Source organism: Pongo pygmaeus, chromosome 8 (genome assembly GCF_028885625.2).
Source record: "Pongo pygmaeus isolate AG05252 chromosome 8, NHGRI_mPonPyg2-v2.0_pri, whole genome shotgun sequence".
Classification (NCBI taxonomy): domain Eukaryota; kingdom Metazoa; phylum Chordata; class Mammalia; order Primates; family Hominidae; genus Pongo; species Pongo pygmaeus.
In genome coordinates this window covers 96210411-96498768 of record NC_072381.2, presented here as the reverse complement: position 1 = coordinate 96498768, position 288358 = coordinate 96210411, and the positions used below count along the sequence as shown (strand labels likewise).

The 288358-nt window shown below is 40.0% G+C and overlaps 2 protein-coding genes and 1 pseudogene across 8 annotated transcripts; 1 reads left to right on the top strand and 2 right to left on the bottom strand.

Annotated features, from left to right (window-relative positions):
* Positions 1-31463: 31463 nt before the first annotated feature.
* On the bottom strand, positions 31464-33826 carry LOC129006182 (unconventional prefoldin RPB5 interactor 1). 2 transcript variants are annotated; one of them, XM_063669980.1, is made up of 2 exons: positions 32269-33826; positions 31464-31619 (listed from the first exon to the last, which is right to left on the bottom strand). In XM_063669980.1, exons 1-2 carry the CDS (start codon positions 33712-33714, stop codon positions 31563-31565), a joined length of 1503 nt encoding a protein of 500 aa, XP_063526050.1. In that variant the 5' UTR covers positions 33715-33826; the 3' UTR covers positions 31464-31562. The 2 variants fall into 2 exon arrangements, with proteins under 2 accessions (XP_063526050.1, XP_054291569.1); XM_054435594.2 differs by having other exon boundaries at positions 31470-33826.
* Positions 33827-69012: 35186 nt separating this feature from the next.
* Positions 69013-191465, bottom strand: PCGF5 (polycomb group ring finger 5). Of its 6 annotated transcripts, none has more exons than XM_054503689.2 (10): positions 191446-191465; positions 130184-130478; positions 112718-112814; positions 104775-104830; positions 104611-104670; positions 101922-102070; positions 91938-92036; positions 88849-88938; positions 81658-81717; positions 69013-75005 (listed from the first exon to the last, which is right to left on the bottom strand). In XM_054503689.2, exons 2-10 carry the CDS (start codon positions 130293-130295, stop codon positions 74958-74960), a joined length of 771 nt encoding a protein of 256 aa, XP_054359664.1. In that variant the 5' UTR covers positions 130296-130478; positions 191446-191465; the 3' UTR covers positions 69013-74957. The 6 variants fall into 6 exon arrangements, with proteins under 6 accessions (XP_054359664.1, XP_054359662.1, XP_054359663.1 ...); XM_054503687.2 differs by lacking the exon at positions 191446-191465 and adding an exon at positions 190946-191094; XM_054503688.2 differs by lacking the exon at positions 191446-191465 and adding an exon at positions 132327-132575.
* An 8079-nt stretch (positions 191466-199544) lies between these two features.
* On the top strand, positions 199545-201813 carry LOC129006220 (ADP-ribose pyrophosphatase, mitochondrial-like; annotated as a pseudogene).
* The last annotated feature ends 86545 nt before the right edge of the window (positions 201814-288358 follow it).

The window sequence follows — 288358 nt, the reverse complement described above, 5'->3', positions numbered from 1 at the left end:
GATTTTGAATTGGCTCAAATGGCATAGCAAACAAAAAGTTTAATGATTAAAAGCAAGAACTCTGGATCCAGACTCAAATCCTACCTTCTTCACTTTCTAATTGTATGACCTTAGGCAAATTATTTAATCTTTATAAGCTTTAGTTTCCACATATGTGAAATGGAGATAATTATAGTACCCCTCCCATGGAATTATGGCGTAGAAAAAAATAGTCGATATATGCAAAACACTTAAAACAGTCCCTGCCACATAAAAGTTCCGATAATGAACATTTGGTATTATTATTATTAAATGTAAAACACTCTTGGAAAATTGTGAATTGCTGTACAAATGGAAGGTAATTAGATTTCCATTTTAACAGGTCATTGATGGCTCAACCTAAAATGAATGACTAATGCTGAAATTTTAGGCCCTGTGATTAGCAAGGAATGAGTGATTTGGCATCTCTCAAATTGTACCTCATACTTGGCTATGTATTCTGCCTATTCACAGAGCTGGCCTGTGGTGTCCATGTACAGGGAATTAACTGTTACATTTATTCACAGTGACTTTGCCTTTCTGAGTTCTATCATCATCTACCTGTGTTGATGTTGGATGACTCAATTAACTGAATTGATTCTGAGTTTCGTCACTTGCAAAATGGGAGCAATAACAGCTTATTGCCTTTTTCAGAGGGTTAGTGAGAGGCCCAAATAAGATATTCACTATTCAAATATGAGATAGAGTCATTCTTTTGCTGATTCTCCCTGACATTTTGATAGAACTTTAACTGTCCTGCTCTACAAAAATAGTGGGCTGTTCAAACACTTTTTCTATCTAGACTCCCCTTTCATTAAAGTTGAAAACAGACCCAATAAGTGGTCCAAGAAGCTACAGCTCAGTTCAAATAGACTGTATGGGCAGGGGTAGTAGAGAAAAGCTTACTGACTAAACATTCAGGCTGAATGACCAATCTCAGAACAGTAGAGTGTTTGCAAATAGCCAAGTGGTCTAATTGGCTTAGTTTGAAAGTTTAGTATATTAAACTCCTTACTGAATTAATGCATTTACATTATTATTATGGTCCATAAGTATGAATTTTATAGGGTTTGGAAACTGGAGGTAGAATATGGAAGAGATTCAGGAAATGTCATTATTATTATTATTGAGATAGAGTCTGACTCTGTCACCCAGGCTGGAATGCAGTGGTGTGATCTTGGCTCACTGCAATCTACGCCTTCTGGGTTCAAGCTATTCTTGTGCTTCAGCCTCCCGAGTAGCTGGGACTATAGGAATGCACCACTATGCCCAGCTAATTTTTTGTATTTTTTTTTTTTTTTAGTAGAGATGGTGTTTCGCCATGTTGGCCAGGCTGGTCTTGAACTTCTGGCCTCAAGCAATCTGCCTGCCTCGGCCTCCCAAAGTGCTGGGATTACAGGGATGAGCCACTATGCCTGGCCTGTTTTTATTTTTGTTTCAAATCCTGGTGAACTTCTGCTTTTGGCTATGATGGAATAACTGGTATTGGATTGTTCCTCCTGTGGTAAGCAATCATAAGACTGGACAAAATGTGTAAAGGAACTATTGTCAAACACTGGAAAATAGGTGGTACAAATCATGATCCCTGAGAGAAACTCATGAGGTAAGTCCCACGCTGGTGCAGCTTTCTGCCTAGGGACATTTTCCCAGCCACGGTGCAGGGAGCTGTGATCTAAGCAAAGTGTAGTAGTCCTGCTGAGCTGAGGAAACCTAGGTCAGAGTTTGGGGTATCTGAAGTGCCTGGAGTCTGCAAAGTAGGGCACCAGAGTCGAGAAGCAGCACAGAATAGTGGGGAGGACTTGAAGGGACTTCTTCCTAAGTTTTTGGCTGAGGATTGCAATCATGTATTCAGGGAAAGACTGAACAAGGCTTACCACACAACTGTGAATAAGAACAGAGAAAGTAAAGGTTGAGAAGAACTAAGTAATGCTGGAGATCCTCTGCAGCTACAGTGGAGGGACATCATTAACATCTTGTTACCACCTCAAGAATCCAGCTTTGACACCACAAGCGCCACACCCTAAGAGTAATGCACCATGCCTTAGGGTAAAGCCTGCTTTCTCAATCTTCTCTACAAAAGCCTAATATCAATCTTTCACAAGATGCACAGTTGAGGAGCTTTCCACACATCCATCCCAACAAAGTATAAAGCCAAACCTACACAAGTTCAAGGTGGTCAGCCAGAAATTGATCTGCCTGTGAGAACAAAAACAAGATTCTTTCTCAGAAGATAACAGAATGCAGAGTTTCTACCATGTATTATGAACATTACCCAATATACAAAAAGATTACTAGATATGTAAAGAAACAGGAAAATGTGATCCATACAAAAGAAATCAATGAAACTATATCTTAATGAGTGAGTAGATAGGGAATTTCAGCAGAGAAATGGAAATATATATATAATATGAAGCAGTTATTATCAAACATTGGGAAAAAGGCAACACAAATCATGATCCCTAAGAGAAACTCATGAAGTATACCTCACATTGTTGTCTTTCTGCCTAGGAAAATCTCCACATTGAACTCCACATTCAGTTCACTCTAGAACTGAAAGTCTTCTCTAATGTGAAACACAGAGATAAACTAATTTGAATAAAAATAAGTAGAGCTTAAGAATGGCATGTTTAAAGTGAGGAACAAAAGCAAAGAAGAAACAAAGAAAAACCTTGTTAGCCCACAATTCTATATCCAGTGAAAATATATTTCAATAACTAGGGTGAAATAAAGACATTTTCAGATAAGTAAAAGCTTAAAGAATTTATCACTAACACACCTGCAACATGAGACAGGCTAAATTCTTTAGGCTAATAGGAAAGGATACAGAAGGAAAGTCATATTTAAGGGAGGAAAGACAAACTCCAGAAATGGTAAATAAGAGGGTATATTTACAAGAAAATATTATTTGTTCTCATAATTTTCTTAAAAGTGAGCTGACTACTAAAGCAAAATTAATAATGTTGTAGTTGGATTTTACAATGTTTATGGAAATAAAAGATATGGCAATGATAGCAGGAGGAAACAGAATTATACCGTTGGAAGTTGATTACAGACTGGAGACAAAAATTTATAATACATAATCTGACACAGGATTATATCCAGAATATATAAATAATTCTTATAGCTCAATAGTAAGAAGTCAAACAACCCAATAAAAAAGAGCAGATTTGGACACTACAGAAGACATACAGATAAGCCAACAAGCACATGAACACATGCTCAACATCTTTCATCATTAGGGAAATGCAATTTAAAACAAGAGGGACATTCTCTGATGAACCCACTAGAATGACTATAATTAAAAAGATTGACAACAGCAAATGTTGGTGAAGATCTAGAGCAATAAGAATTGATGTAAAATGATACAATCTTTTTGGGGAACACTTTGGTAGTTTCCTATAAAGTTATGCATACACTTACCATCAATTCCTCTTCTAGGTATTTGCCCAGAGAACTGAAAGCGTATGTCCTCACAGGCTTGTATACATTTGTTTTGGCAGCTTTGCTTAAAATAGTCAAAAACTGAAAATAATCCAAATGTTCATCAAAAGGGGGAATGGATAAACAAATTATGGTGCAGCCACTGAATGATTTTCAGCAATAAAAAGGAACAAGTATCAACATACACAACAAGATGGATAAATGTCAAAGGCTTATGCTGAGCTAAAGAAGCCAGGCACAAAAGAGTATATACCATATGATTCCATTTATATCAAACTTCAGAACAGGCACAATTAATCTCTATTGATAGAAAACAGATCAATGGTTGCCTGGAGCCAGGCGTGGGTGGTTGCCTGGAGCCAGGCGTGGGTGGATGCCTGCAGAGAGACATAAGGGAACTTTTTGGGTGATGAAATGTTCTATATTTGTCTTTACTAGGGTGGAGGTTTCACAAATTATACATTTGTCAAAAATCATTGAACTGTACCCTTAAAATGGGTACGGTTTACATTATGTGAGTTATACCTCAACAAAGATGGTTTAAAAATTGACATGGTCACAACATTGTGGGTTGCCGTCACATGGCATTTATACTTTTGGACATAGCTCTAGATACTCATGTCACCCAGAAATCCAGGTGAAGATAAAGGAATAATAACATGACAAAGGAAAAAGAGAAAATAAGAACTACAGTTTATAGTTTCTAAATACTTGTTAGCTTAGAAATACAATGACAGGCCAGGCGCAGTGTCTCACGCCTCTAATCCCAGAACTTTGGGAGGCTGAGGTAGGTGGATCACTTGAGGTCAGAAGTTCAAGACCAGTCTGACTAACATGGTGAAACCCTGTCTCTACTAAAAATACAAAAATTAGCCAGGTGTGGTGGCATGTGCCTGTAATCCTGGCTATTCGGGAGGCTGAGGCAAGAGAATTGCTTGAACCTGGGAGGCGGAGGTTGTAGTGAGCCGAGATTATGCCACTGAACTCTAGCCTGGGCAACAGAGTGAGACTCTGTCTCAAAAAAAAATATATATATATATGGATATATATGTATATATATATGGATATATATGTATATATATATGGATATCCATATGTATATGTATATCCATATATATACATACACATTGTGTGTATATATATATATCCAATGACATGCTATATAATCTTTGAAGGGCAGGAAATGGCTGTTGAATGGTGATGGGAAAGTGTATTAATTCATTCTCACTCTCATGCTGCTATGAAGAAATACTTGAGAATGGGTAATCTCTAAAGGAAAGAGGTTTAACTGACTCACAGTTCAGCATGGTTAGGGAGGCCTCAGGAAACTTACAATCACGGCAGAAGGAGAACGGCAAACACGTCCTTCTTCACATGGCAGCAGGAAAGAGAAGTGCTGAACAAAAGGGGGAAAATCCCCTTATAAAATCAGTAGATCTCATGAGAACTCACTCACTATCATGAGAACAGCATGAGGGTAACTGCCCCCATGATTCAATTACCTCCCACCCGGTCCCTCCCAAGACATGTGGGGAACAATTTCAGATGAGATTGGGTGGGGACACAGCCAAACCATATCAGAATTAGTTTATTCAAGTGAATGTGGGAAACACCTTCTGGAAATAGAAAAACTGGCATCCTATCCTGGTGTGTACCATCACATAGAAAGCAATAAATCCATGATTATCAACTTTATATGAATTAGAAGAGCGCTAAATGCACTCAACATTAAAACTCTGCTGAATAGAACTGGCTTTTGAATGACTCACCACGCTTGTCATCCCTTGGCCCATCATTTATAGACATTGTGCTGGCAAAGAACTGAAGAGATTCATACAGAGATTAACAGATATCCTCCTAGTAGAAGGTGGGCAGCAACGGAGTTTAATGCAGTTGTGTTTAAAAAGGGGCTATTCTGAAGTATAAAAAAGTGAATCCAGTGGAGGAGATTTCAGGAACAATGGAGCCCAGTGAGGTGGGCCTAGTTTTCATCACCCTGGATCTCATATCACCACAAGCAAGCTTTTCTCCCTATTTGCAGAGGCCAGGAGGTATTTTTCTCATCTGGTAAACACATTTATTTTGGTAAACAAAATAAACAATTTGCATTTCCTTGGAAAAAATCCCATCATTTAAAAAAGTTTTGGATTTTACCTTTTAACCACTCAAAAAAAAAAGGAAGAAAGTTACAAATGAAAAAAGACAAATGAGACAATCAACTAATTAAAATGTATTAAAATGCATTAAATGTATTAAAATATATGGCCCTAATAATTTAAAGCCTTATTAGAGTAAATAAAATGTAAAAGCAAACAAAAAATGTATAGGGACATGTGAATACTACTAAGTGAACATTGAATAGTATTCAGAAATCATTGTTAAAAATGTTTAGGTGTGATGATGGATTTGGGGTTTTGTTTTTAAAAAATCGTTTTTGTGTGCATACTGACATATTTATAGATGAAGTAATGTAATGTGTGGCATTTGCTACTATATAATATGGGTGAGGAGGACTATAAAACTTTGACTTAATATCAGATTCTTAAGGGAAAATAGCTCATGGAATTAATTATTATGGGTAAGTGTGAAAGTTTATTCTAGTGTGATGCTCTGGGAAACAGCTTTGGTGTTTCCTCTTCAAGCATTTGAAGCATGCTTCTAACCAGAGCCATAGAACAGTATCAACGGCCCTCATAGCTTTTTATTCTTTGGTTCAGAACTGCCTTATGCTCCACTGCCTTTTCCTTTTGCCCATGACATTCACAGTCTCCATCTTTCTTGGCTTACAGCTGGCTACCCTGTCTTTCCTGGTGCTGATTCCAGGTTGATGGCTCTGATTAAAGCCTTGGCACTTCCTTGGTATGCTGTTTCCAGCATGGACTCCTTTATCGCTGCATACACCCTAACCACAGCTAAGTGGCACGATGTTCTCCGATGTTCCCAACCTCCTGGGTATAACACTGGAAGAAGCTCCAAAGAACCTGTCTGTTTGATGACGTATAAAGGAGACTGATGTAAATACATAGTTTTCACATCTAACCATCAGAATTGAAAGAGAAAAGAGTGACACTATAGGTGCATTACAATTTCACTGAGGAGTTGGATAAGCAGAATTACAGATACCACAGGAACAATCCTGGAAACTGATTAAATTCACTTTCTAGCTATACTTTGAATTTCATCAGAATGCTATAAATTGTCATTTTAAAACCACAGTTCAAGTAATATAATATTTTTCAAACTGCAGTACATGTTCCTTTCATGGGTTGCGAAATTAATTTAATAGGCAGCCAAAAACATTTTTAACAGACTAGACTAGACTGGTCTGGAAGGAAATAAATGGAAAATATTAAAGTGAATCATACATAGTAAGAGTGAATATACTTTCTGTAGAACCTTTGTTTTAGTTTAGCAAGTGTGTGTGTGTGTGTGTGTGTGTGTGTGTGTGTGTGTGTGTTGTCACAGTATAAAATCAATTTCTTACTGTGGCCATTTCCAAAAATATTTGAAAATCCTTATGTAATGAATTTCTATATATGATAGCAAAAAACCAAAAGGATTCAGGGGGCAAAAAAGGTAACTCTGAAGGAAAATTTCTGTCAAAACAAAATCCTGGTAATTCAATAACTGACTTGTTACCCGAATCAGAGAACTAATCCATGCCAACCAGTCAGAAACCATAAATAACCTGGCAGAAGGAACAGGCTACTAGATGTCATCTGATTTGTTCTTTTTGTGTGGTTTTGCTGACTATGTTTTCCTGTTGAATTTAAAAGGCCCCACTCATTTTTGTTACTTGGTAACTGCCATTTTCAGACTAGCTTTTGTCTGTTTCTAGATGCAGCCTGCAGGACACCAGCTGACAGTGGAAGGACTGAGGAAGGTTGTATAATTTTGTGCAAGGTCCACCACAAATCCAGATGAAGAACTGCTCCAAAGTTTAGGTCATGGTAAGAACAAGGTAAGATGACATTAGTCAGTCAAACACAGACTCAAGCTGCAACAACTAATGCTCCTATGAGACTGGCTATATGCCAAAGTCATATTTGGCCAAAGAATATATGCCCTTTGAAATCCCAGCAGGCATAGACATACAAATTCTCAGCTAATGAAACGTTCATTCATTTTTACAGCTCCAGGGTGGAGAAAACAATTTCCCTCTTGCCAAATTTTCCTTTTATGTAAAACTTTAAATAAGAACTAAGAACTTTCATAGTGTCTGCAAACCTGGAAGTTTTTAATACAAATCCTCTAAAAGTTTGTGTCACTTACAGCTTCTTGCTGGTTTTTTTTTTTTCTTAGAGCCTCCTCAAAATGGACTTGCATATTCCCCTTCTAGAAGGAGTAGGTTATTCAAACCCTTTAAATCAAAGCTGGGCATGGTAGCTCATGCCTGTAATCCCAGCACTTTGGGAGGCTGAGGTGGGCGGATCACTTGAGATTAGGAGTTTGAGACCAGCCTGGCCAACATGGTGAAACCTCATTTCTACTAAAAAAACAAAAATTAGCCAGGCATGGTGGCGGGCAGCTGTAATCCCACCTACTTGGGAGGCTGAGGCAGGAGAATTGCTTGAACCCAGAAGGCGGAGGCTACAGTGAGCCGAGATTGCACCCCTGTACTCCAGCCTGGGTGACAGAGCAAGAATCCATCTCATAACAAAAACCAAAACCAAAACCAAAAACAACAAACCCTTTAATTCAAGAGGTGAATCCTGAATCCCCATCTGGATGGTACTGTGGGAGGGCATAATTGTGATAGAGAATCTATCTCAAAATGACATTTGGGAAATGAAATGTTCAAATTCTGACCAAGGGGGTCAGAAGGGAATAAGTCTGAAAGTCTTAAAAGGGGAAGGTAGGGTGGGGAACACAATTGGAGTGAAATCACAAGAAATGTGAAATGTACTTATCAGATGGCTTCACAATGTGCTCTTATTGGTTGTGCGTCCCTGGGCACCAAGGAGGCCAGGTCCACCATATTGAAAGCAGAATGGAGGGGAGCTCAGCATGGCTCCTCTGAGCAGTCACAAGTGATTCATACAGGCCCAGCTGGGGCCCCAAGAGGAAGGGAGAGGGTGCAGTAGTGTGGACACTGTGGGTTTCCAGGAACCATAGCAAACCACAGCTCCAGCTCAACAATGATGCAAACCAGGACCTTGCCAAGCTGTCTTCTCCCAGAGAACAGAGTCTGCTCAGGCTTATGTTCTTGCCTCATTGCAAGTTTCAAATGAGGTGACAAGAATGACATCTGGAACATTTCCTGGCAGACAGGGCATTTTTCCCCTCCCCTCTCCCAGAGCTTGTTCCTTTTCTTACCTCTCTCTGTTCCTGTTTCACACTGAAAGAGCCTGGCAATGAAATGAGACCAAACCTTCATTCAAATCCAGCCTCCCTACTTGCTTGCTTAGAGCAAATCACTGGACTCCTGTAAGCCTCAGTTTCCTCAGTAACAAGGAAGAGATAATAACACTTACCTTATAGAGTCGTATGAGGATTGGGAGAATGTACATAATGTGCTCTGCAAACATTCAACACTCAAGGTCAGGGCTACTCAACTTTGTAGTTTAACAATTTGGCCAGGTCATTCTTTGTTGTAGGGAGCTGTCTTGTTCATTGTAGGATGTGTAACAGCATCCCTGATCTCTACAAACAGGATACTAGTAGTACCTTCCCTCTCCTCGCCACAGTTGTGACAACCAAGAATGCCTCTAGATATTGCCAAAGATCCCCTGAGGGCAAAATCAGGCCTGGTTGACTATGACTTCCATCTTGCTTTCCTTTCTCTCTCTCTCTCTCTGTCTGTCTCTCTCTCTGTCTCTGAGTTTTGGGAAAGCGAACTGTCGTGTTATGAACAGCCCAGATCAGAAGTAACTAATGCCCTAAGCAAATAGCTAGCAAGCACCTGAGGCTTGCCTGCAGCCAAGTTAGTGACTTTGGAAAAGGACCCTTCCTCGGTTGAGCCCTGAGATGACTGCAGCCCTAGATGATGCACTGATTACAGCCTTTGACAGATCCCGAGTCAGAGGCACTCAGCTAAGCCATGCCCCCGCTCCTGACCCACAGAAACTCTGAGATAATAAATGCTTATTCTTTTAAGCTGCTAAGTTTTGGGGTCATTTGTAATGCAGCCATAGGTAACTAAGACAAGGACCAACAATGATCAAGTAATATATCAGTGTTACATGGGAAGCAGATGAGTCAGATGGAGTCTATGCACGTAAGAGATCTCAGAGGTGACCCTACAGGCAGATCCTGAGGTTCCGTGGTATTGGGTGGGGAGGATATTTACATTCTTGCATCAGTATTGTTTGGTGGTCCCATATATATTTAGTGCTCTTTCTGTATATGACTTATTGAAACATCCCCTTTATCTTTGTAGGGCTGTGGTTTACCATTTAAAAATGTTAAACGAAATGTCTCTTATTCTAAATTAATTTTATCCTCTTATTCACTATATATGAATACATTTTTCTTGGCTATCATCAGTGCTATACTAGTTTGTGTTCTCATTTTCCTAAACATGTTTTATTATAAATGTAACAAATAATTAATATAAAGAAATTGAAACAGTGGGGGAAAGCAGAATTTTTATGAGAATTAACCATTGTTAACAATTTAATATGTATCTTTCCAGATATTTTCCATGAAACACAATTATGCCACATAAATACCTATTTTTTTTTCAAGAGTCTTTGGTTTCAAGGGATAGAAACCAAAGCAAACTGGCTTAAGCAGAAAGATTTATTTGGCTTGGATAACCAAAATTCTGGAAGCATATGAGTAGAGTTACCTACCTTAGAGATGATTGAAGCCAGGAGTAGAACATCCCCAGGAATCATTCTTTTTGTCTCTCATCTCTACGTCTCAAGATGTGTTGGCTTCATTCTCCCACATTGGGTTTTCCATGAGTCAAGGATGTGGCCAGCACCTCCTGGCTCTGAGTCTCTTACAACTTTATGACTGAAGTAAAAAGGGGTGTTGGTCTCCCAGCTTGAAAAATCCCAGGGAATGTTTCTGATTGGTTTAGCCTGTTGATTAACCACTCCAGTCAAGGGTGTGAGGTATTATGACAAGCTCAGCTGGAGTCACATGTCTAATCTATTGCTGGAGAAGGTTACTAGACAAAGTAGGGGAAGGAGTGCTTGGCAGCCAATAACAATAGGCACCTATCACAATCTTTTATCCAAGTATTATGATGTGCATCATTAGTCTCAATTTGTTTTAATAAGTAAATTACATATCACAGGCTTCTTTACATATGAACATATATTATGCTCGATCTATTCAACAGTCTACACTCAATAGCACAGAAATATGAACTGTTTTAGTTTTTTTCTCTAATCATTTATTTCAACCATATTCCATGAAATCTCTCTTTCCTGACCTTAAGAATATCTTGGGCAGATCTCGTAGCTTTCTGGTTACTTTTTATTATTAAAATGCGCTTTCCTATCTAGAGTAGTTTAAAAACTAAATCTTATATCCAGTATGATGTTCATTCTCTTTCTCAAACCACCAGGCCAGGCTAAGCTTCAGGAAGGGGCTTGAGGTAAAGAAGGGCATGGCTCACCTTTTCACTTCTCCTGCCTTCCCTCTTCTGTGGTTGGAGTGAGAAGGAGGAAGAATAAGAAAGACATGTGTCTTTATATTTATGTGACTGTTGTGGGATGAACTGCATTCCCCTAAAATTTGTATATTGAAGTCCTAACTTCGTGTACCTCGGGTTGTGACTATATTTGGAAATAGGGCCTTAAATGAGGTTATTAAGTTAAAATGAGACCATCAAGGTGGACCCTAATTCAACCTGACTGGTTTCTTTGTAAGAACGGGAAATATGGACATAAAAAGAGATACCTTGCATGCATGCCCACAAGGATGACCATCTAAAGCAAACCAGAGAGGCCGCAGAGGAAACCAGCCCTTGATTAGTTCCAGTCTCCAGAAATGTGAGAAAATAAATTTCTGTTGTTTAAGTCATTGGTCCTCAACCTTTTTGGCACCAGGGACTGGTTTCCTGAAAGACAATTTTTTCCATGGATGGGAGGCAGGGATGGTTTTGGGATGAAACTTTTCCACCTCAGATCATTAGGTATTACTTAGATTCTCATAAGGAGCGCACAACCTAGATACCTTGCATGCACAGTTCCCAACAGGGTTCGTTCTCCTATTAGAATCTCACACTGCTGCTGATCTAACAGGAGGTGGAGCTCAGGCAGCAATGCTGGCTGGCCCGCCACTCACTTCATGCTGTTTAGCCTGGTTCCTAACAGGCCATGGACTTGTACCGGTCTGTGGCCCAGGGGTTGGGGACCCCTGGTTTAAGCCAACCAGTCTGTGACTTACACACAAGTGTTCACAAAAGTCCTTATAAGCAGGAGGCAAGAGTCAGGATCAGGGAAGGAGATGTGATGTGGAGGTAGAGGTAGAGTGATGTAAGGAAGGGGGCATGAGCCAAGAAGTGCAGATAGCCTCTAGAAGCTGAAAAAGTCATATAAGATAATAAATTTGTGTTGTTTTAAGCTAATGCGTTTGTGACCGCAGCAATAAGAAAGTATACACTCTTTATTTATGTTCTTAAAAGAGATGTATTGAATGCTGTGAGATAGGACATATGAACATTTTTATTTTAATACAATTTCAGACCTTCAAAAAAGTCACAAGAATAATATAAGAAACACTTGTGTTCCCTTTATTCTGATTCACCAATTGTTAGTGTTTCATTCCATATGCTTTATCATTTGCTCTCACTCACTCTGTTTTCCTAAACCATTTGAATGTAATTTTCACATATTATAATCTGCTAGCTACAAATTCTTTATAGTGTGTATATCTTGAAAGCAGGGACTTTTCTTATGGAACCACACTACAATGATCAACATCATAAACCATAACTTTGATATAATACTATAACCTAAAATTCAGATTTGAATTGCTCTAATTGTCCCAGTAATGTTTTTTTGTGGTTGTTATTTTTCCTAGCCCAGGACCCAATCCAGGAGCATCTTGTGAATTTAGTTGTCATGTCTCTTTAGTCTCTTATAGTCAGTCTGTAAGAGCTTCTTTATCTCTCCTTGTCTTTCATGTTTTTGAAAATTGTGGAGTAAAGGCTGGTTATTTTATAAGATATTTTTAAATTTTACTTTGAAGTTTCTGCATAATTAGATTCAGGTTATACATGTTTGGCAGATATTGTGTCCTAGTCTGTGCATCATATCAGGAGGCACACAACATCAGCTTGTTCCATTATTGATGATGTTAATGCATTACTGATGATGTAAAATTGCTATTAATATTCCCCCTTTGTAATTAGTGAGTAATTTGTAGGCAGAATACTTTGAAATTACCTTCTCAACTCCACCATCCACAGTGTTGATTCTCTCCTTTCCCGATTTCTATTTGTTAACTCCTTTTGACATTGAGACACATGGCTTCCATTATATAATATGATATTTTAACCTGTCTGAAGTGATTTTTCATGCCACTGTTTTCCCATTATTTACTACTTATAGTCCCTATGAATAGAGAAAATGTATGTGCATTTAATTATAACATCTTGTTCAAATTATTTTTAAAGGTTCTTTTTGGAACTTTCATGTTGCCAAAACATTGTTACTTTTCTACAATGTTCATTTCAGTTTTATTTTGTGATTTTTTTGGGGATGGGGAGGGGAGAGAAAATTTATTGGAAGATATATAAAAGGTTTACAACTTAGATAATAAAATAAATTACTCTTTAGTTTAAGAATTTCAACTGACCTAAGGCATTATTACCCAGAATGCCCCAGGGTTGGTGGCGCAGCTATGGTTATTCAAGTTCCTGTTACTCGCATCCGTATAAGAGACCACCCGAGCAGGCTTAGTGTGAGCAACAAGACTGTTTATTCACTTGGGCGCAAGTGGGCTGAGTCTGAGAAAGGAGTCAGCGAAGGGTGGTGGGATTATCATTGGTTCTTATAGGTTTGGGATAGGCGGTGGAGACAGGAGCAATTTTTTGTGGGCAGGGGATGGATGTTACAAAGCACATTCTCAAGGGCAGGGAGGATGTTACAAAGTACATTCACAAGGGCAGGGAGGGTGTATTGTCACAAAGGCTGGGAGGATGTTACAAAGTACATTCACAAGGATGGGGAATATAAAGCACATTATCACAAGGGTGGGGGAATGTCACGATGGCTTGACTGTGGTGTGGCCAGCTCGGAGGACCTTACAGTTCCAATGAACATCACAGAAGGGCTTCTTCCATGGTAAGCGTTTTTCTTTATTCCACATGAGGACGCTTTTGACTTCAGTGAGAAACTTCTGGTGGGTTCTAATGATGTCTTAGTGACTCTAAATGGTATGTTGCCTCAGGGCTGCACTTTCATCCACTTCAGGTTTCAAGCTGGGTCAGGCTTGGGCAGAACTGATTTTTCTATAAGATCATCTAAATCAGGGGTTCCCAACCCCCAGGCTGTGTACTGGTACTGGTCTGTGGCCTGTTAGGAACTAGGCTGTACAGCAGGAGGTGAGGGGTGGTGGGGGGACGAGCATTACCGCCTGAGCTCCACCTCCTATCAGATCAGCAGTAGAATTAGTTTCTCATAGGAGCGCGAACCCTATTGTAAACTGTGTGTTTGAGAGATCTAGGTTGTGTGCTCCTTATGAGAATCTAACTAATCCCTGATAATCTGAGGTGGAACAATTTTATCCCAAAACCATTCCCACATCCCCACCCCTCTGTGGAAAAATTTTCTTCCACGAAACCAGTCCCTGGTGCCAAAAAGTTTAGAGACCACTGATCTAAACAGATTGGTGGCTTTCCATTTCCTGAGGGTGGTAAATTTAAAATCAGAATCCACTATTTGATATGGTTATCTAGCTAGACTTGATGAAGGACAGAAGGGCCAGGGAACAGAGTAGTCATGATACAATTATTCTGATGAAGAGTCTCTTGATTATGGGAAGAATTGTTTTGCTCAGAGCACACTGTGGAAGAGAGGAAAACCAGGGTGCAGTACCAACACACTATGAACCTAAACATCAGAAAAGATTCCTGAGGATATCCGACCTGCATTTCCAGGAAAGAGCAGAATGGCTATACATGTGGGCTTGACCCCAGAAAGATTTGGTTTGAGTCCTGGTACCACTATTTGTTTACTGAATGACTCTGGCCCAGTTACTTAACCTTTTTAAAGGTTTGGTTTCCTGCTCTATAAAATAGGGATAATAAAGGTGCTTATATTGCCTGGTTGTTGTGAGTATTTCTTAATATGTATTCCAAGCTCAGCAAATGTCAGTTCACTGTAATTTTACAGATTTTACCCAGTAAAGACTTCAATTTGTCAATTCTTAGTTTTGTTGACTCTTGAGGGAAAGGGTCAAAAGTGATCATTTTTTCATTGGCAGGTTGCTCTTTAAAACAACAGGATCATGTCCTGCAACCAACCACGTGGGTGGGGAGAATGTGTGAACTTCCTATTGATGATCATGATGCAGCTGAATAAAATTTGTCACCTCGGTGTGCTACAATGTACTTACCATGATGCTAAATATCTTGTGGACACATTCCAGGACACAGAGAGTAATACTGTGGCACAATTGTGTGCATATAAATCATGGATTTCTTCTTTTTTTTTGTAATCGTTGGTAGAACTACCATGTTTCCAATATGAAATGACATGGGGAACTATACATGAAATAATATTAAGAGAATAAAAAGCAGGATCCTACCAGCTGCCTTTCTCAATCACTATTGGTAATTCAAAGACACATTGAAATAGTTTGGCTCTGTGTCCCCACGCAAATCTCATCTCAAATTGTAATCCCCATGTGTGGAGGGAGGGGGGTGATTGGATCATGGAGGTGGTTTCCCCTATGCTGTTGTCGTGATGTGAGTGAGTTCTCACAAGATCTGATGGTTTTATAAGTATTTGACAGTTCCTCCTTCACACGCTCACACTTCTCCCTGCTGCCACCCTGTGAAAGAAGGTGCCTGCTTCCTCATTCCCCGTGATTGTAAGTTTCCTGTGGCCTCCCCAGCCATGTGGAACTATGAGTGAATTAAACCTTTTTCCTTTATAAATCACCTAGTCTCAGGGAAGTTCTTTATAACAGTGTGAAAATGAACTAATACACACATAAATTCAGGTCAAAGTCCTCGCCTGTCCACAAATACCACAGGTCCTGGGCACTGGAAGTGCCCAGTTCTGTAGATCTGGGGACTGTTCCTGCTTCTGGCCATGGTGGTCAGGTTTGTTCCCAGCTTAGTCTTTGAGTTTAGTTTTTGCTATATGTTCTCAAACTCTCTTTCCCAGGGTCTACAAGTGGCATCCACCAATGGTCTCTAAAGCATCATACTCTGTGTCCAGGTCTACGACATCATAGGTGTTTAAAGGATACCTAGAATTTTTACCTCCTCCAGGAGACATCCAGGGAGGGTTGGCCTTGGTGGGAGGGGTCTTCTGAATCCACAGAACCTCCATAGGCCTTGTCTAGAGTGAGACCAGACCACCTGGTTGAGGAATAATCACACTCCAAGACTTGATGTGGAGTCTAGGACCCAGAACTTGACTCATTATGGCTCCCTTGGCTTTGTGATACTGTTATAGAACCAAACTGGGGTCCACTGGCCCGGCACAGTAAGGCCAGACATCCACACTGAGGTTTGAAGTGGCAAGAAAGGAAGGTATTTATTTGCAGGGCACCAAGAAAGGAGAATTGACAGCTAATGCTTATATCCTGACTTCCCCAATGGCTTGCAAGTAAGGGTTTTGAAAAAGCAGGGGTAAATTTCAGGAAAGCAGAATTTACAGGCAAGATCATAAATCAATACGTGGAGGCTACACATGGGTTTTGGCCTGAAAGGGTGGGATATCTTGAAGCAGGAGCTTACAGGTCATAGGCAGTTTCAAAGATTTTCTCATTTGCAATTGGTTAAGGAAGAGAAGCTTTGTTTAAAAATTTAAGGTCAGCAGAAAGAATGTTAGCTCTGGCTCATGGGTGTGACTTCCTCCAGGACACTCAGGAAGAAATTTAGAACAAAGAATGGTTGTCAGAATTCAGTCCTCAGTTCTACCTTATCTGAGGTCTACGTGCCAGTGTATCCATTTGTTGGAGGTCCAGGTTTCTGAAAAATAACTCGGGTACATATGTTAAGATGTTATCTTTAGTTTCTATAGGGAACCAAACATCTTGGGACTCTCAGTTCCTTGGCTATTGTTTCAGGCTACCATTACCTTCTTGTTTATCAAGCTGCTTATTCACTTTCAGGGCTAGCTAGGCATCTGGAATTTCCCTTGAAGGAGCTCAAGTTTTCCTTTATTTCCATGCTTGGGGTCCCACAGACCCCTAAAAGGGGTCCCTGCTCCATCCCAGTACCTGGATTTTCACTTCCTTGCTAAATCAGTCAGTTATAAAAAGCAGGTTCAGCTCTAGCCCACATCTGAGTAACTGAGACATTATCATCTCCACTTGGCAAAAACGGAAGCGTGAAATGTGAGTCAGTTGTTTTATTCCACTTCCTAGTGGAGAGAGACAGTTTCTCATCCCATGTGAATCGAGTCATTCAGGAAGAAACTCAATCCCAGAGAATTATTCAGATGGCGATTGCAGCCTGCTCCTAATTAGACACAGGCTGACTCAGGGGCCAGGGCCTGATGCGGCTGGCGAGCAGCTGTCTCACAGGCTCACTTCTTACTCAGTCTCCTGGCACCTGCGCCTCCCTCTATCAAATGAACACAATTATAATTGCTCCCTCTTTAAGTGCAGCACAACCTGATTTCCATGTTATTTATACTCTGCACCCCCAAAACACACACACCATCTAATGAGGAGGTGGGTTCCAGCTGCTGGAGGGCCCCCGAAGTGTGCAAGGCTGGAGGTGAACTCCCAGGCAGAGCTGAACTGCTCACCAGGAACGGGACAGGGTGGCGCTACAGGAAAACAAAGTTTCCAGGGTGAAAAAACAGGGGCGGGAGACACAAGACCACAAGGTCGGGAAACAGGTCCAGGGCAAAGAAGAAACCAGCTTGGAGACCAGATACTTCCAAAGGGAACTGAGGATGTCAGGCTGAGATTTTGCATAGGAGTCTCCTACAGGATTTGTATAGGAGATTTTGTGTAGGAGCTTCTTATAGGATTTGTATGGGAGATTTTGTAAGATTTTGTGTAGGAGTTTTCCATAGAATTTGTATAGGAGATTTTGTAAGATTTTGTGTGGGAGTTTCCCATAGGATTTGTATGGGAGATTTTATAAGATTTTGTGTAGGAAACTCCTACACAAAATCTTGGTCAACACCTATGCAGTTCATTAACGCTTTTGGTGCAGAACAGATTGTCTATTTATTTACTGGAAAGGAGAGAGATGCTGTGTCCTGCATCAAGGTTAGCAAGAGATGAAAAGAGAGGCTGAGTTACTTGTGTAGTTACAGTATTTTTCAAATGTCAGTTTGCCAGCCTAATCTGTGAGCTACATTAGGATAGGGATTGTGTCTCTTGTTAGCAGATCCCCAGTGCCTAGCACAATGTGAGCACATAATAGGTGTTCAAACATTTATTGTGTGAATACGTTGAATGCCTCCACTTAATGGCTCCATACAACTTCTGATCCCCAACTGAACTGAAGTCTAAAATAATGTTTTTTGTCCCTTTGCCCAGGGTTCACAGGGCACATTAGAAAGCTGGCTGACAACACAGCTGGAACCCCATATAGAGGAAATAACACTGGCCATCAAGATGCCCACTCTATCAAGGGAGACAAATCTGATTTCCATAAGTATTAAAGTCAAATGTTGCTAGGGGATATTGCATGCTGATTTATAGAGAAAAATAAAGCTTTGCTTAAAGAGTGCATACATTCTTTCTCTGTTTACCCTCTGGGAACATCCATTATAAAGAGAAATTGAACTCTAATTGTACTCAATTGTGACACTTAGGAAGAAATATAAAATATATGTAGTTGCAACAACCTTCAGTCTTTTCCTTAGGCTAAATGGAACATACTAAATTGAGAAGGAGGTGCTATAGGCTTCATGGTGTCACTAGAATAAAATGGTATAAATAGTATTTTGAATCAGAAGATGTGGCTTGAAGTCCCAACTCAACCATTTACCAGCGATGTGAGTTCCAAGGCTTATTTTAATAACTGATTCTGATTTTGCTTAAGTTCTTAATTTCAATAAAAAGTATAACCTTAACTGTATAAAACCAGTAATCAAATTGTGGGAAGATTTTTTAAAAAGAGCAAGAAAAATATTCCTAATTAATGACATTTTAATATTTCTTTATATTTGTAGTTTTTCTATCGTGTCTAGGTATGGGTCTTGTTTTGCTTAACTTTATTTGAGACCCAATGTACTTCATCATTCTGAGGACTTATGTTCTCTTTAATTCTAAAAATTGTTCTGATTTTATCTTTTTCAGGTACCCTCTATTCTTCCTACTTTGTCATTCTGGAACTCCTATTTGGTAATGTTGAACTTTATCTGAAATCTGTGCTTTTGGAAAGCAGGGATGGTTCAGAAATCTCCCCGTGCTTTTGTATTCTGGAAACAGCTAACTTCAAAGAGCACCCTGCCCTTGTATAGTCTGATATAAGACACATTTCTATCCTTCCTCATGACTCCGTTAGACTCTCGACAACTCTCTTGTTTACCTGCCTCTGAAAACCCAGGTTCCCTTCCTTTTCGCTGAGACATTCCTCGTTAATGAACATTCATCTATTGCTATAGACTGAATAAAATCATCTCCTTAATTTCTTGGTGCACTTTGTCTTTGATATGTTAGACACGCTAGATACATATAGCATTAACCTTCTCACCCATTTCTCCTTGTTGCTGCTTCTATTTCATGTTGAATCTCCACCTCTTTATCTCTGTGTTATATTGTGAGTACTTTGTTCTAATTTATCCACCAGCTTGATAATTCTCTATTCAGTGTTGAATCTGATATTTAAACAGGTTTTCATTTCTAAAAGTTATATTTGTTCTTTCTCCCTCTCTGCCTATTCTTTTCACGTCCCATTGTTCTTTCATGATGATATGATTGCAGGACTTTTCCTTAGTTCAGCTAAAGACAGGGTCCTTGTCCCATGGCCATGAAAGTTCAGACTTGCAGATAGTTTGAAGGGTGAGTGAGATAGGGTTTTATTTGGTGAAAAGGAAATAAAGGGGGAAACAGAGACCCTTCACAAGGCCAGACTTCCTCTCGTGTGCTTCTCGCCTCACAGCTTGAATCCTAGTTTCCACACACAGGAAGAGGAGGGGCTAGGCTCCTCCCACCTGAAAACGGGGTGAACTTCTGTGGCTCTGCCCCAGGGTGCAGGCCAGTTGGAGTTTTGCCAGGGACCCTCTCCCACCTGGCTGTCTCAATATCTTTAATTATTTTAAACATACTTCTATTTTAATCTGATAGATTGCTATTTTTTCTCCAGACCATGAAAATATTGCTTCTCCTGTTGGTTGCATCGCCAGTTCTCCCTCAAGATAAATTGTTTCCTCGTGTAGTCCATAATTTCTTATTGTAAAGTTACCTTAGTGTTTCATTTTTTTTGGAAGGTGAAGGTGGTGACTCCTCTGTGCTCTGAATTGTCAAAGTATCACTACAAAACTATTTTGAGTTTGCTTCTACTTCAGTCCTAGAGTCTCACAAATCCACATTTTTTTTTTTTTTTTTTTTTTTTGAGACACTCTGACACCTAGGCTGGAGTGCAGTAGCGCAATCTCGCTCACTGCAGCCTCCATCTCCCGGGCCTAAGTGATCTTCCCACCTCAGCCCCCTAAGTAGCTGGGACTACAGGGGTGCACTACCATACCTGGCTAATTTTTTGTATTTTTTTTTTGTGGAGACAGGGTTTCACCATTTTGCCCAGGCTGGTCTTGAACTCCTGGGCTCAAGTGATCATCTGCCTAGGCCTCCCAAAGTGCTGAGATTACAGACGTGAGCTACCGTGCCCGGCCCAATTTTTTTTTTTTAGTTAATTTATGTTTTATTTTATTTATTTATTTATTTATTTATTTTTGAGACAGAGTCTCACTGTGTTGTCCAGGCTAGAGTGCAGTGGTGCAATCTAGGCTCACTGCAATTTCCACCTCCTGGGTTCAAGCAATTCTTGTGCCTCAGCCTCCTGAGTAGCTGAGATTACAGGCATGTGCTGCCATGCCCAGCTAATTTTTGTATTTTTATTAGAGACAGGGTCTCACCATGTTGGCCAGGTGGTCTTGAACTCCTGACCTCAAATGATCCATGTGCCTTGGCCTTCCAAAGGGCTGGGATTACAGGCATGAGCCATTGCACCTGGCCTATTTTTATTTATTTTTTTTGAGACAGAGTCTCGCTCTGTCACCCAGGCTGGAGTGCAGTGGCGCAATCTCAGCTCACTGCAACCTCCTCCTCCTGGGTTCAAGTGATTCTCCTGCCTCAGCCTCCTGAGTAGCTGGGATTACAGGCATGCACCACCATACCCAGCTAATTTTTGTATTTTTAGTAGAGATGGGGTCTCACCATGTTGCACAGGTGATCTCAAACTCCTGGCCTTAAGTGATCCACCCCACTTGGCCTCCCAAAATGCTGGGATTACAGATGTGAGCCACCGCGCCATGCCTTAATTTCTTTTTTAGAGACAGGTTCCTCCTCTGTCGCTGAGGCTGGAGTGCAATGGTGCCATCATAGCTCACTGGAGCCTTGATCTCTTGTGCTCAAGTGATCCTCCTGCCTTAGCCTCTCTAGTAGCTGGGACTATAGGCATGAACTACTGTGCCTGGCTAATCCTAGACAAACTTTAATGTTAATTTATCACTTTGGTTTCCTGCAAGAGAAAGGTAATGAAAATTTGGACCCTATAACCTTATATGGCATGGGCTTTGATTTCCTATGAGTTATATATTTTCCACCCAGGTTCCTGGTTAACTTCAAGATCTATTGACACTTTCCCAGGCTGGTAGATGGGGGTTTTCCTAGTCCCATTTTCATAGATAGGATAGCTTTCCAAAATTCCCAGGTTTTTTTTTTTTTTTTTTGCCAGAGACATAGTTCCAGTTCCCTCTTCATGTGAGCTGCTTACACACATAGGCTTTTAAAATTATCCCTCAATAAAAACAAACAAACAAAACTGATCTGTTATAGATACGTAAGTCTTAATTCAACAAGAATCTCCCGTGGATCTCTATACAATTTCCACACCTTTCCTGTTACCATAATATTGAATTGGATCATACAGATAGAGTGTCTGTTTTCTTCCCAACATTGACCTCCATTATAAAACTCTCTTCCATTAAGAAAGTTTTGGGAGATGCTGACTCAGTTGTAGTCAGCAATGGCAAGAGCAGTCAAATTCAGATTTTCAAATGCTAAGCAGTGGAGGAAGAACACCCATATGGGAAGGAAATTTGGGACCTTATAATTAGAGTCCCAAGAGAGTCTCCTTCCCTTTGCAAGTTACTGTTGCTATCACCATGCTGACTTAGAGGGTGGCTACTATTCCCTATGTGTCTCTGTGAGCCCCATGTGGATCCAGTTTCTTCACTTAAAATAGGGAAGAACGAAGAAGTCAGGGACATAAAACAGAGCTAGAAATGAGGCTATTACAAGGAAATGTACTAAGAAGTTTTTACATACTTGCTATTGATAGGGCATAAGTTTGTCTATAAGCTTTCCAAGTGCCAGTTTTAAGTAGAAAACACAATTGGTTAACACATTTCATCTGCATTAGTCCCTTCTTGCACTTCCATAAAGAAGTACCTGGCCAGGAGTGGTGGCTCACACCTGTAATCCCAGCACTTTGGGAGGTCGAGGCAGGTGGTTTGCTTGAGTTCAGGAGTTTGAGACCAGTGGGGACAAGATGGTGAAACCCTGTCTCTACAAAAAATACAATAATTAACGTGTCATGGTGGTGGCACATACTTGGGAGGCTGAAGTGGGAGGATCATCTGAGCCCAGGAAGCGGAGGTTGCGGTGAGCTGAGATTATGCTGCTGTACGCCAGTCTGGGTTAGAGAGTGAGATCCTGTCTTGGAAAAAAAAAAAAAAAAAAAGACAGAAAGAAAGAAAGAAAGAAAGAAAGACCTGAGACTGGGTAATTTATAAAGAAAGGAAGTTTAATTTGCTTGTGGTTCTGCAGGCTCTGTAGAAAGCATGGAAGCTTCTGCTTCTGGGGAGGTCTCAGAAGCTTATAATCATGGCAGAAGGTGAAGGGAAAGCAGCTATGTCTTACATGGTGGAGAAGGAGGAAAAGAGAGAGTGGGGAGGTGCTACACATTTTTAAACAGCTAGATCTCATGACAACTCACTCACTGTCACAAGAACAGCACCCAGGGGGTGATGTTAAACCATTCAGGAAGGACCCACCTCCATAATTCAGTCACCTCCCACCAGGTGACTAACATTGAGGATTACAATTGGACATGAGATTTGGGTGGGGACACAGAAACAAGCCATGTCAGTGAATAAGAGATAAAAACAAATTAGTTCCTCAACTGAAGTTTTGGGTGCTAGTAAGTAAGGTGAACTAATATGAGGGGAAGAAATGAAAATAATGAAATGAACAGATATGAAAGAAATACTTTGCTATATCACTTGGAGTGAAGAGTATTAGAACTCAGAGTTCTTGCTTGAGGAAGAATAAATACACACTAACCTGTCTTGTAAGTGGGGCAGGCCTTCACAGATACCTTGTTTGCTGGGTAGAATATGCAGGTTTGGGGCCAGAGCTTAAGGGAGACTATGAACTACCCTGGTGGTCTTTCCCCATATTTCACTCTGCCTTCCTTCTAAATGAAAGTAGAGTCTGACGTGGCATCATGTTTTCCCAGCCTGGGTAGAGAATCCACATATTTCCATCCAGGCCTGTTTGACGGTAAATTTCTCCTGGCACAGGCCCTTCCTTGCGTCTCCCAGATAATCTGTTTATTATGTCCATATTTAGTTTTCTAGTTTTTATTCTCCACTAATATTTGTTTCTGGATCTCAGCCCTTTCAGGTTCCTATTACCCCTTTTTGTCACCCTACACATGTGGCCGACTGACCAACAACTAACAACTCTTTTCCTGAGTGGTACAACTTCATAATAGTTCTGTAAATCAAGACGGTAGAATTGCCAAGGAGTGGATAATGTGCCCCTAGGAATTCTAGCCGGAGTCAGGTTTTCTCTAGCCACTGTCTGTGTACTGGGCACTCGTTTCACTTAGCTTTCAATTTTTTGTTTTATTTTTTAGGTTGGGGGTTCTTTGGGAGAGCACTGCCCTGATTGGTTTTAATTTTGGGTGGTGGAAAGAACTCTCAGACCTGAGAATCATGAGATTTGGGTTAGAGGGAGTTATATAACACTGAGCAAGTAATTCACTTTCCCACCTCATTCTTTATGTTCATATCTGGAAACAAAAGAGTTGAAACAGAATAGTAGATTTAGATGTTCTAAGATGCTATCTTCCAAAGAAATTTTAAAAGGCAACCCAAAACATAAAAAGACAGTTGCTGTATTGAAAGTGGAGGTTTGGGTTGTGGTAGTGGTGAGTGCTAGCCCCTTTCCTTTACTCCCCATGGAAGTCGCAGAGCACCCTTGTTGAACTGCTCCACTTTAAAGAACAAAGTTGTGAAAAGAGAGATCTAGATCAAGGGCAAGAAATTTTTTTTTCTGTAAAAGGCCATATAGTAAATATCTTTGATTTTGGGTAACATTTTGGGGCATAATGGGTATTTTTTTTAATTGTAGTGATGGTTTCACAACACACATATTTTAAAAATTATCAAATTTTACATTGTTTAAAAAATGATGGGTTCCTGCTATGTTGTCCAGGCTGGAGTGCAGTGGCTATTCACTGGCATGATCGCAGCCCACTACAGCCTCAAACTCCTGGGCTCAAGCAGTCCTCCTGCCTCAGCCTCCTGAATAGCTGGGACTACAGGCATGTGCCACCTTTGCTTGGCCAAATTTTACATTTTAAACGTGTTGTTTGTTGTGTGTCAGTTATACCCATTAAAAATGTCATAGTATTTGCAGAAATACTAGACTTCTGTAGATGTAAAAAAGGGAATCATTGGGATTGATTCCTTCTATCAAGTCTCTATACTCTCAGTTATAGAATTTAATTTAGGCTGTAGTGACTTTCAGCAGGACACAGACCCTTGGAATGGAGTATGTAGTGAATCTCAATTGTTTTTGTTTGTTCAGCTTTCCTTCTTTCTTCTATTAACAGCATCCCTACTCCTTTCAAGAATCTTTCTCTTTATGGTTACCCATCTATGTGATTACAGTGAGACTGCCAGTCACATTGCCTTAGCAAAAGAGGTAATGGTGCCCTGTCCCCTTTCAATGGTTAGTGGTCCAGTGGGTTGGCACAAGACTCAGGCAACGAAAACCCATTCCTGTCGAGAGGCTGAGATGGGCGGATCACTTGAGGTCAGGAGTTCAAGACCAGCCTGACCAACATGGCAAAACCCCATCTCTACTAAAAATACAAAAATTAGCTGGGCATGGTGATGCACACCTGTAATCCCAGCTACTCAGGCGGCTGAGGCAGTGAGCCGGGAGGCAGAGGTTGCAATGAGCCGAGATCATGCCACTGACTCCAGCCTGCACAACAGAGGGAGACTCTGTCTCAAACAAAACAAAACAAAACAAAACAAAACATGAACAAAACAAAATCTCATCCTGGAAGACATATAAAAATATATATATGAATATAATTCTGGACATGGATAAAGATATACAGAGATCTAGAGGTTTACTGAAGACAAATGAAAGAAGACTTTTCTTGCCTTTGGGGTGAATATCTGGGTTTTAAAACCCAAGATATTGATTGTGGGTACCTATATGGAAGAAACCTGAGGGCATTAAGAAAGAACTTACACATTCACTCATCTTATTGCGTATGCATTTTATTGCATCCTTACTATGTGTCAGTTACTGGTCAAGATGTTGGGAGCAGTGGCAAACAGGCAGAAAGAGAGGCATACTTGATGATGATTGAAAAGGAAGTCCAGGTGACATTGACTGGAATCTTATATCTAGTCTCACCTGAGAACACATCCATTCTGCCTTTCACAGTTAAGTAAGGCTATGTGATTTTTCTCTTTGCTAAAGTTAGCTTGAATGTTGTTTCTGTCCCTTGCATGTGAAAGAATATTACCAACATAGAGTTTGAACAAGTGTCTTGGCAAGAATATAAAATAGGCCTGTGTAATTTGAAATGATATATTCAATAAATGTGCATTATTTATAATGCAAAACACAAAAAGCTAAAAATTTTTGGCTAGTGGCGATACACATAATACAGAGTGAGAGGGTAATGTAAACTATTGTGTTTTTTTCCTGAAATAATAGTAATAGGCATCATTTTTAAGGCACCTAGTATGCCAACTACTTCTCAAACATATCTTTTTCAATCTTCAAAACTGTACTTCAAGGAAGATAATAATAGTTGGTCAAGATCTTGAGAAGATCAAATAAATAGCACCCTGTTTCTTTACCTAACTTCTAAGTAACCTGAGAAATAAGACAGTGGAGAAGAGAGAAGCAAAATATCACCTTTATTACTGAAAAAGACTAAGTTAGATGACTTAGATTAGCACAAGAGCCAAATGCTCCTGCACTGAACTTACCTAGTCACTTGAATGCTGTACCAATATGGACTTCTCATTGTGGAAGCTGTCAAGGGAAGACTGAAAACACAGAAAAATAGTTCACTCCCAAATGGATAATCTGAGCCAAGAACATTTATTTTTACCAAATGTACCAATCAGATAAATCATTTCACCTCCCCTGTGATAGACAAATTATAGGATGGAGAAAGGCTATAAGCACATCCCTATTTGAACCTCTCCTACTAGAAAGGAAACTTCAAAAGTGGGGAACTCTTTCCTCAACATAGTTTGATTTTACACATAATGAAAATGAAGCTCAGAAATGTTAAATGATTTGGCCAAGATCAGACATTTAATAAATGGCAGAACCAGGAATCAAGGTCTAGTTGACAACCAAGTTCTTCTCTTTCCATCACACTCTGCCTCTTGTCAACTTCTAAATGCTTGTGTGTAGCCCAGCACTGCCACTGTTAGGAATTTAGCCATCTATCCTCATTAGTGCACAAAGATACATCTAGAAAGATAACTGCTATAGCATATTTTTAGTGGAAAAAATCAAAGAAACCCAAATTTCCTTCAACAGGGCATCATGAAATAAATTTATGACACATATGAAGAATAGAATGCTTTGTGGCATTTTTTTAAAATGAGGACCAATTATCTGCATATCAAATGGGAACAAAATAAGATAAAGTAAAAAAGCATGTGACAGGACACGGTGTAGACTGTGTTCCTGTTTGGGCATATTTCAAAAGTATCTATTCATATATACTTAGAACATTTCTATAAAAATATTTTTTAAAACTTATGGTTACCACTAGGTGTTCGAAGGAGTAGTGATCAGGGCATATTGAGTTTCTACACTTCAAACATTTCTCTAGTGTTTTTCCCCTCTTTTTCTTTTTTTGAGATATAATTAACATAGCATAAAACTCATGCCCTTACAGTACACAGTGCTATTGGTCTTAGCATGTTTAGAATGGTTGTGAAACTGTTACCACTCCACTAATTCCAGAACATCTTCATCATCAAAAAGAAACCCTCATACCTATTATCTATCACTCCCTGTTCCTTCATTTCCCCAATCCTGGCAACTACTGATCTACTTTTTAATATCTAAGGATTGCCTATTCTGGACATTTCATATAAATTGAATCATAATATCTGGCTTCTTTCACTTAGTATAATGTTTTCAAGATTCACTCATGTAGTATTATTAGTACTTTATTCTTTTTATGGTTCAATGTATGTGTATAGCACATTTTATTTATTCATTTATCGTAGATGGATATTTAGGTTGTCTGTACTCCTTGTCTATTATAAAAATGCTGCTGTGAACATGCATTTACAAGTTTTTGTGTGGACAGGCATTTTTAATTCTCTTGGGTATATACAGAAATGGAATTACTGGGTCATATAATAACTCTAGGTTGAACTTTTATTTTATTTATTTTTTCTTCTGATAAAAGGGATACATGTGCAGAATGTGCAAGTTTGTAATATAGGTGTACGTGTGCCATAGCGGTTTGGCGCACTTGTTGACCGTTCCTCTAAGTTCCCTCCCGTCATCCCACCAGCAGGCTGTGTTGTATGTTTGTATGTTGTTATCCTGTCTGTCTCCATGTGTCCTCATTGTTCAACTTCCACTTATGAGTGAGAACATGTGGTGTTTGGTTTTCTGTTCCTGTGTTGTTTTGCTGTGGATGATGGCTTCCAGCTTCATCCATGTCCCTATAAAAAACATGATCTCATTCCTTTTTATGGCTGCATAGTATTCCATGGTGTATATGTACCACATTTTCTTTAACCAGTCTATCATTGATGGGCATTTGGGTTGGCTCCATGTCTTTGCTATTGTAAATAGTGCTGCAGTAAACATATGTGTACATGTGTCTTTATAGCAGAATGATTTATATTCCTTTGGGTATATACCCAGTAATGGGATTTCTGGTTCTGGATCCTTGAGGAATCGCCATACTGTCTTCCACAATGGTTGAACTAATTTACATTCCCACCAAGAGTGTAAAAGCATTCCTATTTCCCCACAGCCTTGCCAGCATCACTGCAACCTCTGCTTCCCAGGTTCAAGCGATTCTCCCGCCTCAGCCTCCTGAGTAGTTGGGACTACAGGTGCACGCCACCATGCCTGGGTAATTTTTGTATTTTCAGTAGAGATGGGGTTTCACCATGTTCGCCAGGCTGGTCTTGAACTCCTGACCTCAGGTGATCCACCCTCCTCGGCCTCCCAAAATGCTGGGATTACATGCATTAGCTACCGCACCTGGCCTGTCCCTGTCTTTTAATAGTTTGATTATGATGTATCCACGTATTTACATCTCTTTGACTTTATCCAATTTCATTGTGTTTAGCTTCTTGGATACATAGGTTAATATTTTAAATTAAATTTGGGAGGTTTTGGCCATTTTTCCTTCAAATATTTTTTCTGCCTCTTTCTTCTCACCTCTCCTTCTGAGACTTTCATTATACATATGTTGATATGGTTGAGGATGTCCCATAGGTTTCTGAGGCTGTCTGTCTCTCTGTCTTTTTACGTCTTTTCTTTCTGTTCCTCAGACTGGGTCATCTCAATAGTCTTCTTTTCAAGTTTGCTGGCTTATTCTTCTACAAGCTCAAATCTGTAATTAAGCCTCACTTCTGACCTTTTCATTTTAATTATTGAACTTTTAAACTCCAAAATTTCTACATATTTCTTTTTAATAGTCTCTATCCCTTCATTGATAGTCTCTATTTAGTGAGACATCATTCTCATACTTTCATTCTTTGAAAGTATTTTAAACAGCTGATTTATATTCTTTGCTTACTGATTCCAATATCTGGGCTGGTTCAGCAATAGCTTACATTGAATGCTTTTTGCTTCTGTGTATGAGCCAAACTTAATTGTTTCTTTGTATGTCTGGTGACTTTTTGTTAAGAACTGGACATTTAAAAAGTATAATGCTGTAACATTTGAAATAATATTGTCCCTTCTGTAAGGTTTGAAATTGTTGTTTCTGCATGCTTGTTTAGTAACTTTCTTGAACTAATTTTGTCTTGTTTAGTAACTTTCTTGAACTAATTTTGTAAAGTTTGTATTCTTTTAAGTTTTGGCCAATAAAGTCTTTCTTTGGCTAGCTTAGTGGTTAGCTAATGATTGAACAAAAATTATCTTGAATGCCTGGAACCAGTAAGTCTCCCAACCTTTGCTCACTGGGTCTGTGTGTGATTTGGAGAACACTGTTAAAAAGTAAGGCAGGCAGTTTTTAAACTCTGTCTTAGCCTTCACTTCCTGTTCTTCCTGTTTATAGAGAGCCTCAAGATTAGTTAGTGGTGAGAGCTTAGAGTGAGGCCTTTTCAGTTCTTTCTTGGGCATACACACAGCCCTGGGCATATGTACAACTTTACATATGAACATAGTTTTCTGAATGCCCAGGAATATCTCAGAGCCTTTTAATCACTGCCTGTCCCCCATGGAAATCTCATTCCCTATTTTTCCCTTTTAAGTTTTTCATTAGTTTCTAATTAGCCACAACTGTTTTTGCTACCCTAGACAACTGTGATGTTAAGCAATTGTCACTGATTGTTTTCAGCAAATACTCCTAGGGAAAAGGCTGTTTGAAATGAAAGAGTTCTGAGTCATGTCAAATAAAGATAAGCCCCACAATTCACCATTTTTAGGTAGCTGCCATATGAGTCAAATGACGACAATTCTCCAAGAAAGGTGTTTTGGGGGAACTTAAAATCCATTCTGCCATCTCCAATGGTTGTTAGGCTGCTGGTTTTTAACTGAGTTTAGAGGGCCCTTTTTAAGACTGCTGTGGTGCTAAGCAGAAGGGGGAGGGAATAGGGCAAATCAAAACACCACAAATCTTGCTGTTCTTACTAAGATTCAGCCATTTATTTTAATGAACACTTCTTGGATTATTGTAAGTATTTGGTTAATTTCTAGAGTTTTGGAATTAGTAATTTTGACAACTTTTGCCAGTGTTCTTGTTGTTTTTATAGAAGAGCAAATTTTGGAGGTCTTTACTCCATCATTCCTGCCAATGTTGTCCTCTGTAGTGTTTAATTGTTTTAAATCCATGATCGTGTATAGATTTTAAAATAAAACAAATAATACATAAAATAAATGAGAAAAAAACATAAAGCAAGTTCCAAAATTTGGTTAAGTTTTGGTACTTTGAGAACACAATTGCTCTTTCTGTATAACTTGGGGGTAGGAAGCAAACTCTAATCCCTGGAGAGGTATGTGTAGACCCAAGTATACCACATGTAGGAGTTTCAGGCAAAATACCCAGTTAAAATGGAATTTCAGATAAAAGCAAATAATATTCTAGTGTATGTATGTCCCCAATATTTGATGGAATATGCTTATACTAAAATTTTGTTATTTATCTGTAATTCAAATTAATTGGGGCATTCTAGGTTTATGTTGTTGTTGTTGTTTGTTTGTCTTTGCTAAATCTTGCCACCCTACCCACAAACAATACAAGTTCTGGCACTGCAAGAAACAGGAAGGCCTTCCCCTCCCATGTGTGGGCCTCTGGGAAGGCTTGCAGAGCACTTCTCAGCCGTCAGTGGAAGCCATGATGGAGGTAAAGAAGCTACTGATTGTACATTGGCCTGAGGGCAGATGAGTTTCCCCACTGTGGGTGAGGAGAGGAACAATGCAAGCCAGCTGTGTTGTGAAGCTCTGATTCTTCAGCCTTCATGCTCCCAGCATCCATTCACACCCCAAACAGAACTCCAGCCTGGGCATCTTTCCTGGGAAAGCCCCTTGCTAGGAAAACCACATTCTCCAAGATTCCAGAGGTCCGCCTCCTCTTTGCCTTTGTTTCTCAAACTTCTGCTGTTTTCAGGTGTGCCCTTGGATTCTACATATTTTTTTTGCCCTTTTTTTAACTTTTATTTTTAATTGGCACTTAATTGTAAATATTTATGGGGTACAGTGATATTTTGATACATATCTACATGTGTAATGATCAAAACAAGGTAATTAGGATATCTATCACTTCAAACATTTATTATTTCTTTGTGTTGAGAATATTGAAAATCCTCTTCCAGCTATATAAAAATATACAATAAATTAATGTTAACTGTATTCATTCCACACTGCTGTAGAACACTAGAACTTATTCCTGCTATCTAGCTGTAATTTTTTTTTTTTTTTTGAGATGGAGTCTTGCTCTGTCACCCAGGCTGGAGTGCAGTGGCACGATCTTGGCTTACTGCAACCTCTGCCTCCTGGGTTCAAGCGATTCTCCTGTGTCAGCCTCCTAAGTAGCTGAGATTACAGGTGCCTGCCACCACACCTGGCTAATTTTTGTATTTTTAGTAGAGATGGGGTTTTACCATGTTGGCCAGACTGGTCTTGAACTCCTGACCTCAGGTGATCCATCCACCACAGTCTTCCAATCTAGCTGTAATTTTTTTTTTTTTTTGAGACCAAGTTTCATAAAGTTTTTACTTGGAAAAAAAAGTTTTACAAAATATCTTTCCAAAGAAATTTTCCCATAGAGTACAATTAATTCATGTAGCTTTCTTCCTTAAAGATTACAGTATGACATTCAGAGGGGCGAGGTTTCTTGAATAGCCAACTAGCCGCAAAACCTACAAGAGAAGTAGATTTTTTTAAAGTGCCTTTAAAATGTGAAAGCAAGTAATATAATTGTTGAATCTATTTGAAATTTTAAAATTTTCTTTAAAATGGTCCATATGGTATGCACAATATCACAGCTGGCACAAAACTGCCTGTATTTAGTTTGAAACACAAAAACAATGCATATGAACAGTATTCTTTGAAAAGTAATTCAAAATGCTGCCACTGCATCATAAAGGCAAATTTAGACAAGAGTGTTGACAGTATTCAGAGAATTAACAAAACAAGCTGAATATTAAAGTATTCAGACAGTTACTTTGATTTTTTCAAATACCACTGATAAGGGTAAAAGAACTTGTTGCCAAAGTAACTCAGGATACCTTATTTCAAACTATATGTAACCTATTTTGCTATAGATATTCTAAACAAATGAACAACTAGGTGTTAGGATGTAAATTCCCGTTTCCTAGACGGGGCCTAGTTTTTCTGTTGCAATCTGGCAGCTTTAAACTTTGAAACCCTCTTTCCAGTTTCTTCTGATGCTTCCGACAGAACTTCCTTTCGTTCTGGAATAGTGGGTAGTGCAGGATGAGCAATGGCTGGGTGTGGTGTTAAGGAAGGTGATACAAATTCTTTTTCTATAACAGTTCCAGAAAAAGCCTCAGGTGTTACTGATAAGGGCAAAAGTTTCTTTTGTTGATTTTCTTGTGGTTCCTCTTCCAAAATGCTCTCACTGGTGTCACTGCAAGTGGCTTCTTCGCAGCTGATACTCCTCAAAACTCCCCGCCTATCATCAAATTCAGCAGCACTGCTTTCACTGGTGTCACTACACACACTATTCTCTCTACTTCGAGACTTCAGGATGGATTTGCGAGGGACATATTCTCCATTCACAACATCAACAAAGGCTCTGTAAATGTCTGCAGGCGTCCTGATGGTCGGCAGCTCCTGGGCAGAGTGGCCACTGCCAGTGCTGTTCTTTCGTTTACGTTTGGCTTCTTCTTTCTTTTCACTGAATTTTAAAGTGGTATTCTTTCCAGTATTTATTCGGACCCTCTTAGGCTCAACAGTATGTGAAAAATATATTGTTGGTATAGAATTATCTCCAACCCCTAAAGCCTCATGGTCGTTATCACCATCATCGTTGTCAATGTTGTTGTCGTCATCATCATCATCATCATCATCATCATCATCATCATCATCACTGTGGTAAGAACTGGAACCATTCACTGAACAGTTCAACTGACTATTCACTTGACCACTGAATGGTTCTGAACTTGCAACATCCTTATAACAAGGAGTATGAGAGTCTGTTACTTGATGCATCGCATTCACATTTGTGTTATGATCTTCCTTTTCCTCTTCAGAAGATGTCGTATCTTCTCCATTTGCAATCACAGTATCAGGCTTACTATCAAGTTCACCCAGCAATTCTTCTTGTCTTTCTAGTTCTTCAAGTCGAGCCCACAGTTCTTTATCAGCTAGCAAATCCTTGGATTTCACATCATTTGCAATATCTGCTTCAAAAATATCTGAAGTTTTTGGTTTGGAATGCGGTTTATGAGCAATTCGGTGTTTTGCTTTAAATTCGAAGTCACATTTAATTTCTTCTCTTATGTCAACAATATCACCTGCAGCATCACTCATTTTCTGCAAATCTTCTGTGAATTCAACTCTGGATTCAAAAGTTTTCATCACTTTTTTTAAGTCATCTATTGTTTTTCTTACATGTTCTTTTCGGTGCTCAACTAAACCTACAGCCTGCTTTGCTGAGCACTTTGCAAACCAGTTGTCCCCCAGTAAAACAGTGACTTCATTAGTATGGACAAGTTTTCCTGGCATGAAGGCAAAAGGGCCAAATGGTACCATTATATTATCAGACAATTTATCAGGCAAGGTGCTGAGTCTTTCTCGAAGGGCATTATAGTCATTATCTACCTTCTTCCAATGCTGGATTCTCTCTTGGCAGTTAGTGACCACCTTTTCCTGCTCCTCGCGCAGCCGCGCCACATCCGGGGCGCGCAGCGGAACCGTGGCCAGGGCCAGGGCCAGGGCCGGGGCCGGGGCCGAGGGGTCGGGGGGCGTCTCCACGGTAGGCGGCTCCATGACAGGCCCGGGGGCCTCAGCGGGGCGAGTGAGTCCTGAACCAGCGCCTGCGCAAGCAGCGCGGCCGGCGGCTGCCCAGCGCCCGCGCGCCCGCCCTCAGGCACCGCGCGCCCCGCGCCCGCCCTCAGGCACCGCGCGCCCCGCGCCCAGGAGGCCGCGCCCGCCGCCGCCGCCGCCTCCGCCGCTGCTCGCGTCCGCGCCGCCCGCTGCCGCATCTCACGCGCATGCCGCCGCCGCCGCCCCGCAGCGGGCTCCGAGTAGCAGGCCGCCTGCCAGGTACCGAGACGGCTCTCCGGTGCAGGCCCAGCCAGGCGTCCCGTGGCGGCCGCGCCTCCCCACCTAGCTGTAATTTTTTAACCAACTTATTACTATCCTTCCCTCCCTTCCTCTTCCCAGCCTCTAACCATAACTCCATTCTCTACTTCTATGATTTCAACTGTTTTAGCTCCCACATATGACATGGACTCTATATTGTATTTTTGAAGAAGATCCCATGAATGTGGGTTGGTTATGAGCCCCAGCCAAAGCCCCACGTTCATTCAGTGTTAGGAAAAGTATAATGTCAACTAAAAATAACTAGTTTTGATCTCATTTATGTAATATATACACATATCATATATTATATACACATATATTACGTGTAATACATAAGATCTCTATGTTGATCTGTATCTATCTGTTTAAACTATTTTACAAATGTATATTTCTTAAAATTTTTTTAATTGAAGTTTTATTGAAGTATAACATATATGCAGAAATCATTAGTATAAAGCCCAATAAATTCTCATGAATGAATCTTGAATCATGAATGCACTTTTAACCAAATTCAAGATGGAGCATCTAGACTGTGAAAGATTTTTTTCTCTCCTCTTTCCCAGAATCCTTACATGCGCTTAGAGACCTAGTTGCTTCTCTAGCCCCAGGATTTCTCTCATCTAAAGCACTAAAGTATTTTTTTGTGTACCATTATGTATCAGCTGTCAAATGATAGTTTGAATCATGATCTATCTTGATATGGATGTGCCCTGTGTCCTCAATTGTACTGTGAGCTCCTTGATGTGGGAACCAAGTATGTTCCTCTTTATACCCCCACTCCTTAGCATTGTGCTGCACAGTTCAATGAGTTTTGAGTGATAATGGTATGACTGGCATTGATGCATAATATATAGAATTAGCTCCATAGGTAGCCCTTGGGTTGCCCAGTCTTGATTTTAGTTGAGTCAAAGAGAGAATTCTTTCTAAGTTCCTTTTAGCCCTAGGATTGTTTTTTGTCTTAATGAACAGAATTTCATTCTGTTCCAGCACATGGGGCAATACCATAGGTTTGAGTTGACCACAAAATACTTCTTATGTTGTTTACAATGCCAATTTCCCATCATCCCCTAACCTCATATGGAAGATTGTTTCTGATGAAGTAATGGGCAATTTCCAAACCCTTGAGGCTTTGTATCCAGGGTACCAAAGCCTGTATCCAGGGTACCAAAAGCTGCCAATCAGTTGAACCTCTGGATAATGATGATCCCAAATCTTGTTTGATTTTTAAAAAGGTATTATTGCCTTTCAAACTGAGCCAGAAAATCAATGCAGTGCAATTTACAATGATTCCAATAGGCTTTCTCATCACAGCATCCCAGTTTCTTTGGAAGATAAACAGCCCTAATTAAAATGTGTTAAGAAATTTTTGTCTTGAGCTTCTCAAGAGCATTCCTCATTTTTGGTTTACTTTTCATAAAAATTTACTCAAAGCCCTATTTTATTTATCTGTTATTAAATTCTTCATTTATAACAGTATGAAGACTATTAAGAATTGGATTATCACCATGACCCATGGGCATTTTAATTTTTAATGGAGACCAGGGGTTTACTCCAGTCTTGATTGTGTAAAATGTCTTCCCAACTTTGAATTGTGAAAGATGCCCAGGAATGAGCCATTTTCATTACAGCAATGCAGAGGCTCTTTTGCTGTTGTTCATAATCCATTACATGCCCCCTAGGCAGAAGCAATTTTCTTTCACAGAGCTCCTTACCTGGATACACATTTCCAATTTTTTGTTTGTTTGTTTGTTTTTGAGACTGTGTCTCGCTCTGTTGCCCAAGCTGGAGTGCAGTGGTGCAATCTCAGCTCAGCTCACTCCAACCTCTGCCTTCCAGATTCAAGTGATGAATGTGCCTCAGCCTCCCGAGGATATACATTCCTAATATGCTTTATTTTATAAATTGGGGAGGCCTTTGCTTATAGTAATAAGAAGATAGTTTTCTGAAGAGTTCTGTTTTTGGTTAAACCCCTCAATATCAGTTGAACCCAGAAGGGCTTTTCTATAGAGAACATAAACACAAGTTGTATTTGTTTGAATCCTTTCAAGAGCAACAATACTTTCTTCATATTCTCACAACCTCAGGAGTCAAGATTCCTGAATCCAAGCATATCACTGGTACTCACCAGCTGTGTGTCCTTGTGGCAGATTGCTTAATCTCTTTTGTTTCCTCCTCTACAAAATGAGGATTATAATAGTACTGATTTCACAGCGGTGTAATAAGGATTAAGTGAAAGAACAAAATTAGAGTGCTTAGCACACTCCACTCAGTAAAAGCTCAACAAATGTTAGCTATTGTTATTTCCACTGTATTGGGCTTTTTATTCAAATCCATGGAGTTTTTAGAGACAGAAATTCAGAGAAATTCCATAGTTACAGAGAACCACCATCAAATCTTTCAAACCTTTGCTCCCAGAAATAACTCATATTTCTATTGAGGCCTTGATATTTTGCCAGCTAACTTACAGTTGTTTCCTATCACTGGTATCCCACGAATAATACCATTCCCTTCTCCATTTCTTATAACCAAATATGGCAAAACCTCTCCAACAGAAAGCTAGGAAAAGGGGGTGAAACAGAACCAGAACAAAATTAACTAAACACTCGTTGTCCCTTTTCCAAGTATTTCTGGCAACTTGCAGTTAGTGTCAATATTAGTTAAACTGAGTGTTTTCAGAGATACGGGTAAATGCCTATCTTCACACAGAGTTGACATTTTCATCTCAGTAGGAGATATATATATATATATATATACACACACGTATATGTATATATACGTATATATATACATGTATATATGTATATACGTGTATACGTATATATATACGTATACACGTATATACGTATATATACGTATATACGTATATACGTATATATACATATATGTGTGTATATATACGTATATATGTATATATGTGTATATATATACATATATACATATATATGTATATCTATATGAAGCACTGTGACATTAGGTTGAGTTGTTGGTATTCTCCCAAGATAGTTTATGTTGAAAGAAGCTGTGGAGTTATCGAAAATGCCTCTTTTATCTGCATAGATTCCAAGCAAGTTACACCCGGGGGGTGGATAGAAATACTCTGAGTCGGGGGCAGAGAGCAAGTCTTTGTATGACTACAGAAGTTAAATGCACCAACTGATATCACTAACAATAACGAATAAGCACCCTGGGAAAATTATACCAAAGATTACACAGATACGTGACAGGGCTTATGTCACATGACACAGCATGTTGTCAAGCCCTGGAGCAGCCATCCCAGTTGAAGAAACAAATGATAACCTGTAGCTTTTATATATTCGTGTTTCTCAGGCAATGAATCATGTTGTCCATTTTCAGTATAATGAGATTAATTAACCCATTTGTCATTTCACATGTATTTATCTTCTTGAAAATTCTTTGTAAAGGGATGGCCAAGACTAAATGTGGTGAATATTCCTCCTGGAATCCTTTTCCAATAGATGCTTTGCTTTTCCCTTGCTAGATAACAAAACTTTGAGAAAGCAATGGAGTTGCTGGCTGTGACCTGTGGAAACTTCTAGATTTATTGTTAGAAGGCAAGTCAAAGCACATAATAAATGGCACTATCTATAATTATACAGTGAACATGTGCAATTGTAAATGATGGCTCATAAGTTGCATGAGTGACTTATCTGTTAGTGAGTTTGAGTAACTGAGTAGGTGTAACTCATTCTCTTCATCCTTATTTATTTGGTATCTGCCTTTCTGCAGGGACATTTTCCATGTTGTAAATTTTACAAGGGAGTCCCCATCTCTTCTGGAGGCCTACAGATTTCCAGTTCTGCTTGTGATTGAGCAAGTGAGTTTAATTCTGGGGTGCAATATTAGAAAGCCCTCTGTTGCCATATAGCTAAACCCCATTCTCCAACTAGATTGCTCCTTTAGGGCTTTATCTGTGTTATTTCTGAGTCTCTTTCTTAACCAATTCTGAACTTGGGCAGAGGAAAAGAGAGCCACATTACTGAACCTTTAAATCCCCAACCTTTATCATTTATTGAGCAACTACTATGTGCCAGGCTCTCTGATCACATCATCTCATTTAATCTTCACTATGCCTGTGAGTTTTACATTGTTATCCCCATTTTGCAGAAGATTTGGGGCCAGGGACATTCAGTGCATATCAATAAGGGGCGGAGCTGGAATTTAAGCGCACAGCCTTCTGATTTCAAAATTCATCCTCTGTTTACTTTGCAGCAGTTTCCAAACAATTTCTACAAATAAAAGATTTCAAATCCATCATGAGAAACAGGAAACAGATAAGATGCTTTGGGTTGTTGTGTGGGTGGGGTCTCAGAGTTCCACTCATCTCATTCCCCTGTCCTTCCTTCTCTGTGGCAACCCTGAGTTGTGTTCCTATGGCTTTTCTAAGCATAGTTTGCAAGACACTGCCTTTCTGGATTTCTAAGGGATCTTTGCAACAAGATCGCTCAAGCAGAGGGCTTCCAAGAATTGGTGTACAGTTCTCAGTTCTCAGTCCCAAGTAGAGCCAGAGGTATACTGAGAAGAAGTCACTCCTAATAACTAGATCCTTGCCTGTGTGTGCTTAGACATGAGCTGCCCTGGTCCTGGCCTGCCAGGCTGTGAGGAAAGATAAGACATGATGCAACTCAGCTCTTTGAACTACCCCCAAGGCCAGGCCACTCCTTCCCACATGTGGGGAGTGCTGAGGGCTGAACAGAAAAGAGCAGGGTCTGCAAGGAAGGAGACAGCCTCTAGAAGGCTCTTCATTAGCTGAAGGACAGCCACAGGTGGATGGGGCACATTTCCAATAGAAAGGAGTACAAAGAAAGGAAGAACAAATGGTCACACGTACAATTATTTCCTTTTGTGCAAGTGAAAGGTCTAATTTACAAATCTTGCAAACCATACTGACTATGGAAAGATTTGGCCATATGGAAAGGTTTCCTACTGTTGCCTTGGCTGGAGAATATTTGTAGTTTAGACTGATTGTCAGATATTAGTCACGGGGATGTACAACATGAAGTCAGCCTTGCTCCCCTACATGGGGGCAGAGCTAGCTTCAATCACAAGATGTTTCGGTGAATGTTTACTCCCCTCATTTCCTCTCAGAGGAGAATAATTTCTGAGCCTTTCTAGTAACCAAGTCTTTGTTCAGTAACCAAGAAACATCACTTTGTAGAAGCCTTTAATAATTATCCTCATGACGCTCGTCTTAACAGGTGTTACACTGCTTGCTTTAATTAAGCAGAGGCTGCTTTCATTCCAGAAAGCTTTTACGATTTTAATTTACATTCTGATGGATTCTACATGTGCAGGCTCTGAAGATTTTTTGTTCTTTTTTTTTTTCTTTTTCTGAGATGGAATCTCGCCCTTGTTGTCCAGGCTGGAGTTCAATGGCGTGATCTCAGTTCACTGCAACTTCTACCTCCCAGGTGCAAGTGATTCTCCTGCCTCAGCCCCCCAAGTAGCTGGGATTACTGGCATGTGCCACCATGCCCAGCTAATTTTGTATTTTTAGTAGAGACAGTGTTCCCCATGTTGGCCAGGCTGGTCTTGAACTCCTGACCTCAGGTGATCCATCCACCTCGGCCTCCCAAAGTGCTGGGATTATAGGTGTGAGCCACCGCGCCCAGCCTGTTTTCATTTATGGAGTAAGACACTCACCGATGAATGGTCGTATGCTTGTATGTCTTTGTATATGTTTGGTCTGAAAATTGACAAAGGGCTCAGCAGCCCCATTCAAGAGTAGAGAAGAAAAATTCAGGGTTTTTCTACAGTGGTAATACCCAGAGGCAATTGGTCCAGTTATTATTAATGTGTAGTGAATGTCTCCATTATTTAGCAGCTTAAGACAATTATTGTATTTTGAGAGTCAGGTTTAGAAACAGTTTGACAGTTCTCACTGTCTCTCTTGTAGTTGCAGTCAGATATTGGCTGGGGTTGCAGTCACCTGAAGGTTTGACTCAGCCGGATGCCCAAGGTGGCTCATGCACATGGCTGATAGTTGACACTGGCTGGGTTTTTTTTTTTTTTTTTTTTTTTTGCTTTTTAACTTTAATTTTTTATAGAGATGGGGTTCTGCCATGTTGACCAGGTCAGTCTTAAACTCCTGATCTCAAGTGATATCCACCATGGCAGCCTCCCAGAGTGTTGGTATCACAGTGTGAGCCACTGTGCCCGACACTGGCTGTTGACTGGCTCAGCTGGGACTGTTGACCAGAGGCCCACAGATACGTGGCACCTCCAGCACAGCAATCTCATGGTCCCAGGATAGTCCGAGTTCTTACATGGTGGCAGGGGCAGGCTCTCCTAGATTGAGCACCCTAAGAGAATCAGGTAGAAGCAGCATGGCCTTTGCTGACAGCCTCAGAAGTTATGCCACATCACTTCCATTGCTTTCTGTTGGCTACAGCTGAGTCACAAGATAGCCCAGAAGTCAAGGGGAAAACATATAGTTGACCTGTCTCGATGAGAAGTGTATCAAATAATTTCACTTACTATGTGCATTCTCCCAGATGACTGAGCCCAGGGATAAGACTTTTCCCCTTTGCTGATTTTCTAGCTAAATAGATTTTCCCTGTCTGTTCCTTTCTTTGTCCAGTACTGAAGAAAGGAACTTTATCCAGTATTCATTTTTTACCTTTAAATTCCAGTTAAAGAGAAGAAAAAATGCATCTCTGCTGTTTATTCATTGATTTGACAAATGTGTTATTTATAAATGGGTGTCTGCCTCCAACAAACTCATGATGCAGCACAGCAAGACAGAGAGCCGTGTGTTTTTAGTAATTCTACGTCTGTGTGTGCAACTTGCAATAATAGTGACTATATGAGTGCTAAGAACAGTGTTATAGGAATTGGAAGGCAGTGGTTATTTCTGAGATTGGAGGAAGGAGAAAGGAAAGGCAGATTTTAAGGAGCCTCATCGGAGTCAATCATTGCAGTGTTTTGGGGCTGGATCTCACAGACACCTGGCTTAGAATCAGGTATTTGTAGTGGAGGAAGAAAAATGTAGAAAGAGATTTATTCTGGAATTTTTAACTTTCTGCCTTGTGCCTAGAGCTCTGCCTGGGAGAAAGTGGATATTAATAAATACTATTTGACAAGCAAGACTCAAAGTCTAATGGAACTATAAACTATTTCAAAATTACAAACATCTGGCTTCCCCATGTCTTTGTTGTTAGTAAACTGCAAATAACTTAATGTGACCAGCAAAATATTCAAAGCCAAGGCTGTCTGAGCTGCTCAGTGGCTATGTCTTTTTCATGTGTTCATCTATGCAGTAAGTAGTTATTGAGCACTGGCCATGTGTCAGGAATGTACTAATAGGGATAAATTGGTGAGCATGATATATTGCATCAACGTTGGTTTTGGAACATGGTTCTGTTTTGTTCAACTATGCTGAACTTGTAATAAAGGGAATTGATTAACATTCAACTCAAAACTAAACAGGAGTACTCCTTTCTGGGAGGGAAGTTGATGTGGCTTAGATATCAAACCTACACATGGTGAGAATTATACCATCAGAACCACATAGTGAAGCCCTAGATGCTGGTGTTAGTGCTGGTGTTTGTGCGGCATGTTGCCAGATTAGAATTTTGACTTTGAATAAGAGTGCAGAGGTCAGAAGGATCAATGGTGAACCCTTCCTCATATTCTCTCCCAGTGTCATAGAGGAAAATCACTTGGCTATTAATGGAAAACTGAAGACGAGCTTCTGCCTTAAAGCAAACCAAACTTTAACTGGCACTGTCCTTAATGAACAGAACTTCATATTATGTTTTCTAAAAGTTAAAAATCTCAATGAACAAAGACATTCTCTCTCTCTTTTTTTTTTTGGAGATGGAGTCTCACTCTGTCACTCAGGCTGGAATGCAGTGGAATGGTTTCAGCTCACTGCAACCTCTGCCTCCCAGGTTCAAGCGATTCTCCTGCCTCAGCCTCCTGAGTAGCTGGGATTACAAGCATGTGCCACCATGCCCAGCTAATTTTTGTATTTTTAGTAGATACGGGGTTTTGCCATGTTGGCCAGGCTGGTCTCGAAACCCTGACCTCAGGTGATCCACCTTGGTCTCCCAAAGTGCTAGGATTACAGGCATGAGCCACCATGCCCAGCCAGACAAAGACATTTTCAATGCTATATTCCCTTTAGTTCTTCTCATCAAAATGATATGATCCTCCCCCTGTGTAAGCAGTATATCCTGATCTGTTTTCAGATTTATATTTTATATTGTTTGCTGTGATTCATCTTGTTTTCAAAATACATATTCAAATCTCTTTTTAAAAGTGTGTTTACTTATGAGGAAAAGAGCCTCCCTTTCCTGTAGATCCTAAAACAATTTCTGGAAAGGTGGTATAGGCAGAGGGAAACTGGAGTTTACACACGTATATAACAGAGAAAATGTGAAACTGGGTGTGATAGTTCCTGACTTCAGCTGGTGGTCAACTCCTTCATTTCTCTCTAAATGTAGCTCTTATGTATTTTATAACAGTAAAAGCCATATTTCAAAATTTCTGAGTCTGTAGCTTTTGGTCATTTTGTCACAAGTTAGACTTTGGGACTCTGATCGTATACCTATAGACATTGTAGGGTTAGAGGTATTGGTAGGAAAATTGGGGGTATTGGCACATGCTCGTTATTCCTTGAAGCATTTGAGAAAGGGATAGTCTAAGAGGCAAGTTTAGGTGAAAAGTGACATGCCTGAATGCAGACAGGGAAGACAGTTGAGTTTTGCTAATACAGACTCTTCCTGCCCGTAACCTAGAATCTAAATTGATTTAAAGGCCATAACTTGGAGATTTTCAAGCTTGCAAATCCCAATTTTGTACAAAATTGATGTCCTTCTCCTATCACCTCCTAAAAGGTAGAGAAAAAAGAAATTTCTCAGAAGGTATGACTGATAAAATTGGGACAAAAGCAAATCTGATTCCCCATGCCTCTCCTTAATATCCCTCACCACACATCCTTTGTAAGACAGGAGGCACCATCTAGCTTAGGTGCACCCAGGAGGGCTGGGATCACAGGTGACATCACCCCTCCCCTGCTTCACACCATCTTCCACCACATGGTTTTGTTACCAGTTGCCTCAAGATGGAAGCCATTAAACTTTGTGCCTGAAGGTGGGAAAATCATAGAGACACGTGGGGAGGAGGAGGGATTGTGGCTCTCACAGGCCTCATTCAGACAAGATGACTGGCCATTATCAGTGCCTGGACCTGACCAGAAGTGAATTTCAAACTGATAAAAGTCTGGAATCATTCAAGCCCTATGTCCTGAGGCCATAGAATCTGTAGCTACTGGAAGTGAGCTGTTAAATCTGGCAGCATCCAGGAGGGCATCTTCAACGCTTACCCCAGAAACGGCCATGGAAGACAATGGGCAAGGGAGGCTCCAGTGGAGTGGAACTAGGGACGTCCATGGGGCTGACAGAGAAACTCACTCGATTCCTGGGTCATGGAACTAGTATTTGCTATTGATGTCCTTCAGGAAATAACATGTGCTATGGATCAGTGATGACAGTCACTTTTCTCAATGAAAGGTTTTATTGGGTTTATCTTGTTTTTTTCTTGATGAGACTTTAGGTTCTTTTCACTCTTGGAAGGACTATGTGCATTTTGTGGAAGTATGAGCATTTTTTGAACAATGTATGGGAGCTAAGAAGTCAAAGAAGTAGACTGTGGAAAATAATGGTTGGGTAGTTGTTAGCCCAATAATCTTTCTCCCTGTCTCCCTTGCCAGAAGAGCCATGGTTTTGTTTGAAAGTCACTCAGGCAAGGGGACTGTATTCCTCATTTTAGGGATAAACACTGTTGTTATATGCCAAGTATGGTAATCTCATTCCCTTTGCCAGCGGTTGATTTTTCCAACAGACCTGGATATAATTCTGGCTGATAAGAAGTGGTAGGTTTCTAAGAATTGGGGTTCGTGATTTGCATTCTAATTCTTACAGAGGGTAAAGAAGAAAAACTACAGGTGTTGATGGAATTTATATTCAGAATCTGTATCTCAAGGCAAGTGAAGAAAGGTCTACTAGAACAGCCCTGGGAATAAATTACTGTTTGCTTGCTTGGTAAAAATTAGAATAGTATTGTTTTCCAAAAATTATGTACAAATTGCAGTAAGGCATTATTTGTCTTTAGAGTCATTGAACGCTATTGGCTGAAATAAACAATATGCAGTCTGATTAGGTTTTTTGAAAGGGTCACTTTTAAGGACAGCTGCAGCATGCTTTTCTTTCAGAAGCTCTGTTCTGCGCAAGGGCAGGAGGTGGGTCATTTGTTGTTTTTCCTACTTCATAAGGAGGAAGCAGCCCGTGCCCTCACTTGAGCTGAGCAGCATAAGAAGAATCTCAATGAAGCCTCCAACTTAATAAGAGCAGTTTCTCTCTTCTGCAAAGTTCCAGGCAGCTTGTCTGATTTAGATATTTTACCATCAGGATCAATAGATCATCAGGAGAACAAATAGCTACTTCTACTATGTTTCTATTACTGATTTCTAGCCTACTTTAAGAAAAATAACATTTAAATACAAAGCTGGGGATACTACTCAGCAATAAGGATGGACTACAGCCCCATGCAACAACATGGATGCATCATACCAATGAGAAAGAAGCCAGACACGAAAGAGAACATCCTGTATGATTCCTTAAAGTTCAGAAACAGGCAAAATGTTCTATGATGTCAGAACTCAGGAGCATGGCTACCTTGAGGTGAGGGGATACTGACTGGGAGGGTTGCTAGATATCTTCTGATTCTTTTATGTTTTTTTGTTTTGTTTTGAGACAGGGTCTTGCTCTGTTACCCAGGCTGGAGTGGAGTGGCATGACCACGGCTCACTGCAGCCTCAACCTCCTGGGCTCAAGTGATCCTCCTGCCTAAGCCTCCTGAGTAGCTGGGACTACTGGCATGCACCACCATGCCCAGCTAGTTTTCATTTTTATTTTTAGTAGAGACGAGGTCCTGCTATGTTGTCCAGGCTGATCTTGAACTCCTGGGTGGGCTTAAGTGATCCTCCCACCTTGGCTTCCCAAAATGCTGTGCTTACAGGTATAAGCCATCATGCCCAGCCTGTTCTGATTCTTAATCTGGGTGTTGGTTTTACAGGTATGTGTATTTTGTGAAAAGTTATGATTGTGCATTTTTTTTAGTATGTATGTTATCACTCAATTAAAAGTTTGCCAAAAAACTACAAAACTGACCCTTAAAGGGTATCTGGTAAAATTCATGTGTTTAAGAAAGACATGAGGTGACAGAAACCAAAATGTCAGAGCTATTGGTGGACTTCTCCCTTTGTATTCATTTTAGTCACCCTAAAGCTGTTCAAACACCTGTTTTGGTTAGGGCCATGGTTACAAGTGACAGAATCAAATCCCAATTAGCTTCATCTCAAAGGGGAATTGACTTGAGCCACAAAAATCTAAAAGAAAATGTTGAAAAACCAAGTGTGGGAAAGAGTGGGGATGCAGATGGGCTTCAGGAATAACTAGAGCCAAGTTACTGAGGTGCATGAGGAGCCTCCCTTCATTCCTCCTGTGCTGTGTGTGTGTTGCCAGCTTCCTTCTCCTTCCTTGCAGACTGGGTCACTTCATGTCAGTGGAAACATATCCACCAACTTCATCATTGTCTGTTGTCATGATTCACTTTAGATGTAAACTTGACTGGATTAAGGATTCCCTAAAGTGTCAGGCCTCTGAGCCCAAGCTAAGTCATCATATCCCCTGTGACCAGCACGTACACATCCAGATGGCCGGTTCCTGCCTTAACTGATGACATTCCACCACAAAGAAGTGCAAATGGCCTGTTCCTGCCTTAACTGATGACATTCCACCACAAAGAAGTGAAAATGGCCTGTTCCTGCCTTAACTGATGACACTATCTTGTGAAATTCCTTCTCCTGGCTCATCCTGGCTCAAAAGCTCCCCTACTGAGCACCTTGTGACCCCCACACCTGCCCGCCAGAGAACAACCCCCTTTGACCATAATTTTCCTTTACCTACCCAAATCTTATAAAATGACCCCACCCCTATCTCCCTTTGCTGACTCTGTTTTCAGACTCAGCCCGCCTGCACCCAGGTGATTAAAAGCTTTATTGCTCACACAAAGCCTGTTTGGTGGTCTCTTCACACCGATGCGAGTGACATTTGGTGCCGTGACTCGGATCGGGGGACCTCCCTTGGGAGATCAGTCCCCTGTCCTCCTGCTCTTTGCTCCATGAAAAAGATCCACCTACGACCTCGGGTCCTCAGACCCACCAGCCCAAGGAACATCTTACCAATTTTAAATTGGGTAAGCGGCCTCTTCTTACTCTCTTCTCCAACCTCTCTCACTATCCCTCAACCACTTTCTCCTTTCAATCTTGGCGCCACCCTTCAATCTCTCCCTTCTCTTAATTTCAGTTCCTTTCCTTTTCTGGTAGAGACAGGAGACGCACTTTATCCATGGACCCAAAACTCCGGCGCCGGTCATGGACTTGGGAAGACAGTCTTCCCTTGGTGTTTAATCACGCGGGGACACCTGCCTGATTATTCACCCATGTTTCAGAGGTGTCTGGCCACGGGGGGACGCCTGCCTTGGTCCTTGACCCTTAGCAGAAAGTACCACTTTTCTGGAGGGCAAGAACCCCCCAACCCCTTCTCTCTGTGTCTCTACCCATTCTCTGCTTTTCTGGGGGGCAAGAACCCCCCAATCCCTTCTCCTTCACCCTTAGCGGCAAGTAGTGCTTTTCTAGGGGGCAAGAACCCCCCAACCCCTTCTCTCCATGTCTCTACCCTTTCTCTGCTTTTCTGGGGACAAGAATCCCCCGATCCCTTATTTCCACACCCCGACCTCTTATCTCTGCACCCCGATCCCTGATTTCCGTGCCCCTACCACTTATCTCTGCACCCCGATCCCTTATTTCCATGCCCTGACCTCTTATCTCTGCGCCCTGATCCCTTATTGCCATGCTCCGACCTCTTATCTTGGTGCCCCAATCCCTTATTTCTGTGCCCCGACCTCTTATCTCTGCACCCCAACCCCTTATTTCCATGCCCTGACCCCTTTCCTGCTTTTCTGGAGGGTAAGAACCCCTGAACCCCTTCCCTCCATGTCTCTACTCTCTCTTTTCTCTGGGCTTGCTTCCTTCACTATAGGCAACCTTCCACCCTCCATTCTTCCTTCTTCTCCCTTAGCCTGTGTTCTCAAGAACTTAAAACCTCTTCAACTCACACCTGACCTAAAACCTAAATGCCTTATTTTCTTCTGCAATGCTGCTTGACCCCAATACAAACTCGACAGTGGTTCCAAATAGCCAGAAAATAGCACTTTCAATTTTTCCATCCTACAAGTTCTAAATAATTCTTGTTGTAAAATAGGTGAATGGTCTGAGGTGCCTGATGTCCAGGCATTCTTTTACACATTGTTCCCTCCCTAGTCTCTGTTCCCAATGCTACTCGTCCCAAGTCCTCCTTCTTTCCCTCCCGCCTGTCCCCTCAGGCCCAACCCCAAGCATCGCTGAGTCTTTCTAATCTTCCTTTCTACAGACCCATCTGACTTCTCCCCTCCTCGCCAGGCCCAGCCAGATCCCAGTTCTTCCTCAGCCTCTGCTCCCCCACTCTATAATCCTTTTATCACCTCCCCTCCTCACACTCTGTCCAGCTTACAGTTTTGTTCCTCGACTATCCCTCCCCGACCTGCCCAGCAATTTCCTCTTAAAAAGGTGGCTGGAGCTAAAGGCATAGTCAAGGTTAATGCTCCTTTTTCTTTATCTGACCTCTCCCAAAATCAGTTAGTGTTTAGGCTCTTTTTCATCAAATATGAAAAACCCAGCCCAGTTCATGGCTCATTTGGCAGCAACCCTGAGATGCTTTACAGTCCTAGACCCTGAAAGGTCAGAGGGCCATCTTATTCTCAATATGCATTTTATTTTATTACCCAATCTGCTCCTGACATGATATAAATCTCCAAAAATTAAATTCCGTCCCTCAAACCCCACAACAGGACTTAATTAACCTTGCCTTCAAGGTGTACAATAATAGAGTAGAGGCAGCCAAGTAGCAATGTATTTCTGAGTTGCAATTCCTTGCCTCCACTGTGAGACAAACCCCAGCCACATCTCCAGCACATGAGAACTCCAAATGCCTGAACTGCAGCTGCCAGGAGTTCCTCCAGAACCTCCTCCCCCAGGAGCTTGCTACAAGTGCCGGAAATCTGGCCACTGGGCCAAGGAATGCCCACAGCCTGGGATTCCTCCTAAGCCATGTCCCATCTGTGCAGGACCCCACTGAAAATCGGACTGTTCAACTCACCTGGCAGCCACTTCCAGAGCCCCTGGAACTCTGGCCCAAGGCTCTCTGACTGGTCTTTCCCAGATCTTCTCGGCTTAGCAGCTGAAGACTGACACTGCCCGATCGCCTCAGAAGCCTACAGGACCATCACAGATGCTTTAGGTAACTCTCACAGTGGAGGGTAAGTCCGCCCCCTTCTTAATCAATACGGAGGCTACCCACTCCACATTACCTTCTTTTCAAGGGCCTGTTTCCCTTGCCTCCATAACTGTTGTGGGTATTGATGGCCAGGCTTCTAAACCTCTTAAAACTCCCCAACTCTGGTGCTAACTTAGACAATATTATTTTAAGCACTCCTTTTTAGTTATCCCCACCTGCCCAGTTCCCTTATTAGGCCGAGATACTTTAACTAAATTATCTGCTTCCCTGACTATTCCTAGACTACAGCCACATCTCATTGCTGCCCTTCTCCCAACCCAAAGCCTCCTTTGCGTACAAGCCTTACAAGTTAGTTCAGGATCTGTGCCTTATCAATCAAATTGTTTTGCCTATCCACCCCGTGGTACCAACCCCATATACTCTCCTATCCTCAATACCTCCATCTACAACCCATTATTCTGTTCTGGATCTCAAACATGCTTTCTTTACTATTTCTTTTACACCCTTCATACTCAGCCTGTCTTCGCTTTCACTTGGACTGACCCTGACACCCATCAGGCTCAGCAAATTACCTGGACTGTACTGCTGCAAGGCTTCACAGACATCCCCCATTACTTCAGTCAAGCCCAAATTTCTTCCTCATCTGTTACCTATCTCAGCATAATTCTCATAAAAACACACGTGCTCTCCCTGCTGATCGTGTTCGACTAATCTCCCAAACCTCAATCCCTTCTACAAAACAACAACTCCTTTCCTTCCTAGGCATGGTTAGTGTGGTCAGAATTCTTACACAAGAGCCGAGACCGCACCCTGTAGCCTTTCTGTCCAAAGAACTTGACCTTACTGTTTTAGCCTAGGCCTCATGTCTGTGTGCAGTGGCTGCCACTGCTTTAATACTTGTAGAGGCCCTAAAAATCACAAACTATGCTCAACTCACTCTCTACAGTTCTCATAACTTCCAAAATCTATTTTCTTCCTCATACCTGACGCATATAGTTTCTGCTTCCTGGTTCCTTCAGCTATACTTACTCTTTGTTGAGGCTCCCACAATTACCATTGTTCCTGGCACGGACTTCAATCCGGCCTCCCACATTATTCTGGATACCACACCTGACCCTCATGACTGTATCTCTCTGATCCACCTCACATTCACCCCATTTCCCCGTATTTCCTTATTTCCTGTCCCTCACCCTGATCACATTTAGTTTATTGATGGCAGTTCCACCAGGCCTAATCACCACTCACCAGCAAAGGCAGTCTATGCTACAGTATCTTCCACATCTATCAATCATTGAGGCTACTGCTCTGCCCCCCTCCACTACCTCTCAGCAAGCCGAACTCATTGCCTTAAGTCAAGCCCTCACTCTTGCAAAAGGACTAAATGTCAATATTTATACTGACTTTAAATATGCCTTGCATATCCTGCACCACCATGCAAGAGATTTCCTCACTACACAAAGGTCCTCTATCATTAATGCCTCTTTCATAAAAATGCTTCTTAAAGCTGCTTTACTTCCAGAGGAAGCTGGAGTCATTCACTGCAAAGGCCATCAAAGGGCATCAGATCCCATCCCTCAGGACAATGCTTATGCTGATGAGATAGCTAAAAAAGCAGATAGCATTCCAACTTATATCCCTCACTTTCAGTTTTTCTCCTTCTCATCTGGCCACTCCCACCTACTCCCCCACTGAAACTTCCACCTATCAATCTCTTCCCACACAAGGCAAATGGTTCTTAGACCAAGGAAAATATCTCCTTCCAGCCTCACAGGCCCATTCTATTCTGTCGTCATTTCATAACCTCTTCCATGTAGGTTACAAGCCACTAGCCCGTCTCTTAGAACCTCTCATTTCCTTTCCATCATGGAAATCTATCCTCAAGGAAATCACTTCTCAGTGTTCCATCTGCTATTCTACTGCCCCTTAGGGATTGTTCAGGCCTCCTCCCTTTCCCACACATCAAGCTCAGGGATTTGCCCCGCCCAGGACTGGCAAATTGACTTTACTCAACATGCCCTGAGTCAGGAAACTAAAATCTCTTGGTCTGGGTAGACACTTTCACTGGATGGCCTTTCCTACAGGGTCTGAGAAGGCCACCGCATTCATTTCTTCCCTTCTGTCAGACATAATTACTCGGTTTGGCCTTCCCACCTCTACACAGTCCAATAGTGGACCGGCCTTTATTAGTCAAATCAGCCAAGCAGTTTTTCAGGCTCTTGGTATTCAGTGAAACCTTTATATCCCTTACAGTCCTCAGTCTTCAGGCAGCCACCAACTTAAAAAGGACTGGACAATACTTTTACCTCTTTCTTTTCTCAGAATTCAGGCCTGTCCTCGGAATGCTACAGGTACAGCCCATTTGAGCTCCTGTATGGATACTCCTTTTTATTAGGCCCCAGTCTCATTCCAGACACTAGACCAACTTGGACTGTGCCCCAAAAAACTTGTCATCCCTACTATCTTCTGTCTAGTCATACTCCTATTCACCATTCTCAACTACTCATACATGACCTGCTCTTGTTTATACTGCCGGTTTACACTGTTTCTCCAAGTCATCACAGCTGATATCTCCTGGTGCTATCCCCAAACTGCCACTCTTAACTCTTAAAGTAAATAAATAATCTTTGCTGGCAGGACTATGCTGAACCTCCTTAGGCACTCTCTAATAAGATGTCCTAGGTCCTCCCAATTCTTAGACCTTTAATACCTGTTTTCTCCTTCTCTTATTCCGTTTAGTTTTTCAGTTCATACAAAACCATATCCAGGCCATCACCAATAATTCTAAATGACAAATATTTCTTCTAACAGTCCCACAATATCACCCCTTACCACAAAATCTTCCTTCAGCTTAATCTCTCCCACTCTAGGTTCCCACGCTACCCCTAATCCCGCTAGAAGCAGCCCTGAGAAATATCTCTCCATACCATCCCCCCAAATTTTTGCCATTCCAACACTTTACCACTATTTCATTTTATTTTTCTTATTAATGTAAGAAGACAGGAATGGCAGGCCTCTGAGCCCAAGCTAAGCCATCATATCCCCTGTGATCCGCACGTACACATCCAGATGGCCTGTTCCTGCCTTAACTGATGACATTACCTTGTGAAATTCCTTCTCCTGGCTCATCCTGGCTCAAAAGCTCCCCTACTGAGCACCTTGTGACCCCCACACCTGCCCGCCAGAGAACAACCCCCTTTGTAATTTTCCTTTACCTACCCAAATCTTATAAAACGGCCCCACCCCTATCTCCCTTTGCTGACTCTGTTTTCAGACTCAGCCCGCCTGCACCCAGGTGATTAAAAGCTTTATTGCTCACACAAAGCCTGTTTGGTGGTCTCTTCACATGGACACGAGTGAAATAAAGAACAGGTAAATAAATGATTATGGAGGCTGTTTCCAGAGGAGATTGCCGTGTGAGTCAACGAACTGAGTGGGGAAGATCTGCCCTCAATGTGGGCAGGCACCATCCAATCAGCTGGGCATCCGAATAGAAGAAAAAGGTGAGTTCCTCTCTCTCTCTCTCCTGGATTTGGGGCATACTTTTCTTCTGTCCCTTGGACATCAGAACTCCAAGCTCCAACTTTTAGGCTCTAAAACTTACCACAGTCCTCCGCCCCACCCCAAGTTCTCAGGCCTTCAGCCTCAGACTGAGAATTACACCACCTGCTTCCCTAGTTCGAAGGCCTTTGAACTTAGACTGAGCCATGCTACCAGCATTCCAGGGTCTCCAGCTCGCAGACAACCTGTCTTAGCCAATTCCCGTAATACATTCCTTTTCATCTATATCTATCTATCTATCTATCTATCTTCTATCTATCTTCTCTCTCTCTCTGTCTCTCTCTCTCTGTAGACACACACACACACACACACACACACACACACACACAATTGGTCCCATATCTATGAAGAACCCTAATACTGAACCTTCCAGCTTCAGTCACCATAGGGGGATTGCTCAGTGTCAAGTCCAAAAAATTCTAACCAAAGGAGTCAAGAGTCAGTAGCCCACCTTGGATTGAGTGCCAGTTAGGTTGGTGGGTCATGTACTATATACAGAGAGAGAGAAAAAGAGAGAGAGAGAGAGAGAGAGAGAGAGAGCTCCTATGAGAAATATGGATGGGATAGGTGGCAGTTTCTAGAAAAACAAGTATGTGAGTGTGGAGGAGACAATCCTATAGATCTCCATCCACTCTAACAATTAGCCTATTGTTTCCATAGTAAAATGGAATTTCTATAAGGATTAATATTATAGAACCCATGATTCAACATTCAACCATTTGCAAATATTTTCCATTCTTTGCAAAAGCAATATTGTTGGCAAGGCTAGCACAGGCTAGGTGTGGTTGTGATTTTCTTTTTGGTTGCTGTGCCAGAGGGACCCTTGCTTTTCAGGATTCCCAAGGATTAGAGCTTCCACGTGTCAAAGGTAAGGACAGAGTAAGCAGGATGCATAATTCTTAGGCAGCATGAATGGCTGCAAAAATGCCTTGAGGTTTCACTCAGCCAGCATTTCTGAAGCATCTCCTATGCAGCAAGCATTCTGTAAGGTGATGCCCTCAGCAGTAGGCTGGTACCTCAATAAATACTTATGCAATAAATATTTGCTGAATGGAATTTGTGTGTGGCATTTAGTGACCTTTGGTTCATTCTCACTGAAGAGCTCAGCAGTTCCTCACATGCAAATGATGCCACAGTCACCCAAGCCTCTGTCACCACTGCAAACACGGACAGCTGCACCTTGGAAGATGGGAACCTGAAACATTTTCATGGGCTTACTTAGTTGATGGAGGTGATGGTGAAGGTGGGAGTGGAAGCTGTGGAGGTGTGGCAATTGAGAACACTGGGTCTCAAACTGTAGCATGTATTCAAATCACCTGGAAGGCTTGTTAAAACAGATTCCTGGGCTCCGCCCTAGTAGGTCCATGGCAGGCCTGAGAATTTGCATTTCTAACAAGTTCCCAGGTAATACTGATGCTGCCGGCTGACTTTGAGAACCACAGAGCTATCAGAGTGGCCCTTCTCAAGCCTGGCTACACATTAAAAATCAGCTGGTAGCCCCCTCCCCCCTACCCTAGCAGAGACCAACTAGATGACAATCTCTGGGAATTGGTCTGAGGTTACAGCTCAGCTCTACAGGTGATTCCAATGTGCATCCAGAGGCCATAATCAGTGCCTTACATCAACCAAGACAAATGTAAACATGACAGGGCAGAGAGAAGGCCCTTGGAGAGAGCCTTAGACACATGAAGTATAAGCTAAAATTCTTCTATGTCAGTTTGATTAGTACTGACTGCCAAATAGCAAAAGAAGCCCCCACAGATCCATGGTGTGGGGGGAGGCTCAGTACTTTTAAGATTTGTGAACGGGTCCCAAGTGCAAAAAATTTGAGAACTAGCATTATTAGCTCTTTGGTGAACAATAGGACACTCAGGAAGTGCCAGACCTGGGAGGGAACTTGGGTATCCTACAGCCGGGCTCCTCATTTTACAGATGAGAAAACTGAGGCCCGGCTCTCTAGCGGTTTGCCAGGAGGTCACCCAAGGGGCAGTGACAGAGCCAGCCCTGGGCTCTGATGGCAGCTTCTGTACTTCCTGATTCCCACCCCTGGGATTGAGACCGGGGCAACGCTTTTCCATAGGTGTTCCTAGATTAGCAGAGGATGCTGGGAACAGCTTTCTGTGGCTCATTCTTGCATAGAAAGAAAACCCTCCTAAAGGTTTTGGAATCTCGCCCTTCATGTTCGCTGTGCTAACACAAAGCTCTTCTTTTCAGAAGGAGTTCTTTTCTCAGAACACTTCAAATGTAACAAATATACATCCATCAGCGTGGAGCGGCAATCAGCTCACTATTCATTTGAGCCGGTGACCAGGGCCTGCGCGCCCTGGAAACGCTCCACTGGGACACCGCGCCGTGCCAGAGAAGCTGGCCTCCACACAACCCGCTGTAAACAGCTTTGCAGAGATCTTCCTCTGGAGGGCACAGATCCCTGGGATTGCTAGGATGAGGTTTCTCATTCTTTCGGAAGTAAAGGAAACTGGCAAAGTTAAAGCAGGAATGAAAGAGCTTTGATCTTATGAGGCGGAGGTGCTTATCCCAGCTGGGGTTAACAAGGAGGACATTCAAGCACTGCGAGTGGTCCACTCCTCCTTCTTGCATGCCCCAGCCCTGAAGGCAGTGGGTTGCAGCTCTCCTTACCCACCCTCCAGGTGGATCCGCTTCCTTTTGCCCGCCCTCAAAAGGCAAAGAACCACTGCGGGCTGATGGCGCCCTCTGGAGGCCGTGATGGGAAACTGTGTGCCTCAATTTTGCAGCCACGGCTGCCTTCCCCTCCCCCACTTTCCAGGGGCTTCTGCCCAGGTCGGGCTTCCCACGGCCTCTTCCCCAGTACATTACACACACTCTTCCTATGTGTGAGCGCATAGATAGCAAAGCACTCAGAGGCACGCATAACTTTCTTTAACCCCCCGGTTCATTTCAAGTCTTGTCAGTTATCTCACGTTAAAAAAAAAAAAAAAACAATTCCACCTCCCTCTTTTCATTACATTTGTGTTGCCCAGAGTTTAATCACATCTGATAAGACTCACAGGGGTGTTAGTGAAAGAACTCTACCAAGGAAAAGAAACACCGCCTGCACTGAAGTAAAACTGAGTACAGTCAACAGATGTAATCCTGTAGGGCCTGGCGGGGGTGCCAGGCTCCCAGGTAGAGGAAACCACCATCCCAGTTTGCAGAAGACTAGTGGAGCTCCCAGGTCATGAGATTATTAAGTGCTAAAATTGGGACACTCCCATTAAACCTGTGGCAGTGGGTCGCCCTACTTCGAGGACTTGGTGGTCCAGAGGTTTCACCTTCCTGGGAGATTTCTCCGTGATTCAGGCTGGAGAAATGAAAGAACTGAGTGGGGAAGGAAAATTGAAAGTAAGTATTAAATAGCTCTTATAAATTACAGGCATTTGGGGAGCACCCATGCTCACGCAGACATGTAGGCAGATGTATACAGTACACCGATTTGGATTTAATGTAGGATGACTATTGATATCGTTTTTGAAGCATTCATACTAACAATGTCCCTTAAATAAAAGCAATCCCACATTTTTGTCGAAGAAACATTAATAATTTCCATTTACGCATGTTTGCGTAATTTCTTATTACTCTAGTTAAAAAGCTTATGCATCTCATAAAAGCTAAAAAGTAATAGCTACTTTTAAATTTTATTTTTTATTTTTCTGGGTACATAGTCAGAGTATATATTTATGGGGTATGTGAGATGTTTTGATACAGGCATACAGTGCATTATAATCACATCAGGGTAAATGGAGTATCTATCACCTCAAGCATTTATCATTTCTTTGTGTCACAAACATTCCGATTATACTCTTTTAGTTATTTTTAAATGTACAATAAATGACTGTTGACTGCAGTTACCCTGCTGTGCTATCAAACATTCTTATTTATTCTATCTAACTATATTTTTGTACCCATTAACCATCCCCAATGTCCTCTGCTCCCTACTGCCCCTCCCAGCCCATGGTAATCATCATTGTGTTCTCTATCTCCATGAACTCAACTGTTCTAATTTTTAGTTCCCACAAATGAGTGAGAATATGTAAAGTTTGTCTTTCTGTGAATGGCTACTTTTTATTGAGCACTTGACTACTCAGAACCGCACTGTCTTTTTATCATACACAAATGATGGATGAGGAAACTGAGCCTTAGAGTGGCAGGTGACTTGCCCAAAGTAAATGGCAGAGAAATATTTGCATTCAGGTCTCTGACCACAAAGCCTGTGCTCTAAACCACACATATTAGATTTGTTTTGTATATGGTATCTTACCTTATAAAAATAACACATTGCTTAACATTTTATAAGCATCTCCCTCCACTGTCATCCCAATAGTCTTTCCAGCCTGCAATTAATCCCCCTCCAGTTTCTTTCCTGGGGCTTAGAATTTTGTTCCCTGGTAAAGGGCGAGTATCCCCTGTAAATTTCCCAGTTGACCAGGAGAGATCAGACTTGAGCTGCAGTCACACCTTGAGCTGATTTTTATGGGAGAACATTGGCAAGAAGCCACAAGCCCTAGCTGGCAGTCATGGGACAGGGAATTGTCTTCCTGAGAAAGAAACCCAAGGGACTTATACAGCATTTGGAGTAAACCATTGATTTTGCCCTTTCTGAGATCACTTTTTATCTCTTTATGTTTGTTACTTCCTGATATGGGGAACAAATTTGATGATATGGAACAGAATGAAGCTAAAAGTGAAAGGGTCTTGTTACTTTCTCCTCACCTCAAACCAACTTTCTCCTCACCTCAAACCACATGCTTCATTTTATTTTTCTGTAAATGTTACCTTGAAAATAAAATTCAATCACAACATTTTCTACTTATTAAACTTACTCTTATACATTTATTTTAAAAAATCATTTAACTTTCACCCACATTGCATGAGATCACATTATGCTGGCATCACAACTTAAGGGAAAAACAATAGGTTTCTCTTTTACAAATAAAGATTACAGATAAAAAAGAATCATTGATTAAGCTGGAAATTCTTTAGGCTGTTTGCATTTTATTTCCATTAGCCTCTAGCAGTTAAATTCACAAATGACATTTTTCTGTGGCTCTATGCAGGGATCAAGTGTACCTGCTTTCTTTCATTGAGCATTCCTTGAGTATCTTTCTGGTTGGCCATGTCCAGGCTATGACCCCTGCAGTAGCTTGTTGATACAGTAAAGAGAAAACCAAAAGCACAGAAGTAATAGATTAAGTAACTGTAAGATGCAAGAAATGAGGATTCCCAAACCCAGAACCATCTGGTCCAGGCGATATGACTGACATACCCCCTCTTTTCTCTTCCTTGTTTGTCCACAACATGAAACCCCTAAGTTCTGAGATCTTTGGACCTGACCAGTTTCTCTCTCTGCATCATAGTCCCCAAACTCTAGAATTCCACTCGCGAAGAAAAGGCAAGACAGCCCACGGGTCTTTGAGAGTATGTGCATTCCTGAGCGGCTGTGTGTTGGTTCTGCAGTAAAGCAAAGGGAAAGTTAAAGAGAAGCAGTAACCACAGAATATAATTTAGTGCATATTTTTGCAGATCTTTTCCTAACCTATAATCTATTATATTCTTGTGGTTTTGTTGGACTCTTTTAAATAGGTCGAATTATCTGGTGGTTAAACAGTTGTGACCTTTCAATGATTGGATAGACAGCACATGCTTTTGTTCCTTGTCTCTAACTTACTATGTTCTTTTTCAGCTCTTTTGAAGGGATTAACTTTAAACCATTATCAAGGTTTCTCTTTTAAAACAACCCATTCTTTGTTACTTGAAACTCTATCACTTAAGAACTTTGAGTCTTTTTCACATTTGTATGTAGGAGGCCTTATGGGTTTTCAACCCGTTTATAATGGGAACCAATGATACAGGGAAGAGGTCAACCTTAATTCAAGGCCCCATGTGGAGACAGAGAATTTCAGATTCCTCAGCACCCAGTCACTTCACCAATAAAAACTTGGAGGGGTTGGGGAGGGGGATATGAAAGATAGATTTTGTCAAAATGGAATTTTCTTTTTAAAAAATTGATCTGTCACTCAAGAAATGTGCATGAGCACTTCCTGTATTCCAGGCACTGTTGTAAGCACAGTGGAGATGATGGTGAGAAAAGGTGGACAAAGTCTCTGCTTATATGGAGTTTATATCCTAGAGAGGAGAGACAGATCATAAACAAGCAAATTAATCACTTACATTACTGGAGTTTTTAAGCTAGAAATATAACATATTTTTGTCATAAATTTGGATAATACAGAGAAGTATAAAGCAAGAAGTAACAGTGACCTTCCCAAGCTCTCTCCAAGTCCTTCCTGAAAGGTAACCATTGTTGTGATTTAATGTGTAATTTCTACCACGTGTATGCAAACATATATGTTGATTGTGGGGGAGGGATCATAATGTACATATTACATGGCAACTTGCCATTTTCCTCCTTGGCCAGGTATTAGATGCAGCTTTCCTCATCAGAACATAGATCCACCACATTCTTCGCAAGGTCATAGTGTGAATGTATGAATCCATTCCTCTATTGGCAGGCATCTTGTTTCCATTTCCTTGTCATTACAAACACTGCTGCTGTGAACACTCTTTTTATTATGTCATTTGCAATGATAGCAGTATTTCTAGGAGCTACAATCCTTCAGCTGAAAGATCTGGGTCAAAGGGCATGCATATTAGATTGATTTTGCTGATGATGAACGCATTTGAAAAACACTTAGGAGGGAAAAAGAGAAGAAGAGATGAGGACTCATAAAAACAAAGTATCAGGAAAAGCAGTGCTTAGTAACGAGTGCAAGCAGAGCAGGATTGGAGCAGAACTGACCACAGAATGTAATTATACCATCTCTTCATCAGCCTCTCATGAGTTCCCCATAAATTCCATAGCTGGACAGTTATTTCATTTGAGCTCCACAAAAATACATGTCAATGGTTCTCATTTGGTACTATTTGCCTTAACTCATACTATGTTTTATGGGAACCCAATAAGTGTTGGTCAAATTCAAGCCATGAAATATGTATTGAATTTATTCATACATTACATTGTATTTATTTAATTCAATCAGTAAATATTCCTGGAGTGCCTGCTATGTGTCAGACACTGTGCTGAGCCCTAGAGATTCAGCAGTGAATCCAGTAGAGCGCATCAAACTCAACAGCCTAGTGTGGGAGAGAGTTATCAATCCAATCCCGGAGCATAAAGTTGCCAGTGTGACATGCTAAGAAGATATCTGATATTTACAAGAGCATCTGAGGAGAGGCTTGATCCAATTGTGAAGGCCAGGAAAGTTTTCTCTGAAGAAAGTTCTACTGAGTTGAGCTGGGAAAGGTTTGCTTATTAGGTAATGATGTGTAGGCTAAGACAGGAAGGGCTGCTTGGATTTACTTAGTTATGTAGATTAAGAGGGACGTAGGAGGGGACCTGATCCAAGCCTCAGTATTGGGATAAAATTGGCAAGGATGGGGTGAAAGAAAGCCAGGTGGGTCTGGATGGAACTTGATGTTCATGACTAAGCATGAGACTTTGTGGAACAATGTCAGCTTCACTGGAGAAGCTGATGAGGACAATGAGATCCTTAAAGAACCTGACACTAGCACAATATCCAGCACATAGTAGGAACTTTAAAAAGATTGATTAAAAGCACAAAGGAATGATAGCTCATGACTAATTAAGCCTGAGCATTGAGCAACCAGGCAGATACACCCCTGAATTTGCAGGGCTTGAAGCAAATGTACAAATGAAGCCCACACAGCATGTGCCTAAATATTTTAAAGTTGTATATAATGCCACATCCACAGCCATCCTCTGTTCTTACCCAGTGCCCTGCAGTGTGATCCCCAGAGAATGACACTGGTGTTCTTCCACTGGGCAGTCCTGCTGCCTGTGAACTTGAGTGATTTCATGGCCCTGTCAAGGCAGGTGGGCAGAAGGTGGCCCAGGCTCCCAGGTTACCTGGACCCACCTGGACCCACTGGACCTGGGATAGAGACTGACTTATCAAGCTGCCCAGGAAGCCAGGGTTTCCTGAAATTGTCATCCAAGCAGAGGTGAATTAGAAGGCACAGTGATCTGTCTGCCTGGACGTCCACTTGGGGTGATTTGGGGTATGTGACTTGAACCAAACGGCAGCCCTTGTACATTTCCCAGGGCAAAAACCATAATCCTTCACTTCCCCTCCCTACAACCTCCTGTGGCCTGAGAGGCCCAATTGGATGGCATGTTTTCTTGCCCCAGTCTAGGGGTGGTGTTGATACTGAAACTGTTTCTGGATTAATAATAGCATCATTGAGTTTATAGTGTAGGAGAGTTACTGCTCATATTATTCACTCAGGTGTTTCTTTTTTCTGGAGACCTCCCATGGGCCAGGCCCGTCCGGGACAATAGGGTTGAACACCAAGTCCTGGTCTGTGTGCTCAGGGAGCTTGCACTGTGGCTGGGATGACAGATTCTACACAAGCAGTTGCAATTGAGATGAGTGTCATGAGAAGGGAAGTCCAGGGTGAAGAAGAAGGGAAGTGACCTAACCATGGCCGCACGGCTAGTCTAGTGAGCAGCCGAACTATGAATGAAGCCCACCTTGGTTGGACTCCTGGATCCTTTCTCACCTCCCCATCACTGCACTGTTCAACCTGGAGCTATGGGGCCACCTTGGAGGGGAACTCCAGTGGCAGCTCCCGGATGCCCCTCAGTGAGCACATCTTGAAGAATCACAGACACCATCCTCGGGCTCTTTCCATCTCACTTCTGGGTCAGCCCAAGGGGGAAAACTTCCCTAAACACATCCTGCCCCTTCAGCAAGTGCTCTCCAGCTGCTTCCATGTGGGGAGCTTGAGAAAGGAAGGGCGTTTGATGCCGGTAGGGAGTACTGACCAGCCCAGAACAGCTGGCACCGACTCCGTGGTCAGGGGCAGAGCCCTCTGAATTTAGATCAGCAGCAGATTTGGCCCATGGTGCGTCGGACAGGGCTTCCCTCTCCCTCTCTACGGGCCAGCCCTCGGCTCTCAGGGGTGGCTGTTCTGAAAGACCCTGGACTGGACACCGCAAAGCAGAGCATGAGTGGCTCTCTCTTCATCTGCTTTTGCCATCAGGAGCTGGATTATGCTTGAAGGGCTGTATGTCCTCTTGCATCTGGACGAGGTAACCATAGAGAGAGCCATGTTTTCCTGGGAGCCTGGACAACCTCTGTTCCCCTGGCCATGAAGGTGGAAGAAATGCAGAGGGAGAGTCTACTCAGATCTAGTGATGATAAAGTGTCCAGGGGCTCTGGTTGCCTGGATGGCTGGGACTCTCTTTCCAGTTTTCAAAGACATAGTCCAGGAACTAAGGAGAGAAAACTTAGGCAGAGGCTTTGTGCGGTGTGAGCTGTGCTGTGAACACCGTTCCTCCAGGCAGAGGGGTGGAGGGTGCTGTTCCCTTCTCCCAAACCAGTGGGAGTGGGGCTTCAGCAGCACCTTAGGAAGGCTTGACATGTGTGACTGCAGTTAAGGGACGCCTTGCCTGGAATCAACGGACCCAGAGGGATCTGAAGACTAGAGGCTGTGCCCTCAGCCAGAGGCATGGGGCCGAAGAAGGGAGAGAGAGCATGGCTGCTGCGTGGATAAACACAGACTGTTCTTTGAGAGTGGGTCAGTGTTGCTTGACTCTTGGGAATGGTGTGAGGACTTGCAGTAGGAATATCAGTCAGGAGCCACTTAAGAGGAATCCTGCCCAAGATAGTGGCCTATGGGAAGAGCACATCCCTGTAGAAAGAGGCTGTGGGCTCTAACCCTGGAATAGGTGAGGGTAATGGGAAACTGCCCACTGAGATGGAGGCATGGCCCCTGGCAAGGTGAGTGGCAGCTGAGAGTCAGGGAGATGACCCTCCAGAAAACCAAGAAAGATTTCTGAGAGCTTTAAATATCAGGCAGGCCCAGATGTCCTGGAGCTGGTTTACAACCTCCTCTGCTTTCCATTCACCTTCCTCCCCAACCATGTACCACAACTAGGAAGGAGAGGAGAGGGAGGGCAGCAGAAAACGTCCAGGGACTGCTGAAGTTTTATCAGTGGAGAGGGTCTGTGAGAGGCACAGATAAAATAAGCAAAAGTTTTAATTACGTCTTTTGGGTTCCGTTAGTTCAGTGTTGCATTTACATTTGTGGCACATTGGCTACTTGGGAGAGATTATGGGATTTACCCATCCTGCAGCAGGTCAGTGGTGGAACCCAAACTGGAATTCATGGCTATGCCACTCCAGTGCCGGTGACAGGGCAGGATGTGCAAAGGGCTCTGGAGGGGAGCAGGTGAGAACCACCAGGAAGGGTGGAGAGTGGGTGGCACTGAAGAAGGCATGGCAGGGCAGGTGCTGGGGCTGGGCCTCGCTGGAGGGGTGAGGGGCTGAGCTGGGGTGCTTGGCAGGGCAGCTGGTTCTGTGGGGAGCCCCTGGATAGGGCTAGTGGAAAAGGCTTTTCAGAATCCTTTCTCTCCTTCCCTCCACTCTCATCTAGAGCTTCACCCATGACCTAAAAACTCAGGTTACATTGAACTGAGGTCCCGTGCACCGGGCTGAAGCGCAGAGGACCCCACTCTTCTCCATCAGCATTTATGTTCATCTTGAGCAGCACCGGCACCGCCCTGGGCTCCTTGCATTGTTTTCTTTTCACCTGGACTACTGCACTAGGCTTTTTATCTGTTTCCATTTCTAGCCTACCCCTACCCCCTGACAGTCTATTTTCCACCAAGCTCCCAGCGTGATCATTTAAAAATATAAATAAGATGATGTCAGTTCCCTGTTTAAAAATCCTCTTACTGTGCTCGGAATAAAATACCAGCTTTTAAATATGGCCTGAAAGTGTCTCCGCGACCCGGCCCTGCCTCTTTCTGCAGAGTCCTCTCCCAGCCCTCCTCCTGCTTCCCGCTCTGGCCACACTGGCCTTCTGCAGGTCGCTGGGCTGCTGGAGCAGTCATCGGAATGATAACTTTTTCTCAGGAATATTCTTCCCCCTGCCCTTTGTCTGGCTAGCTCCAGCTTATCTTTTGGGTCTCAGCTTCAATGCCATTTTCTTAGAAAGGTCCTCTCATTCTTTCTCATCATGCTTATTCTCTTCTGAACAGTCACCACCAGTCTTTTTATTATGTGTTTATTGTATGTGTTTCCCATACAATACTACAAGCTCTGCTTTTGTAAACGTGGAACCTGCTCAGCTCACCACCGAGTCCCAGAGCCTAGCACAATGCCTGGTATGTTGTGGGTACTCAACACAGTGTGACCACATGAATGATGTACATGTTGTCTTTGACACACGTTGGCCCCCAAGTGTCTGTCCTCCACACTGTCCCTCTTCCAGTGGCCAGGAGGGCCTAAGTACAGTCTTCTCTAGATCTCTCAGCTTTCAAACCCAAAGAGCCAGTGCCCCTGAAGACAGGGCTACCCTTGGAAAAAGACAGACCCATGGTGGAGACACAAATACATCCCTGGTGATTGTTTGCTAGTTACTTAGATTCAGATTCACATCAATGAGATTGAGTTAAGAATGCCTGCCTTGTAAGTCTGTTCTGATGAGTAAATGAGTGTGAGAGAAAGGGAGGACATTTCTAAAGTGCTTACTATGCACTAGACCCTGTGCTATTAATAGGTCCTTTATGTATTGGGACATTCAGTGGGAATGACTTTTATGAACCATCACGTGAATGGAAAAGCTCTAGGCAAGCAGGATTTTGGTTACTTGGCAGAATTTTAGGTCTTAAAGCAAATCAAATACAGAACATTGATATAACTAAGGGTAGCCATCTGCAGATGATCAGACAGAAAGAGACTGAAAACAACAGTGCTGTCTTTTAGTGCGTCCTCTGGCATTGCTCTGGATGCTTTATAACACGTTTCATTCCTCCACAAACCTATGGGATACATTATAATGATTTCTGCTTCATAAATGAGGAAACAGAAGCTCAGTGAGATTAGGTAAAATGCTCAGTTATACAACAGAATGACCCTGCATTTGGAGCCAGGTCTGTAGGGCACTGCATAGCTCTGTTTTGGACTGAATTTGTGTCCTCCGCAAATTTGTATGTTAAAGCTCTAACCCCTAGAGCCTTAGAATGTGACTATATTTGGACACAAGGCCTTTAAAAATGTGGTTTAGGTTGAATGAGGTTATAAGGGTGGGGCCTCAGTGCAATATGACTTGTGGCCTTAAAAGAAGAAGAGATATTGGGGTGCCTGTGAACACAGGCAGGGCCATGTGCGGACACAGGGAGAAAGCAGGCATCTGCAAGCCCAGGGGAGAGGCCTTAGGAAGAACTGAACCTGACAACACCTTGACTTTGGACTTCCAGCCTTTAGAACTCTGAGAAAAATAATTTTCTGTGTTTAAGCTACCTAGCCTGTGGTATTTTGTTATGTCAGTCCTAACAAACTGATCTTACCTTCCGAGAAATGCTGTTATCTTGCTGGCCCTTGGGCCTTATTAGAGAGGTCTGGCTGGAGGTTGGCAGCATTTACTGAAGGATCCAAGCTCAACTGCTCCTCCAAGATGCTCTCTGCTGTTTCCATTCCCACTGTATGTGTGTGTGAAGTGAGTGGAAATCTGGTTTACAAAGGAGAGTGACTCCTGGAGTGGGGCAGAAGACCAAAAGGAAAGAACAATTGGATCTGGAAGAGGAGGGAGAAGAGAAAGAAAAAGGATAAAGAGAATGAAATGAAGCTATAAACAGGAGTACATGAAATGACAGAAACGAACTGGAAAAGGGAGAGGCAAGGAAGAAACACATGGGAAAAGGAAGGGAGATTGTTGGAAGTGGCTGAGGATAGAGAAGAGACCAATAGAGGAGGGAAACAGGTAAAACAAAAGTGCAAGGTAAAGAGGGAAGAAGAGGGAAAACAGAAGAAGAGAGGTAGGAGATGATAGTGAGGATGAAAAAATGCAGAAAGGAGGGAGAGAAAAGAAGACAGAAATAACAGGCTCTGCTTTCCCCGAGAACTGGCTGGCATGTGCTGCTGTGTTTCCTCTGCTCAGCCTCTCCCTCCTCCCACTGAAGTCAGTGCCATGCAGTTGTGGGCCAGTTGCCTGGAGTTAAGAACACAGAGCTGGACGTGTGGAAGGGGAGGAAGCCACAGGCTACTGGGCAACAGCCCTTGCCTGGGCCCCTGCTCTTCAGGCCTCTGTGGTCTAGCATGAATGCCTAACTTTGCTCCCAGTAGGTCCCATGTGCTAAGAATTTCAGTAAGCTAATTTCAGTGCAGAGGAAAAGGAAGGGAGAGAAAAAGACAGGGAAAAGGAGAGGCTGGCTGGGGACTGGCTGACACCATGATGTGAGCAATGACCAGTACGAGATCCCCGGGGACCACAGCTCCATGCCAGAGCCCAAGGGATGGGAATTTGTTTCTTCACCCATTCATTCCAGTATTGTCTAGCGTATGAATCTGGGAATATGGTGAGAAAAGGAGGACATTTCCTGCCTTCCTAGTACTTAATAAGCCAGTGGTGAAGAGGGAAGCATGTTTGCAAGGGGAGGAGGTACACAGTATGTCTAAGAGCTCATGATCTAACAGGTGACTGCTGAGATCCTGTTTTCGTTGGCAGATAACGCTTCACGGAATTGGCTTCCTTTCTAGGGCACTACTTCCTGCTTGCCCAGGGGTTCCACTTGGGCCACTGGTTTCATGCCTGTCTACTGACTAATGATCACTAAGCCAACTTTAGCTTGTCACGTCATTTGAGGCTTACCAAAGCAGGTGGGACAAATGATCTGATGCCACAGATCCTTCCTCTAGAAACTTTTATTGTAAGAGGAGACGTTGTCCACCCAAAGGAACAAATCTTGATACTGGGATTTTTTATTTATTATTATTATTATACTTTAGGTTTTATGGTACATGTGCGCAATGTGCAAGTAAGTTACATATGTATAAATGTGCCATGCTGGTGCGCTGCACCCACTAACTCGTCAGTACGAGATACTGGGATCTTACACAAGAGGATCAGGGTGTCTATTTTTAAAGTGAAGAGATGGCCACCTGGAATCTTGCCATCTTTCACATACTTACTATACCAAAGTTCTGAAGTCGGAGATGGAGCCAGTCGGGGGACAGAAGACGGTCTGGGAAAGTGCTGAAGTCTATATCAGAAATGCTTGTCTTTCTGAAATTCAGTTTCTTTCCCCACTGTACACTGGTGCCAGTAACTATGCAAGTGTGTGTGTCTGTGAGGGTGGGGATATACCACAATAACTAAGTCAGCATTTCTTCCAAAGCTCACAATCTAATGGCAGGGCAAACAAACATCAATGACTGTGGTTGTGGTAAGAGAGCTAAGTGTTATAGAAGGGGGAAGAAGTCTGGATAAGCTTGACATGATGGACTATAAATTGGTCTATGTAGCATGAACAGGGCTTTGTAAAGAGAAACAGGCATTGGTAGGAAGAACAAGCTTTTGGAAGGTGGAGCAGGCTTGGTAGGAGGAGCACAATTTCTAATGAGAAGGGGTGTTATGGTGCTGAGATTTGTAAGAGGAGTTGCACTTTGTAATGAGGCATGCGGGCTTTGTAGGAGGCACAGGGATTTAGGAGGAGCAGGGCTTTTCTAGAAGGAATAGGGCTTTGTAAGGAGGAGTGGGCTTTGTAGGAAGAGCAGGGCTTTTAAATAAGAAACAGGGTTTGTATGATGGGTGGGGCTTTGCAAGGAGAGGCTGGGCTTTGTAGGAGGAGCAGGGCTGTGTAAGTAGGAGCAGGTCTTTGTGAAGAGGAGCACATATTTGTAAGGAGATACAGTGCTTGTAGCAGCATCAGGACTTTGTAAGGAGGAGCAGGGATCTGTAGGAAGGGCAAGGCTCTATAGGGAGAAGCAGGGCTCTGTAAAGGAGCAGGATTTGTAGGGGGATTGGGGCTTTGAAGGAAGAGCAGGACTTTGTAAAGAGGAGTTGGACTTTGAAGAAGCGGGGATTTCTAGGAGCAACAGGACATTGGAAAAAGGAGAGGCTCTCTTTAAAAAGGAGGACTTTTTAAGTAAGAGCAGGGTTTGCAGGAGGAGCGGGGCTTTGTAAGGATAAAGTGTAATTTGTAGGAGTGGTGCTTTGTGAGGAGAAGCAGTGCTTTGTAGGAGAAACAGGACATTGTTAGGAGGAGCAGGGCTTTCTAAAGATAAGCTGGGACTATTGAAGAAGTAGGACTTTGTAAGGATGAGCAAGGCTCTGTCTGAGGAAAAGTGATTTGTAGTAGGAGGAATGCTTTGTATGAAGAACATTGCTTTGCAGGAGAAGCAGGGCTTTGTAGGTAGACTGGGGCTTTGTAGGGGAAGCAAAGCTTTTTAAGGAAGATCAGGGCTTTGTAGGAGGAGCATAACTTCACAGGAAGAGTAGGGTTTGCTCAAGGAGCAGGACTTTGTATGACAGCAAAGTCGTGGAGGAGGAAAAGGCCTTTCTAAGGAGAAAGAGGCCTTTGTGAGGAAGAAGAGGTATCTGTAGAAACAAGGTTTTGTAAGATGGAGCAGGGCTTTGTAGGAGCAGCAGGATCTGCAGAGAGGAGCAGGGCACTGTAAGAAGGAACAGGACTTTGTAGGAGGAGCAAGACTTCCAAGGTTTCCTGGGGAGGACTAGAGATTCTTTGGAGGAGCTGGGATTCCTAAGAAGAGCAGGGTTTGTAGGAGGAGCAGGATAAGGATAAGGAGAGCTTTTGAGGAGGAGCAAGGCACTGTATGCAGAAACAGGACTTGTAGGAGGAGCAGGGCTTCCTACGAGGACCAAAGTTCTTTGCAGGAACAGGTCTTTTTAGGGAGGAGAGGCTTTTGTAGTTGAGGTGCTTCCTGAGGAGCAGCTGGGCTTTGAAGAGGGAGCAGGCTCTGTAGGGATGAGTGGGGCTTTGTAAGGAGGAGCAGGGCTTCCTAGAAGGAGAGCTGTGTAAGGAAGGCTGGGCTTTGTAAGGAGGAACAGGGTTTTGCTGGTTTCTACTGGTAGTCATCGCTGCACATTTGTCCTTTCCAGGCATTATTCTCTATTTGATTGCTAGTGGCAAATCCTGGCACTGCAAAGTCCACGGCAAGGGTTGGGGTGCCAAGTGGGGGTGTACATGGCTTCCAGCAAAATACTACCTGCACGTTCCCCAGCAACATGAGGGGCAGAGTGACTCCCAAGCTTCTCACACCTGGCCTGAGTGCAAGACCCTTCTTTCTCTTTCCAAACTAGTGAAAAGGTAAGTGCTGAGCCTGTGTGGACAACACACTTCTAAGACCTAAGGCAACTGTGACCTCTTTCTGCTAATGTAGGGTGTGGCAGACATTAGCAGGTCACAAAACTTTCCTCTTCCTCCTTGGGATGTGACTTCACTAGGTCCTCCAGCCTTGCTTGCTGTTAGGTGAGGCCATGTTCTGGCCAGTGACGTGATGAAAGCAATGTGTGCTACATGTTTCAGCACTTCCCATGCACAGTCCTCCACATTCTTTCCCATTGTGCAGCAGCCTTGAAGAGAGTGGAGCTCAAATACAGAAGGAAGCCAAATTCTGCTCAGAGGAAAGCTGCTTTCCCTATCTCACCAAAGGACTGGGGTTTCTAGCTACCTCCAACGTTTCACTAACGTTAAGACAAAGCTTCAGGCATCAAAATCACAATGGGGCCAAGCTAGAAACCATCACAGTGTTCCTGACATAAATGTCTTGCTTTGGCCTAATGAATTCCTGAGGCAAGTGTACATGGAAAGTATTAATAGAACAAAGCTTAGCTATCTAACTGGCTGAAGGAAACAGTCTTTCTTTCAATTCACTTGGGCCTGCCTTTGATTCCTAATTACTTTCAAAAGGTTTTTTTGGATTTGATTAATCTAACAAAACAAAAAATTCTTCAAGGGTGTGTGTGTGTATACACCTTAAGTAGTATTTGAGGGACAGCATGCCATTTTAAAATAAATAGCTGAAGAATCCTTAGAAAATATTTATGATCTCAAATACTCAACAAATTTCAATAAAATTTGCTACAGGACTAGTACTTAAAGGAGCTATTTTTAATGAAGGCTGCAATCTACAGCGACTAATATTAAAGATGACAAACAATAATAAATTATGCAATTTAATTTTTAATAACAAAGATACTGTATTTTAACATGGTGAAATATACTTGGCTAAGTCCAGATTAAAAAAAAAAAGTATCTAGCCCAACAGTACAATCATACAGCTTTGTACAGAACATTCCATAGATCAACAGAAAATACATTTGAGCACAAAAATAAAAAATATTTAAAGAGAATCTCTAAGCAGCATTTTATTTCTGCAAAAGACATATCTTGTACTGATTAAATATCTACAAGTGCTTTTCCTTTACAAAAATACATATATTCTTAATAGACTAAGTCATTAACAATGACCTGGTAATTCTTTCACTTCAATTTGAATGATTTATAAGCTAAATCTTACAACCACAAAAAGGTTTTTATTTGTATTAAGATGTTACCACTTTTGACAAAAAGCTTAAAATATTTTAATTTCAAAGGAAAACTAGCAACATAACTTTACAATATATTCTATGATATTTTGATTGTGAGGGCTACTCTATTTAAAACTGATGATCTCTGTTGTGTTGCTCAGATGCAGGAAAGCAGCAGAACCCTGGTACTCCCCCAACAAGCTCCTGTTGTGGACCACAGCTTCATAAGGACACTTAGGCCCCCACCCCCATTCTAAAAAATACAACAAAAGAAAACCGACCCCAAACAATGCTAGGCTGATCCCATTACATTTTTAATGTGTAGAACTCCTGCTCCAGTGGACTGATGTGCAGAGGATGGATAAATAAATTTGTTGACTATCTCTCCATCACCCAGAAATATTTAATCTTCATTTGCACTAGATTAGTTTCTTATTCCATGAAGCTCCATAAGATGGAAGAAAACTAGATTCAGTATTTAACATATCTGTTTCACTTGATTCTAGATTTAAAATTATTACAATTAAAAATCTCTGAAAAATCAGTCTCAGTTTGGAATTATAGAATAAGGGGCATAGCGAGTATACAGACAACATTTGAATGAGCATTTAAAATAATTATTTTTAATTTTATAACTTTCTGAAAGGAAGTGCTCAAGCATTTTAATTTTATTTGAAAATATAAAGAAAGCAAGTAAACATTATTTATGAAAACTGTATTACACTAGGAAGAGAATTACTTAAATTATTGGAAAAACATCACTGCAGTTAAAAACTATTGAACACTGTATTGTACATTTAAGTACATTTGAATGAACTTTCAGTCTGATGTTTTCCGTCAAAATGCTACGCAACTAGGTTTGTCAGGTAAATCCAGAAACAGTTATTGTGTGCCTTGAAAGGGTTTGAGTCTCTGGTGTATTTAATATTTTTCACTTTTTCATAAACCAGATCTAGCAGACATGTTCCTTATTTTTACCCAAACTGTAGGAATATATATTACAAAACATTGATAATTGCATTTCAAGTTTTGTGTTTCTAATCCAGAAAATTAAAGTTATGGCAAACTCATTCATTTTTGAAGTTCCTACTACCAACCAATATCTTATTAGTATAAAGCTTAGCTTTCTGGAAAATTCCTTATGATAAACCAGAGTATGTAATAGAGTGTGCATCCATTTTCACCCTATCCAAGGAGATTTACCTAGTGACCTATCAGAAAGACTCCATAAGATGAGTTTTACCTTTAAGGTAGCCCATAGCATGAATTCCCAAGGAGAAATGGTACAAGGGGGATATGGAACTTCCTCTTGATGTACATGCTTGTTCTGTGACCCATTTTGTCAATGTTGGCTGTATGGCTAAATTCTAATAACAATAAACTAAGTGCTGAGAAACAAGACCAAGAGTTGCATTTTTTTTTGGAGATGGAGACTCGCTCTGTCACCCAGGCTGGAGTGCAGTAGTATAATTGCGGCTCACTGCAACCTCTGCCTCCTGGGTTCAAGAGATTCTCCTGCCTCAGCCTCCCATGTAGCTGGGATTACAGGCGCGTGCCACCACACCTGGCTAACTTTTGTATTTTTAGTAGAGACGGGGTTTCACCATGTTGACCAGCTGGTCTCAAACTCCTGACCTCAAGTGATCCACCTGCCTTGGCCTCCCAAAGTGCTGGGATTACAGGCATGAGCCACTGTGCCCGGCCTAGAGTTGCTTTTTAAGGGGAAAAAAACCACAGGCCCTTATGAAATATTTTGAATATAGAGAAAGCACTTACTTATATAAATCCCATAGAATGAACTCTTTTCTACACAAGTAAGTGTGTTGGCACTTTTACCAAAGTCTGCCTTTAATAAAATTTCTCATATTATGAAGAATACAGGAGCTAAATCTAAGCTTAATTTTAGTTTACACTGCCTCCATGAAATAAAAAGCCTCTCAAATTGAAAATCTGAACTTTCTTTTCAAAGTATGTATTTCTCTCACTTTTCATGCAGAGGAAGGCTATTTGTTGTGTTTACCTCTTTCTCATCTTTGAGGATTTCCTAAGATCTGTTAGATGATGCTGAAAAACAATGAACACATATTTGAAAGGAAGTGTGTTCTGATTATTGCAAGAAAAGCCTGCATTTGACTGATCTCACCAAGAAAATTCAGTTTAAAGCCTTTCTTTGGTGATATTTTAGCAATTAATCAAGGTTATTGCCTAACTATATAAAATTAAATTGCAATCTAAAAATTTCCAACCTCCAAACTGTTAAAACCGTCTCTCCAACATGGTTATTAATTTACTGTAAAATGTCTTTGGTGATATCTATATTCTTATGAAAATCTTCCAAAAAATTAACTTACAAGAGCCTATTTAGATATGAAACCATTCATAAGAGACAGGTACAGATAACTCAAACTTTATGCAGTAAATTTAAAACAGAAATGCACTTTAGTAATGAGGCACTTTCTCTTAAATATTTCAGTAAAGCTAAACAGTTCATAATATTATATAACACACTTTTTTTCCTTAAAGAATCAGTTTAAATTTAGATTACATTTGAGTGTGTAATGTAGTTGAGCAAAGTCATTACGTTTATAAAATGTGGCACATTACTATGGGATAGATGTTTAATGTATAAAGAAATAATATACTCCTCTAAGAGTAGTTAAAAGGCATTACCCAAGTTACCTGTACTCCAGACTGAGTATCACCTCATCAATGAGCATTTTAGTTTATTTTTTCATACTTTGTAAAGGTGTTTTGCTAATCTAGAGAAAAGGCCATACATATTTTGATTTCTGTATTAACTGATGTGATTACTTCAATTAAAGTAATGTTTATAAACCACAGTCATTCTTTATATCTAAGTTCCCTTGACCCTTTTATACTTATAATTTCTAAGGCAGATAAAAGAGATAACAAAATCTTTTACGGAAGTAAAGGTCTTTCAGTTTATTGCTTAAGAAACAACAGATTAAAGAAAACTTTTAGCTTTAGTCTCTGATGTTACAGATTCAGATGATTCCTATAGGTTATTTATATAAAGAATTCATTTTATAAGCACCCTAAATTTATAAAGCTAACCACAAAAGTTGCCTGTACATTTTTTCTATACCTAGTTTCTTGCAAATTCTACAATCTGACTTAAGGGATAATTAATGGGGAATACAGTGTATTACTAGACATGAAAGTAGTCCTATCCTTAGAAAGCTGTAGTTGAATATACCAAAATAAGTCAGTTGAAGAAATCTGTGATTCTAGTAGTAATACCATATCACTTAGGACCATCAAAAAAATGTGTACCTTTCTCCAAACGACAATTGATGCCTTTCTTTATGTAAGCTTTTCACGTGTTTTGGCACATATTCCATTGCATTTCAATAAAAATGTTAATGCATTATCAGTAAATAAAAGAATTCTATATAAAACTATTCTCAGTTTCATAATTGCTTCCTATATATTTCCTTGGAAAATAGTGAAATTACATATGACAAGGCAACCAGCCAAATTTAAAGAGATTTTGTAGATAAAATTCATTTATGGCCATTAAGTTTTGGCTGGGGGGCCAAAACATCAAAGTCTCACTTGTGATTTTTAAAATGCACTCTTAATTCATTTTGAGTTAATTAAAATTCTATTTGCAAAACACTATTTCAATCACTGACCTAGGTGTGACAAATTTATAATAATTTGTAAAAGTTCTTAGGGATGTCTGGGAACTGAGTTTCACAGAATAGAAAAATAATTTCTGTAGCTAGATAGTAAATTCAGTTTTTTCAGCCATTTATAGTTAATGAAAATCTGCCTTTTAAATTCTGCTTGTGAGCCATTCCAAGAACAAAAACAATCTAACAAAACAAAGTTAAAGTATTGCCATAACTTTTTTCACCAAAGTTAGAACAACAACAGAAAAATTTAATAGACTTTTTGACTCAAAAAAAGATAGAAGGAAAAGATAATTATGAAGTTTCAGCCTTTTACATAGTGAAATATATTAAGATTTAGCTGTATTTTGTATGTTTGCTAGAGTTGTACAATATCTTATTTCTAAGAATCATTTTGAAATTCAGAAGGCATTGATTTCTGATACATTTTACTGGAAAATGTGACACATTTACCACATATGCAGTATAAAAACTAAATGTGTGTAACACACAGATTGTGCTCATGTCATATTTCTCAAATATTTTTCCTAACTTTCAAGATTTTTCCTAAGTTTCAAAGGTTAGCTTGTTTGTTTCAAAGCAATTTCCAAGTAAGGTTTTTGAAAACTATAAATATTAAAAGATTTAAAATGACAGTTTTCATATAATTTAAGGTAACAAGACTTTCTTTGACTTGCAGACTAATCCTAAAACGAATGGAAGACTTAACAAAACTGCAAAATACAAGACATTTTGTATTTCTGATCTTAATGAACTCATGTATAAAATAATAATCTTCCCATTTCCCCAATTACTACAGGATTTAAAATAAAATACCCTTAACCTATTAATTTTGGTTAGCATAGTTCTATACTGCATTTATTCTATTTTATGCACATAGTTTGGAAATGTGAAAGGTAACTAACAGTTTTAATCTACAACTGTTTTGAGACTTTTGAAATCCATAAAATAGCTGTTATGTGCTCTAAAAATCCTAATATTTAAATTCATCATAACCCTCTGCATGCCACAATAACATATACCTAAGGCCAACTTAAAAAGAGAAATAATGCACTCATTAAATGACAGCAACAATGTAATGATACATGAAATGGGCTATACAATGACGTTTCATGAAGCAGCACCTGCTTGTCATAAGGCATTATGAAAGAAGATTAACCTTACTTACACATTAATTTTATCAGAAGTAAATGTGATCAGCTGCCGACATTTTGAATGGTTGGGAATCTAACTTCAGTTCAAGAGGTCACATACATTTTCAATCTGGAGGGCTAACATGCCTTCCTTGTGCAATTGGTAGACTACACGGACAGATGCTTAGAATGTCTACAATTATGTTGTGCTCTAATGTTACAGAATAATTGGAATTCTTGGCAAAAGGACTTGCACACTCAAGAATGAACTTTTTTCACACAAAAAGCTTACCAAGAACAAGACAGTGGCTCAAAAACCACTTTTCTAAATATATTTCCATACAAAATAATTTCAAGATATAATTATTAGTTTCTTGTACAGTACGCTATTTAAACAAGAATAAAAGAGTAAGTATGTGAAAACTGCAACACCACAAAAATTGAGCCATTTTACTAGTGTAATTAAACATTAGAACAATCTTGGAACAGGCAAGCAAAATATTCAGAAGGCTGAATCATGGCGGCACAGCTAACTGATTTTTACCATGACTTGCACACTTTGAGACAACACAAATACCTTATGCAGATGGTTCAGTAGCAGAATGGCACTTGGTTTGCTCCTAATAGAAACAACATGAATGCAACTGACAATTTAGAGATAGACAATGGCCTTATTTGCATGCTGAAAATCTGGTTGTGTTCCTCTAGTCCACACACCGTTAACTGTGCAATCTGTTGACGAGTAAACAAATAGTGCAGGATTCATCTCAGTGAGGTCTGGGCCCCTTGGTCTAACCGAAATCAATTCTTGGTCGATACTGCAATACCATAGGGTATGACTACAAAATAAAGACAGATAATGAATACGACTGTATTTGGATAAAAACAATACAGTTTATATATGAAAGACTTTAAGAATTTGGAGTTATAATTTACAATATTTCCTGGTACTAGTGATTACAACAGTTAAAATTTGAGTTACCATTAAAACTCTATTTCTTTTGATTGCCATTATTTTTCTAGAATCAGTCAAGTTTTCAATAATATGCAGCAGAGGTCAAGTTCAAAGGCCTACAGACATCATACAGGTTGTATATATGACTAGTGCTAGCACAACACTTAGGAGAGGCAAGAACTGGGAAGGACTGAAAGTTACATACCCTGCTTATAGGCATTCAATTAGTAACCCTATGAGGCGAACAAGACAAATCAGCAGCCTGGATTCCACTAAAGCTTAGGCTGGGAGAGCCCACTAAATCACAAATCAACGAAGAGACCCCCTCTGCTAGGAATCTGTAAAACTGGAGTAGTGTTCACAAATCATATTTCTTACAAGTTTGAAACATTTTTTAAATTTAAAATTTATTTTAATGATCCTTTAAAAATATTGAAAAAGTAGCTGATTGTTACATGAAACATTTAGGTCACTATCTCCTTTCAACAGTTGATACTAATAAACATTTGGATTTGACTATTACATAAAATAACTGAATGGTTCATATTGTTTTTCATGTTACTATGTAGAAAAGGTATCATATTATCTGGCTATCATACAGAACTAGAGAGGAAACAGCTTCTTTGGGATAAAGGCATATGGCATATGCCACGCTCTGTGTTTGTTTTTACCCTGTACCATATCTTATAGAACCAAAACATCAGTGGTTTTCCTTTTCTTAAAGCTGCAGATAGCCCCTCTTAAAATGAAATTTGAGGAGCTACTTTTATGGAATCAAGAAGGGGCTGAGATGGTCACTGACTAATGTTTCTCCATCTTGGTATACATGAATATAAAAATACGGTATAGAGAACTTTGTATTCTTTCATATAGATAAAATGGCTAGCCTGAGATTTAACAATCCTGAAAATGACCATTTCAGTGCTTACTATAGCTATGCTACACACTGGGAAGACTCAATGTTGGAATCTGTAACCATTCAGCTCAGGATGGAACTAGAGGGCAGGAATACAAATGCCCTAGGTCTTGCTCTCCCAGGCGAAGTACAGCAGATGCTACTATAGCTGTCTAAGGGCTGGAGTAAAAGTTTCAGACAGTCTCTCAGGGTTTCCAGGGTCTAAAACTTCTAAAACTGTTCTGGTTTTACTTGTTTTTATTTTAAACTTTATTTAGTTCCTGAATCAGAATACCTGGGAGGGAGCAAGACAAAGATTATCTCCATTTTACTAAACTCTGGATGTTTCTGAAGCCCAGCGAGATTCTGAGACGACCAATATCCTTTCTATTCTACCTCACCCAACCCACAGCTTGCCCTTCACTACAATAACTGCTCTAGTTTTGCGTTTGATTCCTGATTCTATTGAATCTGCACACTTTCTGCAAATACATAAGCCACTCATTTTAGAATGCATTCATCATATATGGAAGGATCCATTAATTCTACTAGGGATAAAGGTACAGAGGGAAGTAAAATGGCTTGACTGGCAATGCTTGGGATTTTCTCAGTTTTGGGCTGAAAATGATTTTGTTTTCTCCTCCAAGTAGCCATTTGTTGTGTGTTCTATAAGAACATATGAAGTTTAATAACTTTATTGAAATGTGTCACAACACTGAAAATTGTAAAGATATATTTTAAGTTCTATTTGTGTTTTGGTTTGTTTTCTGAAATAAAATGGCACCACACTAACAATAATGAAATATGGCATATAATTACCTCTTAGTGTTAAGTGACTGCACTAAATAGACCTACATTTCAGTTTCTAGTCCTCAAGGCTCATTATGTAATAAAAATAAAGAACAGATACTTTCAGAGAATACATTTCAAATAATTTTAGAAAATGATAAAACTGTCTTTGATGTACTTTTTTCCTTAAAGAATGAATTATTTTTGTCAAAACTTGTTTTTAGTGTAGATTTGGAAAATACAGAATGGTATCAAGAAAAAAGGAAAAATATTTAAATCCTACCATCCAAAGATAACTACCATAATAATTTTAGTGTATATTCCTCTACTCATTTTATCTACATTCGTTTTTTTTTTTTCAAAACTGGAATCATGCTAAACATATTATTTAGTATCATTTAAATTTTTTATCCATTTAGCAATTCCACAAACCTACTTCCACACCATTTGGTACGGTCCTACATAATTTTTAACAGCTGTATATTATGCTGTTATACAAATGAACTGTGAGTTATCAGTAAGTCTCCTTTTGCTATACATTTGAGTTTAGTCCTTTTTTCCTTTGCTATTATAACTTAATCTTAACCCACTGATCTATTTCTTTTGCCCCAGGATAGATTCCTAAAAGTGGAACTGCTAGTTCAAACAGCATACATATTTTAAAGAGCTTTTTGATAAATATTTTTACACTGGTCTTCAAGAAGGTAGTTCTGGCTGGGCGCAGTGGCTCACGCCTGTAATCCCAGCACTTTGGGAGGCCGAGGCGGGCAGATCACGAGGTCAAGAGATCAAGAACATCCTGGCTAACATGGTGAAACCCCACCTCTACTAAAAATACAAAAAAAAAAAAAAAAAATTAGCCGGGCATGGTGGCGCAGCATGCCTGTAATCCCAGCTACTAAGGAGGCTGAGGCAGGCAGGAGAATCACTTGAACCTGGGAGATGGAGGCTGCAGTGAGCCAAGATAGCGCCACTGCATTCCGGCCTGACAACAGAGTGAGACTCCATCTCAAAAAAAAAAAAAAAATGTTTTATTTTTCTACATTTTTAAAAGAAATTTGAATGCCCATTCCTCTATAGCCTCATCAATAATGAGTACTATCTTTTCCCACCTCTTAATTTGGCAATTTAATAAGCATAAGATAGTATTTTTTTTCATTTCTTGACTTCTAAGAAAGTTAATCATTTTTACATGTTTATTAGCCCATTGTGTTTCCTTCTTGTGTATCTTGCCTGATCATGTCCTTTGCTCATTTTTATGAAAAGCTGAGCTTTTTCTTACATATTTGTATGAATTCTTTATGTATTAATAACATTAAACCTTTTTCTATCATACATTGCAAATATATTTTATGATATTTCTGCCATGTGCTTTTAATATTAATAGTCAATTCAATTTTTTTAGGTACAATGTGAAAGGCCATCCCCACTCTGAGATCAGTTCTTCAACTATATTTTCTTCTTGATCTTTTATAGTATCATTTAAAATATTTACCATTTTGAGCCATCATAAACCTATACTGATATAAAATGTGAGGTAGAATTGAATTCTCCACCCAGTCTCAGTATAATTAATTGAAAAAAAGCCCTACTAGATCTGCACCCTACATTACATTCCTGAGTGCACTATTACCAATCGGCCCCTTCTGCACTGTCGTGCTCCAGCCCCACTGGCCTCCTTGCAATTCTCAAATAACCAGACATAATCAATTCTCAGGGCCTTTGCAGTGTGTTGCCTCAGCCTTCAGTGCTCTACCTCAGATATTCACATGGCAACGTCTCTCAATTTCTTTTGATCAACAATCCACCACCTCAAAGAGGGTTTCTCTTGGCTATCTTATAAAAACTATTCTATTTATCTATTTTACTTTTTCTTCCAACACTACAAATTTTAACCTGTTTATTTTTTGTCTGTTACCATCATTAGTGTAAGTTCCATGAAAGAAAAGATTTGTGCTCATTTTTACTTCTGTAACCTCAAAGGCCTAGAAGACTGCCCAATGCCTAATACTCAAAAGATATTTGTTAAATTAATCATTTTACTGCATTAATTTGAAATACCCTCTTTACAGACTCATACATACTAGGGTCTGTTCCTGAGCTATTATTTTTATTCATATGTCTATGTTTAAGGCAAGACCTTATTTTAATTACTTCAGCTTTAAAATATGTTTTAGTATGTGGTAGTACACATTCCCTCTCATTACTCTTTGTAAAAACATGACTGATCAGAAGCACCTGTTGATATTTCCTTATGAGCTTTAGAATGACTGACTTTGTCAAGTTAAACAAAGATCTGGTAAAAGTGTGTTTGGAATTACATTTAACTTTATAATTTAATTGTGGGGTGAACTGGCATCTCTATAAAATGTAATGTACTATTACATATATATATACATACACAGATTGATTAATAAGGAGATGAGAAGAGAAAGAGAGGGGAAGAGGAGGCAAAAAATGTGGCAAAATGTTAATTGATGAATCGAGGTAATCATAAAGAATATTCCTTTGTATAATTATTTCAATTTTCTGTTGTTTTGAAAAATTTTTCAATAGGAAAACATCAGGACTTCACACTGAATTTTATCAAACACCTTTTCAGTATCTACTGATGATTTTTAACCTAGAGTATATATGTATAAAATATATGTATATTATATATATATTTAATCCCCTTCTCCCAATATTAAGTCATTCCTTCATTTCTGACAAAAAAATGATATTGCCTTGGTTTACTATTATATTACGATATTAGTGTATTATTTATCATCTACTTATATTCAAAATAAGATTTGGTACCAGTTTTCTAATTGTGGGTTCTCTGTCAGTTTTTGCTATTAAGAATGGCAAAGTGGAAGGATTCCACCTTTTCTAATGATTAACAATAGATACAGCATAGGAATGATATATTCCTTGAAAATTAGAGAGAATTCGGAACATAAAACCATTTAGGTATCCTTTCAGGAAGTTAAGGGTGCATCCTATTAGCTACAAGTTCAATTTCCTTACAGGACTATTAATGAAGACTATTAATGAGCCATTAATGAGGTGTTGAAGGAAGAAAAGGAAATTTGTATGGATTTAGAAATTTGGTCTCACTCCAGTTTTTCTCTAATACTTTGGATCATGGTTTAAGGACATCTTCATTTCTAAGGAAATACATAGGCATCAATACCAAGAGTAAAAGCAGAAAGCCACATATTGCACAGGTTATATAGCTACAGGCAGTGTTATTGTTACAATTCAGCATTCCCAAATCAGCCATGAGGCTAAAGCAGCTGAAACATCTATACACCTCGGATATACACAAATCTCACCAGCTCAGTTAAATTATTTACCCCAGACCCTTATCTGCATAAAGAGAAGAATGATCTTTCTCCCTCAGGCTTGGCCTTCAGAGATGTTAAATTTACTTACTAGATTGCTGAAAAGCTAGGACTTACAGAGTATGTATCAAAAAGCACACATTTTAATGAAGGCATGAGAATTCCCATATCATAGCACTGACAAAAGGCTGAAGAAAATTCTAGATAACTGCTAATTAAACATTTTCAATTAGCAATTTCAAGTGATTCTTTTAATGCTTAACATACATTCATCTGTCCCAACTCCAAAACTGTAACACTGGAGGTAAGTATGCCAGTTAAGTTTGTTATATAATTACAATTATCCTTTCTCCCTGGCTCCAAGGAAATAAAGATGAAGACTACTTTAATTATTGAAATAAAAGAACGATGGATTTTATTATTTTATTATTTGTTTGTCTGAGACAGGGTCTTGCTCTGTCACCCAGGCTGCAGTGCAGTGGCACAATCACAGTTCACTGCAACCTCCATTTCCTGGGCTCAAGCGACCCTCCCGCCTCAACCTCCTTAGTAGCTGGGACTACAGGGGTGTGCCACCACACCCAGCTAATTTTTGTATTTTTTGTAGAGATAGGGTTTCACCATGTTGTCAAGGCCGGTCTCAAACTCCTGGACTCTAGAGATCTGCCCGCCTCAGCCTCCCAAAATGCTGAGATTACAGAGGTGGGCCACTGTGTCTGGCCTAAAATTTATTAAAAAAAAATTTTTTTTTTTGTCTTGCTATATTGCCCAGACTGGTCTCAAACTCCTGGCCTCAAGCAATCCTACATCCTCAGCCTCCCAAAGCACTGGGATTACAGGCATGAGCCACCATGCCTGGCCCAACAATGGATATTTTGAAGAAATGGTATGATTAATTCACAGGGTTAAGGCTGATCATCAATCACGTCTGTACCCAACAATAATCTTTACTATACCCTTGTCTGTTTCCCCAATTTTTAAAATGTATCTTTATCAGATAAACTTTCCTCAGACACATGTTCAACTTCTCTTAGTGCATTACTAAATTAGCTCACTATCATTTTTAAAGAGGTAACCCAAGTAAAGTACTAGGGAAGGGCTAATAAGCAAGCTCATAATTAGAATCAGCTGTTGCTGTTATTTAGCTTCACCTAATTTGGCATTTTATATTTCACTTGTGGTTGAATGATTCACTGAAAAATAACATTCATACAAAGAAAGTAACATCTCAAAATCCGATATGGAGTAGAGATTTCTCAAGGACTGAAAGTAGTAATTATTAAAAATTCCTGATTCATAAGTAATAGCCTTAACATTTCTAATTTTTTAGTTCAGTAAAATTAAATAGATAATTCAGGATAACTAAAATAATGGGAAATCTTGGGTATATAAGTTGAAAAGATAAGTTTTTGTAGCTCCAGTAACAGTTTTACAAAGTTAAATGTCTTAGGAATTGAGTTTGGGATGAACGTGCTCACCGCCATGGTGTCATGATGGTCATATGTACAGTCGTGAGTGCCTCTTACCTGATACAAAGGGCCATCCTGAGAGCAGACTTGCGAAGCTGAGCAGTTCAGACACCGAAACTGCGGAGGAGATGAACTCATCAGATAAGAGGCATCCACAACTGGACACATATTTAAAACTGATTATTTAAAATAGTTTAACGTCAAACACAAGAGTCAACATGATTAATGGTAAATAAACACTTTCCAAAAAAATGGTGGTTGTTTTTGAAAAAAAGATTTTAATAACTTAGTAACTGGTAAAATTTAGCTTGAAGTAATTTTAGCATCTAGATATGAGTTTTGTTTAATATTCTGCAAATGCAAAAATGGTGGCCTCTCCTTTCCATATCCTTTACAAATACTATTTCCTGGGAAAACCTCACTTCTTGCATACACGAGGGACATCCTCTTTCTTCCATCCCTTCCTCTGATCACTCTCTCCTAGATCTCTTCTTCAACTTCCCCTGAAAATAATACTGTTCAAGGAAATCAGAGCTCTGGGAGGGACACGGAACTTTGCTCAACCTATAAGGCATCTATTTTCTGTTTTATAGTAGGTTCTTTATATTGCTTTATATTGCTGATTATATTAGCATTAGATTATATATATATATATTAGATTATATATATATGGCACTAGATCTATATTTTAGTCACATTTGTGGTCTTAATAGCTAAGGCCCAGAACTGGCATACATCAGCCATCAGATGTTTTATGAGTAAAGCAATGAGTGAACACACTTTAAAACTATTGAGTAGATTCATTTATAAACCTACTACTTTAAAACAGTTTATTCACATTTAAAAAAATCATTCCCAAATCCTAATTCTTAAATACTATGCTAAACTCTTATTAAATATAATTTTAATTGTAATTGGACTATAAAACATAAAATGTATACTTTAAAATTATGCATATATGAATTCAACATTGCATACTTTTCAAAATGGAAAAAATTAAATACATAAAAAATATAAGGTACAAATTAACCAGGATATTTCTAACATAGCAAAGTAGGTTTTTAAAAGATATACTTTGAAAGATTTAAATAAGCATTGATTAAAACAAATATATTTGTAGCCTTTTAAATAAAATTTAAGGAATTTTCTATTTTCCCAAAATACTTCAGTAATTTTTTTCTCTAGCAGTCAGTCCTTGATTTTGGGTACAGTGTGCATCAACATGCTGTAAGGCGGGCTCAGCTCGGCTCTCCTTTAGCAACCTTCTCCTTTCTCTCCGAAGAGTCCCCAAGCTCTGGTCCATCAGACTTTGTGTAACATTGAAAATTCTAAACAGGGTCAACAAGAGTAAGCTGGAAAGTGGCAATTTCACTAAGTGATTCTTTTTTTTTTTTCTATTGATCTTTTTGGTATCAGTCAAGATGTATATACTTGCTTTTCTTACAATTGCCTACTAATGCAAATAAAGCAAAGGAAGACAAGCATGGTGTAGTAACTTTAGGTGCTGGACTGGCAGAGGTTGCTGGAAGAGATAAAACTAAATCAGGATGAGCTGGGAAAAGGGGGCTGTACTGAGAACTACCCAAGAAAAGGTGAGCAGGAAGAACGTGAGTACACGATGAAAGCAAAGGCTGGATAGAGATATTGACAATAAGCTCTCAGAGATGAAACTAAGTGAAGGAGGAGAGAATTATAAACATAATAAACGTTAATGTGCATAAGCTATTAATAAAATAACATTTATCATGTCAGACACTCTGCTAAACACTTCAGTATATAATATTTCATTAATTCTTAGTTTTACCCAAATTTGAAAGAATCAAAAAACTGAGGCAAAACTAGGAAGCAGGACACAACTGGAAGAAAATAGCTGTAACACATAACAGCAAAAGATTCATATTCAGAACACTTAAAGAGATCCTAGAAGTCATTAACAAAAAGACAAACATGATGAAAAAGAACCAAGGGAATGACTATGATAGGTAAGTTAACAGAAGAAATATAAAATAGATGATATGCAGTGTTGGGGAGGATGTCAGAAAATGGGCACTCTCATTCATTATTGGTATGATTATAAATTTCAAATAATATCCACTAAAACCTTTTCAGAGGACAATTTGTATCTATCAAAATTTAAAACATGCATACTCTGTTGAAAATCTGCTTCTAAGAATCTAGCCAATGGATATGCTTGCATATGTGTAGTAGGTACTGGAACACCTTGCTTGTAATGTCAAAAAATTTGAAAAAAATCTAAATGTCCATCAAAGGAGTGTGTTAATCAAATTATGCTACAGCCACAAAAGGAATACTATTAATGTATTAAAAATTGTTTCAAAGTTTACTGATTCTGCACAAGACACATTATCAAATTTTAAATAAGTTGTAAAACAATACATATGATTCCATTTATGTTTCAAAAAATGTGATGACCCCTGGGTATGAATATTGTGAAGAAAGTCCAAGTATTAGATGGATGGCAGATCAGATGATATGACATAAGTCCCTTCCAAACTGAGATCTGATTCTGTAATTCTGCATCCTCAATTTATAGATGTGGAAACTACAGGGAAAGTCAGTAGTCACAGATCACATCTCCTGAAACACTATTACTCAAAGGATGGTCCGAAGATCAGATGCATTAGCATCTCCTGGGAGTTTGCTGGAAATACAGTATCTTGAGTCTTATTCCCAGACCTACTGAGTCAGAATCTGTATTTTACCAAGATCCTCAGATGATTTGAATTTGCATTAAAGATCAAGAAGCATGTTTTTTTTTTCCTTTTTTCTCCCACTAATAAGAAAAAGATTAATGCCAAGCTTGAGTATAGAAACTTGAGGTGGTGATACTGATATGAACTGAAAAAATGTTAAGAGCTAAGTCTGACCAGCTGTTTGTTTTGATTCCTAAAGATAAAAATCTTTGAAAAATGCATCACAATGGAGACAAGGGTCTAGAGAGGGCAGGGACCATAGAAAGCAGGCTTAGCCTGAGGTGGAACTACCCCAAGACAAAGGAGAGCAGTGGCACAGAATATGTATGGTGCAGGTGAAATACTCCACTATACTTGAGAAATTGAGGCAAAATCAATTATCCTGAGATTCTTCCTAAGAGGCTAGAAGCAGAGCAAGGTAAAGGGGTAATCTGAATATGGAGTATCCTTGTCAGAGATGAAAGACTCCAGGGGGCAGAGAGTGGTATCCAATATGAGGAGGAAAGAAAATGACAGATCTACTCACAGTGTGTAGAATAGATGAGGAGACATCCCATAGTACCAAATAGAATAAAAAACCTGCAAAGATGCCAATTCCAGCCAAATCAATCTAGAAATATAACCCAATGCCAGTCGCAATCCTATTCTAAAGCTCATTTGGAAGAATAAATGGGTAAAACTAGTCAACACAATTTTCAAAAGCATAATTGGGGATTTTTCCCTAATAGGTACTAATACACATCATAAAGCAACCTAGAAGGCCCAACTATTTGCCTTATAAAACATGTTTAAACTTCATCCAAATTTATCCCAAAGAAAGTAGACAACTGGAGGGTTTTAGATAGGAGTGTTATGTGGCCAGATCTTTATAAAAGGTAGATGATGTGTAATGCTGGTACAGAATAAGACCTGCTCACAAGAACAAAACAATGTCTAGGAACACACACACACACACATATGCATACACACATATGCACAGACATGGTGACATCTCAAAACAATAAGGTTAAATATGGATTATTCAATATTCAATACATTGTATTTCTGATTTAAAAATAATTTGAAATAAATTAGAATCTTAACCTTGTGTTTTTGTATAAATAAATTAATCCTGGGTAGCTTAAAATGTTTAATACAAAAAAGCGAGAGAAACAAGTAAAAGAACCACATAGAAGTCATTAGTTTAGGAAATAAGCTGACTCCAGCCCGAGGCAGAGCTAGTTAGCCAATAGGTAGACTAGTAAGAGCTCTTCAGACATCCTGGCATCTTGCTGGTAGTGGATGATGAAATAAGGGATGTGATCACAACAATATGCTACAGGAGCTTAATCAAGAAATGACTGTTTTAGTGATACTGCTGCATTTGTCCATGTCACTCAACTGTCAGAATTCATCTATTAATATTATAATAATTCATAATTGGAAGCTGAACAAAAATGGAAAATTTAACAGAAAAAAAGGAAGCTGAGATTCAGATAAATAAAAATTATCTGTAGGATATATTTTGCATAACCATTACCTTATAAAAGGTAACATTTTCATTCAATTTACTCTTTGAACAAGTATTGGTTGAGTATATATGCTGGGCACTGCCCTAGGTGCTGGAGATTTAGCAGTGAACAAACAAAAATCCCTGTCCTCAGATTATATTTTACTTGGAGGACAAACAATAAACATAAATAAGAGGCATAATATGTCAGAGGTGGTATGAAATATTATGGAAAACAATAAGGCATGAAAAGGGAGTAAGAATGCCATCGGGAGAGGGGTTTGTAGTTTTAGAGGAGGTCAGAGGCCTCACTGAGAAGGTGACGTAGAAGCAAAATTCTTTAAGTGTTGGGGGTAAAGGAAATGAGTTAGGTGGATACCAGGGGAGGTGAGGGCAAGTGGGGTGTGGTTGAGAAAACAGGCCAGTGTGGCTGGAGTGCTGTGAGGCCAGGGAGACAGAATAAATGAGGAGACAGAGTATCTGGGGAAGACTGTATGGGGGCCACATATGTAGGTCTCTAGAAAGATTCTGGATTTTACCTAAATTAAACATTATTGGAGGAATCAGAGAACAGAGTGGGCATGTTCTAACCTGTCTTAAGAGGATCACGCTGGCTGCTGTGTGAGGTGAAGATAGAGGTGGGGCAAGGGCGGTGGCACAGAGCCTTGCTAGGAGAATGGCGATGGTGGGTTGGACTAGTAGTGAAGTGGACATAGTGAGACATAGCTGGATTCTGAATGTATATTTTGATGGTGAAGGTTACAGAATTTGCTAAGAAAGGATGGATGAAAGAAAAAGGCAGCAATCAGTGCTGACATCAGGGATTTTGGTCTGAGCAACTGCAAAAATGGAGCTACCAATCTTAGAACTATTGAGATTGTGGCGACTGAGGGTGAAACAGGTTTGGAGAAGGAAAGCAACTAAAAAACAGGTTTGTCACACCAAGAAATGAAAAGGGCTAATATATTACTTTACTGTTGCACTAAATGTAAAAGGTAGTAATTTTTCTGTTTATTGGTTTAGTTTCCACCTGAATGATGAACCATAGCTACTGAACCACTTTTTGAACTTTTATTAAAATATGCCTGAAACAACAAAAAATTTAAACTATTCACAAATATGTAATCAGAAATGTAACAGTAAGGACTGATTTAAATCATAGTCTCTTACTAAAAATGTCTATAAATTAGCTCTTTCATACTTTGACATTAAAATAATGGCAGCTGGGGCAACTTTGGGAGGAGTTCTTGTAAAGAACAAGTGAGCCACTTGTAGAGGTCATGCAGTGGATGACCACTAACATCTCTTTAACCTTAAGGCAAGTCTATTCATCACGATGATTTCAGTCACTAAAACACACTGCAATGCCCGCTAAACTGTCAAAGAAAGCTGAAGTTACATTCAATACAATATTATGTGTAATATCATAATATCCATTCCCCAACAGTGTTGGGTAAGAAAGAATTTACTACCTGTGCAATCTGTACCTGGTACCTGGAACATTTTGGTTGTAAGGATTAACTGAGGGTGGTTGATGTATGTACAATCATTTAAAACATTATAAAATGTTACAGAAAGGCAGGTCATAATTTACCAAATACAAAAGCAAATAGATTTTTAAAAATGTGAGCCACAAACATGTATGATGAGTTCTTCAAGGGCACACACTATTTGGTGGCTGGTATTAGAATGTAATTTTTTCTTCCTGCTGCTAGCGAAAGCGTTCAGTCTCACAAAGAAGGCTTTAACCAGGGCTTTTACTACATCTCAAGCAGGAAAAAAACTTCTGATTTACAAATGTAGGTGCTTCATTTATTATTATATAATATCAAGACATTTCTTCTGCAAAAGAGCCAAATATCTTACCCATAAGACAATGAGTTTTTGAGGCTTGTTTTATAATAATTCCACAAATGTTTACATTCAATATAAATATGTTTTGGAAATATTGTAACATGGCAACCCTCATTATATCGGGATTCTTATTTCTTATTCTTGTGTGAGGTCAAATTTCTTAATTTTGTGTTTTTTTTATGATTTACATTTTCATGAGAAAATATAATAAATCTAGTTTACAGAATAAATTACACAGAGTATGGCATATTGTATCATAAACACAGAATCTTAATGTCCAAAAGATAATCTTAGATGTTATCTACTCCAACTTTATAGTCAATCTTAATTCATGTTTATTTATGCACTCAGATTATGAAGATAATTTCTGATAGCATTACTGCTGTATTCCTTAGTGTCATATATCAGTCCTACAATCCCTAGTACCTCAAATTTGCCTAATATCCCATGCTTGAACCTAAGTTATAGTTACTACTATAGAACTTAGTAGAACCTAAGTTACTACTGTACTCCTTAGTCTCGTATCTCAGTCTCACATAGCAGTCCTACAGAATTAACCAGAATCAAAGATATAGTTCAAAATACAAAATTCGCCTTTTGGGTTTTTTGGGTTTTCTTTGGTTTTCTCCTTTGAATCATTTCTCCCATATGCTTAGGGCCTAAGGCACAATAATCTAATTCGGGCATCAGAAAGCACTGCAAACTCACTTACCCTTAAGTCCGAGTTTATATTTTCAACGAAAAGGAGGTACCTGAAAGAAGATTATTTAGATTCTACCCTATGTGTCCCCTCTACCACAACCAAAAATAAACACCCTTATCAACCATTAATCATATTAGTCAGGGGAGAACTTAAGTTTCCCCCACTCCCATTCCATATACATAAATGTTCCAACAACTTATTGGGTTTAAAAAATATGTCATTTTCTCTGTCTTGGTTAGTAGAGTCCTGAACGTATTTAGATAGGGTTTTAATCTCACTTTAAATCTAATACAATCACATTTACCACAGACCTTGATTTTATACATAAGACCAATTTTCAGAGTGCTAGGAGAAACAGTATCAAGAAAAAGCAGTTTCTTCTCCTTCCCAAGCTAGTTTGTCTTTTTTAGTTTCTAATATTGTTAAATTTGAGTAACGTAATGGTATGTAACTAAATAAACACATAGGTAAATATAAAAGCAATTTACGTTTTCGCCTCTTAGTCGCCATCTTGTCATGTAGATGAATTCCATAGTATGATCCTTCCCCATAATTTCACCATTGCACAGCACATCCAACTTTAAAAAGAATCATTATAGATCTATTAACATAATGTTGAATTCAAAAGTATTTTGCATATTTTTTGAAATTTCAAAAAATATTCAAATAGTTGGAACAAAAGTATTATCCATTATTTTAAATAAGAAGCATTTATTCTCCTAAAGCATTAACAATTTGGATATGTTACTTATATACTGTTACTATGCTGTATACTATATACAAGATACTGTTTATCTTGTCCCATATACCCATATCTCAAGTTCATACACATAATTTACAAATGCAATGTAACCTTTCTTAGTCCAAATCTCTGTCATGTCTCTTAGAGGTTTAAGGCATAGTTCTGTGACTGCCCCTTTCTGAACAAGACCTGCAGAAACCTCACAGTTCCTCTCAGCTCCTTTGGCTTCTCAATTCCTCTCTCAGAATTCTTTCACCTTCCTGAGATTTGAAGGGGTTACTTTCTTCTTATTAGTTTGGGGTTGAAGAGGGAAATTAATGAATGTGGATACAGTGATTTATGGGGCCTTAAAGGTGTATGAGAATTTTCAGTAATTACCAATAGCTAATTTGATACAAAAGTTATGACTGTGCCACAGGTCTGTCTCTTAGGGCTGTCTGGCTTCTCTGGTTTGCCTGGTTGGTAATTTGCACAATACTTACAGGATCCTCTTCCCACTTTGCACAAAGCTTCAAAAAAGCGTACTTATCAGCGTTAACTTTTGCTCCAAGTTGCAAGAACCGAACAACCCCTAAATCTTTAAGAAGGCTACAGGAACTGTGACTATAATTCACTAATTCAAGAAAGCATAATTAAGCAAATGTTTATCATCGATCCCTATTAAGTAATATAACATTTTAGTTCTCTAGCTATTAAAAACAAACTGGAAAGATTTCATTTGAAGTGTGGGAGGGGAAGAAGAATGAGTTTTAAATAATTCTGCATCTGGCTAGACAGAGGCTACAGTTTTGAACTTTAAGATGAGTATAGTTTCAGTTAATTGTATTAGACATGTGAAGCAAAATTATTGATTTTTTGATGATTTATGATGACTTACATGGACCTCAAAATGTTTTTCAGGCATCATTTTATTAACTTTTGAAAGAATAAAGGAGATAATTTCATTTTTCTTTATGTTTTTTGTAAATTAATTCATAAGCAAAGTAAAGGGTCTTACTTAGGATGCATTTTGCTCATCAGGTATACTGCATCTGTTAATGTCGTTTAACAACTAAACTATCTTGCCCCAGTTAGCAATGCTGTTACAAAAGCTTCAGCTGTCAGGTATTTCATTAAATAATCCCCCTGCATGCTAGGCAGCAAAATAAGGGGGGAACTGAAAAAGATTCCCAAAAGTCATAGGAAAAGTCCTTTGCATTGGGATACATAAGGAGGTGTCAGCGTACTGAATCTCTCCCCCTTCCATCTTTGTTTATAGCGAAATATATACATGCCAGAAGTAAGACTATGTAAGAGTAACAGTTCTCTTAGTAATAACAGCTTTCTAAAAATTAGAAAATGTTAACTCAATGAATCAGACTTAAAAGGAAATAAAACCGTACATGCTATTTTGCGTGAAGAAAATAAAGTGCAAACCAAATCATAAAAACAATTTATTGTCTATTTTTCACTGTAGTTGTATCCATAGATTGTTACTATCATTTATTTTTACCAAGTACATTGGGCTTTATAGTTAACTTCCATAATTTCTTCCTAATACAAACGTTGATGTCTCTAGAATTTTAAAAAATATTTGTAGAACCATACCATAACAACAATTTTCAACCCACAGACTAGTCATCTGAGAGAAATTTTCAAATAAGCTCAGGATCAGCGACTTCCTCAAAACATGGACATAATACCTATCAATGTCTATCACGTTTTATTTCTCCTATGATGACTCTTCATGATATTCATATTACTGCAGATAAGCCAGAAAAACTATGCTGCCTTTCCTTTGATGTCTTTGTTTATACAGGAAACTAGTCCTGGTCTTTAATTTTCTTTTCTTTTCTTTTTTTGAGATGGAGTCTCACTCTGTCGCCCAGGCTGGAGTGCAGTGGCGTGATCTCGGGTCACTGCAACCTCTGCCTCCCAGGTTCAAGTAAGTGATTCTTGCCTTGTCCTCCTGAGTAGCTGAGATTACAGGCGCCCGCCACCACACCCAGCTAATTTTTATATTTTTAGAACAGACAGGGTTTTACCATGTTGGCCAGGTTGGTCTCAAACTCCTGACCTTGAGTGACCCCACTAGCCTCAGCCTCCCCAAGTGCTGGGATTACAGGCATGAGCCACCACGCCCGGCCTAGTCTTTAATTTTCTAGGTGCTACTATCAGAACTCGAAAGGGAAGAAGGGGAAATTAATGAATTGTAAGATCATCATTTAGGCAGGTGAGAAATATTTCCTTACTATGTTTTAGTCATAACTCTAGGATTAAAAACGTTCTCTAAACATGGAACACATGAAAAGCTATGCTGTGAACAATATCAGGGCAGTTTACCTCTTCTGTAAATAAACTGGTAAATTACATTTATGCAGCTATAATATGTTGGTTATGTCTAGTGCTAAACAAAACCACTTCTGCATTTCACAGAAATGTGATTACTTATGAAATTCCTTGTGATAAAAAGACAATGTTTTACATTCTGAAGAAGTCTATAAAGAATTGGTAATAACGGATCTCAAAGATCTCAGATAAAAAATGACATACCCTAAGGCATGAATACATTTAGCTGGTATATTTATTTTGGGAGTACTTAATGTTAAGTTCTTTAAATATCTCCTCTAATTATAAAACACTAAATGTATTAGTATCATAGTTCATTCAGGATATGTTCAATTAGAATATACATATTACCTAAGTAGAATAATACATTCTGAAAATTAAATTTTTAACACAAAAATAATCAGTTTCCACAAAAATTAATTTGAATATATTGTTTTCACTTTTGTTAGAATTTTACTTCAAATCAGAATTATCAAAATGATCAAGCTTAGATATTATTTAACTTACCTCATAAGAACTTGGAAGTTTTAGTTTTAAACTTAGAAATTTTTTAATAGTTCCCACAGTCACACGTGTAGAACATCGAATGAATTTCTTCATTAAACCCTAAAGGAAATAAAGATTACCAGTTAAAATGTTCTATCTTGCTTCTGGTGAAACCATAGCTACCAGTTCCACTATCATTTTGAGTATTTTTAAAATGTATTGTGAAAACATTTCAATTTATAGCTTTTTAGTATTTGCGAGTAAAAATATTCCTAATTATTGGATACTTACATGACATTCTTCAAGAATATATTATCATGTGTACTAGGAAAATCCTGGCAAATAGGCAATCTGCTTACCTCTAGACATCTTAGTAAAGAAAACATGAGTTTAAATTAAAAAGAAAAAAAGGTCACAAAAAGCACAAAAATATATATATTTTTTATTATTTAAGTTTTTCTCTTTCTTTTTTTATTATTATTATACTTTAAGTTTTAGGGTACATGTGCACAATGTGCAGGTTTGTTACATATGTATACATGTGCCATGTTGGTGTGCTGCATCCCTTAACTCGTCATTTAGCATTAGGTATATCTCCTAATGCTATCCCTCCCCCATCCCCCCACCCCACAACAGTCCCTGGTGTGTGATGTTCCCTTTCCTGTGTCCATGTGTTCTCATTGTTCAATTCCCACCTATGAGTGAGAACATGTGGTGTTTGGTTTTTTGTCCTTGCGATAGTTTGCTGAGAACGATGGTTTCCAGCTTCATCCATGTCCCTACAAAGGACACGAACTCATCATTTTTTATGGCTGCATAGTATTCCATGGTGTATACGTGCCACATTTTCTTAATCCAGTCTATCGTTGTTGGACATTTGGGTTGGTTCCAAGTCTTTGCTATTGTGAATAGTGCCACAATAAACATACGTGTGCATGTGTCTTTATAGCAGCATGATTTATAATCCTTTGGGTATATACCCAGTAATGGGATGGCTGGGTCAAATGGTATTTCTAGTTCTAGATCCCTGAGGAATCGCCACACTGACTTCCACAATGGTTGAACTAGTTTACAGTCCCACCAACAGTGTAAAAGTGTTCCTATTTCTTCACATCCTCTTCAGCACCTGTTGTTTCCTGACTTTTTAATGATCGGCATTCTAACTGGTGTGAGATGGTATCTCATTGTGGTTTTGATTTGCATTTCTCTGATGGCTAGTGATGATGAGCATTTTTTCACGTGTCTGTTGGCTGCATAAATGTCTTCTTTTGAGAAATGTCTGTTCATATCCTTTGCCCATTTTTTGATGGGGTTGTTTTTTTCTTGTAAATTTGAGTTCATTGTAAATTCTGGATATTAGCCCTTTGTCAGATGAGTAGGTTGCGAAAATTTTCTCCCATTCTGTAGGTTGCCTGTTCACTCTGATGGTGGTTTCTTTTGCTGTGCAGAAGCTCTTTAGTTTAATTAGATCCCATTTGTCAATTTAGGCTTTTGTTGCCATTGCTTTTGGTGTTTTAGACATGAAGTCCTTGCCCATGCCTATATCCTGAATGGTATTGCCTAGGTTTTCTTCTAGGGTTTTTATGGTTTTAGGTCTAACATGTAAGTCTTTAATCCACCTTGAATTAATTTTTGTATAAGGTGTAAGGAAGGGATCCAGTTTCAGCTTTCTACCTATGGCTAGCCAGTTTTCCCGGCACCATTTATTAAATAGGGAATCCTTTCCCCATTGCTTATTTTTGTCAGGTCTGTCAAAGATCAGATAGTTGTAGATATGCGGCATTATTTCTGAGGGCTCTGTTCTGTTCCATTGGTCTATATCTCTGTTTTGGTACCAGTACCATGCTGTTTTGATTACTGTAGCCTTGTAGTATAGTTTGAAGGCAGGTAGCGCGATGCCTCCAGCTTTGTTCTTTTGGCTTAGGATTGACTTGGCAATGTGGGCTCTTTTTTGGTTCCATATGAACTTTAAAGCAGTTTTTTCCAATTCTGTGAAGATTATAATGTATAACTTCTGAAACACGAGGGACATTTTCTAAAACATGGTATCACAGCTTTTAAATAATTTTAGAAAGAGCAGTGATGTCAAATGGGACTCTGAGGAGCCATAGGGTTCAACAGAGAGAGGCTGGTTAGGCCACAGCATGCCCCAGAAATCAGAAGTTGCATAGTGTGGACCTTGTGTTGGGAAGAATAGTGTCTGATAGGCCGTGCCAGTACTTTAATGGAAGAACAAACTTCTCTGTGCCTGATGTGTCTCATTTGTAAAATGTGTAGAGCAGTACTAATTCACTCTTTAAGCTTGACTATCACTAAAATATAAGAACCAATCCAGAAGGGATACCCAAGCTGAAAATGAAGTAAAATGAGGTTGTAGACATAATAAACATGAACCAATATGTGAAACAAAATTACATTCCACAACCTCAAAAGTTATCAGAATACGAAAACACACAAAACAGCAATAGACTCTTTTGAAGATAATTACTCCTATTTTTATGTATAGGAAATGAGGTCAGCATCACTAAGTCACAACTATGCAGTCAATGTTTATTTCCTAGCAAATGTTTTCCTAACAAAACATATTTCCTGGCAAAGACCAACAGAAATAAATTAACAAATAATAACCTGGTCACAATACAGATGATAAAACATCCATTAAAAGAAGACAGAAGTTAAAAGTTACATCTAAATCAACACATATTCTACCCATTTCAAAAGTGAAGACGGATATTCTAGACAGCATGAAAACAAAGGGTTAAATGTACAAGTCTATCTTCTCTGTTATCTGTTCACCTTCTCAACTATCCCAAGGTTTCCTGTCAATTTTCTTCTTGCCCCAAACAGCTTACAAAGAATCATTAGCACATTTTTACAAGCCCCAGTTAAGTCAGAGAAGAATATAAGGGTGTAGATTGATCATCCCCAGTCTGAAATCTGAAATGTCCCAAAATCTGAAACTGAGGGCTGACATGACACTCATTCATTTCAGATTTGGGAGGTTCAACTGTAAGTATATACAATGCCAATATTCCAAAACTCAAAAAACTTCTGGTCCCAACCATTTTGGATAAGGGATACTCAATCTGTACTGGAAGACTCTTAATTTGTGTATTTTTCATCTGTCAAGAAATCAGGAAGAATCTCCAGAAATGATGTTGGTATCACTACTTACAATCTTTCAGAGATTAATAACAGTTTTTTACTATTCACAAAGTTGTACAACCATTACTATGATCTAATTCCAAAACATTTTCATCATCCTCAAAAGTAACCCAAATCTATTCACAGTCACTCCCCAGCCTTCCCTCCTCCCAGCCCCTGACAACCCTAATCTACTTTCTGTCTTTATCCTTGTCTGGACATTTCGTGTAAATGGAATCACATAATATGTGACCTTTTGTGTCTGGCTTCTTTCACTTAGCATAAAGTTTTCAAAGTTCATCTATTTTGTAGCATGTATCAGTACTTCATTGCAGTTTATGACTGAATAGTATCACATTTCCTTTCATTCTGCTTTTCCATTCATCAGTTGATAGACATTTGGGTTGTTTTCACTTTCTGGCTATTATGAATAATGCTATTATGAATATACATATACAAGATTTTATGTGAACATGTTTTCAATTATTTTATACAGTAGTCCCTCCTTATCTGCAGTTTCACTTTCCTTGATTTCAGTTACCCAGTCAATATATCACTGTCCAAAAATACAAAGTGGAAAATTCTAGAAATAAACAATTCATAAGTTTTAAGCTGCATACAATTCTGCATAGCATGTTAAAATCTTGCACCATCCTACTCCATCCTGCCCAGGTTGTGAATCCTCCCTTTGTCCAGCATATTCATGCTGTATAGGCCACCTGTCCATTAGTGACTTAGCTATCTCAGTTATCAAGTTTAAAAAACCAGTATATACAGGATTATTTGGTACTATCTGTGGTTGCAACATCCCCTGGGGGTCTTGGAACATATGCTCCACAGATAAGGGGGGACTACTGGATATGATCACATACTTAGAAGTGGAATTACCATGTCAACTCTTTGAGGAACTGATAAAGTGTTTTCCACAGTAGCTGCACTTTCACCTTCTCACTAGCAATGTATAAGGTTTCAATTTGTCCACATTCTCTAACATTTATTATTTTCCTTAAAAAAAATTTCTGGCCATTCTAGTAGGTACAAAATGATATCTCATTGTGGTTTTGATTTGCAGAGCCCCAATGACTAGTGACGTTTAGCAACTTTTCCTGTGCTTATTGGTCATTTTTATAACTTCTTTAGAGGAATGTTTATTCAAGCCTTTAGCCTATTTTTTCCAAATTGGGCCATCTTTTTATTGTTAATTTATAAGAGTTCTTCATATACCTGTACATTTAAGGCTTATCAGACGTGATTTGCAAATATTTTTTCCCATTCTGTAACTTTTTTCACTTTAAGTGTCCTTTGATATACAAGAGTTTTACATTTTAATGAAGTTTTACATTTACAATTTATTTCTTTTCTTTTGTTGCTTGTGCTTTTGGTGTCATTTCTAAGAATCCACTGCCAAATCCAAGGTCATGCGAATAACTTAATTTCTCCTTCCTTTTGGAAGGCTATAGATTTTTGATGAATATAGACTTACTAGTTGACAGTTTTCTTTCTTTGAGCACTCTGCATATATTATCCTATTGCTTTCTATCCTCCACAGCTTTTGGTGAGAAATCAGCTACTAACCCTACTGGGAGTCCTTTGTGCATGAGTCACTTTTATATTGTTGCTTTCAAGATTCTCTCTTTGTCTTTCAATAGTTTGATTATGATGTGTCTAGGTATGAATTTCTTTGAATTTATCATACCTGAAGATTGTTAAGCTTCTCAAATGTTTAATATTTTTCATCAAATTTAGTTGGGTTTTTGGGGGCCATTATTTCTTCAAATATACTTTCTGTCCTTTTTTCTCCATTTCCTCTCCTTCTGGAACTTCCATTATGTGTATGCTGGTAGGCTTGATGGTGTCTACAGGTCTCTGAGGACCTGTTCATTTTTCTTCATTCTATTTTTCTGTTTCTCAGACTGAATAATCTCAATTCATTTAACTTCAATTTTATAGGTTCTTTTTCTTTGGCTCAAGTCTGCTGTTGAGCCTCACCAGCAAAATTTTCATTTCAGTTGCTATACTTTTCAACTCCAGAATATTAAAAAATATTTAATATTCTGTATTTGGTGAGATCATTCTTATATTTTCATATAGTGCCCGGACCATGGTTTTAGTTCTTTGTACATATTTAAATAGATAATTTCAAATCTATGCCTAATAAGTACAATGTCTGGGCTTCCTCAGTGACAGTTTCTATTGACTGCTTCTTTTCCTGTGTATGGGTCAAACGATCAGCTCTCTGTAACTGCAGTCCTGCATTTGTGAATTCAAGCAATCACAGATAAAAAATATTTTTAAAAACAATAAAAATAACAATACAACAATAACAATAATATAGTATTAACAACTATTTACATAGCATTTACATTGTATTAGGTATTATAAGTAATCTAGAGATGATTTAAAGTATATAGCAGGTTGTGCATATGTTATGTGCAAATACTACACCACTTTATATAAGGGACACGAGATCCACAGATTTTGTTATCCATGAAGGGTCCTGGAATTAATCCCCAACATATACTGAGGGACCACTGTATTTGTTAGTATCTCTCATATTTTGTTGTTGTTGTTGTTGAAACTAGACATTTTAAATGATATAATGTTGCAATACTGGAAATCAGATTCCTGCCTGCTCTTCAGTCCTAAACTAATTCCATAAAGTCTGTATTCTTTACCATATGTAGTCATGAAAGTTTCTGCCTAGAGGTCAGCTAATAATGGAACAGAGATTTCTTTACACATCTGGAGCCATTAAGTTGCTCAGTCTTTGCCAAGAGTCTGGGTATGTGTCTGGGGGCATACCACCAATATTCAACCCAGGTGTTGACAACTCTGCCTTAGTCTCCGCTTACTACTCATGCAGACCACCTCAAGGTGAGGCAGAGGTGAGAGCTTAGGGCCTTCTCAGGTCCTTCCCGAACATGCATACAACTCTATATATGCACTTGGCACTCTAGATTTCAAGGAATATGTCACAGCCTTTTGAAGCTCCTAGGGACATCTCACTCTCCAGCTTTTCCATTTAAGCTTTTTGGTGAGTCTCTTGTTTGCTCCAAATGTTATCTATACCTCAGGCAGTTGTAAAGTTGAAACATTTGCCTGTAATTGTTTTTGACAAATGCCCCTTTCCCCCACCCACAGAGAAGGCTTTTTCCATGGGGGCAAGCTCCAAGTCAAGTCGAATACTGACAATCTTGTAAGTGGGGTCTCTGAGGAAACAACCAGACAGGTCAAATAATGACCATTCTTTGGCAATGAGGCTTTGAAAGAGCTCTACCTCTGTTCTTTCCCTTTGGTCCCTGAGAGTCTGCAATGAGAAAGCAGGCAGTTATTTTCAAGGCTACTGCAGAATTTGAGCAGGGGCTGGAACTAAAGCAAGTTAAAATGCCACAAAGCTCACCCTTTATACTGACAGTCATCTTCTTGATAAAATGCTCTATATGCATCTATAAGCCTTTGTTTAATATCAGATCTCTGGAAAAGCTGACAATGAACATTTTTGCCAGTATTTTTATACTTTTATGGAAAAGTGAATTTTCAGAGATACTTACTCTACTCTTTTTACTGACATCCCACTCTTGACTTTGACTTCTGTATTACAAAAGCAGTAGGTATTCTGTATAAACTATACATGCAACTAACTACTGCCCCACCACATTTGTGAATCACATCCTTCTGCAGAGGAATGAGATGGCTGAGAAGGCTATAAAGCAATACAGACATTGTGTCTCTGCCACTAAGGGAGTTACAGTCTAGTATCAAGGACAACACACACATAAAAAAAGATAGTATCAGTGCCTAGAACTCTTAGGCGCATCCTTAATAGATAACAAACTAATCCCTAATTGAGAGATAAATATAAGTACTACAGAATTTCAGAAAAGGGATTCACTAGGTTGGGAAAAGCGTCACAAAAAATAAAAATCTCTGGGTCTTGACAGAAGCATAGGATGGTGGAAGAGGAAAGAACACGCCAAAAAGGAAGGGTTGTTCAAAGTTTTAGAGGTCTTAAATATTCGTAACACAAGCTTTTATATAATCTAGATACAGATCTTTTGTCAGATATATGGTTTCCAACACACACACACACACGAGGTGGAGGGGAAGAGACAGAGAGAGGGAACGAACACATACATAAAGGAATAATCACTTGTTTTGAAAGGACGATTTACTAATGGGTTTAATGGGAGATAAACTTATTAAAAGAGGTGCTTGTTAGTGAAGGGCCTTGAATACTAATGTAAGGAGTTATGACTTAATTGTACAGGCCAAAAGGTGGCAAACTTTTGGCCTGTACGATGGCCATGTCCTCAGGCCAAATCTGGCTGGCCATCAATTTCTATAAGTAATGTTTTATTGAAACACAACCATGCCCATTCATTTACTATTGTCTGTGCGGCCTTAGTGCTATAATGAATAAGTTGAGTAAATTGCAACAGAGACCATATGGCCTACAGAGCCTAAAATACTTACCATCTGACCCTGAGATTGGTCATGGCCCTCACTCTGGGCCTTACACACACTCAGGCAAGTGGCCCTAGCCCTGGATAACAAAAGAAAAATTAAGGGTACAGAAAACACTTAATAACTACTTTAAAAATGTAGATATAAGGGTGAGCAGCACTAAACTGGGGGGAATTTTGCAGGACTTGGTGACTGGTTGAAAGAAAAGAGTAACAGGTCAAAGATGACGCCAAGCTTTTGAACTTATTTGATTGGCTGAAAGACAGCAGTCATAACTGAAACTGCATGTTTGGACCAAAGTTAGATGAAAGTATAATGAATTAGACAACTTAGACAAGTCAAGTTTCCATTGTTAGTGAAACTCTCAACTGGTGTATTTAAAAACAGAGACATAACACTTCAGCTTGGGAAAAAAACCAGGGCTGGAAATGAGGACTTAAAAGTCCTTTGCATAAAGAAGAGAACAACAGACATGAGGCCCTACTTGAAGGTGGAATGGTAGAGGGAGAGACAGGATTGAAAAACTACCTATTGAGTATTATGCTTATTATCTGGGTGACAAAATAACCTTATGCCAAACCTGTGACACACAATTTACTTATGTAAGAAACCTGCACATGTACTCCTGAACCTAAAATAAAAGTTAAAAAATCCTTTGCGTAGTTGAAGCCACACACAAAATGGAGAAGATCTCCTAATATAGATACAGAGAAAGTATTAGGACATACTTACATATATCAAGTAGAAGGCAAGAAGTAGAGGCAGTGGAGACAAAGCAGGAATGGCCCAGGAAAAAAAGGAAGAATCAGGGTAGCTTAGTAAAAGTCATTTATAAACTAAGAATGAAGGTACAAGGATGAATACAAGTCCATAAAGGAAAGAGTGAATGGATAAAAGGTCAACTAGAATAGCAAAGTGTCAAAGATATCAAAAAGGAGAACAAGAAGCAGGGGTGGTTAATTTTTCAAATAAATTTATAAAATTCAATCTTTTATACTTTCATATGAGAAATCATGCAGAGAAGTGGACTTTACGTTTGTTTATGAGAAGATATTCAGCCTTTCCATTGATTTAACTTTCAGTATGAGCTAACTCATGTATTAGAGAGCTAAAGGATGACCATGAACTCTATGAAAAAGAACTTCCCAAAAAGGGGGATGACTTTTGGGAAAGACCATAAAAAACAACTGAAAATACTGTAAGGATAAATAGGTACAGTGGTCATTTCTCTAAAGATGGATGCACTTTATTACATGCCCCGTCCAATAAATTCCCCTTAACAAAATCAATTACCTTATTTTAACTATTTGTATGTATAAGACCTAACCAAGTTCCTTGAGTGAAAGATGTTTTTTCTTACTACTTACATCTTCACTGTCTACTCTTCACGTAGTGGATAAATATTCACTGAATTACTGTGCTCATATATGTTGTTATAAGATGCTAGGAAAACTTAATCTGAAGTGAAAAATTGTTTTTCACTTCCTAATAGGAAAATGCCATTAAACATATTAGTAAAAAATTCAACCCACTAGCCTATAGATTTACACAGAGGAAGTAAAAGAGAATTAGAGACAATGAATATAGGCATTTGAATAAAACACAGAATACAGAGAGATAAACAATATTCTCAGTGGATGACATTTGCTAGGATAAAGTGACAAAAATCTAACAGCTAACGTAGTGAAGATTTGTAATAAAAATAAAAGCTGCTTGTAATAAAAAGGTAGAAAACATTATTAAAGTAACACCATTTAAAGACCAAAGAAAATCAATAAAAGCAGAGTGTTTTAAACTTTCTATAAAGATCCTCTAAGGAAAGATTCAATTAGCAGAGGCAGAGGAAAACAGTACCAGAAATGGAGATTCTATAGGAAATAACTGAGGGCCTTCAAGGAATTTAAAAGTTCAGAGGCATTTTACAACATCTAATTTTACTTCAAAACTAATTGATTAAATTATTCACAAAATATGTTAGCTCTCACATGGAAATCTTGTTGAGTTGCAAATAAAAATAGAGAAATAAAGGATAAAATTAGAAGAGAATGAATAAAAGGGCTAGAACTACCAGTGACATGAAATTCTCTAAGTCTAAGTTGGTCACCACTCTAAAAAACAGAAACCATGCATATGAATTCCCAACAAAGGTATAAAAGGAGAAACAGAGGTGTGATTCTGGGCATTAGCCACTAGATGGTGGCATTGGCCCAGGACGGTTCAGTTGTGGGACTTGTAACCATTTGTAAGCATAGGATTGTCAAAGAATGGCATTTTATTTAATTATGTTAATTAAAACTTTGAAAGCAAACATTTTGAAGCATTAGAAAATTTGTCAACAAATTATCAAGGGTTTACTATAAATTGATCATAAAAATACCACAGTACTTGTTCACTCACCTTTACTACATTGTCCCCTGATTGCCCATTATTTCGTAAACAATCTAGACAGATAGCAATTTGTGGGTCACTTCTGTGATAATCTTTATCATCTTCATTTTCATCACCTTCTTCATCTACTTTCGGTTTGTCAGCTTTTGAAGTATCATCTGTATAATTTAAACAAAACTAAGCTATAAATCAAAGTTGATTTTAAAGTTAAGCAATCATACATTGATAATCAAAACAAAAATCAACTTTAAAAAATTTCCTAACAGTTTTTGAAGAAGAACTTAGTAACTTTAAAATGTTCCAACCAACTCAAGAATGGAAATATTTTGTAAAAAAAAAAAAAAAATTGGAAACTTATTAACATAGCATAAGATTTCTAGGCTCATTGGGACATCCAAATGAAAGATTCAGGACTAGCTGTATTTAGCCAAAAAAATGATTACAATTAGTAATTAGACTATGTTAGAAAGTGGACAAGATATATAAAAATACTTCCAAATTATTTATAGGTGTATATATAAATTATACTCAAGTTTATATATAAGTATATATTCAAATTAAAACCAAATACTTTTCAAATGATAAAATTAAGTTCTCAAAATTTCAAATTACTATTCGTAAAATCAGCCAGTGAAAAAAACGAGTATAATGAATTAGCTTTTTAACATGTATATAGCTATTAATACATAACATGTTACAACTCCATTAAAGAAATCTGAATGCCATACTTTATATTATATACAAATGTATTTCACCTATTACATACCTGTAGCCTATAAATAATGCAGCTATATTTATCGTTCATCTGTTGAGTAGCTTTAACTATATGTTGGATACACATCATACAAGGCCTGAGGGAACAATACTGAAACTAGAGCTATCATCCTCTCTCTCACAGTGGTCAGGGTATGGAATCAAATAAAGGCAAGTAAAAAAAAAAAAGAAAAAAACCAGACAAATACAGGATGTGAGAGGTAAAATGGACTATGCATGCACATACAAAAGAGACAACCCAAACTTTGGGAGTGAAGCAGAGGTTCAGGGACGATTTCCAGATGAGATACCTCTAAGCTAACACTTGAAAAAATTAGCCAGCCAAACATTACATTGTAGAAAAGTTTCCCTGCAAAGTGACAGGCCAGATCCTTTTCGATGACTGTAGTAAAAGCACTACAGGTATACCATAGAGCGGGGAGGTGGGTTCTCTTTTTTCTACATGTTTTCTTCTCCTTATTTATAGAGAATATACATAGATAGGAGTCGCCTTCTATGAACCAAACTCCTAGCTCCAACAAAAAATCCGAATTCTCCACCCAAGCTAAAGACCAAATACCAGAAATACTTTAAAATGGGAGAAACAATAGGAAAAGGGAGATAAAATTCACAAAGTAGGCTACAGCCCTTCACAAGTTAAACTGTGATAAGTAGAACCATAGAGTAAACCTACCACATAACTTCTGATGACAATCCCTCAGGCTCCTGTCCTCTTGAATAGGTAGTCAAAAACTGGAATATTTAATTAGCCTTATCTTATCTGTATTTTTACTAGAGCACTACTATAATTGGTTGTTATTGTTTAATTGCAGTGTACACGTGGGCAAAACAAACCCTAGTTATTTTTTTGGCCACGATTAGCTTCTTTGCCATTGTTTTGCTGTTGTTGTTACAGATAAAAAGTCTCTTGCTACCTTATTCTAGTCATCAAAACTATTCTCAAACTTCCCCTGCTCTAACAGCCTTGCACAGTTAAGTTGAACTAATAAAATGATAATCTCCATTTTACAGATTAAAAAAGAGAGATCTCATTCACCTTAATCATGTATAATTGACAATCCTATGATCTTATGGGAAAACCAAGATTGGGAGGCTGAACTCACAAGTGACCCTATAAGAACACACACACATTCTTGAATAACTTTAAATGATATTTAGGACATCCTAAATGAAATCTCATACTTAAAAAAATGGGAGCGATACTAGTTTCTTATAATTTTAATATCCCTTTGTGTGGATTTTATACATATATTATATATATATATACACACATACATTAAAAGCCTTTTATCTGCTCAGTAATGTTTGCCCCTTTGCTGAAATTATTATTAAAAATTACTAATTGCTGAGTCTCTTGGGACCCAGAGGAGAAATCTGGGTGATGGAGAAAATTCCCAAAAGCACCCAGAAATACTTTCTAAATTTCCATGATATATAAGTTTGTATCACCTGAGCTCTACTTATAAAAACTTCATTCCAGAATATCAGAGCATAGTAAAATCTCCTGATCTGGCTCAGCCACATCTCAGCTCCCTCTCCTTTAGAGACAAACATACAAAATAAACAAAACAAAAAACTCTTCACTGTTTAGTTGCAAGCTGTGGCTATTTCTTACTTCAGCTTCCTTTAGCTCCCTAGAAATTACTACTATAAACATCTAGCCAATTTTCTCTTTTATCTCCCTTTTCTCTTCCCAAAGTCCAATTTCCTCTATTTCCAATTACCTTCAACTAAAGTGACTTCAGATTTACACTCATTTATATAAAATCTCATATAGAGAAAAAGGTTCATAATGTAAATAAAAGGGTGCATGAATTTTGTGCAGGAAAAATGTGAGCCTGAAGAGACATATTAGTTCACCTAAACTATGAAAAGCTGACCAGTTTAAGAGGTGCTGTCAGAAACAGACATAAGAAAAAGTCACCTTGTCCATTTTCTTGAGGCTTATTTTTCTTCCAAAATTCAGATTCACGCTCAAGTTCTTCTAATTTAAAAGAAAGAGTATAAAGGTAAAAGTCATGAAATCTTTAATAGAAATGTTGATTTCATAAAACACAAAAGTCTGCAAGAACCTAAAGAGCCACTTACGTTCTCGTAGTCCAGGCACCAGCTTAAATATAATTTCCTCTAATGTATTGTCCAACCTTCGAAAGGGGGGAGAAAGAAAATACCAACAATGAAGACACCAAGATCTGACATGTAAATAGTCTGAGATGTATAATCTTATACATGTTACAAAATACATACACAATTTTAGCACATCTACTATACCACACTCTTCTGTCCATGGAACACACTTATTTACAGCCTTCCTCAGTAGTAGACTGATAACAAAAATGGTCCCAGTCCCCAGCTCTCTCTATATCCACACTCTTGAGCATGACTTTGAAATTCCTCCCTTGACTAAGAATGGAGTTTATTCCCCTGCCTTGGAAATATGGTCTGGCTTTAAAACTTGTTGAGGCCAGCAGAATGTGGCACAAGTGACTGCTTGGTTCTAAGCCTAAGCCTTAAGAGGCATCAAATGCTTTTGTCTCTATTTCTCTCTCTCAGAATCCTGCTACCATGAGAACAAGGCTGGAGGATGAGAGACAACGTAGAAGAGAGCCAGGCTGCCCTGCTGAGGCCATTTTAGACTAGTCCACAGACAGCCCACCCCCAAGATCAGCACAGCAGATTACCCAATGCGCAGCTAACTACAGTTGCATGAGGGAGCCCAGCCAAGATCAGATGAACCACCCAGCTAACCCACGGAACCAGGAGGAATAATAAATGCTTGCTTTTTCAAGCATCAATTTAGGGGTTGTCTGTTATGCAGCAACAGCTGATACGCCCATTCTCAAAATCTCTACCACAGCTCTGGCTCTTTCCTCTAAATGAAATAATCTCCATTCCTCTCTTCTGAGAAATTTAGACCACTTTATTGTTCTACCTTCTGAAATGAAAACTTTAAATGTTTATCTTGACATTTTTCTTATTTTCTTTCCTGCCATATAACTCATCTTTTTCATGGCCTTTTGTCTTCAATCCCATTCTCTTGCCCCCACAACACCCCCTTCCTGCCTCATCTCCTTCATCCTGCTCAACAACATTACTCTTCTACAAGACTACAAACACATAGAGGTTTCTCACATCTTTAAAAAAAACCCAAAACCTTTCTCAACTCATTAACTCTTTTCAAACTATTATTCTGTTTCTCAATCTTTCCTTCTAACTGGAAAAAAATGTGAAAATAAAACCTACATTATTTCTGTCACATACTCTGTTTTGCTTCTTTTACTCTACTGAACTCTCCAAATCATCCATAACTTCCATACTGAATAGGTTTAAAATTTTTAGAATTAAAATTTAAACTTAAAAATTATTTTTAAGTTTATATTTCTTCTATATTGCTCTGCAACAGTTTGACAGTGTTGTCTAACACTGCCTGCCTCCCTGAAAATTTCCTTTTTTTTTTTTAAATGTTCAAGTCTGTTCTTTATTACTAAGCATTTTTCTTTCTCCCAGCTACTTTTAAATCTGATATTCTCCCTTGCTTTGTACTCTGAACTCTTTGACCTTTTCTAAGTTCTGTCTTCCTTGGGGATTTCATCTACTTTTGCAGCTTCAAAACTAACATATAGGCAGATTATCTATCTATCTATCTATCTATCTATCTATCTATCTACCTACCTATCTGCCTATATATCACATCTCTCTGCTGATTTCAAGTTCCATATTTCCAACAGATGCTAAACATTTCAAGTACCTCCTTTTATTAATCTATGTCAAGATTGTCTCATCTATCCTCCTCCAATAAAATACTAAGTACCCCAGTCATTGTCTCGCTTTTTTTAAACTAAATTTTTAAGTGATACCATAATTCTCCCAAATCAGCTCAAAATATGAGAATGATCTTAACTTCTCTCTTTCCCTTCATTTACACATTTACTCACCAAGCCACATTTAGAGCTCCCTCTCAATATCTGTCCCACCTATTCTCCCAACAATTCTTCCATTCCTTCAATTAATTACCATTCTACTTTGAGCAGAGCAGAGGCATGCTCATAATGAATCTTCCTAAAGTACTAATCTGATTGTGTTAGTTCCCTGCTCAAGGACTAATTTCTCTCTACTACCTGACTTCATGTGTTTATATAACTTGAGTCCAACCTACAAACCATAACTGGTACTATTTGCTCACTGTCTCTCTTCTCTAGCCAACTGGCTTATTCAATTATCCCAAGAATTCCTTGTCTTTTCCAATTCATTTTTCTCCCTCATGTATTACATCCTGGCTCAAATACTCTCTGTACTCTCCGACCAAACCAATGCTACCTTATTCTTCAAGACAAGGTCATTCGTAAAGTTTTCCCAGACTATTTAATAGTAGGAGTGCATAAAAAATAGCACTTCTTACTACATACAAACAGACCAGGAACCAACTTAGTTTCATTTCTGTTTCCTCTGAAACATTACTTACTACTTTGATGTCCTTTCTGTCCTCCCAGTCCAATTTAGGACTAATCTGTTCTATGGTCAGTCATTAAATCACTTCCTTACATGTACCCTTGATTTGTCTCTCTCTTACTTGCTCAAAATTATTTAGTACAACTCAGGTTAAATCCAACTTTCCATCAACTCTGCACTGGCACCCATGCTGGATAAAAACACAACCATACTCCTTCAAATTCCTAACTACAACCCAAACATGCCTTTAAGTTTGCCAGGAATCATACTACACTCACAAGTGCACTGATTCTCTCACTCCCCCGGACAACACGCTTTTTTCTCGCCCTGACTCTCCAAATCCCTTTCCTCTATCCTTAATTTTGGCTGACAAACACTTTCTTCTCAATGAAAAATGTCAAAGCAATGAAAAACAAACTTCCACAGGCCCCGGGCACCATACCTACCTATAGCATCTGCACCATGTACTCGCTCTGTCTGCCTGCCTGTTGCTACAATTTTTTTTGTCAATGCTCCCACTGAAAACCAGTGTCTCCTCTTAGGCTGTGAGATTGCATTCCCTACTCTCCCACATGATTAACTTTCTGCTTTCTACTGGATCATTCCCTTCAAATATGCCATTATTTCTCCTACATCAAAACAAAATAAAGAACCTTCTTGGCTGCACTTGACAGCAACCCCCACCACCCCATTTCTTTGCTCCCATTTGTAGCAAAACTCCTTGAAAGAGTTGTCAATACTATACTCACTGTTGCTAATTCCTCTCCCTCCTTTCCTCTCTTAAAACAATCCAGTTAGGTTTTTGGCCTCACAGCTCTAAAGAAAGTGCTCTTTTCAAGGTTGATGACCTCCATGTTGCTAAATCCAACCATCAATTCTCACTTTTCACCTTACTTGTACCCATGAACAACAAATGACACAGGTGGATCACTCCGTCTCCTTTGACATACATACTATCTTCACTTGACTTCCAGGGCACCACACACTCCTGGATTTTCCTCTACCTCACTGTTTATGCCTTCTCAGTTTCCTGTGCTGGCTCCTTCTCTTCTCTCTGAACACTTAATGCTCAATCCTTGGTCCTTTACTCATGCCTCTCTGTACTCACTCCCTGAAGTGATCTCATCCTGCCTCACACTTTGAAAGATCTTCTATATGTTGAAGACTACCAAATGTTTTTCTCCAGCCCAGACCTCTCCCTTTGAGTTCCAGACACATATATCCACTTACCAACTTCCTCTCTTCTCTGAAATGGATAACTTAAATGTCCACAATTGAAGTCCTGATCTACCCCTTCCTTGCTCTATTATTAATCTTCCCAACTCAGTTAATGGCAGCTCCATTCTTCCAGTTGCTCAGGTCAGAAATCTTAAAGTCATGTTCAACTCTTTTCTTTATCCCATATCCTATATCCAATTCATCAGCAAACCTTGCTGGATCTACTTTCGAAATATATTCAGAATATGAGTATTTCTTGTCCCCTCCACTGCTACCACCTCTCACCAGGGTCATTGCAATTACTTTCTAACTGTTCTCCCTGCTTCTACCCTTGCCTTGTTACATGCAGGGTGTTCTCAATACAGTCATCAAAATGTTCATATCGGATCAATCCTCCAACCAAAATCCTGCAGAGGCTCCCCATTTCATTCAGAGTAAAAGACAAAATGTTTACAGTGGCCTACATGGCCCTTCATAATCTGGAATCTCATGATCTCTCTGCTCTTGTTGCCCAGTATTCTTTCCCTCACTCACTGTTCCCCAGCTGCCCAGGTCTCCTTGCTGGTCGTCCAACAAGGCGTAGATACACTCCTGACTTAGGCACTCTGCACTGGCTGCTCCCTTTACCTGGAATAGGCATGCTTTCCTAGACCTATCCATGGTTAACCTCTCACAGTCTCCAAGTCTTCGCTTAAGTCTCACTTTCCCACAGAAGCCTATCATCACCATCTTATTTAAAATTGCAATCTGCCCCTCCCTTCACACTTTTGACCTCCTCACCCCACAACACTTTCCTCTTTCTTGTCTTTGCAATTTTCACTTTCTAACATACAAGTTACTTATTATATGGTTTATTGAATGTCTCTCACTACAAAAATATTAAATCTACAAGTGCAAAGATCTTTATTTTGTCTGCAAATGGACCTCAAGCACCTAGAATAGTGCCCAGACATAGCAGGCATCCAGTAAATATTTGCTGAATGAATGATTCCCCTCATGGAGCTCTCCATCTTCCTTCTATTGCCTATATCAGTGATGTCCAATAGAAATATAATGTGAGTCAAATATGTAATTTTAAATTTTTAGTAGGAACATTAACACCAGTACTTTATACTTTTTATATAAAACTAACTTTAATGTTTTGCTATATATTAAAATATATTTAATAATACATTTAGTAATTTTTATTTATTGAACAATAGAGTTATATTTAGTAGAAAAATATTTACACTGCTTCAGGTTTTAATTGAAATTAAATTAGAAATCCCATTCCTCAGTTGCACTAGCAACATCCAAAGTGCTTAAGAGCCACATGTGGCTAATTGCTACCGTACTGGAGAGTACAAATACAGACTGCTTGTTCCCCAGGCCTGCTGCACAACTGTCATATCCCTTCACCTCTCTGCTATGCTAGAGTCATTTATTCTTTCTTGGTTTATGCTCCAGCACATCTCCCAATAGCTTACTGAGAAAAAGTACATAGAAGGTAAATTTTTTGCTACATGTGTCACAGGCAATTTAGACTTCTAATGAAGGAGGCTAAATTCCCCTTATTTCTGGCTAACAAAATCCAATTATGTTCTGGCTGCAATGTGGCCACCTTCAAGGATAATTCATGATTTGTTAAAGCATTTCAAAACCCACCACATCACTTTACCTAGTGGCTGTCATATGACCTAGTTTTGGCTAAAAAGAAGCCTGTTGTAGGAAACTTTGGTAAAGAGCTTCCCCTCCCTATGACCTCCTTAGTCTCCTGGTATACTCAGGCCTCTGAGGTCCACTCAGCTATCACCATCACCAGTTTGCTTTCTAGCTTTCAGTTTCTGCTGACATCTCTTCTGCTACCATTTCTTCTTATCCTTTAAAAAGTGTTTACTGAGAACCTGTCATGTTTCAGGAGCTATCCTAGCTGTCAAAGATACAGGATATCTTGTTTTTATTATCTCTGAGTTTATGTCTTTAAAAAAATTCCTTTGTGGTAATTTAGGTGGAATTTTAGGAGGAAAAGATCTCTATAAAGGACATCATTAAATTAAGAAAACTGGAATATGGAAGTTAGGTTAAAGTATTATACCAATGCAATCATACTGTGGTTATGTAATATAATATCCTTATTCTTAGGAAATATACACTAAAGCATTTAAGAGTAAGGGGCCATGACACATGTAACTTACCCTCAAATAGTTCAGAAAAAATAAAGCATCCAATACACATATGCACATGATAAAGCAAATGAGATAAAATGTTAATAAGAAGCTAATCTGGGTAAACAGAATGCAAGTGGCTCTTGCACTACTTTTATTTGGGGGATTCTAAGTTTGAAATTATTTCCACATAAAAAGTTAAAAAATATATGATGTTATACTTAGGCAAGGGAGCGGGTTTGATTAAACACTGACTGGATTCCTTCAGGTATCTAATGGTCAGAATCAAAAGATTAAGATAAATTGCCTTATGATGTGGCCCTTTAAGAACAGAGAAGGTAATAATTATTAATTGTCTGTTTTTATTAACAGTTTTTTTATTTAATAAAAATAAGTTATTATAGATTTTAACAGTTGGTAATAATCTTTCATTACAACTGGATATTAACAGTTTTTTACTTCAAAATTAAGAAAAGAATTATTTGAGAGAAAATGTTTGCTTTGTTCAGTTTCCTTACTGCAGTAAGGACATTTGAGGTTGGATAAATTTTATTGTGTGGGGCCTATCCTGTGCATTGTAGGATGCTTAGTAGCATCCCTGTCCCCTGCCTACTAGATGCCAGGAGCACCCACCCAGATCTGACAACCAAAAATGTCTCCAGATATTGCTAAATGTATCCTGGGGGCAAAATCACCCCTGGTTGAGAGGCACTGATATAGATCCAACCAGAACAAGGCTTGCTCAGAATTACAGACCAGAGTTGACCAGTGGTTCCCAAATGTTAGCATATATTAGCATCACCTAGAGAGCTTGCTAAATGAAGTGATCTCCAATCCCAAAGTTTCTGAGTTAGCAGGTCTGATGTGTGGTCTGAGACCTGTCACTTCTAACATGATACTAATGGTTTGGGGACCACACTTTGAAAATCACAGGGCTAGACATTTACCTGTAGAAAAATTATCCCAAACAGGCATTAAAATTGAAAAACAAAAGGCTGAAATGTAAGATTTGCAAATCCAGATTTACAGAATGATGGCAAATATCACACAGATGAGAGAGTTATGAAAGGTTCCAGAGACTATCTAGCTCTATCTTTAGATGAGTAGCTTCTTTTTTTTTTTTTTTTAAGTTCAAAAGTACTAAAAAGCTAACTCCGGAATTGACCCCTTTTGTGCTTTTCACTGGATTCTAGACCAGTAGCTTCTTAAAGATCACACAGGTGATCTGCCTTAGAGCTATGGTGGGAACAATGAAATGAAAATGGGTCTAGTGGTGAGGACACACGGCCTGTAGCTGGGGAACTGGCATTTGAAGTATTCCGTGAAACCTTAAGTCACGCCATATCACTTCTCTAGATTTCCTAATTAGGAATAAAGGGATTTGGATTAGAATCTCATAGACCACTTCCAGTTTTAAAAATATATGATTAGGCCAGGTGTGGTGGCTCACACCTTTATCCCAGCACTTTGGGAGGCCGAGGCGGGCAGATCACCTGAGGTCGGGAGTTTGAGACCAGCCTGACCAACATGGAGAAACCCTGTCTCTACTAAAAATACAAAATTAACGTGGTGGCACATGTCTGTAATCCCAGCTACTCAGGAGGCTGAGGCAGGAGAATCACCTGAACCTGGGAGGTGGAGGTTGCGGTGAGCTGAGACTGCACCATTGCACTCCAGCCTGGGCAACAAGAGTAAAACTCCACCTCAAAATAAACAAACAAATAAATAAATAAATAATATATTTTATATATATGTATATATATGATTATACTGCTAAAGTTGAGGGGTAAGTGGTAGTCTTAAAAAATCATTTAGGTTTTACATAAATGTTTATATACGTTTTGAATATATGGTAAATTAAAAAATTAATAGTCCTAATATTAGTCTTTCTATGAGTTCTCCCTTTTTCTACTACCATGTAGCTCAACATAACATAGACTATTAAAATACTGAAAATACCTGTAACCTAAAGTCACTCTTACAGTCTAAGAGAAAGTTATACTTTTAGTTTGGAAATGTATTTCTTAAATATTTAAGATGTAAAACCTTATTTTTAATACTCCTTAATAAAATACTTTAAAATAAAATGCTTTAAAATGAAAATCATAAGTCCTATATTAACTGAGTCAAGACAACATGAAATATTATGACATATAATAAAAATTAAGAGCCTATTCAATTTATGTAAATTAGATGAACTGTAAAATATAACATCCTTACCTCAACATTTCTAATGGATTTGTCTCATGAACTTGGTTGCCACACCTTGGGCAATCATTGCTATCTTCAAAGTGCTGAACAATACAAGTCTTACAGACTAAGAAGAAAGAAGATGTTAGGTTAAAATGCATCATATGAACGCTCATTTAATGTTAAACTAAGTGTAATTAGAAACAGACCTTAAGATTACTTACTACAAGTAGAGTATCATTATTTAATTAAGCTTCAAAAACCTTACAATTGTAACACTGTAATAAAACCCAACTGAAATAAAAGTCTACTGCCACAAACAAAAAGCATACGCTATCTTGCTTATTGTTTTCTTAAATGCATTCACACACCAAATACTACTCTACCCATCATCATATTAAACTAAAAAAGCTGGTGTATTTACATAAAATAGGTTTTTCTCATTTAAAGAAGTAGGACAGAAAAAGGTAAAAACTAAGTCTGCATTTATTTCCTTTGCTAAACATTTATTTAAATGCAACATAAATAACTCAATACAACTTGAGAGTTTTCAACCTGTTTGCATTATTTTTATTGGCAGGGTGCTCCAGGGACAAACTGGGAGTTATAATGGACTTTGCTGGCCTTGGCAGGGTGTAATGAGTTTCCGCTCATAGGTACTATAACTCCATGGAGCACAAAGTATGAATAATGGTATCAAGTTGGGACAAAGGCATGAGAGGTAAATTGGCAGAATGACTGAAAAACTGACAGGGATAAATAAAATTTCAAATAAAGATTCTAAACAAAGACAATGGAAATATGACTTGTGGATTTGGGGCCACAAGCCTATATAGCCCACATTTCCTACAAATACTACTAATCTCTCTGGCTATAAATCTCTCTCATCTTTCACCTAAGCTTCTACTACACATTATGCCAATGTTTTGCCCCAAAACCTTAGACAATATTTACAGTACCTGAACTAAAAAATATTAATTCAATTCCTCATCCCAATACTCCTCCTCCATTCTATTACCCTGTATAACCTGAAATTTTCACATGGTATAGACTGGCTCTCCTACTCCCCTTTCACAGCTGCATTTCAAGCTACTTCTTTCTCCTCAAGATCGACACTATCTAAAAGTTTACCTAAATGATTGGTCAAAACTAAACACTAGGATTCTTACAAATGAGATTAGGTTTGAAAATGTGACATATCACATATACTAACCAAAGCAACAATGGTCATGGAAGAACTCTACCAGGTACCTAATTTTAAAATCATTTAGTACATACAGAGATTAGCAGCATTTCCTTTTGTTTATTTATTCATTGATTCAATAGGAATTTACTGAATGCTAGGCATTATATTAGGAGTTGGGGATGCAGGGGCCAACAAAACAAAGCCCAAATTCTTATGGAGCTTATACTTTATTTAGGAAGGCAAACAAACAATTTTAGTTAGTGGTAAGTGATATTTTTACCTGCCTCCCCCTCCGCCCCCCAAAAATAAGATAGAGACAGGGTGCTGGGAGCCGGCAGCTATTTTAAATAAAGTGATCAGGATAGGACCCCTTAGCGACCCCTAAGTTGGTGACATTTGAGCAGTTTTGTTGGATGAATGTACTTGAATCCCATACTCTCTCTTTTCACCATTACACACAGCTATTAGGATAACACTGCCTTCATGACAATTCTCACAAAATGTGGGTAAAAGACAGTATCAGAAAACCTTAAAAAAAGAAAAAGCTTAGATATAAAAGCTTAGCCTAGAGCTATTATGTACAATTGAATACTTCGCCTTCTTCCCAAATTTCTTGTCCCCAAAAGGGTTTCTAAATGTCTTCTCAAGTCAAAATAATCTTTGGCAAGAGAGGACTGCCTTATTATGCCAAGTTGAAGTAGAAGACAGAGAAGCTGAATTCCTTCAGAAGATTGCTGGTATTTGCTCTTTTCCCAGGGATGATAGATAAGTCTCTGAAATTTGAGAAAGAGGCAAAAAAAAAAAAAAAAAAAAAAAAGAAAGAAATGAGAGTGGAGGGATTTTAAAAGCCTGATCCTGACATGGAGCTCTGATCCTTGTAGTTCAAAAGGTTTACTGTACTCAACGGGTTGGCAATCTTTGGTTGTCTACCAGGCTTGACCAAATAGAGAGGTATGTGACATGCCCAGAACAAGTCCTCACCTGGATCAGCCAAAAGGCTAAGGGTAGGACCCTATGCTCTCAGAAGCTATACTAAGCTAGGCTGCTCATGAAAGAGTTGTAGGGCTCAAGCATCCAAAGGTGCACACATTAAAGAGTAAAGTTATGCTAATTGCTTAAGGTCAAAGCAGCACCAGTACCCAAGAACTGTGATAGGGAATACTAATCTATATTCTAGATCTGGACTGCCCAATACAGAAGTCACTAGCCACATGTGGCTACTAAGCATTTGAAATGTGGCTAGTTTAAGTTCAGATGTAATGTAAGTATAAAATACACACTAGACTTCAGACATAACCTGAACAGGTAATCTCAATAATTTTATATTAATTACATTTTGAAATGACAATATTTTAGAGACATTGGGTTAAATATATTATTAAAATTAATTTTACTGGTTTCTTTTTTAGTGTGGCTACTAGAAAATTTTAAATTATACACATGGCTCACATTTTATATCTACTGAAGGGTGCTATTCTAGATGGAGACAGAATCCCTCCTATCAAGAGGTGAATTTATTTTCACACCAACAACTGAGATACAGTATCTTATTCCACTTTTGCTGGTAAAAAAGAGGTTTCAATAGGCCCAGTCACCTGCCTATTCTGGTGAATGGCAGCAAAAAGACCTAAATTCAGGTTTTCTGATGCTAATTTTTTATTTTTTTATTTTTTTTAGATGGATTCTCACTCTGTCGCCTCAGCTAGAGTGCAGTGGTGCAATCTCGGCTCACTGCAACCTCTGCCTCCCAGGTTCAAGTGATTCTCCTGCCTCAGCCTCCCTAGTAGCTGGGATTACAGGCGCCCATCACCATGCCTGGCTAATTATTTGTATTTTTAGTAGAGACGGGGTTTCGCCATGTTGGCCAGGCTGGTCTCCAACTTCCGGCCTCAAGTAATCCGCCCACCTCGGCCTCCCAAAGTGCTGGAATTACAGGCGTGAGCCACTGCGTCCAGCACTGATGTGAATTTTTGAAAGCATTTTTTCAGAGGCTAATACCAAAAACTGTTTTTCCTGACAATTTTTTTTTTCAGATAGTTTTAGTAAAAGACAACTTTAAGATGCTGAACAATGTAATATTCTGACTTGTTTTCTTTTTCGTTTGGATGATTTGGTAGTGTTGTCATTACTGTTATTATCACAGTTAACACTTAATGGGTTTACGTACCACGCATTATCTTAAATATGCACATGTATCCAACATATTATGTCCATGTATGTCCTAATCAACATATATTTAATTCAATACAATTTAATAATCTAATCTTTACTACATTCCTATTAATTAGATAGCATTTGTCCTCTTATAAAGAAATGAGTAGAGAATTTGAGCAAGTTGTCTAAAATTATGAAGCTAGTAAGTGGTTAAAACCAATATTTGAATCCATTTTCTTAACCAATGTACGTGTGATACATTTTCTTCACACTTTATTTACACAGATCTACAATATATAGAAAAAGAATGTCTTATTCCTTATTTTAGGAGCCTTAAATATGTCTAGTTGTACAATTAGATCTCCTTTTAAACTGTATAGAGCCCTTTTCAGTAGCTTATTTGTTCCTTTAAAAAAATCTCTAGAAGATACATCTCCCACATGGCTTTTAAAAACTGTTAAATAAAGCACAACCTTATATAAATTAGAACCTGAGGAAATCCAGGCTTGAAGCTCGGTGAAACTGGAAAAAGTAAAATGAGGATTTGGTTTCCCTTAGATGCTTAAAAAACTTCTCATTACTACAAAACTCACCTCTAATTCTTAGTTTATAATTTGAAGTCCATACTAGCAGTACAGCACATTTTTAAAATATCTTATAGATTTAATGCCAAACTCTCTAACTGCTCAACTGCTGTAGTGGTTAACCCAGTTGGTCCAAGAATGATGTTAAAAAGGTCCTAGTCTAAGGTTAAGACTATGTATACAGACCAAGTAGAGTCTTCATTCTCCACAGCTACTCCACACAGATTCTATAGCCATAAGAAGCACCTGGGTCAGAAAGGGAATTAGGCTCACCAAAGATGTCCTCAGGTGGGAGAACACTTAAGTAACAACTTAGCTAATATTTAATGAGCACTAACCAAATATCAGGCTTGGTCTCAGGACTTTGTATGGATTATAGTATGGACAGTTACTATCCTCCCTTGGCAGGTGAGGAATGTAGCGCTGGAGAGCCTGAGTAGGCTGCTCACAGCTGCACAGCTGTGCAGCAAAGATGGTATCCATCCCTGGGCTGCGCAGCTCCAGGCCTAAAATCCAAACTACTATGCAATGCATCTTAGAATTAATAACATTTGGTCCCTGGCATCAAAATCAAAATCATATTTTTTTTATTTATTATTATTTATTTGTTTGTTTAAGACAGGGTCTTACTCTGGTCATCCAGGCTGGAGTGCAGTGGCATGATCATGGTTCACTGCAACCTCAAACTACTGGGCTCAAGTGATCCTCCTGCCTCAGCCTCCTGAGTAGTTGGGACTACAGGTATGGGCCACTGTATTAGTCTGTTTTCACGCTGCTGATAAAGACATACCTGAGACTTTGCAATTCACAAAAGAGGTTTATTGGACTTACAGTTCCAAATGGCTGGGGAGGCCTCACAATCAAGGCAGAAGTCAAGGAGGAGCAAGTCACATCTTACGTGAATGGCAGCAGGCAAAAAGAGTTTGTGCAAGGGAACTCCCCTTTTCAAAACCACCAGATCTCATGAGACTTATTCACTATTGAGAAAACAGTGTGAGAAAGACCCACCCCCATGATTCAATTACCTCCCACTGGGTTCCTCCCACAACACATGGAAATTGTGGGAGTTACAATTCAATTTGAGATTTGGGTGGGGACACAGTCAAACCATATCGGCTACCATGCTCGGCTAATTTTTAAAATTTTTGCAGAGACAGGATCTTGTCACATTGCCCAGGCTGGTCTCAAACTCCTACATTAAAGCGATCCCCCTGCCTCAGCCTCTCAAAGTACTGGGATTAACCAGCACACCTGGCCCTTTATATTTACCTCATCACAAACATCATTAAACTTTTGCCTAATGTTTACTAAGTGAATTCCCTACTTTTACCATTTGTTAGACTTGAACGAGGTTGTTGGAAAAATTAATAGAAAAATGGCCACTGCATCATCTAAAGCAGTGGTTCTAAAATTTAAATGGGCATCACGATCACTAATTAGAATTTTTAAAGAATTGACTCAGAGGCTCCATCCCAGACCAATTAATTCAGAATATCTAGGAGATTAGCACCAGGACTGTAACTCTACAAAAACCTCTCACTGATGCAGCCAAAAGATGACTGGGAAACATTGGCCAAGGGAGACTAGGAGGTAGTCACAAAAATCTTACTGACTAGTACAATTGTTAGGGTGCTCATTCCAGGATTTGGCTCTCTGCTAAACCATCATCATAAGTCACTTTATTATCACCATTAAGAAACCACTATGACAGGACAAAAAATAATTAAAGAATTTGTGATCAATGTACTCTCCCTATAATGCAGATATACATGAAAAACCAAGGTAGTATAGCATAGTTGTTCCAGATAATCTTGAGGCAGACTGCCTAGATCTGAATCCCAGTACTACCATTAGGCAAACTACTTTGTGTTTCTGTGTACAAGGGAGATAACAAAGGTACCTATCTCACAGGATTCTTGTGAGGCTTAAAGGAGATAATATATGTAAAGTTTACTGGTTTACAGTGTCTGGTAACTTGTAAGTATTCAATAAATGTGAGCTTTACCATAAATTAGATCACTGGATGAGCATAAAATGATAAGCAGAATCAGCATCACAATACTGAATAATATCAGACTATGATTAGTTTGATGCACTAATCATAAATAACAGATATCGTGCTGATGGAACTTGAAATGTGTATCATTCACTGGTATTAATTCCCTGCTGCCATTTCTGCCCTAGCCATTTCTACCCTAGTGATAGCCTTGCAACTCAAGTATGAAATTTAAGACACATTGCTTCACCTGAATAGGAAGAGCCTATCTTTGAATGTAGTACATTTCTTTTACTGCGGTAGGGTGAGATGTGTGTCCAAGATTGACTAATGCTTTTCTATTATGCATTCTTTCCTTCGCTTTATGTTTAATTTATGTTAAAAATAAACATATGTTTAAATTCCAGTACAGTCCCACTGGTCTAGAAGCTATTTTGTTTTGCCTCTTCCCAATTACTTTGCATATACCCGCTCTGATGCACTATTACATGTTGATTTCATAGTTGAACTATTATAGAGCTATCCTATTTCCTATTTTCAAGTTCTTGAGGGTGTCTACACAAAAGGTACAAGGTCATTTGTTGTTGCTATCTTAGATGTATGTGTGGTCCACCCAGGTCTCTTATGTATCACAGAGAGTGAGCTTCCCAGCTTTGATGTCAAAATATACAAATTTCTGCTCTTGAGTGCTAATTCTGCTATCATTGATGATAAAACAATAATAATCTTTTCTCTCATGGCTTTAAGTGTCTTCATTCATTAGTAATGCTCTGTTTATTAAAACTGACCAAAGGCTGACTTCCTTTGTTAAAATCTTTTAGATGTGTTGGTTTTATCTGTCAACTTAGAGGCATATTTTTTCTTCCTTCCTTAAGCAATTCACAATCTTCATACATATTTCTTGATAATGCTCATTTTATATACATTTTTGTCTTGAAAACTCTTATCTGTTAACAGTTTATAAGTAAACTGTGGTCATGTTCAAAGAGAAGAGGCATCAGTTTCCTGCTTTTTATACCTATTCTTATACGTGAAACTAACACTAATTTAAAAAGTCCAGAATAGTTGTAATTCGCTTCCATGCATCTTCTTGTTTTATTTGTATAATGAATTATTCTCTTATGTATGTATATGTGTATATATATTATATAATGTGCCATATATTGGCATGTTTCTTTCTTTCAAAGGCCTACACGAGTTGCAATTTCACAGAGAACCCTAAAGACAGCATTTTCTTCTACTGAGTACAACACTTTATTTTTTATTTTTATTTTTTGCTAAGACAAAGCAACAGGCAGCGAAGCACACCTTGCTTGAACAGGGTTAGGAAAGACTCTGGGGGTTTAAGCATGGTCTGGGGATCTTAGACTGAGCAAGCCAGCAGAGCCTGAAAGGTCTAGGAAGGCAGAAAAGGTTACCCTACTTCTGTAGGCTGGCTTGTAGAGTCGAGTGGGACCTCAAGGTCATAGAGGCTGGTAGCTCAGTGAGTGCTGCGATGGCCCCATTCCCCGTCTTACCAATATAAATTCCATGATCAATCAAAATAATCAATTCCTCACACATACCCTTGATAGTGTCACTCTTTTGTACTTCGACTCCCCTTCCCTTCTCTTCTTTGGTCATACTTGCTCAACTAAACTCTAATCCTGGCTAACTCTATCTAACTCTCTATGTACTCTGCCTCTACAAGATTACAGTGGAACTTTGTGGAAGAAAAACATGCAACCATGCTGACTGGTCTCTCACCTTAAATTCATGACCATGAACCTCAAGTGAATCCTTCATCTGCCAGGCTGTCAAACTCAATGCCCCAAGTCCACTACGCTCCTTGCCAGTATTTCACACCTTCTCCTCTCTCTTCAAACCCCCAACATATCCTCCTCCATCCTCACTCTCCACTGAGGACCTCACTTTCTATTTTACTGAAAACAAAAGGAAATAATATAACTGAAACAAAGAGAACTTTTACCACCACACCTATTCACCTACTAGCATCTATATTTTGTGTTCTTGCCTGTTTCCAGAACTTCATGTACCTATCTAAAGCCATCCTCTGCCCTATATGCCAGATCCTGTCACCATGACCTAAGAACACTGATCAAGTAATTGTCCCCTTTCACTTACATCTTTTGCCATCTACTGAAGATTCTTAATGACATTTAAACATATTTCCCCAGCTCAAAAAGAACCCCCTAAAACCACTTCTGTTGACCCTACTTCCCTCATTAGCTATTTATTTGTTTTCTTTTGCAGTAAAACTCCTTGAGATAGTGGCACTTATTCTCTTTAGCTCCTCTCTTCCCATTCTTTTTTCACCTTTTCTTTACTTTATTAAGATTAAATACTTATGTATTCATAGTATAATATTCAAAACCAGAAAATAAAATTTTTCCATCTGCTGACATTATCCAGACTTTTGCTCCTACCACTTCATTGAAACTGCTCTTGAAAAGACCACCATGACCTATGCATTGCTAAATCTAGGAATCTATTCTCAACCCCATCTTACTCAACCCACTTAACACAGTTGATCCCACCTCCTCAACACTATGTGTTTACTTTGCCTTCTAGGACCCACTATTCCCATTGTCCTCCTATCTCACTGATTTCTCCTTTTAGTGGTACCTCAGGGCTCAGTCCTTGGTCTTCCCTTCAAACTTTCATTGTTTAAATAATGATGCATATGCTGCTCATTCTAGGAGTCATAAGTCCAACTCCCGAATGGACATCTCCATTTGAATATGTTATAGCTTACACTCCTTTTTCTTTTCATGACCCACATACAATTCATGAGCAAATATGAATTTACCTTCAAAACCTATTAAGATTCTGATCACTTTTTACCACCACCTTGATGCAAGCCATTACCATCTCCTGCCTGGATTACTGCAATGGCCTCCTAACAGGTCTGCTTTCAACATAGTGGTCTGAGTGATTCTTTTAAACATAAATCAGATCATATAATTCTTCTACTCAAAACCCTGCCTGAAATGGATCTTCATTTCTCTCAGAGTAAAAGCAAAATCCTTAAGACAGCTCTACAAGAACTGCGCCATGTGCCTGCGGCCATGCCCACCCCCATCACCTCTAACACTCCTTCACTCACTGCTGTCCAGCCATATGGGCCTCAGGTTCATTTCTCAACAAGTCAGTCACACTCCTGCTTTAGAGTCTTTAATCTTAACATTCCCTCTACCTGCAACACCTCTCCCCTCAGATATCTGGCTAACTCCTTTACCTGGTCTTTGTTCAAAAGTCAGTCTTAATGAGGCCTACCCTCAGCACAAGTTTACTTAAAATTGTAACACCTCACTGGCCAATTTCCTTTACTCAGCTTGACTTTCCCCTTTTCTACAGTATTTCTCACCTAATATAATATACACTATCATTTGTTTATTGCCTACTAGGTTGTTTGATGAGTCTCAAGTGCCCAGAATTGTATCTGGAAGACAAAGTGCTTAGTAATGATTTATAATATAAATGAGAACACAATGGTTAGGAATACTAAAGGGAACCAAAATTGTAGACCCTACACGTGTTACTATTGCAGTCAAGTCAGAAAGAAGATTACATTTTCAACTAAAGCAAGGGAGACGACTGAGTTTACTAGTAATTTTTTTGACAATTAAAGTAAGTTAGGTCAGGCACTGGTGGCTCCTGCCTGTAATTCCAGCACTATGGGAGGCTGATGTGGGAGGACTGCTTGAGTCCAGGAGTTCAAGAGCAGCCTGGGCAACATGGTAAGATCCCGTCTCTAAAATAAATAGGCTGGGCATGGTGGCTGACACCTATAATCCCAGCACTTTGGGAGGTCAAGGCAGATTGATCACTTGAGCCCAGGAGTTCGAGACCAGGCTGGGCAACATGGCCAAACCCCGTCTCTACACAAAATACAAAAAAACTAGCTGGGCATGGTGGTGCACACCTGTAACACAGCTACTCAGAAAGCTGAGGTAGGAAGATCGCTTGAGACTGTGGGAGATGGAAGCGGGGTAGGGAGGTTGCAGTGAGCCGAGATCTCGCCATTGCACTCCAGCCTGGGCGACAGAGTGAGACCCTGTCTCTAAATAAATAAATGTTAGTTCAATATAAACTAAAATATAACATTGATCATTTGCTATTAATTGAATGTCAGTGGTTCTGACATTATATATTCATATATGTATATATGAATACATATATATTCTGAGAAAATATAGCTTTGCTTGCTGGCTTTAAATTTTTGATATAATACTGGTAAAAATCAGTACATATAAAACACCAGAAGTCTTCAGAGTATCCAAATGAAAATTATCTTTTGTCTTTTTTACAAAGTTAGACTAATTGTTTATAATGCTTATATTGAACCCTTGTGCTAGACTCTTAAACATACCTGTATACTGATCATGATTTCTAACCATGAATATTTTTGTAGTTTAGGTTACACACTTTTTCTCAACCCAACCCTGATATCAGTTCCAACTCATTCTGACCAAGATATAGTCTCATAAGTCAATATAGAAGATTTCACTTTTTTACTTCTGTTGTCCTTTGGTTTTGTGCTTTAGTGTCCACTATGACGTTTTGCGCAACTATTTAAACATTCCTTGCTATCTAATACATAGTTTCAAAGGCTAAAAGAACTATACACATAACTTTAACATTATTACTAACAATAGATGACACCGAGATTAAGACCTATAATTATTCCTTATTTTAAAAAAGTCATCAAAATGAACACTATAATCACTTTCACGAATGAATGACTAGTTTCTGCCAAAATACTGTTTGAAATATGTAACATCAGTATACCAATGACATCATTTCTAGTATATCTTAAAACATTATATTTGCACCTACTGAGACAATAAATATAATTTCTATTTTGGCCCTTTTTATTCCAAAACACGTTTTTTATTCTTATTAAGAATACATTATTGTAAAGTTCAATTTATATCTTTTTTTCATTAAAATGGCTATTCATTCAGAATAATAAATTCAGATCAGTATTGGGTACATAACAGCTACATAGTCATGAAAACATAGGTTTATTTTATAAATATTAGCTATAATTTTAATTAACATGTTGCTTAAAAATTTTTAGAAAATAAAGCTAAGCAGAAAGAAGAAAAATAAAATTAGGAAAATGTCATAACATATATTATGTAGATGTACCTGAGTCACATATCCAGGATTCAGAACTCAGCTGTAGCACTTACTGGCTGTTACTTAACCTTTCTCAGTCTTACCTCTGGAATAAGAATCTGAAATACTCTTCCCTTAAACCTTTTCATAGATTGATCCTTCCTATTATTTTAGTCCCTGCTCAGATGGCCACTCCCAAGAAAGACCTTTCTGTTTTTAACTCATAGCATTTGTCATGTATAGCACCTGAAATTCCACTTTACTTACTTATTGTCTGTCCTATTAGAATGTTAAGTTCTAGGAGGGCACAGACTATGCCTGTTCTATTTATTGCTGTGTTGCAGTGGCTAGAATAGTGACTGGCACATGTAAAAGTTAATGAACATTTGTTGATGCTTAAATAATACCACCTAACTAGAAGGGTTCTTGGTTGGGTAAAATAAAACAATGAATGTAAAGCTCATGATGCCCCATATAACAAACATTCAATAAAACAATAGCTAATATTTCATTCCTTTATTAGCATTTAACAATTATATGATTAAAAGTACAAACTGCCTACTTTAAAGGATGCTAGTATTATAAATGTCTGATCCAAAGCAGCGCTTCTTAAACTTTAGTGTACCAGAGAATCACCTGCAGGGCTTGTTACTACAGATTTCTGGCCTTCTCTCCAGAGATTCTGATTCAGTAAGTCTACAGTGAAGCCCCAAAATGTGCACCTCTATCTAATAAGTTCCCAGGTGATGTTGCTGATGGTGGATGCAGCAAATTCAGAGGTTTCACTTTGAGTAGCATGTGTATGTAGTGTAAGATTTTGAAATATTGAATATCAAAGCATCATGAGTTCTCTGTACCTTAAGTACTTGTATATTTATGATATTTGTTCAAAAACAATAAATGGTTGGTAGTACTTAAATTCTGTCATCTTAGGGTTAAGTTATTCCTTCTTACATATTATCACATAAAATCGCCGAGTCTCTTATCACGTCAACTATATTATCAATTAATCCTTCTTTGTAGAAGTTAAAAAATAAGTATAACAATGTGTTTTTGCAAATAATTTATTCTTAGGTTAGGGATTACTGCCATAATCTCTGAAGAGCAGAAAGAGGAAAGAAAGCTTTCCTTTTCTGTACCACAGAATTCTATGTCTATAAACATCCTTTTTTTTCTAAGGAAAGAATCACTAGATTCTTAGAGGGGCCTCTGACCACAAAAGCATTAAGAACCAATACACTGTATTGGTCACATTTGAGCTGCTGGAACATAGCTCCTTTGTCCTTAGTTTAAGTAAAAAGTCTTTTGTTTTAAGTCAACAACCTATACCACACCCAGCAGATACATTCTAAGCAGCTTTAAAGTTTCTCTTTTCACCAGGGTCACCTGGTGAGAGACAGAACATCCTTTAATCTAGGGCCATCAATTTCTAGTCCCCAGTCCAGAGTCTCTCCCTCTCCCTAAGACCCCAAAGATGCCTATGTAGATCCTAGGAGACAGTTTTCCTAAATTTGTACTTCCTAACCAACATTGCCTATATGCGTTTCAAGTTACCTATCACTGCATTTGAATCTTTGAAAGGAAAAATACACAATAAAATAACTTATTAGCCATGTATTTATTCATTTAAGATTTTATTGAGACACTTAACCCAAATCTGCATGTGGTAGGGCACATCTTAGAGGGGATGAGTTCTAAAGGATGGGTAACTGCTAGCTGGGCACAGAGGAGGCATTCATTTCAAGGAGAGCAAACAGCTGAACCAAGTATTTGTATGTGTGAGTGTTAGGTGGTAGGGGAGGAAGTGGTAGGCAGAAACCAGTCACCACTAAGTAGCTTTAATGTATCCTGAGGTCAACAGGATACCTTTAGGAAATTTTAGGGTGGGTTAAGAGTGATAATGATAAAGACAGTAAGCTGTTTTTAATTATTACCACTTGGACACAGTTAAGAATGTGCTGCAGTGGCTTTGGTGAGATGTAATAAGAATCTGAATGAGAACAGTAACAGAGGTATGAAACTAAAGGGACAGATTTGAGAAGTATTAAAGAGAGAGACCAGCAGGACTTTGCCCAGTTTTGTTAGTGAGGGTAAAGAGTCAAGCATGGAGCATATTTCTTGCTTGGATAACTGAGTGCTGGCATCCCATTTGATCATTCGTAGATATGCTGAGTTTCAGGTGGCTTCAGGACATCCAAGCGGACATCCAGTAGGATTCTGCAGCTAAGAAGAAAAGTGTAAGCCAAAAATAAAGATTTGAGAGGCCTCAGCATAGGTAGCTGAAGTCTCAGAATACATGAGTTCACACAGGAAAAAAAGAAAAACATACATCTAAATACATGTGTTAGAAATTTCTTCTTGGCATTTAAGTTTGTTCAATAGTGTATACATTTCACATTTATCTTATTTACCACTCTACCCCCAGTGGCTAGCAAAGTGCCTGATATGTAATTACTTAGTTTAAATAATAAAATAATTATTTGTGCAGACATGTTTATTTCCTTTGGTTTGTTAGGCTATTAAAATTATCTCACAGCCATGTAAACCATGGTTAATGCAGATTTAGTTCATCTAGTATTAAGTGATCATTTAAAGCTAAAACTCATTTGTGTTTGAAAATTTTAACTCATTTAAAAATTTTATCTATTTATCAAATGTCCCTGGCCTACCGAAGGGAAGAGGTATTAGTAGGTGAAAAGAGTCTAAATATGTGGTTTTTATGATGCTGATTTGATCATGTCATCAAATGTGATCATGTGATATGATGATGTGGTTTTTTGCATCTCCTGCCAGGACCCTGGGCTGCCCCACCATCTCTACCTCCTATTTCCTTTTGATGAGCTCACCTTTCGGGCCCTTCTTTCTATATCTACCTACATCTACAGGGCAGCCCAGCACTGCTGGCTCCAGAATTTCTCTCTGAGAGAATGGGGAAGCACCAACCTATCTGGTTTGAGGTGGAGAAAGATTTGAAATGCACTTGCATAGTCATCTGAAAGAAGACTGAAGTAACTTCATTTACCCATATCAAAGCAGACAGAGCTACTAATAATCCCTGCCTCCTGCCCATAAGTAGTCCTCTGCACCACTACTCAAGGGCTACTATCTGCCTGAGATGGCATATGATCTGTAGCTTTAGGAATTTCACAAAACACGAGTTTCTTCTGCATATCATTCTGCTCCAGTATCCTGATACACATCTGCTATTATATCACCCTCTGTCCTTCCTCACTGCACTTAACAGCATTTTTTTTTTTTACATTTCTTAACTTGATTACTCTTTCTTCACTTGACCAGAGAGTCCAGAAGGGAAGGTTCTATGTCTGGTTTTGCATACCAATAATAAAGCTTCATTTATGTATTTCAAACTTGAATAGTAAGACGAAAATCTTTATATTTTCTTACGAGTCTCCATAAAAACTAGCGTTTACTCATTCTTTACTTAACTCATTCTTTATAGCATCATAACATTGTAGACTTTGTATAAAATAAGTAAGACACTCTTTGTATATGCCTAAGTCAAGATCTAAAATATTACATGGTACTACAATGTTACTTAACATTTCTCACTTTCTGCCTTTCCATTTGGTTATTTAATTTTATACCCATCCCAAATCACAGAACAACTGTATCTATCCTACATTATATATGAGAAAACCTTGTAGAAGAGTTGAAACCCAGGATATCACCACATATCAAAGACCCAACCAAAGGCTAAGGAATACTGCTTTGCAGTACAATTTATGTTATCAATATTTGTTTGTATTTATATTGAGGCTTAGAGGCAAAAACTATCCCACTTGCAAAGTATTCTTTTATTTGTATAAATATATATTTGTATTTATTTGTATATAAATATTTCTAACAAGGGAATACCTTGCAAGCGGGATAGTTTTCACCTATAAGCTTCAATATAAATACAAACAAACAATATAGAAATCAAAGGACCTGAGAGCACATAAAGATTAGTGCCACCGGAATCCTCAGATCTCCTCAGAGATGCGATGGAGTACCTGACTCCATCATTTACTCTACTTTCTGTGTTTTCTGTTGACAATAAAGGCCACATTTGGGACTTACCATTATATTTAAATCACATTTCTACAATGTTCATTTTCTCTCAGTAAAGGGGCTTGATGGCCACCAAGTGATCTTTCAGGCCAGGATGACATGTGCAGTTAAACTGTCATTTAATTTACCCCTTTAGGCTTTAAATTGCTGTAGAGAACATATATATATATATATATATATATATATATATATCCCTTTGCTTATAAGCTAATTGTTTATACTTCTATAATCTTTTGTTTTCCTTTTTTTAAGTTACATTTAAATTGGGATTTCACTGTGACCCAAAGAAAATTTTCTTCCAAAGGACATATATAAAATTTGTAGTATATAGATAGAAATGGGAGAGTTTGTGCTTTCTTCTCATCATCCAGAGTTGACAGTTTTTGCCGGATGAATCCAAAAATTAAAAACAATGAACAAATGTTCAAAGAAGCAAAACAAAACACACTGTGGACTGGGTCCAGGTTCCATGCTTGGTGCAACGGGAAACAGGGAAGTAGAATATAACTCTAGCGTAGCCAATTGGTTCTTCCTTCAAAGTATGTCCACAATACAACCACCCTTCTCCACCTCCATTTCATATCTTATAGCCTTGGTTGAAGGCCCTATAATGTTTTAGCTTTCCTACAGTAATAGGCTTCTAACTGATTTGCTATTCCTTGAACTGGCCAAGTGGATTTCCATCTCAAGGCCTCTGTGCTTAATTTTCCCTTTACATAGACTGCTTTCCCATATATCCACAGAGTCCTTCAGTCCCTTCAGGTTTCTGTTCAAATGTCATCATATCAAAGAGGCTGACCCATTATAAATTAACCCCATGTCTCCTATCTACAATCGTGCTTTGTTCTTTTTCATACTACTTATCACTAATATGGCATTTTTAAAAATTAGTTTTCCTATTAGAATTATACTTCTTGAGCAGAGACTTATTATCTTGTGCCCTTCTTTATTATCTTGTGCCCCAGCACAGTGCCTGACACACAGAAAGTACTCAATAAATGTCTGTTCGATGATAGTTAATTAACTGTTCAAGTTAAATAACAATACAGGGCAACAGCAAACTAGTAATACAAGATAGTACATAGTTAATTGCTAATTGAATAAGATGTGCCAGTAATACCCCAAAGGAGTATACATCAGCATCACTTGGGGAGCTCTTTCAAAATATACATGCCCAGGCCTTACCACAAGACCCACTTTATCTCCCCAAGCAGGGTCCTGAGCATGTGTATGCTTAAATAGCTTCCCAGATGATTCTATTTTTTATTGTGGTAAAATAAATGTAACATAAATGTAACATAAAATTTGCCATTTCAACCATTTCCAGATTATTCCATCTAGCATTCATTTAAAACTACTGGTATAACATTATGTCAGTTCAGCAGAGCAAGAATAGCTGAAAAAGGAGGCTAAAAAAAAAAAAGTACCATGGTATATTAAAGAGCATGGGTTTTGGAGTGGAATATAGGTCCACCACTCACTAGCTATGAGACGAGACAAGTTACTTGTCCGTTAGTTTCCACATCCATAAAATGAAGATAAATCTCTATACCTTCTCTCTCCCCCTACATCTACTCCAAACTGCTCCCAGGTCATTGTAAAGCTAAGATGAAATCAAGTATATCTCTATTTTGATGCACACACTAGGCATTAAACTAGAACTTACTGGAATTACTTTCACTGAAATAAAAAATGAAATCATGCTGGCAGAAACACAAAGAGTATGTGTAATCTTGGCATAAGTGGCAGTAGAAAATGCCTCTTCCTCTTCCAATGGGACAGTTGAGAATGAAATCTGCTAGGAGCTCCACAGGTATACTACTACTAGAACAGTGATTCTCAAACTTAAGCATGCTTCAGAATCACCTGGAGGGCTTGTTAAAACAGATTGCTGGGCCCACTCTCAGAGTCTCCGGTTCATTAAATCTAGGGTAGGGTCTGATAATCTGCATTTCTAACAAGTTCCTAGAACTTGTGATGACACTGGTGCTGCTAGTCTAGGAATCACACTTTGAGAACCAGTGAATTAGAGTCTGCATATCCTAAAAGAATCTCTGAGATTAATTCCTTGAGTATAATTTTTTAAAATAAAAAAACCTGAAACAGTTCACTTAAAAAAACCATAACTGATAATATGCTTATGATTTTTAGAATATTTTACAATGTGATAAAAGTCAACTACTGAGATTCAAATAACAAAAGCAAAATTTCATGCCACTGGCATCCCAATGACAAATATTCTGAAAATTCAAATTAAAATAATTATAGAATACTCATTTCTTAAAAGTTACAACATAGATAAAAACAAAACATGGCAATTTTAAAAGAACAAAATGTACATATAAACTTTGATAGGTATAATAACCTAAAAGAATACTTACATGTATGGAGGCATTCCGTCACTGTTGTTGGCTTGATCAGATACCCTTTACAGATATAGCAGGTAATGTAAGGATTAAAATCTTTCACCAAGTGTTTCCTTTGGGTAGCCATTCGTGGCTAGTGAAGACTGGCTTTAGTAGTTTGGGCAAAGAGGGGTCCTAAGTAGATGAAAGTCTGATCCCAGGAGCTGGTGTGTTGTTCCCAGTAGGATGTCCTGAGGCATGAGAACTAGCATCCAGATTTATCATGAGATCGTTGATCATCACTCCTTTTGGTGGTTCTGCTTTCCCATGTCTGTTTCCAAAATCATTTCAAAAAGATGAGAGAAAAAAGGGTCAAATTCCTCATAATGTATTAATGTCATTCTATTAACAGCAAGTGTTACATGTTCCCAATTGGGTGAATAGGTGAATAGAACATATCCTTCATTGTATCATTAACTTGCAAATCTGCTATAATTCAGAATAATGACAAATTCATCCAGTCCTGGAACCTCAACTATCACCTCTATACTAATGACACCCAAAGCTATTAACTACAGTTTGATATCTTTACCTCTTCACTAATGCATTTTAACTATCTGCTTGACTGCTCTATTAGGAGTCCCTGCCAATACAAGTTAGAAGATTAAAAACTGAAGTAATGATCCTCCCTATCAAAATGTTCCCCATTTCCATTTTGAACCCTACATCCAGTTACGAGTCAAACCAAGTTGATGTCCTCTGCTATTCCATGCCCGGCTGCTCTACTTGTATATCACCTCTCTACCTGCAGTCCATCTTATATTCTGCTACCAGGCACATTTTATTTTGTGACACTTGGGTCTTCTTATCAACGAATGTCAGTGTCTTCTCTTTACAAACAGAAAAATGTTTCTCATTCTGTCACATAAGACCTTCTACAGGTTAACCTTAATATACCCTTCAACAACTTTCTTCAACCTGAAGGGATCACTCCTCTCCCACCGTCTCCTCTGCAGGTTCTAAGCACTCTATCCAACACGCCCTTTCTCTCCTCTGTCTGCACGCCACCTATCCTTCAAGCCCTTCTCCAATGCTATCCTCAGTGCAATCTTTCCCTAGTTTTTAATGCTTACTTCTTTCCTGTTACATTTGCCTTTTATTTTGATTTATAGTTACATTCATTCTTCACCTTCTTTATTAGACCAAAAACTCTTCAATAGAAACTGGTCATATTTAGTAGATATATAACCTGGGTAATGCTACTTTCCTGTCTCAGGTTTGTTTTTTTTTTTAACTGTAAAATATGTATCCTCTCAGAAAACACAACATGAAAGGTGCTGATTTTCCTAAGTGCATTCTATAAACAGGAACTTTCCCCCATCTTAGCTGTTAACTCATTGGTAAATATAAAGCAACCGGAAAGGTAAAAGGCATTCCATCAACACATACCCACTGCGAATGTGCAGGGAATAGGCTCTGCATGTAATCATCCTATCCTCTTGGGAAGTCGTATTCGTGGGTGTAACAGAAAGCAAGCATAATTAAAAGACAGGGAATCAGGGTTCTGGCCCTTAGCCCTGTATGACCTTCAGCAAAGCGTTTCATATCTGTGCCTGGGTCTCGGCTTCTTCCTCTATAAGTTGGGATTAACTGCCTTGCCTTTCCCACAGGTTTGCCATGAAGCTCCAAAGTAAGAGAAAGTCCTCTGGAAGAGGAAATGCACGGTCCCGACCTGGGGTGGTGCTAAGATCCTAAGGCACAGAGCCCTGTGACCAAGACAGTTAAGGGAAGCAAGAACTTGCAATGACGGGGCGGGAGCAAGGGGGAACTTTTCTCCGTTCTCCGGCAGGACCCAGAGGTACAGCCCAGTGCGGTCTCAGCACTGCCGCGCCCGCCCGGCAGGTGCGCGGGCCCAGGCCCCGCGGGCGCGCTGCTCAGGCCGGGGAGAGCGAGCAGCCTTTCCCGGGGCCGGCGTCCGCAGCCGGCCGCTCTCCCCGCCGAGGTAGGCACAGCTCCGAAGCCCCAGCCCGGGCCGGTAGCCCCCTGCACCCGAAGGGCCCTCCCGGCTCCAGTCTGGGCCGGCCAGGGCAGGTGTCTGGAGGTGTCGCTCTCGCCTGAGGCGCAAACTTGGGCGAGGAGTCTGGCGTCCCTGCAGCTCCCCAGCCCGCCCGGTACCTACCCAGCGGCCGCCACCGCCGCCGCTCCTCGCCCGCCAGCGCAACGGCCTCAGAGTGAAGGAAAGTGAAACAGAAACAGCACCCGCCGCGGCCTGGCCGGTCCCCGCGCCCCGTCCGCTCTCCCCCTGCAGGCGGGAGCGCGCCGGCTCTGTGGGGCCACTCGGCTCAGGCCCGATAGGGCGCGGCGGGCCTCGGGGCCCAGGTCCGGTGCCGCCTCCAAGGGCAACTCCACCCACTTCCAACCGGCGGCGCCGTCCGCCCCGCCGCCCGGCCACGCCCCCGCCGCCCGGCCACGCCCACCACCACGCCCGGAGGCCGCGCCCGCTGCCTGCGCTGCTCGCAGGTGCAGCTGCTGCCCTGGCTCCCTGTGCTACACGTTGCTCTGGCCAAATATTATCTCGGTTCTTCTTATCCTCACCGTCCACCCCTTCGGTTGTTTATATCATAACAATGACTGGCATATTTTTCCTGGAGGGTTTAAAAGCAACGGTCAGTGATGAGACTGACGCATCCTGAGAATTTGTCTCTTCAGCTGCGTCTTCCCCAAGTCTGTCCCACCTGCGCCGAAGTGGGGACAAAGCCATCCCTTGATTTGCACCTTATTTGAAAATCACTGACAAACTTGTTACTGTAGCGCGGGTCCAGAGATCATGGTCGTTGACAACTATAAGCAAACGGGAACGTTGTGGAGGTTGAGGGTGGGGGGAGGGTGAGTGGTAAAGAAGCATTACTGTTTGCAAGGTTCAAAACAAACAAAAACCCAGTACTCTTTCTAGTGGACTTTGAGATCTACAAGACACCATTCACTGCAAAAACCTTCATTCAAAAACGTGTATTTTAGAAGCCAGAGCAGTGATGGCTTAAGAAAATGACAATAATAGAGGGTAGGGGAGACTGTCAATGCAAAGTATTTGCTTTTTCTCCAACTGATAGGCGTTAACTTCTTACTAAAGTGATAGATGACTCTAAGTGACAAACCAACAAACTTAACAACCGCTAGTCCAGCAGCCATACAAGTGTTCAAAGATCCATTTCAAATTTAAAATGCATCAAGCAGTAGACCAAGGCAGCTTTTTAAACTATCCATTTTACAATCAAACTTTGACATGTTTAAAAATTGCCATTTCTAATATCACAGTAGGGGCAATACATTTTCTGAAACAGCTTTAAATGACCACATTCTTATAGTCCTTTAAAGAACCATTTTGCAAAATCATACATGCCAATGTCCAAGCTGGGATCAACTTCATAAGTCGCAGCAATCACAATGAGTAAGAGAAAACAAGTGAGGTCAAATGACTTCATGGCAGTAGGATTACTCTTTACCCTTCATCTTTCATTTCAGAGACTAAACAGAACAGTATGTGAAAAATCACACTATTTCTAGTGTGTTTAAAATATGCATTGGAGGATATTACTGTATATATACCACAATATATAAAAAAGACTTGGTATTTTCCTATTTTGTGTCTGAAACTATTTTAAATATGTTTTAAAAGAGTAACAGTGGAGTCCAGGGGGCTTAAATGTGATTGGTGACCAATCACAAGTGCGGTTAATCAGTATTCCTGAAGGAAAAGAGCTTGAAGGCGGGTTTTAGGATGACATATGTTAGCAATGAAGGAAGGGGTCACAAACATGTGATAGAGCAGTACCTGAGGATGAATGTGGAGGTGGGGTTGCCAGAATGAACTTGGGATGAGGGAGAACTACAACTTTTGTAAGGCAATCTGTGCTTTGTGTCTGAAGAGGCAGCAATAGTTTGCAGTAAAGTGTTCTGTGCTTTCGCCTCTGCCTTCTTCAGCAACCATTCCATCTCTCCCACCCCAATTTAAAAAAATGCACACATACACAAAATAAAAACAAGTTTAAAAACTCAAACATTTGTCTGGTTAAAAAAATAATAATAGGCCTCGCACGGTGGCTCATGCCTGTAATCCCAGCACTTCTGGAGGCCGAGGTGGGGGGATCACAAGGTCAGGAGTTTGAGACCAGCCAGGCCAATATGGTGAAACCCCGTCTCTACTAAAAATACAAAAATCAGCCGGGCATGGTGGCATGCACCTGTAGTCCCAGCTACTCAGGAGGCGGAGGCAGGAGAATCGCTTGAACCTAGGAGGCGGAGGTTGCAGTGAGCCGAGATAGTACCACTGCATTCTAGCCTGGGAGACAGAGCAAGGCTCCATCTCAATAATAATAATAATAACAAAAGTAATGGTAAGAGGGAATGTTATGAAATCGCATCTTTCCTGTGTGATGTGTATGCAGATTGTAAGTATTAAAACATGGGACTTTCAGGTGCTGTGCTGCCTCTCCTTCTCCCCTGGGGCTCCTTGCCAGTTACTTATCCAAGTCTAGTCCCTTGGTACTGCCAGTGGGGGCAGAGGACAAACGATGGAAGCTACAACATGAGGGGGTAGCTCTGATAACAAATCTCAAGTACCAGTGGGACCCTCAAGTAAACAAAGGCCTGGAAGCAACTGGATATACAGGACCAGGGGAAAAAAAGGCAGGATAAAGGAATCATAGTTGGGAGTCCCCTTATCAAGAATGTACTTCAGCTTTCTCATTTTATAGATGTAGAAACTAAGATCCTGAGACGTGGCAAATTCATAATTACAGAGCTGATTCTGTTAGAGCCAAGACCAAAACAAAGATGTCAGCTTCAGTTTTCTTTAATACCTCTTGAGAGCACTTCTCAAGTCCCAGAACTTAAGGGAGGTCTGGTAAGAAACAGATTAGGGCTGCACACGGTGGCTCACGCCTGTAATCCCAGCACTTTGGGAGGCCAAGGCGGGCAGATCAACTGAGGTCAGGAGTTCAAGACCAGCCTGGCCAACATGGTGAAACCCCGTCTCTACTAAAAATACCAAAATTAGCCAGGCTTGGTGGCAGGTGCCTGTAATCCCAGCTACTAGGGAGGCTGAGGCAGGAGAATCACTTGAACCTGGGAGGTGGAGGTTGCAGTGAGCCAAGATCGCACCATTGCACTCTAGTCTGGGGGACAAGAGCGAGACTGTTTAAAAAAAACCACACAGATTAACTTTTTTTGTTGTTGTTAAAAAAGGGAGAAAGAAAGGGAAGAATGGATGAGGAGAGGGAGGGAAATAACTGTCTAGATGGCACTTAGGAGTGAAGTGGCCACTGGTGATTCCCTAACAAAGAAGCATAATCCCAAAGTGATGACTGTTGCATTTGAGTATTGGCCCAGACTCTTTCAGAGAACCACAAATGGCTCTTAATAACTCCTGGAACTACTTGGAGCTATCTGTATATCTAACAAATGTTTTCATTAAGATTTTTAGTTCATTTATGGCTGGGCAATGGGTGGGTAGGTAGTTCTATACTAAAAGTTTACATTCCTTTCCTGCCTAATAAATACATCATTAATTAACTGACTTTTAATGGCATAAAGTGATTGAAAAATGTGGTTATATATTTACATCTCCCTGAAATATTAAATAAGGTGAATTTTTCAGCTGGGCACGGTGGCTCATGCCTGTAATCCCAGCACTTTGGGAGGCTGAGGCAGGTGGTCACAAGGTCAGGAGATCGAGACCATCCTGGCTAACATGGTGAAACTCCTTTTCTACTAAAAATATAAAAAATTAGCAGGGCGTGGTGGCAGGCGCCTGTAGTCCCAGCTACTCAGGAGGCTGAGGCAGGAGAATGGTGTGAACCCAGGAGGTGGAACTTGCAGTGAGCTGAGATCGTGCCACTGCACTCCATCCTGGGCGACAGAGCGAGAGACTGTCTCAAAAAAAAAAAAAAAAAAAAGTGAAATTTTCATTATTATAAATTATGTACCTAAGAATGCTGCTTAATATTTTAACATAGAGTGCCTTTAACATATAAGCTACTCTTTGTAATATAAAGGTCTTCCTATAAAGATTACAGAAAATATTACAATTGAACATAAATATCCTATAAGGCCCACATATATTTATTTTATGACCATGAATATTTTAACTCTAAATCTATGGTTGTCTAAAATCATTGATGGAGGAATGGTAGGGGGAACACAGAATTGAAGAGAACTTCCAATCACCCTTGACCATGTCTTTCTCTTACTGCACCCCTCTCCCACAATCCAATAATTTTCAAGGACTTCCCTTGCTAAATTTCTCTTAAATCCCTCCGTTTAGCCACCCTGTTCAGATCACTATCATCTCTACTCTCTATCACTCAATGAACTCTTAAGTAGTCTTCCTACAGCTCTTTTCTGCCAAAGCATCTTCCACAGCACAGCCAGAAGACTCTTTCTAACTATATAAATGAGGGTCATGCTGCTCTCTGGCTTTAAAAAACCTCATTTCTAGAATAATGCCCAAACACTTAATAAGGCCATTTCAGATCCCTGTCACTTCTACAGCCTCCCCACCCCCACTTGAACTCTGTGCTCCAGCCATAATGTACCTCTTTACTCTCTAGCTAGATAGATAGGTCTTCTTCCAAATGACCACCCTGTCTTTATCCCCTCACCCTTCCCCACCTCTGCTAAGTCTGACCAACCCTTATATATCCTTTCAGGTATCAGCTGATTTCAAAGGTCACCTTCTCAGGCACCTCAAAGCTGCCAAAGAGCCTCCTGTATACACACAGACCATATTCATACATTAACAACTCACATTTATCCTCTCGAATCAAATATCACACTCTTAGATTATCTGATTTACTCATCTGGATCTCCCACTAGAGTGTAAGCCCAGTGGATCCACTGCTTGGCTATGCATATCCCCAGCAGAGTGGATGGCAAAAAGCAAGTATTCAAACAAATATTTATTGAAAAACTGAATAATTTGCAGCACACATTCTAAGAACTGATCCTATGTATTCTTTCTTGGGTTTCTTGTAAGGAAGGGATTCTTACAAAGGATGTGTTAAGGCATAATCCCTGCCTTCTTGGATTATTAATTAAAATCACACCAGGGAGTACAGACTTATCCACAAGAACCAATTATGGAGCAATATATCAAAATTTATTAATAAAGTGTTAAATGGAACATGATCAAGTGACAAAAACTCTAGTTGAAAGCAGAAGCACTATGGGTGGACAAGAAATTAGTCCTACATGCCTTCTCTTCCAGTTACAAATGAATGGTAATGGCATATGAATGATAAATGAGAAGGCCAGAAAAAAAGTGTGTTAGCTGTCAACTCCAGCCTCACCATGGCCAGTATCAGCAGCTTGGACTGTGGTCTGAGAAGAGGCCCTGAAGGGCTGGGTGGTGAGATTTCCCCATCCCATCTCTTTTCAAAGACAGCAAACTCAGCAAAAGAGGGCACATTTGAAAATAAGAATATTGCAGCTATGGGAACTAGATCAGACCTGACAGCCTCCTAAGGAGAAGGAGGTATGTTTTTACTTCTATGACGTTAAACAAGGAAATTTAAGCTGCTGATGGGTATTCTCCCTTTCTACCTTTTTGGATGACTATTATATGCATATTAAGAAGAATCTGTGAACAGGGAGTTTCACACAAGTCACCAAGGCCGAGGTCTGTTCACTAACTATATTACTGAATTATAAAAGACGAGGCTTTGATACCAGATCATTTCAATTCACCATTTTAATTTATTAAATTAAGAAAACTGCAGAAAAATCCAAGGAAGGGAAGTAATTACATGTATTCATTTATGCTTTTAAAAAGCAAATTTTGTCAAGAACTGTTGTTCCTGATTTGAACAACTTACAATGATATTTCACTTCCCAAAAATGTTAGGAGGGTGATGCTTATTACAAGTACTGATGAGGAAGTTAATTAGAACTTTATGATTATAAATTCATAGATCACCATTTCCTTTACAATATTTCCATAACTATTGATTCTTTAATCCTTTTTACCAGTGAAGTCTGAAATTTTAAGTAGAACACTCATTTCTACTAGAAAAGGAAAGACTTTCTGTAATTAGAACCTGAACTTATAAGCATAAATTGATTTTAAAATAACTGTATTCTGGCTTATATCCCCATTTGGGGATTCTCTGCTCCTTCCTTTCAGTTTAGTTTAATCAACCTTTCTCTGGATCCATTTCCTTCCTTGTCTTCCTCAGACCCAATGCAATCATCATTAACTTTCTCCCTGTTCTGGTTATCATATTTTATCTGCAGTTCTTTAGCCTTTTGGCCGTTCATCTGTTTGTCTTGCTCCTCTACCAGTGTGCTTGTCTGCAAATCAGTACTACTAAAAACATGCTATCCCAGTCAACTGGGTTCTTAATGCTGCATTTTGTTTTGCTTTGTTTTTATAATTACTCCGGTATATGCCTGGACAAATTCTCTCCTATTTCTCATAGCCATGATTTTGAATTTGATCAGTTCCCTTAAATTCTCTAACCCAGAGGTAGCTAAGTATAGTCCCTTATTCTGGTAGCAACCTCCCTGGAGGAAATTTCCCCTCCCCTACAACATGCAATTGTGCTGCTGCTTCAGTAGTCCCATGGCCGTCTTCTCTCTGTGCATCTATCTTCACATGACATTCTCCTTGTCTGTCTCTCTCTCCTTTTTTTTTTTTTTTAAACATATATTTTTTAAGACAAAGTCTGTCTCCCAGGCCAGAATGCAGTGGTGCAATCACGCCTCATTGCAGCCTCAACCTCCCAGGCTCAAGTGATCCTCCCACCTCAACCTCCAGAGTAGCTGGGACCATGGGTACATACCACCATGCTCAGATAATTTTTGTATTTTTTGTAGTGACAAGATTTCACTATGTTTCCCAGGCTGGTCTCGAACTTCTGGGCTCAAGCAATCCACCCACCTTGGCCTCCCAAGGTGCTGGGATTACAGGCATGAGCCACCATGCCTGGCCTTTTCCTCTTCTTATAAAGACATGAGTCTTATTGAATTAAGAGCCCAAATTGATTATACCTTCAAAGAATATGACCTTTCCAAATAAGGTCATATTCACAGGTAGCAGAGGCTAAGACTTCACCAGTTCTTTTTGAGAGACTCAATTCAACCCATAGCAGGCATTTAGAATAAATCTGTTTAATGTTTAACATGTAGTACATAACACTTAATGTGGCACATTAAAATAATGAAGTGGCTGGGCGTGGTGGCTCACGCCTGTAATCCCAGCACTTTGGGAGGCCGAGGTGGGGACCTCTCTGAGGTTGGGAGTTTGAGACCAGCCTGACCAACATGGAGAAACCCCACCTCTACTAAAAATACAAAAAAAAAAAAAAAAAAAAAAAAAAAAAGCTGGGTGTGGTGGCGCATGCCTATAATCCCAGCTACTCAGGAGGCTGAGGCAGGAGAATCTCTTGAACCTGGGAGGTGGAGGTTGCGGTGAGCCAAGATCGCGCCATTGCACTCCAGCCTGGGCAACAAGAGCAAAACTTCATCTCAAAAAAAAATTTTTTTTAATAAAATAAAATAATGAAGTTAATGAACAAAGTACAGAAACGTACTTATAATATCTGACATAGAACTAATTTGTGCTACTTGTAGCCAAATAGAGATTACTTATGCATATGTATATACAAATACATACATATATATCCACACATATGTAGAGTATATTTTAAGGACTGCACAGACTAAGAAATAGATGTGTTCCTTCAAATATTAGTCATACTTTTGATTCATCTCTCTTACATTTTCTAAAACACAAATAGCATTAATACTAATTAATAACTATTCATGCCAGTAAATGCATGGCATTATACTTGGAGTGCTAAACAAGAAACTATTAGCATTTACAAGCTTTGACCCTTGAAAACACTTAAATTGCACATAAGAACACTCTCTATACCAGATATGGAAACATCTATAATATTCAGAATAAGATACAGACGAGCAGCACTTAGGAAGTATAACTTATTGTGATTAAAATGTGAGTGTAATATTATCCTTTGAAGATGCTATTTCTTCATATAGTATAACACACATGCTGTACAATTTTTCATAGTTTCTACCATGAAGATGAGTCTGAAGCACAACTTATTCAGATCTTTACAAAGAGAGAAGACATCAAGCTTAATAAAAATCCAAATGTCCCAATAGATGAATTAAACTTACTTCCAGCCAAGAAAAAATCTTAAGATTAAAGAAAAACTTTAAGCAAGGGTATTAAAACAGAACTCTTGTTTTTATAGAGAGCTGCCTTCTATTTTCTTACCTACCCAAAGAGTGAACACAACAAACAGAATTAGCAGGCATGCGTTATAGAAGTTAGGCTCTACAATTCTTCTAGGGATATTCATAGTGATTTTCCACTTTGATTTATTCAGATTCAATTCTCTATCTCATTCCTGTCAGTACAGTAACCTCTGAGTATACAATATAAAATATTAATCAAGAAAAAAAAGCAAACCAAACTTCCAGCTACTTCTGGTCAAATAATTCATTTCCTCTAACTGACCAGAATAAGAGTTCTCTGTGACTATTAAGGGACACTCCCAATTACTCTGATCTAATTATTTCTCAATGGCTTTTAAGCATGTTCATCAAATCTGTGAAATGGGGATGTAGTGAAAACAGAATGGCCTCATGCAACACATTACTTCATGTATCTTCCTGTGCCTTCTTGAACAGCGTGGAAATTATGGTGACACCTCTAACACCTCATTTTCAATGGCATGAAGGCAAAAAGCAACCTACAAAGCTTTCTCAAGCTTCAATTAACCTATTTCTGAGTATCAGCTTTATGTCTCTCCCTTGCCTAATAACTAACAATGGAATGAGCTCTTCCAAGTACACAGTACTTTGCTAAACATTTTATATCATTATTGTTCCATTTATTATTTGTAGCAATCCTGTAAGATAAATAAAACCATTGTCTTCATCTTATAAATGAGGAAACCATGGCACAGAGAGTTTGTGCAACAACCAGTATCACACCGCTCCTGACAATGGAGGCAGGAGTGGAACCTTGTGGTGCAACTCCTGAACCATTCTAGTGCTGCTCAACCACCTTCCAGACCACTTTGCTCTGCAGCACTGCAACACCTCTGGGGCCTGGTTCCAGATAAGCTCTATAACCTTGTCTCCACTCTTTCCAAGACAAAACCTCTACTTCAACAACTAGACCAGGCTTCTCACTATCCCTTGAACACAGTGTGAATGCCAATCTCTAGCTTCTGCTTACACTGAGCCCTACTAACTGGAATGCTCTCCCTCCTCCTCCTCTTCCTCTTCTTCACTATTCAGTTGCAATTCTGCATCTTCCTAAACTGTTCATTCTTCCAGCCTTTCTACCTCATAGGAATCTCACTTCCCATGAAGATAGAAGAACTGCTGGAGACCCATGAACCTGATACCTAAGTTGGTTTTGTGTCAGTACTGACGTTTCACATTTATGCAGATCAGGTCCAATAGTAAATGACCTGAAGGCAGGGACAAGTATGGCCCCTGCAAAGGTCTGGGAACCTGGCAGGAGTTCAACAAATGCTGGCTGAATTTACAATAACCTCTATAGCAATACAGTAAGAGTAACACAGCACACTGTCATGGAGAAACACTCTAAGAAATCATTTCAAGACTTTCAGACATTAAAGGCACCACCTAACTTTCCAGAATATTCTTTAACTTGACAACTAATCCCCCCAGCTAATCACATCAACAAAGTATGCATTTCTGTGTCTGGATATAGCCAAGTCAGTACTATATACATGTGCATAAACAGCCACGGACTGACATTTGAGCAATGTTCAAACATGGCATTGGAAATCTAATGAGGAATTTAAGTTTGCTGTAATCAAAATAATGCTTGCAAAAAGCTGATAAGATGGGAAATAAAAATAAAATGCACTCCATTTACCATTCCTTTTTGCTTTGGACCACTTATTTAACAAATGCCTCCCGGTACCTAATGCATGGTAAACACTGCTTTAGGCACTGTAAAGGATGCTACTATAGTCCTTCTGGGTTTTTGTGTGAAGCAGCTCAACTGTCTGATAATTCTTCGTGTCAGAAAAAAATGAGATATTCTTCTACATTTAAATGAGAGAATAGGTGAAACTTGCTCTCCTACTTACTACTATCTGCAGAATACATACACATTTTTGAGACGTTACAGAGATTTGAGTTAGAACTGGAAACATCTCTGATTTTCAGTGATTATTTTTAAATGTAGCTCACAGGACAGAGAAAGGGAGAGACCAAACAACAGAAAGCAGGTGTGGTCTAATTGGTACCAGGTGTCTAGCACTAGAGGCACTGAAACAGCCTTTCTGCTTTCCACCAGGTGTTGGCACCCAGCCATGACAAAGCCCTTGAATACTGTGTTAGTGGCCTCCACAGACCACAGGTTCTGCTGGCCCTGTGCTTCTATAGCAACCACTGAACCTCTGTGGGCCAATGATCTCTTACCAAGCTAAGCCAATTATCCAGTTTGACATTAGAGATCTTCAGGTGGCATCCTCTAACAAAGATGACTTAAAAGGTACCAACTTGTGTATCTTACTAGATTTGCAGGTTAGCATTTAGAAGTAATGAGTAATGTTTTCACAGTGTGGCTATGTTAAACACCCTTCTATAACATATACATAATTGAGAGATGGGGAATAAAATTCATACTAACTCCACATCGTTCAATGAACACAAGTGTGTGCTGTGACCAGGAAGCACAAGAGCTGTAGCACTCTTTGGCAGAAAAAGGATCTCAAGCAGCAGGTGGACTGTTTGCTATAAGGGGAAGGGCATCCAAATCTCCCAGCAGACAGGTGGGGGCCCAGCCCTCTAGGAAGATGGAAGCGTTAAGGGAGAGCAGTGGGGCATATGAAGTTGCAAATCATTTATATGTTAGAAATTGCCCAAGCTTTATAGATGTCTAATGCTATGATCTGCTATCTATCTAAATGCCAGAAGTGGCAAAAGACACAAATGGCAGAGATTAAAAGGAACAAATAAACAACAAACAAAAACACCCATTTGGGAATCTCAATTTCCAACATGTCAATCTCATTGAGTTGACATGTGCATATTGGTTCCACATTCATTCATTCATTCCCCAATGCCCATTGATAGCTACTAAAACTGGGAGACTCTACTCCTATCAGCAGATATTCTCCAATTTCTTTTTCTTTTTAATCTAATTTTTTTGTAAAGACAAAGCCTCACTATGCTGTCCAGGCTGGTCTCAAACTCCTGGTCTCAAATGATCCTCCTGCCTTAGCCTCCCAAAAGTTCTGAGATTACAGGTGTGTGCCACTGTGCCCAGCCCCATCCTCTGACTTCTGACAGATGTCTAAAGAGGAAGTCCCTCACTTGTAAAGTTCTCTTCTTCTACAAGGAAGATTCCATCAATTAACATAATTAATAGACTAAGGGAAAATATTAGTCAGATGACAGATGAGTAAATGAAATTATGTCAGAAAAAAGGATTAATGATAAAATGTAAATATATTAAACAAAGTTACTAAGCAACACAAAATACTATGTATATTTGGAATTCTGAATAAATGAATTGAATGTAACAGTAACAAACTACAAATGGCCAGAGTGCCAACAACAATCTGCCTATAAATTACTTCTAAAGAGAAAAAAAGTATCTGACCAAAAGCCACTGAAACCTACCAATGGCAGAAAGTTCACACTCCTGTAGAGCAAGAAAAATGAGAATTTTCTTTTTGATTAGGAGAGCTTAAACTGCCTAACTTCCCTTGGTACCAATAAAGTTCGGTTTGACAGAAAACCAGTACAGACACATCCAACACTGAAGGTGTCACTATTTCCCATGGTCCCAGATACCAGGAACTGAAGCCAGCTCCCTGAAAGGTCAGGATTTCAAGAGAAATGCAAAATAAGCATGAGTGTGAGGCCAGCATTCCTCATTATCATGATTTCTGGGACTCAAGCAGGTGGGGTACACATCTTCTCTCCCCTGTGCCTACCAGAGTTCATACATTTTCCAAGAGATCATTCTCTTCCATGATAATGAGGTGAATTTTTCATACTAATACAGGGAGAGCAATGTGTTTTGGCTCTTCCCAATGAGCCCATAGATGCCTACAGCTTTGCTACCTCAGCCAGGGTCCACAGATCAGCCAGCACCAGCAGGGAGCTTGTTAGGAATGCAGAATCTGGGCCCTCAGGTGATTCATACACAATTAAAATTGAAGTGGCACTGTGAATGGATTAAAAATGTTTCTTACTCCTCGGGTTAGGTATTTCTCTCCCCAGATGCCAAGGATCAGTGCAGTTAGGCCAACTCTAGGACAATCTGAGCATCAAAATGAGCAAGAGGAATGGATCATACACACTGAATTTAAAGAAAATAATCCATGAGTCCATATTTACAACAAGCAAGCAAATAAACAAATGGGAGCAAAAGAAGAATCCTTCAAGAGAATGTCAACTTATGTAAGGAATGAAAGAATTATAAAATCACTATTTTATAACCATGTTATTAATTGATTCAGGCAAGAATCTCCAGGGATCCTAAAACTATTAAGAAAAAATTGTTGGGTAGCAGGATATTTACATAGTTGTACAGTGTCTCTCGACAGAGATAGTCTAATTTCATGTAATTAAAATTGATACTATAAATTTATGAATTACAAAGGGGAAAAGGTAGCTTTACAATGGAGAAATCCATTGGATGCTACCTAAACAGTGATTGCACTTAACAGCACTAATAATGGGATAATCTGACATTATGTACCTGCTGAGATGATGCTCTTAGGAGGATACATTATCACCTATGTAATGTTCCTGCCCAAAATGTCTATCCTGACTATAATCATTTGGAAACATAAAATAAGTCCACATTGAGGGCCATTTTACAAAACAAATGGCCTACACTTTTTGAAAATACTAATGTCATGAAAGACAAAAATTGAGAAAGATTAAAGAAACTTGATAACTAAATACAATGTGTGATTTTAGACTGTTTACTGAATTGGGATTTCATTATTGTTATGGTTATAAAGGATATCATTGGGACAGGTCTGCACATTAGATACTATTATAACAATGCCATATTTCTTGAATATAGTAACTGTATGTCCTTTCTTAGGTGATACAAACTGAAGTATTTAGAGGTAAAGGGTCATATCTGCAACTATTCTTAAATGGGTCATTGAAAACTGTAGTAACATGTATATACAGAGATAAAGCAAATGGGGCAAAATGTTAAACAGTGAGTCTAAGTGAGAGATGTACGGATGTTCATTGAAAGATTTTGGCAACTTTTCTGTAGATTTTGAATTTCTCAAGAAGCTGAAAGTAGAAAAAATGTGAAAAATCAAAAGTAATGCAATGACAAATGGCTCATCTCACAACTCTCTAGCAGAAGAATACTACCACCAGCTGCACATCCCTCACCAAAGTGGTCTTAAACTTAAATACAAGTAAACAACAGGCTGAAAAAATTCCTCTTTAAAAGGTTTTTAGGAAAAGGGTCTTTCTATGCTAAAAGCCCCTTCTTAGAAAATGCACCTCCTAATTCCTTCTACAGTGGGCCAGGCTATGTTCTCAGCACAGGAAATACAGCACTGAACCAGACAAAGCCCCTGCTCTCATGGACCTTGCATCCTAGTAGAAGGAAATAGGCAATAAACAAATAAATAAGGTCATGTAGTGATCAGTGCTGTAAAGAAAAATAAAACCAAGAGGGACTCTGGGGCAGTGCTATTTAAAACAGGGAGGTGAGAGAAGGACTTAGTTAGGTGACATTTAGCACAGACCTGAATGAGGTAAGGGACTAAACTGTGCAGGTAACTGGGGGAAGAGTGTACCAGGCAGAGAATACGGAATGTAAGGCAAAGTCATGGAGGCAGGATCATGCTCAGGCACCAGATAGCAACAGAGAAAGCACAGGAAAGGAGGTCAGAGACCATGCAGTCCCCCATAGGCTGTTACTGAGACTTCACCCTTTACTCTAAGTTGACTGCTGCCTCCTACCATTTCTACCTACCCAATGTTCTTGCTCCAGACTGGCAACTGTGCAGTTGCATAATGAAGGGACCACTGTGGGGAAATGCAGCCAAGTGTACTTCCTAAGTGCACTGAGGCTCCATGCAGGCTTTCCCTATTTGCTAGTTTCATCCCAGGTGATATCTTCCTCATACTCTACCTAATTCCTTTCTCCCTCCCACTCTCTTTTAATCCTCATTCAAAGGCATCAAAAATTGTCTCTTTGGTTTGAGAGATTAAAAAAAAAAAAGCAGCTTATCATGGCTGACATGTTGAAGAGTCTTATTTATAACATCTAGTGCTTGTTTTCACAGAAGTCACCATCCTTTCCAAATGTTACATCTGTACCTACCTTTCCATTCTCCTTTAATCAAACCTGCTTTTTCTCCGAGTTCTGCTGTTCAGCTCCTTGACAGCAGGAGCTACCCTGTTCATTCTTTCATTCCTAGTGACAAGCACAGACTTTGGCACATAGTAGTTCTCCGATAAATATTTGTGGCACTATTTTATAGATAAAAGATTAAAAAGCCAATTTATTGTTAGGCTGTTGTCAAAATTTACCAAAATGTTGGTATACCATGTCTTTTAGTTTTTTGTTTGTTTGTTTGTTTTTTGAGACAGAGTCGCAGTCTGTCACCCAGGTTGGAGTGCAGTGGTGTGATCTCAGCTCACGGAAACCTCTGCCTCCCAGGTTCAAGTAATTCTCCCACCTCAGCCTCCCACGTTCAAGCAATTCTCCCACCTCAGCCTCCCAAGTATCTGGGATTACAGGCACCCACCACCACACCTGGCTACTTTTTGTATTTTTAGTAGAGATAGGGTTTTGCCATGTTGGCCAGGCTGGTCTCGAACTCCTGACCACAAGTGATCCACCCACCTCGGCCTCCCAAAGTGCTGGGATTACAGGGGTGAGCCACCACGCCCGGCCTCAGTTTTATTAATTGTAAATATACTGTCGATGATTCTGATGTGGTCTGATGCAGGGCAAGGAATTTGGCATAAAGTAGAAACTCTCTAGGTGTTTGATGGATAGAGGAATAGTTCGATGGACAAACACAGATTAGATAGGACTTGTGTGGCCTGGCCTGAGAAACCCATCATTTATAATGTTTACAACATTGTTTCTTCAGGAAAAATGTACTTTGAGCTTGGCTCAGTTTATGAATGAACGCTGGAATATAGCCTTGTCACTTAAAATACTAATATCTAGGTCTGTGGGTGTGTTTTTATTCACAGATTATCTGTGAAGGATTTAGAGTGCTAGGTCTGACTTGGGGAAGGGTGGCAGATAATTTGCTCCATGTTAGCTGGGCTGTGTGTGTGTGTATGTGTGTGTGTGTGTGTGTGTGTGTGTGTGTGTAAAATGTCTAGTCATTTAGAAACCCAGAAAAAAGAAAAATCATTCCATAATAGCCTTTCAAAATTTTTGGGAACAATTGCGCTCAAGGCTGGATGACAGGGAAAATCAAAGAAATGAAGATTTTGCCCAGCTTAGTGACTCTAGTGAGAGAGATAAATATATTTCATGCATTTAAAATAATTGTATTTACATATCTAATCTCACTGGACCATAAGAATTAGCATCCTAAACTGTGTTACATATAACTTAGTTTACTCATAAAATTTTAAAAAATTGTTTATGTAGATAAAAATTACAAATTTACTAGATAGTTTATAGATATATTTCAATTTAAATATAGCTATGTATTCCAAATTTTAAGAAACATTATTTCTGGTATTTTATGAGAAAGAAGTTAAAACTTGAACATCAAGGAAATCTTTCACTATTGTGCCCAGATAAAGGCATTTATTACATTTCTTGATCTTGATGACCTACACAGAATCAAAACAATACCCAAAGTACTCATTTTCACAAAAGACAGTGAGGCAGTGAATGGAGGAAGGAATCTGAAGAAGAGAGAGAAAAAGGGCAGGACATGGCAATAATGAGTTGGCAGTGGGTAACTTTTGCTATGTACAACTATTTTTATCCTCGGAGCTCTCCTTCTTTGCATTTTCTGGGTTCTCATGTTTATCATCTTCCAAGACTTGAAAACCAAACATTTGTCTGGAAAGGAATGGCTCTACCATTTCATATCCACTTATTCTGTGATTTAGTAACTTCCAAACAGGCTGTTTGTAAAAATGTGCCTGGAACACAACAGTAAATAAAATAGACCTGGCCTGGTCATCATAGAGTCTGCATTCTAGAAGAATTAAATTAATATCTATGAAATAAATATTAGTTACAAGTATATAAGACAGTTACTTCAGTGCAATCATCTAACAAAAGGAGGAAAGACTAATGTAAGATTTTTTTAAATGAAAACCTTAATTCAGATTAAGGTTTAATTAAAACCTAATCCAATAAGTTCAATTTATTATCCAACGCTGGAATCCCATCTAAGACATCCCTAACAGCCCTCTTCCCTATTGCAAAGCTTGTCAGAATATTTTATGAGGAGTAAACAGTAGACATAAACTTATGCAAATTAAACATTATATTCATAATTCTAAAAGTTTAATCTTTATAAAAGCAAATCACTATTCAAAAACATGTTCTCTAAATTTTATCACTACCTTATCTGTAGTTCTGGTTACAGATATTAGAACATTTTTATGATTTTGTGGTGTCATGCTTCACAAACTCAACAATAAACAGCAAATAGCTGTACAATCACTTATGAAAACTGCATAAAAGTGTTAAATTAGCTTACACGGACATAACACTCATTTCAGAAATGTGGGCCTGACTGAAATAATTAGGTTCACAAAAATTAAACAGCCTAAAACAATCAGGTTTAAAACTTTTAAATATATACACTTGTTTTTGTTGTTGACAGATTTCCTATATTAAAAGAATAAAGGATCTATAAAATTTATTTCAATTTCAAAATTACAATGGAAATGAAAAATGTTAAGAGAACGGAGAAAACAATAGGAAAGAAAATTTCCATTAATATAGGTAATTGGTTTATCAGGATGTAGTTTTCAAGAAATTAAAAACATGAGTCTTGTACAAATATATATTAAGCATATGTCAAATATTTATTTTAACTCAGCAGGATGGTACATCTGGTTCAATGTAATATAGGAAAGACTGTAAGTGTATACAGTCAATGAAATACAGAATACTGAAATAAGATTGCTAATTTAGATATAAAACTAGTTACTATCCTATAGGGCAATAAAACTGTAACCTTTGGGGTTATCTTCTTTATCAGACAGAAATCATTTGCAGGGATCAATCTACCAATTAACATCTAACTTCACAGAATCTGGATCCTAATAAAAAGTAAGTTAAAAAAAGGAACACTTTCCTAGAGAATTACATGATCCTTGGCTGGTGTCTTAAGTGCTCCAAGAAAATGCTAAAAAGACATGCCATCATCCTCTGCCTTATTCCCAAATGTTGGATAATTTTTCTAAACATTTTAATATGCAACAAAACCTTGGCTATAAAAAGCCCTCATGAATGGGTTAGTCTTGATAGCGGCATGCCCTAGAGACCTAAATTAGCCCTTAAAATGCTTAGTACCAAGGGGTTTGCTGGTAGATTGTGGCTGAACACTTCCCCTGCCCCTACCTCCATCAAGGCTGCAAAGTCACCATTTTTTTGCTTTCTTGCTTTTTAAAATCATGTTTGGCCTGTATTCTGCATCAGAAAATTTGCCGCTTACCCTGTATTGTTTCTAGTCATTTTCACCAACACATTTCTTTACTGTTTTTCTTCCTTGAAAATATCCCCTCATCTGAACATTAATCATGTCAACCTTTTAAGCAAAGAATGATCTAACTCCTTCAACATAAATACATCTAAAAGTTGAGTCACAGTTTGATAGTAAGCATATTATATAGCATAAACGGCCAATCTTTTCGCCTAACTACCCCTTGCCCCAACATTAAGAAGCATATTGAAAATAACCTACTATTTAAGATCAATAATTAGTTAATAACCTCTATTTACTGAAACCAATTAAGTACAAGAAGGAAGTTTTTAAGGCTTCTAAGGAGTCAAATATAGTAAAAACTTCTGGCTGTATATTATATTACAGTATCCCTCATTTAGACTCTTAATAATTAACAGTAATGATGACTACTATGCAATGACTACTCACTATGTGCCAAATACTGTCCTAAGAGCTTACAAGTTTATCCTATTTAATCCTCACAACAATCCTGTTAACTACTTTGTATTATTTGCCTCATTTTTCAGAAGAATAAACTGAATCACAGGGAATTAAATTAACTCTCTCAAGGTCACAATGGTGGGTTTTACTGAAATCATTAGGTTCACAAAAATTAATCAGCTTAAAACAATCAGATCACAATGGTGGTGGATTCAAATCCAGGTTATTTTGCTTCAGAGTCTATAGGCTTAACCACCATACTACATCAAAAAAGACAGAAGAACCATAAAAACAGATACATCGACCATCATCATCACAGCACTTATACAGCACATTTTATATGAAGGCATGGTTCTAAGCAATGAACATATAAAAACGTATTTATTTTTCACAACAATCCTAGGGGGTGAGTACAATTATTATTCTCAATTTGCGAAAGAAGAAATTGAGGCAAACAGTGGGTTACCCCGGGTCACAATGTTAATAAAATGCAAGGCTTGGATATAATCCTGGACAGTGTAGCTCCCAAGTCCAGGACCCTCCCTTGATGCCATCCTGCTTCTTTTAACGATTTCAAAAGCACAGTGCCAGTAAACAGTCCTAATACTTCAGAAACTCTGAGGTTGGAAATCACCACATTAAAGCACAGAACCTTAACTAAATGTTCATCACTATGATCAAAAGTCATCAAGAACAGATTAAAAGGTTTTCATTCAGGCTTGTTAAGAAGGCAAAAAAGTAACACACTTAAGCAAAATTTCATCCAAGATGGGTTTCTTAAAAAAAAAAAAAAAAAAAAAGGTTTTCTGGAAAATGAACTCAATACAGAACAAATGAGGTGTTACAGTAGTGTTAAAAAATCCTTCTGCAGACATTGTTTTTGTTCTTGCTGCCTTGGGGTTTCTCAGAATTCCCTCAGGGGCTGTGGGTGGAGGGAGGAGGGGAGAAGATAGTTCTCCACTCCACCTTCAAACACATAACTCTGTTTACGTATTTTCTTTACACATTGGGCTTCCCGGTAAGCTTTCACTTTGATGGGACCTAAGCTCCTGTTTATGATTTGAATGAGTTCCCCAAATTTCATGTGCTGAAAACTTAATCTTCAAATTCATACATTGATGGCATTTAGAGGTGGGGCTTTGGGAGGTAATTAAGATTAGTAATCTCACTGGGGGGACCATGACAGGACTGGTAGCTTTATGTGAAGAGAGACCTGAGCTGACACACTCAGCCCCTCACCATGTGATGCCCAGCTCAGAACGTTGCAGAGGGTCTCCACCAGCAAGAAGGCCCTCACCAGATACCTCACCCTTGTATGTCCCAGCCTCCAGATATGTAAGCAATACATTTCTTTCCTTTATAAATTGCCCAGTCTCAGGTATTCAGCTGTAGCAACAGAAAACAAACTAAGACAGTGCCCATGAAAATGTGGTCTAAGTGGGCAGCTCTTCTCACTTTTATAAAACTTTCCCCATCACCTCCCTGGTGTCTCAGGAGTTCCACTTCACATTATTTTTCCATTTGCCTCTTGAATCTTGTGCTTGCCCAAGCTCTGACCATTCTCCCACCTGACCCTCCCTTTCCACTTCCCTCTGTCAACAGTAATCACAAACACAGCTAATGTTATCAACCTCCTACACAGCAAGCTCTAGGTTAATATTTTTACATCAATTACTTCATTGAATGCTCTCCACACCCTTATGAATTGGGTTCTATAATTGGCCCCACTGTATACAGGAAGAAACCAAAGCTTAATTTGCCCACTGTCCAATGACCACAAAGTGATGAATATAGGATAAACTAGATTGCCCACTAGAAAGGCCCCCAACTCTTCACCAGTACACAATCCTGCCTCTCAGCCTCTGTCAATTATGTTCAAATTTCCCACTGAGACTGCGTTCAAGACTCAATATCTTAAAAACAAAACAACAAAACAAACAGCACCTTCCCTTCTGGCACAGCCCCTTATAGCAGCACCTCAACAATGACAAATGCAATGCACAGCTTTCAATGCAATCTCATCCATACCTGTTGATATTAATGCTTATAAAATCTTCTCTTCTTCTTTCAAACATATATGTGCACTTCCCAGAAAGGGGCCACATCCCCTGTTCTTTCTATACCCTCACTCTCTCTTAACTAGATTAGTTGAACAATTTTGGGCACTGAATAGGAAGATATTAATAATCAGCATAAAGAACCGTGGTCAGTAGTTAGGATACCAGAGTTCTGGTTCAGTTTCAGGCAATCCCCTATAGCAGACACTGTCACTGTCTCCTCCTCCCTCTTATCTCCTCCATGCTCATCTCTACATGCTGAAGGCAGCATTCTTGAACACCTGTGGCTTTTATTCTGGCTCCGAGAGCAGGCTGGGCCCTCTCCCAGAGTGAGGCAAAAATGCAGGGAAGTTAGCATCTCCAGGAAACAGCCCTCAGTCAAGGAGGATGGATAGTTGATGGGCAAGTAACCCAATTTCCCTGTCCTTTGGGTAGCATAGCCTGAAGCGTGTAGACTAGTTCCCAGAGTTCCTTAAAGGGATTGAGCTCCAGTTGCCCACAGCAGTAATTCTCTTGAAACTATACCCTTTATTGCTTTCTTTTTCCTCCCTGTCCCACTTCTCTAATTTTCTGTTGATATTTCTTGGGAGAACCTCTCAAATGAACCGCTTACTCTCAAATTCTTGTATTGGGGTCTGTTTCTGGGGAAACCACACTAAAATTTATTCTCCCTTGTTTATTTACTCCACTTCCCTATCTGTCAAACAAGAGGGTTGCATAATGGATTTTTATGGCCTCTTTGGACTCTAACATCCTAGGATTTCAATGAACTCAATCAAATTTCAATATTAAACTAAAACTAGCCTTGAATGTTACTTCTTAACTAAAATACTGCATCATATTTTGGAGCCGTGGCTGAATTTCACATACATTAATGTGGAAGATGCTGGGAAGCAGCGATCAGATCCTTCTTCAAAGAAGCCTTTGGGCTGCACTTGATGGGGATGTTGTTGGCCTCTTGCAGGGATGGCTTCAGCTGCAAAGATCCTCCTTGCCCAAGGTCACTTTCCCAAGGATGCAAGGACTGAGAGATGCTGGAGTATAAAGGCCTGGCCATCTTGGCCCAAGTTAAGACAACTCTTGAGGAGTCATTCTAGTTCCAGAGCTCCCTGGTATGCTGGCTCTATAGCTCAACTCCTCTTCTGCCCCCCTTGCTGCCTTCCCATCCTTCAACGGGCATTCCCTAATAAACATCCTGGATACAAAACTACACCTGAGAGTCAGCTTCCCAGGGAACCCAACCTGTGACAAGTACATTTTCAACTTGTTTATTATATCATAAAATTCACAGACTCTGGAACTTTGCTTATGGAAGCACGGATGATCCCTTGAATGCTGTAAGACCCAGAAAGTGGTAGAGACACAGAAGAAAAAACTAGGCTTTTAATAAAATGGGAGAGACAGATACAAACCAGCATGTATGTGATGCAGTTTCAGTTTCTGAACAAAAACAATAAATACATAAAAGGTCAGCATGGCCAGTGAAACTGAAAGCTAAGAACTCAGATGAGGCAATCACAGAGGGTGATGAAAGAGAGGAACATCTGAGAGAGGAGAACAAGAATGGCCTGGCAAGAAAAGGAAGAAGACTAATACCAAACACACTCAGCCAAAGATCATGGGGTAGAAATAACCCATCTGAAGAAGGGCTCCTCATTGCACAAAACTACATCCAATCCTTAAGAGGTACTGCCCTGTGGTATGACAAGGCCAAAATGTCATCCTGGGGATTGCTGCTAATTAAACTCAGGATTGAATCAATGCTACTGAATAGGCCAGGGAGATTCCCATGGTGCTGCCACTAATCAGGGCCTTTACAGAAAACTCCCAACAAGATGGAAGGACAGAGACAAGCTTGAACTCTGCAGCCTGCAGGCAGGTCTGCCTTCTAGAGAGAAAGCCAGTGATGCTGCTTTGCCAATGGTTATGCTGAAATGGTGGTTTGGGGTGACCTCTAGGAGAGTAGGGGTACTAGGGGTAGGTAAGGAGGGTGACTGAAATTTAAAACAAGGTGTCAGCAAAGGCATTACTGAGAAGATGGCATCTGGGTAAAGACCACAAAACAGGTAAGGAAGTTAGTCTTATAGTTATCAAAAGGATGAGTGACTACACAGAGAGAAAGGAAAGTGTCCTAAGCAGGAACGATGCTGATGTCCAAGGTTCCCCCAGCAAGGGGGCCAGTGTGGTTGAGAATGAGCAGATGGGACCGAGGTCAGGGAGACAGGATGGGTCACGCAGGTTCTTCTGGGCCACTGTAAGGACTGTGGGTTCAATTTAGAGAAGACGGAAATCCAAGGAAACATAATTACATAAAATGACGTGATCTGACACTTCTCTTCCCCTTCTCTGGGTTTACTTTTCTCCACAGTATTTCTCATTGACTGAAAAGTAAAAATGTTATATATTTATCTCTACCCATTAGAATGTAAGCTCTGTGAGGGCATGTATTTTTTGTCTGTTTTGTTCACTGATGTGGATTCATTTCCCCAATCTCTGGCACTTAGTAGACGATCAATATCTATTGAATGAATGAAACATCTTGAGAACCAGGAGAACTCTTTCCTAAATGGCAAAATGAATCCAGACAAAGAAAATCTTGTTTCTATTTCCTTGGCACGTCTGTTTTTAAATAAGTGTTATGAGGCTGAAACAAAAAAAAAATGTACTATCTCTTGTAGGTACTTGGGAGGGGCTCTAAAGCTAAATATGTTTCTAATTTCTAATAACTGGTTGCCACGGTTCAGGGGGAAACCACAGAAGCATGAGCAGTTTGGGAGATGTTACATTTACGGGATTCATTCATTAAACACATATTAAGTAACAGAATCTAAGAGATCCTCAATACCGAGATTTAAAATGCACCAGATTCCAGGGCTACTGCCTTTCTGGGTGGGGCAGGCAGGTCATTCTCAAGGCAGGAAGAAAGATGTGGTGGGGAGGGGAGCATTTACAAAGTACACTTGTTCCCTCCCTATCAGGATGAGGACTCTTCTTTGAAAATCACTGAACCAGGTGATTCTCAGAGTACTCCGAATGCAAAAAGTTTGGGATTCACTGGTAAAAGAAAATGTGTCATTTTTTTCACATAAAAGTTTCCAACATACCTATAGTTTAGGATCCAGAAAGTTTTTTGTAACCAGTTTAGATATCTTTTCATGATACTTATGTTTCTAGATCAATCTGGACTCAATACATGACAAAAATGATTTCTGTTCACAATGGAAAAGGGCACAGGTAAAATATAATTGAAATTTAATATAACAAAATGAAAATGTACTGAAAATAGGAAGGAAAAATGGGAATATGGTGGGAGAGGATGATGTCCAGTACCGGTTGACAGAGGAGTCAGTAAAGAAACCCATTTTCCCTCTGGAAGCAAGGCTCCCACGTACTCTCTACCACCATTAGCCCTTTCCCCAGTAAATTCAAAAGTTCTTTGTGAGCTCACACCAGTCATTTAACTTCGGTGAGTCCCCATTGCTTCACTGTACAAAAGGGCTACCTTACAAATCCCACTCATCAGGGGTTAGATAATATAATACACGGAGAACACTTAGCACAATGCCTGGACCACAGGAAGCCCTCACCCTCAATAAACGTCAGCAGTTGTGATAACACTGCCCGTGGAGATTTTATTTTCCAAAGATATACGTCTGTGCAGCCATCCTTAGAAAATAATACATCACGGAGCAGTCACACAGAGAGAGGGGCGTGCCCGAGGAGCCCAGAAGTCTCAGACTAGACCCAGGACATGAGAGTCAGCTCGTGAGCCTTCAGACGATTTCCCCATACTTCGAGCCTCCCCTGCTGATGCCAAGCGGAATGGAGACAGGCTACGCTGCTGACCAGATTCCAAATTCCTGACTCACAGAAACTATGAGAGATAAATGATTACTGTTGTTTGAAATCGTTAAGTTTTGGAGTAGTTTGTCACTCAGCTTTAGACAACCAGGACATGCCATTAACTGGCTCGCTTGTCCATGTCTAATATAAAAACCACATCATGTTTTTTTGTTTGTGTGTTTAAAAAGAGATTTGAATGGTTCCACATCATGCACAGGATAAAAAGAATCTGGAGGCTCCTTGACAGACTGTGAGACTCGAGGTGGGGATTATATCTCGTCCACCAGTGAATTCCCAGTACCTCAGCAGTTCCTCATCTAGTAAGTGACTTTCACTGGCTGGGATGAAACCAGATGACAGGGAAGGAGTAAACAAAGAAGATGAATTATGATAACCAGGTATTCAACAAGTATAGACAAGGCTCCTTCCATGCAGTGCTGGGGATACTATTGTCAAGCTGCCCTCATAGAGTCTGTGACGGGGACCAACAAGAAATACATAAATAGCATTTGTCACCCTCTGAAATATGGAAAAACACAACAGTGTAATGGAAAGGAGCTGGGCGAGTGTGGGTCAGAGGTGGGGGATGGGGTGGGATATTTTGTCAAGGTAGTAAGGAACTTTCTCTGAAGATACAACATTTCTGCTCAAACCTGCATGACTGTGAAGCCATGGAAAGATCTGGGAGAATAAAGGAACAAGAAGGCTTAGCAAGTGCAAAAGCCCTGGGGTGAGAAGGGACATAAAGCTCTGCTTTGTGCTTCAATGATACTGTGGGGCTTGGGTGTTTTCAATGTGCATGCACAGGTTTCTTACTTAGAAAGTCTCATGTATAAACATTTGAACTTTGTAAGCTGAAATTAGGGTCTGTTTATGGTTTATTGGCCAAAATTTTAGCAGATACTTTTGTAATTAGTACATTTCTGCATTGGACATCTTTGCCCCACATCACTCCTCTTGGCACTGACATTCTAGCCCTTGCTGACAGAATCTCACTTCAGCTGCACTGTCACATGTGCTTTCCACTCTGGGCCTTCTCTGCCACCATGTGGAATATCTGTAGGAAACCAGTGAGCCATTCTGACAAATGTGCAGTCCCATGATAGACTTAACACCCCATGGGGCAACACTTGACCAGTAGGGGATGGGAGAAAGTGGACAAATAATGAATATCACCCACCCCAATTTTATCTAGTAGCCAATTTTAAGGCACATTCTTGGAGGGTGTCCCATGGGAACAGGTCCCAGTTGCCCACAATAGTGACCAAGTTGATGAACAAACCTTGGATTGGGTTTCCTTTGTTCTCTATTAACTCTTACCAGTCTCAAATGCTGTTCTTTGGGATTATTCCTCAAAATAAACTAATTACCCCTAAGCCCCTGTCTAGGCTCTGCTACTTTAAAGAACCAGTCTAAGACAGCATTTAAATTTCATTAAAAAAAATATGATTTAGGCCAGGCATGGTGGCTCATTCCTGTAATCCCAGCACTTTGGGAGGCCAAAGCAGGAGGATTGCTTGAGCCCAAGAGTTCGAGACTAGCCTGGGTAACACAGTGAGAACCTCATCTCTACAAAAAAATTTAAAAATGAGGTGGAGGATTACTTGAGGCCAGGAGGCCAAGGCTGCAGTGAGCCGTGACTGCACCACTGCAGTCCCGTCTGAGTGACAGAGACCCTGCCTCTCTCTCTCTCTCTATATATATATATGCATGCATATATATACATATGATTTATATTCAATTATTTAAGAATATTATTAACCCTCTAAGGCAAGCGATCTTCTAGGAGTCTAGACAATGGATAGAAAGGATAACAATACTGGGCTTTTCCTGTCTAATTCCACCCTAAATTTTCTTTTAATATTTGACTTTTTTTTTTTGAAGGAGGTGATAGCTAATGTTCAGAGGCACTTTTTTCAACTGTGTATGGTGGCATTTACTCCTTTAAATTCATAACCACAAACTTTAAGTGGGCCTTTAATGCTGCAGGCAATCTATGTGACCTTCTTCTACTAATCTCCCAATTTCCCGATGGACTATTTCTCATCTTTTCTCTCTCTTAAACCCTCAAACCACCTTCCCCACCCTCACTCTCAGCTGCTTCCTATTCCACTGAGAAAACTGAGGCATCAGAAGAGAACTCACACACACTCTCACCACATCTACTCCCCCTATACTCTCTGCTTTCACCATAGTGAATCACAAATGCCCCCACACATGGTCTGCATCTCATCTTTATTGCCCTACTTGAGGATAACACCCCAGACACTCTTTTCTTTCCCTTATATCATCAACTTTTGCTCTCTGAGGGACAGCTCTCATTAGCACACAAACATATCCTTAATACTATCTTTTTTAAAAATGAAGACAATACAAGTTCTCTTGACCCCCACCTTGATCCTCTTCTCTTTTCTCTCTCTACTTATGCTCTTGGTGATCTCATTCAGTCTGTGGCTTTAAACCATCTCTATCCTTTTGAATTTGAGACCTTTTTCTCCTCACCTCCAGACTCATATCCAACTGCTTACCCTGTGTATTCATTTTATATTGCTGTGATAACAAATTATGACAAACTTAGCGGCTGAAAACAACACAAATGTATTATCTTATAGCTCTGCAGGTCAGATATCCATCTCCCTGGGCAAAAATCAAGGGTTTGCAGGGTTGTGTTCCTTTCTTGAGGTTATAGGGGAGAATTTGTTTCCTTGCCATTTCCACCTTCTAGCAGCCACCCACATTCCTTGGCCAGTGGCCCCCTTCCTCCATCTTCAAATCCAGCAACGTTGCATCTCTTTGGCCATTCTCCTGTAGTCACCTCAGCCTCTGACCACCATGGGAAAGATACTCTACTTCTAAGGACTTGTGTGACTAGGTTGGGCCTACCAGATAATCTAGGATCATCTCTCCATCTCAAAGTTGTTATCTTAACCATCACATGTGCAATGTCCCTCTGGCTCCCTAAAGTGACATATTCACATTTTCGGGGATTAGGATGAACATCTTTAGAGGCCATTATTCTGCCTACCACACTCTGCATCTTTAACTGGATGTTTAACAGACATGCCACACTCATTATGTCCAAGCTGACCTCCAATTCTCCCTCCACCACAGATCTCTCCACCCAAAGTTTCCTGCATCTTGGTTGATAACAACTCCATTTTTCTAGCTATTCAGGCCTGAACCCAAGGAATCATCCTAAACTCCTCTCTCTCTTACATCCCAAATCTAAGTCACAAAGAATCTAGTCACATATCTAGAATCTGATCACTTCTCACCATCTCCACGACTGCTGGTCTAAGCCATCACCCTCTCATATTAGGATTCCTGCTATCACTTCCTAATTGGTCTCCCTGCTTCTCCCCTTCCTCTTTACAGTCTACTAGAGTCTATTTTCTGAGCAGCCTTCAGCCAGTTTAAGCATGATCCTTTAAAAAATTACATCAAGTAATATTGCTTCTGTGATCAAAATGCTGCAATGACTCCCTAGCTCACTTGGAACAAAAGCCAAAGCCCTTCATGGTCTCCACCCTCCACCCAGGGGGGAGGGCCTTTCTGACCCTATCTCCTACTCATCCCCCTGCTGTCTCCCCTCCAACTACCCCTCGCCACTCCTCAAACACGCAGGTGTACCTCCCCTTAGGACTTGGCTCTCTGTTCTCTCTGTCTAGAAAACATTCTTACTCCACTATCAGCTTAATATCCCACCCCCCCATCCCTTTTAGTTTTCTATTGCTGCCATGACAAATTACCACTAATGAAGTAGCTTAAAAACAATACCCACTTAGCATCTCACAGTTGTGTAGGTTAGAAGTCTAAGTACAATTTGGCTGAGCTGGGTCCTCTACTTAGTCTCACAAGGCCAGAATCAAAGTGACAGCAGGGATGTATTCCTTTTGGAGGCTCTAGGGATGGAGCTCCTTCCAAGCTCCTTTGGGTCTTTGGCTGGATTAAGTTTCTTGCAGCTGCAAAACTGACACCCCATTTCATTGGAGGCCATTCTTTGCTCTTCAAGGCTACATGCCTTCCTTCTTGTGTTTGCCATGCACTCTCAGCATGGGTGGGTGGAGCCTCTCTCACATTTTGGATCATTCCAACTGTTGCCACAACTCTCCAACTCTAGCCAGTATAATTTCTCGACTTTCAAGGGCTTATTGATTAGATTGGGCCACCCAGATAATCCAGGTTAACCTCTATATTTTAATATTTGTAACCATAATTAGGGCTGGAAAGTCCCTTTTGCCATGTAATTTAACCTAAATATTTACAGGTCCCAAGGATTAGGGTATGGACTTTTAGGGGTCACTCTGCCTGCCACATCTCCTTTCCTGACCATGGTATTTATACTACAACCCAGCTCCCTACTTCCTACCCACTTTTGATTTCTCCTTTCTCTGCTCTATTTTAAAATTTTTCCACCACTGCTCTTACCACCTTATAACAAACCATATAATAAATGTTTACTATGCCTGTTTTATTGTATGTTGTTTCCTGATAGAAAACAGACTCCATTAGATCAAGAATCATTGTTTTGTTTATTGATATTCCAAAGACTATCTGGTTGGCACTCAATAGGCATTTCTTGAATAAATAAATGAACTTATCTTTCCATGGGGTTATTTTTACTTTCAACAGTTTGAAAATGCTAATTAGAATAAAGATTCTTAATTGACAATGAGCAAGACGGACAAATACCAAAGAATTGCTTTCTTAATATTTCCCATGGCTGTGGTCAATAGCATCTGACTAGCTTAGTTCTTATTAATGAAGACTCACAGCAATGTATTTAATTATTGTTTTTATGAAAATAAAAATGCTTCAGTTTTAGACTATTATCCAGGTATACGAGCAAAACACATAGAGTTGTTGAGTTAATCTTGTCTCAAATGTATAGAAAAATAAACTAAAATAGTCATAAATGCTTTTTAAAAAATTCTACAAATGCCTCTGGGATGGAAAACTGAACCATTTTTGTTTAAGGAAGTACTATCAGAAATGAGTGAGACTTGCTTAAGTTTCAGACTACTAATTGCCTTCAGCCAGTTTAAGGCTGGAAAGAGGATGACAAAACTATAAAGAAAAAAAAAGAATTTTGGAGCCAAAATCACATTAGAAATAAAATCCAAACTTTATAGAGGAGGAACCTGAGGCTCAGAAAGGGTAAGTAACTTGTTTAATCTCACAGCTCACCAGTGATGTGATACTTTGGATAAAGATTACTATAGGAGAGAGAGAGTGAAAATTAAATTTCTGTTATTCCTTTAAGCATTTAAAATATTCACTTAATGAGCTGATTCTCTACTTCAAAGGGCTGGATCCAACATGAATGCTCACAGACAGTGAGACTTTGCCTACCAGGCTTGTACTTGTCCCAACTAGGTCAAAATGTCTAATTTTGGGTGGAGTGTTCTGGACAGGGGACAATCCCAAAGAAGCATGGCCAAAGACCTTGCAATCAGAGTGATTCTCAGAGGGCTACATAGGACATCACTGTACTGAGGACAAGCTTATGATAACACACACCAAGAAACCAAAAAGCTTACGGGGTAAAACACAATGGTGTCTGACTAGATTACCTACATGTTAGTAGGAAAAAGTGCAGTACTCCCTTCTTATCTAGGGTTTGCTTTCTGTGGTTTCAGTTACCCATGGTCAACTTCAGTCCGAAAATATTAAATGGAAAGTTCCAGAGATAAACAATTCATAAGTTTTAAATTGTGTGCCATCTGAGTAGTGTGATGATATCTCATGTGGTCCCTCTCCGTCATGAATCATCCCTTTGTCCAGTGTACCCATGCTGTCTGTGCCACCATTCTTAGTCACTTAGTAGCCGTCTCAGTTATCAGATTGACTGTTGCAGCATCACAGTGCTTGTGTTCAACTAACCCTTATTTTATTTAATGGCTCCAAAGCATACGAGTAGTGATGCTCGCATACTGTTATACCAGTTCTATTTTATTAGTAGTTGTTGTTGTTGTTAATCTGTTACTGTGCCTAATTTGTAAATTAAACTTTATCATATGTATGTATACACAGGAACAAAATATAGCATACATAGGGTTCAGTACTATCCATGGTATCAGGCATCCACTAGGGGCCTTGGAATATGTTCCCTGTGGATCAGGGAGAACTACTGTAACTGTCAGCGTAAGGATTTTGATAAAACCTGTAAGTATTTATAGATCTGGACTCGTTGCCAGCAGAAAGGCAAAAATGAAGTGAAGCATATTTTAAGGGAAGAATAAATAAGATATATTTTGAATAGGGTTCTCACACAAACACAAAAGACAGCAGGAACTGATGTGAAACAGTTTCTAAATTTACCACATCACAACCTTCTGCTTTTTGAATACCTATAACAGGAATGAAAACCAGCACAATAATCCAGATCTACATTTAAAGCAACAGCTCATTTGTTTGGTATTTAAGACAATCTTTCATTCACTTTTGAGCACTTAGCATTAAGGGGAAAAAAATCAAGAAATTGGTTTATTTAGGCAACATCCAGAGAGTGATTCAATGGGAGAGCATCAATGTTACACAGAAGGAGAAAATAAGTCTATTTCTGGAGCCACCAATCAACTTTCCTCACCATGGTTACAGGCTGTGTTTCATAACTTTCCAGAATCACAGATGATTCAAAATGACCTTGGTAATAATTTAGACCAAATCTCATGTTTTATACATGGGGAAACTAAAGCTTAGAGAGGTGGGGCAGATTATCTGACACCACAGACCTTTAGCGCACATCACAACCAGAACTCAAGTCTCCTCACTCCTAAGGAAAAATGTGAAATCACTTACTGCTGTGGTCTGAATGTTTGAATTCCCCCAAAATTCATATGTTGAAATCTTAACCCCCAAGGTGATGGGATTAAAAGGTCAGACCTTTGGAAGGTGACCAGATCATGAGAACATGATTGGGGTCAGTGCCCTTATAAAAGAGATGTCAGAAAGCCAGCAAGTCCCTTCCACTATGTGAGGTCACGGGGATCAGGTGCCACCTGGAAACCAGGAAGTGGGTCCTCACCAGAGAACAATCTGCCTATGCCTTGATGTTGGGTTTTCCAACTTTAAAAACAGTGAGAAATAAATTTCTATTGTATATAAACCACACAGTTTGTGGTGCTTTGTTGTAGCAGCACAAACAAACTAAGATATTAACCTCAGGAAAAAAGGTACACTTTAATTTCTGTCTGGCTTTTATTGATTTGTAAACTATTTGAAATTGTTTCAGCAGTTAAAATCTCCACGTTTCCACATGGTTGAGGAAAACCTTTCAAAACTACATTTTTACACTCATAACTTCAGTACAACTTGAAAATATAGACGTGTTCAATATGAAAATATTAATGTGCTCAATACTGGCTCAGATGCTTCTTAGGATTTTAACTGTTTCCTACCAGGCAAGAAGGCCTAAGTGAAAAAGAACAGATAAACCCCATGCATTGTGCAGGGCTCTATGAAGTGTGTTATCCTAGATATTTAATATTTATGTAATTCTTTGCTCTTTTTAACTTTCTTCCATTTTCATGTAGATATGTATGTATATATGGAAAGATCTTATCAACTTGGATATTTGGTAAGGGTATATCAGAATAGAAATTAAAGCAATACAATTTTTATGTCATATATTACTAAGTAGAATTCATCTTGAACGTCAGACAGCAAGGGTAGATTCTCAATACTTTACAGAGAAATCTTATATTCATTTATCTAGCATATATTATTATGTGTGTCTACTATGTGCCAGGCACCATGTTGTAAACTAGGATTTCAAAAAAACATCACCTCCCTGCCTTTGCTGAGTACACTGTCTAGTGGAGACGGGTATGAACAGATACCTTTCATGGCATGGAAAAATGGGGACAGAACAGAGGGAGATGACCAAGAATCATGAGGGTCAAGAGAGGATGTCTGGAAAAAGGAGAAAATTATCAATCAGGGTTGTAAAGGAAGATTTTGCCAGGCAAAGAAGAGAAGGAACGTGTTTCAGATGGAGGCCATGGCCATTATGCAAAAGCACAGATGAGAAGTGGAATGTCTTAGTCAGCCCTGGCAGAATGCAAGACTCCACCTTCTCCACACCTGTATTCCTGCAGCCACATGCTAGCTAATCTTACTTTAAATCCATAATCACCTATCTCAGTAGACCTTAAATGCTGCCCAGCAATCACACTTCATTTCCCTAGTGCCATCTACTCTCCCTTTCTCCCAAACCACTCTGTATGCCTCTTTACCTTTCTCTTCAAGCCTCCAATATTTCTTTCCTGATGTTCCATCTCAGCTAAGAAATGAATAAACTGCTATCTAGGGAAATGACATGTGACAAGGGTGGAAAAAAGGTTGGGTAGGTCAGCAGGCTCCAAATGACACTCTGTAGATCTGGACTTTTTTCTCAGACAAGGAGCCAAAGACCTACTACCTCCATAAGAGAGGACTCTGGCAGAAGATTCCTAAGGGGCAAGAGGGGAGGTAGCGAGGGTCAGTGAGGAAATTAACGTGAATGAGAATCCAAATGAAGGCGGTGGCCACGAAGTAGACAAGATAACGTTAAGGAAATAAAATCAAAGTCTACTTTATAATGAAATAGTGGGTACATAAGGGAGAAGATTTCAATTTCTTAGCAGCAAAATTATATTTAATTTTAATCCACTGGTTTTAAAGTTTATTGTTTCTAAGAAATTGCAATTAGCATAATTTTAATATACATAAAATTGTATTTTCTGCTTCTAGGGTCTTCCTTGTAATAATAATAAAACAACATTTGAACTGAACTAAAGCCTATGATTTTAGAGCCAATAGAATCATCTATCTGCCATTAGCATTGAAAGAACTTAGGAATAACAACAGTTCTTTCATCAAGATGTTAAGTCACTTAGTTTTTAGGACAAGTAACTGTATAGAAAATACTCTAAGTTTTTTCTAAATAATTGGCAAAGGAAAAATAAATACTAGAATTCTGGCTACACAGACATTTTTCAGGTACATATGTTTATAGGTAAACATACACACAGATAGTAAGAAGTAAATATATAGACTTCTTTCGAGAAAACATGAAGCATTGAAGTTGTGTATATAACACACTTTCCCCATGATCTCTTACTGAAAGGATGTAGAAAACAGAAGGACCCCATGAATCAAGAGATACCAACTTTGCATTCATTTATCACTTCAAATCTCTTTCCTATATCAAGCGATAGTTGGGGTTTTTTTTTTTTTTTTTAATGAAAAGACTATTTGGTTTTCCTTAGATGTGCTTCTCTGATAGCGACCTCTACCTCATCTCTGAGAATCTAGTAGTGAAGAGGAATCCCTTCTCTATGGGCTGTATCCACAAAGCAGGTGCATTCACATCATAAAAGCTCAGTAAGGTGCCTGCCAGATGGCTACAAAATCTGCACATGAAAATCTTTATCTATCACAGCAAAAGTGTGCTGAGCTTGTAACAGTGGTTCCCAAACCGATTTGCACATTAGTGGCAAATCTTATATATCTATCTTATATATCTATATATCATGCTGAGGCCCAATCCTAGAACAATTAAATCCGAATCACTACAGATAGGTCCCAGATACCAGTATTTTTTAAAAAGTCCCCAGATAATTCTAATATGAAACCAGGGTTGAGAACCACTAGCCTGAAGCTTCTCTAATGTGGTCTGCAGACCAGTTGCATCTCCTGGGAAACTTAGAAATGCAGAATCTCAGACCCCACCTGAGACTAACTAAACCAGAATCTGCAATGTAATGCCATTCCCAGTATTTCTGTGCACATTCAAGTATGAGAATCACTGGCCTAGCGATTTTCACTGGTCTTGCATTGAGTGGGCAAGTTCTAAATGACAATCATAAGATGAAGCAAACCCTCACCTTGAAGATCACACTTTGATCCAGCAGTATAAATGTATATAAATGTAAAGCAATCCCCCAGAAACCAGCTGGGACAGCTCCCTATACATGGAAAGAATGTTAGAGGCAAGTCCTATCCATATATGGAGCAGGGCATTGGCTTGAAGTGAAACAGTTACTAGTATATCCCTAGTTGAATCTAGGGAGGCAGCGGATGGAACTGGTGAAAGGTACAAAAGAAACTTTGTAACTTAACATTTTAAACATTTTAATTTGTTACATATATATATACGTGTATATAGACACGTATATATATATACGTGTCACGTGTATACATACACACACACACATATATATATACACACACACACACATATATATATATATATATGAAGTTTTTCCCTGAGGTCTAAAATATTTATTTCATCTACACAGTAAACATTTCTTTTAGGTATACAAAATTTCTTTCATTGAAAGTTCAATGCAACGAGACTTCTAACCTTGTGAAATCATGCAGCTTTTATATTCCTTCATCTCTTGCTTGCTAATCACCTTTCTAAGAATTCTCGCCATAGACAACTAGTGAGCTATGAAAACTGCTGGTGATCCCAGTTGCAACCTGGCAATGCTGCTACTGGTGAATGAATGCCTCGTAGACCACAGCTGTGAGAGTTGGGGCAAAATCCAGGTGAGATCAAATAACTTGAGGGCAACCTGAGGGTACAGCTGATTTAGGCCAAGAGGTAACGTTAAAAGTAAAGAAATACCAAAATGGTTTTAAGTTAAAATTTACTTGAACTTGAGCTCTAAAATTACTGCATAGGAAATTCAAGATGTCATCAATTTAACTACTGTCTGCAAAACATAAAGAAATAAATATTGAAGCAGGGAGCGGCCAAGACGGCTGACTAGAAGCAGCTAGGGTGCACGGCTCCCAAAGACAGGAATGAAAGGGGCGAGTATATACAGCACTTTCAATCGAAACATCCAGGTACCTGCATTGGGACTAATCAAGGAAACAACCTGACCCACAGAGAACAGAGAAAAGCAAGGCAAAATGATGGCCCACCAGGGAGCCACACGGAGTCAAGGGAATCTCTCCTGCCCAGGGAAGCAGGGAGTGAATGTGTGACCCAAGGAAACCACACTTGCCCCACCAATCTTTGCAACTCCCGGGTCAGGAGAACCCCTCATGAAACCATTCCACTAGGGCCTTCAGTCCGACACACAGAACTATGTGGAGTCTTGGCAGAGCAGCCGCTCAGGCATACACAGAAACCCAGGAGCTTTACATAATCCAGCTCTGGGCTTCCTGGCAAAAGTAACTACAACTCAGGCAAAGAGAGAGGTTAGACCTCCATACATACCCCTAGGAAAGAGGACGAATCCAGGAGGCTCAGCAGTGATGGTCAGCGGGCCTCACTTCCATGGCACCTCACAGGATGACACACTGGCTTGGAATTACAGCCAGGCACGGACAACAGTGTTGCGTGGAGCTGTGACACAGTTCCTGGGGGAAGGGGTGGCTGCCATCTTTGCTGTTCCAGCCTGTGGGCTTTGGAGAGTCCAAACCCACGGGGGCAGAAGGGATCCCCCAGCACAGCACAGCTGCTCTACCAAAACATGGCCAGACTGCTTCTTTAAGTGAATCCTGGATCCATTCCTTCTCACTGGGCGGGACCTCCCAACCCAGGCCTCCAGCCACCCCCTACTGGTGTTTTCTGGCTGACAGAGATTTGAAAACCTCCCGGGAGAGAGTTCCCAGAAGGAGGGGCAGGTCACCATCTTTGCTGTCTGGGTGACTCAGCTGTTCCAGCTTCATGCTTGGAGAGCCCAAGCCAACTGGGGGCAGAGGGGGTACCCCAGCACAGTATAGCCATTCTAAAAAATGTGGCCAAACTGCTTCTGTAAACAGGTCCCCTATCTTGCTCCTCCTGACTGGGTGAGACCTCACAACTGGGGTCTCCAGCTACCTCCTACTGCTGCATTCAGGCTGGCAACAGGTCCATACCTCCCTGGGATGGGACTCCCACAAGAAGAGGTACACTGCCATCTTTGTTGCTTTGCAGCCTTCACTGGTGATACCTCCAGATACTGAAAAATCCAAGGCCACTAGGGACTGGAGCAGACCCCTAGCAAACCACAGCAGCACTACAGAAAAGTAGCCAGATTTTAAAAAGAGGAAAAAAAAAATAAGGTCAGCAACCTCAAATACTGAAGGTAAATAATCCCACAAAGATGAGAAAGAATCAACACAAGAACACTGAAAACTCAAAAAGCCAGAGTGCCCTCTTTCCTCCAAATGACTGTATCACCTCTCCAGCAAGGGTTCAGAACAGGGCTGAGGACAATATGGCTGAAATGACAGAAGTAGAATTCAGAATATGGATAAAATCGAACTTTCTGAGCTAAAGGAGTACATTATAACCCAAGCAAGGAAGCTAAAAATCATGTTAAAACATTGCAGGAGCTGACAGACAAAACAGCCAGTAGAGAGTACTGTAACCAACCTGACAGAGACAAAATACACACTACAAGGATTTCATAATGGAATAACAAGTATTAATATCAGAATAGACCAAGCAGAGGAATCTCAGAGCTTAAAGACTGTGTTTCTGAAATAAGACAGGCAGAGAAGAATAGAGAAAAATAGAATGAAAAGGAATGAACAAAACCTCCAAGAAATACGGGATTATGTAGAGACTGAATCTACCATTGACTGGTATACCTGAAAGAGATGGGGAGAATGGAACCAATTTGGAAAACATATTTTAGGATATCATCCATGAGAATGTCCCCAACCTAGTTAGACAGGCCAACCTTCAAATTCAGGAAATGCAGAAAACCCCAGTAAGATACTCCATGAGAAGAACATCCCCAAGACACATAATCATCAGATTCTCCAAGGTCGAAACGAAAGAAAAAATGTTAAAGGCAGCAAAAAAGAAAGGCCAGGTCACTTTCAAAGGGAAGACAATCAGACTAATAGTGGACCTCTCAGCAGAAACCCTACAAGCCAGAAGAGATTGGGGGGCCAATATTCAACATTCTTAAAGAAAAGAAATTCCAACCCAGAATTTCATATCCAGCCAAACTAAGCTTCAAACAAAGGAGAAATAGATTCTTTCAGACAAGTGAATGCTAAGGGAATTCATTACCACCAGACCTGCCTTACAAGACTCCTGAAGGACACACTACATATGGCAAAGAAGGACTATTACCAGCCACTACAAAAACACACTGCAGTACACAGACCAGTGACACTATAAAGCAACTACATAAACATGTATGCAAAATAATCAGCTAACATCATGATGACAGGATCAGATCCTCACATATCAATACTAACCTTAAATGCAAATGGGCTAAATGCCCCAATTAAAAGACACAGAGTGGCAAGCTGGAGAAAGAGTCAAAATCCATCGATGTGCTATATTCAAGAGACCTACCTCACATGGAGAGACACACATAGACTCAAAATAAAAGGATGGAGGAAAAAAAAAAAAAAAAGCAGAGGTTGCAATCCTAGTTTCTGCCAAAACAGACTTTAAACCAACAAAGATTAAAAAAGACAAAGGGCATTACATAATGGTAAAGGGTTCAATTCAACAAGATCTAACTATTCTAAATATATATATACCCAACACAGGAACACCCAGATTCATAAAGCAAGTTCTTAGAGACCCTCATAGAAACTTAAGACTCCCACACAATAATAGTGGGAGACTTTAACACCCCACTGACAATATTAGACAGATCATTGAGACAGAAAATTAACAAAGTTATTCAGGGCCTGAACTCAGCACTGGATCAAATATATACGCAACACTGGATCACAGAATATACATTCTTCTCATTGCCACAAAGCATGTACTCTTAAAATTGATCATATAATCGGAAGTAAAACACTCTTCAGCAAAACCAAAAGGACTGAAGTAGTAACAAACAGTCTCTTGGACCACAGTGCAATCAAATTAGAACTCAAGACTAAGAAATTCACTCAAAACCATACAATTGCATGGAAATTGAATAACCTGCTCCTGAATTACTTTGGAGTAAATAATGAAATTAAGGCAGAAATCAAGAAGTTACTTGAAACTAATGACAGCAAAGATACAATGTACCAGAATCTCAAATAATGAAATTAAAGGCAGAAATCAAGTTCTTTGAAACTAATGAAAGCAAAGATACAATGTAACAGAGTCTCCAGGACACTGCTAAGGCAGTGTTAAGAGGGAAATTTATAGCACTAAATGCCCATATCAAAAAGTTAGAAAGATCTCAGGTTAACAACTTAACATCACAACTAAAAGAACTGGAGAACCAAGAGGGAACAAATCCCAAAGCTAGAAGACAAGAAATAACAAAAATCAGAGGTGAACTAAAGGAGATCGCGACGTGAAAAACCATTGAAAAGATCAATGAATCCAGGAGCTTGCTTTTGAAAAAAATGATAAAATATATGGACAACTAGCTAAACTAATAAAGAAAAGAATATTCAAACAAACACAATCAGAAATGATAAGGGGGGCATTACCACTGACCTCACAGAAATACAAACAACCATCAGAGAATATTATAAACACATCTATGCTTATAAACTAAAAAATCTAGAAGAAATTGATAAATTCCTGGATCCATACACCCTCCAAAGACTGAACTAGGAAGAAACTGAATCCCTGAACAAACCAATAACGAGTTCTGAAATTGTACAAAGAAGAGCTGCGACCATTCCTACTGGAACTATTCCAAAAAATTGAAAAGGTCAAACAAACACAATCAGAAATGATAAGGGGGACATTACTGCTGACCTCACAGAAATACAAACAATCATCAGCGAATATTATAAACACCTCTATGCTTATAAACTAGAAAATCTAGAAGAAATTGATAAATTTCTGGACACATACACCCTCCAAAGACTGAACTAGGAAGAAACTGAATCCCTGAACAGACCAATAATGAGTTCTGAAATTGTACAAAGAAGAGCTGCTACCATTCCTACTGGAAATATTCCAAAAAACTGAAAAGGAGGGACTTCTCCCTAATTCATTCTATTAGGCCAGCATCATTCTGCTACCAAAACCCAGCAGAAATACAACAGAAAAGGAATTCAGGCCAATATCCTTGATGAACATTGATGCAAAAATCCTCAACAAAATATTGGCAAACCAAATCCAGCAGCACATCAGAAAGCTTATCTGCCACCATCAAGTGGGCTTCATCCCCGGGATGCAAGGTTGGTTCAACATACACAAATCAGTAAATGTGATTCGTCACATAAACAGAACTAAACACAAACTAAAGACAAAAACCACAATTAACTCAATAGATGCAGAAAAGGCTTTCAATAAAATTCAACATCCATTCATGTTTAAAACTCTCCATAAACTAGGTATTGAAGGAACATACCTCAAAATAATAATAAAAGCCATATATGACAAACCCACAGCCAACATCATACTGAATGAGCAAAAGATGGAAGCATTCCCCTTGAAAACCGGCACAAGACAAGGATGCCCTGTCTGGCTACTCCTATTCAACATAGTATTCAAAGTTCTGGCCAGGGCAATTAGACAAGAGAAAGAAATAAAGTGCATTCAAATAGGAAAAGAGGAAGTCAAACTATCCCTGTTTTTAGATGACAGGATCGTATATCTAGAAAACCCCATCATTTCAGCCCCAAAGCTTCTCAAGCTGACAAATAACTTCAGCAAACCTCAGAATACAAAATCAATATGCAAAAATCACTAGCCTAAAATCAAATTCCTATATACCAACAAGGGTCAGGCCAAGAGCCAAATCACAAATGAACTCCCATGCACAATTGCCATGAAAATAATAAAATAGCTAAAAATACAGCTAACTAGGGAGGTGAAAGATCTCTACAAGGAGAACTACAAACCACTGCTTAAAAAAATCAGAGATGACACAAACTGAAAAACATTCCATGCTCATAGATAGGAAGAATCAATATCGTGAAAATGGCCATACTGTCCAAAGCAATTTATAGATTCAATGCTATTTCCATTAAACTACCACTGACATTCTTCACAGAACTAGAAGAAACTATTTTAAAATTCACATGGAACCAAAAAAGAGCCTGAATAGCCAAGGCCATCCTAAGCAAAAAGAACAAAGCTGGAGGCATCATGCTACCCAACTTCAAACTATACTACAGGGCTACAGTAACCAAAACAGCATGGTACTGGTATAAGAACAGACACATCGACCAATGGAACATAATAGAGAACCCAGAAATAAGACCACACACCTACAACTATCCAATCTTTGACAAAACTGACAAAAATAAGCAATGGGGAAAGGATTCCCTATTCATAAATAGCATAAATAAATGGTGCTGTGATAACTGGCTAACCATATGCAGAAGATTGAAACTGGACCCCTTCCTTACACAATATACAAAAATTAACTCAAGATGGATTAAAGGCTTAAATGTAAAACAAAAAAAATATAAAAACCCTGGAAGACAACCTATCATTCAGGGCATAGGCATGGGCAAAGATTTCATAATGAAGACACCAAAATAACTGCAACAAAAGCAAAAGTTGACAAGTGGAATCTAATTAAACTAAAGAGCTTCTGTACAGCAAAAGAAACTACCAGCAGAATAAACAGACAACCTACAGAATGGGAGAAAATTTTTGCAACCTATGCATCTGACAAATGTCTAATATCCAGCATCTATAAGGAACTTAAATTTACAAGAAAAGAAACAAACTGCTCCATTAAAAAGTGGGCAAAGAACATGAACAAATTTCAAAAGAAGACATACATGCCACCAATAATGTAATGAAAAAAAGCTCAACATCACTGATCATGAAAGAAATGCAAATCAAAACCACAATGAGATACCATCTCACACCAGTCAGAACGGCTATTATTAAAAAGTGAAAAAAAATAGGTGCTGGTGAGTTTGTGGAAAAAAAGAAACATTATATAGTGTTGGTAGGGGTGTAAATTAGTTCAGCCACCATGGAAAACAGTGTGGCGATTCCTCAAATACCTAAAGATAGAAATACCATTCGACCCAGCAATCCCATTACTGGGTATATACCCAAAGGAATATAAATAATTCTACAAAAAAATTCTATAAATATATGCATGCATATATTTATCGCAGCACTATTCACAGTAGCAAAGACATGGAATCAAACTAAATGCCCATCAATGATAGACTGGATAAACGAAATGTGGTACACACACAACATGGAATACTATGCAGCCATAAAAAAAGAACAAGATCATGTCCTTTGTGGGGACATGGTTGGAGCTGGAGACCATTATCCTTAGCAAACTAACACGGGAACAGAATACCAAATGCCACATGTTGTCACTTTAAAGTGGGAGCTAAATGATGAGAACATATGGACACACAGAGGGAAACAACACACACTGGGTCCTTTTGGAGGGTGGAGGGTAGAAGTAGAGAGAGGATCAGGAAAAACAACTAATGGGTACTAGGCTTAATTGCTGGATGGTGAAATAATCTGTATAACAAAACCCACGACACAAGTTTACTGATGTTACAAACTTGCACTTGTACCCCTAAAGTTAAAATAAATTTTTAAAAGATTAATTATTTTTTAAAAAAAGAAACAAATATTGGCTCCCTGACAGCCACTTTGATTATTCATGGGTAATGTAACTCACCTCTCCCATGTCTCTCCCTTGCTTTCCTCCTATTCCTCTGACTTAAAAGAGACCACACTAGTTCAGATCTGAGGATAGAGAGGACCTGACTTGAAACCAAAGTAATGAGAGAAGACAGGATGGGAAGAATACAAAAGATGTTTAGGAAGCAAGCAAAGATGTTTAATCCACCTGGGCTAGAGGAATTAGCCCTAGCTCCTTATCAGAAGCAGCTAGCAAGCTTTTAAAAATTACTAATTCCCTAGGGCTTACCCAAAGCCAAGTAAGTCAGAATCTTGAGATAGGAGAGTCATTTGAATTTTCTAAAAGCTCCCCCAAAAGATGCTGAGATAGAGTGAGTGCTGAAATCAGTTGTAGGGGATGAATCTAACTTCCAAATAATAATGCTTCATGTATTACATTGGGGCAAAAGTAATTGCAGTTTTTGCCATTGAAAGGAATGGCACCAGACACAAGTAAATCATTTTCCAAACTACTTATTACCATTACATTTTTTTTACTATTTTTAATCAAAGTGACACATGAAAATTATTTTTAAACTCAAAGTGTACTACTACATTTAAAATGAGAAACAGCAGGCCAGGTGCAGGGGCTCACACCTGTAATCCCAGCACTTTGGGAGGCTGAGGTGGGAGGACTGCCTGGCCCAGGGGTTTGAGACCAGCCTGGACAACACGGTGAAACCCTGTCTCTACAAAAATTTAAAAAATTAGCCGGGTGTGGTGAATTGCACTTGTGGTTCCAGCTACTTTGGAGGCTGTGGTGAGGGTATTGCTTGAGCCTGGGAAGTCAAGGCTGCTGTGAGCTGTAATCACACCACTGCACTCCAGCCTGGGCAACAGAGCAAGACCTTGTCTCAAAAAAAAAGAAAAGAAAGAGAAACAGCAATACCCTGCCTCACCTCTCCAGTCACTCCCAAAAGCAAACTACTTAAAATTTTAGCTATTTCTTCTGATATTTAATTGCATATTCTTAAATGTTTAAACTGCTGTCTTGATTTATTAATTTTAGATATTATTGATATAATTACGGCTATCCTATTGTACACTAACTTATTTTTTTCCATCTCACAATACTGTATAGTTATGTCAATGTTTTTTCCCAGCCTACCTTGCAGTCAGGTATGGCCAGGGTCAATATTTTGTCTGTCTTTTGGTACAGCTATACCAATTGTTATTAAGATACTTCCAGGGACAGTTCCAAGATGACTGAATAGGAACAGCTCCAGTCTACAGCTCCCAGTGTTAGCGACGCAGAATATGGATGATTTCTGCATTTCCAACTGAGGTACCGGGTTCATCTCATTGGGGATTGTTGGACAGTGGGTGCAGGACAGTGGGTGCAGTGCACCGTGCACCAAGTGTGAGCCGAAGCAGGGAGAGGCATCGCCTCACCCAGGAAGCACAAGGGGTCAGGGAATTCCCTTCCCTAGCCAAGGAAAGGGGTGACAGACGGCACCTGGAAAATTGGGTCACTCCCACCCTAATACTGCACTTTTCCGACAGTCTTAGCAAACGGCACACCACGAGATTATATACCACGCCTGGCTTGGAGGGTCCTATGCCTACGGAGCCTCGCTCATTGCTAGCACAGCAGTCTGAGATCAAACTGCAAGGCAGCAGCGAGGCTGGGGGACGGGCGCCCGCCATTGCTGAGGCTTGAGTAGGTAAACAAAGCGGCCAGGAAGCTTGAACTGGGTGGAGCCCACTGCAGCTCAAGGAGGCCTGCCTGCCTCTGTAGACTCCACCTCTGGGGGCAGGGCATAGCCAAACAAAAGGCAGCAGAAACCTCTGCAGACTTAAATGTCTCTGTCTGACAGCTTGGAAGACAGTAGTGTTTCTCCCAGCATGCAGCTTCAGATCTGAGAATGGACAGACTGCCTCCTCAAGTGGGTCCCTGACCCCTGAGTAGCCTAACTGGGAGGCACCCCCCAGTAGGGGCAGAGTGACACCTCACACAGCCGGGTACCCCTCTGAGACAAAACTTCCAGAGGAACAATCAGGCAGCAACATTTGCTGTTCACTAATATTCGCTGTTCTGCAGCCTCCGCTGCTGATACCCAGGCAAACAGGGTCTAGAGTGGACCTCCAGCAAACTCCAACAGACCTGTAGCTGAGGGTCCTGACTGTTAGAAGGAAAACTAACAAACAGAAAGGACATCCACACCAAAACCCCATCTGTACGTCACCATCATCAAAGAGCAAAGGTAGATAAAACCACAAAGATGTATTCCATGGTGTATATGTGCCACATTTTCTTAATCCAGTCTATCATTGTTGGACATTTGGGTTGGTTCCAAGTCTTTGCTATTGTGAATAATGCGGCAATAAACATACGTGTGCATGTGTCTTTATAGCAGCATGATTTATAGTCCTTTGGGTATATACCCAGTAATGGGATGGCTGGGTCGAATGGAATTTCTAGTTCTAGATCCCTGAGGAATCGCCACACTGACTTCCACAAGGGTTGAACTAGTTTACAGTCCCACCAAGAGTGTAAAAGTGTTCCTATTTCTCCACATCCTCTCCAGCACCTGTTGTTTCCTGACTTTTTAATGATTGCCATTCTAACTGGTGTGAGATGGTATCTCATTGTGGTTTTGATTTGCATTTCTCTGATGGCCAGTGATGGTGAGCATTTTTTCATGTGTTTTTTGGCTGCATAAATGTCTTCTTTTGAGAAGTGTCTGTTCATGTCCTTCGCCCACTTTTTGATGGGTTCACCATGGAATACTATGCAGCCATAAAAAATGATGAGTTCATGTCCTTTGTAGGGACATGGATGAAATTGGAAATCATCATTCTCAGTAAACTATCGCAAGAACAAAAAACCAAACACCGCATATTCTCACTCATAGGTGGGAATTGAACAATGAGAACACATGGACACAGGAAGGGGAACATCACACTTCGGGGACTGTTGTGGGGTGGGGGGAGGGGGGAGGGATAGCATTGGGAGATATACCTAATGCTAGATGACGAATTGGTGGGTGCAGCACACCAGCATGGCACATGTATACATATGTAACTTACCTGCACATTGCGCACATGTACCATAAAACCTAAAGTATTATAATAATAATAATAATAATAATAAAAGAAAAAAAAAAACCACAAAGATGGGGAAAAAACAGAGCAGAAAAACTGAAAATTCTAACAATCAGGGCGACTCTCCTCCTCCAAAGGAACGCAGCTCCTCACCAGCAACGGAACAAACCTGGATGGAGAAAGACTTTGACGAATTGAGAGAAGAAGGCTTCAGACGATCAAACTTCTCCAAGCTAAAGGAGGAAGTTCAAACCTATGGCAAAGAAGTTAAAAACCTTGAAAAAAGATTAGACGAATGGCTAACTAGAATAACCAATGCAGAGAAGTCCTTAAAGGACTTGATGGAGCTGAAAACCATGGCACAAGAACTACGTGACAAATGCACAAGTTTCAGTAGCCAACTCGATCAACTGGAAGAAAGGGTATCAGTGATGGAAGATCAAATGAATGAAATGAAGCGAGAAGTTTAGAGAAAAAAGAATAAAAAGAAATCAACAAGGCCTCCAAGAAATATGGGACTATGTGAAAATACCAAATCTACGTCTGATTGGTGTACCTGAAAGTGACGGGGAGAATGGAACTAAGTTGGAAAACACTCTGCAGGATATTATCCAGAAGAACTTCCCCAATCTAGCAAGGCAGGCCAACATTCAGATTCAGGAAATACAGAGAACGCCACAAAGATACTCCTTGAGAAGAGCAACTCCAAGACACATAATTGTCAGATTCACCAAAGTTGAAATGAAGGAAAAAATGTTAAGGGCAGCCAGAGAGAAAGGTTGGGTTACCCACAAAGGGAAGCCCATCAGACTAACAGCTGATCTCTCGGCAGAAACTCTACAAGCCAGAAGAGAGTGGGGGCCAATATTCAACATTCTTAAAGAAAAGAATTTTCAACCCAGAATTTCATATCCAGCCAAACTAAGCTTCCTAAGTGAAGGAGAAATAAAACACTTTACAGACAAGCAAATGCTGAGAGGTTTTGTCACCACCAGGCCTGCCCTACAAGAGCTCCTGAAGGAAGCACTAAACATGGAAAGGAACAACTGGTACCAGCCACTGCAAAAACATGGCAAATTGTAAAGACCATCGAGGCTAGGAAGAAACTGCAACAACTAATGAACAAAATAACCAGCTAACATCATAACGACAGGATCAAATTCACACATAACAATATTAACCTTAAATGTAAATGGGCTAAATGCTCCAATTAAAAGACACAGACTGGCAAACTGGATAAAGAATCAAGACCCATCAGTGTGCTGTATTCAGGAAACCCATCTCACGTGCAGAGACACACATAGGCTCAAAATAAAGGGATGGAAGAAGATCTACCAAGCAAATGGTAAACAAAAAAAGGCAGGGGTTGCAATCCTAGTCTCTGATATTTTTATTTTCTTTTCCTTGCATTTCTGCTTTCTGTGACTTTTTTATTGTTGTTCATTTGTTTTGGGTTTTGCCTTTTTTATTGAAGGCCTCTTCAAATGTCTCCTATTCATTTACATTTAAGAACAAAGCATCAAAAAACTAACTGCAAGTTCCGTGTTCACAGGAGCAGGGGGAGGAGGGAGGAGGGTTATAGGGTTGTTGAATGATGGGCTCACTGTAGAAAGAATGGGTGGTAAGTCATTTTTTTCATTGTCGGACCTCAAATGTCAGTTTCTGTAAGTCCTTCTAAGGCTGCTCATTTTACCCAGAGAAGAGTCCTCCAGTCCTGACTGAATTACCTATCCTAGGTTTGGGCTTGGGGAGGAGTATGGAGTCTCACTGTTTAGTGAGCCGAATTTCATTAAATTCCTTTTTCAGTTGATCATTGTACATTTCTCTTCTGTTTTGTCTGGCATCCCTAAATCCAGAACCTCTATTTTACTTTAATTTCTTCAGAAAAAACATGCCCAGTCTCTGTTAAAGACTTCATCTTGCTGTATGGCATAGGAGAAGTGAAGTGAGGGTCTAGTTCCCTTACAGATTTTCCACCTATCCCTCATTTTCAGGCTTATGCCCCACTCCAAAGCCTCTAATTCCAGAAACTTTCTGGAATTCTTAGGGATATAGTGACTGTTTCTTCCCAGCATCTCCTCTCAACCTCAGTTAAAGGCACTTAGGTATCAACTTCCCCTGTTATACTAAAGCAGTTGCCACAGGTCTATTTGCTTTTCATCTTCCAAAAATTTGCTGATGCCTCTTCTCTACTGTTGCCTCTTCTCATATTTACCATGACTGCAATGGTGTTGCAGGAGAGACTGACAGTAAACACATGTGTTCCATCCATCAAATTCTAATCTGAAGTCCCATGAACTAAATCTCAAAACCACAGAGATTGCCACCAAAGATGAATCTTTATCAATTTCTTTTAACAGCCATAATTTTTGTGTATTTTACAGACATGCCTGATTAGATAAGATACTTTCCCAATTATTTTAATGTTTATTATCCTTTTTTTATCATAAAAAATATTCAAGAGAATCCTTCTAGATGCCACAAGACTTTTAATCTATTTTTAATCTATTAATTCACTAACTTAGTCTTAAAGCATGATAGGATTTCTTACAGTAGATTATAATCAAACAAATAAAAATACAGTTTTTTGTTTTTTGAGACACAGTCTCATTCTGTTGCCCACGCTGGAGTACAGTGGTGTGATCTCAGCTCACTACAATCTCCACCTCCTGGGTTCAAGGGATTCTCATGCCTCAGCCTCCCCAGTGGCTGGTATAACAGGCATGCACCACCACACCTGTCTAATTTATGTATTTTTAGTAAAGACGGGGTTTCACCATGTTGGCCAGGCTGGTCTCCGACTCCTGGCCTCAAGTGATCCACCCACCTCAGCTTCCCAAAGTGATGGGATTACAGGCATGAGCCATGGTGCCCAGCCTAAAAATACAGATTTTTTTTTTAATGCAATGAAGCTTTTTCACTGAATCCTTCATGCCACTTCATATCCAACCTATAGTGGCCCAAGTTGTAGCCCAATTACAGTTAAGTAGTAACTTGGGCCACTGTAGGTTAGATATGAAGTGGCATGAAGGATTCAGCGAAAAAGCTTCATTGCATCAAAAAAAATGCAGTGGCCCAAAGGTATTTACCTTGATAACTACCAAGCATTTTCCAAGAAGACCTTTGCTGCCCAAAATCACTGGGTAATAACTTGGGCCACTGTAGGTTAGATATGAAGTAGCATGAAGGATTCAGTGAAAAAGCTTCATTGCATTAAAAAAATGCAGTGGCCCAAAAGTATTTACCTTGATAACTATCAAGCATTTTCCAAGAAGACCTTTGCTGCCCAAAATCATCATCAATACTGGAGTCTTAGCTGTTTTACTTCTAAAGACAGGCAAAGGAAGGAAGATCAGAACTTTTAACAAATAAGCATGAGGACTTTTCTCACATATGAGTATCACAATTTTTTTTACTTCATTCCAAAGGACACAAATCTGAAGATCCTTAGCCTGAAGAATTTAATCTTTATGGCTGAAAACCTAGCACTTGTCCTAAATACTAAATTCACAGTTTAAGAAATAAGAAATAAATTATCAGAATAACTACTGAATAAAACACTAATATTACACTTTTGATCTTGCTCCACTTGAAAGAAGTGCATATTTTGGACTTGCCAAAACTTATAATTGCCTCCTGCTACTACTCATGGCTTCCGTGGAAAAAAAACCAAAAAAACAGCCAACTCCATCTAGCAGAAGAATAAAAGATTCCCATGGAAGGAAAAACAAATTAAATTGGTCTATTTCTTGAGCTGGGTGGTAGTTACATGGATGTTCACTTTTTAAAATTCATTAAACAGTGTATTTACATTTCAAAAATTTTCTGTATATGTGTTATATTTAACAATACAAAAACTTTTTTTAAGGTTAAAAGAGAAAAAGGCAGAAATTTCATTTGTCATGAACACATTGCCTTAATCTCACTTGGCCAGAATTATTATACACTATCACAGGGATAACAAGAGAAAAGTTGTCATAATTTACTTCAAGGGCCTAAACCAATCCCCCACCAAATTTCAATAGTCATCTTTGTTGTTTTATTCAAAACACCTTAAAAATTAAGCTCTTAAACATCACAGTGTGTGTTGCATCCCATATGGTAACAGTGATAACTTACATTTGCATAACACTATTTACTTGCAAAGAGTTTTCACACTGAATACCTAGGAGATAGACCAGATGTAATTTTTTCCTACACTACAGATGAGGAAACTTAGGCACTTATTATTGATTAGTAAGATCACAAATAGTGACAGAATCAGGACTAATTCCAACTTCCATACATCAAATTAAGGGTTCCTTTAACATTTTATAAGGACAAAGAACTTTCTACTTTTCAAAGTTCTGAGTTCAAAAACAGGATCTCAAAGCTAGTAGTCCCTGTCATGGCATTTGTGAGTTTCCTGACATTCCCAGTGAGGAAGGAGAGATCCACTAAATATGGCTGTGAAAGCAATAAACTAAGGACCTATGTGCAAACTTTTTCAGTCATTTAATTCACTTCTAGTTGACATAACAATGTGTCTGCGGCCACAAAGGTTAGTTTAACTTGGGTGCAAACATAAAAGTTATGAGTACTCAATAACCTATGTTCAAGGGTAACCAACACCTTTTTGCCATTGAGAAAGTGTTTAAAGGAGAGATATGACCCATCCATTCCTGGCTTCTCATCTGACACCATACTATTCCACACAGATGTGGAGTAATTTATTTGGTTGGTGTATGACAGTCGTGGGTCTACTTCTCAGTATGGTGAGGAAGTGTTCTAAGATTTTTTTCAGTGGATACTTTAATTACTTCTTCTGCCCTAGAGGGCATTTTTTTTTTTTTTTTTTTTTTTTTTTTCTGAAGTAGAGTTTCATTCTGTGGCACAGGCTGGAGTGCACTGGCACAATCCCAGCTTACTACAACCTCCGCCTCATGGGTTCAAACGATTCTTCTGCTTCACCCTCCAGAGTAGCTGAGATTACAGGCACATGCCACCACGCCCAGCTAATTTCTGTATTTTTAATAGGGTTTCATCACGTTGGCCAGGCTGGTTTCAAACTCCTGACCTCAAGTGATCTGCCCGCCTCCTCCTCCCAAAGTGCTGGGATTACAGGCATGAGCCACCGCGCCTGGCCCTAGAGGGCAATATTAACTGAGATTCAGAGATCCCAGTTCTTTCGAGAGCTAGCTCTGCCACACATGTCTGTAATCCTGGGCAAATCACATATATCTAAAAATGTTTAAAGGATTTTAAAGCTTCCTCATCTTTAAAATAAAGGAACAACTTCCTTATCTTTAAGGTACTTTCCATCTCTATGGAATAAATGCTCAGAAAGGCTTTAGGAGGTGTATTCCATAGTTTTAAAGACAGACACTGACACTGATACAAAATCATTTTGATATTTTGGCCTCATAGTTCCCGAAGTCCAATGATCTTCTATCTCCATTGGCCTGTGTCACTCAACATTCCCAAGCTCAGCCACACTTTGAATTTTTGTCATTACTCAGAACTGATCCCTCCACAATAACCCTGAAAGTTCCTCATGCCCTTCACCACTACCCTCAGAACCTCCCTCCACATTCCTGTTTTTCCCTTTCCTTCACTCTTGCTGAATCAGCCATTACACACTCTAATCTCATATCCCCTGCTATTCTCCCAGCCCATCGACACTCTAGTGTCACTTGCCTTCCTACTCAACCAAGGGCCCATATGGAGTTGGCAGTTTCAGTGATACTCACAGCATCTCTACTTCCAATTTTCTGAGCATTGCTGGAGAAAGTCATGAAATACAGGCGTGATTCATCCTATCACTAGGCTAAGGCCTTCTAGCAATTTGTCAAGCCCTCATCACCTTTGGCTCCCCACTGCACAGACCCAAAGTTTACCAAACCTTTTCAACTCTCCTCCACTTCAGCTTTACGCTTTACTCCCCACTTACTTTTGGCAAATCAATATAAAAGAACCAACCCATTTCCAATGCAGCCACCTCCCAGCCATCAACTTTCCTCTTCAGAACTCAAAATTTCCTTTTGCTTTCATCTAACTTCTTTATTCCTCCATGCCACATCTGTATTTTGTATTCTTCTACATTCTATGGATTTGGACTAACGTATAATACCATGTATGCACCGTTATATCATAGAATAGTTTCACTGCCCTAAAAATCGTCTGTGCTATGCCTGTTCATCCCTCCTCCATCCTAACCCCTGGCAACCACTGATCTTTTCACTCTTTCTATGGTTTTGCTTGCCCAGAATGTTGTGTAGTTGGAATCACACAGTATGAAGCTTTTTCAGATTGGCTTCACTTAGGAATATGCATTTAAGCCTCCTCTATGTCTTTTCATGGCTTGACAGCTATTTATTTTTAGCACTAGTATTCCATTACCTGGATGTACCACAGTTTATCCTGAATGACATCTTGGTTGCTTCCAAGTTTTGGCAATTATGAAGAAAGCTACTATAAACATCAGTGTGCAGGTTTCTGTGTGGCCACAAGTTTTCAACTCCTTTGGGTAAATACCAAAGGACACAACTGCTGGATTGTGCAGTAAGAGTATGTTTCGTTTTGTAAGAAACCACCAAGCTGTCTTCCAAAGTAGCTGTACTGTTTGACAGTCCCACTAGTAATAGGGTTCCTGTTGCTCCACCTCCTTGCCAGCATTTGCTGTTGTCAGTGTTCTGAATTTTGGCCATTTCAATTGTGTATAGTGGTATATCATGGTTGTTTTGATTTGCATTTTCCTGATGACATATGATGTGCAGTATCTTTTCATATGCTTATTTGCCATCTCTGTATCTTCTCTGGTGAGGTGTCTGTTAAGGTCTTTGGCCCATTTTTTAAATGGGTTGCATATTGTTCAGTTTTAAGAGTTCCTTGTATATTTTAGATAACAGACTTTTATTTGATATGTCTTTTGCAAATATTTTCTCCCAGTCTGTGGACCATCTTTTTATTCTCTTGACAATGTCTTCTGCAGAGCAGAAATTTTTAAATTTTTATGAAGTCCAGCTTATCACTTCTTTCATGGCTGTGCCTATGATGTCATATCTAAAAAGTCATCACCAAACCCAAGGTCATCCAGATTTTCTCCTATGTTATCTTCTAGGAGTTTTACAGTTTTACATTCAGGTCTGTGATCCATTTTGAATTAATTTTTGTGACAAGGGTGAAGTCTGTGTCTAGATTAACTTTTTTCTTTTTTTGCATATGTATGTCCAGTTGTTTCAGCCTCACCCATTTGCTGAAAAGACTATCCTTTCTCTACTGTATTACCTTTGCTCCTTTGTCAAAGATCACTTGACCGTATTTATTGGGATCTATTTATGGGCTCTCTATTCTGTTCCATGATCCATTTGTTAATTTTTTTTGCCAATACCATTGTCTTGATTACTATAGATTTATAGCAAGCCTTGAAGCTAGGTAGTGTCAGTCCTCCAACTTTGTTCTTTTCCTTCAGTATTGTGCTATTTTAGGTCTTTTGCCTCTGCATATAAACTTTAGAGTCAGTTTGTCAATATCTACAAAATAACTTGCTGGGATTTTGATTGAGATTACATTAAATATATGAATACAGTTGGGAAGTCCTGACAATATTGAGTCTTCCTACCCATGAAGATGGACTATATCTCCATTTACTTAATTCTTCTTTGATTTCTTTTATCAAAATTTGATAGTTTTCCTCCCATAGATTTTATACATATTTTGTTAGATGTATATCTAACTATTTTGTTTTGTCTGAGGTGCTAATGTAAATGGGATTGTTTTTAATTTCAAATTCCACTTGTTAATTCCTGGTATATAGAAAAGTGATGAACTTTCATATACTAGCCTTGCCTCTTACAACCCTGCTGTAATTGCTTATTAGTTCCAGGAGGTTTTTTTGTTGTTGTTGAGTCTTTCAGTTTTCTACATAAACAGTCACGTCATCTTCAAACAAAGGTTTATTTCTTCCTTTCCAACCAGTCTACCTTTTATTTCTTTATATTTTGCCATATTTTCCCACAAGTAACTTCTTTATTTGCATCATGATTAGGGTCATCAATTCAATTATTCAAAAATAGGCTCTTTTAAGATTAAAAGTGGGCATTATTATCCACTTTTATCCTGTATCCTGTATCCAGATATTATACTGTAAATAAACTGGTGTGAACTGGCACTGCCCTGGGCAATTGCATGTATGGTTACCCTATCCTATCTCTCCTGCTTGAGGACAGCCTAGTGTATTAATTGCCCTCCTACATCCTCCCTCGATCTTCATTCCTTTCCTCTGCACTTGCAACCACTCTACGCACAATGCACAAATGTTCTCAAGCCTTCTTTCTTTTTTTTTTTTTTTTTCTGAGACGGAGTCTCGCACTGTCGCCCAGGCTGGAGTCCAATGGTGCAATCTCGGCTCACTGCAACCTCCGCCTCCCAGATTCATGTGATTCTCCTGCCTTAGCATCCCTAGTAGCTGAGATTACAGGCACACACCACCACACTCAGCTAATTTTTCGTATTTTTAGTAGAGACGGGGTTTCACTATGTTGGCCAGACTGGTCTGGAACTCTTGACCTCATGATCTGCCCACCTCCGCCTCTCAAAGTGCTGGGATTACAGGTGTGAGCCACCGCGCCCTGCCGGTTTTGTTTTTAAGAAAGTTTCATTGACACTTTTCTTGCCTCAAGTCATTGCCTTCTCCCTATCCCTAGTCTCTGATTTTCACAATCCAGTCACAATTTACATTTGCTTTCTCCATTTCCTTCCCAAGCCAGCACCCTTCAGGTAACTAGCGGACTTGTCCCCACTAATCCCCACTGCCCAACTGACTCTGTTCCTCGAAGGCTATTGACGATGGTCTCACTGACAAATCTAATGTCCTTTTCCCAGTCTTCAACTCAGCCCATCCTCTACCCTATCAGGATCCTTCGAAATCTCCTTCCTCATCTTTTTTTGCCCAATCTTTTCCTCATCTCCCTCCTACTTCTTTCTTCTCAGCATCCTGTCTACCTCCTCCTGTCTCCCTCAAGTCCACAAATACTGGCTTTTACAAGGCTCTATCCTAGCCTTTTATTCTGCTCACCACACTCTGAACTTTCTGACAGTTCACTATCCGCCTCCATAAGGATGCCCCAAATCTTTCTCTATTTTTAATGACTCTCATCCATCTGGATGGTCCATAGCCACATACAAGTTAACACATCCAAATCCAAACCAATAATCACTTCCATTAATTAGACAAATATTTATTGATTGCAGACTACTTGCAGGTGCTTTACTAGTGTCCCTTCCTATTTCAATCCTTGCCAACATCAACTTAAGTGACTCAGCTTCTGTCTTTGATTTCTTCCTCAACTCCTACATCCAATTGCCAACAAGTTCTGTTTCATTTACTTCTACAGTATCTTGCCCAACTCATCTGCCTCCACCCTAATTTAGGTTCTCATCATTTCTCTTCTGGAGAATATTTCAACAGTTTAAATGGACTACCTGCGGCTCCTGTGATGAAGATGAATCTCTTAAAGCATAGTCTTTATCACATCATTCCCCCATTTAAAATATTTCTGATACTTATCTACTGCCTACTAAACAGTCTCCTTAGCCCAGCATTCAAGATGCTTCACAATATAGTCCTAATTTCCCCTCCCCATGCAGCATTCTCTCCCATTATACTGCCTCCAGGCTCCTCAGCCTCCAGTTTAACCACATTCTTCTCCAATCCTGGACATGCTCATATACCCTTACCTTCAAGTCTTAGCACAGACTGGTCCCTACATCTTTGCCGATTGAAGTCGTCTCAATTTTTTAAGGCCTTGCTCAAAATTCCCTAATTAAGTCTTACCTTTTTTTTGGCTAGAAATAGTCTTTTCCTCCTCTGAATTCACAAAGTATTTTCTTTATGCCTCTCTAGCAGTTCTCCCATGTAAAACAGCCTTTAGTTATCTGTCTTATGTGCTCTACGTGACTCTTAAGCCTCTTAAAGAAAGAGTATCTATGTCTAATTAACCAGTATTCTTCTTATATTGCTTTATATATATAGTAAGCTGGATGAGAGGTTGAAATAATCAAGTTAACTTCATATCCATCATATAGCATATAAAATAATGAAAATGTACTTATAAAAGTTAATTTAGACAAATTCTTAAGAAGGTCTAGAAACTAACCATTTTTGTAGTTTTTGTTGGATCAAGGATATATGAATTACCTTAAACTAAAATTGCAGGAGAACTGTATATTTCTTTATTTGTTCCTGAAACCATAGAGCTGGACAAGATCCTAGAGATGGGTAATTCCCCTCCCCCATCCTGACCACCAATTCTCCGACTGAAAAAACTGAAACTTCTGAGAGATTAAGCTGCCCCCATGGTCACACAAGTCTGTGGTCAAACTATAGCAGTTACCATTTATTAAGAGCCTTTTATACACCACACACGTTATATATACACATTATCTCAGTCTCACACAATCCTTCAAGGTAGATGGCATTATCTCCACTTTAGAGATGACAGAATGCTCCAAAAAGTTAAGTAACTTGCTGTGGAAAGCTCTGCTTATTAGGGGCAGAGCTGTGTTTTAGCCCCAAATCTGACTGGCTGCAAAGTCTAGGCTTTTCTATTGGATGCTGTGACAGAGGCAAGACGTATCAGATGTCCTGACTCCTGTCTCCTGTTTCTCCAGTAAATAATTATACCAAGTAAGCAAACAGGCACACTTACAAGTTTTAAGCCTTTAAAAAAAAAAAACTGGAGGCATAAAAATTAAACAGTAGTTTCATTATTTTAAAAGTTCTAAGGTTAATTCTAGGTTATTTACTGCCAATATATAATTCTGTTGTCAGAAAACTTCTTCAATGTGGAAAGGAGATATGTTTTCCTGCTGTTTCACTTCCTAAATATATTTTCAACTTAAAACCCATTTATCCAACTGCTTTCAATAAGCATTTGTTGAGCCCCTAGATGTTCCAGGCACATGGGAGGATACAAAGGTGAATAAGACATTATTTTTCCCTCTTGAGAATTCACAAGCAAAAGGCAGACAATCAACTAATGATAGAAACCATCCTTCTCCACCTATAGCAGCTCTGGCTAATTCAGGAACTTCCAACCACTTAAGCTCTTTATGAGAGTCAGGACTCTTGGTTCTGACTCTTGCCCTGTACCTTAGGCAAGTCATCTCACTATGCCTTAGTTTCTTTAGCAAAGGGATTGATTGAAAGGGAATGAACTGTGCCAAGTAATTTCAAGGTCTCTTTTAGCTTTAAAATTCTATCGTCTCTGAGCTTACTCTTGAGATTATGCTTCTGCAAGTGATCACAGCTACTATTATGGAAAGGGAACTGCTAGAAGCCCATTCTTCTTCAGCACTAACTTCAGAAGTACTGAGTTCTGAAAATATTGCTACGAGACTGGGACTAATTAACATGGCTCCAAAGTTTATTTATAATATAAACTTTATCAAAGTTTATCCTCTAAAGGGATATTATTAAACATGACATACAAATCCTTTTTACATTATATCACTGACTTATAGCTGTAATTCTTTAGAATCCATTTAAGATGTTTAAAATATAATTTTAAATAACTCCTTTTATCTACTCTTCTGTGGCATTACCGACATGAACAACAACAAATCAGAGTTAAGGCCTCTGCAGCATAAATCCTGTTTTCACTTGATTAAATTAACACTTCATATTGGATCACTTGAGCCTGGGAGGTTGAGGCTATGATTGCGCCACTGCACTCCAGCTTGGGCAACAGAGTGAGACCCTGTCTCAAACAAAAAACCTTCATATTAAGTGGTATCTATTATGAACCTTCCCAAACTGCAGCTAAACTTCAGGCTGTTTTCCAGGCAGTGCGGAGGAAAGATATGGAAATATTAGTATTCCAAATGAGTGAAAACATAGGACTGTGGGATTTGACTTTGCTGATTCCATTTCAATATCCTACACTTTTTCTTCAACTAGCACAGATAATATTTTCAATCATCCAGAAGTTACATAGTAACATACTTTCTTTTGACAGAGCTCCACATGCTTTATCTTTTTTCATACTAAGTGTCTTAGGATATGATGCTCAAACCCTTCTTGTGCTGTAGGTTAACATCACAGAGGAGAAAATCAATCAAAAGAAAACCAGGAGGAAAAAGAAGAAAATTAGAACTGCACCAACTTGGTGACTTTCCCACAAAAAAAAGCACTGAATTTCAACTGCCAAAACAGTCCTACCAAGAAATCTGGAAAAGAGTTTATTCATTCACGATTCAACAAATATTAAGTGTTTCATATATGCCAGGCACTGTTCTAGGTGCTAGGGTTATAGCAGCGAACAAAACAGCCCAAATCCCTAGCATAGTGGAGCTTACATTCCAGTAAGAAGAGATCAGACTTAAAGAACTCCTAAACAAAGTAAGATCAGATAGCGATTAAGCGCAATGAAGAAAATAAAATAGTACTATGGGGTGGCTCCTGGGGGGAGGGGACAGGAAATAATGAAGGCAATCAAGAAGGCCTGGCTGAGTAGATGCCGTTTGAGGTGAGTCTTAAATGATGAGAAAACTTTATTCAGTCTTACTAATGTGAGGTGGGAATGAGTCCAGTTAATCTTTGAGAGTGATCACAGCGGGAAAAATTCTGTATTCATGAATGGCAACCGATGTTCCTTTTAGGATCTGGCTTTTTAAAAACCCTCAAAAAACTAGTCTTAAGGAGTCTTCTTTTAAGATCCACTTTTAAAATTTCTCTAATTACTTCAGAGCTACTTAGGTAGACGCAATTACTAGGTGGATTCCTTCAGAGTCTGATACCTTCCTCACTTGACACCAAATGAGACAGGACCCAGCCCTGCCGCGAACCAGCGCTCCTCAACAGATTAATGTAGCCAGGTGGAATTTTGTAACTCTTTCAAGAACGCGAAACAAGCCTTGGGGAATGTGTGGACCCTGACCCCCCAAAAGTTAGTGTGGAAGAGGAGACCCCACTGCCCTTTTGCACTAAGTCTCCCCCGCCCCTCCGGGCGTCCCTGACCCCCCGACAAGTTATTGTGGAAGGGGGGGACCCCGCTGTCCTTTTGCACTGTCTTCCCCGCCCCTCCGAGCGTCATCACTGCAGAAGGGCCGCTCTGCCTGGGTCAGAGGTACATAGCGAGTACGCGCGCGTGTGTGTACCCCGCATGAATCATCGGGGCCCGGTCCGCGGGGCGATGATTCATTCACCGCCCTGGAGCTCACGGCCACACGTTCCGGGTGTACTATGACGGCCGCACACGCAGCTTCCTTAATATTAAACAAATGTTTCAAAGTACAAACGCCTGGGACCAGAAACCTGTAGACCCAGAAGAGGTGGCAGCGAAAAAATAGCACGTTTCGGCCGCTGCCCGAGTGTTGGCGGGGAGGGGAGGGGAGCAGCGGGCACGTCCGTCCGTGCCCCCCCACCCCACCACCCTGGCACGCGCGCGGGCAGCGCCCGCAGGGGGCGCGGAGGGCGTACAGGTGGGTCCCGCCGGGTCCTGCCTCCTGCCCCTCCCTGCCACTCGCGGAAGGCCACCGCGCCCTCCCCAACGCGCCTCTCGTTCGCCCCTTTCCTCTCCGTGACATCTTATATAATAACCTGAGCTAATCAAAACGGAAGCGACGCGCGCAGCCGGGAGCAGATGCTCGCGCCCCGAGCCAGCGTCCCCCAAACTAGGCGCCGGGGCGCGCGGCTGCCGGCGGGGGAAGGGCCCGAGCGCCGACTCGGGTCGTCCCTCCTCGGCGGAGGCGCCGCTGCTGCCGGTCCCCATCAGGAAGCCGCGAGCGTCACAAACTGCGTCAGCCTCTTCAAACACATTTCATGGTCTCCCTCCAGCCAGGGAGCCGCTGCTCCCGCGGCGGGGCCGCGGCCAGGACTGGAAGGCGCCCCTCTGGGGAAGAGAAAGTTCCTCGGGGCCCTCCCCTTGCCCGCCCGCCGCCCGGCCCCGCCGTGCCTCCAGCCCCTTTCCGCGCGCCGCCAGCCCGGCCGCGCCGCCCACCGGCCCGCACCGAGGTCAGGTTAGGCAACTTGTGACCCCGGGGCGCCAGGCGGCCCCCTCCCGCCCGCTGGGCTCGCCTGGCTCCCGGGGCCTCCCCCCGGCCCCGCGGAAAACAGCCACGCCAGAAACTTCCCTGGGCCGCGTCGGGAGGGGAAGCCGCCTGGATCCCCGCGCATCGCCCTTACCTTGCTCTCGAGAGGCCACGATCCGGGCGGGCCGCGCGGGGCGCGTGGTGCGCGAGCGCGCGCGCGTGGGGCGGTAGGTGAGGGAGCCCGCGCCGGCGGGGGCGGGGCGGGGCAGCGGGGGTGCGAGCGGCGCGGGGCGGGGGCTGGGCCGGCCCGGCGGGCGGGCGCGAGGAGAGCAGAGCCCGCGGCGGCGGCGGCGGCGGCGCTGGCGGCGGCGGGCGCGGGGCGAGCGCGCCGAGGGGGCGGAGGAGTTACCGTGGGTTTGTTTACGCATTGCTGCCCGGCTCGGGGCACAGCCCGCACTCCCTGATTGGACACAAACTGGGGCACAGCCTCTCGCCGCCGCCCGCCAGGCCTCCTCGAGCCGCCGCCGCGCAGCTCCCGGAGCGTCCTGCCGGGCACGGCCCACGGCGGTGCCCAGGCCTGGAGGGGACGAGCCGCGGCGGCTGCCCCGGGCGGGCGTGAAGCCAAGCGTTCGCTCGGGGCTCGCAGTCGCCCACCTGTAGTGGCCCGACCTTGGCAAGGAGAAATTCGAAACTTCTCAGGCTGGAGACTTCGAATCGTACAGCCTCTGAGGGGGCACCTTCTCCCCCCACAGACGGAGGAAGCGTGCCCTTGAAGAGATGGAAGGCAGCTCGAATGTCAGTATGCCTCCCTGGCGATGGTCAAGTCCAGGCTTCCCGTATAAGCTGCCCCCCACCCCAGAGCTCGCAGTTTCTTTTCCTGCCTCCAGCTTCTTTACTTCTAATCGCAAAGTCCCCCCACCCCCACCCCCACCCCCCGCCACCCCACCAGAAGTGACCTTGCCGCCCTTATGCTGAAGATCCTCCAATGACTCACCATGGCTTCGAGCCTTAATGCCTCATTCTCAGAGTCCTCAATAGGTGGGCCTCCATTTTTCAGTCTCCCGTCCACTTCCCTACCCTCACCCCAAAGCCTCCGTTTACAGACAACACCTGAAATGTGTCTGTCCTTTGACACTTTATTTTGGTCCTGCTCTGTTCTCTGCCAGAAAACCCCTTAGCCGCCTCCACCTGTCAAACTTTCTTGGACTCAGCTCCTGTAGCCGTCTCCTACCATGTCTGTGCAGTCTTCCTGCTCCCCCGAGCAGAATCCCCCCTTGTGGCTGGCATCATTCTGACTTGGGGGTCAGTTGTGTGCCTGTGCTGTACCCTCTCTGATCTGTGGATTCCTTAAAGAGGAGTCTGCTTTTAACAGAGCTCTAGTGATGGAAGAAATGAAAGCTGTAAGACTAATATTGCCTCCGAGTGTCTGCAGCTCTGGTGGGACTGGAAAAGTTCAGAGTCTTTATCAAGAGGCTCTCCTGATAGGTCCACAAACCTCATCTTGCAGGAAGCAAACACTTCCAAAAACTGAGCATGCCCTCCATTTTTCCTGCGTCTCTGTATCTCCTCCCCACCACACCTATGTGCCCTCCATACTCATAATGGGCACTTAAGTAACCCTTGAGGAATAAAATTGAATTCTACAGAGACGTTTCTTAAGCCAAGGCTGGCGGTGATCAAAGAGAATAGAGTAAATCATGAAAAAGTAGACATGAACCCAGTCATTTTACAGCTAATTCCTAGGCTAAGAGCCTTCCGGCCCTGTTAGGTAGTGTGGGTTTGTCGCTGTCTGATCAAACACTGAAGTAGACCCTGACCCTTTTTGACTCCTGGGACTGCTAGATTTTTTTCTCCGATGCACTGCTTGCAGTCCCATTAGGAAAAGTGTCTTTGAACTCTGCAAGTGAATCCAGTGAAAGTAAAGTTTTCTTTCCCAAGTGATTCGATAGCAATAATTTAATGCAGCAAATTAGTTACAAGTGTTGAAAGAACTGGACGTTCAACTAGGGTAAGGTGAGGCAATCCTGAGATTAGCAACTGCTGGACGTGCCTTCTGCCCTGAGGCTGGAGGGGCAAAGAGAGGAGACAGCCAGAACCCTGGAGGGCTTGTCCAATAGGAGTTGGAGGCACAAAGTTAGTGCATCTACTGCGGCAGACATCTTCCAAAGTAGGGGATGAGAGTCCCCCTTGCTTCTCCCTTCCTCCCACCCTCCAAGGCCACCCAGTGGTGGAAAGCAGGAGAAGCCAGTGGACAAGATGACAGAGGGCAGGGCTCAGAATCCCTACAGAATATGTGAGAGCCGCAAAAGGAGAATGGGTCTGAGAGCCCAGCGGCAAATGACTGGCACCTGGGCTTGGGTGCTGCACCTGGTTGCCTCTTCCTTTAGGCCGGATTCCGCAGTGCAGCAGGAACTTTCTCTTCCCGAGTCCTAGAATTCTCTCCTTCTTACTTGTCCCTCTTTGCCCTTTTGCTTCCATTACCCTTCTATCCTCTTCTTCACTGCCACTCCCTTACATTTCTTTTTTCTCTCTCGTCTTGTGTACTCTGGCTCTCGTTTTTTCTTTGTGTTCCCATATGTCTCCTCCAGACTTCTTTTCCTCCCCAGAGTCTCTTCTCCCCTCTTCTTGTCCTACTCCTCCCTGGGCAGGATGGCAGCTTTCTTCAGCATGAAGGAGATGACCAGTTGCCTATGGAAGGAAGAGATTAGGAACTATCATGTTGCTGCCCTTCCAGACAGTGTAGTAGATATTTTACACGCGTTATCTCATTTAATCTTCATCTCACTCCTACTAGCTGGGCAACATTTAATATAATCTGGTGACTTTGCTATTGCCTGTCACAAGGAAGGCTTTGTGCCCGTCACCAACAACACTGCTGACAGTTCTCTTACCTTTCCTGTACATGGTTCCCTGCAACCTTTCTTCTTATCCTACATCTTTTCCTTTCATTAGCACAGATACTTCGCCCAAATCCCAACCCCCAATAGTCTAATACATCCGTACTTTAAATCCCCAAAGACTGAGCATGGCTATTTAGAGGAGGTGGAATTTCAGCTGGCACTTGAAGGATGGATAGATTTTCAACAGATGGAAATGGAGGAAGGGTATTCTTGGTGGAACAGTAAATTATGTGGTTTACCTTGACTGAAACAAGGGATAACTAAGAAATGAAGCCATATTTCAGAAACTTGTCTTCAGCTCTCAGTTCTCTGAGACTATTCAGAAACACAGATTAACCATGAGCACATTAAATATAGGTATGATTTATATAATTAGAATCATAGTGTTTAAAGCCAGAAAGAATTTTCAGCATTGTTTGGTGCAACGTGTCCAGTTTTAAGTGGGGGAACTGAAGCCTAAAAGACTTAATACCTGGAATATCATAATGATTAAACATGGGCATTAGAGTTTGACTACCTGTATTCAAATCCCTACTTTAACAAATTTTAATTTATCTGACCTTGAATTATCTGTGGTTAAGTTTCATCATCTATAAAATAGAGAAAAACGATAGAATCTACTTCAGTGGGTTCTCATGAGAATGAAATATCGTCATATGTAAAACACTCTTGCCCAGTTCAGACTGCCATAACAAACTACCGTAAACTGGGTGGCTTAAACAGCAAACATTCATTTCTCACAGTTCTGGAGGCTGGAAGTATGACATCAGAGTGCCAGCACAGTCAGGGGTTGGCTGAGGGCCTTTCTTCCTCCTCTGGAGTGCTGACTTCTCATGGTATCCTTACATAGTGAAAAGACACTGAGCCTCGGAGCTCTCTGGGGTTCCTTTTATAAGGGCAGTCATCCCATTAATGAGGACTCCACTGTCATGACTTAATTACTTCCCAAAGACCCCATCTCCCAATACCATCACACTGAGGGGTAGGATTTCAACATACGAATTTGAGGGGAGCCATGAACTTTCAGTTAATTATAGACATGTTATAGGTGCCTGGCATATAGACAGTACTCATTAAATATAGGCAAAAAAAAATTATGACTTCCCGTGGCTATCCAGCTAGTAAATACCAGAAATAGAACTGGTACCCCAAGTTTTTGTGGCCCTAATTGTATGTTCCCTGCATTATTTGAAGCTATGTCTTATGATGCTTGTTTAACACCATCTGTGACGATATGGTGCTCCTCTAGTCTGCTGTTTAAAGAAGTGCTCAGTTATCTTTCTAGCTCCAATTTCTCTACATTTCCTGCTTCCTGCTTCTGCTAGCCCTGGTTCCCCCCACCAGTCCTCAGCAATCTTAGCATACTGTGAAGTTCCAGGGGAGGAAGGCAGCAGGAAAAATTATCAGTAAACCTATATTTTATAGTCAACTGTTTAGGTTACAAGTTCTGATATAGTAAAATTTTTACTAATTTAAATTTCAAAGGGCCAAAATATTGAATTAAAGATATTCAAATTATCTGTTATTCTTCAGCCTACAGGGTGTCAACTCTACCAGCTTAAATTTTAGTAGTTCCTTAGGGGGATTCACTGGGACCAAGAAAAAGCATTGTTTGTGGTGTCTAATTCTTCAACAAAGTTGTGATGGAAGAGAACAAATTTCTTTGTCCCTCTTCCTTTTTACCTAGTCACTGGTCCCACTTTTCAAAACTCCTCCAGCCCCATGACCTTTATGTAGTCCACTCTCTCTTGACCATAAGCATCTTGAGGCAATGAACCACAACTTACTTGCCTTTTAATGTCTAGAACCTAGCTCAATATCTGGAGTATAATAGGCAGGCACATGTTGTTGAACTGACTGACGAGTAATGCTGCACCAAATACCAAAGGAATCCCTTCCTCCTCCCCCTTCAAATCTTTGTCTCCTCAGTTCACTGTAGCTAGTTGTCATCCTGCTACCCTAATGCACCGGAAAGCATGGTAACAGCTGAATGTGAAATAAATGTGCATTTTATATTATGAAGTACATTTAAAGAGGTTTATTTTAATGGTGTAAAGCCAGGCAGTATTTTAAGAAGATCAGGAAGACATTTTTGGGGCAGCTGGACTTTCCCAACACCTTCATATCACACCACACAAACTGAAGCTTATCTCTCCTATAAATAAAGCCTACTTGACTTTCATTGTTACACATTTTACTTTAGATTTCTTAGGTTAATTGTCGACAGCCTGTATTCTACATATGGGTGTATTAATTAATCCTGCCTAAGTCATTTCTTAAAAGGCACCATTTGTCTTAATCTTAAAAAGTAAGTAATTGTCCCACTTCTCTCTTTCACTTCAAGGCCAGACTAATGATCCAATACCTTGATCACTCACTGCCTCTTGAATTCCTGAAATCTACCTTCTACTTCCTCTAATTCATTTACATGCTTCCTCTAGGAAGTTGGAAGGAATCCAAAGGATTAATTCTACATCAACTTGTCATTTTTGAAAGAGGAAATTGAGGAACAAAAATGTTAGTGGCAGAATCTCCAGTTCCCTCAGCACTCATCCCATGCTCCATCCTCTTATCATGTGTCCTTAAAACACAGCTAAAAGTGAATTTTCCACTGTCAGCTCCCCTCCTGACTTCCCTATTTATGCCAATCACCACCATCCATTGGGCTCTTTAGGATTAAAATGGGTGATCTTTGATGACTCCTTCTCTTTAGGCCTCTACTTCCACTTTGGGATGTCTCTCTTGCTTGTCTTTTTTGTCTGAATTGCCCCATGAATCAGGGCATTTTCTCTTTACAACTGTTGTTACAATAGGTTGCTAATGGTTTCACTGTCTCCAAATTCTTCCTATTATAGAGTGAACCCCGCAGAAGAACCAACTTAATGTTAAGTCAAAAATTTTACAGGTATAGTAAAATGGTGCCATTTTGCCATATAAAATCAAATTCAACATGCATTCAGACTATCAATAAAATATGAGTTTATATTGTCAAGCCTTTCTGGTTCTGAAATATATAGTAATAACTAGCTATGTGATCTTGGGCACATTTAATTCTATGAACTGCAATGTCCTTAGTCTGTTAACTGTTGATATTGTTAGTATATGTGCCTAACTCAAAGGGTTGTTTGAAAATTAAATGGGATAACAAATGTAAAGTACTTAATAGTAATAGTTGCAATAACTATTTGTTGAGGTCTTACTATTGACCAAACATTAGTCTAAGCTGTTCAAATGAATTATGTCACATCAACCCTATAACATGGATACCACTATTATTTCTAGATGAGAAAACTGAGGCCCAGAGAAGTTTAAAAACTTGCTTAAGGTCAACTAGCTAAGAAGTGGCTAAACCAGGATTCAAAACTGGGCATTCTTACCTGGACAAACCTGTACACCAGTCTGTTACATGGAAATAACTTAGTATATAGTAGTTAATTTGTTATTTATTATCATTATTACCACTTTAAAGAGAGGAGAAAACCATTTTTCTGCTTTCCTTCAAGATTTGTTTCTGAAGTTGAGCCTTAGCATCACTTTTGGAAGAGATGGATAATTCTTGGTAATTAAATGTGCTGGGTACCACTTGTTTGTACTTCCCAAAGAGAGGTAGGAAGGATGGTTAGGGGTTCTTGCACTGCCTGGACCTTGTAATCACCCTGGTCCTCCACATATCCACTTTGCCTTTCATAATATCCTTAATATTATAAAATGGGAATGACACAGGCAATCTCTGACTCAGGCATAGTTCATAGTGACAGGCCAAAGATTTATTCTCTGATTGCCCCTTACAGTTCCTTTAGGGCTTTCTCATGGATAGAACCAGAAAATTCTCTGTGTGTAGCTCTGCTTGTTCTACCTCAGACATTTCTGCCTCAGAAGACAATTTAAGAAAGGGAATCTCCCCAGTGGCTTCCCAGCAAATAATTCTTTTGGTTTCTACTGTAGTTATTTTATTTCTTGCCCCTAGGGTATCTTTTGTACCACAATCATCAAATGGTCTTATCTAACCATCTTCTGCCTGCTGACGATGCTAAAAATAGAATAAAACGCCTTATTACTGGTTTTGAAGTTCCTTTCCAGGTACCCATGAATTATTATATTTCTGCCTTGTATGTGGCACACCATACCCTCCCTGTTCCTTTCCTTTCCTCAACGGTGTGTTTTCCCCCTGAGCATCTAGCTGTTTATATTTGAACATCTAGTCTTTTGGATTCATAGCAAAAATTGAACTTGCCCTTCTAATAATGAGATTTTCATAGATCCTAGAATCATAAAATGCTAAGTCTTGAAGGAATTTTATAGGTAACAGAGGCCAACAGGTTCCTTTTCTAGTGAGGAACCAAGACCCAAAGAAGCCAAGGGTCAGATGCAAGCTACAAAGCCTATGATGGGAGGAAGCCAGAACCAGACCGAAGACATCTGCTCCATTTGTTTCTTATGAGTTGAAGTAGGATACCTGGAAATAATGAGGAATTCACAGTGTCTTTTCCCCAAATGTTTTAAGTTTTTCTATCAGTGGTTTTCTTAATACATTTTCAGGAGACCTGGAGGAATAGAATTCCATGATTTAAAAAATTGAGGCATAGAAAGACAAGAATTATAGAGCTGGGACTGTGTCCCTTAAGGATCATCTTTCTTTTCCAGTGGTACTTTGTACAGTGCTTTGCACACAGCCAACCCTCAACAATGTTGATGACAATGATGGTTAAGGATGACTATGTCTCATATTTCTCTGTTCTCAGTCCTTTTCTACCATTTTGTTCCCCATAGCCCCAGCTATTTCTGTGTTTCAAGCCTTCTAGAAACCTGCCTCGTCTTGTTTGGAGTTTAATGAGGGCATTGGGTATGTATTCTGTAGCTGCCTTCCGTAGTTATGATGATGGTAATAACTTCAAATGGTTAGGGACCTACCCTCAATCACACATATACATTTTGAAACCCTTCTAAACTTGAGGAAGTATGTTCCTAATATGTTACCAGTTATTACAAAAAAGAAGCATTCTCTGGTCAAATGTTTCTAACCAGAGAATGGAAATACCAGATGAAACAAAATTAAACAATTTAATGTTGATTTGTGTTTATAGAAATTTTCAGGATCTTTAGAACACTAATGTGAACCCTGAATTTCTAAGGGGACAGGGTGATAAAATATGTAGAATTCCCCAAACATATTTGACCATAAAATCATTTACTCATTGAACATCTTTCTAATGGGACTGTTTCAAATGATCAGATACCTTTCCCTAGGGCTTGTTTCCTTCTGAGTAATGACTAAGACCGTGCCTCTTCTCATTATTTATCATTTCAGGACAGATGCTGTTATTTCTCAGCCTGAATTTCTGTTATTTCTCATCCTGATTTTCTCTAACCATAAGCTGTTTAACTCTGACCTCATATGTGAGCTGCTCAGTTCCCATAATCATCTCAGCTGTCCTGTTCTAAGCTACAGTTTTCAAGGTGCAGAATCAAAAAAGTTAACGATAATTACAGTGATGACAACTAATATTTATTGAGTTTATGCTGTGGACCAGACGTTGAGCTAACACATGTTATAACATCCTACTTAATTGTCACCACAGCCCTATGAGGTAGTTATTAATATTTTCATTTTACACATGAGGAACCTGAAGAGAGCTTATGTAACTTCCCCCAAGAAAGTGGCACGTGGAGGAATTGGAGCTGGGTTTTTAACCTGTGTTTAACTTTTACCTGATACCTGGCATTGCCCTTTCAGTGCTAATTCTCTCTCTCTCTCTCTCTATATATATATACACACACATATATATGTATATATATGTGTGTGTATATATGTGTATATGTATATATATGTGTGTATATATATATTAATAAAAATGTGCTGCCTGTCCAAGCAGAATCCTTTTAAAAGCAAAGGGCCCCTGATCCAGCCTTCAGTTCACTCTTTTGTGCTTGGCACAGCACTTGGCATTCTGTAGCAAATACTCATTTGAAAAGAGAGATTAAGCAACTTGCCAAAACCATTCATGTAGTAAATGATAAACCCAGGTTTTGAACGCATACTCCGCTCATCACACCCTCTCATGGAGTTCTCATCAGCACCACGCTCAGTATACCAGGTGAGTCCCCCTTCTTTTTTGAGGCCACCCCCCACTCGGCTTCTAAGCATCCCAAACAGGGAGTTTTGTCCACTCCTAAACCCAAGTTCATTCTGCCCTCTCCCTAACAGACAGCATCCTAAACCTAGTGAACTAAATTTACTGGTAAATGGCTAGTGGGCTAATGGCACTTTGGTGGTTGTCCTTTGCTAATTTTATTGTTGTTAGGAAGATGTCCTCAACCCCAGCACTTTACATTTGGGAGCTTTTCCAGAGGTCGAAATCTCTCAATTTACAACCAAAACGCCAGGGCGGCAGCTAGAGTGCGCGGCCCGGTCGTGGTACGCCCCTGGCCACCCCGCGGCACTGTTACCCCCACGCACGAGCCATGGGCACGCCCCGTTGTAGCCATTGGAGACGCCACACGGCCTTTTAGGAAGGCGGGCCATCAACCGGTGTTCAGGAGAGAAACGTGGCCACCTCCCCGCGGGCGGGTGCTGATCTGCGGTGGAGACTGCGCCCCCACGCAGAGAGCGACCGAAATCCCCTCGGGCCGCTAGGTCTTGCTTGCATGGCTGGACGCCGCCTGTCCAAGGCTTTAGCGACCATGTCTCCCTTCATGACCTTGTCTCTGTGACAGGCAGGCCCGGCAGCTGCCCCAACATCCCGGCCAGCTGGAGCCCGTTTTCCTCACATGGGTTTTCTCTAAATTTCATCATGTCAGTTTCGAAGCGCACTGCTGAGAAGCTCCACGAGAAGGCCCGGACACCTCCGTACCCTGGCTCCAAGGTGGAGCGAAGCCTGGTTCCCCATGAGAAAGTGAGCTGGCTGGCCGAGTGGCGAGAGTAACGCCCGTGGAGTACACTGCCAGCTCTATCTTGCCTGGGCCCCTGTGGGCAGACCCTCAAGTGGGTGAAAGGAACTTCTCTCCTAAGTTTAACGAAAAGGATGGGCATGTGGAGAGAAGGAACCAGCATGGCTTGTATGAAATTGAGAAGGGTAGACTTAGAAATCCTGCATCTCGGACAGGACTGGTTGGCCAAGGGCCTTTGGGGTGTTGGGGCCCCAGTCATGCTGTAGATCCCATCTTAACTAGATGGAAAAGAGATAGCCGGGGAAACGAAATTACCCCCCCTATTTCTGGGAAAAATATCCTGCAATTTGTAGCCATCTAAAGGAAGGACCATGGAGAATAGGCAATCCCAGGGGGGATGGTGGATCCAGGAGAGAAAATTAGCGCTACATTGAAGAGATAATTTGACGAGGAAGCCATGAACTCTTTACAGAAATCTAGGAAAGAAATGCAGGAGTTGGAGAGACAATTGCACAAACTCCTCAGCCAGGAACATTTTGTGGTCTATAAAGGCTACGTGGATGATTCTCGGAACACAGATAACTGCTGGATAAAGACAGAGGCTGTGAACTACCATGATGAAATAATGGACCATCTTCCTCTGGAAGCTGGCGATGATGCCAAGAAAGTGAAATGGGTGGACATTAATGATAAACTTGAGCTTTATGCCAGCCACTCCCAATTTATTCAACTTGTGGCTGAGAAACGAGATGCCCACTGAAGTGAGGATATGTATCCTGATTGTCAGGGATAGTAGCTTGGAGTCTCATGTGAGCCAAAGGCCTTCAAATGATCAAGAGTGGGTAAGAGGCAAACAGCACATAACTCCCACTAAACAGGACAGGGAGGGTCACCTCTTTGGTGATTACTTCCAAAACTGTGCTTTATGAAGGCTTTGTATTAGGGAATAATAATAGACAAATATGGGGAAATGGGATCACAGAATTTTTGGCTTTCCTGTTAGAAAAAGAATATAATCACGTGCTGTATATATTGTATACATGGTTTAAACTAACTTACACAGCTACTGCTCTTTGGAGAATTGTAAGACAAACAATGACATCTTCCTTAACAACCATAGCCTCTACTTTTCAGCCAGTTTGCATTTGTCAATTCTTCTTTCTCCTGATGTTTTAATGTGGCATAATCTAATGTATAATCTGACTTTTGAGTTAACATTTATTTTTTAAATTTAGCTTTATGTGGTCTTGTATTCCTTGCTTTTGAGTATGGGAGCTCTCTGGCTTTTCTTTTTTGTTTTTTTAGAGCTTCAGTTTTATGGGAAAAGTTCAATCTCTATTTTGGTCCACAAGGATCAAGTGCTTATGAACCAGACCAAAAAAAAAAAAAAATGCAGTGACAAAATGAGCTTAGATCCAGCCCTCTGGTTATCAGAACTCTTTCTGTCTGAACAGAATAAACTAAGCTGAAGATACTGGTTTCTTCTCATCTCAGGAGAAGACCCTACAAATGCAGATTCTTGTCATGCAGGTGCCTTTATCAGGACATGTATGTAATCCAAGCCTAATGAAAATACAATAATTCACACCTATCTTTTCTCAATTAAAATAAAAACCCAATATGCAAACAGAGAAGATGCTTATAGTCAGGTTGCAAACACAGAGACAGCCTCTCTGACAAGAATGTGGGGATTCCAATAGCAACAAATAGGTCAGAAACCTGTTTTCTTCTTCTGTTTCTCATCACCTAAAGCCAGTTAAATTTATTTGCAACATATGGAAAATTAACTCAAACCACTATAACAAGCCTTTTATGACTGAGGGAGAAATAAAGACAATTGCAGGAGTTGATAGCTTCATAAGAGGATTGCTTCAATAATAATAGCTGTCACATTCCACTTACTATGTGCAAGCACCCTTTCACATGCTTTATGTATGGTGACTTATTGATTCCTAAGGATCACCCTATAAGGAAGGTACTCTTATGTTGCAGGTCAGGCTCCCTGGGAAGCAGACTCCAAGAGGGAGATCAGATTACAAGATGTTTACTAGGGAGTGGTCTTGGGATCAACACCTGGGGAAAGAAGGAGAAGAAAGCAGTATTGAGCAAAGTGAGCAGTTGAGCTGGAATGCAGGCCCAATGGAAGCCTCAGCCAACTCCATCTGGAACTCTGGAGCTGGGAAGGCCCTTCTAGCTTCCCTGAATTGGAGTTATGGGGCCAAGCCTTTATACCCCATGTTGATCAGTCATTGGATATGGCTGTCCCTGGAAGGAGGTGTGGCCTCGAGGGAGAGAATTTCTTCAGCCAAGAAAATCCCCAAAAAGGACTGACAGTTAAGGGCCATCTTCTGGTAATATTCCCAGCCACTGAGAAGTAGAATCTGGGAGGAGGGGGTGTGGGGTGCATTGCAGGGTCTACCACATATTATTATCTCGGTTTACGGATGATATAACTGAGGCACAGAGAGGTTACAGAACTTGAACAAAGTTATACAACCAGTAAGTGGTGGAGATAAGAGTAGAGCATAGATCACTGGGCTCCACGGTCCACACCCTTGACCGCAATACCATAATCTCTCAATAATTACCCTCCTATAGTTTCCAGATTCCCTGCGCACTGTTCCTTTAAAGAAAAAGAAAGAGAAGTTGTCATACCATTATATCTCTTCCTACATGCACATTTGAGCAGAGTTCTCTTTTCTAAACTTGAAGGACAGTTGGATGATTTTATTTTTCTTTTGAAAAATGTTGTATTTATGTGGGTGATGACAGTTGTAAAAAGTTCACTTATGGATGCTCATCATTGTTCACACCCAGGAACAAATTTAATACATCACTTGTGCATTTTAAAACTGCTTCTTTTTAGGATGGAGCCTTTTGTCCTATATATTAGTCTTCTCTCATTCACTTTTCCAGGTGAGATATACCCCCTGTCTTTATTTAAATAATTTAAGCACTCAGTTTGCCTAACATTTTTGAATGTTCCCAAAACCTACTTCATTTTTTCCCCAAAATGTAAAGCTCCTAAAAAATACATTTACATATATTTATCACTCAATCATTGCAAAAACATAAAATAATGGTCTTTAAAAAGTCTCAAATTTAATATATCCAGAACAGAATTCTTGATTTTTCCCCCAGAAAACTGTTCCTCCATCACTCCTCCCTGGTAATTGGCACCAAAATCTACCCAAGTTGGACAAGAAAACAAGGAATTATCCTAGATTCCTTTATTTCCTTGTACCAGCACATTCAGTCCATCTGTAAAATTTACTCAGCTCTACCTCCCACAAAATACATCCAGGGCCAGTCGCTGCTCTGCCACTTCACTGACTGCCCTAGTCAAGCCACCAACTCTCCTTCTTTAGACTCCTGCAATGGCCTCCCAACAGGCCTCACTTCTGCTGCCCTCCTCCTCTTGCAGGTCATTTCCCACAAAAAATGAAATGACATTAAAAAAAATCCCAGTCACATCATGTCCCACCCTCTTAAAACCACCCGATCACTTCCTTTTGTACATAAAATGCAAACTCCTGATACTAGCTACCTGTTCTGGAAGATGGATACTCCTCCAGTCTGATTTGGAAAGCTAGTAACATTCCACTTTTGACTAGGCTGGCCTTCCTCTTCTTAACACATTTCATACTTGCTTCTGCCCCAGGGCCTTTGCTTTTAACCTGCCCAAAATGTCCTTTCCATACAAAGTCAGTTCCTTAGGTCATTCAGGTCTCGTTCAATTAACAGCCCCTCAAAGAGAGATGTCCTGACCACGTCAGCTAAAGTGACCCATACAGTCTGTTCCTACTCCCTTACCCTGATTTACTTTCTACACAGTATTTAACACTAGCTCAAATGATCTTACACATATTCTGTTTACCTTATGAAGAAGAGAGCCTTGCGTAAGAGCAGAGATTTTTCTGTCTCATTGATCGCTGTACCCCTAGTACAAAAATAATGTCTGGCATGTCAACAAATTATTTGTGGAAAATAGCTGCTATAAACATTTTTCTATATACTCTTTCCCCCTTTTTAAAAAATTATAAATGTAGCCTAACTTTAAAAAAAAATTTAGATTTCCAAAAACATTGCAGAACAGTGTACATGATTCTTGTATAACCCTGAGCCCAGCTTCTCCAAATGTTGACAACTTATTTATTCGTAGTAGTGTTATTGAAACCAGAAAATGAACACTGATTTAATACTTTTACTATTAATTAATCTACAGATCTTATTCAAAATTTTCCAATTATTCCACTAATGTCCCTTTTCTATTCCAAAATCCAACGATTCCACACTTCATTTAATTGTATCTCTCTTATTTTCTCCAATCTTGGAAAGTTCCTCAATCTTTTTTGTCTTTCAGGAACTTGACACTTTTGAGAGTACTGGTCAGGTTTTTAGTAGACTGTCCCACTACTGACATTTTCTCGCGAATAAATTGAAGTTACATATTTTTCGCAGATGTGATTTGCTTGGGTAAAGTTGTATATTTAAAAAATTGGCCAGGTGCGGTGGCGCACGCCTGTAATCCCAGCACTTTGGGAGGCCAAGGTGGGTGGATCACAAGGTCAGGAGATTGAGACCATCCTGGCCAACATGGTGAAACCCTGTCTCTACTAAAAATACAAAAATTTAGCCAGGTGTTGTGGTGTGTGCCTGTAGTCCCACCTACTTGGGAGGCTGAGGCAGGAGAATAGCTTGAACCTGGGAGGCAGAGGTTGCAGTAAGCCGAGATCCTGCCACTGACTCTAGCCTGGCGACAGAGCAAGACTCCGTCTCAAAAAAAAAACAACAAAAAACAATTACGCTTTTTTTTTTTTTTAGCGTAATCACTGCTAGGCAGTAAATAGAATATGCTATATATTTTTAAATGTCACCGTGGAATTTCCAGTCACCTTGTATAACTTTTGACTCACATTTTTATATTTTTATGCATGCACACACAATATTTAACTTTCCAAGTCCCTTCTCTGTAAAGTACTTGAGGTCTAGGAAGTGCTAAATTTCATTACCTGTCCTCTCTATTCTCTTCCTTCAAGTTCCTGAGATGACAGTGAATGCTGTGTTATCCTACTGTGTCAGTTACCTATTTTCATACAAATACTTCAATCCCAAAACACACTGGCTTGAAACAACAAACATGTAATTAGTCTGTAAGTTTAGCATTTGACAATTAGGGTTTGACTGGGTGGTTTTTCTGGTCACCACTGGGCTCATTCACATGCTTGGGAACTGGGTGGCTCTTGGCTGATCTAGGATGACCTTAGATGGGATAATTGAAAAAAAACTTCTTTGTGTCCTGTCTCTCATTCTCTATCAGACTAATCCAGGGATGTTCTCATGGCAATGGCAGAGGAGCAAAGGCCAAATGGAAACATGCAAGAGTTCTTAAGTCCCAGGCCTGGAAGTGACAGCAAGTCATTTCCCTGCACTCTACTGGACAAAGCTACAACATCAACCTAGATTCAGTGAATAGGGAAATTACTCCATGATATAGTTTGGATATCTGTGTCTCCACCACATCTCATGTTGAAATGTAATCCCTAGTGATGAAGGTGGGGAGGTGTTTCGATCATGGGGGTGTATCCCTCATGAATGGCTTAGCGCCTTCCCCTTGGTGATAAGTGAGTTCTCATGAGATCTGATTGTTTAAAAGTGTGTGGCACCTCCCCCAACTCTCTCTCTCTCTCTCTCTCACTCGCTCGCTCGCTCTGGCCGTGTGACATACCTGCTCCCGCTTCACCTTTTGCCATGAGTAAAATCTCCCTGAGGCCTCCCCAGAAGCCAAACAAATGTCAACAACATGCTTGTACAGCACAGAACCATGAGCCAATTAAACCTCTTTTCTTATAAATTACTCAGTCTCAGGTATTTCTTTATGCAATGCAAGAATAGCCTAACCCACCCCATGAGAGAAAGTAGAAAGTCACATGGCAAAGGGCATGGATACAGAGGGAGTGAAGAATTGGGGCCATTTGCACAGTCAGTAACCCCACATCTATTGTGCCTTTTTTTTTCTAACAGCTTTGAGATATAATTCACATACTATACAATTCCCCCAATTAAATTGTTCAGTTCAGGCCAGGTCTGGTGGCTTATGCTTGTAATCCCAGCACTTTGGGAAGCTGAGGTGAGAGGATCACTTGAGGAGTTCAAGACCAGCTTGGGCAACATAGCAAAACCCTGTCTCTATAAAACAATAACAACAGCAAAAAACATTAGCCAAGCATGGTGGCACGCACCTGTAGTCCTAGCTACTAGGGAGGCTGAGTTGGGATGAGCACTTGAGCCCAGGAGTTTGAGGCTGTAGTGAACTATGATGTGTACTGTACTCCAACCTGGGTGACAGAGTGAGACCTTGTCTCTAAAAAAAAAAAATTAAAAATGCAGTGTTCAGTTCAGTAGTTTATACTATACTCACAGGTTGTGCCACAAAGATCACAGTCTCTTTTTTAGAATATTTTTAAACCCCAGAAAGAAACCCCACACCTATTATTAGTCACCCCCATTTTTCTCCCTCCATACCCTCCAGTCCTGGCAATCACCAATCTACTTTCTGTCTCCATGGATTTGCCTTTTCTGGACATTTAAAATGGAATCATACAACGAATGATCTTTTGTGACTGGCTTCTTTAGCTTAGCATGTTTTCAAAGGTTTTTCCATGTTGTCACATATATCAGTACTTCATTGCTTTTTATTGCTAAATAATATTTATCTGTATTGCTATATCACATATTTATGCATTCATTAATTGGTGGACATTTGGATTGTTTCCACTTTTGGTTATTATTAATAATAGTGTTATGAATATTTACATACATGTTTTTGTGTAGACATATGTTTTCTCTTGGGTGTACACTTATACCTAGGAGTGGAATTGCTAGGTCATATGGTAACTCTTATGTTTAACCTTGAGGAACTGCCAAATTGTTATTCCAAAGTGATTGCACCATTTTACGTTTTCACAGTCATGTATTAGGGTTCTAATTTCTCCACATTCTTGTCAACACTTGTCATTGTCTGTCTTTTTTATTAGAGTTATGCTAGTGGGCAAGAAGTGGTGTCTCATTGTGGTTTTGTTTTACATTCCCTTATGGCTAACGATGTTGAGCATCTTTTCAAGTGCTTATTGACCATTTATATATCTTCTTTGGAGAAATGTCTATCCTGATTTTTTTGACCATATTTAATTTGTTAATTATCTTTTAACTATTGAGTTGTAAGAGTTTTTGTTAGTATATTCTGGATACAAGCCTGTTATTAAATATATGATTTGCAAATATTTTCTCCCATTCTGTAGGCTGTCTTTTCACTTGCCTAATGGTGTGTCTGAGAAAGGACAACAGTTTTTAATTTTGGTGAAATACAATTTTAAAAAAATTTTTGGTCAATTGTGCTTTCAGTTTCATATCTAAGAAAGTGTTGCATAATCTACAATCACAAAGATTTACCCCCATATTTTCATCCAAGAGTTGTAAAGTTTTAACTCTTACGTTTTAGGTCTTTGGTCCATTTTGAGTTGATTTTTGTATATGGTGTTAAGCAGGGGTCCAATTCATTCTTTTTTCATGTGGCCATCTGGTTGTCCCAGAACCATTTGTTGGAAGATTGTTCTTTCTCCCATTGAATTGTCTTGGCACTCTTGTAAAAAATCAATTCTCTAAATGTGAGGGTTTATTTCTGGACTCTCAATTTTATTCCATTGATCTATTATGTTTATCCTTATGCCTATACCACACTGTATTAATTACTGTGGTAAGTTTTCAAATTGGGAAGAATCTGTCGTGCTTTTGCACTTGGTTGTTCCTTATTTTTTTTCTGATAATTTTCCGATTCATCCCATAAAACTCAACTGAGACATCTCCTTCTCTAAGAAGCTTTCTCTAACTCCCATTGGTAGAGTTAATCTTTTATTCCTTTGTGTGCCCTCATATATTTCTCTACTGTAGAATTCCATTATAATTTATTTTTATTGAAGTCAAAGGCTGTGTCTTACTCGTTTTTACATTCGCAGTGTCTAGTGTAGTGTCTGATCCACAGTAAGTGCTCAACAAATGTCTACCAAAAAGCATAGAAGAGATACAGGTTTTGTCTGCTCAACACTGCAGTTTTATCTGTTAACATTTCTGGGGCTTTTTAGCATAAGTCCAAGAGTATTTGTTCATGTTGGTGCAACTTTCTGCCACTTTTCTCATCTAGCGACGGTTGGGCAATTGTTCACTTTGATGAATCATTCCAGTTATTCTCAGCATGCTGCTGAACATTCTCTTCTTTTTATCAGGGCCTTTATCTAATAGGATGACAAACTGATGAAAGTAAAATTTTGGGAATTACAAAGTAATAGGGTGATGTGGTTTGCTTCATCACTTGCTTAAAGTTTGGTACACACTGTCCCTGTGCACCTCCCTTTTCATTGCTGCACAATAATAACAATAACATACATTTACTCCATGCCAGGCACCATGCAGACATTATCATGAATGCTTTCTTATCCCGACCAAAGGAAACATTTTAAGACTGCTTTTTGTTTAGCAAAGAAAAATCTATGTGTGCCACTTCAAACTAGCAGCTTTGTGAGTCCAGCAGCTATTTTCCTTCTTTCTTGGCATCTACTATGGCTGCATATATATGTAGTAAGAACCTGAATGAAATAGAAAAGCCAAGAAACATTTTTTCATTTATCATTAAATAATTTAGAGTGAATAAAGGAGTCAAATACAAATAAAAGCCACTTGATTCAGCTCTGATGAGTTTTATAATGCTAACATTTACATATGGCAGTATACTTTCTAGGTGAGAAAATTGTTGCCTTTTAGGAGTTCTTGAAAGGTTTTGATAGTATACACTTTAAGAAATGGAAGATTGTCAAGACTTTCTCCATGGTTATATGTCACTTGAATGCTAAAACCACATCTCAGTGTGGTAAGTTTCGTTCCTGGATTTGTCACTAGCTGTAGGAACTTGAGCAAGTTGCTTCACCTATCCAAGTTTCCTTAGAACTTATGATTCCATAAGTGTTATATTGACAGATATACACAACAATTTTATGCATTCATAATTGGAGACAGTATATAGACTTACACTTTTATAAATATTATACATTTATAAAAAGCAACCTTTTCAAAACAGGAATAAGAATTTATATATGTGAGAAACCTGAATCGTATTATAACTATAATTTCTTTTAAGAAGGTATTTTAAGAAAATTGGTATATTAGTTATCTATTGCTGCTTAGCGCTATTATCAAAAATGTATGGCTTAAAACAATGCACGTTGATTATCTCACAGTTCCTGTGGATCAGGAGTTCAGGGGTAGCTTAGCTGCTTCAGAGTAGTAAAAGGATGCAATCAAGGTGTTGGCTGGGGCTGCTGTCTGACCTGAGGCTTGACTGGGGAGGGATCTGCTTCCAAGCTCGTGTGGTTGTTGACCACATTCAGTTCCTGGCAGGCTATTGCACTAAGGGCCTCAGTTTCTTACTGGCTACTAACCAGAGGCTGTCCTCAGTTGTGTGCCACTTGGCCCTCTTTGTAGGCCAGCTCACAACATGGCAGCTTGCTCCATTTGTCAGAAGCAAGTCACAGGTCCCATCCCTACTCAAGGGAGAGGATCCACAAGGCATGAGCACCAGGAAGTTAGGATCATGGGGGCCACCAGAGCATCTGTCTACTGCAATCCAAAAACTACAAAAGGTACAAGAGCAGTGGAGTAGGATAACATTCTAGAAGGCACACCATCTCCAACACACACACACACACAGAAAGACAGAGAAAGAAAGAGACAGAGAGAAACTTTTGCAACAGGGGAGCATTTGGTTTTTCCCTTATTCTCTATTTCAGGAAATGCTGCCATCCATTGCTCAGTCCTCAAACCCGGGAGATACCTCTGACTCTGTTCTCTAGCCAGCCAACCCCCTAATCCAATCCACCAATAAGATATTAAAAATGACCCTTCTCTTTATTTTCACCGTTCGTTACCACTCCCAGTCACCACTGTCTTTCCCCAAGATATTGTTCCACCACATCTCTCAACTGGCCTCATGGATAACACTGTTGCCCTCTCCTTTATAATCCACCCTTCATAAAGCAGCCAGGGTGCTTTTCTTAAAACATAAACCAGAGGATGTTATTCTCCTGCTTAAAATCTTCCATTGGCTTCCCAATGAATATAAATCCAAGCATTTAAATCTGACCTATAGGACCCTATATAAACTGACACCTGCCTATTTCTCTAACCTCATCTGTTCTATTAAATTTTTCTTTATACCAATTACATTTTTTGATTTGTTATAATTACATAAATTTATTTCATAGTCTAAAAATAATTTTAAATAAATAAAATTAGTATTATTAAGTAATCTAACAAATAATATGGTGTTACCAATATCACTTGAACAGGGTAAAGTAAATTTTAATAAAGTCAAGCATTTGAGGCAAAGTTGTTGTTGTTGTTGTTTGAGACGGAGTCTCGCTGTGTCACCCAGGCTGGAGTGCAGTTGTGCCATCTCAGCTCACTGCAAACTCCGCCTCCTGGGTTCAAGCAATTCTCCCACCTCAGCCTCCCGAGTAGCTGGGATTACAGGCATGCACCAATGCACCACCATGCCCAGCTAATTTTTGTATTTTTAATAGAGACAGGGTTTCACCATGTTGGCCAGGCTGGTCTTGAACTCCTGACCTCTGGTGATCCACCCGCCTTAGCCTACCAAAGTGCTGAGATTACAGGTGTGAGCCACTGCGCCCAGCTAAAAGTGTTTTGTTTGTTTGTTTTGAGACAGAGTCTCACTCTGTTGCCCAGGCTGGAGTGCAGTGGTATGATCTCGGCTCACTGCACCTTCTGCCTCCCATGTTCAAGCGATTCTCCTGCCTCAGCCTCCCAAGTAGCTGGGATTACAGGCGCATACCACCATGCCTGGCTACTTTTCGTATTTTTAGTAGAGACAGGGTTTTGCCATGTTGGCCAGGCTGGTCTCGAACTCCTAACCTCAGGTGATCCAACTGCCTCGGCTCCCAAAGTGCTAGGAGTACAGGCATGAGCCAGCATGCCTGGCCAAAAGTTTTTTTTTTTTTTTTTTATGTAAGAAACATTAAGCAGTTGTGGCTTTGTATTTCATGCATTGCATCATCTGTCACATAATTTGATGCAAAATGAGACAACCTAAGTTAGATAAAGTTTTGAAATAAGATAAAATCCAAACTGAAGCTACTAATATACATTGAAGCTGCAATAAGAGAACAGGTTTATCTACAAAGCGGTGAGTTTTATTCTTTTGAAGGGGACAGGCAAAATTTGTATTATATATGACGTTATCTGAGGTTAATAAAAATTTGAAGTTAAAAACCATGTCTGACATAAAATCTAAAATTGATTACACATTCACACAAGTTAATTTTCTTATACAGTATATTTGTTAAAGCCAGAAACATTCAGTTTTCAATGATCTGGGTCCACATCATTTATTTATCATAGTCTACCCAAACCAACTTGGAGTATTCACTGGAATGAGATATAACAGGAGAGCACATCCTCTGGAGGTAGACTGAAGTTGAGTCTGAACTCTGCAGCTCAGTAGCTGAATGAACTTGCTCAATATGTTCAAACTTACTGCACCTCAGTTTTCTCGTAAGTAAACAGAGACATTAATGCCTACCTCTCAGAGTTACTTTAAAGATTAAACAAGACAACTTGTTTAGTAGCACATTGTGGAGACTTAGTGTGTGTTATTTTTTTCTTTTTCCGTCACTGCTTGGCTAATCCATCCAAAGTACCCTAAATTTATCTGCTTTCTATTTCCATTCCCATTATATCAGACATAGAATCAACATAGGCAGAAGAAAAGAATTATAAAAGTATTATAAAGGTAGAGTCATCAAGACGTGTCTAACATAGAGGAAGAATGAGACAGGAGCCACATATGAAATAAAGATTTCAGCTGGAATTTATAAGTCCCGTGGGGATGCTGTAAAGATACAGGAAAAACTAATGTGCTTTTTCTACTCATAAACCACTCGCCACTTCTGACACCAAAATGGGTGTGGGACTGTTTCTCTATACACAAAGCAATCAGTGACAGGAAAAACCGAACTGTTTTTCCTACTCTGTTACATAGTTATATATGTAATACTCAAGACAGAACACTTGTGTGACCAGATGTGTGGGGATTTTCCCCTACACATGAAGCAATTCTGCAGCAGACATCAGCTGGGTGTCCTACAATTCGATTCAATTCTGACACTATGTACGACGTGGAGATAGACTCAGATCCCACAAGTTGAGGACTCAGTCCCACGAGACTGCCCCCTACTTTAGATGCCAATTTCAAGCCACAGTTGTGGCCTATGCTTCTGACTGACCAGCTCTCTAAGTTGGAGTTCCCATGAGCACCTCCTTGGGTTCAATTAATTTGCTAGAGTGGCTCACGAAAACTCAGGGAAACACTTTACTTATGTTTACCATTTATTATAAAAGATACTACAGAGGATATAGGTGAACAGCCAGATGGAAAAGATGCATAGGGCAAAGTATATGCGAATGCATTTGGAGTTTCCATGCGCTCTCCAGGTGAGCTGCCCTCAGGAACCTCCATGTGTTCAGCCTGTTCTTTTGGGTTTTTATGGAAGCTTCATAACATAGTCATGGTTGATTAAATCACTGGCCATTGATGATCGACTTAACCTTCATCCCCTCTCTTCTCCCTGGAGTTTGGGGGTTGAGGATGAAAGTCCCAGCACTGTAATACTGCCTTGATCTTTCTAATGACTAGTCTCCATCCTGAAGCTGTCTAGGGGCCCCAATCACCAGTCATATCATCAGCATACAAAAGACACTCTTACCACTCCAGAGTGTTTTTAGGAGCTGTATTTCAGGAAACACGGATGAAAACCAAATACATGTTTCATAGTATCACAGATGCTGAAGAAATTTGTGTTTATTTGTGAATAGGTAAGTCATGGAAAATGACAGGACAATTTTCTGGTGATATTGTCTTAGTCTGTTCCTGATGCTATAACAAAATACTTTAGACGGGGTACTTTGTAGGCAACAGAATTTTATTTTGCAGGCTAGGCACAGTGGCACCCACTAGTAATCCTGGCACTTTGGGAGGCCAAGGTGGGAGTGTTACTTGAGCCCAGGAGTTTGAGATCAGCCTGGACAACATAGTGAGACCCTGTCTTAAAAAATATTTATTTTCCACAATTCTGGAGGCTGGGAAGTCCAGGATAAGGCATTGATAGGTTCAATTGGTGGTGAAGGCTCATTCTCTGCTTCCAAGATGGTGCTTTGTTGCTGTGTCCTCAGATAGCAGAAGGGACAGAAGGGCAAGGAAGCTCTCTGAGGCCTCTTTTGTTAGGGCATTAGTCCCATTAACAAGGGTGGGATTAGTCTCTGACGGCCTAATCACCTCCCATAGCGCCACCTCTTCATATCATCATCTTGGGGTTTAAGTTCCAATATATAAATTTTGGTGGGACACATACATTCAAACCATAGCAATATTATTTATTTATTGAATAGTCTATGTCACTGTTTCCCTTCTCTGCACTTTGAATGTAATGAATATTAATTTGAAATAGAAAATCTGTACTGTTCTTGAAGGTGTTTTAGAAAAAATAATTTTCAGGTATTAAATGTAATGGAAATTAATTACTTATCTTTCTCATCAGAGTAGTTGTTTGATCAGACAAATACTCTTTCACTGTTATTTTCAGAGTAGCAGAGCCTTTTGATTTTTTTCAGGTTCTTTTGGGAGAAAAGATACTGCAGTTACTTGCAATTTAATGAAGACAATTCTTTTATGGCTTCTCACTTTGGAATGCTGTTAGATTGTGTTAGAATGGTGTAGGAAGAATCATATTTATAAGCTCTACATGATCTTGGTGGTTTTAATGGTGTCATAGATTCCAAAATATCACTATACAAGTTTTATTATAGGGAGGCACTGTTTCATACCCCACTCATTCACTTTAGTCTGATTTGGTTAATAACCCATTAACCCAAAATTCGTTCACTTTCTTTCTTTGTTAACCCCGAAAGCAACAACTTATTCCTTGGTTAACCACAGACACACAGATTTTCCCTTCCATTTGGATTTTATTGACAGGTAGGGTGACCAACTGTCCCAGTTTGCTCAGGACTGTCCTGGTTTTAGCACTGAAATTTCCATGTCCTGGGAAGCCCTCCATCCAGGGAAATCCAGGACAGTGGTCACCCTATCAGCTTTGCTGGTCCTCTATGTGCCAACAAAGAGGCACATCCTCTATGTTGTTGGCACATCCTCTATGTGCCAGGCATTAGAGTCACAGTGGTGAACAACACAGATATCATATTCGCCTTCACAGAACTTAGAAATATGCAGCTAGTCTATCCGGATCACACGGGAAGGTTGGTGGGGTAGACCGGGCTTTGTGATAATTAATATTCAAAACATCTTTTTTTTTCTAATTAGTTACTGTTGTTGTTGAAGAAGATCCCAGTGATTTCTATATGCTGGTTTTGTATCCTGCCAACACATTTACATCTTTTAAACTTTTAATGATTTTAGATGCTCTTGGATTTTTCTATATTATGTAATCATATTGTCTGTGAATGACAAGTTTTCTTTCTGTCAAATTTTTTATATCTTTTTTTGGTCTTATTGCTCTGACTAGGACTTCCAGAATACTATTGAATAGAAGCAGTGATAACAAACATCCTAATCTTATTACTCAAAGGGAAAGTTCTGAGTTTTACCATTAACTCTGATATTGGATGTGAGTTTTTGGGAAGATAATCATTATAACATTAAAGTTTACTTCTGTTCCTATTTGCTAATAGTTGTATTAGAAATTGCTTTTGAATTTCATTGAATAATTTTTCTGTATCTATTAAGAGAATTAGAAACATTTTCCCGTTTTGCTGTTAATAGAATGATTTATGTGACAAATCTGTATTCTTCCTCCTGCCTCAGCCTCCTGAGTAGCTGGGACTGTATGCATGCACCACCACACCTGGCCAATTTTTATACTTTTTGTAAAAAGGGGGTTTAGCCATGTTGTCCAGGCTGGTCTCAAATAATGTATTTGTAAGATAACCCAAGTTGTTCATGATGCCGTGTGTGTGTGTGTGTGTGTGTGTGTGTATGCATGTGTGTATTTTTGGATTCAGTTTGCTTATGTTTATGTATGTTTATGTTTTTGCATTTTTGTCAAGATGTAAGGTTAATCTAAAATTATTCTTTCTCATGCCATTTTTTCCAGAAAATTCTTGTGTACAGTTAGCTTTTGCTGCATAAAAAAACACTTCAAAACTTAGTCGCTTGAAACATAAACATATATTATTTCATATAATTTTCTGCCAGCTGTGGGTGGTTTTTCTGGTCTGAGCTCAGTCAAGTGGCAGCTTGGCTGGGGTCCAGATGACCTCAGGTAATGGCACTAATATGTCTGGTGCTTGGCTGGATGATTGATTTAGGAGGCGTTGGTTGAGAAGCTTATCTCTATTCCATTTGGTCTCTAAACCTCCAATAGGCTAGCCCAAAGTTTAGCTTTTTCACATGGTGGTCCAGGGTTCCCAAGATCAGCTAGAAAAATCAAGCCAAAATATGTAAACTTCTCAAGTCTCTGCTTGTGTCACATTTGCTAGTGTCCCATTGGCCGAAGCAAGTTACGTGTCCAAGCCCAAAGACACCTGAGAAGATAACACAAAGAATGGGAATTATGGTGGTCCTTTTTGCAAATAACTTACCACATCTTGACTCTTCCTTGATCCTGAGATAGTTCTAGGCCTTCTAAGGACAAGAACAAAAATTTCTTACAATACTTTCCATCCCTTCATAGCCTGGCTCCTAGACCAAACTAAGATCTCTTTAAGCAGCCTACATTCATGGAGAGTGGTAGAAAAGTCACATTAAAGACATACAAATAGCAGTTAATGAAACAAAGACTGCCTGGAAGTACCTGCTTCCCTCCCTCTCTCCCATTCTCCTCCCTTCCCTTCCCTTCCCTTCCCTTCCCTTCCCCTCCCCTCCCCCTTCTCCCCTCCCCTCCCCTCCCCTCCTCTCCCCTCCCTCCCTCCCTCCCTCCCTCCCTCCCTTCCTTCCTTCCTTCCTTCCTTCCTTCCCTTCCTTTATGCTTATTGGGTTCCTATTATGTGCCAGGCATTGTGCTAGGAATTAGGGATACAATGATGACACAGAGTTCAGATTTGGGGCAAACAAAGGAACAGAGAACTACCAGGCTATGAAAAACTCTTGATGAAGGATGGGAGCAGACAGATAGAAGGGGTTGACGTATTGTACGTGAGGAGCAGCATGATTGGTAAGAATCTTAAAATCTTGTGATTTTCGAATTATCTATTTTAAATAGATATTTTAAATAAACATATGTATATACATAATTGGTCATACAAGATATTCATTGTAGGCTGGGCACAGTGGCTCACACCTGTAATCCCAGCACTTTGGGAGGCCGAGGCAGGCAGATCACGAGGTCAGGAGATCGAGACCATCCTGGCTAACATGGTGAAACCCCGTCTTTACTAAAAATACAAAAAATTAGCCAGGCGCGGTGGCAGACACCTGTAGTCCCAGCTACTCAGGAGGCTGAGGCAGGAGAATGGCGTAAACCCGGGAGGCGGAGCTTGCAGTGAGCCGAGATAGCACCACTGCACTCCAGCCTAGGCCAAAGAGCGAGACTCCATCTCAAAAAAAAAAAAAAAAGATATTCATTGTAGTATTGTTTGAAAAAAATGGAAACAATATAAATATATTTGAGTAGAAGAAGGATTATATAAGTTATGGTACTTCCATGTTATGAAATTCCATAAATCGGTCACGGGCGTGGTGGCTCACACCTGTATTCCTAGCACTTTGAGAGGCCCAGGTGGGTGGATCATCTGAGGTCAGGATTTTGAGACCAGCCTGGCCAACATGGTGAAACCCTGTCTTCACTAAAAATAGAAAAATTAGCCGGGCAAGCTAGCAGTGAGCCGAGATCCTGCCACTGCACTCCAGCCTGGGCGACAGAGCCAGACTTCGTCTCAAAAAAAAAAAAGAAAAAGAAGTAGAATGATATGAATTGACATGGTAAGAGAGTAACATATTATTATTGGAAAAAGAAGTTTTAAAACAATATGCATATATCATTTTGTTAAAAAAATGTGAATATATATGTGCATGTGTGTGTAGTGTGTGTGCATGCGTGTGAAAATAGAAAAAAAAAAAAGACACCAAATTTGAAATAGTAGCTATCTCTAAAACTCCGAGGAGTAAGATTAGTGGGAGGATGTGATGGGACCTTTTTTTTTTCACTTTTACTTTATATATAATTTGAGTAAAATTTGAATTTGAAAAATAACATATATTACTTTTTTGGTAATTTAAAAAATAAACTCTGTTTTAGATTTACAGAAAAATTGAGAAGCTGGTACACAGAGTTCTCACACACACCATACCTACTACTCCCTATTAACATCTTTCATCCATATGGCAAATTTGCCGCAATTGATGAACCAGGATTGACACATTATTACTAACTAAAGTCCTGATAATTGAAAAATCTTACTAGAAAAGTACAGAGAGGATGGGGTGGGGGCCTAATCGGAATGCCTGCCTCAGAAACGCTGGGATAGTCAGGCATCCCTCAAGACACCTATTAGCATGGGGACCTGGGATACATGGTGAAGGCCTCTGAAGCTGATGATCAGATCCTGGGAACCCTGGGTCACACAGCTCAACCGAGAGGACATAAAAAGGTTCACAACCTCGGATCAGTATGGCTCCAGGAAGGCAGACAAGTTACCGTGAGAAAAAATATATTTCTGAGTGCTCAACACATGGATGTGGTTGGCGACTCTTAAGCCGGCTCTCCCACTCCATCCCCACTCTCCAGAGCTCGTTTCAAGTTCTTCTACAAAGTAGGCTAAGCAAGAGAGGCAGGGCATCCTAAGAGCATAAAAATAACTGTAATCAACGGCTGTCCCAGACCTCAAAGACTGGATGAAAATATTGTACCAGCTTCTAGAACTTCTTCAGTGATGGCAGCAAGGGCAGCAGAGCCCAGCACCACAGGCTCTGGCATGCATGGCCACAGTGAGAGTGTGCAGTGGGATCCAGCCACGGGTAGAAGAGGCAGTGCAGACAACAACAATCAAAGTGCTCACCGGAAAAGGATACGCTGGGAAGTTTAGGGCGCCAAATATAACCTTTTGAGATGGATAGATGCAAGTGTCTTTGCACTTTTTACCCACGCCTCATGGATGCCAAGACTGGTGTAGCTCAGGGAAACAAGGACTAGACAGAGAGTGATAGAGAACCTTAAGGCACAAGTAGTCACCTTCCGTAATGCAGCCACGGTAAGAGGAGCTCCTGTACCCTCCCCTGTGCTCCCCAAAGCACTGGGTATGTGCCATTTGGAGTTGCTCATGTCGGTCTCTATTTCTCCCATTAGACTGAACTCCTGAAGGTTAAAGGCCAAGGCATGTTCAGTCTTTTATATTGTCTTCTATATTTGTATTTCCTATAGCATTTATTCCAGTATGTGCTTGACACAGGTTTATTGAATTCAGCAATGAGCCTGCACTGATATGTTATAATAAGGAGGGAAGCTACAAAATTAGACCAAGTGATAAGAGCCAGGAACTTACCCCCAAAGAAGGATTTAAACAAATTGTAGCAATCTTGAATCAGGACCACATACAGAAATATAAAGTTTGGGATAATACTAATTCTTTCTTAGAAAAGCTAGCCTTTAAATCCGCAAGGAAAGAAATATATTGCATTTTATCCTGAGTGGTGATCAGGAATAGCTACAGAAAGTGGCTGTGGGTGAACTGTTACATAACAATGACAACATGATTGAATTCAGAAGCTGGCAAGGGGGGGGAGTTTTTTTTTAAAATCCCATTAAGATGCTTAGGTTTTAAGAGGAAATAAAGCTAAAGTGCTAGATTGAAATAAATACCTGTAGTTACATTTTTAAACTAATACAAAGAGAATCTAAAGACTTTAAAAATACTTTTGTGAGAAATGAATGTCACCAATTTTACAAATTAGATGTTGGAGGAAAAAAATCACATTTTGTTCGCTAAAGGAAATCACTGGAGGTAAAATAAAAGGGTTTCATGGGAGAAGGGGAAGATTCTACAAATGAAAGAAACAGAAAAGCATATAACTTCTGTCAGATCAAGTTCATATTAGCAATTAGGCAGAAATTAAAGAATCACATAGAACAAAGAATACCATTTTTAATATGAACCAGCTGTGAGTGACTAGGACCCTATGGAATAAGTCATTGGAGCTGTGAGATCAAGGACTACTAAATTAAGCATAAACTACTTGGGGGAAGTTTTTCTGTAAGGAGAAATCATGTTTGAAAAATCCCTTAGGAATCCTCAAGGGGTTACATCTACTTACATTGAAGGGAAACTGTGGATGTAGTAGATTTGGTCTATTATCAGCCTTTGTCTAGATTCACACACTATAGACATGTTGAGATTTTGTGAAACTGAGGGCAATGTTTAGTCAAGGGCAGATAGTTGTCTTTGAGACAGGAAACATGTAAAGCTAAATAAATGGATGCCTTTTAGGGGTAATAAATACAGATGGCAATCCTACTCAATTTCTTTATGAATGACCTGGAAAGGCAAAACCTCCAAGTTTTCAAATAACAGTTACTCTGTGAAAATGAAACCTAGGATGTTCTTCAGTTGAGCCCTTGTAACCTGGTGTAAGCACACCACAGAAGCCTCAGGGTAAGCAAGGGTTAGATATGCACATGGGCCAAATAATCTGGTTTATTCTTTAAGGATGTTGGGTTTGTGCTTTAAAGATGTTACTCCCTGCCTGTTAGTCTGATCAAAGAAGGAGACCTACAAATTAAAGTCCCCTAGATAAGTAGTTCTCAAACTTTTTGGTCCCAGAACCAAAACATTAAAATTTATTGAGGACTCCAAAGAGTTATTTATTAGTTTATTTAAGAATCACAATAAACCCATTACCTGTTAATGTAAATAAAACAATTTTAATTAACTATATTTTTCAAATGAAAAAATAGTGAGAAGAATGGTATTGTTTTTTATTTTTATCTTGTGAGATAGGGTTTCACTCTGTCACCCAGCTTAGAATTTAGTGACGCAATCTTGCCTCGCTGCAGCCTCGACCTCCTGGGTTCAAGCAATCCTGCCAGCTCAGCCTCCCAAGTAGCTGGGATAGCTGGGACTATAGGAGTGCACCACACCCTGCTAATTTTTTATTCTTTATAGAGACGGAGTCTTGCCATGTTGCCCAGGCTGGTCTTGAATGCCTGAGCTCAAGCGATCTGCCCACCTCAGCCTCCCAAAGTACTGGGATTACAGGCATGAGCCACTGCGCCAGGCCCTGTATTGTTTATTTTTGTAAGTCTCTTTAGTGTATGACATGAGTTGTATTTTTGTAGATTTCTTTAATGTATGTAAGAATTGGATGAATACATTTGCTTCTACATTCAAGCTGTTGCGATGCTGTTTTAAATGAAGTATATGAAGAAAATCTGGCCTCATAGAAATGTGTAGTTGGAAAAGGAGTTTATTTTCATAGGCTTTTGAGATAATTGTGGATATTCTTCTTTGATATACACCAAAACTCAACAAGTGGTAGTTTTTTAGTTGCAGTGTCGAATCTGTAATCATATCAATTAACTTTTCATGTTCTGTTATACTAAAATTTATTGGTTTATCTTTCATTTTGAATGTTTTTAAAAATATTTAAATGTGTACTTAATTTTTGTAACATAGTGAATTATTCATTTGGAAATTATTGATTACTGAGTTCTGTAGGTGTTGCAAATGTTAATATGTTTCATTCTACAATATCAAAAAAATGCATTTGTTACTACTGTGGATCTCATCAGGAAAGTCTTTAAATATTCAGAAGCTGTTCATTTGTCAGTGAAGAATACAAGTTTTCCAAAACTCTAATTTTTGCTTGAAAACTGGAATTTTGTCATTGCCAACAAATTCCTTCAGTTTTATTTTTTTCGAAGTGATAGGCTCACTTCCTTCATTCTGGAAAAAATGTGTGCCAGCTCCTATAGTCATATTTTGTTTTTCTTTCAAGTAAAACTTGTGTTCCATGAAGAAAAACAACCAGTGTAGCTCACAATTCAATTGCACGAGTGTGTTTCCTCAAGACAACATTCGTTATTTCTAATGATGCAGAAGTGATTTATGAGTCGTTCTCATTTTGTCACCCAGGATATTAAAAAGACATGTTCTCAAGGTCAAAACTTAATAAAATTAATTATTTGTACTGCTTAATCAAGGACATCTTAAATGAAATTAGATTTTTTTGAAAAAACTCTGAGTGTATGGCGGTGAATACAATGACGACTAGTGCTAAGGCACCAGCAGTTTTATCCACCATTGCTTTTGCACCATCTGTATTAATCCAGCACAGCAACAAATACAAATGATTTCTTAGTATTATCATGAAAATACTTTGTACTTTAGTGATCATCTGAGAGGGTCTCAGGGACCTGAAGTGTTGTGTACCACACTTTAAACACTGTGTACATTGGTTCACTTAAGATAGCCAAGAAAATGTTCAGTCTCATCAGACTAGTATTAGAAACTAAATACAAGGAATTTCATAAAAAAAATAAATATCTGCTCCTCTAAAAACGTCTCTTCTGTAGTTGACATATCTGTCTTTACACATAGGACAATGATTTGGAGAAAAGTAACTATAATTATTCAGGGTTGGAGGAACCACCTATAAGAGAAGAAAGACTAAAATAATTAGAATGTTACTTCAGAAAGAGAGGGGGTTTGTCTATAGTTTAAAAGGTCATGATTTCATTTGTTTGGTATTTTTCAAGCACTTGTAGAGTTCTATGTATTATATAAAGAGGCATATCCCTAGGGCCCTGCTCTTATAAGAGAACTTGAGTGTAGTTGGTAAGGCAGGATATGTAACTGTAATAAGGGAAATGAGAATCCAAGAACTAAATAGAGACATAAGGCAACTATATCAGAATTTGCTGCAAGCCAACGTGATTCAAAGCTTAATGAATGGTACAGACCAACAGGGCTCTGCAGTCCCAGGTGAATCTCACCAGTCCTAGCCTCAAGATAGAGCTGCTGTCTTACTGCCAACAGCCTGTCCTTGCCTTCAACCTCCCTTCCACCCAATTCTGCCACCAGTGAGATTTCAGACTAGCAAGACAGAAGCTTTCTCGTGACTGGTCTGGCAGGGTAATTAGGGAGCTCTGAACGTGTGTTTGTTCCTGCTAGGCCTTCCTTGATGGTCCCAGCCTCTAGTGTGTTTGCAGGGCTACACCTCAGAAGCTTCTTGAGGTCACACGCTTTTCCTTACTTTTGTGAAAGCCTAAATGTTTAAATTGAGAGGATGGTGCCAAGTGGTGTACATAGGGAAGCATGAAGCCAAAGCAGGTGAGAGGAAGCAATTTCTGAATATGGAACAGGGCTTTAGTTGGTGAGGCAGAGCTCCAGGCAGAGGGTGGGACCCCAGAGGGGCTGGCTGTGGGGGCACCGAGGGAGGCTGCCTTGTGTCTGTTACTGAACCAACATTCATGGAGCGACAACTATGAGTCAGGCGCTGTGTGAACAGAACCCTGGTGATGAGGGTCTAGTGGCTGCCCTGAGAACCTGCTTAAACTGTTTCTAAACTTGGTTATTTAACTTTCTCACTCCAGATGTCTTTATGTACTGACAAGCTAGAAAGCTCTTTTAATCCTCTGCATACTCTGCAGTGGCTATACTGCCTCTCCCACCTAGATGGCACTCCCCATATTGTTTTCTAAAAAATATTGTGGGTTCATGGAGAGTTGGTGAGCTTTTAGAGGTAGAGGAGAAAAACCTAAGAAGACTCCAAGGTGACCCTGAAGGTCTGCTTGGGAAGGTTCAGAAGGAGATAGAGTATGATGTTCCTTCTGTTGAACATGAAGGAAAAAATAAACGAAACAAGATTACAGACAGGTACTTTCCCAAAAGCAATGCTTTGAAAAGGTCTAAGTGAAGGCAGACCTTCAGGCTGTGTAACAGCAGGCATGTCAAAACCTGCTCAATAGTTCCCACCAAGATTTTGGTTGGACACTTGGTTATTTGTCAATGTGATGGTAAAATGCCTGATGCCAGGCTGCTGGGGGTTTGCCATGAAGAAGAAACAGGACTACCCTAATAAACAGACAGAGAAAAAAAACAAAAACAATGGAGACTGAAAAGTGGGAGAGAGAGGTGGTTTTCCAGTGTATGTACCAAACCCATACTTCATCCTTCCAGCTGTCTGCAGGTTGTTGGTCTCCTCATCACTCCAATTGTGGCACTGGAAGGCCTTTTCCATTCACTCACTCCATTCATGGCTTGTTTGGCCCATTCATGGTGGCACAACTTGGAGAACTAAGGGTCTTTTCCAAGAAACAAGGATTCATAACTTTCTGGGCATGTTGCAGAATGAGTGAACCTACTGGGAGTCTATTTGAATAAGTGTCTCTAGCCTGATGGAGAGGAATTTTTCCCAAGAAAGGGAGTTGAGGTGTACAAACTTGGTTCCAAGACAAGAGATTGGGTTTGGAGAAGTGGGGTCATTCTCAATATAATTAGATGTATACCAGGGTGATTTAGGGAAAGAATTTAGCAAGTGTAAAAATATGAGCCATTAACTGGGAGAGAACTATTTTCAATACATATAACTAACAAAGGACAGATTCCTGATTATGTAAAGAATTGTTAAAAATAATAAAAACTCAGCAGAGTTGGGCAAAATATATTCACAGACATTTCGCATTAGAATAAACAGAAAGGATTAATAAGCTTAAGAAAATATTAGCAACTCCATTAATGAGTAAAATGCCCATTAAAGCCATAATGAGATAATAATTAATGATCACCAAATTGGAAAAAATTAGCTCAATGATGTCACATGTTGGCCCAGATATGGAGCAATGAGACTTTTCATACAATACTAGAAAGAGGGTAAATTGGAAAATAGTTTGGTATTACCTAGTAAAGCTGAACATTGTGTACACTATGACCCAGGAATTATTGTAGGAGTAGGAATATACCCTAGATGAACTCTTGTGTGTGCATACCTGAGAAGATGTTAAAAAATAGTCCACGGCAGCATTGCTCATAATATTTTTTAATAAATTGGAAAAACTTAAAATCCAATAGCAGTAAAATGTATAAAAAATTAATGTATATTCACACAATGGAAAACTCTATAAAAATGAAAATGAAAAAGCTACAGCTATACACATTAATATGAATGAATCTAAAAAGCAATACTGAATGATGAAATCAAATCACTGAATGATTTATTTTATGTGAAGTTCAACAAACAGGCAAAACTAAGTAATACATAGGCATACCAACTCCTGTGGTAAAACCCTGGAGAACACAAGGGCTGGACATGGTGGCTCATTCCTGTAATCCCAGCACTTTGGAAGGCCAAGATGGGCGGATCCCTTGAGCTCAGGAGTTTGGAAGCAGCCTGAGCAACATGGTGAAACCCCGTCTCTACAAAAAATACAAAAATTATCCAGGTGTGGTGGTGCTTACCTGTAGTCCCACCTACCTGGGAGGCTAAGGTGGGAGGATTGCTTGAGGCCAGGAGACTGAGGTTTTCTGACCACAGCAGTGAGCTGTGGTCATAAAAACAAGAACACAAGGGAATAACAAGCATGAAATGTAGGGTCGTGGTTACCACTAGAGAGGACTGGAGAGAGGGGCATTGATTGTGAAGCATCTAGGTAACTTTCAAGGTATTGGGAATGTTATATTTCTTAAGGTATGTTAGTTTAATTTTAAAATTATTATTCTTTTTAAATTACACATTATGTATACTCTTACATAATATAGCTTATGATAAAATTATAACTTGGAAAAAGAATTTGATTAAGAAATTAACAGCATCTTTCTTTGTTGGCTAGAGGTTTATCATGAAAAATTAAGAGATATTTTATATCCCCCCTCCTCTCTAGTAGATTGTTTCCAAACATGGGACAATGCTTTCTATTTTGCATGTCATTTTGCAATATGACTTTGCCATGTCACCCGTCAAAAGGTGGAGTCTATGCCGGGCACGGTGGCTCACGCCTGTAATCCCAGCACTTTGGGAGGCTGAGGCGGGTGGATCACGAGGTCAGGAGATTGAGACCATCCTGGCTAACATGCTGAAACCCTGTCTCTACTAAAAATACAAAAAATTAGCCAGGCATGGTGGCGGGTGCCTGTAGTCCCAGCTACTCGGGAGGCTGAGGCAGGAGAATGGCATGAACCCAGGAGGCTGATGTTGCAGTGAGCCGAGATCACACCACTGCACTCCAGCCTGGGCAACAGAGTGAGACTCTGTCTCAAAAAAAAAAAAAAAAAGTGGAGTCTATTTTCTTGCCCCTGGAATCTGGGTCGACCCTGTGACTTGGTTTTGTCAATAGGATGTGGTGAAAATAACATTGTGCAACTTCTGAGGCTAAGCCTTAAGAGAACACACAGCTTCTGTTCTCACCCTCTTAGAATCCTGAGACCACCATGCCATGAATACAGCCAGAGGGAAGATCATGTGGGAAAAGAGGCCCAGTCATCCCAGCTCTCTCATCTGAGCCAGCCCCTAGCCAATGCACCTGCTGAATATAGCCACATGAGTCAGCCCAGGCAAGACCAGCAGAAGAATAATTCAGCCAACCTCCAAAATCATGAGATATAAGAAAATCATTGTTGTTTTCAGCTATTAACTTTTGGGGAGGTTTATTAAACAACAGTAGATAACGAGTACAGTCCCCCATAGTAGAACCTGCTATTGGTGAAGTTCTTCATAAAAGAACATGAAGCCAGCCCACCCAGAGGAGTGCCTTGTGCCAGACAGATATTGGAGAATCAGCACTGGACAGAGGCATCGCACTGTGGAAAGACCAATGATAATAATAGCAACTACCTGGAATTAGATCCAAGCACTGCCCCCATTTTCCAGGTGCTTTATGAGCTTAAGGGTTGTTATATGAGCGTAGTAAATGGGAGCGACCGCCACTCACTTATAACAGACACCTCTAGCCTCAGGGTATGTAGACTTAGAGTCAGATTTCATTCATTTAGAAAAAGTGAGCAAAAGTGCTATTTCTTTAAGTGAGTGTCATGAACAATTCACATGTCATATACCAGCACACATGGCTGAGATTATCCCTGATTGCTCTCCTACTTCCTGCCACGTCCCAACCCCTTTACGATTTAGGCCAGAACCTTCATAGAGACGATGACAAGAAGAGGTATCACAACCTCTGAACTAAATGGAGAAACTAGGAACACAAGACGAAACTGCTTATGAGCTGGACACATTAGTTGGGGTTGAGGGAATTTTCTTCAATCTGGGAGTTGACTGTTGCCAAAGCTTGGATTTGGGGATTAAGAACAAATGTGAATAATGTCTTATACAATGGAAAGGAAAAAGGAACAGCGGTGGAATATCTGGGGTGTCACTGCAGTCTGGGCAGTGGGCCTACATTGGGACAGCAGTCGGAAAGAGACAATATGGAACCTGTGAGAGCCCCCGTTCTGATCCCAAGGATAGATGTCTAGGGGGAAATTAAGTCTGATGAGGCCTGAGGAATCGCAGGAGTCAGCTATGCTTGTGGTAAGGACTGTATTGTGGGAGAGCCCCGGAGAGTCAGTAGGATTAATGTAAGCAGGTAATGAGTACTAAGGGCCAAGATGTGTACAGCAATGTGAGTATCTATCTGTCCACGACTCAGCAGGAAAGAGATGGCTCACTCAAGCTGGGTAATTAAAGAGAGTTTAATAAAAGGTTGATTTCAGTGGTGTGGACAGGGCTTAGGGAATGTGACAAGGGATGGTGCAGAATCCTGAAGCAATGAGAGAATAGGGAGCCTTTACCAGCCTGAAGGGGAAAGGGGAAAAACCAGTTACAAGGGCTTAAGGAATGAGAAGTACAGAGAAAGCTGCCTGGCAGGAGCTGTGAAGCTATGGCTTTCCAGAGACCCTGCTAATACACACCACACCTTGGCCAAATCCAACTGGTGCCACAGGGCAGAGGAACCTCGTTAACGCAGACCTCTACAGATCAGTCTACAGGGCCACAGAGTGGAGTGGAGGGGAGAGTGGAACTGGGGAATCAAGTAGAAGATATCAGCACAGAGTACATAGCAGGGCCAGACAGTATGGCTTTGCATCTTCCTCCAACAATGAGGCTCTACCTTCCACAGATTAAAAACAGAGAAAAGGCAGGGTGGAGGTGTGGGAATAGGTGGTGGCTTGGGGCCTGGTGTGGTCAAGATTATTACTTACTTTTTGTAAAAAAATACTAATACTAGTATCTTTTTAAAAAGTTTACTGTTTATTATTATAAAAAATGCATGCTCATTTGTAGATGCAACCAATCAACAAAATACAGAAAAATTGGGAGAAGGAAACAAAATACAATGATAATCTTTAATCTCATCACCCAGAGATAATAACCATTTGCATTTTGGTGTTCCTACTTCTAGTGTTTTTGTCTGTGTGTATGTATATGTGTGTGTGTGCAAAGGTGTATATGTACCTTTGTGTTATATATCTACAGGTTACTTAAAAAATAATTGAACACATTACAAAATTCATTGTACTGTACAACTTCTACTTGTAGATATACGTCAGAAACCTTATGTTTGTGCTGCCTTTCCTTTGTAGCCTTAAGGAAACAAAGAAACAAATCCTGGCTGTCACTGGTGGTGGCAATATGCTGGGATGAATTGACCACAGAGTGACATGTGGCAGAAGGGGCATGTATGAAACATTCGTAAGAGGAGAGAAATAACTCTGAGAGTTTCTTTACAAATAGATTTTGATTACATGTTCACATACAACTTAGTTTCTGAATAAGTGGTTTTGGTAAATATCCATTTCTTTATAAATAACTGTATTTTCAGAGTTGAGATCTGTCATATGTACAGTTTATAGCTTGCTCTTCTCATCTGCCATTATACTGTGACTGTTTTCCTGTGTCATTAAGTATTATTGTGTGAAAAGTGTTATCACTCTATTCACAGTCCCTGAAAGGGAGCACCCTGATTACCACAAGACCCTGCTCCTCTCCTAACCCTTTCAGTCATAGCTGTTTGGACCAGAGATAGGCCAAGGGAGAAAAACCATGGGCCCAACTACGCCAATCAGTTAGTTTCAAGATTTTGGCCTGAGGGACACAGGCTGTGGTGAACATCTTGTTCATAAATTTTTGTGTTATATGTATGATTATTTCCTTAGGGCACATTCTTGGAAGGTCAATTACCTGGTCAAAAAAAAGAGTGACGTTAAAAATCTTGATATATATTGCCAAGTAACTCTCCAGGAAAAATGTAGAATGCATATCTTTATGTGTTATAAAATGCCTTGCTGATATCCCTTTTTAAATTTGCATTAGGATAGAAATGTTAATTTATTTCAGAAGTCGTCCATTAACACGGTTCTGATAAAAAGTCCATAATAAAAAGCTCACAAAAGGGGCTTTATCAGGCTGTGTTTCCCCATATTGATCAATTTATACTTTTCTAACTTTAATGGAGCCCGTTGCTTGAAAGGTTAGCTTCAAGCAGTTGCCACGGGATCTAGACTGGGGAGAGAATCTTGCAGCACTGGGAAGAAAACAACAGAGTGTGCAGGTGCCCTAGTGAGGAGGCAGCCAGGTTCTGACGGATGTGTGTGGAGGCTGGGAGCCGGCATGATTCTGCAGGCTCTGGCCATCAACTTTCCATCGGTTTGTTCCTTGCCCCTTACCAGGGTTGAAAATGCCAAAGGGGTAGTCTATTTTCCTTGCAAGATTCAGCACAGTAGGGACACTTAGCAAAGATTTTTTTTTTTTTTTCATTTTGTAGCTGAAGAGAGAAAATGAGATATTAGAGAGGAAAGGGTATTCTTCTGGGGACAAGGTCTATGGCCTGAGAAGCCTGCCTTGTGGCTATTGTGGAGTGGAAGCAAAGGTTTTCTGAATGCTGGCATGGGGTCAGCAAACTACAGTTCTCAGACTGTGAGCTAAGGATGTTTTATGTATTTTTATATAGTTAAAATAAAAGAAGAATCTTTTGTGATATGTGAAACTTTTATTACATTCATATTTCATTGTCTATGAAGTACTTGGGCAGTTGAGTAGTTGTGACAGAGACTGTGTGGCTCACAAAGCCTCCAATATTTACTATCTGGCACTTCAAAGAAAACATTTGTCTACCCCTGTGATAGAAGAGTAGCTCCCATGCCTTGAGCAGTTACTGCGTGCCAGGTATTGTAGTAATCACTTTATATGCATTTCCTCATTTAGTTTTCCCGACTTTTCCTATGAAATAGTGGGTATGTAATTTATTTATGTTTTACATCTTGAAAATGAAAAGTTTGAGAAGTTAAATTTTTGATACCTGGTAAAATGGTGAAGCTGAGTTTCAAAGCCAGGTTTCTGACCAGAGAACCTGAAGGTTTAATTGTGTGATCTGATGAATAGTCAATAGACATCTTTCTACAATGTTCTTTAGGCCTTCCTGTCTTCTCAGATTCCTAAACTGTAGTGAATCTGTAGCTGGTGTAGAACAGGATAGAGTACAGAAAATGCCTGGTGTGGCTCCTGTCACTAAGCAGGGATTAACAGATGTCACCTAAGATTATTATAAAAATATAATATAATGATTTATAATAATGAAGTGTCCAAATAATTTACTTTGTCCTTGATATCTTTAGGTCAAATTATCATTGTTTGTTTTTCTCTCTCTCTCTCTTTCTACACACACACATACACACACACACACACAGATACACATGCCTACATCTTCGAAGGCAACAGTCTTGAGATAAAACTTTGTTCACCATTTCCCCTTCTTAAAGTGCAGCTTAGTACTGTTTTCTTTCTCTGCTCAGCATATGCATTCTTTTTGATTTCTATTGTGGCTCTAATCTCTTCCAGCTGTTGCTGCAAATCTTTCCCTTCCTTCTTCCTCCACCTCACTTCCCTAATCCATCTCCATTTCTGATCTCTCTGTAAAACTCAAAGGGCTTTCTGTCCCAGGAAAAAAGAAGGCTTTCAGCATAGGAGGTTTGCCATGCCCATGCTCCGGTAAGTGGGGCAATATAACGACACAATTACGTTTTTGACATTTAGATGCCTTTCATGAGCCATCTAGCTTTGTGAACTCTGTTTTCTGAAATCAGAGGTTTTCAAAGGTGGAAGAGATTTTATACATTCTTTAAGTCAATCTCATGACTATTATTAGAAACTCTTCTAGCACCTCCTTGACCCATGGGTACCCAGGTTCATTTGGACGCTTCCAGTGTCTAGGGGCTCACTTTTCTCCCAAGGTAATCTATTCCTTTGTGTGAAAGCCAATTATTAGAAAAAGCGCTTCCTTAAGAGTTTGCCTCTCTGTTACATCTATCCAGCGGTCTCAGGAGTCAAATAAAAAACCCTACTCCTTCTTCCACGGGATAGTCATTCATACATTTGCAGGTTGTCACTATGTCTTCCTAAACCCTCCCTTCCGCCGTTCCACATAGACATTTGTGTCCAGTCCTCATGACAGTTCTGATAGCTGTCATTGGAAGGAGTTCAGTTCATTGTCATGATCTCTTTTAAAGCACCTGGAGCAGTGCTGGACAGTAAATACTTTACATGGTCTTCCCAGCACCAAATTACATAGATTTGGACTATCGGCAGTGTGACCTTGCAGACTGAGATGAAAAGCAAGGCAAAACCTGGAGAGATACCCAGAATTTAGTTGCAAATACAAATTGCAAAAGTTGTGTGATCCTAAAGCAATCACCAGTACATGAAAAAAATTAGAATGTTCCACCAAGTACAAGGACTTTTAGAGTTAGATGAAAAGGCACTTAATTATCTTAAGAACCAAAGAAATGCAAAATCCAGTCAAATGATCAGTTTGGGTAGGAACTGCAGATATCTAGGTGAATAATAAAAACTAGGGATAGTATAGAACTTGGATCCAGGGAAATGGGTTTCTTGTCCTCCCTTCTCCCTCTTCTCTTATCCCATAAACACTCTGACATTACGTAGTATTACAATAAAAACTAATTGGGTACAAAGCATTTCATCAAGTTTTCCAAAAAAGAAAATACGGATGGCTCCCCACTAAAATCACTGATCATTTTGTAATTTCATTGTGAGAAGGTAATTTTCCACATTATACACATTATATATGAGTGGGTAATCCCAAAATTTGTACAGGATAATAAAATAATTAACTTAAAGTATAAACCCTTTCCTATCTTGGAACATTTAGAAGTGTGTAGATATGTTTTGAGAAGAATCAAACGTAGTATATTAATATTTGTATATCATGAAATTGGTGTATAGTTAGCAATTTGCGTATTTGAAATAATTAGAAAAATTTTTGAGGGTCATTCTTATTAACCCAATTTAAAATGTGTAATTGAGAACTTGACTTAGACTTACAATTTTAACTGAAAATCTTACTAAATTTACATTCAGTATTAGAACATTTAAGAACATTTGAGACATCATATTTATAAATATATTATTTTAATATTAATTGCCTGGGAAGTTTTGTCTTCTAAGTCAGTGGTTAAAGAGATTTGCCAAAATATTAAATTTATACATGCAGTTCAAATGTTTTAAGGCCTTTAAGTTTATAAGTAGGGCCAAGTATTATTTCAAAGTCCTTTTAAAAATGATTGTTAAGGCGGGGCGCGGTGGCTCACACCTGTAATCCCAGCACTTTGGGAGGGCGAGGCAGGCAGATCACGAGGTCAGGAGTTCGAGACCAGTCTGGCCAGCATGGTGAAACCCCATCTCTACTAAAAATACAAAAAAGAAAAAAAAAAAAAGATTGTTACATGAGTTTACCTGTATAACAAACCTGCACATGTACCCCTGAGCCTAAAATAAAAGTTTAAAAAAAGATTGTTTAAATTTACTAGAATTGAGTGATAGGCTTTGTCACCTTAACTTAAAAGCTTAAGAAATAAATTTTTAAAATACGTATCTTAAAGTATCATATATTAAAATTTAAAACCAAAATTAATCCCTCGAATAGTCTTTTCAAAAGTCACTTCAAGGGTACTGAAAAACCTCACAGTGAACAATGATCTCCCTGATGGTCAGCAGCCTCCTAGGTTGGGTTGGTAATTTCAGCCCAGGCTGAAAAATTCTTATTCATACGGAGCTTGCAATCAATTGATCCCTAATTTACACTTTCCTGAATTTTTGTCGTATGAACTACTATCATGTTAGGGTTACCCAGTTCTGAACTTGTGCAGTTCACATTTTGGACATGAGAACAGGACTTTGCATTTATCCTTCTCAATTGTCATCTTGCTGGCTTGGGACCATTATTCCTTTCTTGCTAAAATTAAATGCGGGTTGACTGAGCTAGTTTTGTTTCTCTCATCAACCTAGCTTTCTATACTAGCTCTTCTTCCCCAGATGCTATGGCTGTGGATGAAATATGAAAGCTTCCCTGTGTTTAGCTCCTCCCACATTTATCCAAATCAAATTTTCCTTTACAGCATAGCTCAGTTTCCTAGGCCTCAGTCCCTACTGCTTTCCCCTTTTCTAACTTCCTGTAACTTCCTTTCTAATCAATCATTTTGTCCCTTAATTGCATGATAGCGTGCGCTGACTTAACTTTCCCTTTCAGGGCGTTAGGTCCTGGAGTGTAAGAGCTTTGACTTATTTGTTCTTCAACAGCTAGCACAGAGCCAGTGGTTGATCTATAGGCACTTGTTCAATGAAAGAATTTCCATAGAAGCGTCATTACATACAGTCTCATTACCACCTGTGTGCAGACACCTTTTCAACCATACAGATATGACTGAGTTCTCAGACTCTTGCCAGGGCATCTCTCTAGTTATGTTAGTCATATTAGTAGCAGCAGCAGCAGCAATCATAGCAAATAATTCCTAAACACTTAATATATGTGACAGACATTGTTCTAAGTGCTTTATCTGCATTAACTCATTTATTCTTCACAATATGCTTGTAAGACAGGTACTATTATTATTTCCACTTAGCCAAGGAATGGATGAGTAACATACCCAAGCTCACACCCTAGTAATTGGTAGAATACACTGGTATCTGCATGCAGATTGGTTCCAGAACTTGCACTTTACAGGGTGCCCAGATAGTGCCTTAAATGTGAATTATATGGAATATGAATTATATGGAATTTTATATTGAAAAGAACTTCAAGTATCTTTTAGTCCAGTGATCTTCAAACTGGAGCATTTGTATTTCTAGAGGAGTAGAAGTATTTTTCAAAGGGTACTGGAGCACAGATATTTGAAGAGGATCCATTTCTAGATCCTGAACTTCCATATTATTATTATTAAACTTTATGTTTTATTAAATTAGGTCTGCGTAAGAAGTGGTTTCTGTTTACAGTAGTCATTTTCCCACTTTACAAAAGAAAGACATGTTCCTCACCCACCTAAGATCTTACTTTGGTGCCTTATTACAAGTTGTGAAGCTCTCTGGGCACTAAGCAAAAGGAAGGCCTTAATTAACAAAATAGCACCACGAATCCCAGGACATTTGATCTTTGGGGAGCATTTCTATGTAAGCATTTTCAGTAAACTGCCTAAACAGATGGAAATTGAGGGCTTATCTGTGATTCCAAACTAGCTAATGATAGAGCTGAAAGAAAAGCTACATCTCAAATCATGAAAAATGAATTTCAAATTAGGGGTTTATAGGGAAAGGATAAGTTTTGATGGAAAGGATTGGAGAAGGGATTTCAGTTGGGAGGACAGTAGTATAAAAGAAAGTTTGGGGGAGAAATGAGTAAGCCCTATATCAGGGACCTATGGATTTTTCTAGTTTAGGTCTGGTTCTGAAAAGAATGAGAAAATGGGCTATTTCAATGACAGTGAAGGGATTTCAAAACTATCCTTAAAGAAACATAAAGCTGCTGTAAATTCCTAAACAAAAGAATCCTGAATGCTTTTATAGGAGAACTGGGTGGGATAGAGATCTTAAAGAGAATGTATTCAAGAGGCTCTTGCAATAATTTAGGGGTCACATAAAAGTGTCTAGACTCAATAGAGGCTACACAACTGGAAAAGAAAGAGCTGGTCTGAAATAGGTTGCAGATAAAATAATCAACAGGACTTTGGAGTAAGTACTGTAGAAACATCAAAGATGGTGCCTGAGTTGTGAGCCTGGTGACTGAAGATATGGTGGTGCATTATACTGACTTTAATAAGGAATGAGTGGGGAGGCAAGAAGAATCATTCATTCACTTTTAAAATCCATTCAACAAGTATTTATTGGGCAAATACTATGCACCAGTCACCACTAGATGGTGAGGTGAATATACAGCGGGGGGAATAAAACATATTTTGTTACTATCCTCGTGGAGCTTGGTCCAGGAAGGAAGAAAGACAACAAGCAAGACAAATACCCAAATTCCAGATAATTGCTATTGAGGAAACAAATTGTGTGTGGATGATAGGGAATAACAAGGGAGGGGTTTCTACTTAGAGCAAGTGGTCAGATAAAACCTATTTAGGTGATATTTAAGATGACATATCTAAAGCATAAACCTAATCTCCTTTATGCTGTCCAAAGAGGAATAAAAGAGGGAAGTAACATTTCTTAAGCACTGAAGACTACAAGGAGTTTGCTACCATATGACCACATTCTTATTTTACGGATGAGGAAAACTGAAGCTCAGTAACAACCTGATCAATATTACACAGAGTTCAACATCATGAGCCCAAACAATGTCAATACCATGTAAGTGCTTCTAAGGAGAATTAATCATCAAAGAAAATAATCTTTAGCAAAGAAGTTGGACTTGATCTTGGAAGGACTATAGCAGACATTATAAAGAAAGAGGACATGTAGCTACTTCAGATGAATTCAGTTTTCTGGATTGAGACAAGTCCTAGACACTGAAGGAGATTTGGACTGTAATAGACGGCCACTGTCAGAACCCTCTGAAAACATGGGGAAAACATTAGTGATGAACAAATGTACTCCCTTTTAACATACAGACAGGAGTGGTAGCTTATGAGAAGAACAGGTCAATAGAACTGATATTGATCTCCCTGCCAATTTCTGGACTAGTGTGCCAACAGAGAGGTTAGGAGCCCAAGCTTAGTGCCAGACATACTGCAAAGGAGCAAATTTGGTTCCTCCACTTCCTAGCTGTGAGCTCTGACCCTGAGCACATCACTTAACCTCTCTGGGCTCAGGTTCTTCATCTGCAAACTGATGAAAATGACCATTTTATAGGGATGTGAAGGTGCAGTGAACTCATGTATATACAGCACTTAGTACAGTGCACAGTAGATGGAGAGCATTCAGTCAACAGTAACAATTATAGTTACAATTTCTCAAATTTCTTATTAAGCACATGACTGGCAAGCACTTAGAAAAGGAAGTGGTAATAGCCAATCAGTCCTTCATTCTACAAATAATTCTTGAGTGCCTACCAGGGGTCTTTCCTAGGGGTCTTTCCTAGGGAGAAAAGAAAAGATGCAAAAAGGAATTATGATTTATATTCTGCCTGAAAAGGAAAGATTTGGTTTATTCATTAACTATCCTGTTTCCATCACTGGTTATACCGTACACAGTTCTTTCTGCCTGATCTGGCAGGGAGGTTGTAATTCTGCATTTTTGTGTGTGGCGTTGCAATCTATCTGTTGCCATGGAGAGTAAAGTGAAAAGAAGGCAAACCCTGGCTTCAATACAAACAGTGTCAAAGAACAAATATAGAAAAAAAGTAATGAAAACAAATGGAAAAAGCGAAATGGCTTTCTGCTTGAATGTGTATATGACAGCATGAAATCTGTTCTGGCATGAGGGAAAACAGGAAATAGAACCAATACCTTATGTTTTAAATATTTGTTTAAATTCTTATTTTTAAATGTGAAAGTAGCCATGAAGCTATCATAAGAAGAATGCAGAAAATATTAATTGCAAATCGTTTTCGTACTTTATTTTCTTTGTGGTTAGAGCTAATTTTACAGCGATTTTTTACTCTGAAGACCCGACATCTAGGTTGTTTGAATTGCAAAGATGATATAAGGATATGTAGCTCCTTTTCATTTAGACTTGCAAAAAAATTTAAGAAATTTTAGTTATATCATTTAATTTCACATTCTGTTTCCCTAAACACATACTCTTCTGGTAGAAAGGCATACTTCTTGGGATGGCATTGGAGACAATGAGGCAATTGATACTTATTAAGTACCTACTACACTGTATACATTTTCAAATATATTATTTCACTTAATGTACACAACAACAAGGGGCCAAGGATACTCTCTCTATTTTTAATAAGGAGCTAAGGTTCAGAGAAGCTGTGGGACTTGCCCAAGATCTCACTGCTAACAAGGCAGGTTAGGGATTTTTATCTCAAATTTTTTGACTCTAAGCTTAGAGCTCTGACCACTTTCTGATACTACCTCCTATCAAACTCAGTGGTTTAGAGGCCAGAACACAGGCTGGGAAGAGGAGACCTGGGTTCTTGTTCCCAGTGTTAAAAGCTGTGGGATAGTGGAGAAACTACTCTTCTGGGGTCATTTTCTTATTTGTAAAGGAAAAAATGGAGGGCTACAAAACCTGGGGTCAACCTCCAACTCCATCCCACAGGCCTACAATCTGTGGTCAGAGGTGGATTCACTGTGAAGCTAATAAAGTTTGACCTCCAGAAATCCTTACTTGCACAGCTTCTGTGAATGATAGCTGCTGCAAGGAGCTGTAGAATGTTCTAGATGGAGAGAAAAGCTACATCGCCATCAGGAAACATTCCTATGTACTCATTTCTGGAAAACCACCTAAAAACCATTCTCAGAGGAATGGTTCTGAATTTCTAAGATTCCAGGAATTTGAAAGTCTAAATAAATATTCACTTTTGTACCTGATTTGTTTTCACATTTTTTAATCCTTTTTTTCTAATGAAGGCCTTACAAATTGTATAAGCATCAAGGTCTGTCTCTCTCTGTCTTGATTCTGTGGAGCAGTGGGAAAGGGAGCAGAAAAAGAAGGGAAACTGAGGCAGGAGACTTCAGAAGCTTCCTTAAGCTGCCCAAGTGCCCTCAAAGCTGCTGGCCTGCTTTGTACCCCATAGTTCTTCCCTGGAGAAGAAAGTCATATTCTACAGAGATTTTGGGGCCTACGCACCCTCCTGGCCCTTCCTCAGACACGTGACTAGTTTGGACAGCTGCTGTCCTGACTTGTGAGCACCCTGAGATGCCACTCATGCCCATCAAACATGAGCTCAGATCTTCTCCAAGTAAAAGCTTTTATTGGATAAGCATCAGGGTCTGTCTCTTTCTGTCTTGGTTCTGTGGAGCAGTAGGAAAGGTTGCACAAAAAGAAGGGAAACTGAGGCAAGAGAGTTCAGAAGCTTCTACCTCAGTTTGTTTTATTTAAAAATTTTTAAAAACAATAATTTAAAAATGCCATACAAAGAAAAGGATAGAAGTCCCCACTCATCAGCTCTGTGTGTGGAAACTCCTGAGGGACAGCGGCAAAGAAAGGCCTCCAGGCAGGAGGCCCTGCGGAGGAAAGAATGCCTTTGACAGTCAGTGTTTCAGCAGTCTTGGGAACCTCTCAAGAACTAACTGATACTGAGATCTTCCACCATATTCTGCCGCCCGCCTGGCCCATGTCTGCTAGCCCGTCTTCCCTGCTGTCTTTGCCACTCCCACCGCTTACGGTTCTCACTTCACAGTGTGAAGAAATCACAAGCAAGGGTGGGCAGCAAGTTCTCAGTCTGTGTCTACATGGGAATCAAAGCAGCAGTCTGGATAATTCAGGGCAGAAAACTGTCTTTTGCATCAATCTTGTTCACTTATTTCAGGCATTTTTCTTTGTGAAATGTCCGGATGATTACTTCCAATTTCCACTTCAATTTAAAAGGCAATAAATAATCTCTGAACTCCTTTCCCAAGCAGCTTAGTTAGAAGAGGCAGAATGGTTGAGGACAGAATGAAGCTTTTTGAGGCCTATTGCCTTGTTTCTTGGGAGACCCATTTTGATCTTAAGTAGACTAGAGCTTGCAGAATGTACATGTGGGGCCTGTGTTTGTCCCCATACTCCTTCCTACCATCGTGACTGCCATCCTCACCTTCACCCTAACTTCCAGTTCCAATGATCCTGAACCTCTGGGGGCTCAGCCTTTTTTGTAGGCATGGCCTAGAGGCCTAGGAAGGCCTGAAATGAGGTTCTGTGAATACCCAAGTCAAGCTCTGTTGATCTCTCTGGAGACTGGCACTGCCCAATACAACAACCTGCTGTATCGGGAATATTCCATGTCTGTGCTATCCAATGGAGTGACAATGGACTGGAGTGTATCAATCACATGTAGCTATTGAGCACTTAACATGTGTAGCTAAGAACACGAAGTTTTAATGTTATTTGATTTTAATTAATTTAAATTTAAATAGGCTCATGTGGCTGGTGGCTATCATGTTGGACAGCATAATTCTAGGTCTCAGATGGCATGTGCCCCACTCCCGTGGATCAACTTATGTTCCTGGTTTCAGACCAGAGTCATTGGGCAGGCGAATTAATACACTGTTAATGAGGAGGAATTGGTGGTATCAGACTTTCCATAAATATCTGAAATGGGTCGCTTTGCCCTTGTTCAGTAATTGACATTAAAGTGAGAAGCAGACTCATATTACGGAGTCCCCACCAGGTGAAAGCATCATAATTATATTATGTATATATGTATGTGTCCGAGACAAAAACATTCCACAATCTTCTGCCTCCCCAACCCCTTGATAACCTCTGTTAGGCTGATAGGAGAAAAGGTTGCTTACTAAAGAAACAAGAGAAGTAGAGACCAGGTAAACTATATTATATATGAAAGAGCTTGAGCTTACAGTGATGGGAAATGTGAAGAAGATACCTGAAGGGCAGGTAGAGGGTATCAGCAAAGGAGTCAGGAGTGTCAGGGAGAGAAAGAGATGAGAGGCTGGGGCACCTGCCATCCAGTGTGGGACTTTAGGGACTTGGTTGTGTCAAGAGTTTTAAGGATATTTTGCTCTGTGTTAGGTACTTCAGTAATAATTTTCATAGCAAACACTTTTTAGTACTACGTCCCAGCACTGTTCTTTATATCTATTAATATATTTAATCTTGAGCCTCTAGGCCTCGGCTTTAAGAGAAGCTGAGTCCTCAGAGGACCAGGACCATTGAGACTGAATGTTAGGGCAGAAGTGAGGGTGGTGGTAGGAAGAAGAATGGGCACAGACACAGGTCTTGCATCTAAATTCTGAAGCTCTAGCCTACCTAAAATCAAGATAGGTCTCCAAGAAACAATGCAGCAGGCCTCAAGAACATTTGTCCTAACTTAGCCATTCCACCTCTTGCCATTTCCAGTCCTACAGGGTAAATACTATCATTGCCTCCATTTTACAGATGAAGAAACAGAAGCACAGAGATGACCTCGGTAACCTGCTCAAGGGAACACAAACAGTAAGTGGGAAAAGCAGGATTTGAACTTAGGCAATCTGGCTCTTAAGTCCATGGCTTAATCACACATGTGTTGCCCCTTCCAAGTCCCATTTGCCATCCTTAAAGAGACTTCTTAATATATATGTATTACTTTTCAAAGTATTTTGGAATTGATTTCTGTTTCCTCTGAGTGTGACACCCTGGCTATACAGGATGGGAGGAAGATGGCCCAGATTTATTTGAGACCCACACATGATCTCCCAACAGCTCAAAGAGGTTTTTATGATCATCCTTACTTTACAGGTTTGAGAGGATAAACCAAAATTATGGTTTTGGCTTAACCAAGTCATGTCACAAGGATTTGAATAAAAGTCTGTGGCAAGGCAGCCAGATCACCTGAGGTCAGGAGTTTGAGACCGGTTTGGCCAACATGGTGAAATCCAGTCTCTACTAAAATTAGCTGGGCATGGTGGCACATGCCTGTAATCGCAGCTACTTGGGAGGCTGAGGCAGGAGAATTGCTTCAACCTGGAAGGCAGAGGTTGCAGTGAGTGGAGAGTGGGCCACTGCACTCTAGCCTGGGCAACAGAGTGAGACTCTGTCTCAAAAAAAAAAAACAAACGAAAAGTCTTTGGGACTTTTCTTCATGTTCTTTCAATTACCAATATTTTTTTACTCCACAGCTACACTTACTGCCTCCTCTTAGCTTTAGAAAAAATGTCACTGGCTTTTTCACGTAACCTTTGAATAAGTGAGAAGATATTGAGGAAGTTCGACAGAAAGGAAGCAAGCCACAATTCCATCATTCTGTCTCCTGGAGCTGGTAGTTTCTTACAGGGCTACTCCACATTAATTATGAGAAGTGGAACCCAAAGGGAATAACAGCAAAATGAAGATGGTTTGTAGAAAATGAGATTTATGAGCAGAGGCCAAAGGAATTGGATGCATAGATTTGTAAGCATGTTTTTCAACTCTTTCTACATGAAAATGACCTGAAAAGCTTTTAAAATACACATGCCCAGGGTGCAAGGCAAGGATTCTGCTATGATTTGAATGGTTGTCCCCTCCCAACTCATGTGAAATTTAATTGCCACTGTAACTGTACAGTTTTAAGAGGTGGGACCTTTAAGAGGTGATTAGGCCATGAGTATTCGGCCCTCATGTATAGATTAATGCTGTTATGGTGGGAGTGGGTTCATTATCATGGGAGTGGATTCCTTATAAAAGGACAAATTCAGCCTCCTTTTGTCTCTCTCTTACCTTCTCACTTTCTCACCTTCTGCTGTGGGATCACACAGCAAGAAGGCCCTCACCAGATGCTGGTGTCTTGATCTTGGGCTTTCCAGGCTCTAGAACTCTGAGAAATAAATTTCTATTCATCATAAATTACCCTGTCTCAGGTATTCTGTTACAGCAGCACAGAAGGGACTTGGATTCCAATCAGTAGGTCTGGGAACTTTCCTCTAAGCCCTGGCATAGAGATGAGGCAAAAAGAAGGGATGGGCATGTATGTGGCTGTGCAGCTGGTCACATTTTCACAGCAGCCCCTTAACAAAGTGGGCGTATATTTGGACACTACAGGCTGAAGGTCTGGGTTTAAATTCTGGTTCTGATCCTTATTAGCTGAATGACTTTAGCCATGTAAATTAATTTTCCCAAAGTATAATTTTATCATCTGGAAAATAAGGACGTTTTTCTACTTTGCTACTATCTGTTATGTGGAATTGGGTTTGAGGATTATTTAAAACAATGATGGGCAAATTAACCTAGCCCACAGCAGGTGCTCAATGATTTTGATAGATCTGATTTAAGAACGAATGGAGAACATTTGGAATAAAAATATCTGTCAAACATAGGGATATACTACCAAGAGCAAATGAATTTCACTCTGGGGATTTTAAATAATTTGTGATTTTCTGGGCACTGATTACTGAGTACTGCTGTATACTTTAAAGTTTCCTTATAATTAAGCAAATTGGCCACGGAATTATTTTCTGATGAATTATAAGACATACCTTTCATTTTTAAAGAAATTTTTTAAATTAATAGTACACTTTTATCAGTGAGTAATTATATTTTTAATTGCACAAATGTCCATCAAACATGTTCCTTTTCAGATGCTACAAAGCACTGGGCATTACCAGAAAAGTCTGTTATCTGTTAAGTGGCTGCCATGGAAATTCTTTCAAAGGCTGAGTACAAACCAGACCTGCATTAAAGCACTTTAGAAGTATCAACACAAGAGCTAATTAATTTTCTTCAAAGACATTAAACTAGTTTAGAATTATGACTATAGCACTGAAGGAAATGAATAACTGAAGTTCTAGCAAATAACTGTGTATCTTTCAAGGAAAGGGTAAAGTTATAGAGTGCTAATCCTCCAACTACTACAGCAGAAATACCAAAATCTGCAAGTGAGCACATGCACTCTCTGGTTTCATTCTCAGAAGAAAAAGGAATTCCTAACGTTGAATAATTGTTTATCCTGCTCTTTCAGAATGTGATCAGCCAATGTCCTTAGTGACCATAGGGAAATTCACTTATTTTACCCTGAATTTTTACAGAAAATAGAAGAGACCCTTTTGCGAAGAAGAATATAAATTTAATAGGTCCTGAGTGTATTTGCTTGGCATTCCCTGAAGTCCACTTTAGGGGTGGCATTGTTGCCAATCATCTTCAGTCAGCAGAGCCCCAGTTAAAAATATCTGCCTGCTGTACCAAGAAGGCAAAGATAGTATTGCCTTTTTAAAAAAATTTATTAATATTTTATTTTATTTTATTCTTATTTATTATTATTATACTTTAGGTTTTAGGGTACATGTGCGCAATGTGCAGGTTAGTTACATATGTATACATGTGCCATGCTGGTGCGCTGCACCCACTAACTCGTCATCTAGCATTAGGTATATCTCCCAATGCTATCCCTTCCCCCTCCCCCCACCCCACCCCACAACAGTCCCCAGAGTGTGATGTTCCCCTTCCTGTGTCCATGTGTTCTCATTGTTCAATTCCCACCTATGAGTGAGAATATGCGGTGTTTGGTTTTTTGTTCTTGCGATAGTTTACTGAGAATGATGATTTCCAATTTCATCCATGTCCCTACAAAGGACATGAACTCATCATTTTTTATGGCTGCATAGTATTCCATGGTGTATATGTGCCACATTTTCTTAATCTAGTCTATCATTGTTGGACATTTAGGTTGGTTCCAAGTCTTTGCTATTGCGGATAGTGCCGCAATAAACATACGTGTGCATGTGTCTTTATAGCAGCATGATTTATAGTCCTTTGGGTATATACCCAGTAATGGGATGGCTGGGTCAAATGGTATTTCTAGTTCTAGATCCCTGAGGAATCGCCACACTGACTTCCACAATGGTTGAACTAGTTTACAGTCCCACCAACAGTGTAAAAGTGTTCCTATTTCTCCACATCCTCTCCAGCACCTGTTGTATTGCCTTTTAATGAATCTGCTTGGCTGCCTGTTTCCCCAGTTTCCTCCTTGCTCCAACAAGCATACTATTGCAGGTTGGGTTGCTTAAGAGTAGGCTCAGCTCTCAGTCTTATTACCATCTTCTTAGACACCTTTGCTCCTTGAGAGCCATGTGGAGGAAGAAGCGAATACACAGATTGAAGCGCAAAAGAAAAAAGATGAGGCAGAGGTCCAGGTAAACTGCTAACATGTGCACCGTGGAGGCCACAGGAGCAGAAACATGGAATGCCGGAGGCTGGGGATTCTGGTACAAGTTGTTGGACTGCGTGCCACTGTCTGGAACTTGTCTCTCAATGGATCTAGAACTTCCATCACCAACTGATCACCAAGACCACTTCTGTAAGACCTACCCTGCTCACACCAAAACAACTCCTGTTGGTCCCTTGCCCTGGACCTGTGATATTTTAGACTAGTTCTGCTCTCAGTTGTGGCTGAGTGTAACATCTATATAAGTCATCTCTTCTGCTATCTTCCCTGAAGAATTTTTTAAAAAGGTAGGCTAGTCAGTAGAGACCTAAATCCTAGGATTGACCTTCTGTATGAGCCTTCATTGGCGGCATTCACACCAAATGCTACAGATGGGCCTCATGATAATGGTGGTCATGTTCTTTTACTATCTAAATCACATTATCATGGCCGGGAGCAGTGGCTCACACCTGTAATCCCAACGCTTTGGGAGGCCAAGGCAGATGGATCACCTGAGGTCAGGAGTTCATGACCAGCCTGGCCAACATGGTGAATCTTGGTCTCTACTAAAATTACAAAAATTAACCGGGTGTGGTGGCGTGTGCCTGTAATCCCAGCTACTTGGGGGGCTGAGGAAGGAGAATCGCTTGAACCTGGGAGGCGAAGGTTGCAGTGAGCCAAGCTGGCTCCACTGCCCTCCAGCCTGTGCATCAGAGTGAGACTCCATCTCAAAAAATAAAAAATAAAAATAAATGTAAAAAAATCACATTATCAGTATTGTTACCCCTTTCTCCTGCTCTCCCCAAGTCAAATTCTATTTCACTGATAGATAGGCAAGTTGGAAAGAGCTAGATTTTGATGTCAGAGAGACCTGAGTGGATCTGCTACTTTTCAGCTACATGACCTTGGGTGGGTTAATTAACCTCTTAAGCCTGGGTTTCCTTATCTATATGATGAAAGTAATGAAATCAGCCTAATGTAAGGATTAGAGGAAATGATGCATGTACAGCTGCCAGTATGTAATAGGCTGACCTTCGGTCAGAAACATAATTTTAAAAAATTGATTCTTCTTGCTCCTGACCCACCCATAGTAACTTGTTTGGTAAATGATGCATTAAATTATTATACAAAAAGTTAAGGAAGTATAATATAGAGAAACTTGCATTTCAGTAAAATTATTGAAGTATACCAAGCCATAATAATCAATCCCTTAGAAAAGCAGATTATAAAACTGTATATGCTTGTTATAAAAACATATGCATACACACACACATTCGCTTTAATGGAAAAAGCTTTGGGACTATGCAATAAGAGGTTATCAATGGTTCCCTGTATGGTTGGTGAGATTTCATCTTTTTGCACAAATGGATTTTCTAATTTTCTTCAATGAATATGCATTACTTATGAAATTAAAAATCCATTTCTAAAACCATTTTGTAGCACTTAAATGGCATTGTTAATTTAAAATATACCTTTATCCCAGTTCCATCTTTTGCATCAGGACATTGGCAGCCTGGTGCCCTGGAAGCCTTCCTATTTGCACAGTGGCACAGGAACAGCAGGTACTGAGTCCTGTGTCTTAAGGTCCAGAGTCTGAGAGATAAGGGAGAGAGGACCTAGTGAAGAATCAATGAAGAGTGCCTCTTTATTCTGCAAATGGGGGAAATTGCATTGCTAGATTAAGCACTGACTGGATGTTCAAGATGCAAAACACAGGAACTGTTCCTGAAGAGCATCAGGCAGGAAAAGGAAATGCTAACCTGGGGAATGGTCTTCCAGGCAGGAAATCTATCTGGAAGAAATATAAAGTGCACAAGGGCATCCAGTCAGCATCTGTCACTCCTATATTTTCTCCCATATCTCTCTTAATTACTCTGTCCCAATAGGACTGCCCCATCCCATGCACTTCCGTGCCATTTCACACCTGTAGATCTCCACTTATACTTCTGCAAATACACACATGCACACACAGGCACACATGTGAGTCCATATAAACACATACTTGTATTTTCCTGTTGTTCAGATCCTGTTCATAGAAAAAGGGCAAACCTTCCAAGATCCAAGGACCTCCTACAGGCTAGGTTGGATTAGGTGGGGGATCCTCCTTGAGAAAGTTAAGGGCAGCACGGAAAGAGGGAGATTCCTAAATATGGTTGATCAGAAAATCAAAGGTCTGAGTCAGGGAAGGGATACCCCAGTATCCCAGCCTAGGGAATGAGCCAAGGCCAAAACAGAAACTGCAGATCCCAGGCCAGAAGCTAAGAAAATTGGAAACTGACCAGAAAGAAACAAAGTGAGTGTGCAGATCAGTAAAGGACAAGTGCTTGAAGTCAGGCAAACCTGGACTTACCCGTGCTTCACCACTCCCTAGTGTGATCTTGGGAAAGTCTCCTCACCTCCCTAAGCCTTGGTTCCTCATCTGAAAAATGAGCTTGATTATACAACCTTACAGTGTTGTTGGGAAGATTCAATCAGGGGCAGGTATGCATGTTAGTGTAGGCCTGGCTTAATAACAGGCTCAGCTGTGTGGCTCTAGCCTGACCATCTAGCTTCAACGCAATGGAGACTGCAATGGAGACTGCAATGGAGAGTGGGGAAGCCCAGGGGCATATCAAGTGGGGATGGGCCATGGCATTGCTACCCTGGGTGCCCTTTATGTAGAGAATTTAAAAGTAGTAGTAAAATGAAATAAAAAGTGTTGCTGCACAGGCAAGCTGAGAGCCAAATCATGAATGAACTCCCATTCCCAATTGCCACAAAAAGAATAAAATACCTAAAAATACAGCTAACAATGGAAGTGAAGGACCTCTTCAAGAAGAACTACAAACCACTGCTCAGAGAAATCAGAGATGACACAAACAAATGGAAAAACATTCCATGCTCATGGATGGGAGAATCAATATCATGAAAATGACCACACTGCCCAAAGCATTTTATAGGTTCAATGCTATTCCCATTAAACCACCATTGACATTCTTCACGGAATTAGAAAAAAAAACTATTTTAAAACTCACAGGAAACCAAAAAAGAGCCTGAATAGCCAAGGCAATCCTAAGCAAAAAGAACAAAGCTGGAGGCATCACGCTACCCAACTTCAAACTACACTACAAAACTACAGTAACCCAAACAGCATGGTACTGGTACAAGGACAGACACACAGACCAATGGAACAGAATAGAGAACAAGAAACAAGATTGCACACCTACAATCATCAGATCTTTGACAAACCTGACAAAAACAAGCAATAGAGAAAGGATTCCCTGTTTAACAAATGGTGCTGGGAGAACTGGCTAGCCATATGCAGAAAATTGAAACTGGACCCCTTCCTTACACCATATACAAAAATCAACTCAAGATGGATTAAAGACTTAAATGCAAAACCCAAAACTGTAAAATCCTAGAAGAAAATCTAGGCAGTACCGTTCAGGACATAGACACAGGCAAAGAATTCATAACAAAGATGCCAAAAGCAATTGAAACAAAAGCAAAAATTGACAAATGGGGATCTAATTAAACTAAAGAGCTTCTGCACACCAAAAGAAACTATCATCGGAGTGAACAGACAACCTACAGAAGGTCTAATATCCAAGATCTTCAAGGAACTTAAATTTACAAGAAAAACCCAAACAACACTATTAAAAAAAAAAGTGCGCAAAGGACATAACAGATACTTTTCAAAAGAAGACATACATGCGGCCAACAAACATATGAAAAAAACCTCAATATCACTGATCGTTAGAGAAATGCAAATCAAAACCACAATGAGATACCATCTCACACCAGTCAGAAAGGCTATTATTAAAAAGTCAAAAAACAACAGATGGCTGGTGAGGTTGTGGCAAAAAAGCAACACTTTTACACAATTGGGAGTGTAAATTAGTTCAACTATTGTGGAAGATAGTGTGGCGATTCCTCAAAGACCTAGAGGAAGAAATACCATTTGACCCAGCAATACCATTACTGGGTATATACCCAAAAGAATATAAATCATTTCATTATAAAGACATATGCACATGTATGTTCATTGCAGCACTATTCACAATAGCAAAGACATGGAATCAACCCAAATGCCCATCAATAATAGACTGGATAAAGAAAATGTGGTACATATACACTATGGAATACTATGCAGCTGTAAAAAGGAACAAGACTGTGTCATTTGTAGGGACATGGTTGGAGCTGAAAGCCATTATCCTTGGCAAACTGATGCAGGAACGGAAAACCAAACACTACACGTTCTCACTTATAAGTGGGAGCTGAACAATGAGAACACATGGACAAATGGGAGGAACAACACACTCTGGACACTGGGGCCTGTCAAAGGGTTGGTGAGGAGAGAGAGCACCAGGAAGAATAGCTAATGAATGCTGGGCCTAATACCTAGATAATCTGTGCAGCAAACCATCATGGCACACATTTACCTGTGTAACATACCTGCACACCCTGCACATTTACCCTTGAACTTAAAATAAAAATTGGAAATCAAACAGAAGAAGAAGAAGAAGGAGAAGGAGAAGGGAGAAGGGAGAAGAAGAAAAGTGTTGTTGCAACCACTCAATCAATTCAGTATTCACTGAATATTGAATTGTGCCAGCAATTCTAAACAATGTCAGTGCTAACACTCCTCCCTGCTAGGGAGCTGCTCCACTCCCACACCCCCTTTTACTCCTACCCCAGCCTATAGAATACTCTGGCCTAAAGAATTAGCAAAGGAAACGGCCACCACCAGATTCTCATCTCTTTCCCAAATGGGCTGCTGCTCCTCTGAGTGGAGAGAGGAAACTACACCTTCTCCCTCCCTGCACAGGGCCAGCACTGCAGAGGTGCCACCTGACTTCAGAGTTTTCAGGGTCTCAGTTCCTCTTCCCTCTTGGCCATGTTCATCTGTTCTGCCTGCAGCACCCTGTCATTCTTCCACACTGGGCGGGCAGGACTTGGTCCACACTCGCGGGTACCACATGGGACACCGTTTCTGGGAAAATGGGGGACTCCAAATTTCTCCAGAGAAGAAGCCTCAGACAAAATCCTGGGGGAACTGCAGGGAGAGCTTCAGCAGAAAGGCTCTGATCCCAAAGGAGATGTTATTATTTTGTTTCAGGTGCCCCTCTCTCTTCCTCTCCTCTGTTGACACACCCACACACCTGGTCTACCATGCCTCACTATTAAAGATACCAAGAATTAGAGTCGGCTTGTGAATTATTCTTCCTTCTCATTCGAAAGCATTGGGAGGGAAACAAATAGTGCTGGCCCTATGCAGGGAGGGAGAAGGTGTAGTTTCCTCTCTCCACTCAGAGGAGTGGCAGCCTATTTGGGAGAGATGAGAATCTGGTGGTGGCCGTTTCCTCTGCTAATTCTTCAGGCCAGAGTATACTATAGGCTGGGGTAGGAGTGAGAGGGGGTGTGGGAGTGGAGCAGCTCCCTAGCAGGGAGGAGTGTTAGCACAAAGAATAATTCACAAGCCGACTTTAATTCTTGGTATCTTTAATAGTGAGGCATGGTCTAGACTGGGTGTGTGGGTGTGTCAACAGAGGAGAGGAAGAGAGAAGGGCACCTGAAACAAAATAGTAACATCTCCTTTGTGATTAGAGCCTTTCTGCTGAAGTTCTCCCCGCCCTTCCCCCAGGATTTTGTCTGAGGCTTCTTCTCTGGAGAAATTTGGAGCCCCCAGTTTCCTAGAAATGGTCTCCCATGTGGTACCTGCGAGTGTGGACCAAGGCCTGCCCGCCCAGTGTGGAAGAATGACGAGGTGCTGCAGGCAGAACAGATGAACGGGGACAAGAGGGAAGAGGAACTGAGACCCTGAAAACATTGAAGTCAGGGGTCACAAACTCAGACACGTAAACTAAATAAACAAAGCTGGCTGGTGTCAGAGGGAAAATACTATAGAATCTTTCCTATTTGTTTTAGAAATTCTGGCTCTTTCAATGTAGCATTGCATTTTCCCACTTACGGTGGGAATATGGGTACAGATAAATATTTCTATGCCTGTGTTAGGAAAACAAAACTGTTGGCTTCTGTACTGTGGATCCAAATCCCCAGGGTGAGGAGACACTGTGTAGCTCAGAGCAGGCTTGTCCCGAGCGAAGTGTGGGTGGCTGCTGCTGGGCTCTGATCCCTGCAGGGATGGGGGTGAACTGAAGCCAGCGCTCCTGATTTGATGAGGGAACCTAGCAGTCTGGACTGTCATGGGAACTCTTCTAATATTTGAATGTTGGTTCAATTAAAAACAAGAGCACAGCATTGGAGACCAAAGAAAATACAACAGATGTGGCCCTTAGGCCACTCTTTTTTGAAGTCTGCATCAAACAAAGTTTCTCCTTTGTTCCCCAAGGGAGGTAAGATAACAATTTCCTGTGCAGGCTGAGCCGTCCTAGAGTGCAGTGGTGCGGACACCTCTCCCTCACCAGGGCTGGTCATACCCCACAGCTGCTCTTGTGAGATAATAAGCCCATACAGTCCCCTGGGCAGTTCCTAAGGAGAAGTCCAAGGCTGCAAATGGTTCCGCCATTTCATGCATCCCTTCCACTTCTCCCTAGTTGAAAATTCTTCTTGTCCTGAAGGTACTCATGGCCAAAGGCAGCTCCAGAATTTCTACTTAGAAAGGATTTAGGGCTGACAATCTGGTTGCATGGAAGGTGGAACTTGAAGCTGCCTTTGCACAGTGCTTTATAATACTGATTGAGAAAAGGCTGTAAATTGTCCTTATCACACTATGAAGAGAAAGCTGCCTGAGGCCCTCATAATGTTTCCATCTCCCCGGTGGAAATGTTCTTAGCACGAGATCAGAGACACAGCTGTTCCCACAAGGGCATCAATAAATGAGAAGGTTTTATTGTGGTATCTTTTTCTCAAGAATAGTTGTATCCTTGCAATTCTTTTAAGACAAACGAATTTGTCTTTATTAGTGAAATGCTGCTCGGGGCACCCTCTGTTTAAATCCTTTTAGGATTAAATACAAAGACCGGAGATCACTCATAAAGCCAGTTGGATCCAGCCTCTGCTTGCCTTGCTGCTCCGACCTCACACAGCTCATCCTTCCCTTTTACTGAGTGGTTTTTAGTTTCTTGAAGGTGTGACACTTTCTCCTTTTAGTGTCCCTTGATTTAGCTGGCTGCTGCCATCGTTCAGGCCACTTGAGATGTCACTTGCTCTAGATTGTCCTCCCTGCCCCTCTACCCTTTGCCTTGGGGCTAGATGCCCTTCCTCCATGCCCGTTCAATCATACCCTCTGATTGTGTTACTGATTGTGATCCTACTGCCCTGACTGTGATCCTACTACACTGTTCAGCCTGCTGCAAGTCAGGTTGCTCCAAGAAGCAGATGCAGAGTCATAGTTAGGAGCAGAAAAGATTGAAGAGAGATTCTGAAAAGAAAAGGGGAACGCATTCATTTTCTAGGGCTGCCACAACAGAGCACTATCACCTTGGTGGCTGAAAACAATAAAATTGATTATCTTGAAGTTCTAGAGGCATTCAGGTTCAGATGTCCATTATCAAGGTATCAGCAGGGCTGCATTTCCTCCAAAGGCTGGGGGTGGGGTGGAGAATCTCTTCCTTTCACTTCTGGCTGCTCCAGGCACTCTTTAGCTTGTGGCTGCATCACTCCAGTCTCTGCTTAGGTGGTCGCATGGCTTTTTCCTCTTCTCTGTGTGTTTATCTTATTAGAATAGATGTGATTACATTTAGGGCTCACCTGGGTAATCCAGGATGGTTTCCTCATCTCAAAATCCTCAACTTAATCACATCTGTAAAGAATACCCTTTTCTGAAATAAGGTAATATTCACAGATTCCAGAAATTAGGATGCAGACGTATCTTTTTAGGGGGAGCATTGTTCAGCCTGGTGGAGGGAGGCAACTGGAAACAGCTGCCAGACCATGTGGCAGATCCCTGCCGACCAACAGGGATCTCTAGAGTAGACTACACACTAGAGCTTTGGATGGAATTGGCCAGGCCTTGCTCTGCCTTTGGCTAGGGGCTACCATGAAAACAGAATCGACTCTAAAGAAGATAAGACCTGCCAGCCAATGACAGTCCTTAAAGCCCAGCTTTTTTTTTTTTTTTTTGAAGGGGGATCTGAGCAGCACATCTCTGCCACATTTCTGCCACAGTCCATCCCTTAAACTGTGCAAGGGGCAGTTTTCCAAGGCTCTGGTGGGCCCTTCTTCCTAAGGGAAAACCTAGAAGAAGGAGGGACAAACTGCAGCTCCTCATTGCTGCAGTTGGTCTTGGGGCTACAACCATGCTCACTGTCCCCTCTTTCACCAACCATTCTAAATTCTCTTTGCCCTGTTACTACATTTGCTGGTCTGGGTAGCCCACCCAATGGTGAGCCCCAGACTCTGAGCCCCTGGTAACTATATCTATTTTAGACCAGTGTTGCTGCTTTTGTCCATTCATAGTCACAACTGGTCGAGGGAGTACTAAGAGGTCCCCTGGTCCATCAGGAATATGGGTTCCACACATATTGCCCATTCTAGTTGAATGTGAACTGTTTCTGATGGCCTTTTCTATTGGGGATTGAAAAGCATGCATTTGCCAAATTCGTGGTTGGGTACCATAAACCCAAGGCCATATTTATCTGCTCCCATAATGGCACTATGTTGGGCACAGCAGATATGATCAAGGTCATTACTTGGTTGTACTTGTGGTAGTCTACAGTCGTTTTCTAGGATCCATTCAGTTTCTGAAAGGACCAGACTAGGGAATTCAATGGAGATATGACAGGGACCACCACCCCTGCATCCTTGCCTCTTTAATGTCTACTATTTCCCCCAGGATGCAATACTGTTTTTGACTTACTTATCGTAGCCAGCAATTTCTGAGCCCTCCACTTGGCTTTCTCCATTATGACAACTCTTGTCTAAAAGCCAAGGACCTAGTGAGGGAGTTACATCAACTGCCAAGTATAATAATACCAATAATACATTTTTGGACAGGAAAAATGACCCCTATGTGGGCCCATGGATCAGTGGGCTCACTATAAACCATACTTTGGCCAGGAATCTATTTATTGCCTGACATCCATGTTCTCTGCTTCTCACAGGAGCCCATGATCATGCTTCAGGTCTTTATGTGTGGATGATGATTCAGACCCTGTCTCCAACAGCTGTTGGAAGGTTTGGCTATTTTTCTTTTCTCAGTGTAAAGTCAATCAAGTCAATGGCAATAGGTTCCTTTGGAGAAGGACACTGGGAATCATCACAGTGTGCACTTGCCAAGGTATTGTAGGGTCCTTCCCCTTGCAGACCTAGTCACCTAGTCACCTAGTCTCCTTGCAGGCCTAGCCAACAGGTTTTGAATCTGAAAATCAGCTCAGGCCTGGAAATTTGGCAAAGTTATTATTACTTTTTATTGAGGCAATTGCCCTCAGCCTCCTGCTCACCCATTCTTCCTCTCTTCTGATTACATATATAACATATATGTAATATATGTCAAACATATGACAAACAGCACTCTTGCTGGCTGTCTAGTTTGTCCCTAAGAATGCTAAGTTCTATTCACCGTCTTCATCTATAGGTTAGGCCCTCTTGACTTCCACTCTGTTCTTATTGTTTTTTATGATATTACAATCTCCTGGCTTCTGGTGGTTAAGTACCACCACCTGGTGTCAATTGCTTTGAGAGCACCCAAGAGCCCCACTGTCATCAGAAAGCCAAGTTCTGTGACAGACTCTTCTATTGTCAGCCCTGGCCCCACATTCCTGATGGCCTTGGTAAATGGTGTGTCCTCTGATTGGCTTTCTGGCCTCTCCTAATACACCCATTCCTGCAATCCTACCTCCCCAAGCCTTTTAACCTATGTCTTCCATGGCAAGCAGGCATTTCAATCTCTCAGTGGCGGCCATCACTTTCTCTAGGCTTCTAGGAGCTACCCTAGCAGCAAGTTCACAGACGCAAGTTTGCATCATTTCCTGGGGTGTTGAATCCTGTATCTAAACAAAGTGACCCCAAGTAAAAAAAACAAAAACAAAAAGCAGCTCTCTATCCAGTCTTATGTTCCAGCCATCTTGATCAAGCACCCTGATCCCTGATGGCTCACTCTGATGCCATCTTGCAGCTCATTTGTGCCATGGTAACTTTACTCCTTATCAGGCCCAGCATATTCCTGGCTCAGATGTGTTGTGATGTGTGCTGATGTCCAGGAGTGGAGGAGGGAGCCACCTATTGCCTTTTAGGGAAAAGCCCCTTGTATCATCTTTTTACACAAGGAATGTGCTAGCTCTTAACTGAGAAGGGTGAGCCACCCCTACAGGTTCAGAAGGTTCAGAGGAATCTAGGAACATCCATCCAAATGTTTCAGTCCCATGTGTTAGAGTCCCAGGTGTTGCCAACTGGGGCCCTGACTTTGGTCTAACAGCCCTGCTTTTGTTGAGCATTCAAATGTCTTTGAAATTCAGTAGCTCTATTAAATCCTGTGCTTCATCTTCAGCTTTTTCTGCTCACTCACAGTTACAGATTCTTTGTAGAAACTCTTTGCACACTTAGTTTCAGTGGTTTCTTAAGTATTCTCAGCTTTTCATTATCCTCCAGTAGGGCATCAATATAACTTAGTAATAATCAGCAAATTCTATTATTTTCGTACATAGAGATTCCCCTACATTCTAATGCTTGAAACAATGCATTCCTCTCTTCCTACACACCATCCCAGTCTACCATTGGTGAACCTTTTAAATAACTGGACCTCCATCTCATGCCATGGGCTGTCTGTACACTACCTACCACCAGGCATGATGTCCTTAAAACCAGCGAAGTGGTGAGTAATCTAGTTCCCAAGTTTTTATCTTACCACATGCTTTCTCAAACCATTCTTGGCACCAACTTTTGCAAGTTGGGTGCAGTGCAGTTCTCAGCTCACTGCAACCTCTGCCCCAGGCTCAAGTAATCCTCCTGCCTCAGCCTCCCGAGTATCTGAGACTACAGGAGTACTCCACTACACCCAGCTAATTTTTTTTTGTAGAAATGGGGTTTCACCATGTTGTCCAGGCTGGTCTCGAACTCCTGGGCTCAAGTGATCCACCTGTCTCAGCCTCCCAGTGTGCTTAGATTACAGGTGTGAGCCACTGCACCCAGCCAACAATGAGTTTTTTTAAAGTATGTCTTTCTCATGCCATATTTGGGATACAATTATAGTAAAAAACGTTCATTGTTTATCTGCAATGCAAATTTAACTGGGTGCCCTGTGTTTTTATTTGCTAAATCTAGCAACTCTAGCTAGGGGTCACTCCAAGATGTACATGCTCTTAGATACCACTGCTTTGCCCAGCCATTGTCTAGGAGTCACTGTAAGAATAGTGTGGTCTTGGCTTGAAAGCCAGGGTAGTCCAAAAAGTGCTAAGTACTGGGGGCTGTCAGCTAGCCACACTCCTGATAGCTGGGCAGCAAGTACTTTCTTGAAGGCAGAACTGCATCTGCCACATTTATTTTCAGTTTAACTGTTGTCTCCCATGCTAGATGTAAGCCCAATGAGGCTGAGAATTTTCTTGTTTATTGTCATATCCCCAGTGCCTAACAGTGCTTGGCTTATGATAGGTGTCCATTGTTACTTCTTAAAGTGAACTGTAATTAAGACTTCAAGGAGCAGTGGGCATTTAGGGAGAACAGAGAGAAGTCCTCTTGTTGTGTCCCCAGAATCACACTCTGAGTTCTGCTGACTCTTCAATGGCCTTTCCTGCTGAGTGTACAATAAACACAGGTGATATGATTTGGCTGTGTCCCCATCCAAATCTCATCTTGTAGTTCCCGTAATCCCCACGTATTGTTGGAGGGACCTGGTGGGAGGTAATTGAATCATAGGGGCGGTTACCTCCATGCTGTTCTCATGATAGTGACTGAGTTCTCATGAGATCTGATGGTTTTTATAAGGGGCTTTTCCCCAACTTCACTCTATTTCTTTCCGCTCCTGCCATGTGAAGGAGGACATATTTGTTTCCCCTTCTGTGGTGATTGTAAGTTTCCTGAGGCCTCCCCAGCCATGCTGAACTATGAGTCCATTAAACTTCTTTTCTTTATAAATTGCCCAGTATTAGGTATGTGTTTATTAGCAGCATCAGAATGGGCTAATATAGTAAATTGGTACCAGGAGTGGGGTGCTGCTGTAAAGATACCTGAAAATGTGGAAGTGACTTTGGAACTGGGTAACAGGCAGAGGTTGGAACAGTTTGGAGGGCTCAGAAGAAGATAGGAAAATGTGGGAAAGTTTAGAATTTCCTAGAGACTTGGAGGGCTCAGAAGACAGGAAGATTTGGGAAAGTTTGGAACTTCCTAAAGACTTGTTGAATGGCTTTGACCAAAATGCTGATAGTGATATGGACAGTAAAGTCCAGGCAGAGATGGTCTCAGATGGAGATGAGGAACTTGTTGGAAACTGGAGTAAAGGTCACTTTTGCTATGCAAAAAGACTGGTGGCACTTTGCCCCTATCCTAGAGATCTGTGGAACTTTGAATTTGAGAGAGATGATTTAGGGTATCTGGTGGATGAAATTTCTGAGCAGCAAAGCATTCAAGAAGTGATAGAGCGTAAAAGTTTGGAAAATTGGCAGCCTGACCAGGCAGTAGAAAATAAAAACTCATTTTCTGCAGAGAAATTCAAGCAGACTGCAGAAATTTGTATAAGTAACAAGGAGCCAAATGTTAATCGCCAAGACAATGGGGAAAATGTCTCCAGGGTGTGTCAGAAACCTTCACAGAAGTCCTTCCCATCACAGGCCCAGAGGCCTAGAAGGAAAAAATGGTTTCCTGGGCTGGGTGCAGGCCCCCCCCTGCTGTGTGCAGCCTTGGGACTTGGTGCCCTGCACTCCAGCTGCTCCAGCAGTGGCTAAAAGGGGTCAAGATACAGGCTGTGCCATGGCTTCAGAGGGTGCAAGCCCCAAGCCTTGGCAGCTTCCACGTGATGTTGGTCCTGCAGGTACATAGAAGACAGAATTGAGGTTTAGGAACCTCTGCCTAGATTTCAGAGGATGTATGGGGAAGCCTGGATGTCCAGGCAGAGGTGTGGTACAGGGTCAGAGCTCTCATGCATAACCTCTGCTAGGGCAGCACAGAAGGGAAAGGTAGAGTTGGAGCCCCCACACAGAGGCCCCACTGGGGCACTACCTTGTGGAGCTGTGAGAAGAGGGCTATTGTCCTCCAGACCCCAGAATGGTAGATCCACTGACAGCTTGCACTGTGCACCTGGAAAAGGTGCAGACACTCAATGCCAGCCTGTGAAAGCAGCCGGGATGGGGCTGTACCCTGAAAAGCCACAGGATCAGAGCTGCCCAAGGTCATGGGAGCCTACCTCTCGCATTGGCGTGACTTGGATGTAAGACATAGGGTCAAAGGAGATTATTTAAGAGCTTTAAGATTTAACTACTGCCCTGTTGGATTCTGGACTTGAATGGGGCCTGTAGCTCTTTGTTTCCACCAATTTCTTCCATTTGAAATGAGTGTATTTACCCAATGCCTGTAGCCCCATTGTATCTAGGAAGTAACTAACTTGCTTTTGATTTTACAGGCATATAGGCAGAAGGGACTTGCCTTGTCTCAGATGAGACTGGACTTGAACTTTTGAGTTAATGCTGGAATGAGTTAAGTCTTTGGGGGACTGTTGAAAAAAGCATGATTATGTTTTGAAATGTGAGGACATGAGATTGGGAGGGGCTGGGGTGGGATGATATCATTTGACTGTGTCCCCACCCAAACCTCATCTTGAATTATAGTTCTTATAATCCCCATGTGTCAATGGAGGGAACTGGTGGGTGGTAATTTAATCATGGGTGTGGTTACCTCCATGCTGTTCTCATGATAGTGAGTGAGTTCTCATGAAATCTGATAGTTTTATAAGGGGCTTTCCCCTGCCTTCACTCTGAACTTCTCCTTCCTGCCACCATGTGAAGAAGGACTTGTTTGCTTCTCCTTCTGTCATGATTGTTAGTTTCTGAGGTCTCCCTAGCTATGCTGAACTGCGAGTCAATTAAAACTCTTTCCTTTATAAATTACCCAGTCTTGGTTATGTCTTTATTAGCAGTATGAGAATGGACTAATACAACAGGTAACAGGTGGAAGATCAACTCTAGGTTGTATGGTCTGAGTTCACAGTCATTGAATTCTTCATCAGAGTTAATTCTTTTTAAAATTAGCTAAATGGTTTCTAGTAAACAAACTAGATTCTAGTTGAGGAATTTCAAGAGAGACCTTGCATGTGAGGTCAGCGCTCGTTGCTAATGTGTCCATGTTTGCTTACCTCCATATATATGTCCTACAGGGGATTCAACTCAGCAGACCCTGAACAGAACTTGCTCTCTTTTGTTCCACTATGGACTCTCCCATTTTGTCTCTTCTATCATATATTCCAGATTTCCTTGCCCCACTTAGCTGCCATATGCAGATTCCAGCTTTTAAGTAAGGTCTGCAGATTCTGTTCCATTTTCACTCTGATAGCCATCTCTTCCTCTCCACTCCTGTTACACTTTTGTAGTTTTCATCTTCATCATCTCTTACCAGTATATGACTATGCCAGTTGGTCTCCCTGCCTTTGATATTGCCCTCTCTCAAATCCATCTTCCACACTGTTGTCAGGCATTTAGCTTTGAAACATTAAAATAAATTGCATCAAATCAAATCAATCAAATCATGTTATTCTTTCCCCTCAAATCTCCCTTTTATCTGGGATCATGTCCAAACTTCATCTTATTACTCTGCTTCCCAGAAAAGTTTTACTCTACTTTTAAATATACAATCTGATTACATCACACTTTTACTTTACTGGTTCCCCATTACTTGTCGGATAAAGTCCAATCCTTTCTGCATGGATTACAAGGCTCTCTGTGGTCTGGACTTGCTATAATTTGTGCTGTATCTTCCCTCACATCTTCTGCTATGACTTACAATCTCATGAACACATCATGCTCTATCACGTCTGCCAGCCTTTGTTCAAACTAGTCCCTCTGTCTGAAATTACTCTTCTTCTACCCTTCTTGTTGTCTGGATCAGCACTTCTCAAACTTTAATGTGGTACCAACCACCTGAAAATTTTTTTTAATTCAGATGCTGATTCATTACATCTGGAGTGGGGCCCCTATTCTATATTTCTAACAGGTAATGCTGATGCTGCTGGCTCACAAACCACACTTTGAATAGCAAAGTCCTAGATAACACTTACCATTCAAATGTCAACAAAGGATTATCACCTCTCTGAAGACTTCCCTGAACCTTCCAGAAATAATTGACTACTTATTTCTTCCTGTACTTGCAGTTTCCTATGACCTTTATGAAAACACTGGTGACATTTTATTGCATTTTTATCAGTGTCTGTCTTTATCTTCTAGACTGGGAGCAGGAACCATATTTTATTCATCCTTGAATTGCATACTCTCAGCACAGTGCCTGACATGTAACAGGTATTCAGTAAGAGTGTTGAATGAATGAGTGTTGGGTCATCCTCAGAAAAATGAAAAGTATATTTACCTTTAGGATTCTCATTCTCCTCAACTTTCTGATGTAAGACTTAAGTATGCTAAATTAGAACATTTTTGGTTGCAAACAGCAGAGACTGATATGGTTTGAATCTGTATCCCCACTTAAATCTCATGTTGAATTGTAATCCCACCCAAATGGTGGAGGTGGGTCTTGGTGGGAAGTGATTTGATCATGGGGGTGAATCCTTCATGAACAGTTTAGCACCATCCCTTTGGTGCTATTTTTGTGACAAAGTTCTTATGAGATCTGGTTGTTTAAAAGAGTGTGGTAACTACCCCTCTCTCTCTTCCTCCTTCTCTGGCCATGTAATATGGCTGCTCCTGCTTTGCCTTCTGTCATGAGTAAATCTCCCTGAGTCCTCCCCAGAAGCAGAAACTGCCATGCTTCCTGTACAGCCTGCTGAACTGTGAGTGAATTAAACCCTTTTTCTTTATAAATTACTCAGTGTCAGGTATTTTTTATAGCAATGCAAGAATGGACTAATACCAAAAATTGGTACCAAAGAATGGGGCATTGCTATAAAGATATCTGAAAATGTGAAGCAACTTTGGAACTGGGTAACAAGCAGAGGTTGCAAGAGTGTGGAGGGCTCAGAAGACAGGAAGATGAGGGAAAATTTGGAACTTCCTAGAGACTCGTTAAATTGTTGTGACCAAAATGGTGGTAGTGATATGGACAATGGAGGCCAGGCTGAGAGGGTTTCAGATGGAGATGATGAATTAACTGGGAACTGGAGCAAAGGTCATGTTTGTTGTGCATTAGCAAAGAACCTGGCAACATTGTGCCCGTGCCCAAGAGATCTATGGAACTTTGTCCTTGAGAGTGATGATTTAGGGTATCTGGCAGAAGAAATTTCTAAGTGGCAGTGTTGAAGATGTTGCCTGGTTGCTTCTAACCATCTATGCTCATATGCATGAGCAAAGAAATGGCATAAAACAGAAACTATATTTAAGGAAGAAGCAGAATATAAAAGTTTGGAAAATTTGAAGCCTGGCCATGTGATAGAAAAAAAAAGTCCATTTCCAGGGAAGCAATTCAAGCCAGCTGCAGAAGTCTGTATAACTAAAAGGAAGGCAAATAATGATAGCCAAGACAATGGTGAAAATGTCTCAAAGGCATTTCAGAGAACTTTGTGGCAGTCCCTCCCATCCCATCACAGGCCTGAAGACCTAGGAACAAAGAATGGTTTCTTGGGCTAGGCCCAGGGGCCCAATACCCTGTGCAGCCTTGGGACACTGCTCCCTGCATCCCAGCTGCTCCAGCTCCAGATGTGGTTCAAAAGGGTCCAGGTACAGCTTGGGCTACTGCTTCAGTGGTGCAAGCATAAGCCTTTGCAATTTCCATGTGGCATTAAGCCAGCAAGTGCACAGCATGCAAGAGCTGAGGCTTGGTACCTCTATCTAGATTTCAGAAGATGTATGGAAAAGTGTGGATATCCAGGCAGAAGCCTGTTGAAGGGGTGGAGCCTGCATGGAAAACTTCTACTAGGGCAGTGCAGAGGGAAAACGTAGGGTTGGAGCTCCCACTGAGGCACTGCCTAGTGGAGCTGTGAGAAGAGGGCCACTATCCTCCAGACTCTGAAATTGTAGAGCCATTGATGGTTTGCACTGTGCACCAGGAAAAACTACAGGGATTCAATTCCAGCCCAAGAGAGCAGCCTTGGGAGCCCAACCCTGCAAAACCACAGGTTTGGAGCTGCCCAAGGCCTTGGGAGCCCATTTCTTGCATCATTGTGCCCTGGATGTGGGACATGGAGACAAAGGAGATTATTTTGGAGCTTTAAGATTCAATGACTGCCCTAATGGGTTTTAGATTTGCATGGGGCCTGTAGCCCTTTCTTTTGGCTGATTTCTCCCTTTTGGAACAAGTATTTACCCAATGCCTATACACCCATTGTATCTTGGAAGTAACTAACTTGCTTTTGATTTTATAGGCTCATAGGCAGAAGAGACTTGCATTGTCTCAGATGAGACTGGACTTTTGAGTTAATGCTGAAATGAGCTAAGACTTTGGAGACTGTTGAGAAGGGATGATTGTAGTTTGCAATGGGAGGACATGAGATTTGGGAAGGGTCAGGGACAGAATGATATGGTTTGGATCTGTGTCCCCACCCAAATCTCATGTTGAATTGTAATCCCCAGTGATGGAGGTGGGACTTGGTGGGAAGTAGTTGGATCATGGGGATGGATCCTGAATGAATGGTTTGGCACCATCCCTTTGATGCTGTTCTCATGATAGAGTTCTCATGAGATCTGGTTGTTTAAAAGTGTATAGCACTTCTCCCCTTCTTTCTTCCTCCTACTCCACACATGTAAGATGCTTGCTTCTGCTTTGCCTTCCACTATGAGTAAAAGCTCCCTGAGGCCTCCCCACAAGCAGAAGCCACCATGCATCCTGTACAGCCTGCAGAACCATGAGCCTATTAAACCTCTTTTCTTTATAAATTACCCAGTCTCAGGTATTTGTTTTATAGCAATGCAAGCATGGACTCATACAGAGACCCAACTCACGTTTGCCTTCTCAGATGGGTTCAGGTTGCTGGGAAGGATACTGAGAAGCTCACAGAATTGAAGAAAGAGATGAACAATCAGGATATTGGAAGGGGAAGGCTGGGCCCAGATACACCAGAGATATCAGAAACAGGCACTTGTTGGCCTTTTCCTTAGGAGGTGCTATTGGTTGGCTCACATGAGTTGTCTTCTGTGCATCTCTAATTTCTGCTGGTCTCTGCTTCTTTTTGTGTTGATCTTTTAATTTCCTACTACAGACAAGCCTATTTTAGGTTGTTGGACTGTGTGTTTTCAGCAGGCCAAATTTAGTATCACAGCAAAGAAAAGTCATGTGTCCACCTCTGTGGCCGTGACAGGGTATTAATGGTGAGAAGTTGTGTGTGTATGGATGTGTGTATGCATGTGTGTGTATGTACATATGTGCCTTTGTGGGGTGTGAGGGAGAAGTTCTATTAACAGAAGAAATGAGGCGGATATCTTACTACTTTAATCCCAGCACTTTGGGAGGCCGAGGCGGGTGGATCACGAGATCAGAAGTTCAAGACCAGCCTCGCCAATATGGTGAAACCCCATCTCTACTAAAAATGCAAAAATTAGCCGGGTGTGGTGGCATGTGCCTGTAATTCCAGCTACTCAGGAGGCTGAGGCAGGAGAATTGCTTGAAGCCAGAGGTGGAGGTTTCAGTGAGCCAAGATTGTGCCACTGCACTCCAGCCTGGGTGACAGAGTGAGACTCCGTCTAAAAAAAAAAAAAAAAAAAATAGCCACTCTAGTCAGCTAAATTATCTGCAGGTCAGAAAAATTGTTATCAACATAGAGTGGGGAAAAGGGAGAGAGACAGATGGGCTGAGAGGAGGACAAATGCAGGGACACTAAATTCATCTTCTGCTGTCTGCTCCCACTAGTGGCAAATACCGGTGCAGTCTGTTTAGAGTATCTGTGAACCAAATCTCCATGCATGTCAGTATCCTCTCATGAGGGCCATTCAAACCGTGCACAGCATTCATTAGTAGCACTATAGAAGGCTTACAGTAGCAAGGCATGACTTTTGAATCACTAGCTTTGGTTTTCTCATCTATAAAACGTGACTAATAGTAATGCCCACCTCACAGAGGTGTCATAAAGCTTAAAAAGAATCATGCATGCAAAGCACTAACTTTTACTGAGCTAAAAGCAAGCAATGCAAAGTAGGACAACAGTTCTTGTTAAAAAGTTCTGAGGAGTTAAGAAATTCTTCCTAGGTCACATAACTTGTGGTTTAGAGAACAGGGTTTTAAACTCAAAGTATGTCTGATTTCTGGGCCTGTGCTCCTCTCACTAGCTCCATAAACATGCAACCTTTTCATATGGAGGTTTGAGGTTAGACAGGAGCAATTTCTCCCTACTTGTTTGTCACAGCCCGTTATTATACAACAGCATAGTTTGACCGCAACTCCCCTGACAGTCATGGGGAGAGTGGAAAGATCTACAGTGAGAAGTGTTTGCTGAGGACCACACATTGTAACTTTATCATTAGAATTAAGTCTTTAGAAACAAATGAGGAAAAACTGGGAGTTTTTAATACAAGCAATGGTTTACCTAAAAGAAGTGCTTCTTTTATGAAAAGAAAATAATCTAGCAATATTCCACCTTAAAGAAGGAATTTCCTCATAATTTCTGTTTTTAGGTTATTTGCTTTTAGCTGTTCTGCTGCCACTTTTAACAGTCTGAGCTAACTCCCTCTCCATGTCACTATCTTACTCCAATTGCTTGGCTACCTTAGGAAATGCAAACTAATTTTAATATTAGTCTAAGCAAAAATAGAGCAGGATCAATTGGCTGCTGAAAAGAAATACCATGACACATACTTAAATGAATGAGAAGAACATGGGAGATTATCCCATAGTGTATATTAGCCTGGCAGGGCTTTCTTAGGGACATGTCATCTACAGAGAAATAATACTCCAATTTTACTTGTCTCTGTTATTATGTATGTCTGCTGAGGGTCTTTGGATAGAATAGCAGCATAGCTAGTCTACTTTGGCTAATCACTCTACCACACTCTCACCCTTGTGATTAACTCTAAGATAAAAACAAGCAAAAGCCAAACAAACAAGATGAAATCCTCAAAGCAAAACCAAGAAACAAGACAAAGGAAATGTTCCTTTTCTCTCTTGAACCCTATTTCATAGTTATTTTACCATATTTTATATCTTTACATATTTTGTAACCATTTTGTATTTACCATTACTTTACTCTCTGTAGCCATCAAGAAAAAATACTGAAAATGAACAGTACACATCTCCTGCTCAATGTCTTTAGCCACTCTGAAATTGTCTTTGGAACAATCTGAGTGGTTTGCAAGCAGTTGTGATTGCTGAGTGAAGAGATTCTTAAGCACCTGAAGAAATAACAAGAGGAACTGCCACACTCTGGGCACACACAAGGACCAGGCAAAAGCCAGGAGCTTTATACCTTTCAATTCATTTGATCCTAACAACAACTTTATGAGGCAGGACTTTTCCTTATGCCCATTTTGCAGATGAGGAAATCTAGGCTTAGGTCCTCCAACTAGTAAATGGGAATTGTGATTTCAATCCATATAACAATAATAAAACAATGGCCAACATTTGTATTAGGCTGTGTTTGCATCATTATAAAGGAATATCCGAGACTGAGTAATTTATAAAGAAAAGAGGTTTAACTGGCTCATGGTTCTGCAGGCTATATAGGAAGCATAGCACCGGCATCTGCTTGGCTTCTGGTGATGGCCTCAGGAAGTTTACAATCATAGCGGAAGGGGAAACAGAGCTGGCACACCACATGGTGAGAGGGGAAGCCAGGAGGTAGGGGGGTGGGGAGGGGAGGTGCCAGGCTCTTTAAACAACCAGTTCTCACATGAACTAACTGAGTGAGAAGTCACTTATTACCATGGGGAAGGCACAAAACCATTCATGAGGGATCCACCCCCATGATCCAAATACCTCCCACCAGGCCCCACCTCCAACATTTGGGATTACATTTCAACATAATATTTGGAGGGGACAAACGTCCAAACTATACCAACATGTATTAAGCATTTATCATTTTCCAAGAGCTCTTCTAACAGTTTGGCAAGCATTAACTCATTTAAACTCCATAAAATCTCTGAGAGGTAGGAACAATATATAAACACTTCAGTTTAGCAGATAAGGATACTGAGGGACAGTATAGCTTAAAGCCTGATCTCTCAGTGGGGGCTGGAGCAGCTTCCTCCTTTGTGATTTTCCTCTGCTTCAGTCGTATTCACCTCCCAGAGACTATCATCTGCCCCTGCTAGTTGTAGAGCAGATAGGATTCAGAGGGTTGGTTGTATAAGCTCTATTGTGACCTCTTCTGGCAATTAGATTAGAAAACAATTACATTTAGCTATAGCATATTCATTGGGGAACAGGGTGTTTCAGGAGTTGAGTAAAAAAAAAAAAAGCATTTTTTAGGAAGACAAAATAGGATCATACTCAGTATTTCCTTCTAAAACTTTATTCTTAGCTCTTCTGCCTGAGAGTTACACTGTTGAGAGAAAATGAGGCTGCACCTGCCTTAAGGGCTGCAGAATGTTGCTACCTTTGCTGTGGCAATTTTCTGTCCAAAGACACGGAAAAGGCCATGCCCTGGGCAGGGGGTCAGGCCAAGGGATCTCCAAGGTCACTTCCAAGGAAAATTAATATGTCTGGGAGACACAGGAAACTAAGGACCCAGGAAGTTCAGTCAATACTGGGCGAGTGTAGGCACTCCTCTGGCTGTTGCAGGACATCATTGACCCTTGTGAATCTTAAAGGCCAGTGCATACCAGTGCTGGTTATATTTACACAACGGGCTAAAATTAGCTGGCATGCTCTCCTGGCAACTGGAAAGATATAAGGCTCCCAATTTATCTAGCAATGCTAATTTGGGCAAAACCAAAAATGGTTCTTTTGCTGTTCTCAGTGCATAGGCATTCCACAACAACAGCCTTTTCCTTCCTCTTCCTCTTCTCTACATTTAAGGAAATTTCAAATATAAATCCAGGCTGACTTTGGTTCTGGACAAAACTACAAATATGGAAACCTAAAAGGGGTCCTATAAACAGAAGGGCTTAGGGATTTCTCTGTGTTAGAAGTAGAACAAAAATAAGGTGAATACATATTACTATTTTCCATTAACACTGGAAGACACGAACTTAGAAGGGCACCAGTTAGCACATCAGCATTGTGCAGCTGGAACCTTCAGGGGAGGGGTGAATAAAGGCCTTGAATGTCATGGTAAATGCCACTCAAGATGTAAGCAGACCTAGATCCACCCCTGGCTGGAATTGTGAATGTCTTCACCTCTTTGAAGTGCCTGTAATCTGTCTTGAAGAAGAGTGCAGCTCCACATGTGTAAGTTTCACATGTATACAGCTCCACATGAAAGGGAGATAGAATAAATTATTCATGCCCACTAAAGAGTAATATTAGGACATGGGGCAGATATTTGTGATACATCCAACAGACCCGCTGATTGGAAGAGAGAGTGGAGAAATGAGAAGAACCCAGGTTTAGATGTTAAAGAGACTTGAGTTCAAGCTCCATGGTCTCCTTGGGTAGCAGGTAGTAGACCTGAAATTACTGTTCAAGCCTAGACTTTTCTTTAAAGGGTTATCAGGGAAGCCAGTGATGGTGAAATTTAAATTGAGTATCTGGTGTCTGAGGATGGCTAAATGAAAAAAACAGGGAATATACAGAAGGAAAAGCATTTGAAAGAATAAGTAAGGTTTCAATAAAGTATAACAACTATTATATTAAAGGTGTTACAGAAAGAGACCAGAAAATGTAAAAAAAAAAAAAACCATTTTCATTAGGGAATTTAAAAATATAAGTCTAAATTATAGAACATTCTACCTAACAGCTGCAGAATATACATTCTTTTCATCAGAACATGAAACATTCTCCAAGATAGAACATATGTTAGGCCACAAAACAAGTCTCAACAAATTTTTAAAAATTGAAATCATATCAAGCATCTTCTCAGATCACAGTAGAATAAAGTTAGAGAAACTTCAGAAACTATATAAATACATAGAAATTAAACAACGTGCTCTTGAATGACCACTGTATTCAATGAATACATTAAAACAGAGATGAAAACATTTGGAAGCAAATGAAAATGGAAGTACAACATAATGAAACCTGTAGAATATGGCAGAAACTGTGCGAGGAAGGAGTTTGTAGCATTAAATGCCTAAGTTAATAAAGTGGAAAGATTATAAATTAACAATCTAATCATGTACCTCAAGGAATTAAGGGCAAATGAAACTCATATTAGCAGAAGAAAAGAAATAACAAAGATCAGAGCAGAACCAAATGAAATAGAAACTAAAAAATACAGAGGATCAATGATATGAAAAGTTGGTTCTTCAAAAAGATAAAATCATAAACCACCAACTAGACTAACCAAGAAAAGGAGAAGACCCAAATAAACAAAATCAGAAATAATAGAGGAGACATTAAAACTAACACTAAAAAAATATAAAAATAAATCAACAGATACTATTATGAACAACTATACACTTATAAACTAGAAAACCTAGAGGAAATGGCCACATTCCTAGAAACATACAACCTCCCAAGATTGAACCAGGAAGAAATAGAAAACCTGAACAGATCAATAACAAGCAGCAAGACTGAATCAATATTAAAACGAAGAAAAAAAAACCTCCCAACAAAGAAAAGCCCAGGGCTAGCTGAATTCACAGTTAAAGTCTACCAAATGTATAAAGAATAGCTAGTACCAATCTACTGAAACTATTCCAAATAATTGAGGAGAAGGGATTCTACTGTAACTCATTCTATGAGGCCAGTATCTCTCTGATACCAAAACAAGAAAATGACACAACAAAAATAGAAAACTACAGGCCAATATCCCTGATGAACATAGGCACAAAAATCCTCAACTAAATACTAGCAAACCAAATCCAACAACACAATAAAAAGATAATACACCATTGACAAGTGAGATTTATATCAGGGATGCAAGGAAGATTCAACATATGTAAATCAATAAATATGATACATAAACATAAACAGAATCAAGGACAAAACCTATATGATTATCTCAATAGACACAGAAAAAGCATTTGATAAAATTCAGCATCCCTTCAGATAATAACTGTCAACCATCTGAGAACAGCCTGGCCAATGTGGTGAAACCCTGTCTCTACTAAAAATACAAAAATTAGCCAAGCGTGGCAGTGTTGCTTGTAATCCCAGCTACTCGGGAGGCTGATGCAAGAGAATCATGTGAACCTGGGAGGTGGAGGTTGCTGTGAGCTGAGATCGTGCCACTGGCAATTCAGCCTGGGCAGCAGAATGAGACTCCATCTAAAACAAAACAAAACAGAACAGAATAAAACAAAATATCAATGTTGTTTTCCACAGAATTAGAAAAAAAATCCTAAAATTCATATGGATCCAAAAAAAGAGCCAGAATAGCCAAAGCAATCCTAAGCAAAAAGAACAAAGCTAAAAGTATCACATTACAAGTTCAAACTATATTACAAGGCTACAGGAACAAAAACAGTATGGTGCTGGCATAAAAATAGACACATAGATCAATGAAATAGAAAAGAAAACTCAAAATAATGCCTTTTTTTTTAGCCAACTGATCTTTGATAAAATTGACAAGAACATACACTGTGGAAAGAACACCCTTTTCAATGAATGGTGCTGGAAAAATTAGACTGCCATATGAAGAAAAATGAAACTGAACCACTAACTCTCACTATGTACAAAAATCAATGCAAGATTGATTAAAGACTTAAATATAAGACCTGAAACTATAAAAATACTAGAAGAGGCATGGTACAGTGGCTCACACCTGCAATCCTAGCACTTTGGGAGCCTGCACCAAGAGGATCACTTAAGGGCAGGAGTTCAAGACCAGTCTGGGCTACACAGTGAGACCCTGACTCTACAAAAAATAATAATAAAAAAAAATTAGCCAGGCATGGTGGCATGTGCCTGTAGTCCCAGCTACTCAGGAGGCTGAGGCAGGAGGACTGCTTGAGCCCTGGAGTTTGAGGCTGCAACAAGCTGTGATTCTGCCATTGCACTCCACACTGCCTCTAAACAAAAACAAAAACAAACTGAAAATAATAACAACCAAAACTGAAATACTAGAAGAAAACCTAGGGAAAACTTATATGGACATTGGTCTAGGCAAAGAATTTCTGACCAAGACCTCAAAAGCACAGGCAAAAAACCAAAAAATAGACAAATGGTACTTATTTAAACTAAAAAGCTTCTGCACCACAAAAGAAATAGAAAAGTGACCAGACGGCCTATAGAATGGGAGAAAATATTTGCAAAGTATTCATACAACAGGGGACTAATATCTAGACAAGGAACTCAAGCAACTTAATAACAACAAAAACAAAGAATACCATTAAAAAGTGAGCAAAGGACACTAATAGACATTTTTTCAAAACAGGACAAATGATCAACAGAAAAATTGCTCAACATCAGTAATCATCAGAGAAATGCAAATCAAAACCACAGTGGGATATCATCTTGCCCAAATCAGAATGACTATTATTAAAAGGACGAAAATAATACAAATTATTTTCAAATAGTACAACCTCTATGACAGACAGTATGGAGATTTCTCAAAGAACTAAAAATTAAACTACCATTTGTTTCAATCCGGCAATCCCACTACTAGGTATCTACCCAAAGGGAAAGAAAACAATACATCAAAAAGATACCCACACTGGTATGTTTATTGCAGCACTATTTACAACAGCAAAGATATGGAATCAACCTAAGTGTCCATCAACAGAAGATTGGATAAAGAAAATGTCGTATGTCTGCACAATTAAATACCATTCAGCTACAAAAAAGAATGAAATCACATCTTTTGCAGCAACATAGATGAAACTGGAGGCCATTATCTTAAGTGAAACAAGCCAGGCATAGGACGTCAAATATCACATGTTCTCACTCATAAATGGGTGGTAAAAAATGTGTACACGTAGATCTAGAGAGTGGAATGATAGACAATGAAGACTTGGAAGGTTGAGGAGGTGGGAGGAAGGTGGATGAGAAATTAGTTGGTACAATTTACGTTACTTGGGTGATGGATAATCTAAAAGCCCTGACTTGACCATGTACACAATCTATGCAGGTGACAAAATTGCACATAAACCTCATAAATTTGTACAAATAAAAACAAACTTAGAAAAATAAAATATATATTTACAGAAGTAAACTTTATCCACTTTTCTATTGCTGGCCTCTTTTTAAACTAATAGTTACTAATACGAAATCAAGACTGTTGGCTGGGTGCGGTGGCTCATCCCTGTAATCCCAGCACTTTGGTAGGCCGAGAATGGAGGATCACTTGAGGTCAGGAGTTCAAGACCAGCCTGGCCAACATGGCAAAATCCCATCTCTACTAAAAACACAAAAATTAGCCGAGCATGGTGGTGCATGCCTGTAATCCCAGCTACTCGGGAGGCTGAGGCAGGAGAATCACTTGAACCTGGCGGGGCAGAGGTTGCAGTGAGCCGAGATTGCACCACTGTACTCCAGCCTGTGTGACAGAGTGAGACTCTGTCTCAAAAAATAAAATAAAATAAAATAAAATAAAGACTGTTAGCCTTTGCCTAAATATAGTTTTCTTTTTTCCTGCAACTTTGCCATTTATATGTTCTTTATGGCAGTGTCTCTTGACATGTAAATATACATGTATGTGCTTGCATGCATGTTTTTAAAGAGTTAATTTAAGAACTTATTGTTCATGGTTGGCTTTCTTATCAAACTTACAAAAGTCTATTTTTCTAGTACTTTTATGAATTCATTTTCTCTTTCAACTTTCAGCTATATGGAATTTATTTTGGTGTATGGTATGAGGTCCATGGGTCAACTTTATTTTTTCCAGGTAGCCACCTATTTCTCTGAACATTATTCGTTGACTAATAGGTTTTTTTCTACTAATTTGAAATGGTCCTTTAACAATTTACTAAATCTCTCAATTTATTTGGATCCATATCTTCCTTCCTATTCTAATCCACCGTTTATTAATTCATGCATCACACTGCTTAAATTATTGTCATTTCATAATATGCATTAACATCTACTCATTAATTTTCTTTTTTTAAAATGTCTTTGGCTATTTTAGATTTATTTTCCCATATGAACTTTAGAATTTGCTTGTCTAGTTTCAAATGATTCCTATTGGTAATTTTATTGAAGAGGATTTCAAAATTATAAATTAAACTTTGGGAGAGTTGACATTTTTATAACCTGAGGATTCCTATCCAAGAACAGGCATGTAGCTCATTTATTCAAGTCTTCTTTTGTTTCCTCTGTAAAATGTTTCTTACAAACAACATATAGTTGGATCTTTCTCTGAGGACCAATTTGATATAATAGATCATTTTAGTCCATTTCCAGTTTGTATTAGTCTGTTCTCACGCTGCTATAAAAAAACTGCCTGAGACTAGGTAATTTACAAAAGAAAGAGGCTTACTTGACTCACAGTTCCACATGGCTGGGGAGGCCTCAGGAAACTTACAATTATGGCAGAAGAGGAAGCAAACACGTCCTTCTTCACATGGAGGCAGGAAGAAGTGCTGAGCGAAGGCAGAAGACCCCCTTATCAGAAGAGCCCAGCATCAGATCTTGTAAGAACTCACTCACTATCACGAGAACAGCATGGGGATAACCGCCCCTGTGATTCAGTTACCTCCTGCTAGGTCCCTCCCACAATATGTGGGGATTATGGGAACTACGATTCAAAATGAGATTTGGATAGGGACACAGTTAAACCATATCACAGTTGTTATGACTGACAAGTTTGAAATTAGATCCATCATTCTGTTTTATATGTGGTAGGCAAGATGACTGTATGCTTTTCCATCCTAGAGCTTAAGTAAAATCTTACACTGTATGAACTCTGTTTTCTTTGCTTTACTCTGTTTGTCTGCCTTTCTAATAATGCCACACTGTTTTGATTAAACTTATCAATAAGTTTTGATATCTGGTACTGTGAGTCCTCCAACTTACTGTGTTGTTTTTATTTTCTGTTAAATAGCTAATGGATTACATCTTAGTTCAAGTGATAGATACATACATGCGTGCATACACACACCCATACATAAATGTATCCTGAGTCCCTACTCACATGATTGTTATGGTTCTGTGAGTTAATGTAGTTAGGATATTTTGCGTAAACTTGACCTACATTGATTTTCTTACCTCATATCCTTACCCCTAATCAAAATAACCTACGGCCAAAGACAGAACAGAGACTCTTTCTCCCCAGAGTTGTGGGCTTCTGAAGGGTTGGAAGAACAGAAGAATACCAGATGGGACAGGAGAACTCTCCTGATTGTGAAGAAGAATCAGCCTCCTAGAAATTTACCATGAGAGGTACAATCTAAAGAGGAGTCAGAGTTTTAAAACACACCCAAGAGTGTGGTCATTGCCATTATCTCTGCTGCTTTGGTGTAATGAAATTATTTACAGTCAGAACACCTGGGCTTAAATCTCAAGCTGTTTCACTTACTATGTGACCTTGGGTAAATCATCTGACCTCACTCAGTCTTGTTATCTGTAAATGGAGATATTATTTTCTTGGCATATATCATAGGATCATTTTAGTATAATTAAGAGGAACAAGAAAGAAGACCATGGCTGTGGATGGAATGTGTGTGATGTCGGCGAGATTCAGAACTATAGTCAAAATAGCTAGTAGTTAAAGGACGGACACCCAACAGGAAACCAAGGAGCAAGACTGTCCACAAAATTGGGTCTGCATGGCAAGGGTTAGAAGGAGGTTTATCCTGGCAGGGCATGGTGGCTCACACTTGTAATCCCAGCACTTTGGGAGGCCGTGGTGGGTGGATCACCTGAGGTCAGGAGTTTGAGACCAGCCTGGCCAAAATGGTGAAACCCCGTCTCTACTAAAAATACAAAAAATTAGCCGGGTGTGTGCCTGTTATCCCAGTTACTCGGGAGGCTGAGGCAGGAGAATCGCTTGAACCCGGGAGGCGGAGGTTGCAGTGAGCGGAGATCGAGCCGTTGCACTCCAGCTTGGGCAACAAGAGCAAAACTCTGTCTCAAAACAACAAAACAACAAAAACAAAAAAGGAGGTTTAGCCCATGGTTACGTGGTGGGAAGCAGGGTGCAAAGGAACAGTAGACCACACACCTGTGCCACAAAGAATATGTTAATGAGGAAGAGACCATGATACAAAAGAAAGAGACAAAGTCCTGGGTAAGATGAGGAGGAGAACGAGGGTGGATATCTTTTCATGTGAACCAGGAGGCAGGAAGCAGCAGTTAGGGGCAAATGTAGCAGGCTGGTAGAATTGCTCATATGCAGATCAGAGAGTTCCTGCCCAATGTTTGCTATGTTCTTCAATGTCTTATGAGATAAAGTCACCAGTGAAATGTAGGGGTAGGACAGTATTGAGAAATGAGGAAAGATGTAGGGATTAACTTTTTTTTTTGGTATAATCCAAGGGCAAGCTTTTATCATTTTTAAATGGTAAAGCATAGAAGGTGTCTCAAGCCCCTCTTTCTTGACCTTCCATCTCCCTAATTTTATTTGCTTTCTCCTCAGCTTGTTCTATACCCTTTCATTCTATTCAGCATCTCTGTTCAGCATTCTCTTCTATCAGTTGATTCTACTCCTTCTCACAGCCCTCCACCCTTCTGTTACTTTCTGTATCCTGCAAATTTCTGCTTCAATTTTTGGTAGGATTTGTTTTTAGGTCCTTAGAAAATATACCTTCGGGATTAATTAAATTTTATGATTTTATTTTATCTCTTTTGTTGGCTTATTAGTTATAACTCTTTGTTTTGTTAGTTTAGTGATTTCTTTAGGGTTTACAAAATTTATCTTTAACTTAATCACAGTCTACATTCAAGTGACACTATAATGCTACTTAATGCACACTTAATGAATGGTATAACAACCTTACAATGATATGCTTCCAATTGTCTCCTCCCAGACTTTATGATATGGTTATACATTTTATACACTTCTAAGCACACACGTATGTTATAAATCCCATACTACATTGTTATGCTTTTTGTTTAAATCATTATATTTTAAAGAGATTTAAATAATAAGAAAAAACCTTATATATTTACCCATGTAGTTACCATTTCTGAAGCTCTTTATTCTTTTGTATACATCCATATTTCCATGTTGTATAATTTTCCTTAACATTTCTTATAGTGTGGATATGCTGATGATAAATTCTTTTAGCTTTTTTGTTTGTAAAAAAAGTGTTTATTTAGCCCTTGTTTTTGAAAAATAAATTTTCTCTCTGAGTATAGAATTCTAGTTTTAATTTTTTTCAGTAATTTAAAGATGTTTCTCCACTAGATTCTCATTTGTATTGTTTCTGATTAAAAATTTGCTGGTATCCTTTGTTTTGTTCCTCTGATTTTCTCTATATCATTGAATTTTGAGCAATTTGATTATTATAACCCTATAACCCTTGTTGTTTTTATATTTCTTGTGCTTGGGGTCTATTGACCTTCTTGGATCTGTGGGTTTATAGTTTTTAGCAAATTTGGAAATATTGGCTATTATTTCTTCAAATATTTTTCTGTCTCTTTCCTCCTTCAGGGACTCCAATTATATTAAACTGTTTGAAGTGACCCACAGTTCACTGATGCTCTGCTGATTTCAAAAATTCTCTTTTCACTGGATGTTTCATTTTGAATAGTTTCTATTGCTCTGTCTTCATATTCACTGATCTTTTTTTCTGCAATGTCTGATCTGCCATTAATTCCATCCAAAGTATTTTTCATCTCACACATTGTAGTTTTCATCTCTAGAAGCTTAATTGAGAGTCTTTAAAAATCTTCTAAGTTTCTACTTAATTTTTGATCATAAAGAATGTAGTTATAATAGCTGTTTTAATGTCCTTGTCTGCTAATTCTAATACCCCTTTGAACTCTGGATTAATTTTAATTGATTAGTTTTTATCCTTCTTATGACTTATGTTTTCCTGCTTCTATGAATGCTTGGTTATGTTTGACTGGGTGCCAGACACCGTGAATTTTACTTTGTTGAGTGATGGATATTTTTGTATTCCTGTGAATATTCTTGAGCTGTTTTCTGGGGTACAGCTAAGTTATTTGGAAATACTCTGACCCTTTTGAGTCTTGCTTTTAAAACTTGTTAAGCAGGACTAGAGCAGTGCACAGTGGCGGTCTAACTTTTCCCCACTACTGAAGTAAATTCCTTTTGTGTACTTTATCCAGTGCTTATGAATCATGAGGTTTTTTTCAGTCTGGCTACCTGGAACAGCTACTATTCTGAGCTGTATGTAATTGCTGGACACTATTACCTCTAATCCTTTCAGGTGATTCCTTCCCCAGCCTCACGTGGTTTCTTCACATGCTTGCACTGATCATTATTCAGCTGAATACTCGAGGGGGACTCTCTTGAGATGTTCAGTGTGCTCTCTGCATGCTGGTCTCTCCTCCCCAATATTCTGTCCTACAAATTCTAGCTGCGTTGGTCTCTCAGACTCTCAGCCCCATCTTTCAATTTAGGGAGCCCACCATACTCTGCCTGTGTTTTCCCTCCCTGAATTGCAACCTGAAGTCCCTCCCTGAATTGCAACCTGAAGTCTCTCAAGTCAGACAATCATAGTGCTCATCTTGTTTGCTTCTCAGTTCTCAGGGATCCTTTATTGCCTGCTGTTTGGTGTTCATTATTTCATATATTGTGTCCATATTTTTGTTTTGTTTTTATGTAGGAGAGTAAATCTGATCTCTGTTATTCCATCTTGGCTAGAATCAGAAGTGCAGATCTAATTTTAAAAGATTTCCAAGGGGCGGTTATCATGGCGTATAAATGGCTAAGAACTGTCTCAGATAAAGGCTTGAAGGAGCTCTTAGCAGCATTTGTTGGGAGAGGCAACTAATGGTTGTTCCAAACCCTTCTCCTAAAGAACTTAGTTTTCCCATATAAGCCATCTCTCTTTTGTGTTTGTTCTGAGCTGGGCTTGGATGAAAGTGATGCCCCAGCTGAGTTGCTGCTTTATTTATAAATGGCAAATTACTGCAGATTTATAGAAATGCACTCTATGAACCACCTTGGGGATTTAAAGGGAATGATAAGATCCAAAGACCATCAGCTGACTTCAATCAGCAAAGCTCTGAGCCATCTCTGGTGTATTGAACTATAAGAGTTGGAAATCCGTAGGCTTCTGAGCCAAAATGAGATTCACATCCAATGTAAATAAGAAATAGTCTGTGATTCTGCAGTTTTGTTTCCTGACCCAGCATGTCCTTCAAAAATAGAAATGTCAGTGCCTGGCAGTAGTGGTGCGTGCCATCTGAGATTGCGACCTGAAAGACCAGGAAGGCGCTGGCTTTACAGCCAGCTGGCAGGCTGCCATTGCCAATGGGAAAATCATTCCTGTGTGATAAGACAGCGACAAATGCTTTCCCTGTGGCTGCGATTAAAGCGGGCTCTGCCTTATGACAACAGTGCTTCAAGCTTTGCATAGCAGTCATTTTTGCTAAATATTCATATGCTTATTTATACTCTCCCAGGCCTTGCCTGAAATCAGGGAGTTTAGAATTTCAGGCACAAACTATTTCCCTTTTAGGGAAGAAAGATTAGTGGACACAGGCATGGAGGAGTTGAGAAAGGGATGGGAAAAGGGAAAGACGATTTTGTAATCAGTCTTTAGAACCATGTATTTCTCTGGATGCTTAGTAGAAGGGAGTTACTAATTGTGTAGGGTGTGTATCTGTGTGAGCTTCAATCCTGGGGGGCCGTATTTGTCCTAACCCAGCGACTCATAAATGTGTATTGAATAAATAAATGAATAATCTACAAAAATGGTACGATGTCCTCTGGGGCAGAGACTAAAGGTTGTCTTTGTAACCATAGAATCTAATCAGGGTTCCTGGCTCACGGAATAAACTCAAATACATATTTTTGGATTAGTTAATGGGTGAGAAAAGGAAGGGAGGAAAAGTAGGAGGGAGGGAAGAAGGGGGAGATGGTGGAAGGAAGAGTTTGAGAACAGACAGTTGGGCTGGCTACTTCACTTCTCCGGACCAGTGCACTTGGGTGCCAAGAAGCAGTTTTGTTTGCCTTCTCTAGCTGTTTGTTACACCTGACTTAGGGCCATAAAATCTCAGGCCTTTTTAGTGAGCCTTTTCACAGTTTGTTAGCCCTTTGTAATTTACAAAGCATCTCAGAGGTTTCCAGGAGGCACTGGCCACTAGAAAAATTCTTGTCTTTATTAACCCTAGCTCCTCTTGTACACCTCCCTTATCTAAGAAAGATGTGCATGTCTGTCATTCAGGGAGACAGAGGGGAGAAAGGGAGAGAAGGGACAGAGGGGAGGAGTAAAGTGGGAAGGAGAGAGGGATGGAAGGGGACAGAGGGAGGGAGGAAGAGAATGAAAGAGAGATGCTGGAACACAGCTGGAAGACAGCTCTCCCATGAGTCCTCCGGAAGCCCACCTGTCAGCATTTTTGTCTTCCACATGCCCTTCTGCATTCACGTGGAATTTTTTTCCTGCTTGTGTCCATTTAAGAGCTTATGGGCTTAAGGCTTCAAGTGTTGAAATAAATACTGAGAATTTATGGCACTTTGGGCAGGACTATGGAAGGGGGATATGGACATTTCATCCTCCTTTAAGTTGCCCCCAGTGAAAGCAGTGGGCAAAATTTTCTCCAGGTTCCTCCTATGTGTAACAAATTAGAAACTAGTCTGAGAATCCAGACCACTGGTCCCTGTCTCATCTGTGCCTCCAACTAGCTGTGTAAATGTGGGCAAGTCTATTCTCTCTGGGTCCTGGTTTGCTCATGTGGGTAAAGGACTGGTTGTATTGTAGGATCTCCAGAGTCTTTCTTGGCTGTAGCTCATCTGCAATTCTAAGGAAGGCCCTAAAGACCCCCATCCCCTTGTGATGCTTATACCCGGGAGTTCACTGTTCCCAAGGAGCTTTAGATGAAGGACACTGAGTAATCACTGTCCCCAAGCTACCCCTATTTGATTTTGTCAAGCTCAGTACTGTGGTAGAGAGAAAGATAACCTGGTAGACATTAGAGGCACCCAGATATACAGCCATAGTCATTTGAGAGCATGAGGTTGCCTCCTGCCTTGCCTTCCCTGTCCTCCTCACTGGAGACACAAATGCCTTCACTCTGCAGCTCAGCCTTAGATAGTCCCTGAGCCAAGGCAGAGATTACCCTGGTATAGATACAAAACCTGGTGTGACTCTTGGGTAAAACAACAGCGATGATGATGTATTTGATTGAATCTATACCCACAAACTTTGGAGTGCCAGAAATACCATACTTCTGTGTTTATTTAAAAGTAAATTCTATCTCAGTGTTTCCATCCTTCCAGGCAAATGGGAAATCCATCCTACTTACTATTGAGGCTCCACACTGATAGCTATTGGATTAAATGTTCCTGGATTTTCCAATGGTAGAGCATTAGCATGCCCTCTTTGTTAATTGATTGGCTGGTTATTGCTAAGCCTTTCTTTGTTCCAGTTCAAATTCTCCCCTCTCATCTGGCATCTCTGCCCCCACCACCTCCAAACATGATATTGTATGATGAGACTTGGAGCCTCCCTGGGGCACAATGCAGTAGTTCCTCCTATGACATACTATTCCTGGGACGCTGCCAGAGAGCGGAGAGAGGGTCCCCACTGTTCATGGGTTCTGAAATAATCCCTTCTCTTTCCTCTTGTCCAAAATTCATTTCTTATTCTCTCTTCCTCTCCCAGGAACATCTTTTCAATAAGTTTAGGTATTAAAGTCTAGGAAAGATTTCAAGCAGTTTGTGATTTAGGCCTTCAGAAGAAGACCTTAGATGCAAGAAAATAGCATGAGTTTTAGTTAGGGTATTAGGCTGAGTAACTGTGTCAAGAAACACAAAAGTAAGATGACTCAAAAAGCAGCCAGTCACTGAGCCAGTTAGCATAGCTGAGGCGTCTCTGCTCCATGTGGTCCTGCAGGGACACAGGGCTCCTTCCACCTTCTAGTTCTGCCATGTCCCCATCTTCATGGCCAAAGCTGTGTCACCTTCATGTCTGTGGCACAGCCTGCAGAAAGGGCAAACTTGTCTTTAACAAGATGATCTAGAAGCTGTTGTGTCACTTTTATTCTTGAACCGTTGACTGAACTAGTTCACAAGGCCACACCTAGCTCAAAAGAAATACAGTATTGGAGGAAATTCTAGTACTAAGGAGTATCTACTGGGGGACAATTAGGGCGATCTTTTTTTTTAATTTTATTGTTATTATACTTTAAGTTTTAGGGTACATGTGCACAATGTGCAGGTTTGTTACATATGTATACATGTGCCATGTTGGTGTGCTGCACCCCTTAACTCGTCATTTAGCATTAGGTATATCTCCTAATGCTATCCCTCCCCCCGTCCCCCACCCCACAACTGTCCCCGGTGTGTGATGTTCCCCTTCCTGTGTCCATATGTTCTCATTGTTCAATTCCCACCTATGAGTGAGAATATGCGGTGTTTGGGTTTTTGTCCTTGCGATGGTTTGCTGAGAATGATGGTTTCCAGTTTCATCCATGTCCCTACAAAGGACATGAACTCATCAATTTTTATGGCTGCATAGTATTCCATGGTGTATATGTGCCACATTTTCTTAATCCAGTCTATCATTGTTGGACATTTGGGTTGCTTCCAAGTCTTTGCTATTGTGAATAGTGCTGCAATAAACATACGTGTGCATGTGTCTTTATAGCAGCATGATTTATAATCCTTTGGGTATATACCCAGAAATGGGATGGCTGGGTCAAATGGTATATCTAGTTCTAGATCCCTGAGGAATCGCCACACTGACTTCCACAAGGGTTGAACTAATTTACAGTCCCACCAACAGTGTAAAAGTGTTCCTATTTCTCCACATCCTCTCCAGCACCTGTTGTTTTCTGACTTTTTAATGATGGCCATTCTAACTGGTGTGAGATGGCATCTCATTGTGGTTGTGATTTGCATTTCTCTGATGGCCAGTGATGATGAGCATTTTTTCATGTGTTTTTTGGCTGCATAAATGTCTTCTTTTGAGAAGTGTCTGTTCATATCCTTTGCCCACTTTTTGATGGGGTTGTTTGTTTTTTTCTTGTAAATTTGTTTGAGTTCAATTAGGGCAATCTTAAAAGATAAGGGGAAGTATAAGGAAAAGAAATTATAAGTTAACATTTTAACAAATTTTTCTATTATTTGCATCAACAGCATTATCATTCCCCTCCCATTATTGAGAGCCAGTTATGTGCATGTCTCTGTGTCAGATTTACTTGCATTATCTCTAGCCCTTTACAATAATTCTGCAAGGAAATTATAGCCCTCGTGTTATTTTGGGGACTCTGTGGCGGCTTTTTATTGTGTACATTTAGAGAAGCAAAATTACATCTTTATATGATTTGGGATTAGGGTTGGCCACAAGAGAAATTTGGATGAGATTTGGAAGACAGAAGCGAAGCAGCCATTTCCACACCAGGCTTGGTGGCAGCTCGCACACATTGTCACTGATCTGCTGGCTCCCTTGTGGGCACGGGCGGCATCCAGGCTCCCAGCTCCTCCATCTCCCACTGGATTTTCTCCTTCAGTTTCTCTGAAGCCTGAGCCAGGCATGTGTGCAGCACCATGGCTAACGGCACTGGCTTCTCCCACAGGTCACTCGTGCCGCCAAGGTTGGAGGTGGTTTGTCCTTGTGTATTCCAGTTTGTCCTCATGAGTTCCATTTGTCTGCATGGGTTCTAGTTTGTCCTTACTCTCCCCCATTTCCTGTGCAGCTTTCCTTCCTGCCAGGCTGGCTGATCTATAGTGGCTTAGGTCCAACGTCAGAAGCAGAGGCAACAGCCTTACATAGACTTCACACATCCCACTATTGTGTAAGATCTAAATCCTATAATAAATCCCTTATCCTACAGCACTCATAGTAGACTGCTTCTCTGATCATATCCTGACTGATAGAGACATTTTTGTTGCAAGTAATAAGAAATCACCTTCACATAGCCTAAGCCTAGAAAGGGTAATTATTTTAAGGATGTGGGAGTGTCTCATGGAATCCAAGTGTGGAAAGGCAGTTCGGTCACAGGGAGGGGAAGATCTTCCATATTAAAACAACAACAACACAAAAACACTTACTTTATCTCATATTCCATTCTCTAGTCTCTACCCCATTTATGAGCTCCCCTTCAAATGCAAAAATGGTCACACCCTCCTGCATTCCCTCACTTCCAGGACTCCTGAAACCCTCTGAAACCGAGTTCTAGCCCATAATGCCACCAAACTAGATTGTCAAGAGCAACGTATGTCTTCACACTCTCAATGTACCTGAACCTCAGCACTGCTGATGACTTGCTGTCTGGCTGGACACTGTGACTCACCACCCAGATCCCCCTTAGGTGAGGGGCTGTTGCCTCAGCGACTGAGGATAAGGAGGGCTGTGCACCTGTTTAGGGATGACCCCAGCCGCAGACATCGCTTCAGCCAAGATCACGCTTCCTCTCAGGCAGCCTACATCCAATATAACTGCATGTGGGAGGGTAAAGGTCTGGCCACCCCAGCTAATCTCTGAACAGCCATTCTAGCTCCAGACAACCTGTAGGTGGGCCAAGGTGCCTTTAGTTCTGCATCGCAGCTCAACTTCTCTTTCTACCCATGACTGTCTTCTTCCCTTCCTTTCCATGATGTTGAACCCAAAGACACCCCTGACTAAGGATCCTGGGACACCAAACTTGTCTCAGAGTCTGCTTCCTGAGGAAGCCAGCCCGGACACCTTCCTCTTCCAGTCTCCTCCTTTGGCGTCTGTGACTCCACTTTCTTTTGGTCCTTCTCCCGCTTCTCTGTCCCGTCCATATCTGTTTCTTTGCAGGCTTTCACTCTTCTCTCTGCCTTTTCTAAATGGGAGTTTCTCATTTCTCTACCCAGGCAAATTTATCTGCTCCTATGTTTTCAAATGGCATTTCTATGTTGATGACCCCTTAACTTATGTATTTATCTAAGACTTCTCTTTAGGGTTCTGGTCTCTTGTGTCCAATATCCAATTTCCTCCCTGACAACTGCACTTTGCTAACTTATAAGCATCTCAAAATTGATGTTTCCAAAACTAGACTATGTTCTTTATTCTGAAGTTTGTTTCTCCCCTTAGAATTGTCCAATTCAGTCAACTGTATCCATCCCATGGTTCAGTCAGACACCTGGCTCCATCTATGGTCCTCCCAGTCTTTCATCCCCTATGTATCATTCAGCATGTACTGTCACTCATCTCTAGTCATAGCCATGCAGCTGGTACAAAGGGTCCGGGATTTCTTTAGGTTTACTGCTTCCTGACTCCACTATAAGAACAGTATGGGAAGATCTGTCTGGAGGCAGGCAGATATTGAACAATTAGTCATGCATACATCTTAGGTCAACTCCCAAAGTGCCCTTTGTGGGCTGCTTAGTTTCTAACAAAGGCACAGAGAGATGCAATGGGTCTGAGGATCCTGAATTCATTCTTATCATTTTGATAAAGCTATATTCTTTATTCTAGGGCATTGTCCAGGAATTGTTGCCATTAATCACTTTTATTAACTGAATATATCCCTATATGTGTGCACTTTGTATTGATATAAATAGCGTACATTCCTGTTGATGGGGGCAGGTGTTGCTTTGCTTTGTCCACAGTTCTTAGTCCCTGGCAATCAAGAATAGGAAAATATTACAGATTTGCAACAAGAAAGCAAGAAAACAAAGTACAGTGCAAATCTTTTCTATAAAGAACATAGTCAATCAAATATTTACTGAATATCTACTTCATACCAGGTACTCTGCTAAGTGCTGTGAAAGGGCTCACTGATAAATAAGGCATGGATCCTGTGATTCTGCAAAGCACAATAAGTGAACAGTTTAATAATAAGGAGGAATTTAGTATTATGACTTTATTTATACAAAGTAATACAGAGAAATTGTATATTGGAATTGTTTCTAAACAATGCTTTGCAAACAATTATAAGAGTATGGACTGAGAAGTATTAAAAGATCCTTCAATTGTTTTGGGTCCAGTGGAGTATGTATCTAGGCCTCATCAGCACCTCATCAGCACCTCAGCTATTCATTTCCACAGTAACTGAAAAGTCTAAGGGAGTAATACCATTAATACTTATCAGGGGAATTAGAATAATAATAGCATATGCTGAGGCTAACTATGTTTCGGGCACAGGCAATGCACTTTGCTCATATTATATCACTTAAATCTCACAACAACCCTATAAAGGAGCAACTATTCCAGACGCTCAGAGAGCATAGACAGTCTCACATCCTGTAAGTGGTAAGAGCTGGGACTTGAACCCAGGTTTCAGCTTCTAACCAGTAAGTGAGATACCAAAGTCAGGAGGAACTTTCCTCATCCCTTAGTAGCTCCTTCTGAGAAGAAAGAATGAAGAAAGACAGTGGAATTATATGGAGGAACAGGTTGGCTGGAGACAGAGGAAGCAGCATAAATTCTCTCAGGTACATTCCTCCAACAAACTTAAGGGGAGAAAGAAGACTTTGTAGGTGGGTGTTTATACACAGATTGCTGGAAAGTCAACTTCTCATTTGAAAGCACTCCTGGATACAGGGCTGGAGTGTGTCCTAGAATGTGGATAAAGAAAGAAACATAGAGGTTGTTATTCCTGACCCTTGTAGGGAGAATGTGTATAAGGGTGGTCTAATTTTTAAAGATGAGCTCACAAATTCGAGAAATAATCCAGAAAACTGATCTTTAGTTAGAAAAAAAATGAGCAAAACTTCCATAGGGGAGTCCATTATTCTCCTAGCAGAAAGTCTTAGGAATCCCTGGAATGCTGGGGACTTGCACCAGCATGGAGACCTAACTGTTAAATTATCAGGAACTTCCCAAACAGACTGACGTCTCTTTGGTGGTTGGAAATCAACACGTTGGGAATATTTACACTATGAAAATCAGTAAATGTGTAAATCCCCCAGAGAGCCCATTGTTAAGTATTTACCAGCATACCATTGCCTAGAAGCAACAAGGGTTCTGATTAGCACTTCTTCACCTGTACCAGGGACCTTAGTGGAACTAATGTGGTGAAGACTGGGGGAAGAGTAGGTGTAGAGGGGGAAGAGTAGGTGTAGAGAAGGAAGATGGGGAATACAGAAATGGAGTTAGAGCAAGTAATAAACACGCTACAGATGATGATTCCCACATCTGGCTGCATTTGTGAATTACCTCCGGAACTTTTCTTTTCTTTTTTTTTTTTTTTTTTTTTGAGATGGAGTTTCACTCATTGCCCAGGCTGGAGTGCAATGGCACCATCTCGGCTCACTGCAACTTCCGCCTCCCGGGTTCAAGCGATTCTTCTGCCTCAGCCTCCCAAGTAGCTGGGATGACAGGGATGTGTCACCACGCCTGGCTAATTTTGCATTTTTAGTAGAGATGGGGTTTCGCCAATTTGGCCAGGCTGTTCTCGAACTCCCGACCTCAGGTGATCCACCCGCCTCGGCCTCCCGACGTGCTAGAATTACAGGCGTGAGCCACCGCGCCCAGCCTACCTGCTGAATTTTTTTTTTTTTTTTCTTTTTGAGACAGAGTCTCGCTCAGTCGCCCAGGCTGAAGTGCAGTGGCTCGATCTCCGCTCACTGCAAGCTCCGCCTCCTGGGTTCATGCCGTTGTCCTGCCTCACCCTCCCGAGTAGCTGGGACTGCAGGCGCCCGCCACCACGCCCGGCTAGTTTTTTTTTGTATTTTTTAAGTAGAGACGGGGTTTCACCGTGTTAGCCAGGATGGTCGCGATCTCCTGACCTCATGATCCGCCTGCCTCGGCCTCCCAAAGTGCTGGGATTACATGAACTTTTAAAAAGATAAGGACCCCTAGTACTTAGCACACTTGACACTTGGAGCAGATAAACACTTTTTTCCTCTATGTGACAAAATTGTTTAATAGTAATTATACAATCATCAGTAACCACTAAATATATTATATAAAGACATATAAATGTTATATCTAATGTGTTTATGTGTTATACACCATGTACATATAATAAAAACAACATATGTAATGTTATATATGAAATAACACTTCCTTAACTCGGTTTTAGTTTATAAATAATTAAAATAAAAATGAGAGAACAACTTTTATGTAGAAATATTATTCAATAAAATAGTTCATGTATGAAATAAAATTCATTCTTTCCAAAATATAACGTACCTCATAATTTATGCCTTATTTTGTTATTTTAAATTTGAAACACAAATAAAACCTGCAGATAATTACACAGAATAACAGAATTGAAGTAACTCAAGTTCTGTTTCTTAGTCTGTAATAAGACTGAGACTATTACCACGTGTTATTCTTGTTTATTTAGAACCTATGGTTTGAATGCAAGAAAATGTTGTACCACAGATGTTGAGGACACAAATTAAACCCAAAGCAAACTCAAACTCCCAACCATTAAAAACCTTCTCTTCAAATGAACACGTGTAGGTGAGACCATGTGGCTGACTGTATATATTAAACATATATAATACTGGAATTTCCTCTAATTAATTCCATGTTAAATATGTTTATGAAAGGATAAGTAATAATGATGTGCAATTTAAAACTTGCATACATATTACTTAAACTCAACACTAGCAGCTTAGAATGTAGACTACCCACAAAAAAAAAAAAAAAAAAAAAAAGATTTTCAGAGCTGGGTGTGGTGGCTTAGGCCTGTAATCCTAGTGCTTTGGGAGGCCGAGGCAGGAGGATCTTTTGAGCCCAGGAGAATGAGCAGCCTGGGTAACATAGAGGGATCCTGTTTCTACAAAAAAAAAAGAAAAATTAGCCAGGGGTGGTGGTGCATGACTGTAGTCCCAGCTACACTACCCAGGAGTCTGAGTTGGGAGAATCACTTGAGTCCAGGAGATGGGGGCTGCAGTGAGCCATAATTGTACCACTGCACTCCAGCCTGGGTGACAGAGAGTTATCGTCTCAAAGAAAAAAAAAAACACAATTTTCAGCAGGGGAGGAGAGAGGTATTTCATCACTGATATCATTTAGAACTGCTAGCACATAGTGGTAATAAAAAGCAGACTGACTTCAATTGGTTCTATGATTGTTCTTTAAATTCTCAGAGAATGCACCCACTTATTGCCTGCACCTGCGTGTACTGCTCCCATCATCTCTGCCCTTGGTGTGTCACTGCCTGGATCCCACCTCAAACCAAAATATTCAGAATCTTCTCGGGGGTGAGGCCCAGGAGTCTATTTTCATGAAAAGCTCTTGCATGTGATTCTAATGATCAGCCAGTTTTGGGAGCTGCTGATATGGTAACAACAGGGACACAAATAGCTATGATTCAAAGTCAAGAGCGGAAGCTGGGATATCCAAGGAGCTGCTCAACTCTTCAAACCCATTCTTAGTTGTAATCACTGGTAGATGGACTGTCATTGAAGACAACGTTGTAATCATTGGTAGATGGACGATCATTGAAAACAATCCTGTTAAAGGAACCTCCAAGGGCAACTACAGGAAGTTCTCCTATTGTGTCATGAAAAATACTTAGCATGTAGATATTCACATGTTAAAACAAGAAAACACGCCTTTTTATTTAGTAATAAATTAGGAGAGTGTTTTTTAACTTCACTTCTCTATAATTAAAAAAAAATCTTATCAGTGAGTCTTCATCCTTATTGATTCCTCTGCTCCATCTTCAGACCATTTCAGAAAAGTCTATCCTCAAAAAAGGCGGAATTTTAAAACAAACGCAAAACTTAAATGCTATTCCTTTGCCCTTTAGTGGGCTTTCCGCCTCACTCAGACTAAAGACCAACTCTGGCTATAGCTACAAAGCTTTATGCCAAGTGGCCTCCCCTCCATCCTGCCACCACTACCTCTCTCAGTATGACTACCCATTCAGTGTCTTCCAGCCATGTTGGCCTCTTGCTGTTCCTCAAACTCATTGGGCACTCCCACCTTAGGGCCTTTGCACTGTCGGTTGCCTCTGCCTGGAGCGCTCTTCCCTCAGGAATTCACAAGGCTTCCTGCCTTACCTCCTTCAAGTCTGTGTCCAAATCTCTCACCTGATATAAAAGAGCATTATTTTTCTTCATTACACCTAACACCATCTAACATATCATATATTAATATTTTGCTTGTTTATGTATTTTATTTCCTCTACTACATTTTTGAGGGCAAGATTTTTGTTATTTTAGATGTTTAATCTTTTTTGTTTGTTTTTTGGTTTGGTTTTTTTTTTTTTCTTTATTGAGGTGACATCTTGCTCTGTCACCCAGGCTGGAGTGCAGTGGCACAATTTCAGCTCACTGCAGCCTGGACCTCCCGGGCTCAAGTGATCCTACCACCTCAGCCTCCCGAGTAGCTGGGACTACAGGCATTTACCACCACACTCAGATTATGTTTAGTGTTATATTTCTAGAACCTATCTTCTGCTTTGCCCATAGTTAACACTTAACAAATATTTGTTGAACAAATAAATAAATCAAAATGCAGATGACCAAAAATCAAATAATAAAGAAATAATAATAATAATAATAAACGACTTACAAAAAAACTCTTTTTCCCCGAACCTTCTAAGTTATACTTCTAAAGATAACCACTTGTAATTTTTTAAGCTATGTCTTCTGCTAGTTGTCCTGAAATCTCTAAATGACATACTTCTACTTACATTTCTTGATTTATCAGCTGCCAGCATTATCTAATGATGCCCTGCTATGATAGAGCTGAATGTGACACACTTGCACCTCCACTTTCCTCATCTTTCCAATGTAATCACTATGACTATTTTTAGTTGCTTTGATTTTATTTGTACCTTAGTTATATTCTCTGTGTTTATTTTCATGTCTTTGAGACAGTGTCTACTGTCTCCTCGGTTTCTGAGATAAGGATATCAGCCCCTCTTTCTTTCCTTCCACCCTTCTCCTTCCTGGCCACCTCCCAGTTTTCATTGTCTGTCCTGAGCCATTCGTTTATATCATGGCATGTGACTAGGATTTCAAGTCTCATCACTGAAGTCTTCAAAAAGATCTCTAGGAGTCTGTGGCTGTTCCTAACAGACATTTCACTTTCCCCCGATCTCCATTTTAAATTTGGAAAAGAAGTAGTGTAGAGCAAGATTTGGAATGTTGTCTGGAGCACCTGGAGGGCAAAAAATTCTTGGAAGCTTGCCAGGGCAGCCTTCTGTAGGGGAAGCTCTGGCTTCCGGCTGGCCTCAGCTGTACATGCTTTGACACCTGACTCTTGCTCTCTATCTAGCGAGGTGAACCACTCAGGGGAGAACTCAGGTTAACCAAGTTTCCAAGACTGATGTACCAGTGCATGTCTTCCCAATCAGAAACAAAATAGTGATGCCAACAGGGAAGTGCCCATTGGCAAGCTGAACATTCCCTCTCCCAGTAGACAGATGCATGTGAGAAACCGAATTATAATCAAAGGTAGCTTGGTGAGCATAGAGTCAAAGCAGGGGGTTAGATAAAATGGATGTTAAACCTCCATAGACACAGGTAGTGATCAATTCACTCATGAGGGAAGAAAAAGTGTTGCCAATGTGACCACAGTCCCTCAAGTTCTGTTGCCTGTGACCTCCTCTGCTGGTGTTTGTTTCTTCCCTTTTGTGTCTGCATCACTGATCAATCCCCTTTGGACCAACATATATTTTACATTTTTCTGTCATTCTCATTACAGTCAAGTCTACTGTTCTGTGAGCCATGCTCTTTAAGGTAAGCTAGCACATCTCTATATTAAAATAATCATCTGA

Coding starts and splice junctions, on each gene's coding strand:
- PCGF5 (XM_054503689.2), bottom strand. CDS start 130,295: ATGGCTACCCAAAGGAAACACTTGGTGAAAGATTTTAATCCTTACATT. Junction 112,815..130,183: donor GACGGAATGCCTCCATACAT/GTAAGTATTCTT, acceptor CTTTCTTCTTAG/TCTGTAAGACTTGTATTGTT. Junction 88,939..91,937: donor AACTTCCAAGTTCTTATGAG/GTAAGTTAAATA, acceptor TTCTTTTTAAAG/TTGGATGTGCTGTGCAATGG.
- LOC129006182 (XM_054435594.2), bottom strand. CDS start 33,714: ATGGAGCCGCCTACCGTGGAGACGCCCCCCGACCCCTCGGCCCCGGCC.